At 33.0% G+C, this 248,519-nt stretch overlaps 12 protein-coding genes and 1 long non-coding RNA gene across 35 annotated transcripts; 5 read left to right on the top strand and 8 right to left on the bottom strand.

Annotated features, from left to right (window-relative positions):
- Nucleotides 1-21,191: 21,191 nt before the first annotated feature.
- On the bottom strand, nucleotides 21,192-28,903 carry LOC148611141 (uncharacterized). 3 transcript variants are annotated; one of them, XR_015924063.1, is made up of 5 exons: nucleotides 28,772-28,903; nucleotides 28,016-28,185; nucleotides 24,794-27,426; nucleotides 23,173-23,558; nucleotides 21,192-22,307 (listed from the first exon to the last, which is right to left on the bottom strand). It is a non-coding gene; the product is annotated as an uncharacterized LOC148611141 (long non-coding RNA). The 3 variants fall into 3 exon arrangements; XR_015924064.1 differs by lacking the exon at nucleotides 28,772-28,903 and having other exon boundaries at nucleotides 24,839-27,426; nucleotides 28,016-28,587; XR_015924065.1 differs by lacking the exon at nucleotides 28,772-28,903 and having other exon boundaries at nucleotides 24,794-24,995; nucleotides 28,016-28,567.
- Nucleotides 28,904-37,413: 8,510 nt separating this feature from the next.
- Nucleotides 37,414-56,905, bottom strand: LOC148611140 (uncharacterized). The gene is made up of 6 exons (XM_088595223.1): nucleotides 56,623-56,905; nucleotides 54,764-54,863; nucleotides 53,318-53,544; nucleotides 52,617-52,831; nucleotides 49,438-49,750; nucleotides 37,414-41,391 (listed from the first exon to the last, which is right to left on the bottom strand). Exons 1-6 carry the CDS (start codon nucleotides 56,903-56,905, stop codon nucleotides 40,937-40,939), a joined length of 1,593 nt encoding a protein of 530 aa, XP_088451349.1. The 3' UTR covers nucleotides 37,414-40,936.
- A 24,271-nt stretch (nucleotides 56,906-81,176) lies between these two features.
- LOC148611139 (uncharacterized) lies at nucleotides 81,177-88,639 on the bottom strand. 5 transcript variants are annotated; one of them, XR_015924062.1, is made up of 5 exons: nucleotides 88,478-88,617; nucleotides 87,721-87,890; nucleotides 84,502-87,131; nucleotides 82,488-82,873; nucleotides 81,177-81,619 (listed from the first exon to the last, which is right to left on the bottom strand). XR_015924062.1 is itself a non-coding variant. In XM_088591313.1 (5 exons), the coding sequence occupies exons 2-4, from the start codon at nucleotides 87,866-87,868 to the stop codon at nucleotides 82,870-82,872; spliced, it is 354 nt and encodes a 117-aa protein (XP_088447439.1). In that variant the 5' UTR covers nucleotides 87,869-87,890; nucleotides 88,546-88,639; the 3' UTR covers nucleotides 81,181-81,619; nucleotides 82,488-82,869. The 5 variants fall into 5 exon arrangements, 4 of the variants coding, with proteins under 4 accessions (XP_088447439.1, XP_088447437.1, XP_088447441.1 ...); XM_088591313.1 differs by having other exon boundaries at nucleotides 81,181-81,619; nucleotides 84,502-84,703; nucleotides 88,546-88,639; XM_088591311.1 differs by having other exon boundaries at nucleotides 81,181-81,619; nucleotides 84,502-84,703.
- An 8,724-nt stretch (nucleotides 88,640-97,363) lies between these two features.
- On the bottom strand, nucleotides 97,364-122,188 carry LOC148611138 (uncharacterized). Of its 4 annotated transcripts, XM_088591319.1 has the most exons (8): nucleotides 122,056-122,188; nucleotides 119,204-119,450; nucleotides 116,791-116,890; nucleotides 115,303-115,553; nucleotides 114,600-114,814; nucleotides 111,850-112,231; nucleotides 111,508-111,550; nucleotides 101,822-101,973 (listed from the first exon to the last, which is right to left on the bottom strand). In XM_088591319.1, the coding sequence occupies exons 2-8, from the start codon at nucleotides 119,442-119,444 to the stop codon at nucleotides 101,955-101,957; spliced, it is 1,251 nt and encodes a 416-aa protein (XP_088447445.1). In that variant the 5' UTR covers nucleotides 119,445-119,450; nucleotides 122,056-122,188; the 3' UTR covers nucleotides 101,822-101,954. The 4 variants fall into 4 exon arrangements, with proteins under 4 accessions (XP_088447442.1, XP_088447443.1, XP_088447445.1 ...); XM_088591316.1 differs by lacking the exon at nucleotides 111,508-111,550 and having other exon boundaries at nucleotides 97,364-101,973; XM_088591317.1 differs by lacking the exon at nucleotides 111,508-111,550 and having other exon boundaries at nucleotides 97,364-101,973; nucleotides 115,303-115,529.
- Nucleotides 122,189-131,666: 9,478 nt separating this feature from the next.
- On the top strand, nucleotides 131,667-149,706 carry LOC148611137 (epidermal growth factor-like protein 7). 2 transcript variants are annotated; one of them, XM_088591306.1, is made up of 8 exons: nucleotides 131,667-131,972; nucleotides 136,443-136,556; nucleotides 143,853-143,974; nucleotides 144,868-144,963; nucleotides 145,351-145,470; nucleotides 145,923-146,011; nucleotides 147,854-148,082; nucleotides 148,464-149,706. In XM_088591306.1, the coding sequence occupies exons 1-8, from the start codon at nucleotides 131,908-131,910 to the stop codon at nucleotides 148,502-148,504; spliced, it is 876 nt and encodes a 291-aa protein (XP_088447432.1). In that variant the 5' UTR covers nucleotides 131,667-131,907; the 3' UTR covers nucleotides 148,505-149,706. The 2 variants fall into 2 exon arrangements, with proteins under 2 accessions (XP_088447432.1, XP_088447431.1); XM_088591305.1 differs by lacking the exon at nucleotides 131,667-131,972 and adding an exon at nucleotides 133,748-133,938.
- Nucleotides 149,707-150,989: 1,283 nt separating this feature from the next.
- Nucleotides 150,990-164,246, top strand: LOC148611136 (Golgi-associated plant pathogenesis-related protein 1-like). Of its 3 annotated transcripts, none has more exons than XM_088591308.1 (4): nucleotides 150,990-151,187; nucleotides 161,183-161,344; nucleotides 162,009-162,131; nucleotides 163,586-164,246. In XM_088591308.1, exons 1-4 carry the CDS (start codon nucleotides 151,175-151,177, stop codon nucleotides 163,765-163,767), a joined length of 480 nt encoding a protein of 159 aa, XP_088447434.1. In that variant the 5' UTR covers nucleotides 150,990-151,174; the 3' UTR covers nucleotides 163,768-164,246. The 3 variants fall into 3 exon arrangements, with proteins under 3 accessions (XP_088447434.1, XP_088447436.1, XP_088447435.1); XM_088591310.1 differs by having other exon boundaries at nucleotides 150,995-151,094; XM_088591309.1 differs by lacking the exon at nucleotides 150,990-151,187 and adding an exon at nucleotides 152,645-152,711 and having other exon boundaries at nucleotides 163,586-163,799.
- Nucleotides 164,247-166,084: 1,838 nt separating this feature from the next.
- On the bottom strand, nucleotides 166,085-167,605 carry LOC148611135 (uncharacterized). The gene has a single exon (XM_088595222.1). It carries the CDS (start codon nucleotides 167,507-167,509, stop codon nucleotides 166,085-166,087), a length of 1,425 nt encoding a protein of 474 aa, XP_088451348.1. The 5' UTR covers nucleotides 167,510-167,605.
- An 8,374-nt stretch (nucleotides 167,606-175,979) lies between these two features.
- On the top strand, nucleotides 175,980-196,865 carry LOC148611134 (uncharacterized). Of its 8 annotated transcripts, none has more exons than XM_088591296.1 (10): nucleotides 175,980-176,493; nucleotides 181,765-181,779; nucleotides 185,022-185,081; nucleotides 190,477-190,537; nucleotides 190,970-191,041; nucleotides 191,594-191,614; nucleotides 193,548-193,804; nucleotides 194,181-194,385; nucleotides 195,010-195,121; nucleotides 196,206-196,865. In XM_088591296.1, the coding sequence occupies exons 1-10, from the start codon at nucleotides 176,263-176,265 to the stop codon at nucleotides 196,444-196,446; spliced, it is 1,275 nt and encodes a 424-aa protein (XP_088447422.1). In that variant the 5' UTR covers nucleotides 175,980-176,262; the 3' UTR covers nucleotides 196,447-196,865. The 8 variants fall into 8 exon arrangements, with proteins under 8 accessions (XP_088447422.1, XP_088447424.1, XP_088447425.1 ...); XM_088591302.1 differs by lacking the exon at nucleotides 175,980-176,493 and adding an exon at nucleotides 177,899-177,965; XM_088591301.1 differs by lacking the exon at nucleotides 175,980-176,493 and adding an exon at nucleotides 180,737-180,925.
- Nucleotides 196,866-198,516: 1,651 nt separating this feature from the next.
- LOC148611133 (uncharacterized) lies at nucleotides 198,517-199,803 on the bottom strand. Its single transcript, XM_088595221.1, has one exon. It carries the CDS (start codon nucleotides 199,801-199,803, stop codon nucleotides 198,517-198,519), a length of 1,287 nt encoding a protein of 428 aa, XP_088451347.1.
- Nucleotides 199,804-201,548: 1,745 nt separating this feature from the next.
- LOC148611132 (protein FAM78B-like) lies at nucleotides 201,549-204,137 on the bottom strand. Its single transcript, XM_088591293.1, has 3 exons — nucleotides 203,694-204,137; nucleotides 203,196-203,309; nucleotides 201,549-202,324 (listed from the first exon to the last, which is right to left on the bottom strand). The coding sequence occupies exons 1-3, from the start codon at nucleotides 204,032-204,034 to the stop codon at nucleotides 201,736-201,738; spliced, it is 1,044 nt and encodes a 347-aa protein (XP_088447419.1). The 5' UTR covers nucleotides 204,035-204,137; the 3' UTR covers nucleotides 201,549-201,735.
- A 7-nt stretch (nucleotides 204,138-204,144) lies between these two features.
- On the top strand, nucleotides 204,145-211,228 carry LOC148611131 (polyisoprenoid diphosphate/phosphate phosphohydrolase PLPP6-like). The gene is made up of 2 exons (XM_088591295.1): nucleotides 204,145-204,573; nucleotides 205,236-211,228. Exons 1-2 carry the CDS (start codon nucleotides 204,273-204,275, stop codon nucleotides 205,616-205,618), a joined length of 684 nt encoding a protein of 227 aa, XP_088447421.1. The 5' UTR covers nucleotides 204,145-204,272; the 3' UTR covers nucleotides 205,619-211,228.
- A 3,522-nt stretch (nucleotides 211,229-214,750) lies between these two features.
- On the bottom strand, nucleotides 214,751-225,869 carry LOC148611130 (proteasome subunit beta type-7-like). The gene is made up of 8 exons (XM_088591294.1): nucleotides 225,716-225,869; nucleotides 220,350-220,431; nucleotides 220,077-220,174; nucleotides 219,646-219,786; nucleotides 217,329-217,444; nucleotides 216,927-216,985; nucleotides 216,520-216,671; nucleotides 214,751-214,954 (listed from the first exon to the last, which is right to left on the bottom strand). The coding sequence occupies exons 1-8, from the start codon at nucleotides 225,769-225,771 to the stop codon at nucleotides 214,840-214,842; spliced, it is 819 nt and encodes a 272-aa protein (XP_088447420.1). The 5' UTR covers nucleotides 225,772-225,869; the 3' UTR covers nucleotides 214,751-214,839.
- Nucleotides 225,870-226,034: 165 nt separating this feature from the next.
- LOC148611129 (uncharacterized) lies at nucleotides 226,035-243,179 on the top strand. Of its 4 annotated transcripts, none has more exons than XM_088591291.1 (13): nucleotides 226,047-226,149; nucleotides 228,710-229,765; nucleotides 231,248-231,334; nucleotides 231,541-231,708; nucleotides 232,546-232,656; nucleotides 234,196-234,364; nucleotides 235,985-236,069; nucleotides 237,129-237,210; nucleotides 237,528-237,590; nucleotides 238,727-238,840; nucleotides 239,283-239,495; nucleotides 240,757-240,857; nucleotides 241,374-243,174. In XM_088591291.1, exons 2-13 carry the CDS (start codon nucleotides 228,736-228,738, stop codon nucleotides 241,467-241,469), a joined length of 2,319 nt encoding a protein of 772 aa, XP_088447417.1. In that variant the 5' UTR covers nucleotides 226,047-226,149; nucleotides 228,710-228,735; the 3' UTR covers nucleotides 241,470-243,174. The 4 variants fall into 4 exon arrangements, with proteins under 4 accessions (XP_088447418.1, XP_088447417.1, XP_088447416.1 ...); XM_088591290.1 differs by having other exon boundaries at nucleotides 226,061-226,281; nucleotides 239,319-239,495; nucleotides 241,374-243,177; XM_088591289.1 differs by having other exon boundaries at nucleotides 226,087-226,281.
- Nucleotides 243,180-248,519: the final 5,340 nt, after the last annotated feature.

Below are 248,519 nucleotides of genomic sequence, written 5' to 3'. Positions count from 1 at the left end.
GAACAAAGAAGTTGATTTAACAGATATATAAAAATTAACTGGTATATTTTCAGACACGTTGACGTACTCCCAAACAGTTAGAGTGAGGAAACGCTCTCGGACCCACGTGGAGTCTGGGAGTAGGCCAGAGCGTCAACACAGCAGCCCAGCCGCTAGTAGGATATACTCTGACCGAGTTCGTCGGTCAGGTACCCCGAAGGCTTGACTCCACCACCAACACCAACACCTGTTGGTTCTACTAACCCACTTACATCAACCGTGAGAGGCTTGTATTGGTAATTAAGGTCGTTAAAAACTACCAATCATCGTATCTTTTTGTGGTGTTTCTAGAAAAGCAAAGGACGCTTTCCCTACCGGTACACCTGGTCCACGTTTCTATTTTTAGTGGAGTCCGAGTTGCCCATTTGCTTTTGTTACTTTGTATGTATGAGTTTAGTTACTTTATGTTCTTTGTTGTTTATGTCTGTTTTCCATGTCTGTTCTTTCTCCCTAGATTACATTCTTTTGATTACCGGCATAACCTTGGTTCCCTTGAGTACTCTATCATATATATATATATATATATATATATATATATATATATATATATATATATATATATATATATATATATATATATATAATTCATATCCTGTGATAATAAAATCAAATATATACACTTACTGTGTATATATTTAAACACCCTAATCTCATTGGATAATTTGCTTTACATGTGATGTTTCATGCGTCTTTTCTTGTGAAAGTAAGGCACTGTAGCAACACCAGCATTTGACTATTTAACGATTACTTTGATATTTAAAAGACACAATATGAAACGGATTTCCGATAAATAATATCAGGCCATAAATTACCAGATCGTCAAATAAATGAAGCACTGGAAAACATGTTGGTTTAAAACAACTATAGCAAAATATTCTCGTTTCTAACGCAAGGCAATATGTTTGTTTCTAACGCAAGGCAATATGTTCGCTTCTAATGCAAGGCAATGTAACAACAGAAGCCACATACATTTGGTAAACAGGACAATTACGACGTTTTAAGGAGGTAGACCTAGGGTAAGGGACATAACTCTTGAAATCAGTGATATGTTTGTATCATATTCAATTTCACCAAAACCTCTCAAGCTTTTGTTTGAAGCAAAATAAAATTAATCCAAGTTAATTAGATGCTTACATAAGATGGATATGAAAGGCAGCATACAAACTTTCTAATGATTTTTAAGAGTTATGTCCCCTACCCTAGGTCTACTTCCTTAAAACATATGGAAACACATTTTTAGGTCCGGTGTAAAAGTATATGTGGTTGTGCCAATAAAACCATACATTTTTCATAAATTAAGTCTGATGGAAATCATATACTTTACAATATTGTATTTATCAAATATTATCTGTTTTAATTTATTATTCATAAATATGTTTTTTTTTGCATTTTTCATGGAGGTTTTAAATTATATGTTGTATTTTTTTCTGTGTAGTTATATTCAAAATTCTACCAAAACACTTTTGAAGTAAATGAGATACCTGCGGGAATCGAGAAACAAAAGAAAACAAAACAAAACAAAACAAAACAAAACGAAAAATAAAAAAAATAGAAACAAAAGAGTATTGAGTGGAAAGGCTACGACACGTGTAAACATTGTGTAGCATATGTCATTGTGTTCCTTATTACTAGAAAAAAATTATTTCTCTTTGGTCTGCAAATCAGACAAAGTGTACATGTAAAACGTAATCACGCATGGTCTGTTCTACCGATGAGACATGTGCCATGTTTAAGGAAAATCATGAGAACCCGGATTCAAACGGTAATCAAAAGAAATATAACCCAAGCAAAACGACTAGAAAGAAAACAAAGCAACCCGGATTTCGATAAAACTGGGAACATTAGCCAGGCAGACCGGTAGAGTGAGCATACTCTGGTTTTCTAGAAACTGTCGCCGAGTTGTCAAGTAAAGGGTAGACGGAAGAGAAAAGGAAACTATGACACGGTTAACATTTCAGTCAGTTCTCGTGGTGCTGAATTGCATGGACGCATAACACCATATCGATCCACATTTGTAGCTGTCGTGTATTATCTTACATCGTATACTAAGTTACAACCCTATATTTGTGCTATGAGAAGGAATGATCCGGCCTGCGAAAGCTTTATTTTTATATAGCCTAGTTGACCTAGCGGTCTAGTGCAGACGACGATGTCATAGATGTCATAGATGTTGTAGAGGAAAAACCAATCTTCACAAATTTGACAGTTCTAACATCGTTTGGATTTTTTAGACCCTGTATCAATTATAATCCGATTGAGTAATGTAGTGAATAGAGTCGTCAAATATATTTCTACGATGTACAGTTGTGTTGACCACTCGTGATTGGACAAAACCATTCGTCCAAATAACCGGAGCAACAATATGCAAATGCAAACGAAAATCTATCCGCCAGCGATGACAATATTTAAATGAACAATACGCAAATGACCACAAATAGAAAATCCATCCACCAACGAAAGTGACGTTAAGACAAATATACATGTAGCACATGACAAAGATAGTTCAATCACGGCACTGGCCAGAATATGTATACTTTTGACAAAAACAAAAATAGAAACCACCGAATGATTTAAAAAAAACTAGTAGAAATATCGTTTGATACAAAATATTAATTAATTTCCCCATAATAAAGATATTACGAAAAATCGTAACCGTCTATGATATATTTAGATAGTCTGTAGGTTACAGACCACCAATTCAACCAATGAGCATTTGGAACGTACGCAAAAATAGTCCTACGCAGAAATTACCCCTGTTCCTCATAGTGCTGTGAAAAAAGTTCTCATCTCATTTAAAAAATTTAAACAGTTTCTGAAGGGAAAAACATTTCTGTACATTTTATAGGTGCATTTTGCTTCTTGTGATGTGAAGCCTAATCTCCATAATGATTTCTAAATATACCCCTATCTTGTGAAAACACTGGGATTTCCCATGCTATTTATAGACACTTCACTTCCGGTGACCAGTACTGCACTGCAAGTCTGCTAACCCCACATGCCATTCTGAGGATTGTGAGCTGACATATGTAGAATCATGCTGATATATAGTCCTCTGCAGGTTAAAGTTAAGGTAAAGTCCAGAGAAGCCATTGAATATTGTGAAATTAGCATAGAAGCCTATGGGAAGTGGAATTAGTGGTTTTTAGCCTGTAGATCTGTTGGAGGAATTTGGATAACGTCTCACCCGTCAACAGAATCTACTGACTGCCTAAATAACCATAGGCGACCCCCTGACAGCTTATTACTTATAATATATGCATCCTTGTTCTAACATTATCTGCTGATCCTCGCCGTAGCTAGTAAGATGGTAGAGTTCCCACCGCCTGCACGAAGTCCAGCGACCTAGACCACTCGGCCAGCAAGGCTTTATAAAACTATAGCTTTCGCTGGCTGGATCATTCCTCCTCGTAGGATTAATCTAGGACTGTAACTTAGTACACGATGTATGGTAGTATGGGACAGTTCATTTTGGTGTTATTATGTAGGATAGAAGATCGAATTAACGATACATGCCACAACAAATCAATATCATGCAACATCTTAGGATGTGACGACTCTATTCGCTACATTGCTTCATTGAATGAAATTGATACAGGGAAGATAATGTAAACTTATAGATTTTTTTTTTCGTTTCACTGAATATCACAAACTTAGACAAGAATATAACCCATGATGTGCATTTAAAAAAAAGACATGACCTAGGCCATTTTCTTTAGGATTTTGAACACATTTTCGGCCAATTTGATATTGAAATTGAACTCTTTTTAAGTCTGTTGTCCAAAGTACTGTAGCATCCTGTCAAATATCACAATGTATCGAATTCTGTTTAAAAAAAAAGTCTTTTAAATGATGTATTGGTGTGTGGTAAAGTTATATCGGTGAAAGTGTTAAATTTTGGATCAAAAATAAAATCGACGAACACTAGGCCTTAATGAGCTTATTACATCATGTAGTGATGGTAGTCTAATTGACTACACAGTCGTACCAAGTATACGTCGTAAAAATGTTTTGTTAATACGAGCATGACCCTGTTGTATTTTTGGATTTAAATAAATCATAGTTTGAAATCTTAGATTCACTAACCTCTTTGTTTTGTTTATTTTAAAATGAGCAGTTTTATTGTGCATTGTTGAAGTATTTCCTGGTTTACTTAAGTGCTTATAATTCCGGTGTTCCCCCATTGGCAAAATATACCATTAATAAATATTAGACTCTTTCCTATGAAAACGAAAATAAAAATGCACTTATCCTATCGCAGAAGAGAGATAACTACTTTGAATACAATACTATAATTTTTCTTTTCATTATTACATTTATATACAATCTCCGTTTTTATCAACTTTGTCTTAAACATTTTGTACACGGTTAAGATAAATTGTAAGGCATTGTACGTATTTAACTGTAATGTATAAGTTTGACATTCTACTCACTAATCTAGTTACATAGAAGAAATTTAATAAAATTATAACATTTAATTTTATGCGTTCATATTAAGGCATGTATTTGATAGAACATGACTATAAATTACCAATGAACGACGTGTATGTACAACATGTTGGCAATGGTTAACGAGAGTAATGCATATCATGAATAACGGTTTTAATAATCGCCGTTGCAAGATAGTAACAGATACGCATTCGTATAAAGTCTTATACATGCATCACGAAGACAACACAAAACTTACATGTACAACTTATCAGAGTACATAATAAAATATTATGTAGGAAACCATAACTTCGCTTAACGTATCTCGGCATTGAAATGTTTATTAAAAATGTAAGTATCTACGATACTGGAATATTTTCTAAAAGGTGTTTCCCTGAGATTCCTTTCTTGAAAACTAATTGATTCTTTGCGTCTTTGGTCTCAATAATTTTATTTATGTCAAAATGCAATTCGTCTATAATACGAATATCGGGTTTCTTCACACGTTCTTAACTAAATCATCAGTCGTCTGAAACCACTTGTCAAATTTTAACATGCATTTTAATCATGTTATTCCTTCAAGACAAAACTCTACTAAATAGGAGCCAAGCAAAACTAAATAAATATCCGAATATAAGGTTGGCATATGCAAAAAATTATGAGTTATTAATGCTTAAAATTTAACTATGGGTAAGTAGTGACCACAGTTGAAAAAAAAAATATATATAAACAAATAATTCGAGAGACGGACAAAAGACAGATTCAATAGGAAACTGTAAGCATACGAGCTATCCGAGACAAAATATATCTGAGTGCAAAACTAGGCGAAACGACAATATTTATACATATTCGACATAATCGTTTTTGCTATTAGAAGCCCAATAATTGTCCCCTAATTTTTCGTCGCAATAAAATGCACGAAAATTAAATCTTAATAACTAAAAATACACGAAATCTATCAAAGAATAACAACATGCTTTAAAAATATATATATACTTACCTTTGCGTATTTAATTTGAAGGAACAGTTTCTGAACTGATGTCAATATCAAGGGTTTTTCTTACTTTTATACGAAATTGTTCAAGTTGTTCTGATTTTAGCTGAAGCTTTCCGGTTTTGAACGGGAAATAAAAAAAATATCTTACCAAATATGGTTTTCGTAGTTACCAAAAGCAGTTGACTTCGTCGAAACATTATTGTGGATGAGCACTTGGTATGATGCATGAATATAAGAGGTAATAGGATGGGTGTTGTGGTGTTATCAGGTTATATACAAGCGCAATATTTAAGTGTTGAAAACAAAATCTATTGTTATAACATTCTCTAGTTTTAAGTATTAATGGATTTTAAACAATGCATATTTGATGCAAGATTTTGAACAAAAGTAAGGCCAATTTACAGTTCAAGTGTTCAAGATTAAGAAATACATTGCATTATTCGACAAAATTCAATCATAAGGATAAATCTGAAAGTATTTTATCTCACATTTAATTTAAATGCACGACGCGTCCAACGATAATGGCTTTATATTGTAAAAAGTTATTGTTAAAAGTATATATAGCAAAACTATTTAAACATGTAAGGCTTTCTGAAATAATTCCTGATAATTATTTAGATACATGATATTTTTATCCAATATTCCGGAAATAACCCCTGGTAATACTTTAGATATATGATATTTCATCCAATATACCTGAAATAATCCCTGGTAATTCTTTAGATACATGATACTTTTATCCAATATACCTGAAACAATCCCTAATAATTCTTTAGATACATGATATTTTTATCCAATATACCTGAAACAATCCCTGGTAATTCTTTAGATACATGATATTTCTATCCAATATACTTGAAATAGTCCCTGATAATTTTTTAGATGCATGATATTTTTTATCCAATATTCCTGAAATAATCAATGGTAATTTTTTAGATACATGATATTTTTATCCAATATTCCTGAAATAATCTCTGGTAATTATTTTGATACATGATATTTTTATCCAATATACCTGAAGTAATCTCTCTTTAGATACATAATAGTTTCATCCAATATACCCGAAATAATCCCTGGTAATTCTTTAGATGCATGATATTTTTATCCAATATTCCTGAAATAAGCAAAACCAATGGATATAACAAATAAATGTGTTTATTTTTCTTTCTTCAATTTATCTTGATATCCTCACAATTGGTAGTTCTAAAATACAATAAGTATTATTCGTAACTTAATTAATTGCATTCATGTTCATAAATGTCAATTTGCAGACATTGCGTATGAATAGTACAATGTATTTTTCTTGCAAATAAGTTTAGTGAACAAACAACAAACAGATCACAAATGTAAGCATGAAAACTGATGTTTTATACACCTTTATTTTATTGAGGAAAAATCTGATACTTGGATTTTAATCAACTAAAAAGATATAGCAGGAAATGACTTCAAAAAAATTGCATGTACTAAAATTTAATACCTAAATTTCGTATCATTTGTAGGAAATATACTGCTTTCAAATGCCGAGTTTTGTAATGTGGCCCTATATTCCTTTAAAGAGACACACAAATAAGTCAATTTTATTTATGAAAGCATGAGCGGAAAAAGTAAAGAAAGTTCTTTGAATCATTTAAAGTAAGCCTTAAAGATCAAACAGATGCAAAAAAAAAAAAAAAATCAAAGTAAAAGCTACCATAATATTGGTAAATGTATTTTTACTGACCGTCCTTTTTTGTTGTTGCTGAATTGAAGTTTTCATTTGTTATATATTAAAAACGACAACAACAGGTTTTAAATGAATTAACAGTGAAACCAGGTATAAACTACAAATATTTATTACTGGTGTAAATTTCGAAAAACTGACAAGCTTTCCAAGCGCTTGTACAAAATGTTATCAAGCTAAGACTTTACTCAATAACTTTTGTCTATTACTTGTGGTAAAGTCCTTTGAATACATAAGATGGTTAGGAATATATTTCACTTGCAAAAATTAGCTACCTAGACCCAATTGGAAATGAAAAGATTTAAATTAAATACAGACTTTATTACCCTACCGATGCATCTGGTCCATGTTCCCAGTTTTTATTTGAGTCCGAGTTGCTCATTTGCTTTTGTTACTTTGTATGTATGATTTTAGTTATTTTATGTTCTTTGTTGTGTTTGTCTGTTTTCCATGTCTGGTCTTGTTCCTGGATTACATTCTTTTGATTACCGCTATCACCTTGGTTCCCTTGATTATTCTTTCTGAAAACATTGATTCTCATAACAGAAATTTGTTATCCTTTACAACTAGTATTTTGCAGCTGGTTTACACATTTAAAAATGAAAATACTTAAACTAATCTGCCAATCTTTGCAAAACATGCAAGCACGGCCATTTTGCTGGTCAATTTAACTTGAACAAACTGTTAAACACCTCTCAGAAGGAAAAAAAACAAAAGTGTCAAAAAAGATAAAAAAAGAGTGGATTTTTATTTCACGAATTATCGATGGTCAAACAAAAGACAAACATTTCCATAACTCGGTAAGTAGTTGTTCGATTTATCAGTAGTACGTGAATAATAACCACTATTTTATAAAGATCTAATGAACAAGTTTAATCAGTTGATCATCTTTGACATTCTGAATTCATATCCGCAAAGCTATTTTTTGCTTTCTTCTGGTCCCTTTGCCAGTTTGTTTTTCCACGAACTGTCGCTCGACTGTAATCTCTGCTTGATTCCTAGTGCATACGTGCGGCATTAAGATCAATTTTCCATTAAAACCATACATGTATTTGCATTACAGCTATTGGTCGAAAATATCTTTTAGATAGAATTTGTTTTTGACAAGGTCATTATAGGTGGAAAACGACTCAGATTCTGGACTGAAATTTACGAAAGAAAAATGCATTAAATGCAAGATATAATAGAGATCAAATCAATAAATTAAGAAAAGATAAAAGGGAGAGTAAATACGGTGGTTTCCCTGTGTCAAGACAACCATAAGACTGTGTATATACAATGGACCTTTTGAGTCCCTATTGACGGCAGTAAAAAGAATGTAATCCAGCGACTAAGACCAAACATGGTAAAAGGACACATACAAAAAAAAACAAAAAAAAAACAATATAATACATACAAAGTAACAAAAGTAAATAAGCATATCTGACTCCACTGAAAACTGAGAGCGTGGACAAGTGTAACGGTACTGTATTTCTAGAAACACCATCCCAGTTGCTCATAAAAAATCAAATCCAGGGTAGACGAAAAAGGAAAGGAAAACTATGACACGTTGGAGAAATCAGTTTCGATGGTTCAGTTGGATAGACCGTTATTATCCACGAGTTCATTACGACGCCATATAATTTCGGTGGTTTTAACCGAATATTGTCTATTGTGTCCAAATGTATAAACAAAACAAAAAATGCTTCTTAATAATACAATGAGAAAGGTGCTTACTGAAAATGCCAAAGGAGAAAAATAAAATAGTGTATGAATATGATCAACATATTTGCAATATGCCGATTTGTCGTCATGATACAAACACCCGATGTCTTCAGCCACACCTTGTGTACAATTTATGGTATATTTCCCATATTTGTCAGCTACGTTCGCATGGGAAGTAAGTCATAAAATTTTTAATCGTTTAGTTAAGAATTTAAGACAGTAGAATAGCTCAAATGCAATCAAAAACATTTAATAACCATTGCCTCCGGTTTTATGTAATTGCTGATAGAGACGTGTTCATCAATCGGTTTAATCAAAAGAGATATACAACTAAGGAAGAACATTATATGCCATTTAATAAACACATTTTGTCTTGATAGTTCTCTTAAATCAATATCACGTTCGTAATTAAAATGCAAACAACTACTATAACGAAAAACCTTCCTTTTATCTAATCCTCTTGGATAGTGTTTATTTCTGTTTCTAGTATTCACAAGTAAAATGTCAGATTGTGAAAATTTCTGAAGAGTATGTCCATTTCGTTTGAAAAAAATATATTATCAAATTAATGTACAATAATTACGATTTATAAATTCAACCGTAGTTAATCTATATTTACTTTATTTATAGATTTGAAAAGAGACCGGTATCAGGATTTATCGTAACCTGCTGCATTCATACAGAATCCAATAAGGATGACCAATATAGAACTTTGATAATTGTGTTAGAATAAGATTTCAGAATCTTTCCTGGGACTGCTACTTTTGTGGGGTTTTTGATTGCGTTCAATATTACACCATGTCATAGTTTTCCTTTCTTCTTTCGTCAACCCGGGACTTTAATTTTATGAGCTCCTGCACGGGTGGTTCCAGAGTCCGTGTTGATCACGTACGTTTGTTTCTTTTAAAGGATATATTTTTGTTTTTTTAAGTTCTTTGATGTGTGTGAATAAAATCATGCTCCGACGTTGCACAGACTAACAACGTCTGAACCTGGCAAAAGACCGGACACACACACACTTATCTTGTAAGTCTGTGGTGTCCTCAGGTTGAAATCTTAGCACGCTCACACCTGATATGGATAGTTCCCCGATAAAACCTGCAAGGTTATCTAATCTTAAGGTCAGTCTGCTGACCATCTATTCCAGAACAAAATTCTAACCTTTACAAACAAATTATACAATGTTCTATCACTTTTTGTGATAACACTTGAATACAACAAGGCAAACCACACTGTGCAATTTCAAAACTAGGAACTGAAACCGACTCCTTTTTTTATTGTTTAAAAATGGGGCAAGGGTTTAGAAAGGAGAAATTTAGTAATTATGGTTTCTTGCAAGTTATGGGCAGGGTTTAGATCAGATCAAGAGAGTTTCTTCAGGACTTGCTCTAAAAGAGTAATCAAGGGAACCAAGGTTATAGCGGAAATCAAAAGAATGTAATCCAGGGACAAAGACCAGACATGGAAAACAGACATACACAACAAAGAACATAAAGTAAATAAAATCATACATACAAAGTAACAAAAGTAAATGAGCAACTCGGACTCCACTAAAAACTGTGAGCATGGACCAGGTGCACCGGTAGGGTAAGCGTCCTTTGCTTTTCTAGAAACACCCGCCGAGTTGCTCATAAAAAGTTAAGTCCGTGGTAGACAAACGAGGGAAGGAAAACTATGACTCGTTGAATAAATCAGTTCTCATGGTGCTGATGGATACAGCATAACGATCCACGAGTTCATGATAACGACCATAAAACTTCTGTAGTGATGACTTAAATCTTGTAGCAACATAACCCTGCCCCAGAAGCCTATTCTAGAATTGGAAATAAAATTGTTTTGCACAGTTGTCAGAACCACAATCCTCGTACATTTTGGGTCCTATATTGAAAAAAATAATGTTTATTAAAAAAGCACTTGAAAGTCAAAATACTTTTCAGTATCAATTTCAAAATTTGTAATTAAAATGATTGACAAGTAAATGTTCTGGGTATTTGTAATTTCTTGCGAGAAACTTGCAGAACTGTGTAACAAAATGTAACAAAAAAATGTATGTAGCTAATACTATATCACGCATAGAGCGCATACGAATATGATAGGACATACATATTATATGATTCATATTATACAAGTAACGATACTTTGGAGGGAGTGTAAATGGCTATTAAAATAATGCTATCCATACTATAGACTGCAGTACTGCATAAAAAATTAATGAAAAACCTTTTCCATTTCGAGGTATAGGTTTCCCCCTATTTTACCTGTGTTTGTTCTTGATATAAAGGCAACTGTGTTTATTTCCATATTACAAATCATAAATTTAGAAATTACCTTTTTGGTACTTGGTAATATTCCTATATTTCCATATTGCCCACTTGACGGTCAACAAAATTGTTTCAATTAATAAATGTTATGACAATATTATAACCTTTCTGAATTTTGTATAATGTCAATATTCATATGTGTGCACAAGACGCAATTATCTCAAAAATATCGTTCCAAACTTCTTTCACCAATTTACATGTAAAACAAATAAATGATTCAATTTTTCCAATTCGTTGCAGAAATGACATGAACCATTTGAAACATTTATTGTTTGTAACAATTCCTGGGTATAAATAATAGTATGGAGCAATTTCCACTGCAGTTGCTTAATTTGTCTATTCCCAAAATTGTCTTTTAATGAAACCCATATTTTTTCCCATTAAATATTTTCGTTTATGAAGAAATTTTCCCATTTTTGCTCACAATTTGGAGTCAATGGAAATTCAAAGAAACTCTTTTTTGTTTCAATTTTATATCTTTTGTTGCCATAACCTTGCCCTCTCGTACAAAATGAGTGTCATTAAATTCGAATGGCACTTTCTTCTCTGACAAGTTAATATCATCGAATTATAGAATATTTATATGCCTTTATTTGGCTATATTGAGCTATCTAATTTCTCTTATCGTTTAATTTATTAAAAACAACTAGAGATGACTGAAAAGAAATAGTATGGGTTTTCCATATATTCTTTATCTTTTTTCCCACTTTTGGAAAAATTATCAAAAAAAAAAAAAAAAATACAATAAAAAACATAAAAAAATAGTACTTTCCAGCCAAATTTAAAATTCGAGTTACCCATTATTTTCTCCTCAAGGTGTAATATTGCATCTATGTATCTTATTCAACTCTATAAAGGAACTCAAGAGATTTTGACCAAATGTCGACGTTTTCATCTGATCTAAGTCACTTATGTCTGTACATGTACATATAAAATATTCCGTGTCAAATTTTGAGTCTAGTAAGGTGAGCCAAAATTTACCCAAGGCGTTCCAATTATCCAGGTCAGAATTTATAAGGTTATACAAAGTCTTGACCAGTTCTGATTTAATAAAACGTCGAAGAAACAAGTAGGAAAAGATATTCATGACAACAATATGTATGTTAACTACAGGGGGCAACATGCGAGTAGCAATCAGTTGATTTAATATAACTGTAACGTGCTGCCATACTTACTATATATTATCAATCATACCCTCTTAGCATCATTATACACCTCCTCCAGACATAGTTTTTATTTATATTATTTGTGTACATGTGGTATGCATACATGTGGTTTGTTATAAATTAATTCAGTTTATTATATAAATTAAAAGTGAACAGACAAGAAAATCATTCTTTTTCCAAAAGATGTCCAATGTATGGTACATTATCTGGATTAGGATGCATATTTCTATCTAACTTTAAAACACATTCGACATTATAACCCTCTTAAGGTATGTGTGGAATTTAAATTTCGAATCCTTCTCAAGAGCTTGTTTCTTAGGTACATATCTGTCTTTCAAATTTCTCAATGAAATAACATTGCCTAAAAGTATTGGAATTTTTCATGCTCAACTCATGGTTTCTGTTATGTTTTTTTTTCTCCAGATCCAATCTGTTCACCACTCATGTCTGTTTCTTTCATTGTTTATGCAAGTTCTCTATAAACAAAATGGGCACTCCACACAGTCCCGGGTGTGAAGAATTACAATTTTTTTTCTAAATACTAATTTACAAAACGTCTTTCATTTTTTTTTTATTTTTATTAGATCCCTTTTTTACATGATTGCACTGTCTATATTTACATGGCGGAGTAGTGTGTATTTACACAAATATTATCTTTCCATTTATTTGTAGTAAAAGTAAAAAAAATGCATTATAATCAAAAACATTTATGCAAATATTCCCACCAGAGTCCCCCACAAAGTTAATATCTCCATTAATGTGTGCACTTTCTGACAAAAATATAGTGCAATTTAAAACTATAAAAGTGTTAATACAAAGAACCCATAGTTCCACTAAATATTTGTATGTAATATAAGATTTTCTCAACGAATTGAATTTGATTTACAGTATATTCTTATCAAATAACAAGCTATCAATCCGTTCATAGAACAGATGAAATCATGAATACCCTTTATATACTTAATATGTAATATCACAAAAGACAGACTAGTCTTAAAATAAAGATAAGATTTTGTTTTCCTACATTGTCATTATTAGATAAAGGTTATAATTGAATTATACATATTATAAACCATTATATTTTCAGTATTGATAGAGATATAAAACGGCCTTCCTGCTTTAATTTTTCTGATCCTGGTGATGACAATAGAAAGCGACATATACTGTCAAAAGTACAAGAAGAAAGTAGTTTTGTACTAGAGCTAGACCATCCGTGAACAATGATTGTATCCTGAAATAAAGGACATTACAAACATAATCATGTCATCATCATATCTTGACCCACACTTAGAGATCAATAGTCAATACAAACTCATGACAAAACTATATATAAATGCAATGACTTCTTTTTCTCCATTGTCAACTTTCCTTTTCCACTCGGGCAACATCCCTTTGTATAAAGTTTTCATATCACAATTGATATTTTATTTTATAGCTTGTCATAAATATACTGACTTTTTGTTCAATCCTCGACTTCTTTCAATTTGGAGTTTTGATCAGGGTTATGTTGACACACAATTAAAGTCATTACTACAGAAGCTCTATGGTCGTCATTATGGGTCGTCATTATGTATCGTTTTATTAACCAATTTGCTAGTCATATCATAGTTTTTGCCTAATTTGACATTTTATGAGCAACACAGTGTTTCTAGCACAGCGGAGTACGTTTACTATATCGGTGGATCTTATCGATGCTCTCAGTTTTCGGTGGTGTCCGAGTTTCTCATTTGCTTTTGTTTATTTGTACGTGTATTTTTTTTATTAATTAATGTACCTTGTCGTATGTGTCTGTCTTCCCTGTCAGCTTTTTATCATTTTATTGTTTGTTTTTTTTATTTCCTATCGAACCTTTCGTTTCCTTGATTTCTATTTTAACTAGTTTGGGGGAGTGCTGGTACAAATATAATTGTCATCTGCAAGTAGTATTACAGTTGTCTAATGTATCATAACAATAAGGACTTCCGCAAAACTGTTGCACATAGTTATACCTGATCTTCTCTTTTTGAACCTGACCGCAAACCATAGTGTTGGGAAAGATGCCACGTTCCTCGCACGTTAAAGAACCCTGCTGTGGTATTCGATAGGAGTAGGAACCACTGCGCTCCGCCACAGGAGGCTAAATTGCCCGACCTTACCCATCCTCCCTTTTTCTAGAGGCAATCAAAATTTGTCGACCCTACTGTCTTTGTGTCCCATCACATTTTTCATTTCATCATCATTTCATGTTCATTTTATCATCCATTTCATGTTCATCGTCTGAATATAGCTGAACTATTGCTGCTCGGACGTTAAACCCCAACAATCAATCAATCAATCAATCTTCTCCTTTTAAAATATATTACATTTTAAAATAAAACTGTTTTAACCTTTTCTTGCAATATTTTCCACTTTGTGTATATTAGTGGACGTGTACCTAAATGCTTCTTATCCTGCTATTACTGTCGATATTTCTGATTGGTTATCGTTTGCTACTCCATTTTAACCTTAGTCTCTACAGTCATCCTTTATTCAATTTGCTCAGTTTGGGATCTTTTTTCCTTTTTATTGCGTTTTTTTTTAAATTATGTTTTACTTAATGGAGACTGTTTACAGCAATTCCATTAGATTTCAATCGATTGTATAATGTATAATTTTTCATTTTGTACAAGTACTTTGTTTTGTTGGTTATTAGGCATTCAATAATGGTATGTCAAGTATTTCTTATGATAACTCTTATAACGTAATGAACACTATTTACATTAACATTGATTTATCGGACATCCAGCTAATACATTTCTTCTGTCAATAAAAATAGGGTGCGTTTGAATGGTTGTCCACCGATCTTGTCATTTCCATTTTTGCTTTAAGATGGGTGAGCGCATGTTGATACCTCATATAATACCACCGTTATTTACGGAGAAATCAAAACCTTTTTTTCGTTGTTATCATTTCTTGTCCAAAATTCATATTTTGTGATTGTTTGTAAAATGCTTGTGTTTTAAGAGAATGTAGGGTATGATTTCATGTATTTATATTTGTAGATTATTTCAAACCCACCCAGTATCACTACGATTTTATTTATGTACCAAATAAGTTTTTTTATTGTTTTAGGCAATATACATAATAAACAAAAAGCCTTTAAAGAAAGGAAACACAAAGAAAATAAAGAAATATGATAATTGAAAAAAAAAGAACTTGCTTCATTTTATTAAATTTGAAACATGCACAGAGTTTTAACTTCTGAACCCACTGTTCTCGTTATGGAATTAATTTAAATACTAACAATTTAATTTGATTTACAACAAGCTTTCTGATTGTTTGGTTCTCTCTGAACAATTGTTTTGTATAAATTTCCACTACATAGATAGGACACTGCAGTGCAGATCTACCTTTTATTTAGCTGTATGCATGTTTTTCATGAAATGGGCTATCTTCTTAACTAGAAGAAAAAACACTCCAAACAAGAAAATGGCATCAGTTGATCACTTAACAGTATTATTCATTTAGAATTGCAGCCTACCAACTAGTTTTTGTATCTGAAAGAGTAATCAAGGGAACCAATGTTATAGCGGTAATCAAAAGAATGTAATCCAGGCACAAAGACCAGATATGGAAAACAGACATACACAACAAAGAACATAAAGTAACTAAAATCATACATACAAAGTAACAACAGTAAATGAGCAACCCGGACTTCACTAGAAACTGGGAGCATGGACCAGGTGCACCGGTAGGGCAAGCGTCCTCTGCTTTTCTAGAAACACCCGCCGAGTTGCTCATAAAAAGTCAAGTCCGGGGTAGACAAACGACGAAAGGAAAACTATGACCCGTTGAATAAATCAGTTTTCATGGTGTTGATGGATACACCATAACGATCCACGAGTTCATGATGACGACCATAAAACTTTTGTAATGATGACTTCAATCTTGTAGCAACATAACCCTGTTCCAGAAGTCTATTTGTTAGAGTTCTAGTGCGATACAAAAAGTCTGCGTAGTTTCGGGCAAGCTCTCGCATAACGTATGAGTTGTGATATGAACACTCCATACGCAAGTGCTGAAGGGATGGTGCCACAGATGAAAGAAAAATTGATAATTCTGAAATGTGACAAGGCTAAAGTATAAAAAATGCTGCCTGGAGTTTGTCACAAGCATAAGGCTGTATACTAATACACTCATTCTGGATTTTTTTGCTGCTTAATATTTCTTAATTGTGCATTAAATGTTTGTTTGGTTTACATTACATTGTATACATTTTTGTATAGTGACAATAAAGTGGTTTTTGACACTACAGGTGCAGCTAAAATACCAGTTCACACTAAGGAACTTTCATGATAAAAAAATCAGAATATTTGGTTGCTAAGGTCTTTCTCACATTGATTAAATGAACATATTAACACAAGTTATAATTTGTTACACATTCAACTACAACAAACTTAAAAAGGATTGGTGTCTATGGTAAAAATGATACAGGAGCTACCTAACAAAAAAGCCTTTACTCCCAGTGAGTCAACACTTCAGATTACCTAACCACTGCCTCGATGATTTCAACAAAATAAAATCTTCATCGTGGAACAAAACACGATCTGGAGCGATCTACAGAGAGTGAAGCGGGAGGGATTTTGGATAAAAGAACTCCGTGTTTTACACCCACACGGAATTAACAAAAACATTAAGTTCTTCCTATTTTGTGTAGTTTCTTATAACAGTGTTTGTAAATATTTTTATTTTTATATAAAGTCTAAAGGAATCTGCCAACCAGCAAACTTAATGGGTATCGGATAGTCTAGTCATGACGATGCAGCACAAACAAAAATAGTTATATAAGTCTAAAGGATTGTACAAAGATACCGATAAAGATGTTAACACACTATATATATACATACACACACACACAAACGTCTCAGAATGTGACGACTCTATTCACTACACTGCTCCATCGGATCAAATTGATACAGGGAAGATATGTAAACGTAAAGAAAGGTCTGAAAATTTCCCAACGATGTTAGAACTGTCAAATTTGCGATGACTCGAACTCGTACCACTTGTGCAGGCGGTGTTGCCATAGATATCACAGCTTTTCCGCCGAGTTTCTCATAAAAAGTCAAGTCCCGGGTAGACAAACGAGGAAAGGAAAACTGTGACCCGTTGAATAAATCAGTTTTCATGGATGATGGCTGATGGATACAGCATAACGATCCACGAGTTCATGACGAAAATGTATATCAATTTTGTGACATTATTTTGAAACATTAGTGGCATCATGATGTGCCCAGCAATTCTCTTTCTTCAATGTGAGTCATCATAATTTGACATTTGGTAGCCTTTTTGAACATCTACATGATCTAAGCAATTGATTAAAAAAAATCAAAAGTGCAGATCTGAATACAGAAATGATTATTTTGTGTGAATATATAGTATATGCACAATGAAAACCATCGTTTGTTCTGTGGGTTTTTCTACTACATGAATCACGTTACCATTGGCCATGTTTGAACTTTATTTGGACTGGTTCTTAAAATTCAGGTGTTTATTTAAATAATTTTTAAAAATGACCCTAACATATCAAATACGTTTCAGTTTGGCCAATGATTCCGATTTCTAAAAGTTGCAGTTTTTTAGTCCAATTGTTCAAAATCTGCACGGATATTTTTTTTCTAAAAAATTCTCAGAAGATGTACTATCGTTAGTGTAATATCATGTCTAAATTTAAAAAAATGAATTATGGGAAAATTTTGGGGGTACCCAGGTCTACTACCTTAAAACTGCCAGAAAAAGTAAGCGTGCATGACATGATTGTAAAAAAGATTCACAGAATTAGCCGGGTCAATTTTGTGTACGAAACTGCACCCCAATCCCATCTATATATAGTGCAATCTAAAATTGCTTGATACTATGACGTCATTAAGGTCGACTGGTCCGCACTCCGCGATTCAAATAATCCCAAACAAAATAGCGAATCAATTTTTAATATTGTAACTTTCACACTCAGAAATTAAATTACAAGGAATGTTTCAAAATTTTTATCAGGTTATATTCAATAACATGCTTTAGGCCAGTTTACACTTTTTAAAACTGCTGCAAATCTTTTAGAAACATTCCTTAAGAATCTACTATAACGCATGACAATGTTCTGTCACACGAAATATATATTTTGTTAACACCTTAAATACAATCAAACAAGCTTTATCATTCGGTGATTACGGCTAAAGTTTAAAAAAATAAAAGATTTAGCTAAATAAGAATTCTTAATAAATATGAATCTTGTAAACAAATAAGCACCAGATAATAATGAGTGCTAAGGATCTAAATTTTATTTCAGGAAACTAAGAAAATGACAATTATATATTATCCTTGCTAAATTAATACAGTTTTCTCTATTAATAAAAAGACTTCAAGCTCTAGGTTCATTTTACCCTTCAAGTTAAAAAAAATATGTTTATTTCTCTTTTTCTATAAAAGCAAAATGTCAAGAGTCAAATTTTCGACTTAGTACTTAAATCCACGTTGATAATTGTTTTACACAGTTACAATACAATTTTCAGTGATTTAGCTCTTAGATGAAATAAGAATTAAATATTTTGTCAAATTTGCATTTGCTTTCCGGTCTACCTAGAAATTAAAAAAAAATTAATAATTTGTTGATTACATTAACGAATAAACAATAAATAAGGGGCACCTTCAACATTTCAACAACAGTGTTGTCACCATTGAACGTTCTTTTTTAACAAAAGGGAGGGGAAAACCGAAAGGAACGTTTTTTAAAAAAGAACTAAAAATGTTAAATGGTTACCAGAATCTCTTTATGCGTTTTTGAGAAATTGTCCGATGTGCGCCATAACGGATACACTCGTAATGGTATAATATAATGCATGGATCCAAAACGGGATAATACGAATCTATATTTTAGGCTCATTTCCATACATTTACAATAAAAAGCATACGAACAAGATAATTAAATAAAACATTGGTGTCTTAACAGTTTTTATTATAGACAATTATCGTCAAGAGTTAGGTTGTGTGAAAAACACGACTGGGACTTTACTCCCGTGGGACCTTTGTCGCCAATGACTTCTCTCCTACTGACATTGCGATTTACAATAACCAATATATAAAAAATATTCAGTTTCTTCTTGTCAACCTCCTTTACTGCGGACGTTTCTTCCGTGAGAACTTTGCAAAATTCTTTAATAAGCCAACCTCCCTCATCAGGGTGATTTTGAAAACTGTATGCATATTTTTCTTAAATATATAACATGTAGCAGATGAGTAGGTGTTCATGCGTATTTGTTTTCAGTCTTATCATCAGAAAAAAGAAGTTAAGGCCTATTTTGGAAAGAATATAGTTTACAACTTTAAAAGACAATAAACTAAAATATGTAGTTAAATCTGTAAGAATATTTTGATAACGAAAGTGCGTTTGATAGTGAGCCGGTCAAAATTTAGATAATAAACCTGACTTGCAATTTAATCATTCTATCTACTCATAAAAAGGTACAAGTTTTAAATACAAGCCCTATAAAATACATTCTGTTTTACCGTTTTATCATTAATAATTGATTCACTCATGACATCTGAAACAATATCTCATTCGAAAGCATTAATAACCGATATATGCATTTTATTTATTTTTACTCTGCGTTGGTTTTTTTAAGAATTGGCAATAATGACAATTTTGTCTATTGAAAAATAACATCATAGCCAATTCTTAATTTTAGTACATATTTTTATCTTTTAACATGAAAGAACTAGCTCTGAATTTAATGAATAGGGGCGTGTCAATATTTTTTATCCATTGAAATATAACAAACGTATTTTAACCAATCAGATTACAGTATTTATCTCAAATTAATGTATTGCTTTGTGATATCAAGTTAAAGATCAAATAAAAAAAAATCAACAAATGATTGATAAATGACGCATGTTCTATTGTGATTTTGTGTTGCCTTATTATAATTTTGTCGGATGCCTGTCCATTACTTCTAGATTGTCTGCTGCGCTTTTAGCGTGATACTTTGTTAGAAATGATTACGCTATAATGCCAATAGTGTTTGACGATGTTGGTCATCAATGTGTCTTCATGTCGTTATTTGACCTTTTTAGTTTATTTTGATTGATTGATTATTGGGGTTTAACGCCCGAGCAGCCATATTTCAACTATATTCAGACGATGAACATGAACTGGATGATAACATGAACATGAAATGATAATGATGATGATGATGATAAAATGAAAAAGGGATGGGACACAAAGATAATAGGGTCGACACATTTTGATTCCCATAGAAAAAGGGAGGGATGGGAAAGATCGGGAAATTTAGCCTCTTGTGGCGGAGCGCAAAGGTTCTTACTCCTATCGAATACCCCAGCAGAGTTCTTTAATGTGAGAGGAACGTGGTATCTTTCCCAACATGGTGCACAACTATGGTTTCGGTCAGGTTTTCGTATTATAGCGTGAAAACTCCAGCATGTAACACGCCAGGGGTACCCCATTCCACCACCTGGGGCACACAACCCAGTTGCTCTGTGAGCAGAGCGCCCTTGCCCCCTGTTAGGGTTCTGAGCACTATTTAGTCGCCTTTTACGACAAGCTTAGCGCTGCTCTGGGCCTATTCTTCTGACACCCGGATCCACACGGGCAGTTTATTTTGAAGATTTTGTGATCGTTCTGATTCCGTGGAATATATTACGTATCTTGTCGGGTCTTTCAGAGCTTACTTGTGTTTACACTTATTTAGGGCCTTTTGGTGATTTCTGTATGTATTTACTATTTACATTAAGGTTATACGTTTTACTATATCTGTTCCTTGTTCTATTAAGTAGACAAACATACGGCGGAGTCAATATTATATGTTAATAAATACGTATTTTCATTGGCCCTATTATAGGTTTGAGATCTGTCATATTGGTCGAGACGGTCGTATTGGTCCCGAGGCATCGCTGAAGGCCAATACGGCTGTTGAGGCCAATATGATTGACCGAAATCCATTACAGGGCCAGCATGAAAATTACATATTTATTGCCAATTTTATTAACCAACTGAACTAGATGGTTTGTAGAACAGTTGTTCTCGTGTTTTACCAAGAACATGTAGGTTTATTTGCATTAATCAGTCTTAAATATCCTTTTTGTATAAAATGGAAGATTTCGTTTGTGTTTCTACAGCTTTTAGATCTGATGATTAAAGTTCATAAAATCCAATTTTAACTCAAAATGGCGGTGTCAAACGACCGTCAGTTATGATGCCGTATTGGCCCTGGTTTGATCCATATTGGCCCCGTATAGATGCCCGGTTTGAATTCATATCAATTGGTCCGTTTTTGACATATTGTATTTTGGGTAGTTGGTTAATACATGTTAAAAATTGGAGAAACATAATAATCGGTCGTATTTTTAATTCTGAACTTGATTTCCTGTTCCAAATTTAACAAAAGTCAAAATGTACAATCTAAACAAACTCAGATATAAATTTTATCAAGGTTAAATGGCAACTCATTTCATCGGAAGGGAAAAACAAGCTATTTATACTGATAATGGCCATGACATCAATACATGTTACCTTTAATTTATTAAATATAATATCTGTCATCGACGCAAACATTACAACTGTTTCTTCGCAGTGGATATCAGCAGTGAAACAACCGATCTCATCTTCATCGGGAGGCATATATCCCATTGCATCCTTTTGATCAATGCCTGTGATGGGGGATTTTTATATCTGCACTGTCATTAACAGATGTACTTTTGTTGAAAATCTGTTGATTGTTTTGCTGGTTCATCACGATATCTTCCTTTCATGTTAGCGGTGTTATCACTATCATTGACAGGCTGTGAGAAAACACCTTCGTTTCTTTGAAAGGAGTACTGGAGTCCTCATTTCTTTCTTGTTCAATCAGAACATCTACCCCTTCCTCCGTGTTCTTACTATCAAATTGGTTGTCCTTTCTCCTACATGCCTAAGAAAAACGAACAGATATTCTGCTAATGGAATACGCTATCAGACTTCAGATATTGTTTCACAAATTAAAATATTTTCATACATTCAATTATCATTTCAATTTAATAATGAGAAGCTTCCAATTGTTAAAGTATATCTTTTAAGATTATAACTTTGTTGATCCTTGTTTGGCCTTTTGTGGTTGACTGTCTCATTGGCAATCATACCACATCTCCTATTTTCAAATTTCAAAACACAAAACCGAATCATTAATCCACCTTTGTCATGTCCTTTAAGTCTATTCTATTTCGGTTCGTTTGTATTCTAAACTTAAGTAGTATTAACTATGCGTTGAACAACTAGATACGGAAAAGTCAATTTCGCGAATAGACAATTATGACTTTTTAGCTGTGGGCTCGAGGTTGAAGATTGATTTTTTATATCACAATCCTAATGGCGTCAGTAAAATTCTGGCAAGTCCAACGACAATAGGCAAATATTAATTCTTATCCGTGGAAAATGTTTAATTGGTGCTAAGTTATTACATAAATCTGTTAAACTTTGTGATTGAAAGTGGTCCATTTCAAGATATATTTAATACTCCGAGGAGCAATTTAAAACAAAAAATACCAATCATATATATTTTAATTTTTTATACGCTGTACACATTTTTCAATGATTATCCTCTCATCAGTAGCATTAGAATCACATATATAGGAAGATCTCAATCCACAAAATAATTGTATACGACTACTCAAAACAGAAACTATCCAAATAGGAAGACAAATCCATCACTGAGACGTTCCACCATGTTCAATACAAGAAATATTATACTTGTCATAACAGTAATGAAGTTTTTTGTGTTATAACACTATCTAACTTACCTGTATGATGAAGATTTTCAATTTTCCTTTGAGACCGTCTAATTTTGAAATTGTATTATTAGTTCTTGAGTAAAACATTGTCCATCTTTAGCGAAAAAGATATGTTGAAATGTGTATTGGTCAATTTTTGCTCTATCTATTTCTCTTTCTTTCTCCTTATCTACATCATTTTTCACTTTATCTTTTTCTTCTAATTCTTCTCCTTTACTTTCAGTACTCTTTTTGAGTTTCTTCCGTTCCTTCTTTCCCTTTGCTTCTGGTACCCCTTGATTCTTCATTTTCCTTGTCCCCGTTTTGGTTACTTAGGATTTTAGTTTCTTTTATTTCTTGGCCGTGTGCCCTCAAAGCAAATAGCAAGCATTCTTTAACTTTCATTCCTTCTTTAACTGAAGTATAAATGTCAAAAAATCGTCTTACTGAAATACTAATTAAAGAGTAATCAAGGGAACCAAGGTTACAGCGGTAATCAAAAGAATGTAATCCAGGGACAAAGACCAGACATGGAAAACAGACATTCACAACAAAGACATAAAAACACTAAAATCATACATACAAAGTAACAAAAGTAAATGAGCAACTCGGACTCCACTAAAAAATGGGAGCATGGACCAGGTGTACCGGTAGGGTAAGCGTCCTCTGCTTTTCTAGAAACACCCACCGAGTTGCTCATAAAAAGTCAAGTCCGGGGTAGACAAACGAGGAAAGGAAAACTATGACCCGTTGAATAAATCAGTTTTCATGGTGCAGATGGATACACCATAACGATCCACGAGTTCATGATGACGACCATAAAACTTCTGTAGTGATGACTTAACAATAGTCTACGAAAAAAAGAATAGCCCATAGAAAATGAAAAAGTACATTAAAAAAAAACAAATGTTATCATCACATTCAAATATCATTACAAAAAGAGAAGTAAAACTCCAAACAAAAACAGACAGAGACAGATAGACGTGTTTGTCATATTGGATACATACATTGCATAACAGTAATACAATGTCATAATGACCTCAACACAGCGTTGAATATATGTGCAATGTTTTCTCTTTCCCAAGGGTTGCCACTGTATCTAATCAAGAAACTGTTTACTGAGTGCAAATTCTTATACGGATTATTAAAATAATTTACCTTTTTCAAATACATCTTTCTCATAATATTCTTTAGTTTTGTCCGTTTTAGTTTCAATCTCAAATCCGAACCTTTCTAAGACATTTTTCATTAATATGTTATCCGTAGACGCAATTGGTCTTTTTTGAGTTTTTTTGAGCAATGGACTCAGAAATTCGCAATGAGAGCTAATGACTGCAAAGCCCTTTTTGGTATTTCTTTTTGGTGTATTCTGTGAATTCATGTCGATGAAAGACGAAAGTCATCATGGATAATGCAATCATAATGCCATTTTACATACTATAACAACGAATTCAAGACAATTAATTTCATGTAATCTACGATTTAAAGGAGTTTCAAAAACAATGAAAAGCAGGTATGATAATGTCTGATGTGTTAATTTTAATACTAACGATCATTTTTTCGTATTTGGGGTTGATTTTTTGTTTGTAAAATCAGGACGTCTTAATTATTGATTTGTACTTCCTAATTCCTTATATGCCATATCTGATACCACTTTCGTGACAAATATAACATAAAATCTCTCCTTTGTTCATACCAGTCAAAACTGTCATCTTTCCCGTTTGTCCATAAATCTTTACAATTATTATCTGTTGATTCTGCCTTTGTAGTTTTCTTCAAGTTGTCAGGTTCGCCTTTATTTGATTGTATTGAAGTACCTGGTGTCATGTTGGAATCGACATTTCCGTCTTGCTCTACGTATATATTTGAAAACATCAATATTTAAATAATAGGATCTGAACAATGTTATCATATATAAAATGGGTTTAGGAAACACCGTTATGATTTGATAAATACGATTATTTTAAATTGAATGGAAGACAATTAAGTAGTACTTCTCTGTGAAGAAAAAACGCAGATATTTTATTGGTTTATCTAAGTAATAATGCCTCATAATCTCCAGAAATTACCATCAAAGTGTTTGTAAATTATGATTTATTAAGATATTGATAGCTGAAATTTAGTTGCAAAGTGTGAAATTACTGGAATTTTTCACCATATAATCAATCAAAAAATAATAATGTCACAGATGCTTCAGGCTAATTTTAAATAGATTTTCCATTTTAAATTGCATGATTCTTACACGGAATGGTACTAAAAAACGCACGTTTTTTCTATCATTCCCCTGCTTTCATCAAAGTTGCAGAGATAAAATATTTCAAAAAGGAATTAAGTCTTTGATCAACGAGTTCATGGTGTTGACCGTAACATGTATAAAGTGAACAATTTAACCTGGTGGAAACACAATCTTGTCCCCATATAGCCTTTTTAGAAATTCGTTAATTACGGAAAAAACTTTTATCTGCGGTAGGCTATGATATAAAGCAAAGGCTGTGGTGTTACAACAGTGGGATCTGAATATTGTCACGAAAAAATGGAAAACTGAAAACTGAAATAAGAAAAAATCATATTAAAGAAATCAAGCCTTTTTGTTGTTGAGTATCGTATTAAGTCTCCCGTTCTCGTCGTTCTCAAACTGAATGTCGAGATAGAAGACATCTCGCTAGGTGTCTGTCTGCCTTGTCCTATATCTTAGTACACCTGGTCATTTCAATCTCAGTTTTATCTGGATTGAATGACATTCGCCACCGCTTTGATCAGTCATATCCAACTCCTTAAGCTCGTGATCAATTGCTGTTTCGATACAATGTATGCTCATGGCTTTGGTCAGAATAATTAAACGAAGTGTCATCTGCAAATAATCTGCATACGAAGTTAATTTTTCAGATATAACATTTATGTATATTATGAATAACAGAAGACCTAAAACAGAACCTTCACGGATATGCTACATAAAGCCGACTCAAACGCATTTGAAACAAAACTTTGTTTCCTGGAATCAAGATAACTCTCAAAGAGTAATCAAGGGAACCAAGGTTATAGTAGTAATCAAAAGAATGTTATCGAGGGACAAAGACCAGACATGGAGAACAGACATATACAACAAAGAACATAAAAAAAACTAAAATCATACATACAAAGTAACAAAAGTAAATGAGCAACTCGGACGAAAATCTGGGAGCATGGACCAGGTGTACCGATAGTGCAAGCGTTCGTTCTCTGCTTTTCTAGAAACAACCACTAAGTTGCTCATAAAAGTAAAGTCCGGGGTAGACAAACGAGGAAAGGAAAACTATGACCCGTTGAATAAATCAGTTTCCATGGTGCAGATGGATACACCATAACGATCCATGCGTTCATGATGACGACCATAAAACTTCTGTAGTGATGAGTTCAATCTTGTAAGAACATAACCCTATTCCAGAAGCCTATTTGTTAGAGTTCATAACGTATGAGTTGTGCTATGAACACTCCATACGCAGGTGGCTAAGGAATGTTGCCACAGATGAAAGAAAAGTTAACAAGTCTGAATGAAAAGTCATCACGTTTGTCGTAAAGTTTGGTCTATAGTTTTTCCTTTACTATCAATTTCTAAGTGTACGGCAGGATATGAGGCTGACTTCACAGTGTCTGTAGTATTTCAAACCAACGTAATAAATCATTTCTTATTCCATAAGCCTTTAATTTCTTACAACGCCTATTATCTCAAACTTTATCTAAAGCTTTAGAAAAATCGCAAAAGACAAAACAGTTAATTTCTTTCTTTTCAATAGAGTCAAGTAAACAGTTATACATTTAAAACAGTTGATGAAGTGATTGGTACTTACATATCAAATAGTTTGAGACAAGATCATTGTAAACATGCTTGTTTATTATCTTATCCAAGACATGACTTTGCCAACACAACTTGTTAGTGATATCAGTCAATATTCTCTTTGTCTCTCATATTACAACAACTACTACTGCGGTTACTATTGCCAGTGTCACAAAATCGACGTTTTCTTTTGAAAGATAACTTTACCAATTAAAAAGAAAAAAAATGCTATGTCCAATGAGAGCAAACTAAAAATCAGACAACACGCACTTTCTCAAATACGAGAATACGGAGAAACATACTTCCAAAAAGATGTGATAATATATAACGTTAATGGTGATTAAATGGCGATATTATTAGATAGAGATTTATAAGTACCATCCAGCAATTGTAAGAATTGGGCATTGGTCGGCACATCGTTTTTCTCAATTTGGTCTGTTGTACTTGAAATACATGTACATTCAATATATCTAGAAAACAACCGAAAAGTTATTTAAATTTATACTGAAGCATCTATGTCATAATTATTTTTTTACTACTTATACAGGGGGAATTAAATGCTGGTCATTTTATTACAATGGATTTCAACAAAATTTGACATATCAATATCCTAGCATTTAGTGTTTGAGTATGAATACTGGTCAGCCAGGTTATAAATATTGAAAATAAAAAAATATGTAGTTTACTGTAGAAAGAAAATAAGACAAAATAGCACCATCCGGTCGGTTGGTTCTAGCAAGGTTTGTGTCTTTTACATATCATGGAAAGTATAATAGAATATGAATATGTATGCTGGTAATATCAAAACTTATTATTGATTATAGCAATTCTTAAATGTCTAGTAATTACACAGAAAAAAGTATACATGTATTAGACAAATTCAGTTACAAATTAACATTTTAGCTTTAAATTAAACAGTCATTTCATTTCTGTTAAATACATAGCGGCTTCGACCCTTTGCAACATTTGACATGGTAAATACTCTAAAACAAGATTAAATGAATTACATTGTAATCTATTAAAAAAAACTCACACATATTTCTTTTAATTCCGACTTACCATCATGATCACAACAAAGTGGACAACTTTGATTGTGATTTAAAATACATGATAGGCATAGCTTATGATTACAATCCCTAGTTATTCTTTGAGTTAGACCTGTTGTAGTATATTGAACTTGACAAATCGGACATTTACTCTCATCTATTTGTACTGTATATAATCTGAAACTTGAAACAAAAAATTGAAAGACGAATTTAACAAAAAGGAACATTTTTTGTTGGAAAGAAAAATGTAATGTGAAGAATCATTCACCAATATTTCTAGGCAAGATTGCATAACAGTCCGTGTGCAATCATATTGAGGGATCAGTGTATTTATGCTACGTGTTCAGGTCTTCACAAGTATAAATCACTCTACAAGCATGCAACCGATTTTTACACGTGACAAGACAGTGATGAACCCTGAAATAACTTGCGATTTCTTGTATCATACTATGTAACAGATCGGTTATCGGCATTGGTATTATTTGAAATCATTTTATTGTCTTGTCATCATACGTGTGTCACGCCTGGGCACCATGATGATAGTTTTAGTTTAGAATCAGACAATGCCATTAGCTTTGCACATGAATTGTCCGTCGAATCTTATATTCACATCTCCAAAAATTAATGGTTGTCAGCTTATTCAAATAAACACTTTCGATTGTTATAGCCATGCAACTAATCGCATTAAAAACTTTAACCTTAAAATAATGAAAAAGAAAGAAGAACGACCAAATACAAGAAGTACCAATGATTTTGTAAATATACATACATGTAACTAACATTACGTGCACACAAAAATCCTCCATATTACATTTCAACAATTTTAAGGCAACTTACTTCTATCCCACAAAATACATATGTACACCTGTTTTAGTCAAAAGATATATCCGGAAACTAAATCATGATAAATTATTTATATTCTATGGGTAATAAACTAAATACAGGTTATCTTAAAATGCCCCAAAAAACATTTAAATGTCACGTACAATGTTAGCGTATAGCAATCATTACCTATCAAGTCTAAAGTCAATAACAATTACTTTGTAAAAATATTCAAAAAAATTCTTTTAAGCAAAATACATTTTAACACAAAAGAAAATTTAACAAATTTGTTTTAATACTTTATCAACGTAATTATTTAAAAATAACAAGATATCAAAAATACTCAGGTGAATTACAAATAATACATAAATATGTAACACAACTAAGAAAATTCGAAGAAAGTCAAGTTTGTAAATTATGATTATTATCATTATTATTTACGTACAATATTTGTATAGCGCCAATCTAAACTACATTTACTCTAAGCGCTTTACATCATATAAATGATATACAATTCAAAGCACGTAGTAATCAACACCTAAAATTGTACAAAAGAAAATGAAAATGAAAATATTATTCAGAACCGTAATTATGTATCTTAGATATAGAAATTTGCAAAACCAAAAAAGAAAAGACGAACCAAAAAAATTACAAACTATGTAGTTAAAGCTTAATTAAGTATTTAAAAATTATTTAAATAGTATAAAAATATAAGATAATTACTGAATATAAAATCAATTTAAAAAATATGGCAAAAGTAAAAATATCTAGAAAATAGGTTACATGTCAATATTTTATCACTTAAATGAAATAGAAACAATAAAAATATGCTACCATGTAAAACATAAAAATCCAAATCATAACATTACGGTGTTAAAAATACCATTGATAAAATAGAACATCGAAACCGTAATTGAACAGGTAACCAGTGTAGGTCAATTAACATAGGTGTTATGTGGTCACATTTCCTGCGCCGTGATATCAATCTGGCGGCAGCATTCTGAACTTTTTGAAGCTTGTTCAAGGCACTAGATTTCACGCCATATAAAAGGGAGCTGCCGTAATCCAATTTCGATGTTATGAGAGAACACACTACAGTTTTGCAAGCACTGTCCGTAATATAACAACGAATTCGGCCAATCTTTCTGATTTGAAAGAAACATGACTTGGATACAGCGGAAATATGTTGTTCCATGCTTAATGACTTTACTAAATGTACACCAAGGTCCTTTACACAAATTGCATCTGACACTATCAAGAGCTAGTTAACGTTTCTTAAATTCCTTGGGTCGATGTTTCGGAGCGAAAATAATTCAGTCTTATCTTGGTTTAGCTGTAACAGATTGTTCTTCATCTATGAGCTTATGTCGCAAACGCAAGCTTCAAGTCGTGTGGATATTTCGGACCAGTTGTCAATTGATTCAATTACTAAATATATCTGCGAATCATCAGCGTAACGATGATAAAGCATGTCCTGTCGTCTGCAATTTTTTTCGATAGGCTTAGAAGACATACAATACAGTCTTGGACCCACATCAAATACCTGAGGAACGCGAAAGTTCAATTTGATCGAGTTGGATTGGATGGCTCCCACGGATACTTCCTTCCTTCTAAATACGACTGAAACCATAAAAGAGCAGAGTTTGTTATGCCGTAGGCGTATTTGAGTCGTTCTATTATAATTGAATGGTCTATCGTGTCAAACGCTGCGGATAAGTCGAGCACAAGCATGACTGTACAGCAGTTTCTGTCGAGTGCTGCCGGAACGTCGTGATGTACACGTAATAATGCAGTCTCTGTTGAATGGCTGACACGGTAGGCAGATTGCAATTCATCGTAGAAAGAATAAGTACGTAAATGGTCTTCCAGATTGTTGGCTACAATTTCTTTCAAATATCTTGGAAATGAAGGGCAAATTTGACACTGGACGATAGTTCTTTAGTATCTCTGGGTCCATTCCCCGCTTTTTAAGAAGAGGTCGAACAATTACCTGTCTGAATTCCTGCGGAACACACGATTCAGTGATCGAGGCATAGATAATGGGTGTAATAAAAGTCAGTAATTCATACTGCGTAAGTTATATCATTATACATGTATTGCTACTGTAATGGCTTTAGTTCAAAATATAACTTTGAGATGGTATTGGCAACATCTCACATAAGTGCACTGCAATTCTCCTTACTTGAGTAACATGAAGTTGAATTTAATCTTTTTTACAAACTATGAAGACTTAAAATGATGACAGAATCGTTATTAAAATGTCTATAAACAGCAGGCTCCCATTAGCCTGAATCGCTCACCTGGTTAATTGTTTGGCTTTCAAGGGCAATAACTCTAACAAGAGGTTGTCCGACAATTTTGACTCCTAAAGACTTTGGTAGGACTTGAAGGATCATTTCATCAATCGAAAGTTTCATTCTCTCTATAATAGTCTTCAAGATATAGGGTGAAAACTTTAAAAAAAAAAAAAAAAAAAAAAATTCACTTCTCAAGGCTAATAACTATACATGGAGTCGTCTGACAACTTTAATCCCTGGGAGACTTTTGTAGGCCTTACAATAAGGATATTTCAGCATTTTTTTTAGATAAATGCAAAAAACGGCTGTCTGACCCCAAGTTCTATTTGTAATAACGGTGGCCATGTTTTTTAACAGATAAAAAAATCCGAACGGTCATTTTGTTAAGGATACCGTTAAAAGCAAAAAATACAAAATTGAATTCTCTATACTAGTTTTTGAGACGAAGAGTTTTGAAAGTAATAACATCAAAACCAGCAAAAACAAACGTCCAAAAAGGGCAATAAATCCAACATGGGTCAACAGATTTTCACACAAAATCGACCATAAATATGTCTCATCATGCTCAATATTTTACCCTTTTCAAAATTTGGCTAAACGTAACGGTTATGGAGATATATGCAAAAATTGCTGTCTGACCCTTATGTTCTAATTTTAGTAACGGGGTCATGTTTTTTGACCGATCAATAATCAAAACAGTCACTTTGTGCAGGATACCCTAAGAAACAATCATAAGTTTCATGCAAATCTATTCAGTAGTTTCAGAGGAGAAGATGTTCGAAGAAATTGTTAACGACGACGACGACGGTGGCGGACGATCACACGGCATACCGCCGGGTGAGCTAAAAAGCTTGTAACCACCTTTACATTATATCTTTGTGTTTTAATCACTGGATCACTGAGCATGAGTCCATTTTCCCTTGCGATATTGGAATATAGATCTTTAGCATTATAAAATGTCTAAACATATCTGAATTCCATTTTCCCCGTTCAGAAATGTCAGCCAAATCTCTAAATCTTATTTAATACTTCAAGTGACTCTAATGATATGCCCCAGTTGTTTAATGTGTCAAGTTTCATTTATCAGACGGCGACAGAAAGGTCTGACCGGAACATGCTGAAGCTCAATAATTAAAGCTGTGATTTTTGACAATTTTTTTCCATGTAAACGCAGTTCCATTTTTATCAATTTCTAAACCCAGCAAAATAATACTGTCAGTAGGATAATGGTACGCTCTACTTTTCACACGCGGATTTAAAACAATTTAATTGTGATAAAGGCTGTTAGCACCGAATAAAAAATCTTAGTAATGCACCTTTTAATTTTTACTTCATTGTGTTGCATGCCAATGTCAGTGAAGCGCCGGTCGTAAAAGGATCTCAAATAATCCAAAATGAACAGAAGCGTCCATAGGTAGGCAACGGTATAATTTAGAAAGATTATCGAAACTGGATTCAAATTGTTAAAAATTTCCTGGCCATATTCGCAACAAGTGAAATGCTGACTTAATATCCACTTTAGCTAAAAGCGCAACCCTGCTCAGTTTTTATATGTGTACGGCGTCGTCCAAACTAAAACAAATTTAAGACCTTGTAATAATTCTGAGATGGTCAAGATAAAAATTACAGGACATATCTTCCCACAGTTTGGGGGGGGGACGTACATGTACATTTTTATTTGTATGATACAATTAACTCTTTCGGATAAACAGTTCTCGGCAAATACTTGAGAACGCTTACAGTATGCTTGTCTTACAAGTTACCCATGCACAAACCCCTCCTTTTACCTGCAAAGGTCGGACTATTGTGGGGAAGTGGGGTCAATGAGAAGGCAACGAACCAAAACAGAAACAATGCAGTTTATTTACAATAATGGGGTAATTAAAATGTAATTTTACTCATTGTACTTTGTTTCCTATGCTTTGCTGACTTGCTTTCACCAGGACCAATGCAATTTATTTACGATCATGTGGGTAATTACACTTTCTTCGGACTCTAACGAAATGCCTCTGTTTGAGAACTGAAGGCAATTGTACTGATCATTGTTCTTTGTTTTTAATGCTTTGGTGACTTGTTTTAACCAGGACCACACCCACATTGAATATGGATCATGAAAATTACCTCTATAAAGGAATTGTCGGAAACGAGTGGCACTTGTGTTGTTGTTTGCAAAATGGCTTTTATTCCTTGCCTTTGACATTGATTTAGGAACTGTTCCCATTGGCGATATCATGTATGTTCAACTTTGATGGGCTTGAGAATCTTTGTATTGTACCCTACCTCAAGGAATATCTGTTTGCATTGGGGGATCACATTTGTGTTCATCTATCTCAGTGGCTTCAAGGCCTTTCATCCCACTTTTTGTTAGGGTTTGTCTAGAGGTATTTGGGGATTTGTCCCTATACGCTGTTGCCCAAAGAAATTATAGTCTTACTTCTGTACTTTACTCCCTTTTGTCCGAATTTGGTAAGTTCATACTCCTTTTGTGGAGTTGATGTAGCATTGGCTGGGCCCCATGAGTTGGCATTTCTATGTCTCTAGTAGGCGCAAACTCGAAGCTGACCAGACAGGACGATATAAAGTACACTGGCATGGGGGTTGTCTGCACAGTTGGTTTCTGAAACACCTACAACTGGACTGACAATGGGTGTACCCATTATTACTGGGCTATGAGTGCGGGTCACCAGCGCACCCCTTTTTGGCGATAGTGGTGAGGGGTTCGGATTTTCTGGAGATGTTTGACTTAGGTTATACTATGCGAGCTTTCTTCTGATTTTGATTAAAACTCTGGCTTTGGTACTGGTTGGACTTTTTCTCTTTAAAATAGAGAACTGCCTTGTTGAGCTCTGAAGAGATCTGCCTTTCTCTTTATCTAAATCAGCTCCCTGTTGGGGTTGTTTTCAAGAGACACCGCTTTCCCTTATGTATATCGAAATCTAGACATTTTTTCAAAACGATTCAGCACGACAGTGGTTTATTTGATTGTTGCCTTCCTTCTTTAAGTATGAAAGCAGATTTAAAGATTTGGTTGAAATTCTTGGGTCAGAACAATGGAATTTCAGATATGCTTGGTCAGTTCTGGACGTCTAATGAGGTAATCGATCTATCTTCCATCAGTGTTTTTAAAGATATAAAGGACTCTGTATTTATTTTAAGGGAAATGGGCTCATGCTCAGTGACCCAGTAATTGGGAACATAGAGGTCTTTTGTCAGATATAACATTGCTTGTTATGTTCGGTAGTTGTCGCCTTGCACGTTGGGACCAAATACTTAGTAAACAAGAAATTTCTGTCTTTATGGAAAATCAAGCTACTTTGCTAATCTGAATAAAAGCCTAGCAAGTCACACAGGGCAATTCGTCTTGTGAGGAAGTTGGTTTTAGTTCTACTGTAGAAACATATATCATTCAAAGCTCGCCATTTGTATTCAGCTGAAAGAGTAATCAAGGGAACCAATGCTATAGGGTAATCAAAAGACTGTAATCCGGGGACAAAGACCAGACATGGAAAACCGACATACACAACAAAGAACATAAAGTAACTAAAATAATACATACAAAGTAACAAAAGCAAATGGGCAACTCGGACTCCACTAAAAACTGGGAGCATGTACCAGGTGCACCGGTAGGGTAAGCGTCCGGGGTAGACGAAAGAGGAAAAGAACATTATGACACATTGAACAAGTCAGTTTTCATTGCGGAGAAGGATACACGTGCATAGGCGATACATATCTCGTTGTAATTTCAGAGATTCAGAAAGTTTAGCCGACACAGATTCAGAGCCCATTCCGGATCATCTTTGGAAGATTTAGCCCAAGAAGCTCGTAGTGTGATTTTAAATTTCCGATTTGGCAGTAGCGTATTTGGGGAAATTTGCAGACTTTGCTCGTTCGAATTGACCTTCTTTTCAACTTTGTCTTTTACTAGTTTTGTCTCTCATTTGTTCCTTCAACCATTTTGACTTACATTGCATTAATAAGTCATTGGCATAAGATATTAGTTTTACTGGGTCCCACTAAGCAGTTAAAGTCATTGACGAGGCACACCGAAAGTACGGAAAGAGCGTAGATGTACGAGACCCGATGTCGTTAAAATCGCTTGTGTTGATAATTAAGGGCTTGCCCTCAATATGTTCTTTGAGTTAAGAAGCTTCCATGTTTTCTGCTGCCTTAAGTCTTTTCTTGTATGCACATTTAAGGGTTTGCGAGATTACGAATGATAGTCGATACAATTTTGGGGATGATTCAAGCTTAAAATAAAAAAATTAAAATACCGGTATGCTTCTAAGTATAAATGTCTAAATTTGACCAATATACAATAAAAAACAAGTCACTCTTGTCTTGTTGGGTATCGATTCTTTACTTGTTCGGTAACCCTCGTATGAAAATAAATCGATTGATTCAACGTTCGTTCCGCATTTAGATAATTCAGGTTAGTTTAATTCTGTCATCAAAAAGCTGTTGAACTATTGTAACATACGATTATATCCCGAATCGAACATATAGACTTTCTTACAGAGTTCACATGAAATTCGTGTGAATCGAACCTTCATGTAAAATTCACGTGAATTTCTTGTGAAGCTCGATTAACATGAATTTCACGTGAAAAATATTTGCCTGTGTAAGGTTATTAAGGCTTAACCCATATCCAGATGCCGTGACGCTTACCCTACCGGGTAACCCTTCTACTTAACACATGTACTAAGTTTGTCCGGTTTTACTGACATTTAGTAGACAAAAAAAAAACAAAAAGAAGGATAAACATCACAGTGAAGATAATAATGGGCGATTTGAGCCTGGGGTTTTGTGTATAGTATCCCGATATTTGGGAAAGTGAATGAGATTTATAAAGAATCGAAGGCACACTTTAAATTGACATTGGAAATGATACTTTTCTAAATATCATTCAGGCTAATATTGAGACCTTTAATACTTTCTGGAAAATGATATTCCTTGAATTTGAATTGGTGTTATAAACAAACTATAAATATAATTATATATATGGTTTAATCGTCTGTGAAAATAATGGGGATACACCCCTTCCATCTCATGATTTTCCACTTGGATTTAATTTCCTTTTTGGAGATAATCAGTTATTAAAGAACTGCTCCCATGACCATGACATAGAATACAATTTCCATAAAGACGACAGGAATAGATATTTCAATTTCTAGAATCAGCATAGTCCGTTCACACTTTCCTTGGACAGTGAGGTATCCTTATCTTACCCACAACTCCATCATAAAATGTAATGAATAGAGAATATTTATTATGCGCACCTCCGATTTAAAAATGTTATCTGTCCTTTTTTTTATTCTTTTATTTTCTTTCTTTTGTTTGTTTGTTTGTTTGTTTTTCTTGTTGGTAATTCCATCATAAGAAAACAAGGACATGGCTTTTGAAAAATCATATAGGATGCTTATTATGAAGCAACTCCTCCTACACCACTGAATGGAATTAAAACTTTCACAGATTATTTACTTAACAGTGAAGGTGTTCACGTTCTATCTAAATGGTTTCTGTTTAAGAAATAGGGGTCCATCATATAGAGTTTGATAAGGTTAATATGTGCACACTGTCAAATGGGGAAAAGGATGTATCGATGAAGTGAGCATTGTTTCTAGTTTTGGGGAATTCCTTACTTCCTTCGCTACCTACTGAAAATGATTAAGCGAATGATGCCCAGTTTGGCCAATGATTTGTCCGGCATTAATGAAATATTAAGAGACTTCTTTTAGAAACCAGTAGTTCCTATGATATGGATGGCACATGGTAAATCTAATGCCACGGATATTTTTGTTCCAATGTAATGTTAATGTCATTTTTTAAAATCTAAAATGTATGGCTAAGAAAACGATCTTACAGCTACAATTTTGCACAAAATGAAAATGATTTTCAGTGCTTTCTATCTAATTCAATTCTCTTTAACAGTTCATTAAAAAAAAAACAACATTCAACTTTGAGAAAGGATGCATTTGTCATATGAAATAGATGAAAATGTTTTGAAACAAAATTTGTCATGTGCCACCCACTTCCTAGTTTTTGCATGGACGCCCTCCTAAGTGATGCACTGCCAATTGCTTAAATGGAAAACTACATTTGGATTTTGCGTATTTTATTGTACTGAAGATCTATGCAAAATGCATTGATCCGTTCTTAAGTTATTGTCTGGACACAGGAAACAAAGGGACACACAACTTTTTAGAGGGTATCCACATTGTATGGCAGGGTGTAAGAAACAAATATTATTTATTTTATATATATTTTATATATCCTGCTTTGCAGAAGAAAAAAATCAGAGATCAAGACATTTACTGAACAAAGGTTATACATTTTTAAATGTATTCTATATATTATGATATGATGATTAATACCTTAACTCACTAAAGCATATAACAAGAATGGAAATCTTAAATAAAAAAAAATAACATACCTAAAACATAAACAATGTTAAAAACGTACAATTCAGAAGAATTACAAAAAAGTAGAGAAAAGCATGCTGAAAAAATACAACACTTAAGATGATACATATAAATGAAATCAATTTATTTGAGCAATAATCAAGAAAATAATATGCCAAACTAAACAAGTATGTAACGTTAAAAAAAAAACAATGATAAACCTAACTGAGACATTACAAATTGGGATATTAACAAATGGCATGAACACTTAATTATGCTTTATTTTCTTTAACTCTAAGTATTTTTTTAATAAACTAAAATCGCTCATCACTCATTTGTGCAATGGTTCGTTTACTCATTAAAATTAAAAATAAATTGATTTATAATTGATTTGTTCAGTATGTTGTCAGATCAGACAGTAAGTGTAACCTTAGTTTCTTCTAACTCATCAATTGAACTCTCATAAATAATTCTTCACATTTTATGTGGTTTAAAGAAATAACACTATAATATTGCAAAATTTTAAATTCAATCACAGTTTAAAAAAAGATCTGCTCTAAGGGTGTTCATTAAACACCTTGCCCTTTGGTTAGTATAACTCAAAAAACGTAAGAAATCTGAAATCTCAATGGAACATGAGAGCAGGGATTTTCATAGGAATTCCTTTTTTTTTCTTTTTTTGGCCCAACTTTAGCTCCCAATATACTAAAAATGCTAAGCACTATAAAAATAGTTTAATAAAGAATAAGTAAAAAAGAATTATGCAAATCATATGGAAAATAAGCTTTCTACATCAATTTTAATGATCATTCACTCCACTTTAAAAAGCTAACTGCCTCTAGCAACAACTTACAATGCATCAAAACTTCATGAAATGCATTTAACTACTACTACAATCATTGCTTGCAAAAAAAAAAACAACTAATGACCACAACAACAACAATATCTGTATATAAATACATTTAATCACTAATTCTATTTATAGTCTGGATAGTGAATCATTAGTCATGGTGGTATTTATAAAGTATCTGAGGTAAAGGAATGATTGAAGAGGAAAAGTGTTTCAAATTTATATGAGATTACATTAAGAGTTGCAACAGGGTTGGGAGGTCTGTATTCATTCCTAAATATGTTTAAGCAAAGGATCAAGTGGCTGATAAAGGAATGTGTCTCCAAGCACTAAGTTTTAACATTGTAATATGAAATAAATTGGTTTAAAATTTAGGCATTGGTTAATAATAACCTCCTAAAATCACACTGCATTTTTCTATTACAGCTCATTTCTCAGAGTGCATTCAACTACAACATGATAGAACAGGGATTATAACAAAATGTTAATCTACTACTATTATTATGTATTTATAACAACAATTGCAAACTTTGTTTAACAAACAATCATCCGTTTATCACTATCTACCTATGATGCTGTGGATATAGCATGTGCATTGTTCATTAATTCTGACAATTTCGCACATTTTCAGTTTAACGAAAACATTTTTGTTACACAGACACAGATAATTATCAGTCAATTAAAATTAAACAAAAAATTCATAAGAATAGTTCAATTTTTTCTATTATATCTTAGTTGAAAATCGATCAATCAGAGAATTTTTTTTATAAAACCAGCACCACATCTGATAAAAATATATTGTATTATTTTTACAACATTAGGAGTGCATGAAAACTATACATAACTTTCTTTACACACATACCGATAGTATGAATTATGATTAAGTTTTGTAGTGTACAAAAAATGGAAACACAAGGAAATATTGTAAGAGTCCTTATTGTACTGGAAAACAAAATTGAATGAGCTGCCCATGTGGAGCCTCAAATACAGGTTTGCAGTACAATATAGAACTATCAAATACAGCTGACATAGAAAATAAAAATAAAGGAGTTGGGCCATCTTATATTTGTGAGAATTGAGTAAAGTTGACATTTCATTATGTAAAACCAACTTTTTGAAAGTCCAATTAGAAATCTATATTGTTTTGGGCAGTAGATATAATCACTTCCTCGTTGGTTTGAAAATACTGCTGTATAATAGTAAATAGCACTTACACTCCGTTCCAAAAATAACCCAACATCAATAAAATTCAACATTTTTTTTTCATTAGTAAACAAATCTTTGACAGAACGTGATTCAAGCATGTCAAAACCCCACTATATTAAGTTTATTTCTTGTTCAGAAGCAGTACCGGTGCTTGATCACCTAACCAGTCTTAGTTTTTCATTTGGTTGTTGCACTTTTGAGATAAAAATTATATAGATTGTATATGAAATTTGCACTTTGCAAGAGTTATCATTCTTGATTTGGCTTCATTTGGTTGATTTTAGTTGGAGATAAATGTATGATTTTCTAAAAAGTGCAAATCAGAATGTAGAATAGGTTGTTATGTGAAGGTATAGCATATGTAGACTTAAAAAGCATTGTTTGTTTGGTGGGTTTTTCTTGACCATGACTTGCATTACTATTGGCAGTGTCTGACTTTCGTGTGGACTGGTACTTAAAAAGTTGAAAAAAATAACAGTAACGACAAAAACATATTCCAATAAAAATAAATCAAAAATATATGTTATATACATGTACATAAACATATATAGATAAAATATACTGTAACAATTCTCTTACAGATTACTCTCTTCTTCTAATTGGGATTTTGGCATGCTGTGTGTTGCTATACGCTGAGCATAATATTCAATCACAGAACACAAAATACAACTGGCCATATTATGGAGAAAAGAACTAGTCCAAGAAAAACATATTAATAGTGTTGACTTATGTTTTAATAATGTGCCTTAGCTTTAATCCCAATAATTAAAACTGGCATTCATGAATGAATTAAACAGAATGTTATACATTCCAAAAATTAAAACATAGTTTGTTTTAGAATGACAAAATGGAAAAGTTATTCCATGATGAATTTACATTCTCTTCAAAAGTTCAACTTCTGTATGTAAAAGGTGGATTTAATTAAATGTTAAGAGAAAACAAAAAGGTTGCAGTATGAATTAAAGCATTTTCTACAGTAGGATATGTAATAGGTAAAATCAAACTGCAGAGAATTGAAATGCATCATATATTTATCTGACAAAAAACCTGGGATCAAAAGACTATAAAAAGTAAATTTCAAAACAAAGAAAAATGTTAATGAAAGGCACTGCAAAACTTTAATTAAATCTGATATGTTATTCTTTATCATGAAATCTTCGGAATTTGTCTATGGTTCACTCAAAAGTTAAGTACTTCTGAGACTTAACGTGTGTCTTGTTTCAGGGGGAAACAAAAATGTACAATGATTTTCATATAATATTAAGGTATCTGAACATAACCCTGCATCTCGGTTGTGGCGCAATGTAGAAACTACCACGAAACACTGTATAGAGCTTATAAACAGTACATTTCTCAACACCCTAACTATCAACATATTTTAAAAGAAAGTCTTCATCTTTATCAAAAGCTAAGTTGTGGAAAAAACAGGACTGACCTTTAACTCCTGAGAAGCCAGTGTCTTTTTGTACCCTTCTGATAAGGTCAAATGCCTTATTAGCTAGCTCTTCTTCTAATATGTTTGTCCCTAATTTTGCAGAGACCAGCTCTATCATTTTATATAACTCAGACTGAAGTTCTCGATTGTTACTGCCTTCATTCTGCAGTCCAGCCAGGATGTTCAAATACCATTTATAATCACCTGGTGTACTTAAACCAAGTAATGCTTCTCTTTTGCTTACTCTTTGATTCACATCAACTAGAACATCCAGAATATGGACTTCATCTTCAGAACTTCTTTCTAGTATAACATCATATAAAGTTCTAATGAGCCATCCTCCAGCAAGTGGGTCATAATGCTTACTGTATGTATATTTTCCTGAAATGAAATAAATTCTTTAAAATTACATAATTAGGTAGCACTCCAGCTAAGAATCATGTAAAATGTGGTGCATAGTGGGAAAGCCTACATATTCTTATTTTTGTCATTTTATTTAAAATGCCTAAGAAAACAGAATATAACATGTTGTTTTTCATAAAACCCATGTTTATCAGAGATATTAACACCAAATCTACCATAAAACCCTTGTTAATCAGAGATATTAACACCAAATCTACCATAAAACCCTTGTTAATCAGAGATATTAACACCAAATATACCATAAAACCCATGTTCATCAGAGATATTAACACCAAATACCATAAAACCCATGTTTATCAGATATATCAACACCCAATCTACCATAAAACCTGTATTCATCAGAGATATTTACACCCAATCTACCATAATCCTGTATTCATCAGAGATATTAACACCCAATCTACCATAAAACCCATGTTTATCAGAGATATCAACACCAAATCTACCATAAAACCTGTATTCATCAGAGATATTTACACCCAATCTACGATAAAACCCATGTTGATCAGAGATATTAACACCAAATCTACCATAAAACCTGTATTCATCAGATATTTACACCCAATCTACCATAAAACCCATGTTTATCAGAGATATTTACACCCAATCTACGATAAAACCCTTGTTAATCAGAGATATTAACACCCAATCTACCATAAAACCCATGTTCATCAGAGATATTTACACCCAATCTACCATAAAACCCATGTTTATCAGAGATATCTACACCAAATCTACCATAAAACCTGTATTCATCAAAGATATTAACAACAAATCTACCACAATCCTGTATTCATCAGAGATATTTACACCCAATCTACCATAAAACCCATGTTCATCAGAGATATCTACACCCAATCTACCATAAAACCTGTATTCATCAGAGATATTTACACCCAATCTACGATAAAACCCATGTTGATCAGATATATTTACACCCAATCTACCATAAAACCCATGTTTATCAGAGATATCAACACCAAATCTACCATAAAACCCATGTTCATCAGAGATATTTACACCCATTCTACCATAAAACCATTATTTATCAGATATATTAACACCAAATCTACCATAAAACCCTTGTTAATCAGAGATATTAACACCAAATCTACCATAAAACCCAAGTTCATCAGAGATATCTACACCCAATCTACCATAAAACCCATGTTTAGCAGAGATATTAACACCAAATCTACCATAAAATCTGTATTCATCAGAGAAATTTACACCCATTCTACCATAAAACCCTTATTTATCAGATATATTAACACCAAATTTACCATAAAACCCTTGTTAATCAGAGATATTAACACCAAATCTACCATAAAACCCATGTTTATCAGAGATATTAACACCAAATATACCATAAAACCCATGTTCATCAGAGATATTAACACCCAATCTACCATAAAACCTGTGTTCATCAGAGATATTTACACCCAATTTACCATAAAACCCATGTTCATCAGAGATATTAACACCAAATCTACCATAAAACCTGTATTCATCAGAGATATTTACACCCAATCTACCATAAAACCTGTATTCATCAGAGATATTTACACCCAATCTACCATAAAACCCTTGTTAATCAGAGATATTAACACCAAATCTACCATAAAACCTGTATTCATCAGAGATATTAACACCAAATCTACCATAAAACCCATGTTCATCAGAGATATTAAAACCCAATCTACCATAAAACCCTTGTTTATCAGAGATATCAACACCAAATCTACCATAAAACCTGTATTCTTCAGATATATTTACACCCAATCTACCATAATCCTGTATTCATCAGAGATATTAACACCAAATCTACCATAAAACCATACAAAAGCATTCAAGATGGGTCCACATGATGAGTCAACGGATTTGATTGAAATTCCGTTTTTATCATAACATGGATATGAGCATTAAAAATCCAGAGTTTTTTTGGGTTTTTTGTGCTCTTTGTATATATGTTACATTGAAATTTAAAGAATGACTTTTTCTGCTTATTTTGTTGAAATATGACATACTTTGATCCCATAATTGTGTAATGAAAATTGTATTTTCACTTGACATGTATTATTCTATACAATCAGTAGGAACTATTCTTCAATATTCAACCAAAAAAATTTCCATCTGATAATCCTGTTTCCAGAACATGTCTAAATTCACTGATAAGAATTTGTCTAAGTGACCATTTTCATGTAGTGGTAGATAATTGAAATGTCACAATCACAAAAGCATAATTTACTTGACATCAAGGATGCTGTGTCCAATAGTTTTCACCTTGTATGTCTGTCTGTTCAATTGTCTGTCTGTGCTTGAAATTTTTTTGTAGATAAAAATATAAAAAAAAACAAGACACAGTACAAATATGGAAGTTTACACATATGTTAAGAATGTACATTGTACATATCAATTTCTAATTTAGAAAAAAAAGGTTTGTTTTTATCAAAATGAAATGGGCTTCATTTCTCCTCTTTCATTTGTGTATTTGTTTGTTAGTTGAATTTAACTTAAATCCAACTACTAGCCATATCTGCAATGGAAATTGGCACTTCATGATAACTAGATACCAGGAAGACCAAACCCGACTACTTTGGTGTACATAGGCAATCTATTGTCTGCTTTAAATTTGGTCGTGCCTGCAAAGAAAGTTACAGAAAGCAAGACTTGGAATTTGCATTTCTGGTGATGGTGATGACAGAGGTGTCATCCATAAACTTAACATTAAGTTTTCTAACAACTTCATTGAAACATGAACCCTTTTTATTAGGTCAATGATATTTAGTGATTTGTTTGATTTGTATTTTGTGTTATGAAGAAATGATGTGTTTTTTTAGCGTTGTCTGAAAAACGCAAAATTTCATCATTTTCATGTCTGTGTTAGATATACAAGAACATGAGTGCCCACTTTCTCCATTCATTCTTAAATTAGTCTGTAGTATACTTTAATTTTGCAATGTGGTTTTATCTGCTGTCAACAATGGAGATTTTGTCATCCTTTTGAAATGTGTAGTATTTTCAGCATTTCCCCCCCAAAAAAAATTTGATTATTTCCCTTTGCTAAACTACTCCTTAGATTCTATTCTTAATTTTAATTATGTGTTATATCTATTTTACAATCAAACTTATTGATAATGAAAGGTTTATGCACTTGCATTGTCAAAAAACCTGAAAATTTGATTTGCTGATCTCAAAAACTGGTTCCCTGTCTCATAAACTCCATTGCTCCTTACAGAGAAAGATTTTAAGAGAAACATTTTTGGTGAATTCTTATATAACTAAAGTTTCAACTAGATATCATTGAGATGTGAGCCATCTCTGTGGGCCCTGTTGTCAATAACATGTGGTAAATAAGCTGATATGAAGCATTATTTGAAGTTATTAAATAGTCTAGTTATGTGCGATTTTATTCTAAGATTTTTTAGTGATTTTTTTATTTTACCTTGACCTTTAACCAAGGAAGTTGTACATACATTATGACACACCCTCTGGTGTTGGTTAATATACGTGTCAAGCATAAACTTTGAAATCAAAACGGTTCTCAAGATATAGAGCGGACACAATCTTTACCACAGGACATGGGGTTGTCAACTGAAACCTAAGTTTTTTACCTTGACCTTGACCTTTGACTTAGGAAGTTGTACATACATTATGACACACCCTCTGGTGTTGGTTAATATATGTGTCAAGTATAAACTTTGAAATCATCTTGGTTCTCAAAATATAGAGCAGACACCATCTTTACCACAGGACATGGGGTTGCAAACTGAAACCAAAGTTTTTTTACCGTTATCTTTGACCTAAGAAGTTGTACATAAATTATGACACACTCTCTGGTGTTGGTTAATATACATGTTAAGTATAAAGTATGAAATCATAACAGTTCTCAAGATATAGAGCGGACACGAATTTGTTACTTATGGATGGATGGACGGACAGACTGATCACTATAGGGTGACCCACCTAAGGCGGGGCCCTAATAATCACCAAGTTTCAACCTGATTTGAAGACCCCCTTGTAGCACATAATGCATGGTTCTATGGTGGATTGGGTGTTAATTATATAAAATTCAAAATTAAGGGAGATAACTCTGTACATACTCTAAATTACAGTGGAATCCACAGGATTTTCAATTTTAATTATCTCCTAATAGCAGACTGATTGGAATGAATAATTATAGATTTCATGATATATTAAGCAACTTAATAACAAAAAAAAGAGGCTCCCAAGAGCCTGAATCGCTCACCTGGTTAAATTTTATCTTTCAATGGCAATAAATTTAACAAGAAGTTTACTAATAATTTTGACCCAAGAAGACTTTGGTTGGACTTATCATAAGAATCAATACATGGCTTAACAGATAAAAATGATATAAATAGATCTCACCATGCTGAACACTTTACCCTAAGTCAGAATTTGGATAAACCTAATGGTTTGGAGATATATAATTGAAACTCTACAGTCTGACCCCTATGTTCTATCTTTAGTAATGGTGGCCATGTTTTTTGATAGATCAAAAATCTATATATAACTTTCAAGCAAGATACCCCAAGGACATTCATACAAAGTTTGGTTCCAGTTGGTCAAATAGTGTCAGAGAAGATTTTTGAAAGAAATAATATTAAAAATAGCCAAAAAAATGTCACAAAATGGCAACAACTAACTGGCTTTACAGATTAAAACAGAAACTTGAACAAAGATAGATCTCATCATACTGATCACTTTTACCAGTCAGAATTTGGCTAAACCTAACGGTTTTGGAAATATATATGAAAAACTACAGTCTGACCCCAATGTTATATTTTTAGTAACAGCTGCCATGTTTTTCACAGATCAAAAATCTAAACACAACTTTTGTGCACGATACCTCAAGAAACATTTATACTAAGTTTGATACCAATTAGTCAAGTGGGGTCAGAGGAGATTTTTGAAAAATTTTTAATGGACGACTGCGACGACAATGACGGAGATGGACGCCAAGTGATGGCAATAGCTCACATGGCCTTTGGCCAGATGAGCTAATAAAAATGTGTGGCCATCATTGGGGTGTATCACAAATATAATTAGCATGATTCTTAAATAAAACTTATACTAAAGCATTGTACTGTCTAAAAAAAACATGTAAAGGTAGATTCACCTCCTATTTGATTAATCTGATGTAGCCAGGAAATATTTAATAAACTTTTAAATCATATCTAAGTTGTTTGTTTCTTTCGATATTGGTTATAGTCTTGAACAATGTACAAATCTTGTCTAGAAAATTTCCAATTTTTTTTTTCAGGCGTAGAAATATACATATGCATTTTGTATGATTTAAAAACATTTTGTGCCATAAGCAATAAAGAGCTATGCTTTAAGCGCATGATATGCCCATTGCCCCTTTAACTTGTCCTTATGCTTCTAATGAATTTATATGATCAACTAGAAATACTACAAGCCCTGTCAAATACACTCACCTCCTCTCAACACCCCCCCAAAAAAAGTAAATAAAAAATGCAAAAAAAATTAGGCACTATCAAGGCTACCTCAAGTTTAACTAAGTTTGTTGTCTTGATTTTTCACCCATACATTTCTATCTTGTTCAAAACACACTTTTCTGACAAGGTCACCAAGTACGTTTCATATTTATTAGTTAATCATCATAACAAATGGTCCATTTTCAACAATTTTTCAATGAATAAAATTTCCTTGGCCGTTTCCACCTTTTTTTAAAGAGTAAAAAGTTCATAACACTGAAATGTAAAATTTTACATTTACATAAATCAGAAGGGAGCTTACTTCAATAGATATGAACAATTCACTGAAGTTTCATAAAAGTAGGTGAAAGTGCTTTTGAGTAATTGTACGAAAACTTGAAAATCGCCTTTTTTTAAGAACAAAAATTCATAACATGAAAAAACAATAAATCTGAAATTAATAAAAATCAAAAGGGAGCTTCCATATCAATGAGTATAACAAGTCACCAAAGTTTAATAAAAGTTGGTGAAAGGGTTTTTGAGTACTTGTCTGAAAACTTGAAAATCCCCCTTTTTCAAGTTACAAAATTCATTACACTGAAACAAAAAATCTGAAAATTATAAAAATCGAAAGGGAGCTTACGTCAATAGATATGAACAATTCACCAAAGTTTCATAAAAGTTTGTGAAAGTGTTTTTGAGTTATTGTCCAAGGTGTGGTCAACAGACAGACGGATGGACATTGGTACACCAAAATACGTCCCTTCTTAGATAGGCGTATAAAAAAATAAACAAAATTGAGAATCAAAAGACAAGTACCAGTACAATGTACATTTATGAGCTGACTGTTGAATAAGGAAGACCTAATTACTTTTCTAATTTTTCACAAAGATGACCTTGAAAAGCATACTGTGAAATTTCAATTTTTAAAAATCTCTCCAAAAATTAATTTGCTTTTATTCCCAAAATTTGCCTAAGAAATTAATTTCCTAAATAGATGCATTTAATCAAATTGAACTTTTCCAAAAATTTTATTGGGTTAAAATCACTGCTCTTCATTGTTTATAAATATAAAATAATATTGATGAGAGTCCTTAGATACAGACAGATATGAATGTAAATATGTTAAATAGAACATGTTTAACACATCTAATGCTTCTTGACACATTTTGCAAAAACTTAATTTCTGAAAAGAAAATTTAACTAAACATCTTAATTTCAAGGCCAAAAATTGAAAAAAGGACATTTCAAATCTTCATTCATTTTTAAGTCCAAATCTTTATTTTGTTTGCAGCAATGATAGAATTTATTATAAAGTTGAATTGCCTGAAACATATTTAATTTTAAAAGATATTTTAATTGATATACAGAAATTATATATTGACTACATTCTGTGAATTGTTCAGAAATAGCAGGAAAGTTCAGGACAAAAACCAGTGACATGAGGCACTTTGATCCCCCGTGTCATTTGTTAGTAATGATTTTTTTGTAAATCAAATATGTCTGTAAGACACTAATGATGCCCCCACTTGCTAGATTTGCCAAATTAAGAACATGTTTATTTTTGTATGAATACATGGTTTGCAGATCAGAAATCCTTCCAAAACTTGTGATACTCATGGTCTGGGGATCAATTTGGGGATCAGAAATTCCTAAATATACGCATATCTACATATTGTATCCTGACCATGTAGTGTCATGAAATTCTGTTTGGTACTGTCAGACTAGTTGCTATGAGAAAAAGAATAACCAATGGACGGACTAACGGACAAATAAAAAATGCTAATACCCCCAAAAACAATTCCCCAACTTTGTTGCTAGGGATACATTTCTGACAAAAAATTACAAAGTCTTAACTATCACCCAGTTCTGAAATATTCCAAAGTCCAACTATCACCCAATTCCGTAATATTTCATAAAAATCAAGATCCTATGACCTTGCACACCATCATTATGTGTAGAAACATCCTGCATAGTTCAAACACTACAGCAGTTTACTTATCACAGAACCTTCACCTGACATTGAAGCAGACATTGAAGCAGTTTACTTATCACAGAACCTTCACCTGACATTGAAGCAGTTTACTTATCACCAAATGTTTACCTCAAATTAAGCAGTGTACTTATCACTTATCACAGCAAAAAAAAACTTTCACCGAATCCACACCTGACACTGAAGCAGAGAAACATCATGGAATCCTTACTTGACACTGATGCAAAAACCTTTCAATGAATCCACACCTGACACTAAAACAAAAAACTTATTAGTGGATCCTCAACTGACACTGAAGCAAAAAAATCATTATCAAATCTTACCTGACACTGCGGCAAAACCCTTTCAACAAATCCACATTTGACACTTAAACAAAAACTTATCACTAGATCCTCATTTGACACTGAAGTAAAAACTTATCTGTCATTGAATCCTTACCTGACAGTGAAGAAAAACCTTTCAACTAATCCACACCTGACACTAAAACAAAAACTGATCACTGGATTTTCACCTGACAATGGAGTAAAAACTAATTTATCATCGAATCCTTACCTGACATTGAAGCAAAAACTACTACAGCATCATCACAATGCGGAACTGCGGTAACAGGAATAAACTCTGCTATAATCGTTGATTCTTCATTTTCAGCCAACTCTGGAATAGTTTCCATGTCTCGTGAAGGAGTTTCCATAGGAGGATGGAGAGGATCAGAAGAATGTTCCTCTTCCTCCTCAGGAGGTGGCATATATCCTCTGGCACCAGAGAGACTTGTACTTGTATCTGTTGATTGTTCTGTTGATGTGACACCCACCTTGACTCCTATATCCAAGTTTTTAACATCACTTTGGTTTCTGCTTCTACAAGCCTGCAATTAAATGTATTAAGTTTAACTGCAATACTTACATGTAATAATACATTTGTACATCCATGTATGAATCAGGACAGCTGCGATACACAAGGTAGCTTTTGTGGATGTATTCCTTGCTTTTAAAAATTGACTTGAAACTCTCAATATAAATCAATAAATATTGATGAAGTAAGATATTTTTTACTGGTTTTACTGAAAAAAAAATGGTTTGAAAAATGTTCTACGTGTAACTGCTGTCAATTTGAAAATAAACAAATCATTGCCATAACAACCAGCAGAGAAGGTTTCAGACTGTTAGTTTGGAGATAAAATAGTTTTTATTCATTAATTATGGACATTTGCCTTTAGCCTTACATGTATCATGGCTGTTTGACAATGTAAATAATGCATGTAATGGAAGGCTTAATTTGACAACTACAGAAAAATAGTTTCGTGTACATGAAATAGTTACTTGGATAGATAATCTAAAATACAGGTAAAAGGCCATAAACTAGAGATAACATAACTTTTTTGAGGAATTTCAGGGCAATTATAATGTCATGTGTATATAGAGCAATAAGTACATACAGAAAAAAATTAAAAATTAACTTACAGGGAAATAACTATAACACCCAAATCAGAATATCTCTCCAGAGTTCTCCCCAGGCCCTTAAAGCACTGCGCTTCACAGTGCTATCAAGATTAAGCGCTGCACTATCAAGAACAGTACTGTGCTGTCTTTTGCAGCGCTGTCCTATAAACTTAAATTTGAGGATTAAAAATCAATTACGACAGAAAACGTGTGTGCCCGAGGTAATTTACGGCATCCTACAAGGTAATTAGCAGTAAACTCGCTATGTCAGTTGATCACCACGTGACCGCACAGATGTCTGTAGCCTATGACATTGCTGACCAGATTCTTTATCAGTCATCCCACCTGGCCACAAATTAATTTTAATGAAGGCGTCAATCAGATATTAATATCTGATACTGAACCAATCAAACCTGACTGTGGTAAATATTCACTCAACCCTGGCCAAATGCACGTGGCTATTTATAAATGCAAAGTTGAATAATGCAAAATCACAAAATGTTTTCAATATTAAGAAGCTGATTTACCTTATAAAAGAACATGTTAAATTCCCAAACAATATGCATTCCATCAGATACTTCCAAAACATTTTGAAAAGAAAACGGAAATTGCCGTATTTAAACTATATTGTTTACATTGCCATTATTGTTGTGTATCAAGAGCACGTTTTTGGCGGGAAAATTTGTTAAGAAGTAGATTGTAAAATCCCCCAAGTCTAAAAATAATACAACAGGTGTGGGGATTTTTTTTTTTTTTTGTTGTAAATCTTGATATGGGGTTTTTGTCGTGAATAAACTACATATAAACATAATATATAAAAGCAAACCAAAACAACCAGTGTGTCAACTTTAAATAACAACAATAAGATTTATCTTTTTTTCCTGTTTTTCTACACGCTACTTCCTAAAAATTTTTGGAAACATGAATATTAAGACCAGAGTCTTTTACATGTAACTGACTAGATAATATTCTAAATAAATAGATATATTGAAAGTTACTAAGACTAGAAAAAGAGTTTAATAGAGATTGCTCTTAAGCAAATGAATATCATATTCAAATGAGCCATTGAAGCCCCAAATAACAAATTCTAATTTCCAAGGGTCTGCTGTCAGCAAACATTTGAAGAACACTGGGTGTGTATGAATTAAAGGAAATATGAAGAATTACTTAAGTTACCATAATTTGATAGAATATCTTAAATTTTTCTGTTAATTTAAAAAGGAAAAATAAAAAATGGTATTAAAGTTATAATTACTGCAAAAGAAGAAAAAAAGGTAAAATATTTACCTACAAATAATTCATATAAACATAAACAGCGATGTACAGATGAACATTTTTAATGCACTGATCAATCTTTATATAATACATTAAATACAAAGTGCACGTTTCGACACGAGACATATTAACGTTGCTTATTTGGTATAACTTAGTCAACTTTTAGGCCAAGACCTCATTTAGCGAACCAATTTTTTATGACTTATTGGGTTCATCTCAAATTCATCATTTAACAATTGTTTGTTTAATTTTGGAAATAAATAACTGTAATCTTAAAATATGAATTGTGACTGACCTGCTCAGTGTTGATCTAATTAACTTTTACTTTGACCTTGGAGGTAACAATGTGGGCTGAGCTTATTTGTTTATGTTTAAAATGTGATATTTTCATGCGCCGTCAATGGAAAATTTAAGTTTGAATTTTTTAATAATTAAATTTATGAAAAGATTAAATTTTTATTTATTTTATGTTTAAAAATTAAATTATAATGAATGTTTCCAATATTTGAACAGGTCATACAATATAACCTGGTTTGGGGCAGTTTACGCTTTACGTAGACCGCTCCGCAAAGCAGTCTATTGAGTGTAAACTGCCACAAACCAGATTATTATGAAATAACCTGTTCAAATATTGGAAACAATTCTTAAATGAAAAAATGCAGAATTCATATAACAGAAGGAGTAACAATGACAGAGATGTAATGTGTAACATCCCTACATTTGTCCTTTGCAGGCATTAGCCTCTGACTGTGTACTGCCTTAATAGTTATAAAGTTTGGTCAAAAGTTTAAACAAATGTTTGAGGGAAGGTATGAAACATAACAGTACTTATTGCTGGATTGTGTGCTCTTTAAACAGTATTATAGTCACTGATTTTTCAATTTATTCACTTGAACCAACTGCTCACCCAGGTTTTATTTCATGATGAATTCTATTCCTACCTTTATATCTACATTTTGTCAACCCTTCGAAATAAAAACCAGATGGTTTGTCTCCTTTAAGTAGACTTTGACGTACCTGTATAATGAAAATCTTCATTTTGTCTTTAAGTTCTGATTCTAATTTTGTAGATATTTCTTCCATTAGTTGTTGTGTTTGATACTGCCCATCTCTGGTGTAGAAATAGTGGTTAAATACATGTCCTGCACCATGTTTTTCTTCTTTTTCTTCACCACTTGTGCTTAAGGCAAATAAGAAGTACTGGTATTTTTCACCTTTCATTTTTTCTTTTACTGAAAAGGTGCATATAGTCATACATTTTATATGTATAGATGTCAGCATATTTGTGATGCATCAACAAGAGGCTCTAAGGTATGTAATCAATGTTACTGCAACATAAAAATTAATACAGCTTTTATCACTTTTATTATAAAATAGGCTTCAGTGGCAAATCTGAGCATCACTGTAGCTCAAGAAGCCAACTGAACCACAACAAAAGTAAACCATATGTAGATATTACAGCCGACAGATTTCTGCTTCCATGGTACTTGGAAATTAGGCCAAACATAACAAAAAACTTGTCTTTCAACCAAAACAAAACTAAATAGATAGTTTAATTCTTCAACTTAGCATTTCTGCTATGTTTGACTACTAGTCAGGTATCTTTTTTTGTTTACAATGTGCAATATAATATGGACAAAAATGCATAAATCAGTTTTCAGTTTTCTGACCAACAGGGACTTGAAAACTTGTTAAATGCAGTAAATTAATAAACTTACTATTTTCACAAAATTTGTCCTTGTAATACTTGCTCGTTTTATCAGACAAGGGCAAAATATCACAATCATACTTCTTTAAGACTTCCTCTAACATAATTCTATCGTCTTCAGCACTTGGTCTTTCTTTTAGATTAAAGTTACTTGAAAATTTACAATGGGAACTAATAACTGCAAAACCCTTCCGTGTGTTTCCCTTCCCTTTAGTAGATACTTCTACAGTTGGACAGCTGTCATAAAAATTTAAAAAAAAAGCCTACAAATTATAAAGAAACTAAAAAAATGAACTAATGATGCAATTTTGAAACATACTCCATTTATGATGTATACATATTATTTTATACGAAATAATTATTTGTATGAAAATATTGTGCAAGTAATTATTTGTATGAAAATATTGTGCAAGTAATTACTTGTATGATGGACATCACTTACTTGTACAAGGACATAAATTCACAGTTCTGGTTTACTTTCTTGTTTTATTTCTCTTCTAGGAAAAGACCATGGCTATTTACATGTAGAAAAACACCTAGTAACGCTTGATATCCTTTTTAAAAAAGTATGTTGTTGTAGCAGCATCAGATGTTAAAATGTCACTTTGTATAAATGTATTTAAAATAAAATAAGATTTTGCTAAACCTAAAAATTTGAAAATACATACTATTATTGGTCTTTTGATAAGATTACCACTAAAATCGACTTACACAATACTTGTTATAGTACAACAGATGTAAGGATGGCCAATGAACAGTGCTGGCCTTTAGCCAATAGCCCAAAGCCCAGTCTAGTAGAAATTGATTCGGGCAAGTGAAATGTACTTTTCTTGTTTTTGGCTAATTTGATCCTATACAGTTCGTTATTATTCAGGCTAGTTGTTGAGAATTTTGGAGGAAAGGACTGAATGAAACAATGAAATTATTAGATGATAATTGATCTACAACTATAAGCTCGCGCTTGAATCCCTCATCTGGGTTAATAAGATACATTCTATTTTTTGTAAAAGCAGCCATGTTTTTTTGTTCATGGATGAAAAATCCCATCATTCATTTTGTTAGGATAAACTAACAATAATCTTATCAACTTGCATTAAATTCTGTCCATTAGTTTCAAAGGAAAAGACTTCAAAAAATAATAAAATAAAAAATAAGCCAAAATAGACGTTCAATATCAAAAAGGGCATTTACTCCAATATGGGTTAACAAATTTTCATGAAAATTTGACCTCAGAAGATCTCATCATACCAAAATATATTTCTATGTTCTCTGATATTGTTGGTAGGGAAGCAGGAAATAGACATTTTTTTGGTCTGTAAGTTTGACATTTTATTTGAGGTCACATAGAAGACAAATGATGTTACAACCCTTATGTGATTTGTCCAAATAAAACTGTTATCATTGTCTTAAAGTGCATGAACATTTTGTAACATATTTCTACTTGAACAAGACATACCACTCTTTGTCTGTATTTCTGCCAGTACATGTATGTTTAGTTTTCGAACCATTATCTCCACTGTCTTGACATGGTGAATTCCCTACAGAGCCATCGAGTTCTGCACAAATAACAAGAAAATCCTTTGTTATATGAAATTAAGGTTATCAAATACAATAATCTGGGTATTGTTTATAGTATACGTGTACAAATACAATGTAGCAATATAACAGTCTTCTATCCCTTGCAAAATGAAAATGAAAGGTTAATAACTGTGACAATCAACCTGTTCAATCAGAATCTCAATTCAAACATAATAATTTATCTTGGAATATGATCTGACAAATTAGGAATACAGCGAAACCAGCCTCCTTTAATTGGTTTGGTTTAGACAGGTGTTTTATTTACCAAGGTTCATTTAAATTTCAACCATCACGATGAACCCTGCTGATTAAATATTAAATGTTTGTTTGACAAAATCAATTCAATATTTTTCTTAGTTCATGTTTGACATTAATCAGATATAATCATCTTTTCATCATTTTATATACTTGAAATTTCTGAAGACAAATGAAGAAAATCACTTTAATAACTCCACTTTGATAAATATTCAAAGGAATAGTGATGGCAAGTTGAATTACTGAACTCGAAGAATATTTAAGTTTTCTTAAATTTCTTTTGTTTTTTCTTTAAATATCATGTAAGAATTTTTTAAATTGCTGGTTCAAATATTGGATATAAATGACATTGGATTGGTTTATGATCCAATAAACTTCTTGGTTTATACATGTATCAAAAATAATAAATAACAGTATATATGTAAGCAACTCACGAAGAGTTTTATGACATGCTTGTCTGGACCATATCACTAAATAGAAACCTTAGTACAACTTCACAGATCAGTTCAGTTTAACTCAAGTTACTGCATACATAAAGTTAAATTTCAAGGCTGATGACAAGGACACTGCACACAACCATAAATGCCATACCATATACATGCACATTTACATACAAAACCTGATATTTTGCAGAACATTTTATTTATGAGCACCCAACTGGTACACGTTTCTAAAAAGTACATTTTTATGTTGTGAAATGTAGGTATACATTTGTAAATGAAGTTGAAAAACTAGAAGAAAAACACGGGGACCATGATCACAACATACCTCCCACAGCACGGGGACCATGATCACGGCATACCTCCCACAGCACAGGGACCATGATCACGGCATACCTCCCACAGCACAGGGACCATGATCACAGCATACCTCCCACAGCACAGGGACCATGATCACGGCATACCTCCCACAGCACAGGGACCATGATCACGGTATACCTCCCACAGCACAGGGACCATGATCACAGCATACCTCCCACAGCACAGGGACCATGATCACGGCATACCTCCCACAGCACGGGGACCATGATCACAGCATACCTCCCACAGCACGGGGACAATGATCACGGCATACCTCCCACAGCACAGGGACCATGATCACGGCATACCTCCCACAGCACAGGGACCATGATCACGGCATATCTCCCACAGCACAGGGACCATGATCACGGCATACCTCCCACAGCACAGGGACCATGATCACGGCATACCTCCCACAGCACGGGGACCATGATCACGGCATACCTCCCACAGCACAGGGACCATGATCACGGCATACCTCCCACAGCACAGGGACCATGGTCACGGCATACCTCCCACAGTACAGCGACCATGCTCACGGCATACCTCCCACAGCACAGGGACCATGATCACAGCATACCTCCCACAGTACAGGGACCATGATCACGGCATACCTCCCACGGCACGGGGACCATGATCACAGCATACCTTCCACAGCACGGGGAACATGATCACGGCATACCTCCCACAGCAAGGGGTATAATAGTACATGTAGCTTTACCATTATATACTGCTGTATTATCATTCTTGTTTGTACTGTCATCTGGAGAGCTGTTTACAGGTACATTTAACGCTAATGAACATGATGAACAATATGTCATGCCTTTTTTTTGCCAACTGCCACAATATGTGTCCGAACATTGCACCAAGTCATCTTTGTGATCACTTATATCTACCGGATTACTACAACCTCCACAAAAGTTGGCAGTAGGGTGAAGGTCTGTATTACACTTTGAACATTTCATATCGCCCTTAAAGCAGAAAGTGATATTCATTATAATTTACATGTACATTGCCCAAATACGTCTGTACATGCATGTAAATTCACATGTACAGGTATAATACATGAACCACCAGGGGTAAATATTAGGAAATACATGCTGGTAGCCCGACAATATTTTTGTTAAATATTTTCTACATGACTAACTAAATTTTACCCAAAAAGTGTAGTAGTCAAGCCCAATAACTAACAGCCATAGTCTACTGGGTAACTGTTAATTTTTATCCAAGACCATATTTCAAAGTCAAACCAGGAGATTATGCACATAAAAATGTTTGTTTTAATCATGTACATGTATATTGACATATAAAACAAAATGGAATCAAAACTTAAACTATAAACATGCGCACTTCCATCAGCATGAAGTTTATTTCTCCAATATACACGATAAAGAAAAAAATGTAGCTCTATTGTAACTCCACTGTGTCCCAACCACAATTAAAACTAGGGTAAAATTACTTTTTTATTCTTTTCGCCATACATAATTAAGATATTGTTCAACTCAGTAAATTACATATCAAATCAAAAATATCGTTGTACACGTATATTTTCAATGGAACAAAGCTGTGTTTGTGTTGAGGGTCATGTTTCGTGACTTCATTGTGCTGTGTGGAGGTTTATGTTTCGTGAATCCACTATGTTGTGTGGAAGTTTATGTTTTGTGACTCCACTGCGCTGTGTGGGGGTTCATGTTTCGTAACTCCACTATGCTGTGTGAAGGTTCATGTTTCGTAACTCCAATGTGTAGTGTGGAAGTATATGTTTCGTGACTCAACTGTGCTGTGTGGTGGCATATGTTTCGTGAATCCACTATGCTGTGTGCAAGTTTATGTTTTGTGACTCCACTGAGCTGTGTGGAGGTTCATGTTTCGTAACTCCACTATGTTGTGTGAAGGTTCATGTTTCGTAACTCCACTGTGTTGTGTGGAAGTATATGTTTCGTGACTCAAATGTTCTGTGTGGATGTTCATATTTTGTGACTGCACTGTGTTGCGTGGAGGTTCATGTTTTGTGACTCAAGTGTGTTGTGTGGAGTTTCATGTTTCGTGACACCACTATGCTGTGAAGAGGTTCATGTTTCGTGACTTCACTTTGTTGTGTGGAGGTTAATGTTTCGTGACTCCACTGTGCTGTGTGGAGTTTCCGGTTTCGTGACTACACTGTGTTGTGTGGAGGTTTATGTTTCATGACATCACTCATCTGTTTCCCCACTGTTTAAATTCATGCTGATAGACAGAAGTGTAAAATGACCTGCAATTTATTTTTAACTAACATGTGTTAGTGTCTGTTATGTGTCTGTAAATGAAATTTAATTTTTTTTTTTCATTTATATTTGATAATCACATGAAAAAATATAAATAGGAGGTGTTATGTTTGCCAATGTCTACCTAAAATCTAACAACAAACAGTTAAACTTCTATAAGCAACTTCACTGTTAAGAGCACATATAATGCCAAATCAAATTCTAAGTAAAAGGTATGCTGATATAACTTCTACAACAATTTACAATTACAATTGTATATGTTTAAGATCAACCGTTCAGTGTTCTAAGGTCTAATGTATATACATGTAGGTGACTTTTTTCGTTCACATTAAATTTGTCTATTTGGAATATCCAATACACAATTTTGTTTAATTTAATCATATCGCACAAGGAGTTGCTTCTATTTTGCTTTGTGGGACCACTTTTTGACTCCACCATGACAAAGCGTTCCGGGGAGCTCCATTATAGTAGCAACACCCTTCCATGATTTTACTTAATTAAAATATATCAGGTACAGCAAATTAGGGGAGCAGGATATGCTTACAATTCCACATCACCTGTTGTCAATTCCTGTGTTTGTGGGTTCCTTATGTTCATTTTTATATTTATTTGTATTATTTTCTGTTTGCAGTTCAATTGCGATTTTCAGTCTTTCACGAGCAGGTTATGTATTTTTTTTTATGTTCCCGAATTGTCCTTTCAAGACGCTTCGTAGATTTGTCGATATCTTGTATTTTTATTTTGGAAATTAGTATTTTGACACGTAATAAAGCGTACGGTTATGTTTCTCCAATGTTGTTCATGTTCAAATGTGCCATATCTTGGCAACATACAGAGTGCATTACGTTATAAACCAAAACAACTTTTGATGATGCAACAACTACATCACAACACCGCTGTAGTGAAACCTAACAAGAAACCAAGTGAAGGACCAAATGTATCAGCATGACATTTTGATTAATCAAAAAAACTCTACTGGACAATACATATCATTTCATATTGAAAAATGTTGCAATAAAATAGTTTGAAGAGATACCTTTCACGCTGTCATTTCACATCTGATGGGACAAGATTTTATTGGTGGAAGTTGGTGCCCCTTTCACGTTTATTATGTTTTCAACAAGGGTTATTACCATCTCGTACACTTTTGTTTTCTTCATTCATTTGTTTGTTATATTACCTATCATTCAGCAATTGCCTTTCGTAATTCTGATGTTAGGATTTATCTATTCTCGGATGAGTTGTCCCGTAGGCTTACCCCTGTTTGTTCAGATCCTAAAGTCAAGTTAATTTCAAAGGTCTCTGCTTATCGTGTCTTGTCTGGAACTATTGATAAATCAATCAATAGAGTTCTAGTGAAAGGGTAATCCATGGAACCAAGAATCTAGCGGAAATCAAAAGAAAGAAATCCAGAGAAAAAGACCAATTATGGAAGAATAATCAAGAACCAAGGTTATAACGGTGATCAAAGAGTAATCAAGGGAAAAAAAGTTATAGCGGTAATCAAAAGAATGTAATCCAGGGACAAAGACCAGACATACACAACAAAGAACATGAATTTACTAAAATAATACATACAAAGTAACAAAAGCAAAATGAGCATCTCGGACTCCACTAAAGACCGGGAGCATGGACCAGGTGCACCAGAATGGTTAGTGTCCTCTTGTTTTCTAGAGACACCCGCCGGGTCGCTCATAAAAATTAAGACCGTGATAGACGAAAGATGATTAGAAAACTATGACACGTTGAATAAATCAGTTTTTGTGGCGCAGATGGATACGCAATAACGATCAACGAGTTTATGATGACGACCATAAAACTTCTGTAGTGATGACTTCAATCTTGTAGCAACATAACCATGTTCCAGAAACTTCTTTGGTAGAATTCTAGCGCGCGATACAAAAAGTCTGTGTAGCTTTGACAAGCTCTGGCATAACGTGTGAGTTGTGATATGAACACACAATACGCAGGGCCCCGTGCAGGTCCGGGTGTTAAAAGAATAGGCCTGCAGAAGCGCTAAGCTTGTCGTAAAAGGCGACTAAATAGTGCTCAGAACCCTAGCCGGGGGCTAGGGCGCTCTGCCCACAGAGCAACTGGGATGTGTGCCCCAGGTGGTGGAATGGGATACTCCTGGCGTGTTACATGCTGGGGTTATCAGGCTATAATACGGAAAACCTGATCGCAAACCATAGTGGTGCATCGTGTTGGGAAAGATGCCACGCTCCTCGCACGTTAAAGAACCCTACTGTGGTATTCTCCCAGAGTAGGAACCGTAGGGCTCCGCCACAGGAAGCTAAATTGCCCGACCCTACCCACCTCTCCCTATTTCCAGTGGCCATAAAATTTTGTAAACCCATTTGTCCTTCTGTCCCATCCTTTTTTCATTTCATCATCATTTTATGTTCATTTTATCATCGATTTCATGTTTATCGTCTGAATATAGCTAAAATATTGCTACTCGGATGTTAAACCCCAACAAACAAACACAATACGCAGGGATCTTGTCACAGATGAAAGAAAAGTTGACAATTCTGAATGAAAAGTCATCACGTTTGTCGTTACGTTAGGTCAATAGTTATCATTTACCATCGATTTCTTTGTGTATGTCAAGACATGAGTGTCCGTAGTATCCTTTATCTCAAGTTCTTTGGGGTAGATGCAATGTATCAAATCCCCGAAATAAGGATTGTTGAAGATAATAGATTTAAGGACCTAGCAAAACGATATTCTTTCTTTCGGATCAGATCAGTTATAAAAGGAAGCCTCAAGGTGTGAAGGAATAGGTCAGCAAGTAGAGGAGCACAATTTGTTCCCATTGGAATACCGACCGTTTGTTGAATAATGCATCCACAACACTGGACAAATGTGTTGTCAATTATAAATTCCGGCATTTTGTAAAAATCTGCCTCTCTATATTTGGAAGATGATTTGAAATTATTTCTTATAAAGTATGCGGAATCTCTACCAAGAACAACATAGAGACATACACAACAAAGAACATTAAGTAACTAAAATAATACATACAAAGTAACAAAGGCAAATGAGAACTCGGCCACACAAAAAACTGGGAACATGGAGTAGGTGCACCGGTATGGTAAGCGTCCTCTGCTTTTCTAGAAACATCCGCCGAATTTCTCATAAAAAGTCCGGGGTAGACGTATAGAAAAAAACTATGATACGTTGAACAAATCAGTTTTCATGGTTCAGATAAATACATCGTAGCGATCCACAAGTCCAAGATGGCGACCATAAAATTTCTGTAGTGATGACTTCAATCTTGTATCAACAAAGCCCTGTTCCGGAAGAGTAACTGTAAAAAGTCTAGCGCGATACAAAAAAGGTTTGCGTAGTTACGGCATGCTTTAGCATAACGTTTGAGTTGTGATATGAAAACTCCATACGCAGGTGCTATAGGAATGTTGCCACAGATGAAAGGAAGGTTTACAATTCTGAATGAGTAATCGAGGGAACCAAGGTTCTAGAGGAAATAAAAAAAAAGTAATCAAGGTACAAAGTTCAAACATGGAAAACAGACGTACACAACAAAGAACATTAAGTAACTAAGATAATAAATACAAAGAAAGAAGGAAATAAGCAACTTGGACTCCACTAAAAACTGGGAGTATGGACCAGGTGCATCGGTAAGGTAAGTGTCCTTTGCTTTTCTAGAAACACACGAGTTGCTCATAAAAAGTCATCACGTTTGTCATAAAATTTGGTCAACAGTTTTCCTTTTCCATCGATCCTTTAGTGTAGGTCAAAATATGAGGCTGACCTCACGGTGTCTGTAGTTTTCTTTATCTCAAGTTCTATTGGGTATATGCAATGTATCATCTCCCCGAAGCTAGAATTGTTTAACGATAGTACGGCATCTATATAGTGGAAACTGAAATTAAAGGATCTAGCTAAACGGTGTTTTTTTCCAGATCAGATCAGCTATTAAGGCATCCTCAGAAGAGTGAAGAAACAGTGTACAATTTGTTCTCTTTGGAATGCCGACCGTTTGTTAAAATAGATGAGTCCACCACTCTGTTGATGATAATCTTGATTTGGGGGTCTAGAAAAGACCTTTCGCATTACATTGAATTAATACTACTACGAAAGTAACAACTGTTGTGGTAAGACTTAAGACCCTCTTTGACAGCTGTGTGTATAGAAGATAAACGTTTTGAAAGTGGTTTGGTGGTACATTTTGCAGATCCAGCTATGAAACATTTTTTGTATGGATTCTTGTTAAATTTAGGAATCCAGTACATAGACGGTAAATCACAGTCATCATATTTAGTATAGAGACTAAAATTGGATAACATAGATTAATGGTTATCCATTATATCTTCTTTCATTTGTCTTTTGAGAGTGTAGTGGCAGTATAGGATTTATCACTGCTGTTAATTTCTACGTCTACCTCTGATAATAAACATTGGATGAAATATACCCCGGGTATTTTGCAAAAAAAACCAAAGTTGTTTTCTTCTTTTTTTGCTGGAACGACAACATATCTGTCATGTATAGTGGAGAATGTTCTTGTTCTTGATGTAGCATTGGCACTCATTGATCTAATTAATACTTTCATTCATTTCAAAATTAAAGACCTCACGGCCTTTATCCACTCTGACAGAGAATCAATGTCTTCCTGCTCCTGTTTGATCCATTTTCTTGCGTAGTCCTGCATTACATCCATAATGACTTAAAAGTTATAATTCCAAATTAAGGATCGTGGTTCGCGGTATATGGAACCTTTAAAAAGGATATTACGCAGAGATTTGTTTTCGACGTGACCGGAAGTCCATATTTGAATGAAGAGTTTTTGTAAGAACAGTCAGGTGGTTTAGCAGTGAAGTCCTCAATTTTGAGGTTCTGCAATAGCTTTTAAAATGCAATGGATGAAGTATAAGAATATGATAATAATCGGTATTGATTTGTCCTTGAAATATGGGAGAATTTTGTTAGTTACGTATTTTTTAATGCAGAATGTTAGCCAAATTAATTGCATCTATACCTTTGTTGACAAACGGTAGTGGAAGAATTATTTTTTCATCTTGACTTTTTACAGAAACAGGTTTAAAAAGTCTGTGGAAAAAAATATCCAAAATGATTGCATTAAGTCTGTATAGAGATGAAATAGGTTCAGAAGCAGGTGTGTCGAGACTTGTCTTGTAAAGTGACCTGTGCTCCAAGCCAATAGATACTTCCCCACAGTGTCCAAACAAATATCCGAACAACTACTTATATATTTAATCAATGATTCAATGGTCTAGATAAATGTCCAATAAAACACTTAGCACGTTCTCAATAATTCCGAGGCATGCAGTTGCATTTTTCTTGAAGATTTTGAATGTCATAGAAACTGTTCAAGTTGATTAATTTCTACTTCATTGAACAATTAAAATCAACACAATTTTTATATAACTGATATTAGATTATTCGTGATAATAGCATTGAAGTTTCAGAAATATTTGTCGAATTTGCTAAATATTTGTCGAATCTGTTTTAGTGTTTTGCTGAGAAATATTTGCGTTTTTGTAAAATAATATAAACCAATGAGCTTACAATATCACTATGGCATGACAAACATAAATACAAATAAAACAAAAAAAAAAAAAAAACAACAATTTAACAAAAAAAACGTAAAGAACAAAAATATAAGCATTTAATTAAATATTGCAAATTTCGGTATGCTGTATACGTGTTTCAAAGATATAAACAGCAAAAGAACCAACGACCAAAGAAGATTTAGATCAATAAGTAATTGCATAGAAGACATATTCAAAATAACAAACGGCCAACGCAATTTAAGCAAAAACAAAAACAGAAAAATCAAAACTATGCAGAAGAAGTCAAATCCAGCCCTGAGAATGTATGTCATGTGCAATATAAGGGATAATGCTTCGGTGTCTTATGGGTTTTTGAATTTATTGATACTGCAAATTTTAGTAAACAATTTATGTTAGTCTTAATTAGCTTATTACGACACGCAGTGACGGTAGCCCGTTGACTACACAGTCGTGCCAAGTATACGTCGTAGAAAAAAAAATTTCGTTAATTCGAAAATGACTCCGAGGTATTTTTAGATTTAAATCTATCATTATACGTTTGAAGGATTTCCTGGTTTACTTAAGTGCTTATATTTCCGGGGTTCCTCAATTAATGAAACTTTCCTATGAAAAACAAAAAAACACACCCCCCCCCAAAAAAAAAAAAAAAATGGCACTAATCATATGCCAGAGAAAAAATAGTTTAACTATTTTTAGTACAATAATCATTTTCTATTCATTATAAAATGTATATATACAATCTCGTTTTCAAGTCGCTAGTAGTGTTAGCGACGTCTTGCACTCGCAATTACTGTATTTAATATTCGCATATGATTTGCATTAATGTGTAATTACACGTCACATAATCCAACAGATTTTCGCCGTGTTCACTACTACAGTGGCCTTGTTCCAGCTTCATACGAGATAAAAATGTACCCATTAAATATCATTCACGTGTGTTCTACGTATGTTTTGCTTGTATGAGAAAGGGAAGTTTACATGAAAAAATCAGTTAGCTTTGAATATTACCCTGATTCCTATTCAAGCACTGAGGCTAGTTACAAGACGATATAGGTCATATACATTAGCACGCCCCGATATTTATAAACATTCATTGCCAGCTGCTAAATCTGGTTCACAAACTGGTTCCCTGTCAATATCATAAACAACCCAAAGATTGCTACAACGTACCTTTTTAAAGCATATCATACACATGTCTTTGCGTGTTTTTTTTTATTGTATTAGAATGGGAATTTGCATTAAATGATAAAATGATCGGTTAGCATTGGATTTTTGTAACATTACCAAGTTTCCGATTCAAACACGGGCGTTTGTTACAATTGATTAAATAAAAGTCATATATATTACCAGGACACCGATATCTTATTAAAGCCATTCGGGTCATAACGGTTACGAATGAGTACGGAATAATATCAAGGGAACCAGTATTTTAGTAGAAAGTCACCTGATTTTTAAGAATATCGCATTTGCACAATTTCGGATGTTTAAAGTATGTCAAAATCAGGGACAGTGAATATTTCACGAATAGCGACTTTGAAGACTTCAGGGTTTGGTTTATCTTTAACATTTTGTACACGTTTTAGATAAATTGTAAGGCATTGTACATATTAACCTGTATAAGTATGACATTCTACCCACTAATCTAGTTACATAGCAAGAAATTCAATAGACATATGATTGTATGCGTTCATATTAAGACAGGTATTTGGTCGACTGTAAATTACCAATGAACGACATGTATGTACAACATGTTGACAATGGTTAATGAGATTAATGTATATCATGAATAACTGTTTTAATACTCGCCGTTGCAAGATAGTAACAGATACGCATTCGTATAAAGTCTTGTACATGTATTGCGAAGACAACACAAAACTTACAACTGATCAGAGTACATAACAATGTAGGAAACCACAACTTCGCTTACCGTATCTCGGCATAGAAATGTACATTAAAAACTAGTAAAACATGAAAACAAAGATTGTAAGTATCTAAGATACTGGAATATTTTCTGAAAAATGTTTCCCTGTAATTCCTGTCTTGAAATCTAATTGATTCGTTGCGTTTTTTTTCTCAATAATTTAATTTATGTCAAAATACAATACGTCAAACGTTCTTAACTATATCATCAGTCAGAAACCACATTTCAAAGCTTAACATGCGTTTTAATTAACAAACTCAACTTTATACCTACCAAGCAAAACTAAATAAATATATAAACATATAAGGTTGGCATATGCAACAACTTATGAGTTTTTAATGCTCAAATTTAATTACGTGTAAGCAATAACCACAGTTGAAAATATATATAAAAAAATTAATTCGAAAGATGGACACAAGACAGATTCAACAGGAAATCTTAAGCATAGGAGCTAACCGAGACAAAATATATCTGAATGCAAAACTAGGTGAAACGACATAACATTTATACATATTCGGCATAGTCGTGTTTTGCTATTAGAAGCCAAATAATTTTCACCTAATTTCTTGTTGCAATAACATGCACGAAATTAAACCTTAATAACTAAAAATACACATAATCTATCAAAGAATAACAACATGCTTTAAAAATATATATATATACTTACCTTTGTATATTTAATTTGAAGGAACAGTTTCTGAACTGATGTGAATATCAATGGTTTTTCTTACTTTTATACGAAATTCTTCAAGTTGTTCTGATTTTAGCTGAAGCTTTCCGGTTGTCAACGGGTAATTAAAGAAATATTTTACCAAATATGGTTTGGGTAGTTACCAAAAGCAGTTGACTTCGTCGAAACATTATTGTGGATGAGCACTTTGTATGATGCATGAATATAAGAGGTAATTGTATGGATGTAGTGGTCTTATCAGGTTATATACAAGCTCAATATTTAAGTGATGAAAACAAAACCCATTTGTTGTTACATTCTCTAGTTTCAAGTATTAATGGAATTAGAACAATGAATATTTGATGCAAGATATTGGAAGACCAATTTACAGTTCAAGTGTTCTAGATTATGAAATACGTGTTGCATTATTCGACAAAATTCAATCATAAGGATAAATCTGAAAGTATCTCATCACATTTGATTTAAATGTACGACGCGTCCAACGATAGTGGTTCTATATTGTAAAATGTTATTGTTAAAAGTATATATTATTACAGCAAAACCATTTGACCATATGAGAATAATTTTAACTAATTACTTAAAACGTGTACTGAAATAGTCCCTGGTAAGTCTTTAAATACATGATATTTTTATCCAATATACCTGACATAATCCCAGATAATTCCTTAGATACATGATATTTTTAACCAATATACCTGAAATAATCCCTGATAATTCTTTGATACATGATATTTTTTGTTCAATATTCCTGAAATAATCCCTGGTAATTCTTTAGATACATGATATTTTTTCATCCATTATTCCTGAAATAAGCAAAAACATTGGAGATACCAAATAACATGATTTCCCTGAAATGTGTTTATTTTTCTTTCTTCAATTAACCTTGATATCCTCATAATTGGTAGTTCTAAAATACAATAAGTATTATTCATAACTTAATTAATTGCACTCATGTTCATAAATGTCAATATGCAGAAGATCATTCAATCCTCTCTATGAAAGTTCGTATTTTAGAAAAAAAATTACACGTCACCTACGTTACATGATGTCTCCATAGATGGTCTCCTTCCTTTCATACAAAAAGTTCTTGGAATTCATCACATTAGAACCTAATTTTATTCTATACCTCTCACTTTACTACACTCTCTTTACAAAACAAGTCTTGACACTCCTGTTTCTGACCCAAACTCATCATTATACAGACTTGTTGCCATCATTTTGGATATTGGTTTCCACAGACTCGTTAAAACAGTGTGTGTGAAAAGTCAAGATGAAGAAAAACGATCATTTTGTCCACTACCATTTGTCAACAAAGGTATAGATGCAATTAATTTGGCTAACATTCTCCATCACAAAAACGTTACTAACAAAAAAATTCCCCCATATTTCAAAGACAAATCCATACCAATTATTTCATATTGCTATACTTCGTCCATTGTATCCAAAATTTTCAATTATAAAAGGCTATTGCAGAACCTCAAGATTGAGGATTTCAAGGCTAAACCATCTGAATGTTCTTGCAAAGACTCTCAATTCGGTCACGTCATTACAGGAAATTTGACCATCATCGAAAACGAATCTCTGCGTAATATCCTTTCTAAAGGTCCCAAGTACCGTGAACCGCGCTTCTTAGATTGGAATTATAACTTTAAAGTTCTTATAAATGCCGTGGGAGACTGTGCAGGAGGATGGATGGGGCGAAAACAGGAGGACATTGATTCTCTGTCAGAGTGGTTATAGTTCAAGACTATTATCTGAATATAATGGCATTGAGGCCTGTAGTTTTTCGACACGTTATACTTCAATTCCCCATACTCAATTAAAATCCCGACTTAATAACATTATACATCGTTGTTTTTTTTTTCAAAAAAGATGATACACCTAGATACAAATATATAATTTTTGGTAGAGATTCCTATGCTTTGTAAGAAATAATTCCAAATCATCTTCCAAATATACAGAGGAAAATGTTTACAAAATGCTGTAATTTTTAATCGACAACATATTTGTCCAGTATGGTGGACATGTTTATGACAAACGGTCGGCATTCCAACGGAATCAAATTGTGCTCCTTTACTTGCTGACCTATTCCTTCACTCTTATGAGGCTGACTTTATAGCTGGTCTGATCCTATAGAAACAATACCGTTTGGCTAGATCATATGATCTCAGTTTCCACTATATAGATGACGTATTATTTTTAAACAATACTAATTTGGGGGATTTGATATATCGCATCTACCCCAAAAGAACTTGAGATAAAGGATACTACAGACACTGTGAAGTCAGCCTCATATCTTGACCTACACTTAGAAATCGATGGTAAAAGATAACTATTGACCAAACTTTACGACAAACGTGATGACTTTTCATTCAAAATTGTCAACTTTCCTTTCATCTGTGGCAGCACCCCATCAGCATCTGCGTGCGGGGTGTTCATGTTGCAGCTCATACAATATGCCAGAGCTTGGCGAGACTATGCAGACTTTTTGTATCGCGCTAAAACTCTAACAAGTTTTATGGTCGTCGTCGTGAACTCGTGGATCGTTATGGTGTTTCCATCTGCACCATGAAACTGATTTATTCAACGTGTCATAGTTTTCCTTTCCTTGTTTGTCTACCCGGACTCGGCTTTTGTATGAGCAACTCGGCGGATGTTTCTACAAAAGCGGAGGACGTTTGCCCTGCCGGTGCACTTGCTCCATGCTCCCAATTTTAGTGGAGTCCGAGTTGTTCATTTGGTTTTGGTACTTTATATGTATGATTTTTTTTATTACTTTATGTTCTTTGTTGTGTATGTGTGTTTTCCATGTCAGGTCTTTGTCCCTGGATTACATTATTTTGATTACCGCTATAACCTTGGTTCCGTTGATTACTCTTGCAGACATTGCGTATGAATAGTACATTGTCATGCATTTTTCTTGCAAATAAGTTTAGTGAACAAACAACAAACAGATTACAAATGTAAGCATGAAAGCTGATGTTTTATACACCTTCATTTTATTGAGGAAAAAAACTGATTCTTGGATTTGAATAAACAAAACAGATATAGCAGGAAATGACTTCAAATAAATTGCATGTACTAAAATTTAATACCTAAATTTCGTATCGTTTTGTAGGAAATATACTGCTTTCAAATGCCGTGTTTTGTAATGTGGCCCTGTATTTCGTTAAGAGACATAAAAATAAGTCAATTTTATTTATGAAAGCATGAGTGCAAAAAGTCAAAAAGAAATATTTAAAGTAAGTCTTCAAGATCAAACACAGATGCAAAAACAATCAAAGTCAAAAAGACCATAATATTAGTAAATGTATTTTTACTGACTGTCCTTTCGTTTGTTGCTAATTTGAAGTTTTCATTTGCTATATATCATAAATAATTACAATAATGGGTTTTAAATGAATTACCATTGTAACCTGGTATAAAGTACAAATATTTATTACTGGCGTAAATTTCGAAAAAAATTCACTATCTATCCGAGAGCTTGTACAGAATGTTATCAAGCTAAGACTTTACTCAATAAGTTTTGTCTATTACTTGTGGTAAAGTCCTTTAAATACATAAGATGGTTAGAAGTATATTTCACTTGCAAACATTAGCTACCCAGACCCAGTTGAAAATGGAATGATTTAAATTTAATACACACTTATTACCCTACCGGTGCAGTTTTTATTAGAGTCCGAGTTGCTCATTTGCTTTTGTTACATTGTATGTATGATTTTAGTTACTTTGTTCTTTGTTGTGTATGTCTGTTTTCCATGTCTGGTCTTTGTTCCTGGATTACATTCATTTGATTACCGCTATCACCTTGGTTCCCTTGATTATTCTTTCTTAAAACATTGAATCTCACAACAGAAATATGTTATCCTTTACAAGTGATATTTTGCAGCTGGTTTACACATTTAAAAATGAAAATACTTAAACAAATATGCCAACCTCTGCAAAACATGCAAGGGCATTTTGCTGGTCAATTTAACTTGAACAAGCTGTTAAACACCTCTCAGAAGAAAAAAAGTGTAAAAGAAGATAAAAAAGAGTTGATATTTATTTCACGAATTATCGATGATCAAACAAAAGACAAACATTTCCTTAACTCGGTAAGTAGTTGTTCAATTTATCAGTACGTGAATAATAACCACTAGTTTATAAAGAACCAAAATAATACATACAAAGTAAAAAAAGTAACAAAAGTAAATCTGCATCTCGGACTTCACTGAAAACTGAGAGCGAGGACCAGGTGCAACGGTACTGTAAGCGTCCTCTATATTTCTAGAAACACCATCCCATTTGCTCATAAAAATTCAAATCCAGGGTAGACGAAAAAAGAAAGGAAAACTATGACACGTTGAACAAATCAGTTTTTATTGTTCAGATGGATACACCGTTACTATCCACGAGTTCATGACGACGCCATATAATTTCGGTGGTTTTAAACGAATATTGTCTATTGTGTCCAAATGTGAACCAAAACAAAAATACTCATTAACAATACAATGAGAAAGGTGCTTACTGAAAATGTCAAAGACGGAAAATGAAATAGTGTATGAATATGATCAACATATTTGAAATGTGCCGATTTGTTTTCATGATACAAACACCCGATGTCTTCAGCCACACCATGTGTACAATTTATGATATATTTCCCATATTTGTCAGCTACGTTATGAAGTAAGTCATGATTAAGAATTAATGTTTGTAATTTTTAATCGTTTAGTTAAGAATTTAAGAAGGTAGGAATAAGTCGAATGCAATCAAAAACATTTAATAACCATTGCCTCCGGTTTTATGTAATTGCTGATAGAGACGTGTTCATCAATCGGTTTAATCAAAAGAGATATACAACTAAGGAAGAACATTATATGCCATTTAATAAACACATTTTGTCTTGATAGTTCTCTTAAATCAATATCACGTTCGTAATTAAAATGCAAATAACTACTATAACGAAAAACCTTCCTTTTATCTAATCCTCTTGGATAGTGTTTATTTCTGTTTCTAGTATTCACAAGTAAAATGTCAGATTGTGAAAATTTCTGAAGAGTATGTCCATTTCGTTTGAAAAAAATATATTATCAAATTAATGTACAATAATTACGATTTATAAATTCAACCGTAGTTAATCTATATTTACTTTATTTATAGATTTGAAAAGAGACCGGTATCAGGATTTATCGTAACCTGCTGCATTCATACAGAATCCAATAAGGATGACCAATATAGAACTTTGATAATTGTGTTAGAATAAGATTTCAGAATCTTTCCTGGGACTGCTACTTTTGTGGGGTTTTTGATTGCGTTCAATATTACACCATGTCATAGTTTTCCTTTCTTCTTTCGTCAACCCGGGACTTTAATTTTATGAGCTCCTGCACGGGTGGTTCCAGAGTCCGTGTTGATCACGTACGTTTGTTTCTTTTAAAGGATATATTTTTGTTTTTTTAAGTTCTTTGATATGTGTGAATAAAATCATGCTCCGACGTTGCACAGACTAACAACGTCTGAACCTGGCAAAAGACCGGACACACACACACTTATCTTGTAAGTCTGTGGTGTCCTCAGGTTGAAATCTTAGCACGCTCACACCTGATATGGATAGTTCCCCGATAAAACCTGCAAGGTTATCTAATCTTAAGGTCAGTCTGCTGACCATCTATTCCAGAACAAAATTCTAACCTTTACAAACAAATTATACAATGTTCTATCACTTTTTGTGATAACACTTGAATACAACAAGGCAAACCACACTGTGCAATTTCAAAACTAGGAACTGAAACTGACTCCTTTTTTTTATTGTTTAAAAATGGGGCAAGGGTTTAGAAAGGAGAAATTTAGTAATTATGGTTTCTTGCAAGTTATGGGCAGGGTTTAGATCAGATCAAGAGAGTTTGTTCAGGACTTGCTCTAAAAGAGTAATCAAGGGAACCAAGGTTATAGCGGAAATCAAAAGAATGTAATCCAGAGACAAAGACCATGGAAAACAGACATACACAACAAAGAACATAAAGTAAATAAAATCATACATACAAAGTAACAAAAGTAAATGAGCAACTCGGACTCCACTAAAACCTGTGAGCATGGACCAGGTGCACCGGTAGGGTAAGCGTCCTTTGCTTTTCTAGAAACACCCGCCGAGTTGCTCATAAAAAGTCAAGTCCTTGGTAGACAAACGAGGGAAGGAAAACTATGACTCGTTGAATAAATCAGTTCTCATGGTGCTGATGGATACAGCATAACGATCCACGAGTTCATGATAACAACCATAAAACTTCTGTAGTGATGACTTAAATCTTGTAGCAACATAACCCTGCTCCAGAAGCCTATTCTAGAATTGGAAATAAAATTGTTTTGCACAGTTGTCAGAACCACAATCCTCGTACATTTTGGGTCCTATATTGAAAAAAATAATGTTTATTAAAAAAGCACTTGAAAGTCAAAATACTTTTCAGTATCAATTTCAAAATTTGTAATTAAAATGATTGACAAGTAAATTTTCTGGGTATTTGTAATTTCTTGGGAGAAACTTGCAGAACTGTGTAACAAAATGTAACAAAAAAATGTATGTAGCTAATACTATATCACGCATAGAGCGCATACGAATATGATAGGACATACATATTATATGATTCATATTATACAAGTAACGATACTTTGGAGGGAGTGTAAATGGCTATTAAAATAATGCTATCCATACTATAGACTGCAGTACTGCATAAAAAATTAATGAAAAACCTTTTCCATTTCGAGGTATAGGTTTCCCCCTATTTTACCTCTGTTTGTTCTTGATATAAAGGCAACTGTGTTTATTTCCATATTACAAATCATAAATTTAGAAATTACCTTTTTGGTACTTGGTAATATTCCTATATTTCCATATTGCCCACTTGACGGTCAACAAAATCGTTTCAATTAATAAATGTTATGACAATATTATAACCTTTCTGAATTTTGTATAATGTCAATATTCATATGTGTGCACAAGACGCAATTATCTCAAAAATATCGTTCCAAACTTCTTTCACCAATTTACATGTAAAACAAATAAATGATTCAATTTTTCCAATTCGTTGCAGAAATGACATGAACCATTTGAAACATTTATTGTTTGTAACAATTCCTGGGTATAAATAATAGTATGGAGCAATTTCCACTGCAGTTGCTTAATTTGTCTATTCCCTAAATTGTCTTTTAATGAAACCCATATTTTTCCCATTGAATATTTTCGTTTATGAAGAAATTTTCCCATTTTTGCTCACAATTTGGAGTCAATGGAAATTCAAAGAAACTCTTTTTTGTTTCAATTTTATATCTTTTGTTGCCATAACCTTGCCCTCTCGTACAAAATTCGAATGGCACTTTCTTCTCTGACAAGTTAATATCATCGAATTATAGAATATTTATATGCCTTTATTTGGCTATATTGAGCTATCTAATTTCTCTTATCGTTATAATTTATTAAAAACAACTAGAGATGACTCGAAAGAAATAGTATGGGTGTTCCATATATTCTTTATCTTTTTTCCCACTTTTGGAAAAATTATCAAAAAAAAAAAATACAATAAAAAACATAAAAAAATAGAACTTTCCTGCCAAATTTAAAATTCGAGTTACCCATTATTTTCTCCTCAAGGTGTAATATTGCATCTATGTATCTTATTCAACTCTATAAAGGAACTCAAGAGATTTTGACAAAATTTCGACACTTTCATCTGACCTTATGTCTGTACATGTACATTTAAAAGATTCCGTGTCAAATTTTGAGTTTAGTACGGTGAACTAAAATTTACCCAAGGCGTTCCAATTATCCAGGTCAGAATTTATAAGGTTAAAAAACATAAAAAAATAGAACTTTCCCGCCAAATTTAAAATTCGAGTTACCCATTATTTTCTCCTCAAGGTGTAATATTGCATCTATGTATCTTATTCAACTCTATAAAGGAACTCAAGAGATTTTGACAAAATTTCGACACTTTCATCTGACTTTATGTCTGTACATGTACATATAAAATATTCCGTGTCAAATTTTGAGTTTAGTACGGTGAACTAAAATTTACCCAAGGCGTTCCAATTATCCAGGTCAGAATTTATAAGGTTATACAAAGTCTTGACCAGTTTTGATTTAATAAAATTTCTACGAAACAAGTAGGAAAAGATATTCATGACAACAATATGTATGTTAACTACAGGGGGCAACATGCGAGTAGCAATCAGTTGATTTAATATAACTGTAACGTGCTGCCATGGTTACTATATATTATCAATTATATCCTGTTACATTCATTATACACCTTCTTAAGACATAGTTTTTATTTATATTATTTGTGCACATTTGTTATGCATACATGTGATTTGTTGTAAATTATTTCAGTTTTTTTATATAAATTAAAAGTAAACAGACAAGATAGTAATTCCTTTTCCAATAGATGTCCAATTTATGGCACATTATTTGGATTAGGATGCATATTTCTATCTAAATTTAAAACACAGTTTGGCACAATTTATAACCCTCTTAAGGTATGCGTGGAACTTCTCAAGAGCTTGTTTCTTAGGTACATATCTGTCTTTCAAATTTCTCAATGAAATAATATTGCCTAATAGTACTGGAATTTTTCTTTGCTCAACTCTTGGTTTCTGTAATGTTTTTTTTTCTCCACGTCGAATCTGTTCACCACTTCTGTCTGATTCTTTCATTTTTTATAAAGAAAATAGGCACTCTACACAGTCCCGGTTGTGAAGAATCACAAATATTTTTTTTTTCTAAATACTAATTTACAAAACTTCTTTCATTGTTTTTATTTTAATTAGATGCATTTTCTACATGCTTGCACTGCCTATATTTACATGGCGGAGTAGTGTGTATTTACACAAATATTATCTTTCCATTTATTTGTAGTAAAAGTACAAAAAATGCATGATAATTAAGAACATTTATGAAAATATTCCCACCACAAGGTTATTATCTCCATTCATGTGTGCACTTTCAGACAAACAATCTAGTGCCATTTAAAACTATGAAATTGTTAATACAATAACCTGTTGTTCCATGAAATATTTTTTATGTAATATATGATTTTCTCAACCAATTGAATTTGATTTACAGTATATTCTTATCAAATAATGAACTATCAATCAGTTCTCATGGTGCTGATGGATACACCATAACGATCCACGAGTTCATGATGACGACCATAAAACTTTTGTAGTGATGACTTCAATCTTGTAGCAACATAACCCTGTTCCAGAAGTCTATTTGTTAGAGTTCTAGTGCGATACAAAAAGTCTGCGTAGTTTCGGGCAAGCTCTCGCATCACGTATGAGTTGTGATATGAACACTCCATACGCAAGTGCTGAAGGGATGTTGCCACAGATGAAAGAAAATTGATAATTCTGAAATGTGACAAGGCTAAAGTATAAAAAATGCTGCCTGGAGTTTGTCACAAGCATAAGGCTGTATACTAATACACTCATTCTGGATTTTTTTGCTGCTTAATATTTCTTAATTGTGCATTAAATGTTTGTTTGGTTTACATTACATTGTATACATTTTTGTATAGTGACAATAAAGTGGTTTTTGACACTACAGGTGCAGCTAAAATACCAGTTCACACTAAGGAACTTTCATGATAAAAAAATCAGAATATTTGGTTGCTAAGGACTTTCTCACATTGATTAAATGAACACATTAACACAAGTTATAATTTGTTATACTACATTCAACTACAACAAACTTAAAAAGGATTGGTGTCTATGGTAAAAATGATACAGGAGCTACCTAACAAAAAAGCCTTTACTCCCAGTGAGTCAACACTTCAGATTACCTAACCACTGCCTCGATGATTTCAACAAAATAAAATCTTCATCGTGGAACAAAACACGATCTGGAGCGATCTACAGAGAGTGAAGCGGGAGGGATTTTGGATAAAAGAACTCCGTGTTTTAAACCCACACGGAATTAACAAAAAACATTAAGTTCTTCCTATTTTGTGTAATTTCTTATAACAGTGTTTGTAAATATTTTTATTTTTATATAAAGTCTAAAGGAATCTGCCAACCAGCAAACTTAATGGGTATCGGATAGTCTAGTCATGACGATGCAGCACAAACAAAAATAGTTATATAAGTCTAGAGGATTGTACAAAGATACCGATAAAGATGTTAACACACTATATATATACATACACACACACACAAACGTCTCAGAATGTGACGACTCTATTCACTACACTGCTCCATCGGATCAAATTGATACAGGGAAGATATGTAAACGTAAAGAAAGTTCTGAAAATTTCCCAACGATGTTAGAACTGTCAAATTTGCGATGACTCGAACTCGTACCACTTGTGCAGGCGGTGTTGCCATAGATATCACAGCTTTTCCGCCGAGTTTCTCATAAAAAGTCAAGTCCCGGGTAGACAAACGAGGAAAGGAAAACTGTGACCCGTTGAATAAATCAGTTTTCAAGGATGATGGCCGATGGATACAGCATAACGATCCACGAGTTCATGACGAAAATGTATATCAATTTTGTGACATTATTTTGAAACATTAGTGGCATCATGATGTGCCCAGCAATTCTCTTTCTTCAATGTGAGTCATCATAATTTGACATTTGGTAGCCTTTTTGAACATCTACATGATCTAAGCAATTGATTAAAAAAAATCAAAAGTGCAGATCTGAATACAGAAATGATTATTTTGTGTGAATATATAGTATATGCACAATGAAAACCATTGTTTGTTCTGTGGGTTTTTCTACTACATGAATCACGTTACCATTGGCCATGTCTGAACTTTATTTGGACTGGTTCTTAAAATTCAGGTGTTTATTTAAATAATTTTTAAAAATGACCCTAACATATCAAATACGTTTCAGTTTGGCCAATGATTCCGATTTCTAAAAGTTGCAGTTGTTTAGTCCAATTGTTCAAAATCTGCACGGATATTTTTTTTTCTAAAAAATTCTCAGAAGATGTACTATCGTTAGTGTAATATCATGTCTAAATTTAAAAAAATGAATTATGGGAAAATTTTGGGGGTACCCAGGTCTACTACCTTAAAACTGCCAGAAAAAATAAGCGTGCATGACATGATTGTAAAAAAGATTCACAAAATTAGCCGGGTCAATTTTGTGTACGAAACTGCACCCCAATCCCATCTATATATAGTGCAATCTAAAATTGCTTGATACTATGACGTCATTAAGGTCGACTGGTCCGCACTCCATGATTCAAATAATACCAAACAAAATAGCGAATCAATTTTTAATATTGTAACTTTCACACTCAGAAATTAAATTACAAGGAATGTTTCAAAATTTTTATCAGGTTATATTCAATAACATGCTTTAGGCCAGTTTACACTTTTTAAAACTGCTGCAAATCTTTTAGAAACATTCCTTAAGAATCTACTATAACGCATGACAATGTTCTGTCACACGAAATATATATTTTGTTAACACCTTAAATACAATCAAACAAGCTTTATCATTCGGTGATTACGGCTAAAGTTTAAAAAAATAAAAGATTTAGCTAAATAAGAATTCTTAATAAATATGAATCTTGTAAACAAATAAGCACCAGATAATAATGAGTGCTAAGGATCTAAATTTTATTTCAGGAAACTAAGAAAATGACAATTATATATTATCCTTGCTAAATTAATACAGTTTTCTCTATTAATAAAAAGACTTCAAACTCTAGGTTCATTTTACCCTTCAAGTTAAAAAAAATATGTTTATTTCTCTTTTTCTATAAAAGCAAAATGTCAAGAGTCAAATTTTCTACTTAGTACTTAAATCCACGTTGATAATTGTTTTACAAAGTTACAATACAATTTTCAGTGATTTAGCTCTTAGATGAAATAAGAATTAAATATTTTGTCAAATTTGCATTTGCTTTCCGGTCTACCTAGAAATTAAAAAAAATTAATAATTTGTTGATTACATTAACGAATAAACAATAAACAAGGGGCACCTTCAACATTTCAACAACAGTGTTGTCACCATTGAACGTTCTTTTTTAACAAAAGGGAGGGGAAAACCGAAAGGAACGTTTTTTTAAAAAAGAACTAAAAATGTTAAATGGTTACCAGAATCTCTTTATGCGTTTTTGAGAAATTGTCCGATGTGCGCCATAACGGATACACTCGTAATGGTATAATATAATGCATGGATCCAAAACGGGATAATACGAATCTATATTTTAGGCTCATTTCCATACATTTACAATAAAAAGCATACGAACAAGATAATTAAATAAAACATTGGTGTCTTAACAGTTTTTATTATAGACAATTATCGTCAAGAGTTAGGTTGTGTGAAAAACACGACTGGGACTTTACTCCCGTGGGACCTTTGTCGCCAATGACTTCTCTCCTACTGACATTGCGATTTACAATAACCAATATATAAAAAATATTCAGTTTCTTCTTGTCAACCTCCTTTACTGCGGACGTTTCTTCCGTGAGAACTTTGCAAAATTCTTTAATAAGCCAACCTCCCTCATCAGGGTGATTTTGAAAACTGTATGCATATTTTTCTTAAATATATAACATGTAGCAGATGAGTAGGTGTTCATGCGTATTTGTTTTCAGTCTTATCATCAGAAAAAAGAAGTTAAGGCCTATTTTGGAAAGAATATAGTTTACAACTTTAAAAGACAATAAACTAAAATATGTAGTTAAATCTGTAAGAATATTTTGATAACGAAAGTGCGTTTGATAGTGAGCCGGTCAAAATTTAGATAATAAACCTGACTTGCAATTTAATCATTCTATCTACTCATAAAAAGGTACAAGTTTTAAATACAAGCCCTATAAAATACATTCTGTTTTACCGTTTTATCATTAATAATTGATTCACTCATGACATCTGAAACAATATCTCATTCGAAAGCATTAATAACCGATATATGCATTTTATTTATTTTTACTCTGCGTTGGTTTTTTTAAGAATTGGCAATAATGACAATTTTGTCTATTGAAAAATAACATCATAGCCAATTCTTAATTTTAGTACATATTTTTATCTTTTAACATGAAAGAAGTAGCTCTGAATTTAATGAATAGGGGCGTGTCAATATTTTTTATCCATTGAAATATAACAAACGTATTTTAACCAATCAGATTACAGTATTTATCTCAAATTAATGTATTGCTTTGTGATATCAAGTTAAAGATCAAATAAAAAAAAAATCAACAAATGATTGATAAATGACGCATGTTTTATTGTGATTTTGTGTTGCCTTATTATAATTTTGTCGGATGCCTGTCCATTACTTCTAGATTGTCTGCTGCGCTTTTAGCGTGATACTTTGTTAGAAATGATTACGCTATAATGCCAATAGTGTTTGACGATGTTGGTCATCAATGTGTCTTCATGTCGTTATTTGACCTTTTTAGTTTATTTTGATTGATTGATTATTGGGGTTTAACGCCCGAGCAGCCATATTTCAACTATATTCAGACGATGAACATGAACTGGATGATAACATGAACATGAAATGATAATGATGATGATGATGATAAAATGAAAAAGGGATGGGACACAAAGATAATAGGGTCGACACATTTTGATTCCCATAGAAAAAGGGAGGGATGGGAAAGATCGGGAAATTTAGCCTCTTGTGGCGGAGCGCAAAGGTTCTTACTCCTATCGAATACCCCAGCAGAGTTCTTTAATGTGAGAGGAACGTGGTATCTTTCCCAACATGGTGCACAACTATGGTTTCGGTCAGGTTTTCGTATTATAGCCTGAAAACTCCAGCATGTAACACGCCAGGGGTACCCCATTCCACCACCTGGGGCACACAACCCAGTTGCTCTGTGAGCAGAGCGCCCTTGCCCCCTGTTAGGGTTCTGAGCACTATTTAGTCGCCTTTTACGACAAGCTTAGCGCTGCTCTGGGCCTATTCTTCTGACACCCGGATCCACACGGGCAGTTTATTTTGAAGATTTTGTGATCGTTCTGATTCCGTGGAATATATTACGTATCTTGTCGGGTCTTTCAGAGCTTACTTGTGTTTACACTTATTTAGGGCCTTTTGGTGATTTCTGTATGTATTTACTATTTACATTAAGGTTATACGTTTTACCATATCTGTTCCTTGTTCTATTAAGTAGACAAACATACGGTGGAGTTAATATTATATGTTAATAAATACGTATTTTCATTGGCCCTATTATAGGTTTGAGATCTGTCATATTGGTCGAGACGGTCGTATTGGTCCCGAGGCATCGCTGAAGGCCAATACGGCTGTTGAGGCCAATATGATTGACCGAAATCCATTACAGGGCCAGCATGAAAATTACATATTTATTGCCAATTTTATTAACCAACTGAACTAGATGGTTTGTAGAACAGTTGTTCTCGTGTTTTACCAAGAACATGTAGGTTTATTTGCATTAATCAGTCTTAAATATCCTTTTTGTATGAAATGGAAGATTTCGTTTGTGTTTCTACAGCTTTTAGATCTGATGATTAAAGTTCATAAAATCCAATTTTAACTCAAAATGGCGGTGTCAAACGACCGTCAGTTATGATGCCGTATTGGCCCTGGTTTGATCCATATTGGCCCCGTATAGATGCCCGGTTTGAATTCATATCAATCGGTCCGTTTTTGACATATTGTATTTTGGGTAGTTGGTTAATACATGTTAAAAATTGGAAAAACATAATAATCGGTCGTATTTTTAATTCTGAACTTGATTTTCTGTTCCAAATTTAACAAAAGTCAAAATGTACAATCTAAACAAACTCAGATATAAATTTTATCAAGGTTAAATGGCAACTCATTTCATCGAAAGGGAAAAACAAGCTTTTTATACTGATAATGGCCATGACATCAATACATGTTACCTTTAATTTATTAAATATAATATCTGTCATCGACGCAAACATTACAACTGTTTCTTCGCAGTGGATATCAGCAGTGAAACAACCGATCTCATCTTCATCGGGAGGCATATATCCCATTGCATCCTTTTGATCAATGCCTGTGATGGGGGATTTTTATATCTGCACTGTCATTAACAGATGTACTTTTGTTGAAAATCTGTTGATTGTTTTGCTGGTTCATCACGATATCTTCCTTTCATGTTAGCGGTGTTATCACTATCATTGACAGGCTGTGAGAAAACACCTTCGTTTCTTTGAAAGGAGTACTGGAGTCCTCATTTCTTTCTTGTTCAATCAGAACATCTACCCCTTCCTCCGTGTTCTTACTATCAGATTGGTTGTCCTTTCTCCTACATGCCTAAGAAAAACGAACAGATATTCTGCTAATGGAATACGCTATCAGACTTCAGATATTGTTTCACAAATTAAAATATTTTCATACATTCAATTATCATTTCAATTTAATAATGAGAAGCTTCCAATTGTTAAAGTATATCTTTTAAGATTATAACTTTGTTGATCCTTGTTTGGCCTTTTGTGGTTGACTGTCTCATTGGCAATCATACCACATCTCCTATTTTCAAATTTCAAAACACAAAACCGAATCATTAATCCACCTTTGTCATGTCCTTTAAGTCTATTCTATTTCGGTTCGTTTGTATTCTAAACTTAAGAAGTAGTATTAACTATGCGTTGAACAACTAGATACGGAAAAGTCAATTTCGCGAATAGACAATTATGACTTTTTAGCTGTGGGCTCGAGGTTGAAGATTGATTTTTTATATCACAATCCTAATGGCGTCAGTAAAATTCTGGCAAGTCCAACGACAATAGGCAAATATTAATTCTTATCCGTGGAAAATGTTTAATTGGTGCTAAGTTATTACATAAATCTGTTAAACTTTGTGATTGAAAGTGGTCCATTTCAAGATATATTTAATACTCCGAGGAGCAATTTAAAACAAAAAATACCAATCATATATATTTTAATTTTTTATACGCTGTACACATTTTTCAATGATTAACCTCTCATCAGTAGCATTAGAATCACATATATAGGAAGATCTCAATCCACAAAATAATTGTATACGACTACTCAAAACTGAAACTATCCAAATAGGAAGACAAATCCATCACTGAGACGTTCCACCATGTTCAATACAAGAAATATTATACTTGTCATAACAGTAATGAAGTTTTTTGTGTTATAACACTATCTAACTTACCTGTATGATGAAGATTTTCAATTTTCCTTTGAGACCGTCTAATTTTGAAATTGTATTATTAGTTCTTGAGTAAAACATTGTCCATCTTTAGCGAAAAAGATATGTTGAAATGTGTATTGGTCAATTTTTGCTCTATCTATTTCTCTTTCTTTCTCCTTATCTACATCATTTTTCACTTTATCTTTTTCTTCTAATTCTTCTCCTTTACTTTCAGTACTCTTTTTGAGTTTCTTCCGTTCCTTCTTTCCCTTTGCTTCTGGTACCCCTTGATTCTTCATTTTCCTTGTCCCCGTTTTGGTTACTTAGGATTTTAGTTTCTTTTATTTCTTGGCCGTGTGCACTCAAAGCAAATAGCAAGCATTCTTTAACTTTCATTCCTTCTTTAACTGAAGTATAAATGTCAAAAAATCGTCTTACTGAAATACTAATTAAAGAGTAATCAAGGGAACCAAGGTTACAGCGGTAATCAAAAGAATGTAATCCAGGGACAAAGACCAGACATGGAAAACAGACATTCACAACAAAGACATAAAAACACTAAAATCATACATACAAAGTAACAAAAGTAAATGAGCAACTCGGACTCCACTAAAAAATGGGAGCATGGACCAGGTGTACCGGTAGGGTAAGCGTCCTCTGCTTTTCTAGAAACACCCGCCGAGTTGCTCATAAAAAGTCAAGTCCGGGGTAGACAAACGAGGAAAGGAAAACTATGACCCGTTGAATAAATCAGTTTTCATGGTGCTGATGGATACACCATAACGATCCACGAGTTCATGATGACGACCATAAAACTTCTGTAGTGATGACTTAACAATAGTCTACGAAAAAAAGAATAGCCCGTAGAAAATGAAAAAGTACGATAAAGAACATAATTTAAAATCTTGAATCAATATAATACCAACAATGTTTTAGTGTAGTTAATACAACATTTAACTTTTCACAATCCTCAATACAGTTGAAACTGGTAGAATAATACGTGCATGCTAAAAACAATCAGGGTAATATCTAAAACATGCTTGCTGGGTTGGTGAGTCTTTAGTAATAAATAATAAAGATTTTAAAAAAAGTTATATTGGAATTAACCGTTTGTGGACAAACACAAGCAAGAAAATCAGAAACGAGGCAAAGGACAAACAACAAGTTACAAACAATAGAACTAATCAACGTAAAGGCACAAGCAACACGGTCCGAACAAAACCGGGGTCGAAGTCATGTGCTTCAGAGGGTTGGTCAATAATTGCTTCGAATACATTAAAAAAAAACAAATGTTATCATCACATTCAAATATCATTACAAAAAGAGAAGTAAAACTCCAAACAAAAACAGACAGAGACAGATAGACGTGTTTGTCATATTGGATACATACATTGCATAACAGTAATACAATGTCATAATGACCTCAACACAGCGTTGAATATATGTGCAATGTTTTCTCTTTCCCAAGGGTTGCCACTGTATCTAATCAAGAAACTGTTTACTGAGTGCAAATTCTTATACGGATTATTAAAATAATTTACCTTTTTCAAATACATCTTTCTCATAATATTCTTTAGTTTTGTCCGTTTTAGTTTCAATCTCAAATCCGAACCTTTCTAAGACATTTTTCATTAATATGTTATCCGTAGACGCAGTTGGTCTTTTTTGAGTTTTTTTGAGCAATGGACTCAGAAATTCGCAATGAGAGCTAATGACTGCAAAGCCCTTTTTGGTATTTCTTTTTGGTGTATTCTGTGAATTCATGTCGATGAAAGACGAAAGTCATCATGGATAATGCAATCATAATGCCATTTTACATACTATAACAACGAATTCAAGACAATTAATTTCATGTAATCTACGATTTAAAGGAGTTTCAAAAACAATGAAAAGCAGGTATGATAATGTCTGATGTGTTAATTTTAATACTAACGATCATTTTTTTCGTATTTGGGGTTGATTTTTTGTTTGTAAAATCAGGACGTCTTAATTATTGATTTGTACTTCCTAATTCCTTATATGCCATATCTGATACCACTTTCGTGACAAATATAACATAAAATCTCTCCTTTGTTCATACCAGTCAAAACTGTCATCTTTCCCGTTTGTCCATAAATCTTTACAATTATTATCTGTTGATTCTGCCTTTGTAGTTTTCTTCAAGTTGTCAGGTTCGCCTTTATTTGATTGTATTGAAGTACCTGGTGTCATGTTGGAATCGACATTTCCGTCTTGCTCTACGTATATATTTGAAAACATCAATATTTAAATAATAGGATCTGAAAAATGTTACCATATATAAAATGGGTTTAGGAAACACCGTTATGATTTGATAAATACGATTATTTTGAATTGAATGGAAGACAATTAAGTAGTACTTCTCTGTGAAGAAAAAACGCAGATATTTTATTGGTTTATCTAAGTAATAATGCCTCATAATCTCCAGAAATTACCATCAAAGTGTTTGTAAATTATGATTTATTAAGATATTGATAGCTGAAATTTAGTTGCAAAGTGTGAAATTACTGGAATTTTTCACCATATAATCAATCAAAAAATAATAATGTCACAGATGCTTCAGGCTAATTTTAAATAGATTTTCCATTTTAAATTGCATGATTCTTACACGGAATGGTACTAAAAAACGCACGTTTTTTCTATCATTCCCCTGCTTTCATCAAAGTTGCAGAGATAAAATATTTCAAAAAGGAATTAAGTCTTTGATCAACGAGTTCATGGTGTTGACCGTAACATGTATAAAGTGAACAATTTAACCTGGTGGAAACACAATCTTGTCCCCATATAGCCTTTTTAGAAATTCGTTAATTACGGAAAAAACTTTTATCTGCGGTAGGCTATGATATAAAGCAAAGGCTGTGGTGTTACAACAGTGGGATCTGAATATTGTCACGAAAAAATGGAAAACTGAAAACTGAAATAAGAAAAAATCATATTAAAGAAATCAAGCCTTTTTGTTGTTGAGTATCGTATTAAGTCTCCCGTTCTCGTCGTTCTCAAACTGAATGTCGAGATAGAAGACATCTCGCTAGGTGTCTGTCTGCCTTGTCCTATATCTTAGTACACCTGGTCATTTCAATCTCAGTTTTATCTGGATTGAATGACATTCGCCACCGCTTTGATCAGTCATATCCAACTCCTTAAGCTCGTGATCAATTGCTGTTTCGATACAATGTATGCTCATGGCTTTGGTCAGAATAATTAAACGAAGTGTCATCTGCAAATAATCTGCATACGAAGTTAATTTTTCAGATATATCATTTATGTATATTATGAATAACAGAAGACCTAAAACAGAACCTTCACGGATATGCTACATAAAGCCGACTCAAACGCATTTGAAACAAAACTTTGTTTCCTGGAATCAAGATAACTCTCAAAGAGTAATCAAGGGAACCAAGGTTATAGTAGTAATCAAAAGAATGTTATCGAGGGACAAAGACCAGACATGGAGAACAGACATATACAACAAAGAACATAAAAAAAAACTAAAATCATACATACAAAGTAACAAAAGTAAATGAGCAACTCGGACGAAAATCTGGGAGCATGGACCAGGTGTACCGGTTGTGCAAGCGTTCTCTGCTTTTCTAGAAACAACCACTAAGTTGCTCATAAAAGTAAAGTCCGGGGTAGACAAACGAGGAAAGGAAAACTATGACCCGTTGAATAAATCAGTTTTCATGGTGCAGATGGATACACCATAACGATCCATGCGTTCATGATGACGACCATAAAACTTCTGTAGTGATGAGTTCAATCTTGTAAGAACATAACCCTATTCCAGAAGCCTATTTGTTAGAGTTCATAATGTATGAGTTGTGCTATGAACACTCCATACGCAGGTGGCTAAGGAATGTTGCCACAGATGAAAGAAAAGTTAACAAGTCTGAATGAAAAGTCATCACGTTTGTCGTAAAGTTTGGTCTATAGTTTTTCCTTTACTATCGATTTCTAAGTGTACGGCAGGATATGAGGCTGACTTCACAGTGTCTGTAGTATTTCAAACCAACGTAATAAATCATTTCTTATTCCATAAGCCTTTAATTTCTTACAACGCCTATTATCTCAAACTTTATCTAAAGCTTTAGAAAAATCGCAAAAGACAAAACAGTTAATTTCTTTCTTTTCAATAGAGTCAAGTAAACAGTTATACATTTAAAACAGTTGATGAAGTGATTGGTACTTACATATCAAATAGTTTGAGACAAGATCATTGTAAACATGCTTGTTTATTATCTTATCCAAGACATGACTTTGCCAACACAACTTGTTAGTGATATCAGTCAATATTCTCTTTGTCTCTCATATTACAACAACTACTACTGCGGTTACTATTGCCAGTGTCACAAAATCGACGTTTTCTTTTGAAAGATAACTTTACCAATTAAAAAGAAAAAAAATGCTATGTCCAATGAGAGCAAACTAAAAATCAGACAACACGCACTTTCTCAAATACGAGAATACGGAGAAACATACTTCCAAAAAGATGTGATAATATATAACGTTAATGGTGATTAAATGGCGATATTATTAGATAGAGATCTATAAGTACCATCCAGCAATTGTAAGAATTGGGCATTGGTCGGCACATCGTTTTTCTCAATTTGGTCTGTTGTACTTCAAATACATGTACATTCAATATATCTAGAAAACAACCGAAAAGTTATTTAAATTTATACTGAAGCATCTATGTCATAATTATTTTTTTACTACTTATACAGGGGGAATTAAATGCTGGTCATTTTATTACAATGGATTTCAACAAAATTTGACATATCAATATCCTAGCATTTAGTGTTTGAGTATGAATACTGGTCAGCCAGGTTATAAATATTGAAAATAAAAAAATATGTAGTTTACTGTAGAAAGAAAATAAGACAAAATAGCACCATCCGGTCGGTTGGTTCTAGCAAGGTTTGTGTCTTTTACATATCATGGAAAGTATAATAGAATATGAATATGTATGCTGGTAATATCAAAACTTATTATTGATTATAGCAATTCTTAAATGTCTAGTAATTACACAGAAAAAAGTATACATGTATTAGACAAATTCAGTTACAAATTAACATTTTAGCTTTAAATTAAACAGTCATTTCATTTCTGTTAAATACATAGCGGCTTCAACCCTTTGCAACATTTGACATGGTAAATACTCTAAAACAAGATTAAATGAATTACATTGTAATCTATTAAAAAAAACTCACACATATTTCTTTTAATTCCGACTTACCATCATGATCACAACAAAGTGGACAACTTTGATTGTGATTTAAAATACATGAGAGGCATAGCTTATGATTGCAATCCCTAGTTATTCTTTGAGTTAGACCTGTTGTAGTATATTGAACTTGACAAATCGGACATTTACTCTCATCCATTTGTACTGTATATAATCTGAAACTTGAAACAAAAAATTGAAAGACGAATTTAACAAAAAGGAACATTTTTTGTTGGAAAGAAAAATGTAATGTGAAGAATCATTCACCAATATTTCTAGGCAAGATTGCATAACAGTCCGTGTGCAATCATATTGAGGGATCAGTGTATTTATGCTACGTGTTCAGGTCTTCACAAGTATAAATCACTCTACAAGCATGCAACCGATTTTTATACGTGACAAGACAGTGATGAACCCTGAAATAACCTGCGATTTCTTGTATCATACTATGTAACAGATCGGTTATCGGCATTGGTATTATTTGAAATCATTTTATTGTCTTGTCATCATACGTGTGTCACGCCTGGGCACCATGATGATAGTTTTAGTTTAGAATCAGACAATGCCATTAGCTTTGCACATGAATTGTCCGTCGAATCTTATATTCACATCTACAAAAAAGTAATGGTTGTCAGCTTATTCAAATAAACACTTTCGATTGTTATAGCCATGCAACTAATCGCATTAAAAACTTTAACCTTAAAATAATGAAAAAGAAAGAAGAACGACCAAATACAAGAAGTACCAATGATTTTGTAAATATACATACATGTAACTAACATTACGTGCACACAAAAATCCTCCATATTACATTTCAACAATTTTAAGGCAACTTACTTCTATCCCACAAAATACATATGTACACCTGTTTTAGTCAAAAGATATATCCGGAAACTAAATCATGATAAATTATTTATATTCTATGGGTAATAAACTGAATACAGGTTATCTTAAAATGCCCCAAAAAACATTTAAATGTCACGTACAATGTTAGCGTATAGAAATCATTACCTATCAAGTCTAAAGTCAATAACAATTACTTTGTAAAAATATTCAAAAAAATTCTTTTAAGCAAAATACATTTTAATACAAAAGAAAATTTAACAAATTTGTTTTAATACTTTATCAACGTAATTATTTAAAAATAACAAGATATCAAAAATACTCAGGTGAATTACAAATAATACATAAATATGTAACACAACTAAGAAAATTCGAAGAAAGTCAAGTTTGTAAATTATGATTATTATCATTATTATTTACGTACAATATTTGTATAGCGCCAATCTAAACTACATTTACTCTAAGCGCTTTACATCATATAAATGATATACAATTCAAAGCACGTAGTAATCAACACCTAAAATTGTACAAAAGAAAATGAAAATGAAAATATTATTCAGAACCGTAATTATGTATCTTAGATATAGAAATTTGCAAAACCAAAAAAGAAAAGACGAACCAAAAAAATTACAAACTATGTAATTAAAGCTTAATTAAGTATTTAAAAATTATTTAAATAGTATAAAAATATAAGATAATTACTGAATATAAAATCAATTTAAAAAATATGGCAAAAGTAAAAATATCTAGAAAATAGGTTGTATGTCAATATTTTATCACTTAAATGAAATAGAAACAATAAAAAATATGCTACCATGTAAAACATAAAAATCCAAATCATAACATTACGGTGTTAAAAATACCATTGATAAAATAGAACATCGAAACCGTAATTGAACAGGTAACCAGTGTAGGTCAATTAACATAGGTGTTATGTGGTCACATTTCCTGCGCCGTGATATCAATCTGGCGGCAGCATTCTGAACTTTTTGAAGCTTGTTCAAGGCACTAGATTTCACGCCATATAAAAGGGAGCTGCCGTAATCCAATTTCGATGTTATGAGAGAACACACTACAGTTTTGCAAGCACTGTCCGTAATATAACAACGAATTCGGCCAATCTTTCTGATTTGAAAGAAACATGACTTGGATACAGCGGAAATATGTTGTTCCATGCTTAATGACTTTACTAAATGTACACCAAGGTCCTTTACACAAATTGCATCTGACACTATCAAGAGCTAGTTAACGTTTCTTAAATTCCTTGGGTCGATGTTTCGGAGCGAAAATAATTCAGTCTTATCTTGGTTTAGCTGTAACAGATTGTTCTTCATCTATGAGCTTATGTCGCAAACGCAAGCTTCAAGTCGTGTGGATATTTCGGACCAGTTGTCAATTGATTCAATTACTAAATATATCTGCGAATCATCAGCGTAACAATGATAAAGCATGTCCTGTCGTCTGCAATTTTTTTCGATAGGCTTAGAAGACATACAATACAGTCTTGGACCCACATCAAATACCTGAGGAACGCGAAAGTTCAATTTGATCGAGTTGGATTGGATGGCTCCCACGGATACTTCCTTCCTTCTAAATACGACTGAAACCATGAAAGAGCAGAGTTTGTTATGCCGTAGGCGTATTTGAGTCGTTCTATTATAATTGAATGGTCTATCGTGTCAAACGCTGCGGATAAGTCGAGCACAAGCATGACTGTACAGCAGTTTCTGTCGAGTGCTGCCGGAACGTCGTGATGTACACGTAATAATGCAGTCTCTGTTGAATGGCTCACACGGTAAGCAGATTGCAATTCATCGTAGAAAGAATAAGTACGTAAATGGTCTTCCAGATTGTTGGCTACAATTTCTTTCAAATATCTTGGAAATGAAGGGCAAATTTGACACTGGACGATAGTTCTTTAGTATCTCTGGGTCCATTCCCGGCTTTTTAAGAAGAGGTCGAACAATTACCTGTCTGAATTCCTGCGGAACACACGATTCAGTGATCGAGGCATAGATAATGGGTGTAATAAAAGTCAGTAATTCATACTGCGTAAGTTATATCATTATACATGTATTGCTACTGTAATGGCTTTAGTTCAAAATATAACTTTGAGATGGTATTGGCAACATCTCACATAAGTGCACTGCAATTCTCCTTACTTGAGTAACATGAAGTTGAATTTAATCTTTTTTACAAACTATGAAGACTTAAAATGATGACGGAATCGTTATTAAAATGTTTATAAACAGCAGGCTCCCATTAGCCTGAATCGCTCACCTGGTTAATTGTTTGGCTTTCAAGGGCAATAACTCTAACAAGAGGTTGTCCGACAATTTTGACTCCTAAAGACTTTGGTAGGACTTGAAGGATCATTTCATCAATCGAAAGTTTCATTCTCTCTATAATAGTCTTCAAGATATAGGGTGAAAACTTTAAAAAAAAAAAAAAAAAAAAATTCACTTCTCAAGGCTAATAACTATACATGGAGTCGTCTGACAACTTTAATCCCTGGGAGACTTTTGTAGGCCTTACAATAAGGATATTTCAGCATTTTTTTTAGATAAATGCAAAAAACGGCTGTCTGACCCCAAGTTCTATTTGTAATAACGGTGGCCATGTTTTTTAACAGATAAAAAAATCCGAACGGTCATTTTGTTAAGGATACCGTAAAAAGCAAAAAATACAAAATTGAATTCTCTATACTAGTTTTTGAGACGAAGAGTTTTGAAAGTAATAACATCAAAACCAGCAAAAACAAACGTCCAAAAAGGGCAATAAATCCAACATGGGTCAACAGATTTTCACACAAAATCGACCACAAATATGTCTCATCATGCTCAATATTTTACCCTTTTCAGAATTTGGCTAAACGTAACGGTTATGGAGATATATGCAAAAATTGCTGTCTGACCCTTATGTTCTAATTTTAGTAACGGGGTCATGTTTTTTGACCGATCAATAATCAAAACAGTCACTTTGTGCAGGATACCCTAAGAAACAATCATAAGTTTCATGCAAATCTATTCAGTAGTTTCAGAGGAGAAGATGTTCGAAGAAATTGTTAACGACGACGACGACGGTGGCGGACGATCACACGGCATACCGCCGGGTGAGCTAAAAAGCTTGTAACCACCTTTACATTATATCTTTGTGTTTTAATCACTGGATCACTGAGCATGAGTCCATTTTCCCTTGCAATATTGGAATATAGATCTTTAGCATTATAAAATGTCTAAACATATCTGAATTCCATTTTCCCCGTTCAGAAATGTCAGCCAAATCTCTAAATCTTATTTAATACTTCAAGTGACTCTAATGATATGCCCCAGTTGTTTAATGTGTCAAGTTTCATTTATCAGACGGTGACAGAAAGGTCTGACCGGAACATGCTGAAGCTCAATAATTAAAGCTGTGATTTTTGACAATTTTTTTCCATGTAAACGCAGTTCCATTTTTATCAATTTCTAAACCCAGCAAAATAATACTGTCAGTAGGATAATGGTACGCTCTACTTTTCACACGCGGATTTAAAACAATTTAATTGTGATAAAGGCTGTTAGCACCGAATAAAAAATCTTAGTAATGCACCTTTTAATTTTTACTTCATTGTGTTGCATGCCAATGTCAGTGAAGCGCCGGTCGTAAAAGGATCTCAAATAATCCAAAATGAACAGAAGCGTCCATAGGTAGGCAACGGTATAATTTAGAAAGATTATCGAAACTGGATTCAAATTGTTAAAAATTTCCTGGCCATATTCGCAACAAGTGAAATGCTGACTTAATATCCACTTTAGCTAAAAGCGCAACCCTGCTCAGTTTTTATATGTGCACGGCGTCGTCCAAACTAAAACAAATTTAAGACCTTGTAATAATTCTGAGATGGTCAAGATAAAAATTACAGGACATATCTTCCCACTGTTTGGGGGGGGGCGTACATGTACATTTTTATTTGTATGATACAATTAACTCTTTCGGATATACAGTTCTCGGCAAATACTTGAGAATGCTTACAGTATGCTTGTCTTACAAGTTACCCATGCACAAACCCCTCCTTTTACCTGCAAAGGTCGGACTATTGTGGGGAAGTGGGGTCAATGAGAAGGCAACGAACCAAAACAGAAACAATGCAGTTTATTTACAATAATGGGGTAATTAAAATGTAATTTTACTCATTGTACTTTGTTTCCTATGCTTTGCTGACTTGCTTTCACCAGGACCAATGCAATTTATTTACGATCATGTGGGTAATTACACTTTCTTCGGACTCTAACGAAATGCCTCTGTTTGAGAACTGAAGGCAATTGTACTGATCATTGTTCTTTGTTTTTAATGCTTTGGTGACTTGTTTTAACCAGGACCACACCCACATTGAATATGGATCATGAAAATTACCTCTATAAAGGAATTGTCGGAAACGAGTGGCACTTGTGTTGTTGTTTGCAAAATGGCTTTTATTCCTTGCCTTTGACATTGATTTAGGAACTGTTCCCATTGGCGATATCATGTATGTTCAACTTTGATGGGCTTGAGAATCTTTGTATTGTACCCTACCTCAAGGAATATCTGTTTGCATTGGGGGATCACATTTGTGTTCATCTATCTCAGTGGCTTCAAGGCCTTTCATCCCACTTTTTGTTAGGGTTTGTCTAGAGGTATTTGGGGATTTGTCCCTATACGCTGTTGCCCAAAGAAATTATAGTCTTACTTCTGTACTTTACTCCCTTTTGTCCGAATTTGGTAAGTTCATACTCCTTTTGTGGAGTTGATGTAGCATTGGCTGGGCCCCATGAGTTGGCATTTCTATGTCTCTAGTAGGCGCAAACTCGAAGCTGACCAGACAGGACGATATAAAGTACACTGGCATGGGGGTTGTCTGCACAGTTGGTTTCTGAAACACCTACAACTGGACTGACAATGGGTGTACCCATTATTACTGGGCTATGAGTGCGGGTCACCAGCGCACCCCTTTTTGGCGATAGTGGTGAGGGGTTCGGATTTTCTGGAGATGTTTGACTTAGGTTATACTATGCGAGCTTTCTTCTGATTTTGATTAAAACTCTGGCTTTGGTACTGGTTGGACTTTTTCTCTTTAAAATAGAGAACTGCCTTGTTGAGCTCTGAAGAGATCTGCCTTTCTCTTTATCTAAATCAGCTCCCTGTTGGGGTTGTTTTCAAGAGACACCGCTTTCCCTTATGTATATCGAAATCTAGACATTTTTTCAAAACGATTCAGCACGACAGTGGTTTATTTGATTGTTGCCTTCCTTCTTTAAGTATGAAAGCAGATTTAGAGATTTGGTTGAAATTCTTGGGTCAGAACAATGGAATTTCAGATATGCTTGGTCAGTTCTGGACGTCTAATGAGGTAATCGATCTATCTTCCATCAGTGTTTTTAAAGATATAAAGGACTCTGTATTTATTTTAAGGGAAATGGGCTCATGCTCAGTGACCCAGTAATTGGGAACATAGAGGTCTTTTGTCAGATATAACATTGCTTGTTATGTTCGGTAGTTGTCGCCTTGCACGTTGGGACCAAATACTTAGTAAACAAGAAATTTCTGTCTTTATGGAAAATCAAGCTGCTTTGCTAATCTGAATAAAAGCCTAGCAAGTCACACAGGGCAATTCGTCTTGTGAGGAAGTTGGTTTTAGTTCTACTGTAGAAACATATATCATTCAAAGCTCGCCATTTGTATTCAGCTGAAAGAGTAATCAAGGGAACCAATGCTATAGGGTAATCAAAAGACTGTAATCCGGGGACAAAGACCAGACATGGAAAACCGACATACACAACAAAGAACATAAAGTAACTAAAATAATACATACAAAGTAACAAAAGCAAATGGGCAACTCGGACTCCACTAAAAACTGGGAGCATGTACCAGGTGCACCGGTAGGGTAAGCGTCCGGGGTAGACGAAAGAGGAAAAGAACATTATGACACATTGAACAAGTCAGTTTTCATTGCGGAGAAGGATACACGTGCATAGGCGATACATATCTCGTTGTAATTTCAGAGATTCAGAAAGTTTAGCCGACACAGATTCAGAGCCCATTCCGGATCATCTTTGGAAGATTTAGCCCAAGAAGCTCGTAGTGTGATTTTAAATTTCCGATTTGGCAGTAGCGTATTTGGGGAAATTTGCAGACTTTGCTCGTTGGAATTGACCTTCTTTTCAACTTTGTCTTTTACTAGTTTTGTCTCTCATTTGTTCCTTCAACCATTTTGACTTACATTGCATTAATAAGTCATTGGCATAAGATATTAGTTTTACTGGGTCCCACTAAGCAGTTAAAGTCATTGACGAGGCACACCGAAAGTACGGAAAGAGCGTAGATGTACGAGACCCGATGTCGTTAAAATCGCTTGTGTTGATAATTAAGGGCTTGCCCTCAATATGTTCTTTGAGTTAAGAAGCTTCCATGTTTTCTGCTGCCTTAAGTCTTTTCTTGTATGCACATTTAAGGGTTTGCGAGATTACGAATGATAGTCGATACAATTTTGGGGATGATTCAAGCTTAAAATAAAAAAATTAAAATACCGGTATGCTTCTAAGTATAAATGTCTAAATTTGACCAATATACAATAAAAAACAAGTCACTCTTGTCTTGTTGGGTATCGATTCTTTACTTGTTCGGTAACCCTCGTATGAAAATAAATCGATTGATTCAACGTTCGTTCCGCATTTAGATAATTCAGGTTAGTTTAATTCTGTCCTCAAAAAGCTGTTGAACTATTGTAACATACGATTATATCCCGAATCGAACATATAGACTTTCTTACAGAGTTCACATGAAATTCGTGTGAATCGAACCTTCATGTAAAATTCACGTGAATTTCTTGTGAAGCTCGATTAACATGAATTTCACGTGAAAAATATTTGCCTGTGTAAGAAGGTTATTAAGGCTTAACCCATATCCAGATGCCGTGACGCTTACCCTACCGGTGCACCTGGTCCATGCTCCCAGTTTTTAGTGAAGTCCGCGTTGCTCATTTACTTTTTTTTTTACTTAGCATGTATAATTTAGTTACTTTATGTTCTTTGTTGTGTTTATCTTTTTTCAATGTCTGTTTTTCTGTATCTGTACTACATTCTTTTGGTTTCCGTTAGAATCTTGGTTCCCTTGATTACTATCGTACTCATATGCTCGAATGATCGAGTGTATTAGATAAGAACTACGTTTCAGAACCCTTCTACTTAACACATGTACTAAGTTTGTCCGGTTTTACTGACATTTAGTAGATAACCACAGACAAAAAAAACCAAAAAGAAGGATAAACATCACAGTGAAGATAATAATGGGCGATTTGAGCCTGGGGTTTTGTGTATAGTATCCCGATATTTGGGAAAGTGAATGAGATTTATATAGAATCGAAGGCACACTTTAAATTGGCATTGGAAATGATACTTTTCTAAATATCATTCAGGCTAATATTGAGACCTTTAATACTTTCTGGAAAATGATATTCCTTGAATTTGAATTGGTGTTATAAACAAACTATAAATATAATTATATATATGGTTTAATCGTCTGTGAAAATAATGGGGATACACCCCTTCCATCTCATGATTTTCCACTTGGATTTAATTTCCTTTTTGGAGATAATCAGTTATTAAAGAACTGCTCCCATGACCATGACATAGAATACAATTTCTATAAAGACGACAGGAATAGATATTTCAATTTCTAGAATCAGCATAGTCCGTTCACACTTTCCTTGGACAGTGAGGTATCCTTATCTTACCCACAACTCCATCATAAAATGTAATGAATAGAGAATATTTATTATGCGCACCTCCGATTTAAAAATGTTATCTGTCCTTTTTTTATTCTTTTATTTTCTTTCTTTTGTTTGTTTGTTTGTTTGTTTTTCTTGTTGGTAATTCCATAAGAAAACAAGGACATGGCTTTTGAAAAATCATATAGGATGCTTATTATGAAGCAACTCCTCCTACACCACTGAATGGAATTAAAACTTTCACAGATTATTTACTTAACAGTGAAGGTGTTCACGTTCTATCTAAATGGTTTCTGTTTAAGAAATAGGGGTCCATCATATAGAGTTTGATAAGGTTAATATGTGCACACTGTCAAATGGGGAAAAGGATGTATCGATGAAGTGAGCATTGTTTCTAGTTTTGGGGAATTCCTTACTTCCTTCGCTACCTACTGAAAATGATTAAGCGAATGATGCCCAGTTTGGCCAATGATTTGTCCGGCATTAATGAAATATTAAGAGACTTCTTTTAGAAACCAGTAGTTCCTATGATATGGATGGCACATGGTAAATCTAATGCCACGGATATTTTTGTTCCAATGTAATGTTAATGTCATTTTTTTAAATCTAAAATGTATGGCTAAGAAAACGATCTTACAGCTACAATTTTGCACAAAATGAAAATGATTTTCAGTGCTTTCTATCTAATTCAATTCTCTTTAACAGTTCATTAAAAAAAAACAACATTCAACTTTGAGAAAGGATGCATTTGTCATATGAAATAGATGAAAATGTTTTGAAACAAAATTTGTCATGTGCCACCCACTTCCTAGTTTTTGCATGGACGCCCTCCTAAGTGATGCACTGCCAATTGCTTAAATGGAAAACTACATTTGGATTTTGCGTATTTTATTGTACTGAAGATCTATGCAAAATGCATTGATCCGTTCTTAAGTTATTGTCTGGACACAGGAAACAAAGGGACACACAACTTTTTAGAGGGTATCCACATTGTATGGCAGGGTGTAAGAAACAAATATTATTTATTTTATATATATTTTATATATCCTGCTTTGCAGAAGAAAAAAATCAGAGATCAAGACATTTACTGAACAAAGGTTATACATTTTTAAATGTATTCTATATATTATGATATGATGATTAATACCTTAACTCACTAAAGCATATAACAAGAATGGAAATCTTAAATAAAAAAAATAACATACCTAAAACATAAACAATGTTAAAAACATACAATTCAGAAGAATTACAAAAAAGTAGAGAAAAGCATGCTGAAAAAATACAACACTTAAGATGATACATATAAATGAAATCAATTTATTTGAGCAATAATCAAGAAAATAATATGCCAAACTAAACAAGTATGTAATGTTAAAAAAAACAATGATAAACCTAGCTGAGACATTACAAATTGGGATATTAACAAATGGCATGAACACTTAATTATGCTTTATTTTCTTTAACTCTAAGTATTTTTTTAATAAACTAAAATCGCTCATCACTCATTTGTGCAATGGTTCGTTTACTCATTAAAATTAAAAATAAATTGATTTATAATTGATTTGTTCAGTATGTTGTCAGATCAGACAGTAAGTGTAACCTTAGTTTCTTCTAACTCATCAATTGAACTCTCATAAATAATTCTTCACATTTTATGTGGTTTAAAGAAATAACACTATAATATTGCAAAATTTTAAATTCAATCACAGTTTAAAAAAAGATCTGCTCTAAGGGTGTTCATTAAACACCTTGCCCTTTGGTTAGTATAACTCAAAAAACGTAAGAAATCTGAAATCTCAATGAAACATGAGAGCAGGGATTTTCATAGGAATTCCTTTTTTTTTCTTTTTTTGGCCCAACTTTAGCTCCCAATATACTAAAAATGCTAAGCACTATAAAAATAGTTTAATAAAGAATAAGTAAAAAAGAATTATGCAAATCATAAGGAAAATAAGCTTTCTACATCAATTTTAATGATCATTCACTCCACTTTAAAAAGCTAACTGCCTCTAGCAACAACTTACAATGCATCAAAACTTCATGAAATGCATTTAACTACTACTACAATCATTGCTTGCAAAAAAAAACAACTAATGACCACAACAACAACAATATCTGTATATAAATACATTTAATCACTAATTCTATTTATAGTCTGGATAGTGAATCATTAGTCATGGTGGTATTTATAAAGTATCTGAGGTAAAGGAATGATTGAAGAGGAAAAGTGTTTCAAATTTATATGAGATCACATTAAGAGTTGCAACAGGGTTGGGAGGTCTGTATTCATTCCTAAATATGTTTTAGCAAAGGATCAAGTGGCTGATAAAGGAATGTGTCTCCAAGCACTAAGTTTTAACATTGTAATATGAAATAAATTGGTTTAAAATTTAGGCATTGGTTAATAATAACCTCCTAAAATCACACTGCATTTTTCTATTACAGCTCATTTCTCAGAGTGCATTCAACTACAACATGATAGAACAGGGATTATAACAAAATGTTAATCTACTACTATTATTATGTATTTATAACAACAATTGCAAACTTTGTTTAACAAACAATCATCCGTTTATCACTATCTACCTATGATACTGTGGATATAGCATGTGCATTGTTCATTAATTCTGACAATTTCGCACATTTTCAGTTTAACGAAAACATTTTTGTTACACAGACACAGATAATTATCAGTCAATTAAAATTAAACAAAAAATTCATAAGAATAGTTCAATTTTTTTCTATTATATCTTAGTTGAAAATCGATCAATCAGAGAATTTTTTTTATAAAACCAGCACCACATCTGATAAAAATATATTGTATTATTTTTACAACATTAGGAGTGCATGAAAACTATACATAACTTTCTTTACACACATACCGATAGTATGAATTATGATAAAGTTTTGTAGTGTACAAAAAATGGAAACACAAGGAAATATTGTAAGAGTCCTTATTGTACTGGAAAACAAAATTGAATGAGCTGCCCATGTAGAGCCTCAAATACAGGTTTGCAGTACAATATAGAACTATCAAATACAGCTGATATAGAAAATAAAAATAAAGGAGTTGGGCCATCTTATATTTGTGAGAATTGAGTAAAGTTGACATTTCATTATGTAAAACCAACTTTTTGAAAGTCCAATTAGAAATCCATATTGTTTTGAGCAGTAGATATAATCACTTCCTCGTTGGTTTAAAAATACTGCTGTATAATAGTAAATAGCACTTACACTCCGTTCCAAAAATAACCCAACATCAATAAAATTCAACATTTTTTTTCATTAGTAAACAAATCTTTGACAGAAGGTGATTCAAGCATGTCAAAACCCACTATATTCAGTTTATTTCTTGTTCAGAAGCAGTACCCGTGCTTGATCACCTAACCAGTCTATAGTTTTTCATTTGGTTGTTGCACTTTTGAGATAAAAATTATATAGATTGTATATGAAATTTGCATTTTGCAAGAGTTATCATTCTTGATTTGGCTTCATTTGGTTGATTTTAGTGGGAGATAAATGTATGATTTTCTAAAAAGTGCAAATCAGAATGTAGAATAGGTTGTTATGTGAAGGTATAGCATATGTAGACTTAAAAAGCATTGTTTGTTAGGTGGGTTTTTCTTGACCATGACTTGCATTACTATTGGCAGTGTCTGACTTTCGTGTGGACTGGTACTTAAAAAGTTGAAAAAAATAACAGTAACGACAAAAACATATTCCAATTAAAATAAATCAAAAATATATGTTATATACATGTACATAAACATATATAGATAATATATACTGTAACAATTCTCTTACAGATTACTCTCTTCTTCTAATTGGGATTTTGGCATGCTGTATGTTGCTATACGCTGAGCATAATATTCAATCCCAGAACACAAAATACAACTGGCCATATTATGGAGAAAAAAACTATACTCGGCGTCACATAAATAACATACTGTTAAAATTTGAATAAAAATATTTTCTACGACTTTATTGACACCTACAGTCGTTTAAATTGTCTTAAATGACTTGCTCATTCGTTTAGCCAAACGGCTTCTCCCTAAACATTGAATCGTTAAATTCCGGTCAGATTTTAATTCTCGGTGCCAATATTTACATTGTAAAAAGTCGGCCATGTTTACAGTGATCGGGTTGCTAGGAGATGTTGTTTACGTTTAAATGGTTTGTCCAAAAACCGAAGAACCCAGAATGCATTTCGGCGTTATTTCGGATATCTCAGATTTATTTTACGCGAACAACGTACAATACCAAGAAGTTGATCAAGCAGACGATTGTCACCGGAGTTCGACGGGATCTTACGAACTTCGTTTGTAAACAAATCGTCCCGTAGAAACCAACATGGCAGATATTAGTATGGGATTTTCCCGTAAGGATTTGTTATGCATGATTTAAGCTAATAAGCGACTTGTTTAGGGAGAAGCCGTTTGGCTTAACAAATGAGCAAGTCATTTAAGACAATTTAAACGACGGTAGGTGTCAATAAAGTCGTAGAAAATATTTTTATTCAAATTTTAACAGTATATTATTTATGTGACGCCAAGTATAGTCCAAGAAAAACATATTAAAAGTGTTGACTTATGTTTTAATAATGTGCCTTAGCTTTAATCCCAATAATTAAAACTGGCATTCATGAATGAATTAAAAAGAATGTTATACATTCCAAAAATTAAAACAGTTTGTTTTAGAATGACAAAATGGAAAAGTTATTCCATGATGAATTTACATTCTCTTCAAAAGTTCAACTTCTGTATGTAAAAGGTGGATTTAATTAAATGTTAAGCAGAAAACAAAAAGGTTGCAGTATGAATTAAAGCATTTTCTACAGTAGGATATGTAATAGGTAAAATCAAACTGCAGAGAATTAAAATGTATCATAAATTTATCTGACAAAAAACCTGGGATCAAAAGACTATAAAAAGTAAATTTCAAAACAAAGAAAAATGATAATGAAAGGCACTGCAAAACTTTAATTAAATCTGATATGTTATTCTTTATCATGAAATCTTCGGAATTTGTCTATGGTTCACTCAAAAGTTAAGTACTTCTGAGACTTAACCTGTGTCTTGTTTCAGGGGGAAACAAAAATGTACAATGATTTTCATGTAACATTAAGGTATCTGAATAAACCCTGCATCTCGGTTGTGGCGCAATGTAGAAACTACCACGAAACACTGTATAGAGCTTATAAACAGCACATTTCTCAACACCCTAACTATCAACATATTTTAAATGAAAGTCTTCATCTTTATCAAAAGCTAAGTTGTGGAAGAAACAGGACTGACATTTAACTCCTGAGAAGTCAGTGTCTTTTTTTACCCTTCTTATAAGGTCAAATGCCTTATTAGCTAGCTCTTCTTCTAATATGTTTGTCCCTAATTTTGCAGCAGAGACCAGCTCTATCATTTCATATACCTCAGCCTGAAGTTCTCGATTGTTATTGCCTTCATTCTGCTGTCCAGCCAGGATGTTCAAATACCATTTATAATCACCTGGTGTACTTAAACCAAGTAATGCTTCTCTTTTGCTTACTCTTTGATTCACATCAACTAGAACATCCAGAATATGGACTTCATCTTCAGAACTTCTTTCTAGTAGAACATCATATAAAGTTCTAATGAGCCATCCTCCAGCAAGTGGTTCATATTCCTTACTGTATGCATATTTTCCTGAAATGAAATAAATTCTTTAAAATTACATAATTAAGTAGCACTCCAGCTAAGAGTCATGTAAAATGTGGTGCATGGTTGGAAAGCCTACATATTCTTATTTTTGTCATTTTATTTAAAATGCCAAAGAAAACAGAATATAACATGTTGTTTTTCATAAAACCCATGTTTATCAGAAATATTAACACCAAATCTACCATAAAACACTTGTTAATCAGAGATATTAACACCCAATCTACCATAAAACCCATGTTTATCAGAGATATTTACACCCAATCTACCATAAAACCCATGTTCATCAGAGATATTAAAACCCAATCTACCATAAAACCCATGTTTATCAGAGATATTAACACCAAATCTACCATAAAACCCTTGTTAATCAGAGATATTAACACCCAATCTACCAGAAAACCCATGTTTATCAGAGATATTTACACCCAATCTACCATAAAACCCATGTTCATCAGAGATATTAACACCAAATCTACCATAAAACCTATGTTCATCAGAGATATTAACACCAAATCTACCATAAAACCCATGTTCATCAGAGATATTAACACCAAATCTACCATAAAACCCATGTTCATCAGAGATATTAACACCAAATCTATCATAAAACCTGTATTCATCAGAGATATTTACACCCAATCTACCATAAAACCCATGTTTATCAGAGATATTAACACCAAATCTACCATAAAACCCATGTTTATCAGAGATATTAACACCAAATCTACCATAAAACCTGTATTCATCAGAGATATTTACACCCAATCTACCATAAAACCCATGTTTATCAGAGATATTAACACCAAATCTACCATAAAACCCATGTTCATCAGAGATATTTACACCCAATCTACCATAAAACCCATGTTCATCAGAGATATTAACACCAAATCTATCATAAAACCTGTATTCATCAGAGATATTTACACCCAATCTACCATAAAACCCATGTTCATCAGAGATATTAACACCAAATCTATCATAAAACCTGTATTCATCAGAGATATCAACACCCAATCTACCATAAAACCCATGTTTATCAGAGATATTAACACCAAATATACCATAAAACCTGTATATCTGTATTCATCAGAGATATTAACACCCAATCTACCATAATCCTGTATTCATCAGAGATATTAATACCCAATCTACCATAAAACCCATGTTTATCAGAGATATCAACACCCAATCTACCATAAAACCCATGTTCATCAGAGATATCAACACCAAATGTACCATAAAACCTGTATTCATCAGAGATATTTACACCCAATCTACCACAAAACCCATGTTTATCAGAGATATTAACACCAAATCTACCATAAAACCCATGTTCATCAGAGATATTTACACCCAATCTACCATAAAACCCATGTTTATCAGAGATATTAACACCAAATCTACCATAAAACCTGTATTCATCAGAGATATTTACACCCAATCTACCATAAAACCCATGTTTATCAGAGATATCAACACCAAATCTACCATAAAACCTGTATTCATCAGAGATATTTACACCCAATCTACCATAAAACCCATGTTTATCAGAGATATCAACACCAAATCTACCATAAAACCTGTATTCTTCAGATATATTTACACCCAATCTACCATAAAACCCATGTTCATCAGAGATATCAACACCCAATCTACCATAAAACCCTTGTTTATCAGAGATATTTACACCCAATCTACCATAAAACTCATGTTCATCAGAGATATCAACACCCAATCTACCATAAAACCCATGTTCATCAGAGATATCAACACCAAATGTACCATAAAACCTGTATTCATCAGAGATATTTACACCCAATCTACCACAAAACCCATGTTTATCAGAGATATTAACACCAAATCTACCATAAAACCCATGTTCATCAGAGATATTTACACCCAATCTACCATAAAACCCATGTTTATCAGAGATATTAACACCAAATCTACCATAAAACCTGTATTCATCAGAGATATTTACACCCAATCTACCAGAAAACCCATGTTTATCAGAGATATTAACACCAAATCTACCATAAAACCCATGTTTATCAGAGATATCAACACCAAATCTACCATAAAACCTGTATTCATCAGAGATATTTACACCCAATCTACCATAAAACCCATGTTTATCAGAGATATCAACACCAAATCTACCATAAAACCTGTATTCTTCAGATATATTTACACCCAATCTACCATAAAACCTGTATTCATCAGAGATATTTACACCCAATCTACCAGAAAACCCTTGTTTATCAGAGATATTAACACCCAATCTACCATAAAACCTGTATTCATCAGAGATATTTACACCCAATCTACCATAAAACTCATGTTCATCAGAGATATCAACACCCAATCTACCATAATCTACCATCATTCAAGATGGGTCCACATGATGAGTCAACGGATTTGATTGAAATTCCGTTTTTATCATCAGATGGATATGAGCATTAAAAAATCCAGAGTTTTTTTGGGGTTTTTTTTGTACTCTTTGTATATATGTTACATTGTAATTTAAAGAATGACTTTTTCTGCTTATTTTGTTGAAATATGACATACTTTGATCCCATAATTGTGTAATGAAAATTGTATTTTCACTTGACATGTATTATTCTATACAACCAGTAGGAACTATTCTTCAATATTCAACCCAAATAATTTTCATCTGATAATCCTGTTTCCAGAACATGTCTAACTTCACTGATAAGAATTTGTCTACGTGACCATTTTCATGTAGTGGTCGATAATTGAAATGTCACAATCACAAAAGCATAATTTACTTGACATCAAGGATGCTGTGTCCAATAGTTTTCACCTTGTATGTCTGTCTGTTCATTTGTCTGTCTGTGCTTGAAATTTTTTTGTAGATAAAAATATAAAAAAAACAAAACACAGTACAAATATGGAAGTTTATACATATGTTAAGAATGTACATTGTACATATCAATTTCTAATTTAGAAAAAAAAGGTTTGTTTTTATCAAAATGTAATGGGCTTCATTTCTCCTCTTTCATTTGTGTATTTGATTGTTAGTTGAATTTAACTTAAATCCAACTACTTGTCATAATGAAGTTATCTGCAACGGAAATTGGCACTCCATGATAACTAGATACCAGGAAGACCAAACCCGACTACTTTGGTGTACATAGGCAATCTATTGTCTGCTTTAATTTTGGTCATGCCTGCAATGAAAGTTACAGAAGGAAAGACTAGGATTTTCCATTTCTGGTGATAGTGGTGACGGAGGTGTCATCCACAAACTTAACATTAAGTTTTCTGACAACTTCATTGAAACATGAACCCTTTTTGCTAGGTCAATGATATTTAGTGATTTGTTTGATTTGTATTTTGTGTTATGAAGAAATGATGTGTTTTTTTAGCGTTGTCTGAAAAACGCAAAATTTCATCATTTTCATGTATGTGTTACATATACAAGAACATGAGTGCCCACTTTTTTCATTCTTAAATTAGTCTGTACTATACTTTAACTTTGCAATGTGCTTTATTTGCTGTCAACAATGGATGAGATTTTATCATCCTTTTGAAATGTGTAGTATTTTCATCATTTCCCCCCAAAAAAAAATTTTGATTATTTCCCTTTGCTAGACTACTCCTTAGATTCTATTCTTAATTTTAATTATGTGTTATATCTATTTTACAATCAAACTTATTGATAATAAAAGATTTATGCACTTGTATTGTCAAAAAACCTGAAAATCTGATTTGCTGATCTCAAAAACTGGTTCCCTGTCTCATAAACTCCATTGTTCCTTACAGAGAAAGATTATAAGTGAAACATTTTTGGTGAATTCTTATATAACTAAGGTTTCGACTAGATATCATTGAGATGGGAGCCATCTCTGTGGGCCCCACTGTCAATAACATGTGGTAAATAAGCTGATATGAAGCATTATTTGAAGTTATTAAATAGTCTAGTTATGTGCGATTTTATTCTAAGATTTTTTAGTAATTTTTTTTATTTTACCTTGACCTTTAACCAAGGAAGTTGTACATACATTATGACACACCCTCTGGTGTTGGTTAATATACGTGTCAAGCATAACCTTTGAAATCATAACGGTTCTCAAGATATAGAGCGGACACAATCTTTACCACAGGACATGGGGTTGTCAACTGAAACCAAAGTTTTTTTACCGTTATCTTTGACCTAGGAAGTTGTACATAAATTATGACAAACTCTCTGGTGTTGATTAATATACATGTTAAGTATAAAGTATGAAATCATAACAGTTCTCAAGATATAGAGCGGACATGAATTTGTTACTTACGGACAGATGGACGGTCAGACTGATCACTATAGGGCAACCCACCTAAGGCGGGGCCCTAATAATCACCAAGTTTCAACCTGATTTGAAGACCCCCTTGTAGCACATAATGCATGGTTCTATGGTGGATTGGGTGTTATTTATATAAAATTCAAAATTAAGGAAGATAACTGTGTAGATACTCTAAATTACAGTGGAATCCACAGGATTTTCAATGTTAATTATCTCCTAATAGCAGACTGATTGGAATGAATAATTATAGATTTCATAATATATTAAGCAACTTAATAACAAAAAAAGAGGTTCCCAAGAGCCTGAATCGCTCACCTAATTAAATTTTGTCTTTCAATGGCAATAAATTTAACAAGAAGTTTACTAATAATTTTGACCCAAGAAGACTTTGGTTGGACTTATCATAAGAATCAATACATGGCTTAACAGATAAAAATGAAAATTTGACCATAAATAGATCTCACCATGCTGAACACTTTACCCTAAGTCAGAATTTGGATAAACCTAATGGTTTGGAGATATATAATTGAAACTCTACAGTCTGACCCCTATGTTCTATCTTTAGTAATGGTGGCCATGTTTTTTGATAGATCAAAAATCTAAATATAACTTTCAAGCAAGATACCCCAAGGACATTCATACAAAGTTTGGTTCCAGTTGGTCAAATAGTGTCAGAGAAGATTTTTGAAAGAAATAATATTAAAAATAGCCAAAAAAATGTCAAAAAATGGAAATAACTAACTGGCTTTACAGATTAAAACGGAAACTTGAACATGAGATAGATCTCATCATACTGATCACTTTTACCAGTCAGAATTTGGCTAAACCTAACGGTTTTGGAAATATATGTGAAAAACTAGTCTGACCTCAATGTTCTATTTTTAGTAACAGCTGCCATGTTTTTGACAGATAAAAAATCTAAGCATAACTTTTGTGCAAGATACCTCAAGAAACATTTATACTAAGTTTGATTCCAATTGGTCAAGTGGGGTCAGAGGAGAAGATTTTTGAAAAATTTTTAATGGACGACGGCGACAACAATGACGGAGATGAATGCCAAGTGATGGCAATAGCTCACATGGCCTTTGGCCAGATGAGCTAATAAAAATGTGTGGCCATCATTGGGGTGTATCACAAATATAATTAGCATGATTCTTAAAAAAAACTTATACTAAAGTATTGTACTGTCTAAAAAACATGTAAAGGGAGATTCATCTCCTATTTGATTAGCCTGATGTAGCCAGGAGATATTTAATAAACTTTTAAATAATATCTACATTGTTTGTTTCTTTAGAAATTGGTTATAGTCTTGAACAATGTACAAATCTTGTCTAGAAAATATCCAATTTTTTTTTTCAGGCGTAGAAATATACATATGCATTTTGTATGATTTAAAAACATTTTGTGCCGTAAGCAATAAAGAGCTATGCTTTAAGCGCATGATATGCCAGTTGCCCCTTTAACTTGTCCTTATGCTTTTAATGAATTTATATGATCAACTAGAAATACTATAAGCCCTGTCAAATACACTCACCCCCTCTCCCCACCCCAAAAAAAAAGTAAATAAAAAATGCACAAAAAATTAGGCACTATCAAGGCTACCTCAAGTTTAACTAAGTTTGCTGTCTTGATTTTTCACCCATACATTTCTATCTAGTTCAAAACACACTTTTCTGACAAGGTCACCAAGTACGTTTCATATTTATTAGTTAATCATCATAACAAATGGTCCATTTTCAACAATTTTTCAATTAATAAAATTTCCTTGGCTGTTTCCACCTTTTTTTAAAGAGTAAAAAGTTCATAACACTGAAATGTAAAATTTTACATTTACACAAATCAGAAGGGAGCTTACTTCAATAGATATGAACAATTCACCGAAGTTTCATAAAAGTAGGTGAAAGTGCTTTTGAGTAATTGTACGAAAACTTGAAAATCGCCTTTTTTTCAAGTACAAAAATTCATAACATAAAAAAACAATAAATCTGAAATTAATAAAAATCAAAAGGGAGCTTCCATATCAATGAGTATAACAAGTCACCAAAGTTTCATAAAAGTTGGTGAAAGGGTTTTTGAGTACTTGTCTGAAAACTTGAAAATCCCCCTTTTTTCAAGTTACAAAATTCATTACACTGAAACAAAAAACCTGAAAATTATAAAAATCGAAAGGGAGCTTACGTCAATAGATATGAACAATTCACCAAAGTTTCATAAAAGTTTGTGAAAGTGTTTTTGAGTACTTGTCTGAAAACTTGAAAATCCCCCTTTTTTCAAGTTACAAAATTCATTACACTGAAACAAAAAAAATCTGAAATTTATAAAAATCGAAAGGGAGCTTACGTCAATAGATATGAACAATTCACCAAAGTTTCATAAAAGTTTGTGAAAGTGTTTTTGAGTTATTGTCCAAAGTGTGGTCAACAGACAGACGGATGGACATTGGTATACCAAAATATGTCCCTTCTTAGATAGGCGTATAAGAAAATAAATAAAATTGAGAATCAAAAGACAAGTACCAGTACATTGTACATTTATGAGCTGACTGTTGAATAAGGTAGACCTAATTACTTTTCTAATTTTTCACAAAGATGACCTTGAAAAGCATACTGTGAAATTTCAGGAGAAAAATATTGGTCATTGAACTTAATTTCCAGATAAAACATGTAGTTGATCCTAAAGAAAGGCACTTATTACATTTTATTTATATTCTGTCAAGAATTTTTTCACAGTTTTGCTTACTAATAAAATCTCTTAAAAAGTTGTATAAAGAACTCTTATTTGACATCATTTCATTTTCAAAAATAAAATTAGGGACCAAAGATTTTTACTCTATAACTCTGTAACTCTGGAATCTATAGTACATTTTCCCACCAATTATTTCCCCCTTGAAAAAAAGTTTTTACTTTAAATCATACATAAGTCTTTACCAAAAAATCTTTTTAAATATTTTAAAAACAATTTTATGCATTGATTTTATGAGAGTGTACCTCTTGATATAGGAGGGTTTTTCAATGATTCTATGTGAGTATTCCACTTGATGTAGGAGGGTTATTAAAAAGTTACAGATATGATCTGTATTACAATAGTTAAACAACATTCTACTTCAAACATAAAATATACAAATTCTGTTCCATTTCAATTTTTTCCCATTTTTTTAAAACCTGTCCAAAAATTAATTAGCTTTTATTCCAAAAATTTGCCTAAGAAATTAATTTCCTAAATAGATGCATTTAATCAAATTGAACTTTCCCGTAAATTTTATTGGGTTAAAATCACTGCTCTTCATTGTTTATAAATATAAAATAATATTGATGAGAGTCCTTAGATACAGACAGATATGAATGTAAATATGTTAAATAGAACATGTTTAACACATCTAATGCTTCTTGACAGATTTTGCAAAAACTTAATTTCTGAAAAGAAAATTTAACTAAACATCTTAATTTCAAGGCCAAAAATTGAAAAAAAGGACACCTCAAATCTTCATTCATTTTTAAGTCCAAATCTTTATTTTGTTTGCAGCAATGATAGAATTTATTATTAAGTTGAATTGCCTGAAACATATTTAATTTTAAAAGATATTTTAATTGATATACAGAAATTATATATTGACTACATTCTGTGAATTGTTCAGAAATAGCAGGAAAGTTCAGGACAAAAACCAGTGACATGAGGCACTTTGATCCTGATAGGCCAAAAACAAAAAACTAGAAGCCCTGTTTATCACAGGTTCCCCCGTGTCATTTGTTAGTAATGATTTTTTTTGTGTAAATCAAATATGCTGTAAGACACTAATGATGCCCCCACTTGCTAGATTTGCCAAATTAAGAACATGTTTATTTTTGTATGAATACATGGTTTGCAGATCAGAAATCCTTCCAAGACTTGTGATACTCATGGTCTGGGGATCAATTTGGGGATCAGAAATTCCTAAATATATGCATATATACATATTGTATCCTGGCCATGTAGTGTCATGAAATTCTGTTTGGTACCGTCAGACTAGTTGCTATGAGAAAAATAATAACCAATGGACGGACTAACGGACAAATAAAAAATGCTAATACCCCCAAAAACAAGTCCCTAACTTTGTTGCTAGGGATACATTTCTGACAAAAATTACAAAATCCTAACTATCACCCAGTTCTGAAATATTCCAAAGTCCAACTATCACCCAGATCCGTAATATTTCATAAAAATCAAGATGTTATGACCTTGCACACCATCATCATGTGTAGAAACATCCTGCATAGTTCAAACACTACAGGAGGAAATAGCCAGACAGGTCATATAGCACTATTTCTGACTAAGTGTAACTATCACTAATTTCCCAATATTTCATGAAAATCAAAGCCCTTTGGCCCTGCACCTTCATCATGTGTAAAAGTATCCTGTAAAATATTTTAGAAGTAGTTCAAAAACAATACGAGGAGATAGCCAGAAAAGCCATGATCTATATATTTCTGAGTAAAATGACTAAGTGTAACTATCACCAATTCCTGTAATATTTCATGAAGATCAAAATCTGTTGGCCCCGCACACTTTCATCATATGTAGAAATATCCTGTAAAATATTTTAGATGTAGTTCAAAAACTGTAGGATGAATGAGATAGCTGGATAAGCCAAGATCATGTGTAATCAGGACTGAGGGATGGACAGACAGAGGTAAATTAATATGCCCCCTGACAGTTTGTCGCGGGGGCATAAAAACAAAAAATAGCTGAGATCTGGTACTCTTAAAAACCCTCAAAAGAATGCAATAATTGTTAATCCATAACCAAAGATATTTGTACTTTTTCGCCTGACATTAAAGCAGTTTACTTATCACTGAATCTCCACCTAACACTAAGTACATGTAGTTTACTTATCATTAAATCTTCCCCTGACATTGAAGCAGTTAACTTACCACCAAATCACCTGACATAGAAGCAGTTTACTTATCACAGAACCTTCACTGGACATTGAAGCAGTTTACTTATCACAGAACCTTCACCTGACATTGAAGCAGTTTACTTATCACAGAACCTTCACCTGACATTGAAGCAGTTTACTTATCACAGAACCTTCACCTGACATTAAAGCAGTTTACTTATCACCAAATGTTTACCTCAAATTAAGCAGTGTACTTATCACTTATCACAGCAAAAAAAAAACTTTCACTGAATCCACACCTAACACTGAGGCAGAGAAACATCATGGAATCCTTACCTGACACTGATGCAAAAACCTTTCAATGAATCCACACCTGACACTAAAACAAAAAACTTATTAGTGGATCCTCAACTGACACTGAAGCAAAAAAATCATTATCAAATCTTACCTGACACTGAGGCAAAAACCTTTCAACAAATCCACATTTGACACTTAAACAAAAACTTATCACTAGATCCTCATTTGACACTGAAGTAAAAACTTATCTGTCATTGAATCCTTACCTGACATTGAAGCAAAAACCTTTCAACGAATCCACACCTGACACTAAAACAAAAACTTATCATTGGATTTTCACCTGACAATTGAGTAAAAACTAATTTATCATCGAATCCTTACCTGACATTGAAGCAAAAACTACCACAGCATCATCACAATGCGGAACTGCAGTAACAGGAATAAACTCTGCTACAATCGTTGATTCTTCATTTTCAGCCAACTGTAGAATAGTTTCCATGTCTCCTGAAGGAGTTCCCATAGGAGGATGGAGAAGATCAGAAGAGTGTTCCTCTTCCTCCTCAGAAGGTGGCATATATCCTCTGGCATCTTTAACATCAATGCTTTTGAACAAAGATCTTTGTAGTTGAGTTTCCTTTGAATATGAATGGTCATTTGCAGAGAGACTTGTACTTGTATCTGTTGATTGTTCTGTTGATGTGACACCCACCTTGACTCCTATATCCAAGTTTTTAACATCACTTTGGTTTCTGCTTCTACAAGCCTGCAATTAAATGTATTAAGTTTAACTGCAATACTTACATGTAATAATACATTTGTACATCCATGTATGAATCAGGACAGCTGTGATACACAAGGTAGCTTTTGTGGATGTATTCTTTGCTTTTAAAAATTGACTTGAAACTCTCAATATAAATTAATAAATATTGATGAAGTAAGATATTTTTACTGGTTTTACTGAAAAAAATGGTTTGAAAAATGTACTACGTGTAACTGCTGTCAATTTGAAAATAAACAAATCATTGCAATAACAACCAGCAGAAAAGGTTTCAGACTGTTAGTTTGGAGATAAAATAGTTTTTATTCATTAATTATGGACATTTGCCTTTAGCCTTACATGTATCATGGCTGTTTGACAATGTAAATAATGCATGTAATGGAAGACTTAATTTGACAACTACAGAAAAATACTTTCATGTACATGAAGTAGTTACTTGGATAGATAATCTAAAACACAGGTAAAAGCCATAAACTTGAGATAACATAACTTGTTTGAGAAATTTCAGGAAAATTATAATGTCATGTGTATATAGAGCAATAAGTGCATACAGAAAAAAATTAAAAATTAACTTACAGGGAAATAACTATAACACCCAAATCAGAATATCTCTCCAGTGTTCTCCCCAGGCCCTTAAAGCACTGGGCTTCACAGTGCTATCAAGATTAAGTGCTGCACTATCAAGAACAGTACTGTGCTATCTTTTGCAGTGCTGTCCTATAAACTTAAATTTGAGGATTAAAAATCAATTACGACAGAAAACGTGTGCCCGAGGTAATTTACGGCATCCTACAAGGTAATTAGCAGTAAACCTTGCTATGTCAGTTGATCACCACGTGACCGCACAGATGTCTGTAGCCTATGACATTGCTGACCAGATTCTTTATCAGTCATCCCACCTGGCCACAAATGAATTTTAATGAAGGTGTCAATCAGATATTAATATCTGATACTGAACCAATCAAAACTGACTGTGGTAAAAATTCACTCAACCCTGGCCAAATGCACATGGCTATTTATAAATGCAAAGTTGAATAATGCAAAATCACAAAATGTTTTCAACATTAAGAAGCTGATTTACCTTATAAAAGAACATGTTAAATTCCCGAACAATATGCATTCCATCAGATACTTCCAAAACACTTTGAAAAGAAAAAGGAAATTGCCGTATTTAAACTATATTGTTTACATTGCCATTATTGTTGTGTATCAAGAGCACGTTTTTGGCGGGAAAATTTGTTAAGAAGTAGATTGTAAAATCCCCCAAGTCTAAAAATAATACAACAGGTGTGGGGAATTTTTTTTTTTTTTGGTAAATCTTGATATGGGGTTTTTGTCGTGAATAAACTACATATAAATATAATATATAAAAGCAAACCAAAACAACCAGTGTGTCAACTTTAAATAACAACAATAAGATTTATCTTTTTTTCCTGTTTTTCTACACACTACTTCCTAAAAATTTTTGGAAACATGAATATTAAGACCAGAGTCTTTTACATGTAACTGACTAGATAATATTCTAAATATATAGATATATTGAAAGTTACTAAGACTAGAAAAAGAGTTTAATAGAGATTGCTCTTAAGCAAATGAATATCATATTCAAATGAGCCATTGAGGCCCCAAAACAAATGAAAAATTGTAATTTCCAAGGGTCTGCTGTCAGCAAACATTTGAAGAACACAGGGTGTGTATGAATTAAAGGAAATATGAAGAATTACTTAAGTTACCATAATTTGATAGAATATCTTAAATTTTTCTGTTAATTTAAAAAGGAAAAATAAAAAATGGTATTAAAGTTATAATTACTGCAAAAGAAGAAAAAAGGTAAAATATTTACCTACAAATACTTCATGTAAACATAAACAGCAATATACAAATATACATTTTTACTGATCAATCTTTATATAATACATTAAATACAAAGTGACACGTTTCGACACGAGACATATTAACGTTGCTTATTTTGTATAACTTAGTCAACTTTTAGGCCAAGACCCCTTTTAGCGAATTACTTTTTAGGACCTATTGGGTTCATCTCAAATTCATCATTTAACAATTGTTTGTTTAATTTTGGAAATAAATAACTGTACTTTTAAAATATGAATTGTGACTGACCTGTTCAGTGTTATCTAATTAACTTTCACTTTGACCTTGGAGGTAACAATGTGGGCTGAGCTTATTTGTTTATGTTTAAAATGTGATATTTTCATGTGCCGTCAATGGAAAATTTAAGTTTGAATTTTTCAATAATTAAATTTATGAAAAGATTAATTTTTTATTTATTTTATGTTTAAAAATTAAATTAAAAATCAGATGGTTTGTTTCCTTTAAGTAGACTTTGATGTACCTGTATAATGAAAATCTTCATTTTGTCTTTAAGTTCTGATTCTAATTTTGTAGATATTTCTTCCATTAGTTGTTGTGTTTGATACTGCCCATCTCTGGTGTAGAAATAGTGGTTAAATACATGTCCTGCACCCTGTTTTTCTTCTTTTTCTTCACCATGTGTGCTTAAGGCAAATAAGAAGTACTGGTATTTTTCACCTTTCATTTTTTCTTTTACTGAAAAGGTGCATATAGTCATACATTTTATATGTATAGATGTCAGCATATTTGTGATGCATCAACAAGAGGCTCTAAGGTATGTAATCAATGTTACTGCAACATAAAAATTAATACAGCTTTTATCACTTTTATTATAAAATAGGCTTCAGTGGCAAATCTGAGCACCACTGTAGCTCAAGAAGCCAACTGAACCACAATAAAAGTAAACCATATGTAGATATTACAGCCGACAGATTTCTGCTTCCATGGTACTTGGAAATTAGGCCAAACATAACAAAAAACTTGTCTTTCAACCAAAACAAAACTAAGTAGATAGTTTAATTCTTCAACTGAGCATTTCTGCTATGTTTGACTACTAGTCAGGTATCTTTTTTTTTGTTTACAATGTGCAATATAATATGGACAAAAATGCATAAATCAGTTTTCAGTTTTCTGACCAACAGGGACTTGAAAACTTGTTAAATGCAGTAAATTAATAAACTTACTATTTTCACAAAATTTGTCCTTGTAATACTTGCTCGTTTTATCAGACAAGGGCAAAATATCACAATCATACTTCTTTAAGACTTCCTCTAACATAATTCTATCGTCTTCAGCACTTGGTCTTTCTCTTAGATTAAAGTTACTTGAAAATTCACAATGGGAACTAATAACTGCAAAACCCTTCCGTGTGTTTCCCTTCCCTTTAGTAGATACTTCTACAGTTGGACAGCTGTCATAAAAATTAAAAAAAAGCCTACAAATTATAAAGAAACTAAAAAAATGAACTAAGCGTAACTCATTCATGTCAGAGTGAGAACGTAATTTTATGATAATGATGCAATTTTGAAACATACTCCATTTATGATGTATACATATTATTTTATACGAAATAATTACTTGTATGAAAATATTGTACAAGTAATTATTTGTATGAAAATATTGTGCATGTAATTACTTGTATGATGGACATCACTTACTTGTACAAGGACATAAATTCACAGTTCTGGTTTACTTTCTTGTTTTATTTCTCTTCTAAGAAAAGACCATGGCTATTTACATGTAGAAAAACACCTAGTAACGCTTGATATCCTTTTTAAAAAAGTATGTTGTTGTAGCAGCATCAGATGTTAAAATGTCACTTTGTATAAATGTATTTAAAATAAAATATGATTTTGCTAAACCTAAAAATTTGAAAATACATACTATTATTGGTCTTTTGATAAGATTACTACTGAAATCGACTTACACAATACTTGTTATAGTACAACAGATGTAAGGATGGCTAATGAACAGTGCTGGCCTTTAGCCAATAGCCCAAAGCCCAGTCTAGTAGAAATTGATTCGGGCAAGTGAAATGTACTTTTCTTGTTTTGGGCTAATTAAATCCTATACAGTTCGCTATTATTCAGGCTAGTTGTTGAGAATTTTGGAGGAAAGGACTGAATGAAACAATGAAATTATGAGATGATAATTGATCTACAACTATAAGCTCGCGCTTGAATCCCTCATCTGGCTTAATAAGATACATTCTATTTTTTGTAAAAGCAGCCATGTTTTTTTTTCATGGATGAAAAATCCCATCATTCATTTTGTTAGGATAAACTAACAATAATCATATCAACTTGCATTAAATTCTGTCCATTAGTTTCAAAGGAAAAGACTTCAAAAAAATAATAAAATAAAAAATAAGCCAAAATAGACGTTCAATATCAAAAAGGACATTTACACCAATATGGGTTAACAAATTTTCATGAAAATTTGACCTCAGAAGATCTCATCATACCAAAATATATTTCTATGTTCTCTGATATTGTTGGTAGGGAAGCAGGAAACAGACATTTTTTTGGTCTGTAAGTTTGACATTTTATTTGAGGTCACATAGAAGACAAATGATGTGACAACCCTTATGTGATTTGTCCAAATAAAACTGTTATCATTGTCTTAAAGTGCATGAACATTTTGTAACATATTTCTACTTGACCAAGACATACCACTCTTTGTCTGTATTGCTGCCAGTACATGTATGTTTAGTTTTCGAACCATAATCTCCACTGTCTTGACATGGTGAATTCCCTACAGAGCCATCGAGTTCTGCACAAATAACAAGAAAATCCTTTGTTATATGAAATTAAGGTTATCAAATACAATAATCTGGGTATTGTTTATAGTATACATGTACAAATACAATGTAGCAATATAACAGTCTTCTATCCCTTGCAAAATGAAAATGAAAGGTTAATAACTGTGACAATCAACCTGTTCAATCAGAATTTCAATTCAAACATAATAATTTATCTTGGAATATGACCTGACAAATTAGGAATACAGCGAAACCAGCCTCCTTTAATTGGTTTGGTTTAGGCAGGTGTTTTATTTACCAAGGTTCATTTAAATTTTAACCATCACAATGAACCCTGCTGATTAAATATTAAATGTTTGTTTGACAAAATCAATTCAATATTTTTCTTAGTTCATGTTTGACATTAATCAGATATAATCATCTTTTCATCATTTTATATACTTGAAATTTCTGAAGACAAATGAAGAAAATCACTTTAATAACTCCACTTTGATAAATATTCAAAGGAATAGTGATGGCAAGTTGAATTACTGAACTCGAAGAATATTTAAGTTTTCTTAAATTTCTTTTGTTTTTTCTTTAAATATCATGTAAGAATTTTGGATATAAATGACATTGGATTGGTTTAGGATCCAATAAACTTCTTGGTTTATACATGTATCAAAAATAATAAATAACAGTATACATGTAAGCAACTCACGAAGAGTTTTATAACATGCTTGTCTGGACTATATCACTAAATAGAAACCTTGGTACACAGATCAGTTCAGTTTAACTCAAGTTGCTGCATAAATAAAGTTAAATTTCAAGGCTGATGACAAGGACACTGCACACAACCATAAATGCCATACCATATACATGCACATTTACATACAAAACCTGATATTTTGCAGAACATTTTATTTATGAGCACCCAACTGGTACACGTTTCTAAAAAGTACATTTTTATGTTGTCTCTGCAAATTTTTGTCGAGGTTATATAAATACACATGTAGATCACTTGAACTTGTCAGTGTTCTAGGATTTTTCAGAAATTGAGGTTTCCTCGAGAAAAATCCATATAAAATCAACTTTCCCACAGTCAATGACTGCTTTCCTAACAACACAAATCCATACAGCATATAAAGTTTTCAACTTGCCATGGAAAAGTGTAACTAAGTACTTAACTTTCCCTGACCTAAATTTCACTTGCCCCGGGTAACTGGAAATAGGAATCCCAGAAAACTGCTTGCAATTTACATTTACATGAACAACTGTATTGTCCACAAAGATTTACTGGTAAAAATATGTTGACAATTATACATGAAATATATGTACATGTACATGTAGATTTATTGTGGAGTGTTGAAAACATTTAATGTTGTGAAATGTAGGTATACATTTGTAAATGAAGTTGAAAAACTAGAAGAAAACTTAAGCAAAGCTCACTATTGGATATCTTTCATACAAATTGTTGTTGCAAAGAAAACTGTAAAGAAAAAGAATGAGAACCATGATCACGGCATACCTCCCACAGCACGGGGACCATGATCACGGCATACCTCCCACAGCACAGGGACCATGATCACGGCATACCTCCTACAGCACAGGGACCATGATCACGGCATACCTCCCACAGCATGGGGACCATGATCACGGCATACCTCCCACAGCACGGGGACCATGATCACAGCATACCTCCCACAGCACAGAGACCATGATCACGGCATACCTCCCACAGCACAGGGGACCATGATCACGGCATACCTCCCACAGCACAGGAACCATGATCACGGCATACCTCCCACAGCAGAGGGACCATGATCACGGCATACCTCCCACAGCACAGGGACCATGATCACAGCATACCTCCCACAGCACAGGGACCATGATCACGGCATACCTCCCACAGCGCAGGGACCATGATCACAGCATAGCTCCCACAGCACAGGGACCATGATCACAGCATAGCTCCCACAGCACAGGGACCATGATCACAGCATACCTCCCACAGCACAGGGACCATGATCACAGCATACCTCCTACAGCACGGGGACCATGATCACAGCATACCTTCCACAGCATGGGAACCATGATCACAGCATACCTCCCACAACACAGGGACCATGATCACGGCATACCTCCCACAGCACGGGGACCATGATCACGGCATACCTCCACCAGCACGGGGACCATGATCACAGCATACCTCCCACAGCACGGGGACCATGATCATGGCATATCCACAGCACAGGGACCATGATCATGGCATACCTCCCACAGCATGGGGACCATGATCACAGCATACCTCCCACAGCACGGGGTATAATGTAATGTAACTTTACCATCAGATACTGCAGCATTATTCTTGTTTGTACTATCATCTGGAGAGCTGATTCCAAGTACATGTAACTCTTTTCCACATGATGAACAATATTTCATGCCTTTCTTTTGTGGAGCACCACAATCTATATTTGGACACTGCACCAAGTCCTCTTGGTGATCATTTATATCTACTGGTTTACCACAACCTCCACAAAATTTGGCAGTAGGTTGAAGGTCTGCATTACACTGGGAACATTTCATATTGCCCTGAAAGCAAAAAGTGATATTATATAGTACAAATACATGTACACTTCTACATGTATAATACATGAACCACAGTTCCATGTGTAAAAAATGTATATAGTCAAACCAAGAGATTATGCAAATTAGAAAGTTTGGTTGAATCTTAAAGTACATGAACTTATTTATTGACATAATTTGAATTAATACAGTTTTTTTTTCCATTTACATTTTGACCATCATTTGACACAATGTCTGTAATACAGATAAGAATTATGTTAATAATAAATACTTTTTTGTAGGTTTTAATAGCGACTTTTTAAGATTTAGTGTAACAGTACTATTGTCCATGGGATACCAGACCAATAAATTTGGTTTCCAATGAAAAGGATGTGTTCACTGAAAACGTGAAAACTACGAATTCAAGATTCCTTGTGTATCTTGTCTAGTCCAGAAAAACTGGCATCCACGAATAAAAGTATTTTCACAGTATATTGAATTATTAAGATTGTATTTTGTGTAATTTCTACACTTTCCACAGTGGACTGGCCATTTTTTATTCATTGTGTTATATTGAAACTCATTTCTTATGTTCATGATATTTTAACTTGTTGGCAGATGGTAGAAAAAAGTGTATTAGAACATTTACATGAATGAAATATTAGTGGTCCTTAAAATTGGATGTTAGCAGCATATTACAGTACCTTCAGTGGCAGCTTACTATGGGCATGTCCTGTACAACTGTAGCTATTCTTTATTTTATTGTAACTACCAGCATATGTACATTGTATGACAGAAAGATCAGGTTTTAAGTTTGGAATGGCAGCAACAAAGTTTAAAATGGCAGTAACAAATTTTAGAATAGCAGAAGTTTGAAATGGTAGTTACAAAGTTTGGAATGGCAGTAACAAAGTTTGGAATAGCAGTAACTAAGTTTGTTGATGGAAAATTGAAAGTATTATATCTATGAATACAATGCATGTCCCCAGTGAGAAATTACAAGGGAGACAAAAATCACACCACTTCAATGTTCATGAATTATCCTGTTGACTACAACAACACAGAACAGTTGTATACACACCTACGATATCAGGTAGTTTCAACTTATATAATCATTCACACATGGCTGTTTCTCACAAGGAGTTTCACACCATAAAATGACTGGCTTTAGCACTAAATATAACATTTACATATACATGTATATAAAAAGGCTATACAATAAATGTTACATACAAACATATACATGTGTGTATATATAAAAATATACTCTGTGTCACATAAATAAGACACTGTTAAAATTTGAATAAAAATATTTTCTACGACTTTATTGACACCTACCATCGTTTAAATTGTCTTAAATGACTTGCTCATTCATTTAGCCAAACGGCTTCTCCCTAAACATTGAATCGGTAAATTCCGGTGAGATTTTAATTCTCTGTCCCAATATTTACATTGCCAAAAGTCGGCCATGTTGTTTACGTTTAAATGGTTTGTCCAAAAAAACGAAGAACCCAGAATGCATTTCGGCGCTAATTCAGATATCTCGAATTTATTCTATGCAAACATCATAAAACACCGAGAAGTTGATCAAGCAGACAATTGTCATCGGAGTTTAACAGGAACTTACGAACTTCGTTTGTAAACAAATTGTCCCGTAGAAACCAACATGGCAGATATTAGTATAGGATTTCTCTAAGGATTTATTATGCACGATTTCAGCCAATAAAAGACTCGTTGGGACTATCACGTCATGCATATATGCAAACTATCTTCAGATTAAATAAAAGAGAGACAACTCTAGCGGTAAGTCCCGACAGTTAAAGAAATAGAGCTTCAAATCAAAAAAGTACTGTATGTGACGTCGAGTATAGTCTCAATAGAAGTGAACAATCACTCTTACAGGATGATGGATTGTTAAAACTGATGCGGAACTTAACAAAAAGTTAAATAAACATCTAAATACATCTTGTACATGTACATGTATGTTCAACATCAACAAATGATGGTAAAATTTACATTGAATATTTCAGATCACTGATATCTTTCTTCAGCATAATACTAATGAAGTTCAAGATCAAAACATAAATTTTGAGGCTGAATCATGCAGTGGATGATTGAACCTTTATCAAAGGCATGCATAACCAAATGATTAGGAATCTGAATGAGATCAAGATCAGGGGTGTTTTTATCAGAAACTAGAAATGAATTAAATGTGGAAAACAATTAAGAAAAGTCAAATCAAATTAAAGTTCTGAAAGTCCATTAAAAGTTTTACTATTACAGGACCTCCTCTCCAGTAAAAAATTCCGGTTCTACTACATATGTTTTATAGCTTACAAGTCTACACTACAGTAAGACTGTTTTAAACAAATCAATGACAATGATTGAATCATTTTAAACTGATGTTTCTTGGAGAAAGTTAAAATGTACGAGTATTGAAGAGCTTTGGCCAGGGGATACCGTACGTGGGTATGGTATAAGTGAAGAGTTTGTTACAATAATGTTGTGTCTAGTAAACAAAATCTGCATTGGACGGATACAAAACGACAGCTCAGTGAACAGTAACACGTCGCTCGTGTCAAATGTGTCACTTTTGACTTTTTGTCAAGGAAAAAGATTTTGTATGACTTACTTAATTGTTTGGTTTGTTTTCATTGAATAGTCTGTCATTAGTTTCGTTTTATTCCAGGTATTACTAACTCAAAGAAAAAACATATCAGTCTAATCAGAACCAAAAATAATCGCTTATGTCAGTAAAAAAAATCATAAAACGTTTTCCAAATACGGATTCAAATACGAAAATAATCCGGATCATTAATGACGTGTCTGACGTGTCCGCGATTGTGGTAAGGACTTATCTTTACTTTACCGACATTTCTTCTTCTTCTTGCCTTTGTTTTTTCTCATTACTTTCAAAAATACCGAAGACGATGTTTTCAAAATGCTGGTTCGACAACGTTTTTGTACAGTATGGTGGACGCATTTTTTTTCTTCAACAAACAATCGCTATTCCAATGGAAACAAATTGTACTCCTCTACTTGATATTCCTTCACTTTTATGTTATAAGGCTGACTTCATAGCTGATCTGATCCAAAAGAAGGGACAACGTTTTGCTAGATCCTTTAATCTCAGTTTCCGATATAATAGATGACGTATTCGTTAAAAATTCATAATTTCGGGGATTTATACATCGTACTTACATTTTGTACCCCATAAGAACTTGAGATAAAGGATACTACAGACACGGTGAAGTACGCCTCATATCTTAGCCTGCTCTGAGAGATCGATGGTAAAGGAAAACTATTGATCAAACTACATGTATACGAAACACGATGACACGATGACTTTTCTTTTCGTATTGTCAACTATCCTGGTTTCATCTGCGGCAGCATCCCTTCAGCACCTGCGTATGGAGTTTTTAAATCACATCTCATACGTTATTACAGAGTTTGCCGTAACTACACAGACTTTAAGTCATCACTACAGAAGTGTTATGTCATCATGAACTCGTGGATCGTTACTATGTATTTACACCATAAAAACTGCATGATTTGTTCAAAACCCTACCGGTACACCTGGTCAATTTTCCAAGTTTTTAGTGGTGTCCAAGTTGCTCATTTACTTTTGTTACTTTGTATGTATTATTCTTGGTATTTTACGTTCTTTGTTGTGTATTTCTGTTTTCCATGTCACGTCTTTGTCCCTGGATACCTTTTTTGATTTCCACTCCAAATTGGTTCCCTTGATTACTCTTCTATCTATCGTCTCTGTTTTTCCATCATAATTTGATCTAAAACTACTACGCCAAGTGCCATTAGGCGGTTAAATTTAATGAAATACTTAAATGATTTGAGTAAACTGAGCGTTTTACAGACGATGTAACTAAAGCATTAGACTGAGTGACGAACCGAAACAAAGTAGAGAGTTGAAGCCAGCGTTCCATTCCCATTCATTTAATCATTTATTTTTTTTTAATTCACAACTTTTTTTAAACTTGGACTTTAAAAAGAGGGTATTACCAAGGTGACAGTAAAAACACTAATCCCTTCAAAAATTAATATACAGTACATACACATGTGCATAGTACAGAAACTATACGGTATGACTGATACTCTCTTTTAATAATCTACAGAAAAGTGACACTCCTATTTTACGATTTCCATCATAAAAATAATTCCGGCTTTTTTGTTTTCTATATAAAAAGACCCCTCCCCTTCATAGTTCACAGAAATAAGGAGACTCCCCTCCCTTCCCCGTCGTTTAAAAATGATGAGTTTCTTAATTTTGTGTGGAGGTTCAGCAAATAATAGCTCGAAACACACTTTTAATGGAACCACACCTGGCCCTCCCTTTTCATAATCTTTTGATCCGCCAGTGTCCGAGTTCATATAACATGTAGATTGCCTCAGAATATTAGGTGCACAACACTATTAAACAAATCCATGATATTGCTAGTGATCAGTCCCGTCAATGCAGTCCCTGAAATGGGGCGCTAGGAAGAGGATTAAAAAGCTATGTATCTACTCTGCAGTATAGATATGAAAAAATACTACAAAACTTGAAATTTGAAACGTGAGAACATATCGTAAAAAGTAACTAATTTTTCAACTTTATCTCATAAACGGGTTTCACAGACAAGGTGCTCTTCATATGCATATACTTATTTGTCATCGGAACAAGATGAATGTCAAAAGGAAAGATTAATGCATACAGTTTTGAATATACATTCAACTTAGTATTCAATATCTAATTCGCAGGTTTTTTATATATTTCAAGAGGAAATATTTCACAATACGTAAGATTAAGAACGTGTGCGTATTATATATAGACACCCCAAGAACAAATACACAGTCATAGAACTATGTGAAACTTTGAACCTGTTCAAAGTTCGGTATGCATTGATATAGTTATAGCACTTCTGGTAAAAACAATAAAATGTCAATTGATTTTTTATACCAATATAAACAGAAACGTAACTTGATACGTTCATGTACATCCGCTTTAACTACCTTTACTTGTAGCATGGCGGGCAGACATGGCATGTCCCTTATATACCTAACTATATCCTTCGTTTATAAAAAAGGGTTTAAATTCAACAAGGATTTTTACTAGTGATGATAAATAAATTCAGGAATAATACGCGCTTATTTTTTGGACAAGATTTAGCTCGCAAGGAAATCCCCAAGAGCCATAAAAATAACTAAGGAAAATTTAAAGTGGAAGATAGTCATAAATAAGTTTTCCCGAGAATATGACTTAAATTTTTCGATCTATGAAGAAATAACCTCAAACACATGATGCACTCTAAAAAAAAACCTGTGTAGCATGTTATTGTTAAATGTTAGATTTAATTTAATTTCAGTGTCAAAATATAACGACTAAACCGTTGAAAGAGGTTGATGATGTCACAGTCATTAACAAAGTGGAATCAGACAGCGTACTACTTCTGAAATTAAAATTATACAAAAACAAATAAAACGTTTGATCATGGATTTTCCTGACGTTGAACAATCAAATTAAATTTTAGATAAACAATAAGAATTCTTGCAATATAAAAAAAGACATGTTTTATAAAAATAAATGCTTATAGAGATGAAATTATTTAGGGACAAAACGTTCCTTGGACGAATAACAAAATAATAATATTTGGCAACTGCATCAATTCGGGCGAATTTGCTTGTCCCGAGTTGTAGTTTTTATTGTAACTACATGTATGTTAAGAAGGGCAAAAGTATACAAGTTTTTGTGTTTTCATTTTGTGTTTTGTTTTATTATTTTTTTTGTATTTTTTTGTTTTGTTTTGTTTTTGTTTTGGTTTTGTTTTTGTTTTTGTTTTTTTTTTGTATGTGTATTATGGATGATTGCGTTTACCCTATACTGCAAACCCTATATATCACACACTAGGCCTATATCGCACCCCTACTTGAAACACGCTTGAAGTTTTTCTGTCGATGGCAAGGTCTTATCACAGATTATTCCGTAACAATGGAACACATTTCTCAATACACCTGTCGATTAGTGTAACACTGAGTTGACCACTTTATAATTTTGGCTTTTGAGTACATTAAACACACCTACGCCGGAACTCTTATCACCACAATAGAAGCGGAAGCCTTAGGTTTGGTTAGCCTTAAAATCTGGTTCAATACTTCAGATTACTTTTCAATGCCAGTGCCTACTTGTAGCAGGAACATAATGGCTATTTACATTTTTATCAATTTAGATCGAAGATTAGAATTTATATACATGTAGCAGTCGCCAGAGCCTTGAGATTTGTAAAGCCTGATACCATCTGCAATTATCTTACACTATCGCAGTAAAATAGTCCCATTGGTATACCCCATTTAGGTTCAAATACAGATAGTTAGGTATTTCTAATACATCAAATTTGTTCATTTGTTATTTACGCTAATAAACAAACCCAATAAACAACATTTACTGTGAACTAAATATGCTGATTAATTAGGCCTGTAAACACAAGTAACTGTACATTTGTATTAACAACGATCCAATTAAAAATAATTGGCCTCTAGGTACCAGTATCGTATTGCATATCCCTGAGCGGGTGTACGTCAAAACATGGATGCTATAAAAATATAGTGCATTTTCTTTTTGCCACTCTACAAACTAATGTTTTGTCAAAAGATATGAACAATGACTTATAAAATAGAGCAAACATCACACTGTAAGATGAAGAACTTTTTTAAAAGAAAATCTAACATAATATCATAAAAATGTTCCACTGAAAAGGTTGGTTTGGTGAGTGCAAAACGAAAGTGAAAGTAGGGAAAATGGCTATTTATAGTTCAAGACTACTTTTCTGTCCGATCTTCGTGGACTCACCCTATTTTCTTTGCGGGAAATTATTTTTTCACATGTCCTTAGAAATGCTACATAAGTGAAAGTTTTATTGAATCAATTTGCATATTTTTTTTAAAATCCTAAAAATATGCACTTCACTATAGAAGTCTATGGGAAAATTAATACGATACTGAGACCTCTAACCTCTTCTCAGTACCTGTTTAGTCGTTCATTTTCGATAAATTCAAGTTGTTATTTTTATTTTTAGATGCATAATAAACTAATTAATGTTTAGCTAGAAATGAAAACCCTGCAAGGCTATAGATCATAGAAATGAAATAAAAGAGGAATGCTGAAGCTGTTTTCAGATATTTCATACAGGCCCTAACTGATTCAAATACGTAGAAAACAGGGGGCAGTACATCCAATGTAGAAACTTACATAGAGAAAAGAGCTCCAAGCTATCTTTTGCCACACATTTTGGCCAGAGGTTGTGCAAAAAAGTAGCATATAACCCTCGAAACTTCCAGAAGTATCACTCACTGTATCGTGTATTTTTAGTACATTTACCGCCTAGAAACATCGGAACCCCGGAAATGAATGACAAATAAAAACTTTCTTTAGATGATAGCATAGAAACTCCGATAATGCAGTTTTCGGGAATGAAGTTAATCAGTGGTCTGGTGATATTGCTTTTGTAATAATCATTTTAATGAGCTATTTCGGCCATGTGTGAAGATAGAGCGGCGGGTGCTCCATATGCTGCAAGGTCTTAAAAGTGCATGGATAGTATTGTCTGCACCAGACATAATTGTTGAAATTATATTCTGACTTTGGCGTTAATGTTAATGTACTTGTGTCAATATGTGACGTAGCGAAAATATACTAGGATGAAGTAAAACGGTTTATTCACACATCAAGCCGTAGCACGAAATACAAAGATAGATAGAACAATCAAAGCAAAGAAGAAGTAGCTAGGATTATAAGAATCTTCCTGATACTCAATTGTCTTTCGTATTTATAGTATTTATAAAACTTTGTTAATTAATAATATTCTGGATCGTATAGTGAATGTCTATATATGTTCATCAGTCACGTCGTTCTTAGAAGTAACACTTATTTCATTAACTGATTAATAACTTAACAAGAAGTGAATAGAGTGATGATATAGATATTAGTATTGATTAAATGTTTATAAACAAATACTGCTGGTCACTGTTGTTGATGGTCTGTGTTCAGGCGTCGGTTTCACAAAAAGTCGTAAGTGTGAAATTGATCGTAAACCATGACGTCACAATGCTATTTTAGTTTATGACGTCATTACTTACGATCAATTTGACACCCGGTCGAAGAGGTCTTTAAGACCCGGTCGAAGAGGTCGGCCTATTGCTACCTATCTAACATCAATATAAACATGAAAGTCAATAAAATGGTATGATGAGTTCACAGTATACAAATGTCAATCAGTAATAAATGTAGTTAAATAGTGGTAATATGGGGTACGTTTGAGCCCTTTAAAAATAATTGACCTAATCATACGGCTAATTGCTCGCTGGATGTATTACCTTCTCGCCTGCTAGCTTTGCTCTTCCCACCTGTAGTGCTAAAATCCAACATTGGATGTAACGTTTTGACATCGACACTGTTTTTACTTAATGCTTCAGTGTCCATTGCTTCTGTAACTGTTGGTGCAGATTTTAACTTTCTTGAGGTGGAAGCTTTACTTTCGGTTTTGACCACCGACACGAAGCCGTACCCAGGGGTGACCTCTAGAAATTCTCTATTAGTTCGTGTTTTGGCTAACCAACATAACTTAAATTTTCTTGCTCTAATGAATTAACAATAAGTAAACATTGATATTATTAAAATTACTATCAGAATAGTGCATCCAATCTACTTCAGTTCCAATGGAAACTTCATCCGACTCTTGCAACTTATCAATTAAATGATTCATTGGTATATGTTCAATGGTTTTCAATTTCTTTGGAAAATTAAGTTTTTTTTCTTCAAAGTTTGGTATAGCTCTATTGAAAGGTTTCCAAACTTCTAAAGCCGTTTGATTATATTTTCTAATAAGTATTTCCAAAGAATCTTCAATTAAGAAACTTGTTTGTTTATGATAATAAGGTAATAAATTCATATATAACCGTTAAAATCAGAGAAAGTAATCGCTAACGTAATTTTGGCTATTGGCGCACTAGCGTACACTGCAGGATGGTTTGATTTTCATATTTTACTGTGAATTCAATGGAAAATATAAAAGTTTATTACTAAGGTTCCCCTTAGAAAATGATGATATGTGCGAACAGTAAAAAGGATCAATGTCTGAAACACAGTTCAAGCCCATGCAATATTGAGTCTCAGACAACAAACGGTTATTACTGCTATTTATTAAATGATAATCCACAAACATTAACTTTGATGAATTAGTAGGGTCGCCGGGTAGCTTTTTATAAAATCTTTCATCCGAAAGTTGACGCATTGCTTCTGAGATGTAGTAATTTTTATCCATAACTTCTATGGCACTGCCTTTGTCTGCTGGTTTTATAACTATATCATCACGGTTTTCAACGACTGTATTGCTTTTTTCTCATCGAGCGTGATGTTGAAGAAAGATGGAACGTAGTTGTTGTATCGAAACCCCTCTCTTGGTTTCGATTCATCGATGATGTTGACATGAAATTGACTGAGTCAAAACAAAAAGAAAATTTTATCACACATGCCAACAATGTTCACCCATTAATCAAATTCACCCATGAAATTTCTGACACTAAAATCATACTTTTGGATACTACTACGTTTGTAAAAGACGGGGAAATATCAATGGATCATCATAGCAAACCAACTGATAGTCACCAATACTTATCTCCCAATAGTTGTCATCCAAAACATTGTACTAAAAGCATACCATACAGCCAGGAACTTCGAATTCGGCGAATTTGCTCATCTGACGATACTACCAACAAACGTCTAGATGAACTCCGTGGTCATTTGTTATCGCGTGGCTATAAATCTACAGATATAGATCGGGGATTTGAAAGTGCTAACAACATCAGCCGTAAAGATCTCCTCGAGTACATACCTAAGGAAAAGAACAAAAGGGTTCCTTTTGTGCTTACATACCATCCAGCATTTGGGAAACTCTCGCAGCTACTGCATTCAAATTGGGAAGACATTCAAAATCATCCTAAGCTCTCCAAGCTCTTTTCTGGGGCCGCGGTCCTGGCATTCCTTAGACCTAGGAGCCTAAGATATGCCCTAGTAAGAGCAGAGATTTCATCTCGGCCCAAACTAACTACAACGGGCCAGTATCGACCATGTGGAGATAAAAGATGTAAGACATGCACCCAGATTCTGCACACCAAACGTTTAAAGGCTACTGCACTGGAAAGGAATTTGCCATTTTTTGCGACGTGACTTGCAAAACCGAAAATACCGTATACCTTCTCGTGTGCCGATGTGGTATGCAGTACGTTGGCAAAACAGAACAACCTTTCAACAGGCGCATGAATGGTCATCGCAGTGACTACAAATGTATATCAGACCTCCCTAAAAAATCTTAGATCCGCCGGACACACCCAGGAGGATCTCCACAACATTGTTGTTACGCTCATAGAACATAATAAAAAAACTGGTCGAATGTACAAGAGTGTCTGCAGAAAGCTTTTAGGTGAAGAAATTACAAATATCTCCAGATGGAATAAGCGGAAAAAAATAATCCATTTTTACGTCTTGGCTGGTACAGCACTACATGCTATACATCAATACGCCGTACTACTATATTTTGACTTCTTAAAATCTTTTTTTAATTGTTTTCCACAGTTAAAAAAATTTTTATTTTTAATTTTGATAAAAAGACCCCCTTTGAAATTTTCATTCAGACTCCTTATCACTTGCCTTTGATAAAGGTACAATTACCCACAGCGTACCTGATTCAATTTCTGAATCTGTTTTGATCTTGAACTTTGTGAGTTTTATGCTCATAAGGTTTTATGAGTTTTATGCTGAAGAAGGATATCAGTTATCCGAAATATTCAATGTAAGTTTTACCATCTTCTGGTGATCTTAAACATATTTAGATGTTTATTTAACTTATTGTTATGTTTCGAATCGGTTTTCACGATCCATGATATAATGATATATATATATATAGAAAGGTCTGAAAAATTCCCAACGATGTTAGAAGTGTCAAATTTGCGATGCAAATTTTTGGTCGTTCCCTCCGCGGGACTCGAACTCGTACCGCTGTGACATCTATGGCACTACTAGGCCAGCTAGGCTATGTTGGGAATTTTTCAGACCTTTCTATGTCTCAGAATGTGACGACTCTATTTGCTACACTGCTCCATCGGATCATATTGATACAGGGAAGACATGTAAACGTATAGAAAGGTCTGAAAAATTCCCAACGATGTTGGAACTGTCAAATTTGTGTTTTTATAGCTTATATATTTATTATGCGTATTTGAATTAGTGCAAGCTCGTGCTATATAATATTCTGCTCGGGAAAATATTCACCAGTATTCATGCAATAACCCTATATTATAACATATGGTTTTGTTTTTATTTCTTTTTTACAAAAAAAGAAAAGAATATCCCGATCCCAAGTACCTGTTACCGCCTGCAATTCGGTCATTATAGCTGTCTTAGTCAATACCACTGTCCTGTGGGCAGTATAAATATCACGGTATTGACAAGGTTATCAACAACTATTATATAAATATATTCACTTTTAACTAGTTTAGTTTTCTTTACCTTTACTTATCGCCCAGTGCTGGTCCGGGTGCCAGAAGAATAGGCCTGCGGCAGCGCTAAGCTTGTCGTAAAAGGCGACTAAATAGTGCTCAGAACCATACCCGGGACAAGGGCACTCTGCTCACATAGCAACTAGGTTGTGTGCCCCTGATGGTGGAATTGGGTACCCCTGGCGTATTCCATACTGGGGTCGTCAGGCTGTAATACGGAAGACCTGAGCGCATACCATAGTGGTGCACCATGTTCAGAGAAAGAAATCACGTTAAAGAACCCAGCTGTGGTATTCGATAGGAGTAGGAACCTTTCCGCTCCGCCACAGGAGGCTAAATTGCCCGACCCTACCCATCCCTCCCTTTTTAGTGGCGATCAAAATTTGTCGACTATATTATCCTTGGGTCCCATCCCTTTTTTAATTTCATCATCATCATGATCTCATGTTCATTTTATCATCCATCATCAATATAGCTGAAATATTGCTGCTCGGGCGTTCAACCCCAATAATCAATCAATCAATCAATCTTTACTTATCCTGTACTTTTAATACAGCACACGTGTTAAGCAAAAGCTCATATTGAGGCAACTCGATACTTCGAAAGTACAACTGGTACTAAGTGGTAACATGAACCTTACTGTAAGTACGTAAGTTAATCAATATCAATTAAAATAAAGTTGTACGTATTAAAAATACATACACGTGGTTTACGTCTGTGATGTACAGTTATAACTAGTATGCAATCATAAGAATTCCAGAAACTTTTAAAAATTCATGTCGCACGGTTATTGTATTATAAAGAGTTTGAACGATACTGATAGAGTAAAAGTAGAAACTTAAGGAAAAGAGGAAGGTACTGTTGAAAAAGATCGTTCTATTTGGATCAAATCTGAAGACACAAGATTATCACGGACACAAGTACTGATTCTGTAGCAATGTATTGTAAAGTTGTGATAATGTTGGCTGTGTTGTCTGAAGTATCGGCACTTGTTAAACCTGGGTATGTTACTATATTATAGTTTGTCACATAGAATGGAAGACTGTTGGAGAAATCTGTATAATAATATTCCTCATATATTTGGTGCAGTAATGGTAGTAGATACTTTAAAATCTATGACACTGGAGACATGTGTTTAAGTAAAAGGCCAGCATATTGTATATGTTCATCTTGTTTCTTTTTAACACCGAATATTTTTTACTACATTTAACTGTTAGATATGAGTAACGTTTCGCGATAATTAAGCTACAATTTTATCTTGAAACTTTCTTTAAGTGATTTATCTCCTGATTGAAATGAATCACTTGCGAATAGATATTTATCACATTGAAATGTTGCTATCATATAACATTCAAAGTTTCGTTATATTTTTTCTGATATTTTAGTGAACCTTGTTCGTAAAAATAAAAGAAAAGCAATAACGAGCGTGCCGATAAGAAAGAAATGGGTTTAGGCTTTGACCACGACACAAAAAGTGAGAGCTAATGTACATTTGTTCGGTTCTGACCTATGTATAATTTCAAAATTACTTTGATTTTAAGATGTAAATTTAGGGGTTTGGCTTATCAACAAATTCATTATTATAATTAAGCCCTTCCTTAACCGCAAGAGTTTTTTAATACTAAATTGTGATAAACAGTAAACACTCCTGATATTGTTAATTTTCCTCGAGATAATATATTTTAAATATGTATCAGTCGTTCATTGCATTTTCCTCCCAGAAAATCACAAATATTTAGGCGTGTCAAAATTAAAGAAGATTTAAATAAAAAATCACTTTTGATAGCGATTAAAGTGTGATCCTTAGTGCATGTGTGATATCAAAGGTTATTTGAAGAAATTCTTCTAAAAGAGCGTGAAAAAAATGTCGTTTGGTGAGATTTATCAAGTAATTTCTATTTATTATAATTTTAATGCCTGCTGACTGATATATAATCACTCAAGTAATAGGCGGATACTCGTTGTGTTGGGGGGGGGGGGTCGTGATGCCCGTATCAACTTGTGATATTTTATGTTAAAATATTAAAATACAAAATACTCAGTTCAATGAACAAAAGTCAAATTCGTTATTAACTTTTATACTGTGTGAGTGAATAACATTCATACTTTTTCTCAACTTTTCTTCAGGGAAACATTGGGTCATGAATAAGGTCATCCGTATTTGGTGAATGTGCTTAAAAGACTGCTTTAATAACTACGATGTACGTTCACATAGTAAATTTCAAAGTCTTTCCCTCTTGGAAGAAACAAAATACTAAAATAATCAAAATATGTACACTAACCAAAAAGCATCGTGCTCTAAGAATTGTAAAATACGAAAACTAAAAATCCTTATTTCTCACGTCGTTTACAAGACGACACATTCATAAATAATACATTGTGTCACATGTATATTATTGTTTTTTTTTTTTGGTTTGTTTGTTTTTTTGTTTGTTTTGTTTTTGTTTTTGTTTTTGTTGTTTTTTTTAACTATTTCTGATGCGAAAGACCTGTTGTTTTCAGTTTAGATTAAAATGAAATAAATTCCGAAGTAGAAAGATATCTGACAATGTAACTTGATATACCTTGCTTCTGGTAAGGATGTTCATTAGTTAAAAACGTGACGTAACTGCAGTGGCTGCAACTTCATTTTTACGAGAAAAGGCTTGGTTTTCTGCCGTTTGATAACATTATTTTTCGTATAAATTTTGTTGGTAGTAAATAGCATATGAGAGCCAGTGATATCATATTGCGATAAGAGAGATTATGAGTGTCTGAAAGTTTTTACTTTTCATGCCAGTTAAGTGTTTACGATTAGAGTATCTAGCATCGACGGCAAAGACACAGTTTCATAGCATTGTTTGACTTATGGACAATATATACAAAACTTATTAAAAGAGACAGAAATGTGCTCCTACAGGAATATTCTTATTTTCTCGTTTATAGTTTATTTCACATTAACTGGAAGTAACTCTCTTGTGAAACCAGGGTAAGTTATGATATCACGGGCAGCCAGTTTTTCAATCGACAACTTAATGAATGTTCTAAGTAAGCATAAATATAGTAACGAGTAAATTAAAAACACGAAGACCAAAATCAATAGGAAGAAAAAAAAGCAATGTATAACAACCAGAGAAGAAAAACAAGAAAAGCAACCGTGTAAGCGGAAAGGTTCCTACTCCGGGAGAATACCACAGCAGGGTCCTTTAACCTGCGAGAAACGTGGCATCTTTCCCAACACGGTGCACCACTATGGTTTGCGGTCAGATTTTCCGTATTATAGCTTGACAACCCCAGCATGTGACACGCCAGGGGTACCCCATTCCACCACCTGGGGCACACAACCCAGTTGCTCAGTGGGCAGAGTACCTAGCCCCCAAAAGCCGGTAACTAATCTAAAGAAAACTAAAGAATTACAACGACGCGAGTTCATTACATCTGATAACGTCATTTACCAGATCAGTGAAGGTCGTAATATCGTAGTAAAATCATTGTAATATGACACTTATTCAAGTGCTACTTGCTGCTTGTCTATTTATGGAAGAAAAACAACATATTTCATGATGAGTTTAAATATTTAACTGTTTTTTCACCACATACGAGAGACAACCTTGTTGATAAGCTACTTAATTGCTCTTAACTTCTCATGCCCCGCCAACTAAAGTAGAAAGAATATCAAGTGTAGACAAATTTTCGACCCACGTGTTGTTTGGCTTGATAATTGTCAGGTCTTTTGGGTAATAAGGTAAAACCTGTTATAGCAGACATATGTGTATTGCTGAATCCTGCATAATCAGACAATTCAAAACTTTTTCAGTCCTGAAATTGATAACTTCATTTAATTGTTATTCAACCTGCAACAACCCGTGTTATACTTGATATGATATTTCAAAGAAATAACAGTAGTAGCCCAAATACATTTTTTCGGGGGAAGAATTAATTTCTTTGAGGATACTAGTAATCATTGCCAATAAAGATAAAACACATATTTTCATGTTGTAGCTAATGTTACCACTGATAACATGTTTTACTGGCCTTTGTGTCTGTTTTAGAGCAAAGTGGTTTATTAGTGGATTCTTTGTATCATTAAACCCACCAAGCATTATCTTTCCGAGCTCTATTACTGATTAGACAGTTCGGTAGGGCTGCTCAGTGTCACGACTATCTGGTACATGTGAAAATATTTGGTATGCACTAGCTGCTTTCTTAATCACTGCATTCATACATTTTGAATTCTGCTTGCATCTTGGGTTAATTTGAATTTAGTCATGGAAACTTGTCTTTTCATATAATTACTTTCACGTTGGTTTTTATTTAGTTAATCATTTTTATCATTGCTTTATCGGTTAAGTGTGAATGAAGGCTGTAAATACGAAAACAAACATATCGGTTGTGCAAATACAAAAAATTAAGGTAGCACAAAATAGTAAATGAAATCTTTTTTTTAAGATACTGGAATGACAACTTTTAATATTTAGCAATTTATTAATAATACATTCACCTTTGGGAGCATCAACTTTCCCAGGCTAAATATCACCTTTACAAGACGTTTTTTTTTTTTTTTGGAATTTCTAACAGCAGGAATTACATAACGGAAAATACAAGATTTTTTTAATATTGATGATCATTTATATGGAGACAAGTGAAGCATAGAATTTTGTTCCAAAATTTATGTTATGTAATCAAAACTTCAATTAATCATCGTCACTCATAAACCTGACAAATACCTTAGTTTTCCTGGTGATAACTGGCGATCGAAACATGAGGACATAAATCTCGTACCCAAGCACCAGAATGGTAATGTCGACTTTGAACAACTTGTTTCTCTTTATTTCTGCTAAACCGTAAGAAGAAGGGATTTCGTTTTCCATACTTAAACGGCACCAGATAATTTCAATACATGAGGGCATTAAACTCGTACCCAAACACCAGAATGCTTATCGCAATCTTTCAACTAGCTCTTCGCTTCTGCTATACCGTAAGAGGATGGAATTGCGTTCCCCATACTCCAACGGCACCAGAAAATTTCGATACATGAGGACATAGAACTCGTGATACTACAAAAAATGTAGTACCGAAGCACCAGAAAGCTTATGTCGAGCGAACGTTTCTTTACTCGCTCTTGGCTACCGTGAGGAGTTGTAATGTTCTCCTGCATAATTCAACGTAACCATACGAGAAAATAGCTCTTGGAGAAAAAACATTGAACTGATTCTATCCTACCCATTTTGTTTCATACTTCTTTAAAGTGGCGTTGATCTCCCGCTTGAAAATTTATCGTCTGTGTGTTAATTAAAAATTGAATTCTCTTCAGGTGTTAAGTAATTTAAAAGTATAGTTAAACAAACTTTTTCATATGAAATATCTCCCTTATGAATAGTTTATACACATATATGTATACAAGAGACTCTGCAAATGTAGCAATAAATCCTTACACCGTGTATTTCAACCCATTTATGTTTGATGATACAGTAAAATGCATTTCTGTTGCAGGAGAAGAGTCTGCCCTATATCACGAGCATCGCTTCAAGTTTTACCTTCTCAACAGACCTACATTCGACCATTTATTGTGCCATGCGATAATGAGACAGAGTGTGGGAACTCGACGTAAGTAAATTCTGATAATAACAATATGTGAAATATGCAGAAATTCCAGGTTCTGTCATGCTGCTTTACAATAATCATTTCAATATCATGATATATGACCAAGGAAGATACGAAGACTTCAGTGTTAATTGAAACTGATTAAATATATGTACAGAAACATGTACAGAAACAATCTGGCCCCGTGCAGGTCCGGGTGTTAAAAGAATAGGCGTGCAGCAGCGCTAAGCTTGTCGTAAAAGGCGACTAAATAGTGCTCAGAACCTTAGTCGGGGGCTAGGGCGCTTTGACCATAGAGCAACTGGGATGTGTGCCCCAGGTGGTTGAATGGGGTACCCCTGGTGTGTTACATGCTGGGGTTGTCAGGCTATAATACGGAAAACCTGACCGCAAATCATAGTGGTGCACCGTGTTGGGAAAGACGCCACGTTCTCGCACGTTAAAGAACCCTACTGTGGTATTCTCCCGGAGTAGGAACCATAGGGCTCCGCCACAGGAGGCTAAATTGCCCGAGTCTACCCACCTCTCCCTATTTCCAGTGGCAATCAAAATTTATCGACCTCATTGTCCTTGTGTCCCCATCCCTTTTTCATTTCATCGTCATTTCATGTTCATTTTATCATCAATTTCATGTTCATCGTCTGAATATAGCTGAAATATTGCTGCTCGGACGTTAAACCCCAACAAACAAACAAAACAAAAGGAAACAATCTGTCTTATCAGGAATTGGATTTATTGGATAGGAAATTTCTATAAATTTCATAGTCCTGATTGGAGCCTTCATACGAATTTCACATGAAATTCAAAATGAAAATCATGTGAATTGAGTTCTAGTACATATGTGTTGAAGCTCGACCAATGCTTACATTGTATTTTAAATGCATGGTTTGTTTAGATAGAAACTCTTTGCAGATATCTCTAAATTTCAGATTTTAAATAAGGATCATTAAACTGGAACTGTGCGGGAATGTAGTTCATCTTTATACAGTACCAGTCTACTTCGTATTAAAAGAACCAATCAATAAAACTGGACAAAAAACAAAATATGCGTTTGTAATTGTTTCATGAGAAAGCTCTAGAAAACGAATGTAACTTCAGAATTCTTAGGAATCAGATTTAAAGACATGCATATAAAAGGCTTGAGAGAGGAAATTATAAACCAACTAAGATCAAAGGTATTGACAATTAGTCATAATTGAATATTTCCTCAACTCTTAGCTTATCACTTTTCAGCAAGGATTTGATCGAAATCTTTCTATGATTAAATCAAGACAAATGCCACTACACGAAAACATTGAATTAAGGCCAAAATTAGAACCATTTTGCATGAAGCATGAAGAACACTCCCGACGACTACACATGCTTGGAGATATTCGTACCATTTATTATACCATTTATATATAGAAATTTTTATATATTAATACTTCCAAATTGTAGCTTTAAATATTTCACTGACATAGAGTCACAATGTACTTTCAAATTATATTTTTTGTTCATTATCACTTCTAGGTTACCAAATTCTCATGCTTTTACCTCTGTGGTGAACATAACATGTAGATCAGTATATTTATACTATGTCATGGTACCAAACATTTAATTATATAACCGAAAGGCAACAATTTAAACGCTATCTATGGTAATTCTCTATTGAAAATTGTCGCAAATCTATTAGATACTCGCTTTAATGGATTTTTTTTTATTAATGGATGATTTGTATCCACCGTTACTAATAACGCAATGTTCCTCGTCTAGAGTGAGTCTTTTTGTCTTCGAACCTACAAAGTCAACCCGAATGTTCTCCCGCAATTTGATAGCAATGACGTTTTTAAGGATTGCCTGTTTTACTTATGTTTTCTTGTAGTATTATAATATAAAACAGAAACCATGTATTCAGATTGGGATGTAAGTTGCATCTTTATATCTGCATTAAATGTTTCCCCTATCTGTCTTTCGTTCAGCGAGTTTTTAATTTAAGTTTTTGTATCTTTTACCATGTCTTTTGCTTGATTGCGTTTTTTTAACTCTAGAAGTTGTACGTGGTAAACGTCAAAGAAAGGAATTGAATTGTACTAATTTGTTCAGTACTGAACAGTGCTGAACACTTCAATGAAGTATTTGGTAATGAAACTTGAATCTTAATTGACCCAATAAGCAGATACACGTGTGGCTTATTATCTGGTAAAAAAACTCAAGAATCAGGTTTTAATTGAGCGTATAACATTCAATTGTTTCAAGTACTGAGACATTTAACTATATGGCAAATGGTGTAAGTTTAAATCACTTATAATACTTAAATTTAGAGAACCAATCAAAATTAATTGAGTCATCATTAAATTTTCAGCTTGACCCTGTTTTCGCTTGTGACCTAAGGAGAGAAACGAATGCGCGAATCTTTCCGTGATCATCATTCATTGATCAAGTTGTAAACTCCAAATTGTCTTATTATAAGTATCATAATTTTGATATGACCCCACGATAAATCAGCATCCAAGATGTCACCGGCGGAAACTTTACATTCATTGCATGCTCAGTCATGTGCAGTTTCCTTTTGTGTCGCTTGACATATTTGAAATATAAACACGACTCATGTCACGCATAATATGATTATAACATTCGTGCTTTTCTTGCAATTTTTCACTTATCAGAAGATTATCAAGAGATATCATTAGCGCCCACAACAACGTGCGTGTACAAATGAATGTATCGACAAGGCTTTACCATAAGCTAGGACAACCGTGCATACATAGTGATCAAAAAGTTGTAATACGCTAAATGGAAACAACTGAACTACTAATTTTCTAAAGACATCGCACTGCAAACACAGAAACAATGAACAAACACATTTGTCAAGTGTATATCAGCAAAATCATCTTGTTTAATGTTTTTTTGTTCTTTATAAAGAGGAATTCGGGGTTCAGTTAAATTGGAGCTTCACTTTAATCTTTGATTTGAGTTTAGGAAGGATTTTAGGAGGTTCTCTATTAATTCAAGGCTATAGTTATAGTATGTGCTTAGAAATCACCGCTTCTGAACATAACTGGTTTCGACATGTTAAGGTTTCACTGCTTGCCTTTCCTGATACTTTTACAGACTGATAACAGACTATCATGTCACGTTCCCCTTTAAAACAGTCACTTTTCACTTATAACTTCTTGACTCCCACAATAAAATTCTTAAACCTCTTCCTTTGTCAATGGCCAATTAGGGAACGATTGATGGGTTTTCTATATACGACTAACTATTGTAGCTTCTTACCTTTCTATAAACTTCCATTTTTTGGTTCAAATTCTCATACAATAATGTCGGTCAGTAACCGAAATTGATCAATATGTGTATCGTAGAATGATTGGTTGTATTTTTACAAGACTGTTTTACATAGATGTTTGCAAAGGAGAAATAATTTTAAAAAGTAGAGAAAAGTTCTAAAAATCAACACACTTTCTAAAGCAATGGTTCTAGGGTTATTTCATGTTCTTGTTTTTGCAGTGCGTCTGTTTTTTACGTGTAATCTTTATCCTTGGGATATTTTGATTTTCTCTCCATTCGTTGTTCCCTTGATTATTCTTTAAAAAATAACGTTATAAAGGAGATTAGTTTGTTTGCATATGTGTATTTATCAGTAGATGGTATGGTTTTTACGGGTTCCTTACTTGTATCATGAATTAAGTTTAACATTATACACATTATTTTATTGGCAATTTGGTTAACTATTACCGGTATTCGGAAGAACAAATATCGTTTTTCAATTGTTACTTCTTTTCCAAATTCACATAGTAATCATGCAAAGCTGGTTTGTCCATCATTTTACCAAGATCCCTTAAACTGTAAATGTATCACGTATGCCCCATTAATGGTATAAAAAGAGGAGGTAAACGTTTAGTACACAGTTCCGTACAGAAGGAGAAAGTTATAAGATAAGCGAGCTGGGTACTACAATGGTGTTGGACATATGTCAAAGCGTAAATGCAGCGAAGTTTATAATGTTGGTCTTTATAATACCCATCCAGGGATAAACGTCCTTATGGTAGAAAACGACATTAAAAATCCTATGCTCGAAAGTAATCAGAACCAATGTTTTGATCAAAAATGTTTGACGTCCTTCTTCCGAAACAAATTTTTGGATTACATAAAATTCGAACCAATCTCTTCTTACTGCCTGTTAATGTGCACGGAAACCTTAAAGATTTTGCACCTGACAAAGGATCCATAGATACTTCTTCATCCATTTTTCGGACTGACCAGTATTTTCTTTGTGATGTGGCTTCTCCGACTTTTCAAAACTGCAAGATCAGGCCCCTTCATGTCAACAACAGAAAATGTCTGCACATTCCATCTTTAATGTACGAAAGAAAGGTGTTGGTGCGATCAACATCACTAAAATTCTTAGCCGAATAGAAGTAATGAAAAAAAATACCGTCTTATTTTAAAAAAAAAACAGTCTGACCCTATTGTTCCCTACAGTTACAACACCACTACCCGTAAAAAGTAAACAATCAGCAAGCATCGCAAGACCTAAGCGTAGAAGTCTCTGGCTTGTGAGTGTTCCCAATTCCCTTTTGTTTATAATCCATCTTCCCATGTCATCACTGATTATAGAGAATTATTTAAAGTGAGAATGTACGAAAAGTCACAGTTCTCGGGTCCAAGTTAAATGTCAAAGTCCTAGATAAAGAGAGTGAATGAACAGAAACCAGAACTTGAATCACTTTCAGATTGGATAAACGTAGTTAGGTCTCCGATACAGCGTCGTATTCGTAACACCAAACACTGCATAAATGATCTACCTAAATCAGTATATAAAAACTAAGAAGCTGCAAAATATTTCTCCTTCGTTCATGAGAAATATGTTGTCGTACCTGCAGACTAAGCCTCTAACGACATTGTTTTTGTGTTTAAAGGGCATTTCTTCGAATGTTTAATAACAAAACTAGGAATCAAAGATGATTCGGGTAATTCTACATACAAACGCAGTACGTTCGACGAGAATGAAACCCAAGCTAATCAATCAAATGTTGATTTTTTAATATGGCCTCGTTGAATATTCCTTCAAGTGAGAAGTCTGGGGAATTACATGTACCTTATTTGTATAAGATTCCAAGACTTCATAGAAGTCTTGTTCAACAAAAGAGATGTCTCTACGATTGACCAAGAGGAACAAGGATACTAAAATACTGTGAAACTGTGTACTTGCATAATGTTATAAATCATGTGTATTTTCAAAAACTCTAAAGATCGTTTAGATAATTGTCAATCTTGCTCTTTCGCTGAAGTTAAATTGAATTTAAAAAATTGCTGTTAACATTATAAATTACCTCCGCCCACGGTAAATTAAAGACGCGTCTAAAAGAAATCATCCACAAAGAATTTTATTCTGACTTCTTATTGCGCCATTGCATTCTAAGAGACAGGCAGTTGGACCATAAAAAACATACGTCTTATACTCTGCCTAAAAAAAGTACTATATCCAATATCCAGATTTTTTATTGAAAAACATTCTGTTTCTGACTAACAGATAATAAGTGATCGATCTTAATAATATTAATAAATATATTTTCCATACATTTTACTTGTATCTTAAACTTGACGTATCTTTCCCCACAAAGTTCAAGAGTTGTCTGGTGTCTTCCAATGTTTAACTTGTATTGTAATTTTATTTAGTTTCTTTTAATATCACTGATTTTTTGTTCATATCTACTGTTTTGACTATTGATTTTTCCAAATTTGACCGACCGGTTGCAATTTTATGCTACCCGTTTATATTATATCGGAAATAATTAATCGTAATATAAGCATGCAGGGGGTTTATTGGGCTTTAAAACCTGGTATACCCATTTATTTCTATCGGAATGCATCTGCCAAGTCAGGCGCATTGCGATGATTTCCAACTTTCCCGTTTTTACATTGATATTGCCATTTGTTACATAGACTCCTTTGAATTTTGACCATTTCCTTTGACTTTTACATAGAGTCTATCAGTTGTATTAATAACCTTCATATTAACCTATATCTATAATGAATGATAATTGAAAAAAAATAGAAAAGCAACGATTTGGTATAAATGTATGGTCAGTAGTAAATTCAAAATAAGAATTTCAATAAAACTTGACTTTTAATTTGTTTGTTTTTACTTATCAACCTAAAATAAAATACTAAATGATATGTTTTTACCATAAATTAGACTTTCTGACAAAAAGACTCTTTAGAAAGTTAAAAACCAAATCGATTTCTAACCGTTGTCTGAAGGACGCCTAGGTTAATCTTAAGCATTACACGAATCTTCTAATATTACAAGTGTATCTCTCATTTGTTCATGTATCTTATGTTTGCTTTTAAACGTATGTGTTCTTTAACCTGGGAAGTCGATATGAAATAGAAAAGCACAATATGATTTTAAAGGTTTTCTGCGTCTTGTTACAAGTACAATGTAATTAAATGCTTCCTTTTTGGATTTATAAGTTTAAGATCAATGAGAAGGACATGTTTAAACCATCCTTCAATATAACAGAAAGTACACTTTTGTAATATTAAAAATATGTTTATCAAACTTTGGGCCCCGTGCAGGCCCGGGTGTCCAAAGAATAGGCCTGCAGCAGCCCTAAGCTTGTCCTATAAGGCGACTTAATAGTGCTCAGAAACCTAGCCGGGGCTAGGCCCTCTGCCCACAGAGCAACTGGGATGTGTGTCCCAGTTGGTGGAATGGAGTAGCTTACAGAAAACCGTCTGTTTGTCATAATATTGACAAAGAATCATCATATTTGTCAAGATACGATAGAAATGACCGCCACCTCAGGAATCAACATCGAATCAATTAAAAACCGAGCGACACTCTCAAGTAGTCTTCATTTCAGTTTGTTCTCTGTTTTGTTAGCGTTATTCAATAATACTAGAACCTCCATTTTTGTACTGAATCACAATTTATTAACTGATTGACACATGACGCACTGAAAACATTGATTACATTTGCATAGAGAAAACTTACTTATAACTACAACACTGTTAAATGACTGATGATATCTATTACTGAAATAGAAACGAAACAAACAAATTCCCGTAACTTGTGAGAGTTTATATTGCAAGAATTTCCATATTTTGTGAGACATCCTTTTCGTCAGCTGATATATTTATATGTACTATGTTTGCTATGTAATTCGATTTTGACTTTTTATTGAACTTCAACATTTTGTTTCTATTTTTTATCTATTTTAGCAAATATCCATTATCAATAATTGAAAACTGTCATTCTTGACATGAAAAAAATCTACATGATCCTTAACGACCTTTTTGACGTTTTTATTGCAGGCGTTTAGTGTACAAAACAGCTGTTAGGACAGTATTTTACAGACAAGTTGTTCATGATTCCATAAGAAAATGCTGTCCTGGTTGGACAAACTTTGAACCAAATGATGAAAACTGTATGAAACGTAAGAAAACACACTTCTTGTGTCGTCATCATTACGTCAGAATCGTTCAAACTACTTCTAAGAATTACGTGTTTGTACTTATTATATAAGAATAGACATCGCAGTATTTACCAAAAGTGACTTAAATAATTTCATTTCTTTTCATCTGCAACTCAACCTCAAATTTTGTTTTATCGTTTTCTCCCAACAACACATATTTGAGATAAAAAATACATATCGAAGTATTGAAATATTATTGAATAAAGGCCTCGCATAATAGTACAACAATATAAGAAATAATGCATGGGCAAACATGTTTACAAATGAATATATTTACATGAATAAATGGAAATATCATTGGGAAAACTGACTAAACAATTTTACAGAATTAAACTAAGCCAACAAGAAAAAAATCTTTACTGTTCATTAATTCAGAGAACTCATAGTATTCGTTACTTTGCAAATATCTGCCGGTAAATTATACATAGAATTGGCACTTTGCAAGAGTTGGATTTTGTTCGAATTAGTTAATAGTAGTGGGGGATAGATGTATGATTTTCTCATAAATGTAGATCTGAATACAGATATGATTATCGTTGTGTAAAGGAGTAATCAAGGGAACCAATGTTCTAGCGGAAATCAAAATAAAGTAATCCAGGGACAAAGATCAACTATGGAAAGCGGACATAGACAGCGAAGAACAGTAAGTAACTAAAATCATACATACAAAGTAACAAAAGCAAATGAGCAACTGGGACTCCACTAAGAACTGGGAGCATGTAAAAATATAGCATATGTAGGCTGAAAATGTATGGTTTGTTTTGTGTTTTTTTACACCTTGAATCACTTTACAATTGGCAATGTCTGAATTTTATATGGACTGTTCTTAATACTTTATTCTTGACGTATTTCAGCTATTTGCAAAGACGAATGTAAAAATGGTGGTACTTGCAGCGGACCAGATTATTGTGCATGTCCAAGTAACTTCACCGGTCGACTCTGCGATCTTGGTAATATTAAATGATATTATGAAAAACATGAAAACTGCATTGAACCAATTTTAAGTAACAATGTAAAACAAACAAATAATCGTTAAATTTCATGTAATAGTTTGTGATGTTCTTTTGTTTGGGAATGAATTTGCTTTAGCAGAAATCGAGGGTGATGGGATGGGATTGGTTTTGAAATAAACAAAACATTCCAAATTTTAGACAAATAATAATTGAACTAAGCCATGTACAGCAAACTATAATGTTTCAATATTTTAATATTTCCCACAAAAAAAAAACAAAAAACAAAAAACAAAAAAACAATACAAAAATGTAAATTTTCAAATTTTTCAAACGTTTTTGCCTTCTGCATGAATTTAACTTGTATATATGACTTCCCTTATTAAGATGTAGACGAATGTAAAGCAGGACGCCATACATGCCAACAACAATGTAACAACACCATTGGAGGATATCTATGTTATTGTTTTGATGGTTTTCGGTTGACAAAGGATGGAAATTGTGAATGTGAGAACAATAATTATACTACATTTCATCATTTGTTTTATTTTATTTAATTTTATTATTATTATTATTATTTTTATAAATACTTTTTATCCATGCCGGTAATTGAAGTTTGATAGACAATGCTAACTTTTCAGTTTACCAACTTCTGTCAAATAGTTGTTCGATATAATATTTTTTGGGGCAAAATATAAAATATAAAAATAAAATATAAATCCAAAAGTTATGTATATTTGTAAGAATTCTTTTTAGTTGATACAAAAATGTTTTATACGTCACATCGTTTTAGAAAATAGCAATTATAGATTGATTGTATATGTTTTTGTAAATTACCAAATACTGAATGAGGTTCTTAAAATATTGCCACTCCAATACCCTAGCACAGATAGCAAAAAGAGGATGAAAGGGAACATAAATCAGGTGTCGAGTTATTGTACAATATCTATTTTTTTCAGTTTGTCCATTGTGCCTCAAGGAGTTTGAAATTGTTCGAGACAAAGTTGATGAACTTCAAAAAAGAGTTAAATCGGTTGAACTTTCAAAGGTATTGATTTCATTTACAAAACGAAAGAGATCAAATCAAAAGAAAAGAGAAGGTCGATAATATAGCTATCATAACTGGTTGATATACAAAAATAATCAAGGGAACCAAGATTCTTGCGAAAATCAAGAGAATGTTATCCAGGGACAATAAAAAAAAACAGACAAGGAAATCACACACATACACAACAAAGAATATGAAATAACCAAAATAATACATACAAAGTTAACAAACTCGGACTCCACTAAAAACTGGGTGCATGGACCAGGTGCACAAGAGAGTAAGGGTCCTCTGCATTCCTAGTAACACTCAAAGAGTTGCTCATAAAAAGTGTCCAGGGTAGACGAAAGAGGAGAAGAAAACTATGTTGAACAAATCGGTTTTCATGATGCAGATGGATACACCGTAATGATCCATTAGTTCATGATGACGATCATAAAACCTCTGTAGTAATGACTTCAATCTTGTAGCAACATAACCTTGTACCAGAAGCCTATTTGTTTTACCTCTAGAGCTGAGCGATAAAAAAAGTCTGCATAGTTACGGCAAGTTTTGACATAATGTATGAGTTATGATATGAACGCCATTCTCAGATGCTGAAGGGATGTTAAAGACAAGTTGGCAATACGAAATGAAATGTCATAATGTTTGTTGCATAATTTGGTCAATAGTTTCCTTTACCATTGATCTCCAAGATATGAGTCACAGTCTACGCAGTATATCTCAAGTTCTTTAGGGAAGACAATGTTGCTCTTTTGGATCACACCAGCTTTAAAGTCAACCTCATAAGAGTGAGGGAATAGGTCAGCAAGTAGAGGAGCACAATTTGATCCCATTGGAATGCCAACCGTTTGTTGAAAAAAAACAAATATTTTCACCATATTGAACAAATGTGTTGTCGATAAAAAAAACAGCACTTTGAAAACATTTACTGCGATGTATTACGAAGATAATATTAGTATGAGGAATGCCTACCAAGAACTGAATATTTATATCTAGGTGTAGTGTCTTTATTTTTAATAACAACGATATATGATAATTTTTTGAGTCGGGATTTTAACTGAGTATGGGAAATAGAAGTATAAAGAGTTGAAAAAATGATAGATGTTGGTGCTATTGTATTCTGATGATAATCTTGAATTAAGGGTTTCCTGAAGGTCTTTCGAATTTTTCAGAATCCACATTGAATTAATATCAAGTGTCGAGGTAGGACTGGAGACTTTCTCTGATAGCTGTGAGTATAGAAAGAAAAAGAATGATTACTATTGAAGAACATACAAATATATCATGATGTTCCAAAAATTTTCAAAGATGGTCTAAAAATGAACATGAAAACGTTTTGTCATGTCTGTTTGTGTGACTTAACATTTGATGAAGAATCAAATGACCTAACAAAGCAAGTAATTCAAACTTAAATCATAAGCTATGGAACAAATACACTGTAAACCGTACAGTTAGAGTCCTTGTTTGATTGGCCTGCATTTCACTTAGTGGAACCTCATTTGCATTTATCCAAGTTTATCGCTTATCTTTTAGAACTATTTTTTCGCTTGTATGCACATACTTCATATGTAAGGAAAAATAACAGTGCAATATGTAATATTTGGATGTATTATTATAACTTAATACGAAATGTGGTTTCATTGTCGTTTACACTACAGTTGGTTTTGATATGAGAATTAACCAAACTTTTTATATTAATGATTAATCATGGTTGAAGAAGTTGTTTATGTAACCTAGGAAGCATTCGACACACCTCTGTTTACATTATAACTAATGACGGGAGTTTATCACGATTTTAAACAAGTTCAGAAGAAGATTGTTATTAATTAGTCATAATTTCAGGATGATGTCAAAATAACTGTGAACAATCTAAAAAATGATTATAAAGAGGCACTTGAAATGTTTGGTGAATTGCGTTCTGCCCAAGCCAAGGTAACAACAACAACAGATTTACCCAAGGAAGATAACCGTATTAATCCTGGAAACAATTTTGATTTGATAACCTCCCTTAGTGACCAAATGGGAGCGATCGAAGAGCAAATTGGTTATCTAATGAGTCAAATTAACTCTGGTAAGATGTCATTACTTGTTTAACAAGAGTTATACACCTTTGGGTAGTATTTGTCAACTCTTCTGTCGCATGCAATCGTGTATCGACTAAACAAAGGAACAAACCACTAAAACGATAATAATAACTACAAACAATCATAGTTAATGGCAAAAACGGTTTTTAATCAATATGAATTGTTAAATTATTGTACAATACACTACGTTCATGGAGAAGAAATAGAATAGAATAGAATAAAATGGTTTTAGAAAAGTTACAAGTGATACATTGTTCAATGTCTTCGAACAACACTCAAATCATCAGCAGAAAAAAGTAATAAATTAGTTGTTTAATTGATCATCTGAATTGATACTGTGATGTATTATCAGTCTTTCACAATTGTAGGTCATTCGTCCAGAGGTGGTCGTCGTAGAGGGAGAGGATGAGCACAGTGAATGAGTTTGAAGTTATACATTTGTAAAAATACATGATTTGTGACTTCGTCATTGCTTTACATAATGTCGAGTGTAAATGGTGTGACATGCATCTTACTGAAATGCGTCGAAACCAATATGACATCAAAGTATTGTTTGTTGACATCCTTCTACAGCTTGGATGATTTTCTTTTATATATGCTGACTTCATTTTAATTTGTGCTTGTAATTTTCGTTGATGATTGTCACTTATATCACATTTGGATGGTTGATTTTAATTACCAGAGTGTTTGACGATTGCTTATGATAAGCATCACTTTTTTTTTAGGTAACCATTCGTTACTTTTTCTTTCATACATGTAGCCCTGTTTTTGTTTTTGTTCATCATTTAATTGATAGTGAATTGGAATAAGAGTGTTTTAAAGCAGAGTATGGGGTTCTTCGTTTCACTTCATGATGAGATGACAAAAACTTCGAATGTAGGTTGTTTAAATTTCATTAATACTATATCCTAATTAAATTATTTAGTTCTATATTAAAATGATGTGCAATGCTTATTTAGTTTGGTTCCTAGAATCAATGTACGTTTCGTAATGAAAAACAACGTTTCTTTACTTCCAATACTTTTCTCCTTCCGAAGTGATCGAAATGTCATTGGCAGTTCAGTGAATGTATCTGTTCTGCGCACTTTTTACTTACGCTCCGCCTTTAAACTAGTCGCTGAATTAAACTGAGTTTTTTGTGTGTATTCATTTGGATATTGTATATTTAAAATATGTTTTCAAATCTATTATCGTTTTATTTTATAAATAAAGCCCTCAATAACCGTTGAAACTTTGAATACCATTTAACTGCTCATAAATGTTAAATCAAAAATTGTATTTCTTGAATCACCAGGGGGCTTTACATTTTTTTATTTTTTTGGTAATATGAATGACAGTATTTTTTTTTAAATATATATATACCAAACGATTAGACTTTACGGAAAGAAGAGATGTGCACTTAGTTCTACTGAAAACAAATCGTAATGAAATCATCACCAATGACATCCAGGATATTTTATATAAAATTGTCCGTCTCTGAGGTATAATGTATTTATTTATTTTTTTCAGAGTGCCACTTCATGCATGATAAAAATCAGTATATTGCGTGTTTGTTATATCAATATTGGTATTTTCATAATGAATCATTGTATAATAAAGAAACCGACTCGTTGTGTAGTTTCTATTTTAGTGGTACAGTTTATCTTTAAGAACTATATAACCGGTTTGTTTTATGTGATATTTTGTAAACAAACCTTTAAAATGTAATTGATACCAACCATTTCTCCTTCGTTATATATAGTCCATTTTGCAAATTTTAGCACTTGACTTAATTTAAAATGTTTGAGTTACTTTCTCTAGTTTTTGTTTGAACAACTCGATATGCTGTATAATTTGTAGTGACCTACGGCCTTTGTATCTAAAAGTAACAATTTCCATCCTATAAGTAGGCGTTTGAAACAAATTAACCATATATTTATAAAACTTGAATGGTCTATACAAATACTAACATTGTTCACATAGACCACGCAAATTTTTTCAGTTGAAAATAAAAGTATCTCCAACTTATACTGAAAAGCTATCATGAAGTACTATATGCAATTACTTGTATATTAAAATATGTTTTAAATCTGCAATTCAAAGCAAGGTGTTATACTATGTTGAAATATTTTTAAAGAAAAAGATGTGGTTATGCATAGAACAAGAATACACCAAAACAATTTGTTGTTTATTATCACCCCGAAATAAATATAAATATAAAATGTAGCGGAATGCTGATGCACGAAATTGCACTATTATAAATTGGAAGACAGTATAGTTGAAACAATATGTTGGTTCTCTCCAACATGAAACAATAGTAATATATCTATGTTTCATTCCCAATAATTCATATATTAGAGTAAGTACTAGTTTGTGTGTGTAATAATGGAGTGTAATAAGTACTGAGCTATTTTGCTATGCGGAATTACATGAATGTACGTCATGGGGATACATCGTCTAATAAACATTATTGCTCAGAGAATACAACGCCATTAGATCTGTTTATTTGTTTGTATCATATAACCACTGACGAACACAACTGCAATTCCGTTCTGCAATCTCTCATGGTCAACCCATATTTCATTGTCATAATTCGCTAACTCATGGTATGCACACTGTCTATTATATGCTAGTCGAATTTTTTTTTAAAGAGAAACAAAAAAATATTGCTTTATTTAAACCATTAAAAGTATTTCTTGTAATAAAAATAATTACTTTTTCAACATTTAGTTTCAGTCATAATTAGTCCGCCTATCTTGCAATTATTTTTACAAATATTTTTTTTTTTATAAATAATCGAAAAAAAGGCTCGATCAACATGATGCAAATAATGTTTACTGCAATGTTGCTTTCAGTGTATCGCATAGGAGTAGGCTGATCGATCAATATAATTGTTAAATCATTTCTTCATTTACAAGGCACGATTTTACAGATCTAAAAACAAATGTGCTCTGTAAAGAGCTGCTGACAATTTGATTGCGACCAACGATAATGAAATGAACACTTCATTGAACGCCTAGGTAATGTGTAGAATGGCCTAGTATTACGGGGACTTAATGTAAGCTATGATAATTCCCGTAGAAAGTAATCAAGTAAATTAATGGACGAGAACGGTAAGTTAAATTTCACTTAAATTGATTATCTATGTATTTGATGTTTATACTTTTAATTACTTTTAATTACATTTTGCTTTCTCTTTCTTTTTCCTGTTTTCGTTAATATATGTAATGTTTAGTTTCGCATCAACAGATCTTGAATATAAAACTGAACAATAGTTTAAAAATGTCATTTAATTCAATTCAAACTATGAAGTGAATTTTAACAATAATACGTTTGCCATATAATGAAACAAATTTTTTTTCAATAGCAAACGTAGAAGTAAAATTATACTAAATATCTTCATTTACTTTTAGTACTGATATAAAGTAGTTAAATCTATTGAGTTCTACAGCAAGTATGCAAACAACTATGAACGTTTGGTAATTGAATACATGATATGATGTTTATTTCATAGTTGTCCACGCAAGGGCTCACTTATACTTCATTTTTAGGGAAACAAAACTCATTGTGACATAGTTTACTCGAATCTTATACTACCTTTTAAAACCATATTTTTGTGTGTGTTAAGGAAAATCTGCATAGCTTTTTTGTCAGGAAAATTGATATGACATGGATAATTCGTTGTGAGAAAAAGATGTAGATGATATGACCAAAATGAACCACTCCCTGAAAAAATTTAATTTTTTCTCGAATGTGCTAATCGAGAACATGGTTTCCGATCCAGATACGACAAAATATTTAACTGGAGATTATAGTAAGCATTAAAATAAACAATGAGTCGACTTGTCAACAAAAATAACAAATTACACATATACACGACCCTGTAATCCTTATTGGTTTCATTAGAACATCAATTTTCCGAGTTGTATATAGTCTCAAATGACAATTTACATCAATATTCCGGATCACGAAGGTTAAGATAGGTTTGTTATGGGATGAAGTAAATAAGTTCATTATGATTCTATAAACAGTGATATTTGGTGAAATCTTTCTACGTTGTTTTTCCGAATGGAAAATACATTGCGCTTTTGGTTAATGCATGTTTTTCTTGATAAGTACAGCGTTCCAGTTTTAATTTAGGTTAGAGGGATTACAAAGTAAGCTAAATATTTTCATACTGATTAAATTCAAAGTTAAAGTATGAACTTAAAACTGCTTAAATCTTCAACGTTATACATCTATGAACATTTGAAAAAGGTTACTGGTTAATAACTCTTGATACTACAAACAATATCAAGGGAAATACACTTTTTGGCACCTTACAATATTACCTTAATAAAATCAACATATCTTTGTTTGTGTTGCATTATTTAAAAGAATTGGAGCATGGAACTATGCTAGAAAGAAAATAATGCATTTGTTTTTAAGGTGATGGCGACAGTTATTATACTTTTATACAAATGGCAACAATTCATATTTAAACTGTAACGTATTATACATATCATTTACGATAACAGCTTGTAAAAATATTAATCTATATAAAACATGCATAGGATTGCTAAAATAGCAACTTCTTTAAAATAAAGCACAAGGAAACAGTTTCAACCAAAAGTTGTATGTGGCCATTCGAGTATAAGGTAAGCATCGCTGTAGTTCTTGGGTATTGGATTTGGTTCACAGCATACCTAAATTTGGATTATTTTTACGAAGTTATTTTTGAAATTAATAACCACTGGGTCAATGCAACTTCTTATCGATCAATGTACCACCAGAGAAACAAGGACTTATCTGACATAAAGTATTTACCGAACTTTGCAATATCAATAAATTTTAAAACCCCATAAGACACCGAGAATGTATCCCTTGTATTGCAAACGAAATAAATTCTCATGGCTGGAACTGACCTCTTATATAAACCGCATATATTATTTTTTGTTTTTGTTTGTTTTTGTTTTTATTTGTCTACTAAATAGCTTGTATATATGCTGTAGAGTGGTCCACAGATCTGTGTATGGGTGCAATAATCGTGTTAAGACAGGTAGAAGACTAAAGTTCTTCTCTTTTTCGGTCAGCTTTTCATTTTCGTTAGGCATACATTCTCGTGGTAAAAACACAACTACTTTGCACACTATTATTAGCACTTGAGCAGGAGAATACAACTATAATAGTGACACTCTGCGTGTAGTTCTTTCTTTGTCGCTGGATTATATTAATAAAAAAGCTCGACAGACTTAATTATGACCTAGAGATAGCGTGGACGGCTTCTTTTATCTTTACAGGGTTCGACGACCCGTGACACAAGTGTCGACTAGGTGTATGACTTCGATAATAATAGAAATAAAATTGAATTACATTTGTCTTACGGATTTTGAAATAAAACAATTAACATGGAGAACTTGACACAATACACCGTATAAAATAGGCTACCCTAGGTGAGTTGAAGGGAGTTTTTTTCTGGTACGGACAAAAAATATTTTTTATGTAACTTTTTTTATATTTTCACTCTCAGTTGAAGAAGAAATCATGCAAAAAAATGCAGAACCCCATTTCAACTACTGGATCTACGAGTAGAGAACTAATGACGTATCACGGTCACGTGACCACATAGCTAATTAAAATTCGTATGGCTTGGGTCATCGTCCATTTTGAATCAATTTATCTTCAATTGAACGACATAAGTGATTACAAAGGGCTTTTAGATTGTATATATGGTGTAATAAATCAAATAAACCAAAAATAAAATAAATAATTTGTGTCACGTCTTCTTTAAACACATTTGACAAATATTTAGCAAATTCGACAAATATTTCTCGAACTTCAATGCTATTTATCAACCATAATCTAATATCAGTTATATAAACATTGCACTGATTCTAATTGTTCAAAGAAGTAAAAACAATCAACTCGAACAGTTTCTATTACATATACAATCTTTAAGAAAAATGGAACGTTATGCCACGGATTTATAGAGAAAATGCAAAGGATTTTATTTGACATGTCAAGACCATTGAATCATTGATTAAATATATCAGCAATTGCTCGGATGTTTGCATAACACTTTCGGATTTGTTTGGACACTGTGTGGAAGCATCTGTTGGCTTGGATCATAAGTTAGTGGAACTCTACTGATTGGTTGGATCAATAATTCCAGACATGACAATTGTGTCACGATAACCAGAGAATTTTGAAATTGGCTTTACTTAAGGATATTAACTAGTGAAATAAGGGAAATTCCAACGGGACTACTGATCCAAGAATAAATAAATGCTAACATCAAAATTACAAAGCCCATCGCTGAATGATGGACCGTATTACAAACAAATAAATGAAGAAAACAAAAGTGCACGGAATAGTTATAATCCTTGTTGAAAACACCATAAACATGAAAGGGGATACAACTTCCACCAATGAAATGTTCCCAACAGATGGAAAGGTAGCCTTTTCAACTATTTTATTGTAACATTTCTCAATGTGAAAATTTATTGTCCAGTAGACGCTCTTTGATAAGTAAAAAAGTCACGCTGATACATTTGGTCCTCCTTTTGGTTTCTTGTCAGGTTTCACTGCAATGGTGTTTCATCATCAAAAGTTGTTTTGGTTTATAACGTTATGCACTCTGTACGTTGCCAAGATAAGGCACACACGGAAATGAAAAACATTGGAGAAACAGAACCGTACGCTGTATTACGTGTCAAAATACTAATTTCTGAAATAAAATACAAGATATCGACAGGAAAATACGAAGCGTCGTGTAAACAAAATTCGGGGACGTCAAAAATCCAAACACACGTGAAAAACAGAGAACTGCAAATGGACTGCAAACAGAATATAATACAAATAAATAAATAAATGAAGATAAGGAACCCATCGCTCACTAAATCACTTGCATATGAATTCCCACAAAGAAAGGAATTTACAACAGGTGATGTGGAATGGTAAGCATGTCCTGCTCCCCTAGGTTGTCACAAATGGGTCCCGCGAAACAAAACGGGAGCAGCTCCTTGTGCGATATCATTTAATTTAACAAAGTTGCATGTTGGATATCAAACAAAATAGACAAACTAAATGCGGAACAAACAAATCACCTATATAAATAGGGAAATTCAACCTTGGAACGCTGAACGGTCGATATTAAATCATATAAAATTGTTATTACGGTTGTTAACTCCTGTACACATTATATCAGCTGAATATACCTTTGACTTAGAAGTTGGATTTCTCAATTTAGTGTTTTGTATAGATATAATAGTGAATAAAATCACGCAGAATTAGCTGTAGCTTGTCGTGTGTAAGTTTATATAATGTTACTCTTATGTAACTCTTGTGTCCATCTTTAACTTTTGTAAGTACAATATTATAGAGTTTTGAGAGGGGTTTAGTTATACATTTGGCAGACCCATCAATATAAGTCTGTTTGCAAAGAAAAGATTTGGGATGTAATAAATAAAATGGAAAGCTATACTATCATCACTTAAAGTAAAACTAAAAGACGATTCATGTTGCATACATATGCATTTTCTTTTCATAATGTCCTCTTTGGGTATGATGCTAGAATGATACCGGCAAAGCATACAGAGAGTCAATAAAAGGTCAATCCAGATATATCAAAATCAAAGTGTAGTCTTGTACGCACACAATCTATGCTTTAAGGGATGTCCTTTACGCATGACAAACTTGTCATGACAATCTGACAAAGTCTTATTTGCCTTGAAATCGTCATACATGAAGTGAGGTTTTGAACTCATTGAGGTTCTGAATTCAAGACGAGAGTTGAGAACGTCATGGCTATTATAAAATTAATAAGTGTCGTGACTTCTTCATTTTAGTTCCTGCTTTGCATATTCCTCAGCTGCGTTCATACAAGTTTTATGCGTTGTTCAAGTTGATATTATAGGATTCACGATATTTTGTACCTTTTGTAAGAATGTCTTTCAATGCAGCATTATCAATGGTACTCAAATCCCCATTGTTGATATGTTGGATGGTTTGGATTCTATACCAGTTAGTTGTAGATCACGCAGTGCCTTATAAGATTAAAAATAGTGGCTAAAGTTGATTAAGATGTAGGATATAATTGAAACTTATTAGTCTTTGAAATATGTAGGAACTTCTGATGTGGTGTAATAGTCTTGCAGTGTAAGATGTTGCCAATCAATGTTTATAGAATCTAGACCTTTATTAGCAAAATGAATGTATGGATTGTGTGTTAGATTATATATTTCTTCCTAAGATAATAATCTAATAAGACGGTCATCTTTCATTCTAGTTAACATAACTTAATTTGTAAATTTTATAAACGTTTGCAGTAAAAATATAAATCTTACATTAGTTGGATTAGTCTGCATTGATTTCTTGTTTTGTTTTAACATTCCTGATATTGCAAACATCCACCTTATAGCCAAAGATACAATACCTTACAATTCAATAGACTATACCGACAGTGTAAAATGTCATTAACGAGTAATTAGCAGGATCATGCAAGTGATCTTACTTTTTAAAGTACAGCGGAGAAAGATATTCATAACAATTAGAAAGATATTTTGACGGTTTGCCTTTCGTCCCGCTCTGACTGACTCGTAATTACATAAGAAATTGTCTAATTGTAAACTTCTTTCTGTTTTAGCAATTGTTCAGTTATGAAATGGTGTTTTTTCAGAAAGCAACAGATCTCATGATGATAAAAAATCTCAAAATTATATGGCTGAAACCACAAGCCTGAAATTATATTGAAAATATGTACCTTTCAGAAATCTGTGAAAGAAAAATAAAAAATAGACTTGAAATTCAATTTTTACAAAATGTGGTGGATCAGTAGTTAGAGTTCAGCTAAACGATTGACGCGTTCGACACAATTAATGGTTTTACCCCTTTGTTTTCCTCATTTTTAAGAACGGTAAAACTAGAACATTCCGTCGAATATTATTTTCGAGATTTGTTGGGTCAAACAAAGTTTTAAACTTTGTAATCAGTTATTCAACGTTATTTATGTTTTAAAAACATATAATAAGGACATTTCTCTCAGTGGGGTTATTCTCGTGGATACATCGTGAAGGCCAATATGACGCCATTTACCCTCACGTGAAATTTACGTGTTAACATTTTATGAAGCATATGTTTAGTATCGTTGTCCAATGTAATTGCTTTTTATACGAACGCAAAACAAAATTGCGGTCATATAAAGTTATCGTGTTGACATCATCCATGTCGTCGTCAAATGGTACAAAGGAAGGACGTTATTTATTTGTCGTATTATGCTGCGCTCTGGGAATCATTATACTGTCTATGGGAAGAGGAAGAGATAGTTATTGTATCTTATGCGCGACAGAGGACTTACAAAGTCAAGAATTTAAATAGCAGTCTTTCTAAAAATCAGACAGAAGGTGATTCATGCATATTAAAAACCCACCGAATTCAGTTTTAATTCTTGTTCAAAAACAGTTACTGGTCACATGACCAGTCTTAGTTTTTCATTTGGTTGTTGTGCTTTCAAGATAAAAACTATATAGATTGTATATGAAATCGGCACTTTGCAAGAGTTATCATTCTTGGTTTGGTTCCATTTGGTGGATTTAAGTGGTTATTGATTATTATGTAAATTATAGCATATATAGACTGAAAAACCATCGCTTTCTCAGTGGGTTTTTCTACATTATGAATCACTTTACTATTGGCAGAGTTTGAATTTTATATAGACTGGTACTTGATATAGAACGTAATATCGGTCAAAGGATTAATCTATTAATGTATCTCAATAGAACTACTGTGAAGGTACTTTTTTCGTGGGTACCAATATTTGCGGTTGAGGGAAAAATATCAGTTCGTGGATTCTTGAATTCGTGGATTTGAAACTCTATCACACAAATGAGTGGGAAAATTTCTCTTCGTTGGGCGAAAACCATGAAAATTGGTACCCCATGAACAATAATACTGTCACTGAATAATTATAATAAGTTTTTTTTATGCCATAGCTTTATCACCTGTATCAGCTGTTGTATCAATGATAATATGTCATCCTTGTTTCTAAATTAGATTAGTTAATAGATAATGAGAAGATTTGAGTGTATAGAGGTCATGAAGTAGGGTGCTTGTTATTATAATTAACTTACTAAATTGCTTACATAAAAGCAGTTGAATAATCTTGAGTATTGGCATCTTAACATGCTTCCCATTAGTTGTTTACACAAAAAAAAAAATAAAACGAAGCAGGTGTATGCTATATTTGTATGACTTGTTGCAAAAGATGACATAGTAGGGAGTTCGGAAGCTGAAGAGGGATCGTTTGGCATCTTTGCGTTGATTTAAATTTTTATAGATTTTAATCACAAAAAGTGGAGAATGATATGATATCTCCTAAATGAATGTCACACGTGACGATCCCACCTATTGGTTTGATTTCTTATTTTTACATTTTATATATCCTAAACAGTATGTAGGTTATGTAAGATTTACAGAATTACGCCTGATGTTTGACCTATAATATGAATATGCAATCGGGTTTAATAATTCTTATTTTCGTTTTGTTAATCGGGTTGGCGTGACAGGATGCTGAATTATCAAATATCAAGAAAATCTGCTTTACCCTAACCTCAAATGGGTATTGGTCATAGAGACTTATAGCATATCTGCTACAAAATTTGAAATACACTGCATTACCAGAGTTATCCTAAGAATACTATCCAATATAAGAATTGTCCAAGATATTAGAATAATACTCGTGAATAAATATTGTAATTTTTTGTATGATTAACAATTGGTTCATACACTTATGTGTCATTTGTAGCATTATAACCGCATACTAAGGAAGTTCAAAAACAAAATTAAATAAATGTATACAAAAAGAACTAAAAATCTCTTAGATATACATTGGATAATTTGTTACCATCTGCACTACTTGCATATTTGAAATTAGAATGAGAAATGAAAGGTGATACTAAAATAATGAAGTTGAAGCGAGAAAAAATAAAGTGAAAAGAACGGAACACATGCATACAATAATGCCAAATAGCTAGATAAAACATAACATACAGAAGACTACAATTAAAGAATGATTAATCAAGGGATCCAATATTCTTGCGGAAATCAAAAGTATGCAATTCATGGACAAAAATAATACTTTAAAAAAAAAAACAAAATTAAATGTGCAACTGGGGCTCCGCTACAAATTTGGAGCAAAAACCAAGTGCATCGGTGGTGTAAGCGTCCTCTGCTTTTCTAGAGACACCCGCCGAGTTTCTTATTAGAAGTCAAGTCCAGGATAGACGGAAGAGTGAAAAGTGAATTGATGGTTTATCTCAACGTGTACCATGTCACTGTCACAGAAGTATATTAGTTGTGTTACGTTTTATTTTCTTTTACACAAATGTATTTTATCAACAATGCAATATTAAGAGTGTGTAGCAATTTCAGAAAACACAATTGTTCCCACTATTATACCGAATATTTTATTTATATGGTTAAAAAATTATACATCTGTTTTTAAGGTACAAATGTTCAATTTAAGAATTTATGACAAGGAAGGAAAGGTGTTGCTGATAGTTCTCACTGTGCATTCAAAAACTATAACGATGTCTTATTTAATTATCCCGGGGACTGCGATGAACTAACAAGTACAACAATTAAAACTTGCATTTTGAAATTTCTTCAAAATAACAATAATTTCTTAATTACATTAGAATACCAGCTAGAATTGAAATGCATCAAAAGGTCCATACTGGTTCATACCTACATTGTAATTCAATAAGTTAGCCATATCATAAAGACATATAAACTGATGAAGAATAATTTTGTGCACTTTGGCGTCGTGTATCTACCAATTAAACAATACAACAAACCTGCTCTTAATTAAAACTAACAATGATTCCTGTTGTTAGTTGCGTTTTCTCATAATTTCCAGTAATGAACAGATTGCACTATCATGTACCGACCTATCGACGCATTAAGAATTTCATGTAAATTCTATTTAATTTTCTTTACTTCCAAAATTTCGACATTTTTTTAAATTCAAATCTTTAAACTTCAATTTTTTTATTTTTTATTATTTTTTTTTTTGTGGGTTTAAAATTTTGCGATTTTGAACCAATTTACATCCCGCTTAAAATACCCTATCTATGGTAGGTGAATTTTATCTGTATTTTATCGTTCAAGGTATTGTTTTAAAGTTTGAAAGGCTTTGGTTGGTTAGTTGGTTATGTTAACATCATTCATAAACACAGGCCAGATCGAATATTTAAAGAAAAGAAGTTCGTAAATATAACTATGTACTTTTTTGCCTTTGTATGAACTTCATGACAAGAAGTGGAACTTGAATAAATCATTTTTAAAAGAACCACATTTTGCTCATCTATTGTAATGTAGTTAATGTAGTCATACTTTCATAATTTATTATACAGGGTGATTTACGTCGTTTTTTAAGGCTGGTTACGTGAATCGCATTGCACGATCTCCCTGGTCGATTGCTAAGAGGCAATAAAGTCCGATATATTATAGCTTCCATATCATTTTACAACATTTAATGGAAGAATAATTCTACGATAGTCTTTGGGCATCGTTAAAATTAATTGAATCCGAATATAACTTTTATGATACGAGACATTTGCGCGTTTATGCAAGTTAATGTGCATGTAAAATGTAATAACGATTTTGAGATGACTAAAATTTTTTCATTGGTTGTCATCCCATAAATGACAATAGTATAAGATGGCTAGAGACAAAATCTCAACATAAATGAAGATAAAGTTCGCTGCACGATATAAAGTATATCAATATAATACAATGACAAAGCAAGCAATATTACTTAAAAACTCATATTTTATCAAATTTATTTCATTTCCCAATATTGTAATAAGAATATTGCACAAAGCACAAAAGTTTATCGAATTAATGTAACAGATAACTATTCAATTAAGAAATAGAAAATCTTGCAAAAGGTGTATGCATCACCTTCTTTTAAGGCTCACAATTTTGCATATAACTTCTGTTTGCTTAAATTTAAGACCTTATTAATCTTTTGTGTTGTTTGTTAAATTTGATTTTTTTTCTTTTTGTTATTTTCGTGAGTTCTTATTTGTTATACAGACCATACGTTAACTTTATATGCCTTTTCTTTTAGAATGTTCAGATTTTCGAGATGAAATGTTGAAGTCCCACAATGCCTTGCGCAAGCTCCATGGCAGCAAACAGTTAAAATTGTCAGATGACATGACTCGTGATACGCAGATGTGGGCTGACATCATCTCAGAAAAAGGCTTTATCCAGTTCAGTGAATTTCCAGGTGTGTATTTTTACGAATAAAAGTGATATAAAACGTATTGTATTGATTTTTACATGTTGCAGAAAAAAATGACCAATCAAACATATGTTATATGTTGTCCTGACATTAACCCGATTTCAGGATTGTATAGCCCTTTCCCTTGACTAACGATTTCTTGGGGATTACGACTTGGACAATTTAGAAAAAAAAGGACAAAAAAGGGAGCAGTATAAGCATTTCCTTATGTTCTGATAAAACCTTGAGTAAATGTGCTTAAATATATTTCTTGATTGTACTATTACATGCAATAACACAAAATAAGGCTATGCTTGATTTTTTGGTCTGTGACATCAACTTAAGGGCCTTAAAATGTCCAGGAACTAGGATTTCCTGATGTCCTGACAATAACATGGTGTAGTGGAAGGGTGTCATACCATAATACGATTTTTGTAGGTTTTGAATGGAACTGTTTAGGGTTAGAGACCAAAAGGAGCCATTTTGATTCTAGTAAAGGTGTTATCCTATGTCAATCAAATAATCTAAATCAAAAAGCAGAACTTTGTTAAGCTAAAATAATGTGTCCACTTTGGTCTCATTGTTACGGGTCCGATATCAACGGTCTTATTAAGCTTTCACTTTGGTTTGACTTCGGTTTAACCTCACGAGTTGTCAATTTACTTTTAAGGAAGAGGAGAAAATGTGGTTATCTTAGGTACGAACGGAAAGAGACCCAGTGGAAACTCGGTTACACAATTATGGTATAAAGAAACTGAGAATTATGACCATTCCAATCCACAGTGGAATAAAGGTACTTTAGTTAACAGCAATATTAATTTCAGTTTTTTTTAAATGTTTGTTATGGTTCTAATTCTGGATATTACTTTTCCTGCAAAACAAATGATGTTCTGAAAAGTTCATCCCTATATTAATAATAGTACAAATGTCATGACTTTCTCCAGCTGCATTCATTGTAATTTGATAAGCATTATTCAACTGAAAAACCGAGGAAAGCTCAACAAACTTAAGACACCGTAAAGCGGGTGATTTCCACAAGGTGCTACTTTTAGAGGTCTGTCTGAAAACACCAAAACCATTTCGTTGAAATATTTACTCTTGGCTCATGCACTTCGTGCACCACTTTGCATCCACCAAAATAAGAAATGCGAAACTTTTTTTTTATACCTATCGCCGAATTTCACACTCGTAAAAATAACCCGGTATACGGAATTCAGAAGCCACGACGACGTTTAAATATTACAATATTATGGTTTTCCATTTGTCAAATATCTTCAGTCGTCATTTTAATTATTGATCGTGTTAATGTAAACAATATGATCATCACAATAAAGAAGTGAAGTCTACATGGTTAAAGCCATAGCAAACATTCGAAGTAAAGATATGACAGACGAAGCAAAGAATATTCAAACTGTAACAAATTTAGTTTGCATCATATAGATAATGACGCAATCACACAGAAAGATACAGGATATAAGCAAAAAGGGCCCCATTGAAATTATTTCCTACACAAAGGAGATGCTTGCCTTTCAGAGAAACTTTCCCACGTTATTGTCCAATATTACATGGACGGAGAAGTTCAAAGTTGAATAGAGTAAATATATATTAACTGATCTTAAAACGTATACATTTACATGGAAGGAGAAGAATACTATATCGACATCATAAATTCGTTTGATCATTACGATCCTATATTTCCGCCAAGAATTGTTCTAAATGTTGTTATTACATTCCTTCGTTTTAGCGTAAATTTGACATCATATGAGCAACTAAAAAGAAGATGTTGCTTACCCTACCGTTTTATCTAGTCCGTACACAAAGCGTTTAATGAAACCGGGGTTCCTCATTTATTCAGTAGTCTATATCTGTTCTGTATTAATGTTGGTGATTGGGTATATGGCGTGTCCATCTCCAAAAGGAGGGCAGATTTGATCGATGTGTCATACTTGTCCTCTTATATTTATGGTACATTTTTAAAATTTTTTCGTTGGGTGTTTGTAGAACAGCACAAAAGTTGAACATAACAGGTTCATTTGTAAATATCCTTAGTCACTGTTTGTCTGCACTGATGACTATTTGTCTCCATTATATTGTTCATTGCTTCTGTCTTTCTTTTTTTTCATTCGGTATGGTTTTTTTTAGAGTCAGCATGGTTTTAATGTTCAATGAACGTGGTATTATCGAGTTTTACGACTTTTTAATATTGCACCCAATTAATTTTGCAATGACTCATTATTGTTTTTGTAGCATGTATGAACTTCACTCAAATGATATGGAAATCCTCTACAGAGATAGGCATCGGAATTTCGAAAGTTAGAGGAAGTGACAAGTATGTAGTAGTGGCCCACTATAGACCATCAGGAAATATTAACACCGTGACAGAATTTAGGAAAAATGTGTTACCTCCCACTGCAGATGTGACGTCTTAACATACATTGACAGCATTGACGAATATTTTCAAGATGAAAAAATAGTTTCAGTTGAGTGAGAATTCAGATGAGTAAGCACAAGGAAAAACAATTGTGTATGGTTCTCAAAGTGAACTGAAATGAAACGTTTATAAATAGTGGATGACGGAAATGCGAATGGAATATTACAGTCACCATTTCACCCGAAAGATTTTTTTTATGCAGGGATATACATTTTTATATTCATGTGAAATTTTAATCAGATAAATTCATATTAGACAGTCATTTTGTTCAAAATCAAAAGGCTGATAGGTCAAAGACTCCATATCCCATTAGTTTGAGGACTGCTTTTTTTTACCAGAATATGAATATTAACCCAATCCGTTTAACACAAAATTGACTCTATTTTCAAGGTAATTGCACAAGAAGACATTTAATTGTTTCTATGTGAAGAAGTGTTAAAAATTATCACCTTGAAATGAATAAATGCTGACAAAAGACATATCCTTCGATATTTTGAGTACATATTTAGTATTAAAATAGGGTAAATGCAATTGTTGACACTTGACATTATGCTTGAAGTTTTGAATATGTTCTATAAAAATCCCCATTTTTCAAAAATCATCCAACACCAAGATTATTAAATGATCTCTATGACAAATATGAGTAGAACGTATGCTTTAAATGTTATGGTTTCATTTTGTTCAACCAAGGATAAATTAATGAAATTGAAAACACACTTTTAATTCTCAAATTGTTTATCAAACACATTCTAAAATATTAGTTTTTTTTTCAAACAACTCAATCAACAAAAATGTTACTTAATTCTTTGAAATCACATTTATGGTAACCCGAATAATTCAGTCGTTATACTCCACTCACTATCGATTGCTACATTGAAAACGGTAAGGCTTGAAAATTCGAGTTACATATATAGATACTGGTTCATTAAGTTAAGCCATTTTACTTCATCTGAGTACTTAACCAGCATAGAAAAGAAATACATGTATTTGAATAAATGACAGAAACGAAATGTTTTAACCAATAGTGCCTCCAATTTTGATTGTTTTTTAGTCCTATATGAAATTTGAAAAGCAACTTTTGAAATGCCCCATCGTTGGATTGATGTATATTTTTTCCATGATATTAAGGATATATCAAAGCATATTTTCTGTTGATACTAGTATGAAATTAAACTATTTGACAGGTCTATAAGCATATTTCACCTTAAGTAGTGACTCGATCAAACCTGTCTTTCTAATCTGTAACCATATAAAGTAAAACGTGCATTGTGTATTTATAAGAAATCACGGTTTCAACTTTAATAGAACAAATAACGTTAAATCACAGTAGTATTCTCATCGATCACGTCATTCCTTGATATTCCCTTGTCGCTGTATATACTAATTAGCTAAACCTGTGTAGAAACATTTAAATACAGATAAACATTCATATCTTACAACAATATGAATGTACAGATGTTCAGGAACATTAAGCCTTCATTTTTACATGACATTTAATGGTTAAGGCCTTATAAAACTAGTTTAACCCCTCCGCAGACCTGTTCCAACATTAGAAGATACTTGTCATTAATATCTCTATTCCGTTACTTCCGTTTAGTTTTTGGAATTTATCATTGTTCTGTTACCTTTGGTCTTATTATACTCTGGTTATCGGGACCTTCACAGCTTACTTAATGGTGTTTTTTTTACACTTCTTGAAACCCTTTTGGTGATCTCTGTAAGTATTTACTATTTTTTATTTAGGTTAGGACCATTTGTTGCATTTCAATGCATTTTTTATGGCCATTTTTGATAAGGTAAATCACACTAGGGGGCAAATTCAGTAGTTATTTGTTTTATAATTGTAGTTGTGAAATATGCACATCCAGTATTTGGTTTTCTGATTGGAATCATTCTGGATTCAAATTGAAAACTGAAATAAAGTATATACAGAAAACAACCAATGTTTAAATCCTCAAGAGGACACCAACTACCAATGCAATATATATTTGTTTTAGATGACAGATATTACAGATGTGCAAATGCGCCTTGCTGAAAAAAATCTCGAAATGGAAGGAGGTCAGATAAAGGGATTCAAGGAACCTAGATTCTAGCGGAAATCAAGAGAATGTAATCCAGGGACAAAAACCAAACCGGGAAATCAAACACACACACAACAAAGAGCATAAAATAACCAAAATAATACGTACGAAGCACCAAAAGTAAATGAGCAACTCGGACTCCAGTAAAAACTTGTACCAGGTGCACATGTGTCTTCCAACAAAGTTGTACATTTTCCGTCTTTAGTAATAACTCATTTAGTAATATAAAGTTATCTAATGGAACTCGACAAAGCAAAGATTACAAATTATACAGTGGAAAATCTGCATACACAAATTAATACATGTATCATTTAAGTTAAACGGATGTTGCTTAACCATGTTAACATCGATTTTGATTTCTAGTAAATTGCCGAATGATATTCTTTTCACAACTGGAAAGTCTATCCGATTGCCAGTATTCCGAATGCCTGTTTGAGGCTTCGGTCTTAAACATTTCTGACATAACTGTTTAAAGTGTATATGCAGTAGATCACGAAATCTTTTGGCAAATAGACAATATATAACAAAGTTCAAAGCCGACTGTATGATGTAAAGGAGTCGAATAATAATAGACGCACGCGTAATGGTGGTAAAATCGTCTAAATATAACTTCTTAGTAACAAAAGCAATAATAATAACAAAGATAGAATGTGGTAACTGGAAAAATACTAGAGCGACTACCAAAACCGAAAGGTTCACGTCATTGCGTTCAACTCTTTTCGTGTGTTTAGTTAATTTTAGCGATTTACGGTACGTCCGAATTTTCCACAGCAAAACGAAATTTAAAACGACTAAAACGATGCACACAAGTAGAGAGGAAATGACGTAAAATCTCTCATACGTAGAACGGAATGACAAAATAAGACCTTTTTCAACGTTAATAAGATTTTCAGGGTTTTCAGAAACTACAATAATCTCTTTAATTAACTGTGGTCCATTCACTAACAAGCTAATAAATAATACACCAACGATTAATATCCGAGTTCGTTTTATGGTCAGATATTTTCCAGCTTTCATTGGAAATAGCACTGCTATACATCTCTCTAGTGTCAAACAAAGAGCTAACAACAGCCCTGTATAAATAATATTATAGCCTATAAATCTGTCTATACCTCGAATAATAAAATCTTTCCGGTCTTCATCAGTAAATTGATTCCGATGTGTTGTCATTATGATATCTCTATACGTAGACTCAATTATGTTACTACTATCAAGTGTCTGATAGGCCACAGAGTCATTTCTATCATTTGGTATTTGAATAATTACCATGGAGTCATTTATATGAATGTCTAAAGATTTAAAGAATTGATAAAATTCTGTAAAATTGAAATTTTCGTATATTTTTTGTTGTTCTTTGGGTAATGCTTTAATGGTATGTATTTTGCTGACAAATTCTCTTGCTTTTTGATATGTCGTAATAGCGGGATAAACGTCTGAATATATTGAATATAGCATATTTAAGACATCATGAATAGCTAAAGCCTGCAAAAGACAAACTGGAGCACCACGTATCGACTTCCCGCACAAAACAATAAGAATTACTATATTTCCGATCAAGCCAAGAGTGATAAAAACCGGCATAATAATCCCAGAAGTAATGTACATAACATGTAACTCGGATAAAATGTCGTTAATAGCTAAATCCATTTTATAACTCATAGATAAATTGCTAAATTTGCAGATAGACAATCATCATTACATAACGATTTATTTCCTTTCTTTCACCTCGGTGAGTGATCGTTCTTTAATTCCAATATTGCCAATATCGATCTATTCATCTCGGAGGTAAAATACCTACAATAATAAGAAAACGACAAAAAGACATTACGTTACAGTTTTAAAAAGTCACCCAGCACCTTTTTAATATGACATCATATTTTCTGTCAACTGTCTTCATTTGTATGATACTTACTGTTTTGTATGAAAAAAGAAATCACCTGTATTGTTGCTAGATGGCTGGTGCTGCTGATGGAGCAGGATATGTTTACACTTCGGGAGCACCTGATGCTAAAGCCGGTTTTTAGGGAGTTCACAGTGCTATTGATTTAGCTTTATTTGTGTGACGTCTTGTTTCCCTTATCTTTAGTTTATATGTGTAAACTGTTTTTTATTTGGTTCGCTACATTGTGTATGTTGTCAACTCTGTCTCGTGTTTTCACGTTTAGGCCATGTTTTGGGATTTTTACGTATTTTAATCATCCAACTGCTGACGCTTCGGTATATTTGGCCAATATTTAACAACAGTTTATTATTCATCATGAAGTGCAATCAGTGAAATCATAGGGAAAGGAATCGCCATTGATTACGGGTAAGATCGATTGAAACTGTACTTGGCCTTACATAAAACATAACATCGGATGCAGGAAGATGATCTTTGTTCCTAACATGGTTCGCCAGAAACTCAACAGTTTGTCTTACTTCTAAGTAGCGCTTAAAAATGATTATATATTTTCCATATTTAACGCGAAGGGAAAAAAATGCTAGCCAGTCTCTGTAAGAATCAGGCAGAAAACCACCGATTTGATAATCTAAATTCACTACTTAAATCATCAGATCTAAGGAGTAATGACTATAACATGCTATAACCTTCTGGAAAAATGTGTTATAGATCCAATTAAATGCATGTAAACGAGCAGCTTAATGGCAGGTAACTCTGCCAAATGGAATATCATTCGATTGAAAACTTATCAAAACTCTCTAACATTGAAGAGATCAAATAATCATTATTCCAAATACAGAAGATAGCTTTTAGGTTAAATACAATTATTAGTTTAGTGGTATTTTTGACGTGAATGAGTCATTCCAATTTATTTTGTTTGATTCATATAGAGACCTTCAATAAATATAAATTAAACCAGACTACATGTAGGTACAGTTTTAGATTCTGTTAATGGATATGAAGTCTTGTATGATAGTGCGTACGAAGTATTCCTTCGTGCAACGAGAAATGTTGTGTAGTTACGAATGTGGTTAGATTACTGTCCACTGGCTTAGTTGCTTACTTGACTTGAGAATTAAAATAACCTAATGTCGAAAATGAACACACCAAATAGATCGCTTTATATTACATTATTTAAAGTAATGACCTACGACTTGAGTCAACCCAGCACCCATGTCTCCCCCTCCCCCCCCCCAACTTTCCACATACACCACACACACGGGGCAAACAAGATCAATATCAAGATTTAAATTAAGTTAAGTGGTAAATGCATTCTGATAAAAAGTGCCTTAGAGCAATGGCAAATATAATCAATCTATTCTCCAGGAAAAGAATAAGAATCCAATATTTCTTCACAAACAACTGATAAAATTTGACACTTAGATAACTTAACAGAAAATTTAGAAAATATGTCAAATTAATTTCTAAGAAAAGGACTAGACAGAAAGTATATTACTTTATAATTGGAGGTGAATTTATGGAAAGGATTTCTTAAGTGCACATATATTTTCATTATTATGTATAAGGGGATTCAGACTATATCCTGTCTTCATTGAATTTTATATTTCTTTTATTTTTATTTTTTATTTATTTATTTTTTTTTATTTAATATTATTATTATTTTGGAATGCACGAACATTTGTTTTATGCGGTAACGAACACAAGTTTGGAAACAAAACGGACAACTAAAAACAAAACATATTTATGATATGGCATTTTATGTTGTTTGTTTTATTATACAAAATAGTGGCATTCATCAGTTACTTCTTTTTCACTTAGAGTACCGGTTGTATATACAGCGTGTATATTACAATAACACTTTTATTAGCAATAAAATTAAATGTTGCATATAGTAAATAAAACGAAAAACATTCATCAATCATGAAAAATGAATATATAAAGTAATACATATATGATACATATTTATAAAAAAAAAACCACTGTAAATCCAAAACATTTTGAATTGTTTGTTTTTGCAATTGTCTGGAAAAATGCACTTTAGATAGACTAAAACTTAGTAATGCAAGCTTGAATTGTTGCGGCTGTGACGCATTTACATACTTGTTGTTGTTTATCTGAACATAGAGGACACATGCTAGTTGTCAAATAGTACAGAACCTGAGGCAAATGTGAATAGAAGACAGGAAAAAAACAACTACCAAGGCCACCATTTATTCGGTACTGATAAGATGAAAGTACAATTTGTTGAAAGGGTATAAATGTCAGGACAAGAGCCATGAACCAATAGGGGGAAAAGCATAAACTGCAATATTGAGATTTAAATTAGTAGCATTATTTACGGTGGCAAATTACTTTTGTTTTATTGTGGAATGTGCAATTTAGCAAAAAAGCTAAAACATAACAAAACATACATTAATACATTTACATGACTTTATAATAAAACAGGCATATTTAAATTTTTAAAATGCTTGGGTCACCAGATTCGCTTACACGTGCGCATTGAAACTTTAGTTTCATCCTTTTTGTCTAGTGTAGTAATCAACTACTGTCATTTGCATTTCAAAAGAACAAAGTGACACGACGAACTTATCGGGACAATTACTTAACAAAAATACAACTTGAATTGTATTCATTAAAACGGTTCATCAAGATGGACGAGGACACTGTTGAACTGACGTATGGAATAGGACACTGTTGAACGGACGTATGGAATAGGGCACTGTTGAACGGACGTATGGAATAGGACACTGTTGAACTGACGTATGGAGTATAGTAAGTCATAATTTTGCCAAGAAATAAAACATTTTCCCTGGGTTAATGTAAATGATAAGTTTGTTGCTTCGAAGCTATCATCACAGTTGTTAAAATGCAAGATAAAACTCAAAGGATATGAGAACAAACTTTTTTTCTCGCAATAGTCTATGGTTAGGCTTTAATAAAAAGGTTTAACATTAACTTAAATATTAAACAATCTTTGGTTCTTACACATTTTCAAAAAGAAAATTTTCACTGATGTTTACGTATTTCACCATGTGAGGACAACGGATAACAGTGATATTGGGCCCAAAACTTGTCCTCGAGCATTAGATGTACATGTATGGTAGCAAAATAAGCAAAATAAAGTTATTTTTAGAATAGTTTTCAAGTACTTCAGATTTATATTGAATGCTATAATTGTTGATTCTTAAAATGCTTATTCATTTTAGAAACTGATACCTAGATTTTATCAGTCTAAGTAGGATACTACCAATAGTTTCCCTGGTTCCTACAGTAACTCATGATCACAAATTTAATTTTAATTAGATCCTTTTAAAAAAATGGGATTTAACACGACTTCTTTCTTTTTCTACAATCGGTTATAGAGTTAAGAATAGTGCACCTTTACGGACTTTAAAGAAGAATTTATACATGAAAGATATGGTTAATAAAAATGGTAGTCTGACTGAATCTTAACAACCAATATACCTAAATCATGGACGATCAGTCTCGGAACAGCAATAGACGGAGGCGGATTAATCTGATATCATGTAATTTATCATATCTGCTGGAATGATTACAAGATGCACGCAGTTAATGGATTTCTCAAACAAATTGTGGAAAGAAATAGTGGAACAGGAAAATGTTAATTGTATTACATAAGACTAATGGTGTTATGTATTCCTCTCTAGATTTTGCTTCAATTGCCATTACGATGCATAATTTGATTTCAAAAGGGTAAATGAAAAATTTAAGGTTCTTCTATTGAAAGTGTAGAGTAAAAAAACACTGAATTAAAAAAAAAACTGGCACTTTACTTTGATAATACACTGACATGTCCGTTATATAGGGTAACCTGTCGTGGCAAAGGTCAAACAGCTGAGTTTAACTTAATATATTGCAGGAGTTGGAAAATGGTTTGTTACTAATGTTTAGGCATTGCTTTGAAATATCCCAGACGCTTGTGTGATTCATTGCGTTGTTAAACCTGAGTGTTTTTTCAAATATTTTTTTCCACTGGTTTCTGTTTCGCTCTTTCATGCAGTGCTTGAATTTAAGTACAAATGTAATAGTGAACGTACACCGAATGTAATTGTTTTATCTGTAAAGCTACAAGACACTGACTTTGGTATATTGACGTGCACTTCACCGGTAGAGTAAGCGTCCTCTGCTTTTCTAGAAAAACCCGAAAGATGCTCTTAAAAAACCTCCCATCTGATCATATGTTTTCTCTCAATAAAGTGTTTTCATTAATTTTTTAAACGACTACTATTTCATCTCTGCATCACTGAATATGTTTGGGAATTTTGGGGGAATGTAATAAAATTGAGGTTATTGACATAGTTATCTGCCCTCAAAATGTGCATTCACAGTGCATTTTAATTAAATTATAACATATTTTAATTAAATCATATGGCATATTTTGTCTTCATTCCTTGGGTTAGTTGTACAAATAGTCAACTCAAACCGTTATTTATTTCATGTTATGTTTCATCTGCTGCATTATACTTACAGAGATTGATACTTAATATTCAAAAGGTAACTGCCACAGCTATTATTACATATTGATCAAACAATTTACAAGCAGAATTAATTTTGTTTCATATCATATTTCCGTTACAAGTTTTAACAATTACTGTACAAAGAAAATTTGTCGATCTTCGCCTTGTATTAAACCAGATTGCATTCGACAACGTCGTAAATTTTTTACCCTTGTTCAAGATATTAACGAGAAAAAATATAAGTTAGGTATATATTAAAACATGTAGAATTAAATACTACAAATACGAAAAAAAAAACAATCAGATATATGGTACAAATGACTACCAATTATATTTTTCTTTTTTTTTAAATTATTCAAAAGATTTGCCACTATACATATGTGTATTAGTTGGTTTTTTTTCCTTCCTACCATGTTGGAGTCGCTATTTCAAATATTGTAGGAAGCAAATTTGGGAGCATATGTCAATAATAAAGTTTGTGTATAACGTGGGTGAAATGCAAAGAACAAAATTGGCAAACTAGAATATAATATTATGTGAAACTTCATGCTTTTTTGTTTTGAAATAAAAAGAATAAGCGATGCCCTATATAATACTAGTATATTATAATTTGAAAATCCCAAATATTAATATGTCATGAAAAAATAAGACTAATGCATGTTCGGTAACGAATAGTACATAAGTAATCGTGCTTACCATAAATATCGTTTAATCCAAAGGTCGAAACTACCTGCAATAAAAAGAGTAATCAGTCTTTGCCACAAAATAATCAAGTTACTCATGATGACCACAATAATAACATGATATGTCAATTCTGTTTGTCTGAGTTAATGGATCTAGACATATCACATTTACATCAAAATAAAGCATCAAACAAATTAGTAATGAAACCAATTAGAAATAGAGATAGGCATATTGGAATATTGTTCGTATATTCCATACTCCAAATGATTTTGTCAGGAATGCGCCTCCACTTTGACATGCGTGATTGGCTGTGTTACATACGTGACGTTAACATCAATTTGTTTCTTTCTATAGACTGTCAGGAGTGTGCGTAACAAAATGTCTTAGCAATGACATAATTTCAATCTGTAACCTGAAAGGGTTTTGTACAGAATACGCGTCAAGGAATTCGTTTTGGTGCATAGAGTATTCATATAGAAATTGGTTGGACTCTTGTGGTGTCCTTAAAGTAATTTTGCGTTTTAATTAATCATTTAGAGATGAAATACCGGTCCTTGACATAATAAGAGCCATTCGGCTTTTTTTTCTTAAGCAGTGGACGCGTACCCTACCGATGCACCTGGTCCACACTGCCAGTGTTTATTGGAGTCCGGGTTGTTAATTTGATATTCAGTTTCTGTGTGTATTCTTTTAATTGATAATAGTGTACTTCTTGATGGGTAGTTAAATGGGTTGTCAATATGCTATTAAGGAGATAAAAGCTCTGTAATCATTTATGTGATGAGTGCAAACAGAGTTTATAGCAGCAACTCTCGTGAGTTTATCAAGTCGGCATAAACACATAACTCCAACGATTACAACAATAAATCGTCAATACATTTTTTTCTATTTTTATACACCCGTCAAATATATCTGTAAATTAATATTTAGTGTAGCGTAAATCAAAATTATAATGAATATTTAGAGTTGCATCTACTGGTAAGAGTAATCAAGGGAACCAAGGTTATAGTGGTAATCAAAAGAATGTAATCCAGGGACTAAGACCAGACATGGAAAACAGACATACACAACAAAGAACATAAAGTAACTAAAATCATACATACAAAGTAATAAAGGCAAATGAGCAACTCGGAATCCACTAAAAACTGGGAGCATGGACCAGGTGCACCGGTAGGGTAAGCGTCCTCTGCTTTTCTAGAAACACCCGCCGAGTTGCTCATAAAAAGTCAAGACCGGGGTAGACAAACGAGGAAAGGAAAACTATGACCCGTTGAATAAATCAGTTTTCATGGTGCAGATGGATACACCATAACTATCCACGAGTTCATGATGACGACATTAAAACTTCTGTAGTGATTACTTCAATCTTGTAGCAACATAACCCTGTTCCAGAAGCCTATTTGTTAGAGTTCTAGCGCGATACAAAACGTCTGCGTAGTTTCAGCAAGCTCTGGCAAAACGTATGAGTTGTGATATGAACACTCCATACGCAGGTGCCGATGGGATGTTGCCACAGATGAAAGGAAAGTTGACAATTCTGAATGAAAAGTCATCACGTTTGTCGTAAAATTTGGTCAATAGTTTTCCTTTACCATCGATTTCTAACTGTAGGTCAAGATATGAGGCTGACTTCACAGTGTCTGTAGTGGTAACAACAATGAAGAAGACAGATGCTAAATTGATATTCGAACACGCCATTATTCTATGGAGTTTTCATATCTCAACTTATACTTTATGCCAGAGCTTGCCGTAAATACGCAGACTTTGTATCGCACTAGACTTCTTACAATTAAGCTTCTAAAACAGGGTTTTATAGCTACAAGATAAAGTCATCACTATAGAAGTTTTATGGTTGTCATCATGAACTCGTGGATCGTTGTGGTGTATACATCTGCACAATGAAAACAATTGTTCTTCGTGTCATAGCTTTTCTTTCCTCTTTCTTCTTCCCTAGACTTGTTTATGTGCAACTCGGCGGGTTTTTCTAAAAAAATAGAGAATGCTTACCCTACCTGTGCACTTGGTCCATTCTTTTTTGTGGAGTCAGAGTTGCTCATTTAATTTTGTTACTCTGTAAGTATTATTTTGGTTATTTTATTTTCTTTGTTGTGTATATCTGTTCCCCATGTCTGAGCTTTGTCCCTGGATAACATTCTTTTAGTTTCCGCTAAAATCTTGGTTTCCTTGATTAATCAATAGAATTTGATGTTACGACGACTGTTGCATAAATATTATTATTCATTTTGTTAGATGAACAAGAAAATGTAGACTATGCTTGATTTGTTTTTATTATTTTCAAGGTCTTCTTAGAAGTATGCAAAATTCTTCAGATATACAATTTCTGAATTAATACTTCGTCATGAATAATTTAGGAAAGAAATCCATTCTTACTCTTTTAGAGATGAAACTTATACATTGTACTGTCTTATTAAGTACAAATTTAAAGGGTCATGAAAAATAATCAAAATTAATGATTCGTTAAATTGTTGGTGAATTAAATAAAGTGTATGCATCCCTAAACCAAAGAAAAACTCTTTGCTTTTGAATTATGTAAATATCATTAGTCATTTAAGATTGTTACAAATGTAACGATGCAGGTGACTGGTAGAAACATTGGTATCTAAGGGCTGAATGGGAGACCGGGGTTTATCTAACAGTGATACCCATTACTGGGTTTGAATTACCGATACCCTCGCATGACAATAGAAGTGTCACGATAAACATATCTGATAAAAACATATGCTAATATTTAATGTTTATAAAGCATTAATCTGCAAATCAGTTATTTATCAAAATCAATGCCGAAAAAAACAAGGGGACCAAATGGGTTTCGCATTTGACATTCATTGAAATTCGTGCGTTTTATTAATATTTTTTTTTCCAAAACTAAGTTATTTAAAAAATGTACGCCTTTTGTAGAAATGTTATAGCTTTATTGAAATTTTAATGAACTATTTTAGGTCCATCTTCCTCCAACGTACCTTCAATGCTTTAATTGGATTTTAATTATTGCATCTACGTCCTCAAAGAGTGTAACAATTTATATGATGATCCTTATGTTGGCGTTGCCAACAGGACTAAGTTAGTGGACCAACAACGAAGAGATTATTACAACTTTTGGGAAAGATTATACCATGTCGATTGTTAAAGCTTAAGAAACCAAATATTTATGAGATTAATAAGAGTTAAAATACCTATTGACAACCTTCATAGTGTAATTAAGTTTTACAAGTGTTTCAAACATTGATTAATCCTAATGACTTTCCCATGAGCCTTCACTGGAACAAGCCCTCAGGATCAAACCAATGGAGTGACTGAATTAACGAAAACTCAGTTCCAGCATCCGCATTATGACGGCGGTAGACATATTGAAAGTGGAGGAACATCCACACATAATCCCAGACCCGCTGCCTTCTGGAAACTACGTGGCACGACAGCTACGCGCTGTGTATGATGACAGCAGTAATCTGCTTCCAGCATCAGCAGGGTCACAGAGGTCATACAATAAGTATATGTCTGTGACAACACAGGATTTCTTTATTAAGGATTTCAAAGAGCATGAACCCGATTATGACGATACGGTAGGTATATTTGTAGATTATAGAAAATTCAAATAAGTACACTTTAAAAAAGTAGCTTTCGACAAGCCTCAGTGTCATAATGGTTACTGCATTTGGACTGATCACTGAATGCTGATCTCCAAATGGACTAAATAGTTCTTGTACTGAAGATGTGCATGGAATTAGTATAACATTTGTTTATTCAATGATTTAATTAGTATTTTGAGTTCAAAATATGTTCCTAATCAAATCGTTAGATAATGTTTAAATTTTACTTGGGAGGCGGAACAAAACATTAACTTGTAATCTTAAGCGATCCTTTTTCCTGAATATTGATTTGCCTTTTTTTCAAGGAAGATGATTTTGCCAAAAAAAAATTTAAGAAAAAATACGTTCCGTATCCATAAGATTGACAAAGGGTGCTTGATGCTCACGTGTGGTGTAATCCGATATATTCCCTAAATAAACTGCCATTTACTAGAAGTGCATTCCTTACAGATGACAGCTGAGTGTTTAGGATGCAATATCTTAAAAAGCGGATACTTTTTATTTGTTAATTATGTATTTGAAAGAATAGATCACGGTTATAGTCCTATTTTGATCACTTCTGATAAGGCATTTGACTGAGTGTAATCACATTTGTGCTTTAAACCCTCATTGAACCATAAAACACTTTGAATGAATAATCATACGTGGATATCAATTCTCGTGTTCTTTTTTTTTTTTTTTTTTTTTTTTTTTCTAAATTATCACGTTCGTCGATTTCATTTCAGTATCTCATCGACAAAAAATACGTTTCGTTCAGATAGTAATTTAACTACTTGTAGTTTGATCCAACCACACAATTCACGAAAATAAGTCACCTACATTGTAGGTTCTGTGTTTGCAAAAGTAATATTATCAACGAAGCTCAACAGAGATACAAGGAATCTTTAGAGTTATCGGAGCAATGAAGTTAATTCAAATCTTTAGCGTAATCAATGCTATAACCTTAGGAACTCTAGATGAACGTGCTGTCTCTAGACCACCGATGCTCTTTGTTTGTCAAGGGTGACAAAAAAAAAACACTACTAGATACTGTAAAGTGATTTTGAATAACGTGTTGTTACGGTGACATCTTTAGAGTGAAATTGTGCTCCTCAACGTCTGTTTACTTTCTCATCGCCCCTGACACTACTGACAAATTTAACTGAAATCTATTCATAAATTAGATCCATTTCTAACGGTATTGAGTATTAAATGTTAGACAATATTCAAGAGGCTTTTCAGACTTTTGAAATTATGTAATAAAATAATTCTTTTATATTAATTCGATTATTAATATAGAAAGCTTTGTTCGACAAACTTTTTTGACAAACAAGCTATTACCGTCAGACGTGTATTGACGTTTTTCAAACATTTGCTCACATAATTGGAAAGAAAAGGGAATATCGGATGTTCTGTAAATTGGTGGAAATGGATTAATGGCGTTGATATAAATCATGAATTTTTCGGTCAGTATCTATTCACATTATCAGATCTCCGCAAGTATGAAACATGATATTAGACGCTCGTCTCTCCTTTTTTCACATTCTCATTTTACCCCTCCCAAAAATAAAGATATTTTGATTTTAACCTAATGAACATTTTATTGGTATCTGCGCAAATTTTGTTTGATTCCTACTTTTTTGTCACATCTTGTTTTTTTCCAATTTATTTTTCTCCGCAACCTTGTTTAGAATTATTATACTTGATTTATTAAAAGAACCGTAGAAAGAAAACAAATTCAGAAATAAGTAACTTTTTTATTTCATAATTAAGGTTTGTAACTTTTTTTCTAAATAAAAAACGGTTTTGAGCAAGTCCTAATTTCAATTTAAAAGATTAAATGATTTTCTGAGTGGAGCTTGAGATAAACAACCAAGCTTGTCTCAAATCATGACCTTCATTTCGAAATCATCTAGGATAAAAAAAAAAACACAAGAGTGAACCCATATTAATACCATGAAAAAAAAACTTTATCGTCAATTTTTCGAGTCAATTTAATGTGATGACACCAAATTCGCTCTTGCTCGATTGTGTTTTGTATGCTTTTCAAATGCTTTCGAAATTCTGCGAACATTTTTGTAATCAGTCTTTGATCGAAGTGATGTAACCCCGGGGATGTAACGTCAAGCCTCGTAATGTTTTCTTGCTAAGGAGTCTATTTTCTCCGTGAGATCTCCTAATCTTCGCTCTGTATGACATGAGCTTCTCATCTGGTGTTATACGTGTATGAGAAGATAAAATTACCAGAGTGTTTATCTTTCCCGGTAACATTGTCCATACATTCAATTATTTTGGGGTTTGTTTTGCTTCTCTGTTTTCATATTTTTATCGTTTATTGAGTTTGTTTTTTTCCCTTATGTTTTGTTGTTATTTTTTGTCTGCTTTGTTTACTTGTTTGTTTGTTTTTGTTGTTTGTTTGATTGTGTATTTTTTTGTTGCTGTTGTTTGTTTCCTTTTTATTTCTCTGTTTATTTTCTTTTGTTACTTACTTAATATTTGTTTTCGATTTCTTTACTTCTTATGTTTCTTTAATTATCGATTTTTGAATATGGTTCCAACTTTGATTTAGTCAAATGACTTGCTTCTGTTACGTGTGTATTATCTTATAATCGGTCTTTAGTTAATACGTCAATTCTACATGTGTTTAAGTGGCATTTACAATTGGTCATGACATTTAAATATCAAAAAGTTCAATTTATTCGGTTGACCTTTCTTGACCCAAAACTTCGAATAATTTCAATGGATTTACTTCAAAACTGTCAAAAATGAAGGAATTAACCATGTGTAAAATTGACAGAACAGTTAATTCGGTAATTTGTCCTCTTAGTCAATAATAATAAAACAATGCAGATCACTTATCTCAAAATCTCTTTTTTTTTTAAATTAAATTTAAAATACGGCGTTCGTTTTATTCTCATTTCCGTCTTCAACCATAAGAGCTGACAATGTGGCTAACAAGCTAATATTGCCATGCAGGCGCAGGTATTTTGGAAAGCTGGAAAAGGTGGATTCAAAAGGTTAATGCTATGCCTGTTTTTGCTCAATGTTAGAAAGCCATGGTTTTGTAATTTCATTAAAGACTTTGAAAGAATTGATCTATTAAGAAGAAACTTTGGTTAGTAGCTTGGAAAAGAACGACAACTATTCCTAATCGAAGAACAATTTCCAGACCAGTTATCAGAAAACACAACACTTTACATATTGGAAATCAGTTGCACAAAACTCTTTAAAACATATATAAGCTATCAAATATTATTTTCAAGCAGCCCAAAATGATTTCATAATTAATACGGACTAAACATAAAAAAACAATTTCCGACTTTATGTAGCAGTCTTTTTTATAAATCACGCAGAATGTGATTCACGCATTTCAAAAACCCACCGAATTCTGTTTTATTTCTTGTTCAGAAACAGAAATAGTTACTGATCACATAATCAGTCTTAGTTTTTTATTTGGTTGTTGCACTTTTGTGATAAATATTATATAGATTGTACATGAAATTTGAAAGAGTCGATCGTTCTTGATTTGGCTTTGGTTGATTTTAGTTGGAGATGAATGTATGTTTTCTAAAAAGTACAGATCTGAATGCAGAAAAGATTGATGTTATGTGATAGTATACCCTATGTAGACTGAAAAAGCATCATTTGTTTAGTGGGTTTTTCTTTACCATGAATCACTTCTTCTATAGGACGTGTCTGAATTTTATGTGGACTAGTACTTATACAGTCAGCGAGTGTAAAAACTGTCCGCCGGTATATTTTAGTCAGTTAAGTATAATTATTCTTTATAACTCTTCGCCAGTACTGGTAGAATAATTAAAAATAGAAATATAAAATGCAAGTATAATAACCAAGTTCTGCCTTTCTTTAATTGGAGTAAACTACTATCGTGTAGTAAATATCATAAATATAACATATATTCTAATGCATTTTTGCGTGAGAAACGAAAAATACATTATTAAGCATGCAACCCAGTCCCGTTTCCGATCTTTGTCACTGATCCATAATTTGGTACATACCAATCTGTCAAAGTACTAATACACAGCACTGATTAATGAGCACGTGAATCACTGTAAGACGATTAAACGGTTTTGATTTCATTCATAGCCTATTCTTTTCTATACCCTTAAAAAGTTTGCCCAAGCTTTTAATCTTGACTACAAAGATATGGACTAAACTCAAATCTTTCGTTTAATTTATAGCTGATTAAATTGACAAATCTTTTCTCCGAACAAAAAGCTAATTGGGCAGAACGAGTAGGGTTGTGCATGTCTTGCACTTCCCAATGATATCCTTATTTAGTTTTTCTTTATAACTTTGGACATAAAATCTCCAGTGTGTAAATATAGTTTGTAGTCATGTGCAATTGTTGTTTATAATGGCTGGAATAACTAAACTACCTCCAATACCAGAGCTTAGCTATACAGTAAGTAGGCATACTAATAGAGATTTGAAAAAAAATATATGCAAGTAAATAAGAAATGAACCTAGAATCTATGAAAATGTGTTGTATTTTTTTTTTTTTTGCCATTTTTTAGTTTTTAAATTAAAGTCTCTCTCTCTCTCTCTCTCTCTCTCTCTCTCTCTCTCTCAATTCTTTACAGCGCCAGATACGTGTACATATGTACTTCTTAAGCACCATTTTCTACCTTTTTTACCGTACATGTTATTCATCCTTTTCGTTGACTACATTATAAGTTTCTAAATTTACAAAGACTTTCTGTAATATGTCAATGTTGTAACAGAACATAGTTATCTCTAATATACCACTACCTTCAACACTAGGCGTTTCTGCATAAAAACTCTAATTTTCAGTGATGTAATATTTTTTGTATGTGTCAACCCAAGAGTGGTTAAAAGGGCGAAGTATCAGAAAAAATATGATTTTCCCTATCTGCGTACAATTCGTTTGTAGGATCATTATTGTTTCAATGAAAGGTGAGGAGCATTGCCGAAGTTTTCCCCAAAGCAAGCATCGTGACGTATACTGAATAACTGTTTTTTTAGTATTTCAACCAGAGGCGGATCCAGAAATTTTTAAAGGGAAAGGATTCCAGAAAATAGGAGGGTTCCCTGCTATTTTGGCCATATTTCCCACGAATTTAACAAAAATTTTTCCAGGCAAAAAGGATTCCGAGACATCCGGAATCCTCACTTCCTCGCCCGACACCCCCCCCCCCCCGATCCGTAAACTGTATTTTAAATGGACATTATACTGAATACAACTCTCGGATTATAAAGTAAAGTAAACATGTTTCGTTACAGGATGCTGCAAAATTAGTGAGTATAGTAGCAGGCTCGCATTTACATGCCATATGCTATATATATTCATCACAACTATGCAATACTATAATGCTATCAGCAATGAATACATCAACTCATTCATTTTCACTCTTTTATTTATTAAAAAGCTATAGCAATCGTACTCGAGAATACTTTTGATATTTTTACTGTCCATCTAGCTGAATGACTTCGTGCTATAGAGCCATTAGCTCAACATTAATTTTAAATGCATTTTATACTGCATGTTTCATGCTTTTCGTCTTATTTTCCACGTTACATGTTATACAACTGTATCGGATTAAGCATAAATTTCCGTTGTACAAATTATGTTTCGCATACATAACATTTAAAAATCAATTTTCAGTACCATTCAATACTCAACTGAACCTAATCTGACACTGAATTTAAATATCACATTAAATAACAATATACTGCCAGGATAATTTACAATATAGGTTATTCTACATGAAATAAACAGGAAGTTCATGCTTAATTCGGCCAGGTTGTACATCGTGTGCATTGCTGCATGAGAACTCTTTGATATTTTCATGCATGTTCGTCAATGACAATCGTAACACATGCAAAGATTTTTTTTTATTTACGGTACCACTTTGTCTTTGAATTATAGCAAATGTATAAAACAGGGTTTTAGAAAAAAAGAATCATTAGATGTTTTAAAAAAATCCGCAGAAAAGTTCATCTGGGCTCCTGGCTAAAACTGTTGTCATGATAAAAAGTATAACGTTTACATGGGAATGTTTCAGATGCACTATTTTAAAGAAATGACTGTGATGGGATATATTGTATTATATTATCTTTATGTAATATTTAGAATACATCCATGGTGCGACTTAATGAACAAATGAAATACCATCTTCCTAAGTCAGGGTATATTTGAGTACATGTTCTACCTCAAACGAATAAAGGTGGATTCTATGTCCTGACTTTGAAGGAAGTTGCAATACATTTAAGGGGCCCATTTTTGTAATAATTCGTGTTTCGTGGAATGGATCAGAAGTAGAGTATACATAGTGGTTATTTAAAGCCAGTTGTATTTGCCTGAATTTGGTGTTGATGATATGTTTTATGGTTGAATGTTAAACATAATCTTCCATTACTAAGATTATTTTCACCTCTTGTTTCATTAGAACATAAATGTAGTTAACTAGATTTCAACTGTATTTGCCATAATTAAACTATACTTTTCGAGGATATTCAAAATAAACATTTATATTATCACACATAATGATCTCTGGTTTAATCATATTTAACCTTCAATTATGAATTTCATGTTTATGACATATTCGTGTCTCTAAAATCACAGCATTTGTATACCAAAGTGATTTTTGGAACTTGAATGTTTGTGTTTAAGCCACTGAATAATGACTTTAAACTGTATGATTTCAATACAAGGTTGACATTAGATATATAAATTGGTATGTAATGACGCTGAGGTTTTTAATGGATGGAAACTCTATATGCACAATCCGTTGAAGATCTTTCAAGCGTTGCATTTTTTGGTTTGGGGTTTTTTGGACGTCGTTGGGTGTATGCGAATTAATTCCTATGGAGAGTCAACGTTGCACGTAATCAGAACTAGGATTATATAGATAGGATATTAAGATTAAGAATACATGTAGATAGGGGAATTTACAGTATCCCTTGTGTCTTCATTGAAGAGAATGGTTCGGTTGTTTGAATCAGAGGTAAGAAGCATATAATATCACCACCATTATGCTTCATCATCGTCGTCGTCTGTTTTCATTATTGATTTTATTTCAGCAAATGTATAAGTGAATTGAAAAGAAATGTCCGCTTGTCACACCAAATAGAAAAAACAATGCATTTATATTGAAGGCAAATATTAGCTTAGTTTATCGTCACAATTTACATATGCTGTACTATCATTTTTATCTTAATTATTGTCATCCATGCCATCATCATAATTCCAATGTTAATGATATTAAATGTATAGTACATTGATTAATAGAAATCTCACTAATGCAGGTTTGCAAGCGTCTGAAAAATGCATTTGCGTAAATGTTATATCAGTGTGCTGGTAGTCCCTATAACAATTCACTTATTGTATGGAGAACCTGTTGGTGAACTCTACCGATTTTGGAACTATTCTATCAGAATTTGTGAACTTGAGTATTTAACATAAATTTCGACCCCAAAGAAATGTGATCATACGTTTCGTACGTTTACACATACATGTACGTAAATTATCACATGATTAATTAAGATTCTAAAGTTGGTGTTACTGGAAACCGAAGTCACTTATCCAATAATACTGACCGAAGATTTTTTATGCATCGTCTATCATGTTTTACACGAGTTATTAAAGGGCATTTGAATCTTATTGCTGTTTTGTCCTGTCTGATTGTTTTAAGTCTGACGTCTGTCTTTGATCACAATATCGTGTCAATTATAAAACAAGAATCTGTAATAGTTAAATGGAACTAGAAAAAAAGCTTTTCCATTTCAACAGCCTTATCAAAACCATGAGCGTGACAGCTGTCACCCACTTTAAATATTAGCATAAATGTCCATGTTACTGTACATTCATTTAAAGTGAAATCGGATAATCAGTTAATACTCAAAAGGAAAAGGCTAACTTACGAGGTCATCACTGTTTTTTTTTCATAGTCAATTATGAAGGGGAATTAGAATGTAAATAACTTTTTACAGTCATGTATGTTGGCAGGCTCGTAACCAAAACATTGGTTTGGAGTAACGTAATCGATATTATGCATTCACTTTGAAAATATGTTGTCAAAATGTTAATTAATATCAATATGAATTGATTACCCTTAGCAAACAAAGGCCTGCTCTGCGATATTTTCCTTTTATGCAAAGCAATGTTATATCTATTATGCAATAAATGATCAAGTTATGTGTCTTTAATGTCGTTTACTATAACTTGAGTTTAAAGATCGTTCGACTTAAAACGTTTTGTTTACATTAAGATTTTACATATTACGCAAGAGACATACTAAACGAGTTCAGATTTTTCGTTCTCGTTTAAAGATACAATAATGATACTAACTGAATATTTTTGTTGAATTTAAAACATGAAATAGTGATCAAGGGACACAACCCTCGAAGATTCAAATAAAGTAGACTGTATTTAATACATTTTTTGTACTAAACGCTTTAATTCGAATCAAGGGGAAAACTATAAGAATAATGGCTTATGAAGCTTTTAAGTGTATAAAACTCGTACTTTACTTTTTCAGCCATTCCAGAGAAAGCGGGAGACAGTAGCTGATGTTCTCCTGAAGCCTCATGATAACCAGGTATGTATATCTTTATCTGGAAATCGTTAAAAAGAAATCATGTAATTGCCACATGTTAAGGGTATATGTCTGAAGTTACCAGAGTTATACCTTTACTATGTATTATGTAATCTGTCTATGAGGATGTGTTGTATAATACAACTAAAACTTGCGTGTACTTAGAACAGTTATTTATCATACATTTAGTATCAAACACAGCAGTTTTTGTTTATTTTGTTAAATTCTAAATTGCTAAACCCGTATCAATCAACATGATACCCCTGTATCGCATGGCTAACTTTCTTAATTTTAGTATGTTAGTATTAATGCTCTTCTCTAGACGTTAAATACACATGATGCTTGCCTCTTCACGTGTAAGCTCTTATTCTGTTTTCGATAGAGCATGACAGCAAAATGAGTGCTCTGTGTGCTTAAGAGACTGTCCATGGAGCTATGATATGGATGGCACAGGGTAAATTTTATCCCACAGATTTGTTTGTTCAGATGTAATGTTTTTTATCGTATATACGTCCAATAGTACAAAGATTTCTATAAATCGACATTGGATGGCTCAGAAAATTATTCTAAAGTTCCCTAAGAAAGCCACCAATTTTTGTGCAAAAAGAAAGAGTTATCTCCCTTTTCAACGAATTTCAATGCGTTCTATGTAATTTATTTCTCTTTAACCAAAAACCAACATTCAACCTTGAGAAAGGATACATATGCGATATGACATGGATGAGAATTTTTCATGTGTCACCTGCTGCCTGGTTTTTGTGTGGACGCCCTCTTACATTTGTTAGTCACTTGATACATTTAAGTCATGTTTTTAGGGGATATCAGTGTTTTACCCTTTAAAGGAAACCATATTTAAGGAAGGAGACGTTTGATATTGGTTTGAATGCAAACAAATTCAACTTTTAATTCAACTGTCTCTTAAGTCTTTTAAGATGTACAATGCAAGTACATGTAACACTTTGAGTGTATATAAGCAGTAATCCGAAATACAACTTAAACTTCAACCATTATATAAGCCCACGAAGACATTGACCACAGATTATGATATCCAAAGACAGCCATTTAATTTAAAAATAACAAAATCGACATCGGCTTTTAAAAACACATGCGCAATCATCCATTGAACAATTAAACACCATTAAACATATTGAAAGGATGACGTATTTCATAATCCGGTTCTAAGTTGTATAATTGTCCGGGGTATTGTCGCTTAGATACCCATTAGATAACGTTTTTTTACCCATCTTTCACCCTTGTAAACATTGGAAATACACAAGGTAAGCATATTATTTGTGTAATGCAGAGATTACAATTTTATCTGTTTTAAGCATTTAAACCCATTGATTATTTCTTTATTTATTTGTTTATGACTTTACTGTGCATATGCTGTGTGTAATTAGGTATTGATTAAGGCTGTGTCGACAGCTAGAAGGTCTCCTCGCAGTTGTCCGTCTAAATTCTTTGTTTGCTTTCTTAAAGGATTACTGAATCAGATACTTAAGCAACAATCATTGATTGTAGACAGAATGTCGTATTGTCTATCTTATTTCGACAAATAGAAAAAACTGTTTTACCTCATAAATCGTCCACTTTCCATACATTATGGTTATTGTACCAGGGAGACAGATGAGCCTCTAAATATTGAAAAGTTACCTCGTCCCGGGTCCCTGGTCTCTGCTTACTTGACCACATCTTAATGAAATTGGTTCAATTGTTTTTCGATAGTACTGAATTTTGTTGAGAATATACTTGCCTTTCACAATGTTTGATGTGTTAAGCACCTGGTATTGTTCTTGTGTCCTGGACTTTATTTGTGTAGATATTCTATTGGTCCCTGGAGTTGATTGTACTTAATCCTGGACTTTGTTTGTGTAGTTATTCTATTTGTTCCTGGAGTTGATTGTACTTAGTCCTGGACTTTGTTTGTGTAGTTATTCTACTGGTCCCTGGGATTGATTGTTCTTAGTCCTGGACTTTGTTTGTGTAGTTATTCTACTGGTCCCTGGCGTTGATTGTACTTAGTCCTGGACTTTGTGTAGTTATTCTATTGGTCCCTGGAGTTGATTGTACTCAGTCCTGGACTTTGTTTGTGTAGTTATTCTACTGGTCCCTGGCGTTGATTGTACTTAGTCCTGGACTTTGTGTAGTTATTCTATTGGTCCCTGGAGTTGATTGTACTCAGTCCTGGACTTTGTTTGTGTAGTTATTCTACTGGTCCCTGGGGTTGATTGTTCTTAGTCCTGGACTTTCTTTGTGCAGTTGTTCTTTTGGTCCCTGGAGTTGTTTGTACTTAGTCCTGGGTTTTGTTTGAAACGTTATTCTATTAGGCCTTAGTGCTGAATGTGCATTGTTCTGTGAGTCAATGATGATGTTTGTTTTTACTCCCGGATTTTGTTTTTATATTTATTCTGTTAGTCCCTGGTATTGTTTGTGTTTTGATCTGTTCGTCAATAGTATTGTTTGTGTTTTTTTCTGTGTTTTGTTTTGTTAGTACTCTTTGGTGTTTTTGCGTTGTGTTTTGTTTGTCCCTTGCGTTGTTTTTGTGTTTTAATCTGTTCAGTTTGTTTGTTTGTTGATTTGTTTAGTTCCTGATGTTAATTGTACATTCTTTGGCTGTCTTTTTATATTTTGGTTTAATTTGAGCTTTGTAATTTCTGTAAATAGATATCGCACTGTTTAAGACGTCTGTAAGTGTGTTGTTCTATGATCTGCAAGTCTTTCCTTGGTCAGTGACTGACAAACGTATTTTGTTTGACCTCTGTTCCTGTTTGTAATATGATCACAACAATTGGATAAATAATTGTTATAATGTACGTAAATCGTTAGCTGTGGTTTGGTATTCTTTGAACGATCTCTGTAATTTGAAATTTGCCTTAAAATCTCCCGTTTTACTAGCAGGTATGACGGAGGGGAATAAATCTTGAAGAAACCTGTAGTACACAAAACAAAATTCTACCAAGCCGTCTGGCATAAAGCCAAATACAAGCGTATTTTTCTTTATAAATTCGTTTCTAATAATTTGGTTGCACACTAAGTTCACTTATTTATAGCCTTGGTAATCTTTTTCCATTGTTTTATTGTTACATGTACCTGCACATCCTGTTTTCATGTTTTCCTGTTATAACTCAAAATCAAAGTGCTCAGGTGAAGTAAGCAAGGCAGGATCGAGATGAATACGAAACTCGACGTACATGTATTTGGGATGTTTTTTTCGTGTTAATGAAATGGTTCATACCTTGATAAATCCATTTCATTTAACCAATTATATGTTTGTTTGTTTGTTTTTTAGCTCTTAGTATTGTTTCAACCTTTATGGCTTCTTAGAGATGACTTGTTCTGTTGAACAAACATCTGATAACCGCCGTATGTTTCTCTAAATATCCAATTTATTACCATTTCTGATCGCTAAAATATTTCAAATCATACATACAAAATATCAACTGTGAAAATATTGTTTACACACTTGAGGTGTCCTCAAAAAGTAAAACTAAGTTTAAATACCCTGTAGAACTTTTTAATAGTTTGATAGTACTTTAATATATTGAGCAGTTTAAGTATTTGAACTATTTATGAGTGCATTTGTAGCTTAGTTACGATCGGGTCAGTCTTCTCAAAATACAACAACCCTGAACGATTTAAAACATTTAATTACATTTGATAATATCTCAGCTGTATAACACGAAAGGAATATTGTAATGTGATGATAGAATAACCGTGTAAGAAGTCGTCGGGCACGTAGCTGAGGCCAAATTGAAGTGTATGCAAATTTATGCGAAGCCCCCCCCCTTCCCCCCCTCCCCCCCCCCCAAGCTCCTGGATAGCGTTTTAGAGCATCATATATACCTCTCCTGGATGTATTTTATCTAAAAATTGGCAAAATTAAGTGCAGACAAAAGCTTTTTTGCCTAACGCCTGGTCGTAGTGATATTTTGTCAGTACTAGTGTTAGGGATGCATTACCGAAAGTGTAGCGATTATCTATTTGGTATACCACTATTTTATTTGAATAAACTCCGTCGCTATGTACACACAGATATATACTATGCATGTTAGCCCATTTAAATCCGACATTTTACTACATCATTCAATTTTTTCCAACCTAAATAAATTACAGGCCTGTCATTAAAGTCAAATTCGACAAATTGGTTGTGCTTCATCTAGTCTGTGAATATTTTCATGAATTAACCTGCTCAAAACTTACAGTTTTGAAGCTGATGCATGATGGGAATATTGCTATATATGCTTTAGACCATGTTTTTTCTATTGTTTGTTGAATATTTTTTTGTAGTACTTCGGATTGTACTTTCTTGAGTATTTCGTTTCCATTTTCTTTGTAAGTTTGTATGTTTGTTGTTAAAATCCATTCTTAACATTTTTCTTATTTCTGACACACAAGACTACCAACAAGTCGAGCACGCCCGTCTTTGCAATGGTACCAAACAGGAGTTTAGACATGCAGTAGTGTCTAAAAGCCATTATTATAATATATATATGTAAGCGGTTGTATTATTTGTAATTGTTTCGTTAGATATGTTTGTGAGTAAAACTGTATCGGAAGAACCACAATGTACTAATCAAATAATTACAAAGGTGTCGCTTATTTGTAAGGATATGAGATTCGAAAAATACTCTTGGTCTGAGGATGTACTGCTTCTAGATTTTATTCTCAGTGGAATTAATTCTTTTCCAATCAGTTTTGAATTTATCACTTTTTATGCGACGTTCTTGTCCGGCTTTATCGAAATGAAATGCTGATTAGAATATCTATTCGGTCCTTGCCTGTCTATCTGTATCTCTGGAGAAATGGAACTTGTTAAGCATGTGTTCAGAATCCATTAATTCTAATATGGGGGACTTCAGATGATGTCTGCATTTGACGTGCCTTTATATGTAGTGGAAGTAAAACATGACTTATCTGATCCGAATCAGTTCTATTATCAACAGATTTTATTCGGTACAACACTGAGATTCCAATGTGTATCGTAATATACTGTTAACGTACTCTGGCTAACCGGAACTAGTCCGTGAATGCGAAACAAGAAGAGCCGATTATTGCTCGTGGAATTACCTGCTCTATTAACATGTTTATACATGTATGTTGATTTTTTTTTTAATATTCCCGGAAGAAAATTTGTTTTTAGGACGTTTTAGGAATAACCATTTAACTGTCCTTCTGTCTGTCAATACTAAATTGTAGATCAGTAGCTATTTAGTCATTTGATGATGAAACTGTGCATTTATGAGCTTATAACGGCAGTTCATTCACTTTTGTACATATGTACTTCACTAATTCCAACATTTAATTGGAGAGATTCATTTAAATCGTCTTATGTTCCCCTGTTAATGGAAATATTACATTTTGGGAGTGGGGGATGACAAAATGTTGTTTTCTTTTATAGATGTTTCATAGTTGGAGCGTACCACCGAGGTACGTGTCTGATGAGGAGTTTGGAATACCAGGTGAGTGATCCAAATGTTTGTCGGAAAAGGTCATTTTGCATCTACACCCAATAAACAAAAAAGCGGTTATATTTACTGAAAGTGTATTGTAAAGCATACATACGAAATAAAGATACCTATTATAAACTTAAAAAAAACCACACATCTTAAATTGGAGTGGCGCACTGAATGAATGGAACAATTATAAGGACTGGTCTGATTTTAATTGCACAAATCTAGAAATAATGACATTTTGAGTATTCAACACCTGTAACAGGTACATGTACAGAAGTCACCTAACCTGCATGAACATTACAATAACGTTGGAATTTCACATTCAGATGTTTTGGGAAGTTGGACAAAAAAATGTGGAGTTGATGTAGTGATGTTTATTTTCTCTGGACATGAGACTAGATATGCATGCAACTACATCTTTTGGTTGTTGTCTTGTAGATACTACCCCTGAAGAGGTGAAGAAAGTTGTTACTCCACCATCACCGGAAAGAATTAGTCGCCAAATGTCGTGTATGTATTAAACCAACATAAAACGGTCATGAGTTTTGTCGGCATATTGGATTTTGTTGTCTGCCAAGCTATTTTCTGACTTGGTTGGGGTATGGAGGAACGGAATTCCAACCTTTTACTTTGTATGAGTAACTCGATTTATGGTCATGCAATTTTAAGACTAAAAAGAAGTGGTCTAAAAAGAAACTGTATTTAGTTTAATATTGAATTTCCAAGAAAAGAACCAATACCGAAGTCGGTATTAGATTCCAGTGATTTTTATTTTATATATATTTTCAGAAAATATTCACAAACCAAAAGACTGAAAAGAAGTGCAAAGTTGTTACATATATAACTTATGCGATAATTATATGCATGACACTGTTTCCCTTTCTGTCAAATGTCAATCCTAGAACACGCACAGCAACTTATATACAACCCAACGCAGGATTACGATTTTTCATTTAATAAATAAATATCTTTTAAAAAAGGTTAGTCTGCTTCCCAAGTTTTATGAAATTCAAATATATGGCTACAAAAGACCTAATCATTTTAACTATCAAAACCTTACAGGTACAAAGGAGGAGCTAAAGTGTAAGATTTCATAGGCTGACTTTATTATTATTTTCTTCTTCAACACCGTTGTCATTCGACGCATCAAGATGATCGACAAGCCTTTGTGAATAACAGTGTGACCTTCTGTCAACATGTCCAAAAAACGGAACATTTCTAGTTGTCTATTGGTATCATTCAAGAACCGTGGTTCCAGTAACAGCGGCTCTACTAAAATCATTCTTAAACTGATTTATAGTAGGTCTGTAGGATATTTAGAACTTATTTTGAAATATTGGGTCGATCTAATCTGCAAAAACTGTCATGAAGTAGGGTAAAAATGGCTCTGTCGATCGTAATCTTACAACAAAGTGTAAAGAAAAGATTTCGTTCTTGTCTTGTCTTCAGGAATAACACAGCAGTTGTGGAACCAGAAAATCATAGAAAGGAGGACTCATATATCATAGAGTACCAGGCTATATTATTTGCTCATTTTTATGCTAATTTGACACAAGCGGAGTTACAACCCTCCGACCACCCAAGCGGAGTTACAACCCTCCGACCACCCAAGCTTCGCCAAGTGCTACACATGAGGCCTACCGTGTCTTCTTTTTTTTACCACACGCACTACATTGATTCATCGAATGACAGTCGTGTTAAGGTTCTGACTTCTGATTGTTCAAAAGGATATCTCAGTCTTACTTATACTAGAATATACTGTTTTAATATATTCTTATTCTACAGTCTTGCTCGAAATCGTTTAAACTTTTTTTAGATATTGTGTATTTCTGGAATAGGTTGCTAGTAGTAGATCTACCACTGTATTAATAGTGTGTACCTAAGAATTAACATGTTCCTAGATGTGATTACATATCCTTTCTAGCATTCTTTTCTCCTTAAAACTTTATACTGAAAAGTCTTGGTGTCAAGAAAAAATACTTACAGCTGCGATTACTTCTAATCTGTCTTAAATTCTGTCAGAATCTATCAGGCAAATTTTCATATGACAGCAGATAGAACAGAAATCCTTACCGATCCTGACAGTGTCTGACAGACGCTGTCCTGGATTGTTTCACACTTTGTCTTATTCCCTTACAGATCATGAGAGAAACTGTCCTGGATCGTAACAAAGAAATACGATAAGCTGTATTCTACGTGACGTCATTTAGGCTGGAAGTTCGGTTAACTTGAAAACTGTTCAAATTGGAACATTAGAGCACAGGGGTTTGCTCCCACTATCAAATATGCAGCCGTACTAGTGTAGGTATAACCTATACTAGTGTGGCTGCATATAACGTATACTAGTGTGGCTGCATATTTGATAGTGGGAGCAAGCCCTTGTGACTAGAGCAGTAAATCGTTTCCGCGTGGTGTGATTTAGGAACAAGTGGCAAGTCCGATTAAAAATAACCTAACCATTTTAATATAAAAATGAAAATAAAACAAAATGTTTCTAGATAACGTTATTCAGACGACAGGGACTGTTCTCGGTAGAAACTCTTCAGAATGACGTTAAACAGAATAATTCCTGTTACAGAAAGTCACGACCCATGACAGCTTATGACAGATCTAGAGTTTGCTCTAAATCATGACAGAGTCTGACAAGGTGTGTCATTGATGTCGACAGTTTCTGACAATTTAGAACTGCTCTATTAACAGAAAACCTTGACAGACCTGATTGATTGATTGTTGGGGTTTAACGTCCGAGCAGCAATATTTCAGCTATATTCAGACGACTGACAGACCTGAAGAGAGGTTGAAGTTGTGCATCAAATACATGATTTTATGGCAACGGCGCTAATTTCTAAAGTATCTTTAATAAGTCAAAGGGAAGGTATTGAAGAAAGCAAAATGACGTACCAGTCAATTTAATCCTTAGTGAATTTCGAGGTTTGGACTGAAACATGCACTCCTCGATATTATTTTAATATACACAAAAGGGATATTCTAATCGAAATAATTTGAATAATTTCAGTGCCAAATATCAATTTACGATCTGGTAAAGCACCTTCCACGGGACTGAAGAGGGAATATACAAAAATACCAACCTCACTTAGAAGTCCAGTTCAAAGAAATGCTGTACCAGTAGCCCCCAAAATGCAAAGAACTCGAACCGACTTGAAACTTGCATCCCCCAAAACAGAACTGCAGAGAGCAGCATCTGCCGTACAGGAACTAGAACAAAGACAAGTCAAAACAGAAAATCGAAACAATATGGAAGATATAAGAAAGGTACTTCGAGTCACATTGAAGTGTTTCTTTTATGTCAATTTCGACTTTGCCAATAATTCTTTATATTCATTTGAATTTGTTAATGAAGTTATGAGACATTATTATACTTTATATCACTTAGTCTATACACTGTTGAATCCAATCTGGTATACCACATCCAAAATCGACGAAAGGCCCGATATGGACACTAAGTACATTATCGGTAAAAAGCCAAGGTTGATGCAGGCGCTTATCAACCTTTAGAAAAAGATGTACGCTCTCCGTTATAGACGTTGTTATTTGGCCAATCAAAAATTTAATAGTTAACTATATATAATTACTGTATATTCAAACCAGATGGATAACGGTAACATATCCAAGTAAATTTTATTCATAGGAATTTCAAAAATCATTGCAACCACACGCAGTTCGAAATGCCGAAAACTATTTCAAATTGGCACCTCAAGCTGACCGGAAGGTGATAGAGCGAATTTTGCGCATGACTGAAAAGAAACACCAGCTGGACAACACTCTTAGGAAATCTTTACTGCCTGATGCAAAGGATACCGTGGACAAATGGCTTGACAATGCAACTGAAGACGGTAATTTAATAAAAGTTCAATGATAAATCAAAATGTCACCCCTTATCACGAAAAACCCGTTTTAGCATATCATTGTTTTTACCACTAATAGCGAATCTGGGATTTGTTATGGTTAGTCAAATAGACGTCTAGGACTGAGTGAAGCGTTAGAGTTGGTGAAAAAATATCAATAATTCGTGCAAACAAAATTATTTCTTTCCGAATTTTAGTGGGTGTGCATGAACGCCCTTCACATCTTTCTTGGATCCGCACTTGGTATTTTTATATTATTTTGTTTGGTTCAATAGGAATCATTACAACTTTTCATATATTCATCGATCCTATTTCAAACAGCTCCGAATATTTCCATTCTTATTTTCTTGACGCACTGATAACTGAAAGAACTCTTTCAAGTAGAACTGCGAAGCTGAACCTTGAACTAGAGGTGGTGTCATTTTTTATGTGAATTCGTTGTACTTGGTGTATATTTGTGGATCATAATAATTGTTCTTACAAATTTTGAAACAATATGTTAAAGCCAAAATCAAACTCACGAATCAGGCCACATTGACTGCTCTGGGAAATTAAAAAAATACACCCTCGCGAGTGTATGACCGTGCATAGTATTTTTCTTAATGTTTTCAGAAAGACGTGTTGCATTGCGATTCTTCAATTCATTAGCTGGGAGTAAACTAATGGGCATATCAGTAGCAGACCAGAAAAAGAGACTTCAACAAGTCATCAAAACACTTGAAGAGTAAGTCAAAACAATGGGTAATGCATCGTGGGGCAAAGGGCCTTCTCAAAATCTGGGACAAACCCTGAGAATTAATCATGTAGCAAACCCCTTCCTCAAAACATTAGGTCCAAACAAACGGAGGGTAATAAGCAGGTGTTTAAACCCCTGACATAAAACATAGGGTTATAATCAGGGCTAAAAGCATGGTTAAATGATTGATTGATTGCTGGGATTTAATGCCCGAGCAGCAATATTTCACCTATATTCAGGCGATGATTATGAAATGGATGATAAAATGAACATGAAGTGATGATGAAATGAAAAATGGGGTTGGACACAAGAATAATGGGGTCGACAAATTTTGATTGCCACTGGAAATAGGGAGAAGTGGGTAGGGTCGGGCAATTTAGCCTTATGTGGCTGAGCCCTATGGTTCCTACTCCGGGAGAATACCACATAAGGGTTCTTTAACGTGCGAGGAACGTGGCATCCTTCCGAACACGATGTACCACTATGGTTTGCGGTCAGGTTTTCCGTATTATAGGGTGACAACCCCAGCATGTAACACGCCAGAGGTACCCCATTCCACCACCCGGGGCACACAACCCAGTTGCTCTGTGGGCAAAGCGTCCCAGCCCCCGGCCAGGGTTCTGATTACTATTTAGTCGCCTTTTACAAGCTTAGCGCTGCTGTGGGTCTATTCTTTTGACACCTGGACCTGCACGGGGCAGCATGGTTAAACGCCTGTATCAAACAAAGAACATTTGTACTTATGCCTGTCTAACCAAATCTTGGAATAAACAAGTAAGACATCTGTATATTATGATGTCCTAAGAACTTTGCTTTCAGAATTTTTTACTGGAGATATCGAATTAGAAATATTCTGCATTTTTGGGCCATGCAAAGTGAAAATGAAATTGTCTTGATACAAAGTACAGTTATTCCTACTCCGATTATACATGCATATACATGTATGATACAGATATATGCTGCAGCATTTCTAACATTAAAAGAAATCTTTCTAAACTGAACTTGCATATAATTTGTTTTCAATTTGTTTCACAATTTCACAATGAATATATTCTTTTTTTTTCCAATACAGAGGTGATGGTAGAGCGGAGCCACAACAAGAATTCCGTCCAAGAATGGCACCGAAGGGAAAAGGCAAATTCAATCACATTCGGTTACTTTCGCCTGCTACTAGAAACAACCGTTGGATGCATACCACGTGGCATCATCTACCAGAATACAAAGAACCAGTAGTAGAAAATTGGAGCTCTCATTACACTCGACCACACGCTGCCGTACCACGCCATTTTGTAATTCATCCAGACTGGGGATAAGAATTGTCTTGTTTAAGACATGGGACATGTTAGAAGAACAAAGTCTGTGATATTTTTTATATATATCTAAAAGTTTAATGCATTTTTTTTCAATGTTGTTGATTTTTTGTAAGTTTATTTCGTTCAGTTGTTTATGCTTCTAATATCTAACTTCTGTGGATTCTGGATATATTCTACCAATCTGATTAAAATTAGACCCATCATTTGTTCCATTCGGTCACTACAGTGACTGCATTTAACAATTGTACATGAACGTCTAACTTCAGTTTGATTGGGCGTGTACAGTAAAACCTCGGGATTTGTCTGTACACACATTTGTATTATGTACTATCGAGCACAGTATTATTAACTTCCTGACACAGGATATCGTACATACGTATACATGTACATGTACATTGGAATAAAAAATCTACAATAAATGTTTTGTCTTTTTATAGATATCTGTGTTAGTACGATCGGCTGGATTAATAAAAATTCAAAGAACACACTGAATTGTTGGGTTATTGCATGACGAATGAAAAATAATCATTTAATAAACAATACATCATATTAAGATGGGTATAAAATATTGATGTGTATTGAAAAAGTCTTTATTGGAAAGGACATTTGTGTCATACACATGTATAATGTACCGTTGGATTGATGTGTTAGAGCATGAATGGATCGGAACTTGTTTCTTTTTTCTCAAAACAACACACAAGCAAAATAAGATGGGATCTGTGTAATGCATTATGTTTGCCACAGAAGGATACAAAAGTAAACAAACATACTATTAGAATGAAACAACACACATATTTAGATACGAAAATGAATCACAAAAAGACAGTTACTTGTTGATTTTTTTCTTATTTGAATTGTTAGACTTTTTTCCAGATTTGAATGTAATATCAAAATACGCCCCTAAAACAATAACTATTCAATTGTAAATATACCGCATTGTTCACAATATTTTGACAGTAATTCTGACTCCACAAAGAAGTTGGGTTCGGACTAAAAGATGACATGAACATTAACGTACTAACAAAGTTATCTGCCGAATAGCCCAAGTATAACATTCGGTGGTATATTGAGAAACAACTAATACAATAAATATGAAATTGTCCTGTCAACAAGTCTCTGAAACTTTCTCATTTTCAAATTGATTTTGACAGTTATTTCCTGTGATAATCTCTACTTTTTTCTCGCTCTTATCTATCCTAATTTGGCCAAATCTCTTGAAATCCTGACAACAGGGTCCGGTTTCATAAGAAATCTCAAATTCAGATTTTCCTCAAAACTTTCCTCAACTCAAATTTCGATCGATCAGATCGCTTGAAATCGAAGATTTGATGAAAGAGTAATCAAAGAAACCAGGATTCTAGCATTAAAAAATGGAAACCAGGGACAAAATCTAGACATGGAAAACAGACACCCACAACAAAGACAATAACATAACCAAAATAATACATACAAATTAACAAAAGTAAATGAACAACCCGGGCTCAACTAAAAACTGGGAGCGTGGACCAGGTGCACCGATTCGAGATTGTGTGTACAAAGTTTACTAACTTTTCCCCGATTGATAGAGCCTGTAAACGTCATTGGTTCAGGGACCTTTGTGAGTGATAGTGTACCGTTTGGTTGATGGATTAGAACATGCATAAATCTGATTTAGTTTCTTGTTTATTAAAAATAAATAAAAGCAAAATAAGAGGGGACCTGTGCAATAAATCATGAATGAAAGATACAAAGATAAATAAACATAGAAATAAACAACACGAAGACATTTAGAAACGAAAAATAAATCAGACAAGTCAAAAAGACAGTCATTTGTTTTTTTTTTTTTTTCTTATTTGAATTGTATTTTCCCCAGTTATATCTTAATTCGATTCGATTGTAAATAAACCGCTTTGTTCACAATATTTATTCAATTTACAAGGAGTAAGTTTTACTCCACGAAGCTGAGTTCTTCTGACATGAAAATTAACGTTCTAACACAGTTTTTAGCTTCAACTTGCCGAGCAGTCCTAGTATAACCTTCGGAGGTATATTATATAAGACTTAATGTGTTTTAAGAATGAATCTTTGATATCAATTGTATTTTGGTGTCCTGGAAGATCTTTGTTCCGATCTTTTTGAAGACGAAGATTTATGTGAACTCACTCTTGATCTGTTATGCATATCTTCCGAGACACGGGACTTGGATCTTCGGGATGTCTCCGACGTCACGGCACTTCCGAGTTTTGAAATTACATGCGCTACTTGGGTGGTACTTATAAATGAGGCAGACAATCGGTATTCCTTCATCTGAAATAAATATCGCCCAATAGATTCTTCTATTTCTGCACATTGTTGACGTATGTCTGTCAATTCCGAAAGCGACTGGATTGGTTGCGAAAATTCCCTTATTGATTTCATAAGGTTCTTGTAATGTTCAAAATTCTTTCTTTTGTTTTCAAAATCGTGAACTTCCTTTTCAAGTTGGTCTTTTATATGTCGATAATGAGTTTCTACGTCTAGTTCAAGATTAGCTTGAAGGGAATCGATATATTTATCGAGCGATTTTCTGAAGTTTTTCACTGACTTTATTGTACTACTTCTTTGTTTTTCAATATCTTCTATAAATTCATTTCGCTCGACCAACGTATCTTTTACTTTTGCGAGCAAGTAATCTATTTTCTGCTCCAATTCATAACTGATGCGAGATTTATTCACAATTCGAGCTGCTTGTTCAATTGGGATAACATTGCAGAGTTTGTGCATACGCTTCCAGCAAACGGCGCAAAATGAGGTAAGGTGATCCATGCAAAAATTGACGATAGGGGTTTTCTCGTGAAACCTACAAGACTGTGACTTGTACAAAGAGTCTGGGATCTCACGTACCTTTTTAATCGGTAATACTTTGTGTTTTGTTTTAGATGACGTCACGGCTTTGTGGTAATTTTCGTGCTCTTCGCACAGCCCATGAGCACAATAAAAGCACCAGAATTCCGCTTGTCTTTTTCCAGTTTCGGAACAAAGACTACATTCTCGTGCCTTCTCCCCTTTCAACAGCAAAGATGTAGCCATAGTACTTGTCTGCAAACTCTCTGCAAATTCTTTCGGATTATCGACAGATCGGAAAGTTATGGGAGTTTCGCAAGTAGGACATGTCACATTCGGTGTTTGACCATTCATTTTCTTTGGTTTTTTATAGTTCTTGACATAATCCGTTATACACATTTCACAAAACGAGTGAAGGCAGGGAAAATTCTTCGGAGCAAACAAATTCTTTTTGCACAGATCGCATATAGTTAAGTCATTTTCCCCATTTATTGTGACTTCTTCTGTACCCGTTATTTCATTTCCTAAACTTCCACGGGAAACAATTCGAGCCATTGTACATAAGCAGAACAAAAATATTCTTCTTACTTCTTAAAGACTAATAAGGAAGATTTTACCATGCGTTTGTAAAATGTAGACCTGTCTTTTGTTTTTAATCAAATGATATTTTGTTGTTCAAGAATATGGCTCAATGACTTTTTTGTTTAGTACAATTAACTATTTTATAAAGGTTTTACAGCGGTTTAACAACTTGCATTTAATGAAACTCGTTAGTTTAATCATACTGCCTGGTTTACAGCAAAAAAGGTGCGAACATTCCTTGTCAAATTATGTAAATAAGTCTACTGACTATAATATTCTAATTCTAAATGCTCCAAATAAAGTTTTTTCAGTGTAGGCAAGCTCTGCAATAGATTTTTTCTAGAAAAAATGAGATGCTAAACCCTACCGTTGCTCATTTAGTTTTGTTTCTTTTTATGTGTTAGTTTGGTTATTCCATGGTGTTTGTGTGTGGGTGTATGTGTGTGTATTTCCCCATTCTTGTCGTTTAGTTTTGGTTACCGTTTGAATTCTGATTCCCTTGACTTCCCTTTCATACATGGGTGATAATAATTCATTTTCCGTTAATAATTCTACATGGAAATTAGTTTTCCTATGTTTCATGATATAGAAAACAGAATTTATATATTAAATGATACTAAATTTAAGACTTTTTTTCCAACGTCTAATATAGAATCTACTTTGTGTGACTGCTTATGGAAAACTCGGAAATCTCGTTTTAAACACAAATTTGTTCAAATTTTCCAAACCATATGATTCTCGTGTGTGGCACTTTTAGTTTTGAGTTGAGACATTGAGCTACCATACACGTGGATTCCTTTACATTTTCATTCACTAAGTTTTATCTTCAAACTGCATGCACGTTAAGACGTTCTTTCAGATTACTCTTTAGGGCCACAAGAGGTCGCCCCTATCTATTTCTCGTACATTCAAGTTTTACTTTTCTTACTTTCCATTCCCCATATTTCATGTTATATTCCTTATTGATTCTTTTTCATCTCGTACTGACAATGTATGAAATATTTTCGACTGAACGTTAAAAATCAATCTATTACGTTAAGTAAAGAAGTTTTTAAAAATCGAAATACCAAAATATTTCTGTCTCAACTAGAGATAAAAGTGGCAAAAAATATATAAATCTATTCGTATCCATTCGTACATCATATTGAAGTTGATGAGTGTACGTGCGTTATCACGAATCACGTAAGAACCAAAAGCATTAACAGTCTAGGGAAACATTCGAAGAATGCTATTGTGCACGTTCCATAGAATTGGGATCTACGTCCAATAACCAAATAATTGTTTCTTTTCCTTATTTTTGAGATGACAGTGGAGAAATGGAGAATCTGTCAGACAACAATCCTATCAAACAGTAAAAACAGCTAATTCAGGACTGGGAGGGTCACCACCACCATACTTGTCAACTTCGTGATGATATTTGGTACCTTTATACCTCCAATTTACGAATCACTTGATCTATACACACCTTCGTTAACCTAGGGTTCCGGTGAAGGTGGGGGGACAGGACATGAACCCTTAACTAGCGTAGGCGGATCTAGAAAGAATATTCTTTATAAGCAGTAGACTTCTGAATGCAAGTTTGGTTCAATTGTGATCAGTCAACCTGTCCACACATTCCTTTAAGCATGCGCGTTGTTTGGTTTTGATTGCGTTCTGTCATGTCCCATGCGTGAAAGCTTTTTTTCTATGATAAAAATACATTTAAACAAAAACAGAGGTAGTTTACAAAATGTGTATTGCACATTACCATTGTAAACAAAAAAAAACATTACAACATATATCAACAATACAAAAATAGCACCTAAATTTTCCTTTTTTCTTCACTGTATAAAACTCGTAAATTGAATATAAAAATAAAAGGCATAAGAAATCATATATCACAGAGCCATTTAGAAAAAGAAAGACCTAAAGTTTGCAAAGTTTGCTATCAAATCGGACCACTTGTTCTTCAAGTGGCACATCTTTCTTCCAAACTGGCGGAATGATACATTGTGCTTCGCCATGACGGGGACGCCATACTAACATCTGAGCACTGTTGGCGTTTGGTGGCATTAGAGCACATCTTGGTATTGGTATGTTGTGCTCAAGGACGGTTGGTTGCTTAGGAACGACTGAAGTATTGAGCTTAGCTCTGGCTCCAAGTTGCCTCTTTGGGTCTACGTTAATTTCCAGCTTCATGTTCCATCTTATAGTTTTAAGAATATACGCTCTGTGTGATGTCATGTTCCATGCGACCAACCATACATAAAAGCTCTGATCACGGATGATGTGTGACAGATTAGGCTCAGTTTGGTTACGGTTGGAAGGGTTTCTCCATGTTACATGAGGATGGAAGTTATCATTCATGGCTATTGTGGCTGACTGATACATTTTGCAGGGTCCCTCAAAGACCACGGTTTCGTGACGTGAACCATACCATGGATAATGATGACCATCACAGTCACTAATCATTGTTTGCTGACCGGTGGTCAATTCTGGAAATTCCCAACTTGTGCTAAAAAAAAAAATATTTTCTTTAGACATTTTAGATGTATTTATCAGAAAGAAATGGTTTAATTCTAAACTACATTGTGTAATAATTGCACAAGAAGATGAATTGATTGTCAAACACACGCAGTCGTTTAAAACTGAGATACAAAATGTAACATTATTTGAACATCAGACATGCCTGGGAATGCGTTACATGCGCAAACACTGCAAAAATAAATTCCAGCGATTCAGTTATTGATTCGAATTATTTTTTTTTCAACTTTCTATGGTAAAACTATTATTTTAACCTGGTAGTTTAAGCACGTATTCAGAAAATATCTGACTCTTACTATCTCGAGTTGAGAAATACATATGTAGTGCCTACTTGAGATGAATTAATTGTGTAGTAATTTAAGTTAACTGTTTATGACGACTGACATACGTTATCAAATCCCGTATGTATACCTTTCTGCACAGGAGAAAAATTGAAACCTATATAGCATTGGTACTGTAAACTGTAATTCATGATTTCTATCATTAGAAAAAGACCCCAGAGAAACACTATTTATTTGAGAAACATTGGTGAATATGACGTCACCATGTTCTTATCCTTCCAACCTTTCTCATAGCAACGATAATGGGCGTTACGGGTGCAATGAAGAATAAAAATAAAACATACAAATTTATACGATACATTATCAATATTAAATTTTGAACGACACCCAAAGTGTTTAGAGTGGTGGATCCAGTGGGAAGGCATCCAGGAATAGGAAAATTTGGTTGACTGTGTGCAAAATGTTGGCAAAAATTAGCAATTGATGACCTGTAACCTCTTTACTTTTTCATTAAAGTCCGAATCGTTCATGAGACATGTGCAGTATTATGGAAACACTTACAATCCCTCCTCCCCATATGTATTGTGGAACATCATATCAGTGCAGGCCTGGATCCACCCAACTTTCCATTTAGCTTGCTCGGTCATCGGGGCCATTTCTATTGTGGCACTAACTCTGTAATTAAAAGAATTTTTTTAAAGAATATTTTCATGTGTAACTTTCTTACTTGAGACATAAAAAAAACAAGCAATAAAAAAACCAGAAAAAAATCAGAAAAATACTCAATATTTTAAAGTTTATCTCTGTATAGCATCTTAAATAATTAAAAGTCAATGAACAAGTAAATAAAACCGTCAAGTTAATTCCTAGATTTGCAACCGCGTTCATTTTGTGCTGGTCAATATCGTCAAATGATCGATGAGAGTGTTTTCGCTTTTCTAAAAGACTTCAGAATCAGGTGATATTCAACATAAATCGACGATAGATTATTTATTTCTTTATTTTTGTTAGCTTGATTTAAATGCAATCCTCAATTATTTGCTATTACTTCCTATTAACCTGAAATTCGGCGTTCTGTATTTTAGAACAGACTGTGAAGACTCGTCCACTAAAGTTGGCTGTTTTTCAATTCTAGCGTTCAGGTTTAATACGCGGATCTTTTGATGGATTTCTCTTGTGTTGTCTATTCCAATTGCCGTTTCGTTTAACCATCCCGACGACTGATTGCCCATTTTCTTTTTATCCATCGGAGTACCAATGCATGAAAATGAGCGAGCACCGAAAAATAATTCCTCGCAAGTTTTTGCGTTTGTATTTGGCGCTCCCGAAATTCCACAAAGTTTCGATTGTGACGCTACAAATGATCTACTTAAGAAAATCGAAAAAAATGTTTTTAGCATAATGCATATCGCGCATCTCAAAGTTGTAGTTTTAAAAGAACCCTGAATGGTTTTGACATAAAATTATTACCCTTTATCGACTGAAAATGGTGAGTTTCTATGACAACGTTTGGTACTTTATTTTTAGAAACGAAATTTCCCACAATTCCCCTTCGGCGGAATTCCCCGGAAGTAGTATTTTACCTGAATGCTTGGCTTGAGAAAATGAGTTGAAACAAACAATTTTTGCTGCAAAATCATGTCTGCAATACAGAAGCGAAAGCGACGCGGTAATGCGTCAAGGAGAGAAGTAAACCCAGAAGAGAAAGTAAAGAAAGCAATTGATTCTTTCATGAAAACCGTGTCTGCAATCGATGACGAACTGACACAGCATTGTGGTTTATGTGCGGATTCAAAATCTCCCCTAGGTCATTTGAGACCTTTGATGAAAGCATTAGAGGTATCCTGCCATGGAATTCCATGGATTCTTGGTACTATTATTGTACTGATAACCACGCATAAACCAGAGCATTTCGAAATAGCTGTTAACCTTATGATAGGTAAATGTTGAGTTATTTCCCCTTAGTCCAAAGTTTCAATTTGAGTTTTATTACATGTACATATAGTTTGATACTCAATGCAATTAGTTCCTTTGAAATTACCATTTCTGTCTATGTCGTAAAGCTTAAAGTAACAGTTATGGAATATTCACTTCTGTTTTGGAAAAGTTTCACATATGCAGTCCACCCAATTTTAGGGAGACTTATTTTGCATGGTCTCTTCCATAAGACATGTACATCAGTTTCAAAAAAAGCCTCAGCAAATGCTATGATTATCTAAACAATCATTTACATTAATGCCTATTGCCATGAGATAAGAGGAAGGTAATCCTTTCAGGGATTCATTGTCTAGGGCTGTTTTTTGCTTGTGAATGGGCAGCCGACTTAGAAAACAGCCTTGGACACTGAATCCCAAAAGGGATTAAAGAGGAAGGTACCAACATATGAATTGATACCAATGTACTAAACCTTAACTTGTATCCCAAAATCTTTTTGCTTAGTCAATTTGAGAAAAATGGCAAATATGTAATTGGTCTATGGATACGTTTTGGTACATTACATTGCCAGATGATTTGATTTTTGCAGTATTTATATGATGTACATATATATTGCATTGTTATAAGGTAATTTAATGAAAACATTTGTTTATTTTTCTTTTTCAGTTCTGTTAGGAGATTTGCTGATAGTTGCACTAGTCAAGGTTTTATTCCAAAGACCAAGGCCACAACATAATAAAAATGACATGTTTGCCACTGTTTCCATTGACAATTATGCTTTTCCATCTGGTCATGCTACCAGGGCAGCTATGTTAGCATACTTCTTTTCAGAGAAGGTGTTCTTTGATGGAGCAACTAAAGGTCTGATAAGTTTGTGGGCGATGTTTGTTTGTATGTCCCGTGTGTTGCTTGGAAGACACCATGTCCTTGATGTACTTTTAGGAATATTAATTGGAATCTGCGAATACAAAATACTAGCTCTCTATTGGTTACCTCAAGAACTTTGTTTAAATATTTTGGAGCCATTTTTTGGTCATTTCCATTTATAATCAGTGGAAAATAACATGTATGCATATATTTTGTGACGTCACCATCTATACATTCACTTGATTGTTAGATTTTTTTTCTGTTTGTATTACTAATTCAGTATTGATCATTGATGAACATGGATGATCAAATCAATACTAAAAGTACAATGTAATTTGTTTATCATTTTAAATGTAAATATATGTGTGATTGGGTGTAAACAACATGCATATAAATGTAGCTCATGTATGTTTGTGTTTAAAAAAACAGCAGATATGAATTGCAATAATGTGTGATGGTAGTGATATAAACATTTTGTCTTGTTTGAAATTATATTTGTGACAATGTGTGTGTCACAAAAATTAGACATGCAGTGAATCAACAAACTGTTAGAATTTCACACTCTTTAATGAACATATACACATGTACTTTGTTTTGTAGTCATCATGATCAATGATTAGTGGTTTAACAAAAATGAATCTTTTATTCCAGTTGCACACCTGTTAAAATAGAGAATGTAGACATTTTTGTCCTTTTTTCTGATTAAAATTTCTGTATAGGATGTAGAGAGGAAAAAAAGTAGTAAATTATTTGTGTGCACAATTTGTCATGTGTGTTTTCAGAAACTATAGGTGACTATTTACTATTATTTTTAAATATTGTTTCTGTAGGCATGCAAGTACAATTGGCTTATCCAATAACTTTATTTTTATAAATATTTTTCTCCATTACGAATGGTGGAAGGACTGAAAGATTTTTTTGTAAGTGACATAGAGGAATTAATGTATAAAAAATCCCACATGAAAGTCCTTTCTTTAATAAATTAGGAAATTAAAGTCCTTGAAAAAACACACTTATTTATGTAGATTTATTTACTGTATTTGTGGAACAGAGAATGAACTTCATTGGGAAAAAGTAGCCAAAGCTACAGTACTGTCAAATTTGCTGGGCACCTAATTGTTTTGCCTTTTGATGTACATGTATGTACCAGTAAGGCCAGACATAGTGTGTGTTTAATGTTCCCCTACTCTAAGTTTTGAACTTATGAAATTTTCTTGACACGCAGAATGTCTGATAATCCCTAAAAAGACCACTATTTATGACTACTAAAGAAACAGCAAGGGGTGAATTTGATACAAAAAATGTTTTAAACTCTAGTAAAAAATGAGTAGAGGCCTTTTCTATTACATGTACAGATAGGGGGGACATCACTTTAGATTTACACCCAGCCTGCTTTTTCTTTTCTTTGTTTCATGTTTATTTTCATAATGCTTTGTTTTATAAAATGATATATTATTCAGTGCTGCCAGACTTAAGAATGAACATAAACTTTAATATTCAAGATATCAGTATTGCATGACTCCAGTTACATGTACTTTTTCTTAGGCATACTAAACAAAATACCAGTTGTCATTTTTTAATTGAGAACTTCCATTTATTTTAATACATTTGTACATGTAAGTACTGTGTAGTAGTTTTTAATATTAGTAGTTATAAATAAGACTGGCCAGATATTTATTATAAAAAAATACAAAAAAGAATATTTAACACGAGTATAATGAAAAGTTATACTCTAATAGGATTAACATAACAAGATAAAAGTCTTCAGATAAGCTTTCCTGTAAAAGTCTTCAGATAAACTTTCCTGTAAAAGTCTTCAGATAAACTTTCCTGTAAAATTATTAAACATGTATGTTGTGTATAAATCAGTGCGTAGAACTCAGGATATAAATGTCAAGGACAGGATATAAATGTCAAGGATAGGGAAGACATGGTTTGTTACTGTAAACCATTAACATTGAACATAACTCTTTCTTTTTTGTAAAATTCTATTTATATATTTGTAGAAGTAATAAGGACTGACCCTTCAAGTTTTGAATTTTGCAATGAAAAATGCTGATAAATGCTGTAAAATTAAAAAAGAAATCTTCCTAAGTCCCTGTGTGTATTTTCATCAATATGTAGTCTGTAATACATATATATATATATGGATACTGGTTTGCTGTTTATCAACTTACATTTTTATATTGGAGTAGGTAGGAAGGTGAAGTCAATGTGCTAAAAGTAGAATAACAATTTGTCTTGGGAAGAATGAACAAAAAAATTGAGTTGGTAGGTTTTGAATTAATGAGTAGGTCATTAAACAACAAACCAACAAATTGTTAGGTTGGCCTTAGAACAAAGATGAAATCAGAGCTTTATGATCAATTGCAATAATACAGTAAACATTTATTGTTTTAAATGTATGGATGTTTTATATTTATTTAAAGGGAAACAAATATGCATGTACATGTATTACATATTGTTACATAAATTGTACTACATGTACCATATTTTTCTCAGGGGAAAATTCTTTGTTAGAAATCCAGTTTCAAATACAAGTTTTCACTGCTGGTACATCATGCATGTACTGGGTTTTCAGAAAAGAATTCCTTGCACAACTTGAAATTTATCTTACCCAAAATGCAAATTCAAAATAACACTAATTCTTCAGCTGAAATACATGTAGAAGATTTTTTTTACAACTCTTTACATACTATGTTACAATTTATTTTAATATAATAATTTTTATTCATATTCATGTTTTGTAATAGGGCAGAATGTTTTCTGTAAATGATAAAATGTCTAGTACCATATGTTTGGAAATTATCACAATTTTGTTTTATTATTAGTACAGATAATGCCACTGAATTGTAGTTACTGTAACAAAGTTATTGAAACTTATACACTACTTAAACTAGCTTTTCGTTGGTGTAACAAAAATGTTACAAAATAACAAAAATAAATACATACAATTATTACCATTTCTCATACTGGTAATTATGTGTCAGTCTCTGTAAGAATCAGGCAGTGGTTGCAATATTGTGTTAAAAGACACTATTTTGAAAGTTTAATTTGTATGTATAAATATGCATAAAAATCAAAGAAAAGAGACAAGCTGTTCCATATCATTTTGGTATTAATTGAGTTATAAAATTTCATTGAAATGCACTGAAAATGAACATTTCAAGGGCTGAGAACTCTGTCAAAAAACTCATTTTTCATACATTTTATTGAACAATTTCTGAGCAAATTGAGTGATGCAGAGATGAAATAAATGTCTTTTCAAGTAGAGAAAACATAATTGAGTGAAATGATATTGTCAGATCAATGTGTTTTTTTACATGAATGTTCCCAATTTTTCCAATTCTTACAAAAACTTATTTATCATATTTTAACAATTGCACTCTCATTATTTGAGTTGTACAATGAAGTGTTTACTGTTATGTAGAACAATTATTGGATATGCTGGACTTACTCATAATTTAATATTTCCAATTGATTTTTATTATATTTATCTAATTGTTACAGTCAGTAGAAATTTATCACAACATAAAAGGAAAGCCTATACATTTTGTGTATGTATGATCAATTTTAAATGAACACTAATCTGTAAATGACTTATCCTATTCCAGATATAACTGAAAGAAACTGTTCTACTAACTTAAGATCTCAAAAATTGATATCCAGTTTGATATATCTCCTAACTATATTTAGAGTTATACCATGTATCATAACCAGATTTTGTAGAAATTAAGATTGAATTTAAAATTCTTTCTGATGTGTTAATTTGGTGCATTTTGTATTTTTGGTTGTTTTTGCATTGAATATTTGTATTGTAGTTCTCATAAGTACTGTAAAAGATTATATAAAAGTTTCTTAGGTTTTTATTTCATTCCCAATATTTCAGACAGTCTCAATTTTATTCTGAATATTCAAAATACTATTTTGAATATGCGGTATTGAAAGGGATGACATTATATCGTTTTAGTTGAATAATAACATTACAATGTACTACATGTATGAAAAAGAGAGATTATGTGGTAGTTTTAAAGCACAAGCTTTAAGCAATAATTTTTTTCCAGAAATGGTAACATTATAGGAGGCAGTTTTTACATAAATATTAATAAGTTCAACACTTATGCTCTATGTTTTCTACAAAGAAATGTCTTGTGAAATAAATGACATAAGCTGGTTTTCCATAACTTGTATGAATTTTCTAATTTTACTTAGCTTTCTTGTTTAGTAGCAATAAACTTTGTTTTCTGTGACACCTATTCAACAAGTGAATTAAGAAATTTTCAAATTTATGAAGAATGCTTTGGTTTTGGGGGATGATTTTTATATTTTCTAGCCAAAAACTCTTAATTTTGCCACTTTGAGAAAAATCCTGCTTACATAATGTTAAAAGTTTAATATAATGCAAGTTTTAATTATTGCAATTTTAAGTCATATTTTTTGCAATAATTTCTAATCAGCTAATATTTTTGAATTCATAGTACATTTATAATTTGAAAAGGACTTAGAATAGATGTAATGATTTGTAGTATTTTTTTTTCATTAGAAGTTTGCCTCCTTTTCTAGACTGAAGCTTAGATTTTTACTTTTCATTTGTCAATATTTTTTGAAGATTTTCCTGCTTAATTCCCTCTTAAAATGTTTAATACATATGTAGTTAAATGTGATTGTATTAATGAATTAGATCTTTCTTTGTATTATTGATTGTTCAGAGTAAAAGATAGAAAATTCCATTAATATCATGTTTCATTAATGTATATATGAAGTAGGACTTTAGAAGCATTAAGATCCATGCACTTGCTTACATTAAACAAGGGTTTGTAGCTACATTTAACTTCAGAGGATTGAGTTCGTTTTACTTTCAGTTGAATGTCCATTACCTGACAAACTTACTTAATAGATAATTAACTAGACACTTGACAAGATATGAACATTTTTTAATAATTCAATAGGTATTTGAATCTATGTCTGATAGATAGTTTGAAATATCCTTGTTATTTGTTTTTCAAGTACTAGTCCACTTAAAATTCAATCTTTTTTAAGTTGTGGTGATTCGTGTAGTAGAAATCCCACCATTCAAACAATGTTTTTTCCGACGCAGTCAGTATAGTTTCGCTTTTTACCATTTGATCTTAAAGACGCTCCTCTGGAAAGACAAGTCACCAGATCGGAAGTCTGCTTCCTGATTGGCCAAATACTGAAAACTTAGTCGGGTTCAGAAAACTGTATCAAAAATTGAAATTGCGTGTCATATGGGTTATTTCCTGAATGAAATGCAGAAAATTATATGTTAAAAGAACAAATTTTACTGCATCGGGTATCTTTTTATAAAGATAGTACCTATTTTTGTATACTACTGTATATTATTATGTAACTTTAGTACTTATTTTATTCAGATCTATATTTCTGAGAAAACCATACATTCATCTCCTACTAAAACCAAAATCAAGAAAGATAACTCTTGCAAAGTGCCAATTTCATACTAAGTCAATATAACTTTTATCTTGGAAAGTGCAATATCTAAATAACGAACCAAGACAGTTTATGTGGTCTGTAACTGTTTCTGAATTGGAAATTAAAATGAATTCAGTGGGTTTGGGATATGCCTAAATCACCTCCTGTCCGACTTACTTAAATAACCAAGACAGTTGACGGGTAATAATAATTCAATCTAAGGAAGACAACTCTATCATCTGGTTGACTTTTACTCGCAATAATATCATAAAATGTGAACAACTTTTTTGTAGATAAACACTTTGTGTAAATTTATATGGAAATTAAAAGGTTTAAACCTTTGAAGTCTTTCTTATAATTGTTGGTCTAAGCATGGACATTTTATTACATGTGACAGTTAATTGTCTGTGGTGAAAAAAAAAACAGAATGTTTGAACTGGTTGATTATTTCTCATTTGGAAATATTCAAGCATTACCGGTAGTTACCTTCTTTTTGACAAACATGTCTTGATGCATGTAAGCTGTCCAATTAGTTTCTTTTTCATTTTGGTACACTTAAATGTAAATGTACCTTAGTCTGAATATTACTGCCTCAAGATTTAGCCTTATCTGTGACAAATGTTTAGTTCTTTTCAACAAATCAAAGGATTTTTGTCCTATGAATGTCTTTCTGAGAGCCATGCTAATTTTTTTTAGAAAGATCTGTTGACGGATGTGTGAGTCGTGGGTCCTGAAATGTATTTTTCTGAACTTTACATTTCATACATGCACTTTGTAAATCTTCTCTGTAACTACTGGATGGACTGAAACAAAACAGCATGAATGTTCTGTAGAACATCTTTTACAAGCTGTGCGTGGGGATTGAACATGGCTGCCATTACTAAAAATAAACCACAATGGTTGAATTACAGAATGATGCAAATAACTAAAAAACAGTTGGGTTTAGCTAAAATCTGAAAAGAAGGAAAATTGTTCAGCATGATGAAATGGACCTATGCCCAAATTTTCTGACCAGTTGAATGAATTATTAAGTCATGAAATAGGATTTTTTTCACCCAAATTTTACATTTCCATCTTTGATTACTAATAAGATGATTTGTACTGATAACAAAACATGGTATGAATGTTTGTTAGGATATCCTTACAATCTGTGAGTAGAGATTTTTAATCCGTCAAAATCATTTCCGTCGTTACTACAAATTAAGGATTCATAGAAAAACTCGAAAACCGTGTTGAGCAAAATTTTCATAGGGTAAAATTGATCAGCATGGTGAGGACTTTGTTGTATGCTGAAATTTTCATAATGATCTGTTAATTTATGTAGGAGTTATTGCCCTTCATTAAAAAAATAACTGGGAGATTGATTTTTTAACATGAAATCTTGATAGATAACTAGGATGTTCCCTATTGATTAAATGCTTCCTGTAGCAATAGTACACCAACAGTAGGGTCAAGAGTCCATCTTTAGAAGACTTAAATGACTATTTTTGACTAGGTGAGTAATTCAGGCTCTCTTTCAAGTCACTAGATAAAAGAAGAAAAAGGTAGATCGATTGTACTTTAAAGATGTATTGTAGATATTTAAATTTCAAAATGATGATATTTGTACAAATATTTTGTCCATTTTGCACTAGCCTGACCTGTGAGCAGGACTTGGTTTCTGTCATTCTCACTGTGAAACATTTGGACTCCAAGCCTTTAAGATATCCCTTTTTATTGGTAATATGTACTTTTTCCCTTTTTATCTTGATGGATATTTATCAGTATCTCGTAGGAGAGAAAATATTCAAAAATGTCTGTTGTAACATAGGGGCTTGATCATGACATCAGCAGATGTCATGTGCCAATGGTGTGTATTCGCATTACTAGATTTTTTTTTACCCAACAAAAGTAGGTCAAAATAAATGTCCATTAAAACTATTAACAAGGCAATAATTAGAATGCTGATAAATAGAATAATAGTTACTTTAATTTTTGACACTGACAATATCATGTGTTATATCTGAACTTGTGCTCACATGTTCTTCCAGATATTACACATGACATTGTCAACTTCAAAACTGAAAGTATCTATTTTCTACATATCTCTTTCAATGTAAGTTTTTAGTATGATTTCATGTCTTGTGGCAAGATAACAGAGGTAGTTAGGAAATTGAAGACTTCTCACAACATGTGTTGAATTTGAATTATGCAGATATATTGTTGATGGTAGAGATTGTATGTTATCCCATATCTATTTGTACTAACTCACTACATTAACAACCACTGGTGTTCATATTATTGACTTTTACATAATTTTTGTAAGCTAAATTAGATTTATCATTGACAATTATTGTGACCATCAGAGAAAATACATTATTTCCAGAAAGTCAGTTCCTAATTTTGCAATGTACTGTATAGAAACACATTAATTTTTTTATTGAATGAAAATATGTAAAGTATCTTGTGTCTGGCCACTTAGAACCTTGTGAAAATTTTCCACTATATGGTATTAGATAAGGTAGGACCATTGTTAGTTTGTGTACAAGTGAAGTAGCTATACAAAACCTTTCTTTAAGCTGAATTGATTTATGTTTTATGTCAATGAAAATGGAAATACTTGTAAGAAGCCACTCCATTCTTTCATTTATTCATTCATAGGTAACCCATTCTGTTGTTTTTTCTTCTTCATTCTTTTGAGTATTTTAAGCCAGTGGTAGAGACAAAACAGTAAAGATGAAAAGTAAACCCTTTTAAAATATTGTGCTTTTACAGTATAATGAATAACATTACAGAGCAGGCCTAACATTCACACAAAAAATGAAAAGAGACTGACCAGGTCAAACACTGCCAGCTACTTTAAATCAGTATATCTATACAACCTAGAGTTATCATTCTTTGCACTTTACTCTGACAATAAATCCATAGAAAGAGCTGATAAGCCAATCAAAAACATTGTTTCAAATGATACCTATAAATAATCACAGAAATTTTTACTAAAGGAACACAAAGAATAATTTTTCATTACTAACATTTATCCCCTATAAGCTGTATTAATTTTGGATGTAAGTTGTCCAGTAGTTTAATGGTGAAAATCTTTAAAAAAAAATGCTTTTCACTTTTAAAAAAGCCTTAATGGTATTGCCCAACCAGTTTTTTTACAGAAATACATTCTTTCAAACAATATCCAATGGGTTTACCAACTGCCCTTAATAGATTTATTGGTAAAGGATACCATCTTCAATGTCATTATCTATTCTTTGAACCCTCTTTTCACTAAAAGATATTCGACCTCATATTGCATCCTGGTGTAAAAGTATTTTTTGATAATTTGAGTATTGTACTACATGTACATCGCATATACATGTATAATACTTGACATTACTACTCCAAATCCAGCCCACTGAAATGGTAGTGTCGGATGATTTCCAATGCTCGTAGTTTTGATGGTAAGTCCTGATAAAACTAATTTTAACCTCACCACAGACTTCATTCAATTGTCAACAATCTGGATATATTGGTTATTGATGTGTCTTTGTGTCATAAAATTACTTTGTAGTTTGCTTTTGAAGATTGTCATTGTTCAGTTACCATGGATTTCATTACTTTGTTGTTGGGACCTTACTTACAGTGTGTACACACTTGTTAAAGACTTCTGGAGATTGCTAGAAGTATTCACTTTTTTGTATTTTAGGTTATACGCTGGTGCATTTGTGCCATTTCATCATACCCATTCTTTTTCTATCATTTTAGTAACTAACAAAAGTTGATTAAATTCCACAGTACAAATGGAGCACAGGTGAAGACAGAAGACCTGTCTACCTCTTTATATGCCAATGGAGAATTTTCAATCTTTTAATATTTGTTTTTCCAGTAAATACATGTAGAATGATAAATTTATTTTATCACATAGAAATGAGTTGAACAGCACTCTGACAATGATAAACAGTCTTAAACAATTAAATGGCATCATCTATGTTTCCATGGGTTCAGCTCTGACTGTTGTCCTGACCACATCAAACTCAAGTTTCTTCTGGGAAGTCTTCAGAACAGCAGTAGTTCCCTTCTTATATCTGTATACTCCTTGCCTGAAATTGAATAGCATTGTCACTTTCTATTCTCTACATTTATTTTTAAAGCTTAAACAATTCTAAAAATATGCTGAAACAAGGGCATATCTAAGTGTGACATCTTTAAGTGACTGGATAAACACACCTACATATAAAGTACTAATACCATATATACTCAACTATATGTCGATCCAACAATAAGTCAGACCACTCCCTTCTTCTCAGTAAAAAAAATTGTGAACCCAGCTTTAGCCCTCTTAGAAGTCGATTTGATTTCTGACAGCTGCATCGCTAACATTCCTTAATAACAATGAGTATACAAGTTTGTTTTGATAACTTGCATTAAATTTATGTTGAAATAAATAATTACAAGCCAGAGTTGTTTTTTATAGCAGTAAGTAATTAAATTTCTGCCAAGCCATGTGAATTGTTTTGATCTGTCAATTTTTTCATTCATTCTAATTTTGGTACAACCAATAACCAAAATTAAAGTCATAAATATAGTGAACAACAAAGAATACAACAGAACATTTATGATACTCTAACAACTCATTTTTGAAGATATTTCAGTAAGTTAAGAGGTCTTAACCTAAGGAAAAGGGAATTTTATTAAATGAATTGCCAAAACCAACTAAAATATTGATTACTTCCATCATGAATTATTGGGTCATGTTTCTATTACACCTTTGAGTTTTTTGGCTATATTAGTGTATACAAGTAAAAATCAATACACAAAATAGTTGAGTGGGAAATATGAATAAAATCATATCCGATTTTGTGGCTAATTAAAGACTTAACAGTAAATATTCTCTTACTGCATCATATTTTAGCTATTAAAAGTAGAAGATGAAGACATGTCTTCCTATAACTGACCTTTACAATTAAAAAATTGGGTTTAACAGCGCCGGTCTGGCTGTTCAATGTTGGTGTCAAGCTCATGTTATTTATCAAGCCTTCGACATTTTCAAGCTGAAAATTTTAGTTCATATGCTAGATCTTGTAAGTTGGAACCCTTCCCAGCAGTTAATAATTAAGTCAAGAAATCTGACTTATTGGCGAGTACATACGGTACCTCTCACTTTTTACTTTACTTCATTACATCATAAACAACCTGTAAAAATTCAGTATAACCATTGAGTTGTTCCATGAAGTGACATGTGTAGACTGGAAACCGACAAATCTTACTTCATAATGAATGAAACAAACCAAAGATTGAATATATATATATATTACAATGTAGAGAATTCCAGGCATTCAACTGCATTCTTTGACTGATATTCATTAGGACATATATCTATTGTATTTGATCTTTGGATGGTTCAATTTATCTTGAGTTATGATGTCCATTTCAAGTCTGCACACCTCACTACACACAACAATGCAAAACTGAATTTTTACAGTTTTTTTATGATAAATACAATCCTAAATGTACGGTCTTTAAAACTGATACTTGAGATTTTTTTTCTTCTTATCATGTATACAACAGAAAATCCAGGAAAAATTCACTAGTCAAATGGAGTTTGAAAGGCTTCAGGAAGGTGGACCTGGGCTACTTTTAAGTTGATCATATCAATTTTAAGTACCTTTGTCCCTTGAGATTAGCCTCATCATATGGTCTGAGGTACTCCACTTTATCTTTTGTAATGACACAAAGATCTACATTGCTACCAGATCCCAAGTCATTGAAGATACCCCCAGCAATGGCATTACGTACCAACTTCATAGCTTCCTCTTTCTGCAAATGAGAATGCTTATTGTACATTATATAATTTTTATCCAATAAATGCAAAAAATATCAACCTCTCCATTAAAAAAAACATGGTTTATATGTTTATCATTGAGCACTATTTTTAATAGCAAAATTGGTGAATTGTAAAAAAAAATTAATGGGATACTTTAATATTACATGTACTGTTTGCAGTCTTTTGAAGTTTTGGAAACTAGAATTAAATTCAGTGTCAATAGGATTTATTCAGAAGACAAGACTTACCTCCATATTGGGTTTATAACCATCTTCAAATACAGATATAGCAGCTAAAGATCCTGATCCTGCATGAGTTATTGAGAAATTTATAGAAATTACATGAAAATTTTGATATTAACTTAATAATCAATTTTGAAAAATTCAAAGATTTCACACCATTATATCAAAGATAACACCAGAGGTACAATTTAATTGGAAAATGTAGAGACAATATTAAAACGTTCCGTCACTGTCTTATTGTACTTTCATGTAATATACTGCAAATGCCAAGTGTCTTTTTCAAGTTAATATATAAACGCCCTTCTTTCAAGTTTTATAAGTGTATACATGCATCTGAATAAGTTTAAGATTTTATGACATTATTATTATTATTATTATTATTATTACTATTTTTATCAAGTCACCTACCCATAGTGACAAATGGCAATTTGTCTGTAGACCCATGGGGGTAAACACTGTATAAATGAGGTCCTGTACTGTCCACACCACCTAGAACTAAAGCAGCACTGATGTAACCATGGTATCTAAAAAGTATGGATATATCATTATCATTCACACAATGGACCAGCAAACTTTTGGGGTACAGAACTTTGAAACCATGAAAATAAGGATAAGAAACCAGAAATAGGTATTGTAAGTACACATTTTTGTCATCCATGAAAGAAACGAAGGGTTATATTGAAAAATCAATTTCACCACAGAATTTTGTAATATTTTAGCTTGATTTACATACAAATTACTATGTCAATCAAATATATAACAAGAATCTTGATTCTGTACTACCTGGGTCTTGTGCTGATCTTCGAGAAACTGCACTTGCCCAAATCTAGCCAGTCAGGTCAGAATATTTATTTTTACACAAGCAAAATTAAACTGAGGTCTGATAAAAAAGATGCCATAAAAAAGTCATTTCCTTATCATTTATTTCTGGCAATGAACAATCTATTAAGGAAGTTTACTTCTTGAAGCAATTAAAAGAAAAAAAATTAAAGACTGATGTCGCTAATCGTTAAATATTCACTGTAACTGATTTTGGCTTCCTTTCAACCTTATGCTTTAAAATTAGGTGACTTCCGCTAAAATCTTGGTTCCCTTGATATGATTTCTTCCTCTTTCATAACTGTGATGACCTGAATGTTTTCAATCATCCGGAAAAAGATTAAACAACTGGCAAAGGCTATATAAACATATCGGGGTCCTGATAATATATGTGTCCTTTATATAGTCAATTGTAACGAACGTGTGTGTTTGAATCTGAAACTGGGTAATATTACATAAATTCAATGCTAACCGACCATTTCATCTTTTAATGTAAACTTCCCGTTCTAATACAAGGAAAAAAACACGCATAGACATGTGTATGATACGTTTTAAAAGAGGTACATTGTAGCGATGTTTGGGTCGCTTATGATATTGACCAGGGAACCAGTTTAGGAACCAGATTAAGCAACTAGCAACAAATATCCATAAATATCTGGGCATGCTTATGCAGGGATCTCCATGGGTCAAAATGAACACATGGCTCACTCCCTGTTTGGACAAATTTTTATTGTGGCACGTGTCCTTTCGCACAGAAAATAACTTGCCAAAAAAGTATAAGGTTGAATGTGACATACCGTATTTAATAGCACAAGCTACAACATAGAAACCAACAACGGTATTTTTTCTGCCTGTATTGTCTATTTCAATTATAACAAGGTAAAGTTTTCCCTTCCTTAGGCTTGATCATAGGTCCGCAGTTCTAGAGAAATTAAAACCACTAGTAGGTGTGGTAATTTTGTTGATACCATTAAACCACGTGCAATTTAACAAGTTCTTTATAATTCAACCACACAACCTTAGACAGTAAAACGTTGTTTTCGTACGAATTGTGTCTTGAAACAATTCTTTAGAACTTTGGGAATCGATTCATCGCATTTTCATAAAAGTCAGGCAAATTTAACTGCTTTTCTCTAGTAGAAATCATCCAACTTTTTTTAATCTTTTTGATTTTGCTAACAATGATAATGGTAAATTTGACAGATGTGAGATGTGTTTACACACAATGTTTCAATCCCTGAACACATTAAATCCCCGTAAATTACCAATCAAAACATTAAAATTACCGTTAGAATAAACACACGTGCCAATCATAGATTTATGACAAGTACAGGTGATTAATAAACAAGAGTAATTGGAAAATACAGTGCCGATTTGCAATGCATGATGCAAATTTGAATACATGGCGCACATCAAATGAACATGTGGTGCTCGTTTTGAATTCATGGCGCAAGGAAAGTAGCACATGGTGCAGCGCCATGCAAAAAGAGGCCGTGAAGAACCCTGCTTATGTAACTGGGTAATGTTCAAAGCTAGCCAATCATTTCACGTAAACTTCTCGTTCTCTTACAAGCAAGAAACACATGCAGAACACATGTTTATGATACTCAAGAGGTACATTTTTATCTTGTATGAAGTTAGAATTATGATGCTATAGCGGTAAACACGGCGAGGATCTGCAGCATCACACGGTGTATAACTACACATTAATGCAAATCATATGCAAATATTAAGCACTGAAATTACAAGTCCAAGAAGTCTCTTACAACATTAGTGACTTAATGTCTCCTTCCTTTTTGTTTTAATGAAAAATGGCCTGAGACCAAGATATTAAAACCAAATGGCCTAAGTAGAATATTACTAGGAAAAAGAAAAAAATAATTGCTGCAATAAAATATGAATGTACCTAAATAACATCTGTTTTAGAAGTCTGTTTGCAGTACAGACTCTTGGGATTCTGTTGGTGTTAAGACGATGAAGTTCCAACTGGGAGGAAATCATTTGTGTTGTCATTTCTGTATCAGCAGCAGTTCCTGCTCCACAACAACTGGTAATAAACAAAGAAAACAGTAATAAAGGATATAAACTGGACAACGCTAGAAAAATATGGTATTGTCAAAAGTTACAATTGATTTCTAGATGAAACATTATGCTAGTATTATATTGTACAAATATAAGTTGTGTAGTTGTATATGTACACTGTATAAATAACTATTTACCAGCATGTAAATAAGCTGAAGAACATTTAAAAAATACTGTAGACCTAAAATAAAAATACAAATTTCGTATTTTAAATAATGTAATATTTCTCTAAGTAAGCTTAGAGTAGCTACATACTATATGTTAGGTGCTATGAAGTGTATTTTACTACAGTTTTTATCAGCCACAACCGTGTCTTCTGTAGCTCTGGTATCAGCTCCCAGTATAACACCATCCTACAATGAAAAATCATATGAATACAATGACAGAAACAGGATGAGGGTTCCAGGGTTGGCACCCCACCCTTTTGTTGGAGAATGTTAAATTTTGTACAAAATTTTAGCCAACAAAATTATAAATGGATTAAGTTGGTAAATTGCTTGTTTCTTTATGTTTAGTATATGTACTCACCTTGTAAATTACTCCACAAATAGTAGTTCCAGTCTTGTATGCAGTTGGTGCCCTTATTCCTTTCTGTTCAAGAGAAGCATTCCTATAAAATAGCATAACAGGAAATGAAAAAAATATATATTTTACCATTTCAAATTAGTCAAGTTTTCACACCAATTCTGCCTCAATAACAATTTCAAATTAGGAGTAAGAATTTTAAGAAAATTGTGTGTGACATGATTTTGGACAGAGGTTGTTACTTTTAGAAGATACATGTACATGTACATGCAATGTAGCAGTTACATAATTTCACATCAATTAAAATTCCAGGCCCCTTCAATAACTGTTTTCATCTTGTCCAAATGGAATTGGAACTTATCAAAAAAAAAAAAAAAAAATCAACCTTGATCTAATGGATTAAACAATATAATAAAAATAATTTCTTTTTCAAAACAGTATCAGATACTGTTTTGAAAATGAAATTATTTTGATTATATTGTCAAATAATATTTGTAGTTACATAAAATTAAGAGGTTTTAGTTCAGTTGTAATCATTAGACTATGATATACAATGTATCAATACACTTGGATTAAATTCTGGTCTTTTTGTCTATAACTAAACCACCAGTGGGAAAATTCAAGTCAACATACATGTATGCTAATCAACTTTGTTTTTAAGACTGGAGTGTCAGGGACACCCATATATATATACTGTATACCGAGAAATATTCGCAAAGGCTTTTTTTTTGCATTTTGAGATGAAAAACAGGCAGTTAAATTTTTGCTGTGTTTAAATTTCATATTTTGAAAAAACTTATGTGAAAATTACCCTGTATAAATAAACGTCCTAACCTGAAATCAAGATAACAATAAATAAACCATGACATGAGTAAAAATAAACAGTGCCTTTTGGGCACTGTGAGGGGTATTTGAATTAACTGGTAACATGACTCTGCTGAATAAAGAAATAAGGAATAACAATCAATATGCTACACTGTATATTTACAATGTACATGAATATATCTTTAAAATGCCCAATTCTAGAATTTATCCTGGGAAGGAAAGACGTGTAATTTAAGTTCTTGTTTAATTGACATAATGATATGGGATGCCATGTGCTCACTTTCAATATTTTTTTATAACTGGCACACAAGCTAACAGTTAAGCTAATTAAGCCCTAATTTTTCTAGCGCTCATCATTTTCACCAATGACAAAAGACTTCAGAATAACTAAAATAATCTAGTCTCATTTCGTCACGTGAAATCTTTGAAAGTACAAAAAAAATTAAGATCTATTTGTAAGCCAACATTGGTTCAAGTGGCGAAAGTGACAATTTTATTACCCCAAGCTTTTTACAACTCTTAACAGGTGTCAAAACAATCGGCTAATTCGCCAATTACACAAATCAGGTACATGGAGTAAATGTCGTTCTCTGACCACTCAAGTGTGAAGGTTCAAATACCAGTAACAATTGCTGCTTGGAAAATTCCTTTACTTCTCATTAAATTTGTATCAAAATGACATAAAAAGTAATTTATCATTTATTTTTGCACATCAAACTTGAGTGTTAACCAATGTGGGTAATTTTGTCACTACCCTGATGTCACTACATTTTGCAGTTGCATGTCAGCAACATCTACGATCTTGAAAATATCATTTATGTTATCAATGAATTCCTCAGGGATTAATACTAAATACAACTAAACAGGATGCTCCCAGGAGCTTGAATCGCTCACCTTGTTGAATTTTGCCTTTCAAAGGCAATAAGTTAAACAAGAAGTTGACCAACAATTTTGACTCAAGAAGTCTTTGGTAGGACTTACATTTATCACAAGATATTTTCAACAATTGAAAGTTTCTTTTAATCTATCATAATTTTCCAGATATTGACTGAAAACTATTTAAAAAAAGTCATTTTTTTCCCTTTCAAGGACAATAACTCTTACAAGGAGTCTGAAGACTGAAAGAATTTGGATAAACCTAATGGATTCGGAGATAAATGTGAAAAACTACTGTCTGACACCTATGTTCTATTTTTAGTAATGGCGGCCATCTTTTTCAACAAATCAAAAATCCCCACACCAATTCTATGCAGGTTAACCCAAGAACATTCCTATCAAGTTTGTTTTCAATTGGTCAAGTAGTGTCAGAGAAGAAAAGATTTTTGAAAGAAATAACATTAAAAATAGCAAAAATCGTTGAAAAAAAGGGCAATAACTCAAGCATGGCTTAACGGATTAAAACCAAAATTTGACCAGAGATAGATCTCATCATGCTGAACACTTTTACCCATGTCAAAATTCAGCTACACCTAATCGTTTAGGAGATACATGTGAAAAACTACTGTCTGACCCCTATGTTCTATTTTTGGTAATGGCGGCCATGTCTTTTGAAGAATCAAAAATCCCCAAATCAGTTCTATGCAGGATACCCCAAAAAACATTCATACCAAGTTTGGTTCTAATAAGTCAAGTAGTTTCAGAGGAGAAGAGTTTTGTATAATTGTCAACGACGATGACGACAGACAACGACGACGATGGACGCTAAGTGATGGCAATAGCTCACACAGCCTTTGGCCAGGTGAGCTAAAAATAATAACATATTTGTCATTAACTCGGCCTGGTTCCCGAAGTTGAAAATTGTGCTAAAAATCGAATCGAAAAAAACAATAGGGTCCTAAGGCCTTAAAGGGAAATACCTATCTGAAAATATTTATATCTGTCCAATGTAGCACTGGTGCATGTTACGGCAGTTCTACAGTACAGCTCGCAGCATAGTCTGATAAATACCTGGTATGCCAGGTATGAATTTTACATCTACACTGTGCTAAATGTATTTTTATGTTTCTACAAAGGATGGCAATGCAGAAAACAGCATTTTTTTTATACATGTATGAAATACATTTAAAAAGTATGCCAAAGATGTATGTCCCTAATTAATGTACAAGAGTGTAAAGGGATTTCTATAAATTTTTGATGATTCCTAAAAGCTGGGGAGTCTCTTTTTTAAATACATTGTAAATCTCAGGCATGTTAATTTAGATTTTTTGGAAAACATGCTTGCATGATAGTGGGAAAAAAATTATGTGCTTTATTCATATGCAATGTACATGTACATTTAACTTTTATTTAATGTCTTCACACAGTGCTGTAAATAACAGATGATTCTGAAATATCTTATGTCAGATGCAAATACTATCGTATTATAAAAAATATGCCATTAAAATGATCCTCATTTTCTAATGCCAAAGTGACTAAAGCTTACAAAGCCCTGGAAAAAACCTTGCTAGGGTGACATACAGGTAATGTATTGCTATGTAAATAAATAGTCTTAACCTTTAATTGGTCCTTAGAGAAAAGACTATCAGGATAAAGATCCATGGGGAAGGGAGGTATCTTCTATCACTGATTTCTCATGGATTCCTTTTTGAAAGATCAAATACTCAAACTCTTAAAGGAAATTATCAGCAATTCACAGTGTCAAATTTTAGGTGTTTTTTATTGTAACATAGACATAGTGAAAATTAGCCAAATGTGAAAAATAATCTGACATACTGTATGTAGATGCTCTGAAACATGAACAGCTCAAAATCATTCTGCCAAAAGTGACATACAAATATACATTATATTTATGTACATAGGAAACAATCTTTGAACTTTACAGCAAAGCATAAAATCATATTATTCAATCTCATTATCATTTTAATTTTAATAATTGAATCCATGTCTTACAAGTGCACCACTGATTCATATATTCATGAAGTTGAATTTCTAATCCATACCTCTACCCTTTAACAAATTTATTACAGCAATATTAATATATGACTGAGCAAAGCAAAGCTTCTTGCACTGCACTGTCCTTTTGACATTGTCTTTTTAGCAGCACTAGAATAGAAACTTGCAGGCAGTGACATTCTGTTGGAATTTTCATTTTGTTCATTTTTTTTCCTGATCCCACTTATTCCATAATGTTTTCTTGTTCAAAATATCCAGTCTCTTGATATAAGCTGATCAAGAGTATTAATAATCATGTAAAAATTTTATTACTGACAAATCAAGACTGAAACTTTATTGACACATACTGTAGCGGTCGGTACAAACTCGTCTCCAGCTTAAAAAATCTTCTGTTGAAATGGATAATTAATTGTTCTGTTATGAAACATGAAGATCAAAAGAAATGCTTCAGGATTTCTACCGAGTTATCAATTGAAATAAATTTAACTTAAGTCCAAAGAACCCACACAACAAATTTACACTTTTCGTAACGAAATATGAACGGTAAAACATGAATTATCGTAAGCTGTAGTGAAACATGTTCATTCTATACCCTTACTTAAACGTTTGAAACAAAAAGCTGATTAAAATACTTGCTTGTAACCGATCATTCGATAGATTTCAAAAATATTTATGATTTATTTTATCAAACGGGCGCCATTTTTGTTTGAATTGTTATTGGAAGAGAGATAAATCAAATAACAGTCAAAATAATGCTTAAAGGAGTGCAGTCCGGATCATCGGCAAGGTCTGAAAATGAGAGGGCAACTACACTTCTGGCGAAGTCAGTGACTCCAGAGCTACTATTTCACCCCGAATTGCCCAGTAGTATGAGCCAAGTTATATGTGAATTTATAACTGTTTTACTTGAAGAATAAATTTGAAACAATATTTATATATCAGGGTTCGACGTTAACTTTTATATTCACTTGTCCAATTTGAATAGTTACATGTAATTCTAAGTTCATTTTCCCAATTTTCTACCCCTACAAATTCAATTTTTGGAGGGCCAGCACCATGCAATATAGGCCAGTGGCTATCAGTTTCATGCACTGCATTAACTTAAGAGATACCGGCCACCTTATCATGGTAAAAACAAATCAGATGGCCAAGTTTTCAAAATAAACCAAAAATATTTGGATTTTACTCACAACTGATCTTAACCTGTATTTTATGGTAGAATTTATGTTCCAAACAACTGTGAAAAGTTTAAAAAAAAACCACAGGTCAGTTCTCATGTTATCATCTGGAAGCTGGAAGTCATTAAATTAAGTTTTTGAACTGAGATATTCTGTCAGAATCTGTGCCTGTGGTACTGCCTAACTTGGAGTTTTCTTTCACAAAAAAAAATTTTGACATTTATATTATAACTTGGTGTTTTGAGAACACACCTCAATATTTTCATAGAACTTTGCCATAATCAATATGTCAATTTTCCTGTGTATAAATGTAGACAAAAATAAAGTTCATTTTTGCTAAGTCACGACAGAACGTACAGTTGTATGCATTACTTGTTACAATCTTGCATAAACGGCACAGTACGAACAAAAAGAATAAGAATAATATATAAATGAAAGGGGGTATCATTTTCGTTGTTCTTCCTGTTCAATTACCTCTGACAATTGTCGAAAATAAATCCACCGGTCGGTAACTCTGTCAACGCCGCCATCGTTAGAGAGAATCTGGTATCTTGATAACAAAGCTATCACTATTTTTGCTGAGCTCATTTTTTTAGAACCAGTTTTGTCATTTCAATTTACGGATTATTTTAACGGAACGCTGTAAAATCGTTTGATCGTGTATTATTTTTTAACGCTAAGGCCATTTATAATTGCAACTTTTTACTTTTTCTCATTATAACTTTTCTTCACGTTCCTTATTCTGATATGGTTTCGGAACACATGAGATGACTTGAAACAGGAAGTGTATATTAGAGGGATATAATGTATACTTTCTTGCTTGAAATAATTGTGGTGACATTAATAGACATTTCTATCCCCTGTATTTCATCAACCCACTCTATTACCAAATGAAAAGGGCTTAAAAGGCAATGATTTACGTATAAACGCATGTATTATACCGAAACTTAATAGAATATACCAATTTCATGAAAGAATGCTCCTACTAAATTTTTCAAGAAGAAAGTTTGAAGGCTTTATTTTCAAATCCAAACACTGTCGTAAGCTTTTTCAAAGTCTATAAACAAAGTATATCCATTTTCTTGTTAAAACCTCAATAAGTAGATGTGACTTAGGACATTAAAGTGTTAACTGTCGATGGACATATACTTTCTAAAACCTGTGTATTCTTGGGTTATTTAATTGCAAAAAAATTTCATCAAACTGTTTGGGATTCATATGTTTTCCTCTAAAAATACATCTCTAAGTTCTTTACATTTTACTAGTTCATAAAAAAATTACTGCTCCATTTTGCTTGATGAAAGGCAAAACTTTATTATCATATGGCTATTTGGTTCGTTTTTTTAATGCTCCCCATCCCTCTTTTGGCATTTTTCTTGATCCAACCTATTCACATAGGGATGTTGACCAATGACCTTGCTTCTTGTTTCACGTTCACTCTCAGCATCTACCATTGACTTAAAATTATGAGGAGTACTTCAGTCTTTGAAAGTTATTTGCACTTTTTTAAGCTTTCTTTTTGCTTCTTTAACCTCATCGTTCCACCAAACTGGATGTTTCACAATTTATTTGCGTGTTACCAGTTTTTGTCTTTGGTATTACCGTTTTAATACACTTATTAATACAATCTTCGAATTGTCCATAACAAGCCTCAAATGTTTCTTGCCCATTCTACAGCATTTCCTTTATCTTTATTCACTTCATTCCATCTTTCCCAATTACACTTTCCAATATTCCATTTTGCCTCATTTTTCTGTATTTTGTCATTAATTGCCTTGTTTCCAATATTCAAAATTACCATTACACATAGATGATCAGAAGTAAATTTCTCATGAGTTTAAGTACTACATTAATTTACCATGTTAAAAATATTTTGTGATACTAGTACCAAATCTATCACACTGTCACAATTACTTAAAGTGGCCTGACCATCAGTAACGCATATCAAATTTGATTTTGTCATACATTGTTCCAACATTTCACCATGTTCCTTTTCAGTTTTATTATTCCATTCAAATTATTTTGCATTTTAAACTTCAACAGTCAATAAACTATTAAGTTTCTTTAATTTAATATCAAAGCATATTTTTTTCATTAAATCAGGTTTTTATGGTGCAATATAGTACCCATTAATTTATCTTTTTTGTTCTGTTGGTCTCTGATTTCTAAACATACAATCTCAAAATTAGCATTCTTAAGTTGTTTCTTTCATACAGCTATAAATTCCAAATTTGGTTTTATACATATTGCTGAGCCTCCCCTCGATTTATTTAGTTTTGGTGCACTAAAGATATGCCAATATTCAAATTTCAAGGGATTCTGGGGTGATTCATATGTTTCATTAATACACAAAATGTCTACGTCATAATCTCTTACAATGTCATTCAATGGCAGTTTTGAGGATTTAGCTATAGTAAATAAAAGTCTCATGGTGAATATTAATATACTAATGGTGTGATGTATTTTAAATGCAATTTCTGAATTTTCTTTTATTGATTAATTTTGATGAATTAAATAAAAAAAATTGTTTTGTTTTTTGTTTGTTTTTGCCAACCAAAAACAAAGTACAGCTAGGAAACCAGATGAAATCACCAAGAACTCTCCAATACTACATCATATCATGTACATGTATACAGGATAGAGAAAATGACATCTTCCTCATGACATGATTAGTTTACATGACAAAATCTGGGATTAAATACAACTAATGGGATATGAATGTTGATTTATTAGTCCCAGACGAAATTCATTTTAGTCAAATACTCAGCACTTCATTACATAATAGAAAAACTTTGGATGCACAAGGCAGAAGATTTTTTTAGGAATTTAACAAGTCTGATTCTAAAATTATAATTAAACTGATTGGTAATAGCAAAATATGTTAAAAAATGCAATAAACTCCATCATTGGTTGACAGATTTTTGGTTTGACATGGGTTGTATCCTTATTGTATGACTTAAGATGTACCGTGATTCTCAGTGGGAAGAATTAGGATTTAATTTACATGGGGACATAACTTTTTGTAGGTTTAAACTGGTCTGGAGCTGGCACGTCCGTTAACTGCTAGTAGTCGTTAGTTTGTACATTTGTGTAATTTACAATGTGTATTCAATTTCTTTATTTTCATTGTAACAAGGGACTCTGACCTTTTAGAAATGACTTTTTGGTGTTTTTAATCATGTACTATTTTTTCCACAGTGGCCAGATTTTAAAGGGGGAGGGCTGTGACCCTGTCATATTTTTTCGCACCTGTCCCAAGTCAGGAATTTCTGGCCTCTTATGTCTTGTTTTGTTTTCACCTTTATTTTTTGTTTATGTTACTTGAATATATAAAGGCAACTTTTTTGCTGTATCTCAGTATAATTATGTACATAACTGCAGTATTCATTTGTGTTCATATCAATCATCTTTACCCCATGAAGCACTTAAAAAGTCCAATTTAAAATATTTATCCTTTTTTATTTTTAGAATTTGGAAGAAGTACAGAACTGAAAATGTCTGTTCTTGGTGAACATCCTCATAGAATTTCAGAAAAAAATCTGAACTATTTGCTTAACTTAATTCATCTAGACATCAAAGGAAGTGAGATGACACGATTGGCTGCACTTACCATTATCCATCAGCTAATGACTACAAGTGATCCTTGTGGTGATGTCAAGGATGTATTCCTTAAAAATGGAATTCTTGAACAGCTACTTATTGAGTTTGATATTGGCTTTGAGTCGGAGGAACATTCTGTTTTTCTCAATATATCAATGAATATACTTTTTAGTTTGTCAAAACTTGGCGTGTGTGTCATTCAACCACTAATATCAGATCTAGTCATTCGTAGATTACTGTCCTTATTTGATGTTTTCTCTGCTTATTATTCATACACATCTACATTTACTGACAATGTAAAAAATCTTTGTGAAAACAAACATTTGATTGGTCAAGTCACTCCTCAAATGACCTCAGTGAATACTAAAGAAGATATAATGCAGTCCACTAAAGGCATTTACAAACATTTACGGAGGTTTCCAACAGAAACACATATGTGTGTTCTGTATGATACCCATGATCCTGAGAATGAGGTTCATATTACAGACCGCATCATTGCCAACAATCTTGCATGGCCATTGACAATTCAGGGTGAGGAATCTGATCAAAATGAAACAGAAGAGAATCAGGATATATGGAAGGACATTTTAGTTACTGATGTAATCTATGGACCCTACTTTTGGGCTCATCTTGGCATTGAAACTATTGAAAAAGTGAGAAAAATTCAGAATTTTCTGATTTTACAACACTCTTCAGGGCATCTGTTCAACAAGGCATGTGCAAATGGGGATTATGTTGTGGTGGAAAAGATGAGAGGTGATGAGACATGTTTTTTCAGGGCTCAGGTACTATCACAGTCAGGATCAGAGGTCAGAGTCTGGGCACTGGATTATGGATTTGTACTGACTGTCTGTGAGAACCAAGTATACAACCTGCCAGAAGAAGTTGATGTTCCCCCACAGATAAAGCTCTGTTGTATTCAGGGTAAATCATGCTACATTTATGTACATGATATATATACTGTAATTAATATTGGTATTAAATGTTAGAGTGATCAAGGGACCAAGTCAAAAGAAAATAATCCAGGGACAAAGACCAAACATGGAAAAGAGACATACACAACAAAGAACATTAAGTAACTAAAATAATACATATATGGTATCAAAAGCAAATGAGCAACTCGGACTCCACTAAAAACTGGGAGCATGGACCAGGTGCACCAGTAGGGTAAGCGACCTCTGCTTTTCTAGAAACACCTGTCGAGTTGCTCATAAAAAGTGGAGTTCGAGAGGAAAGAGGAAAGGAAAATAATGACATGATGAACAAATCAGTTTTCATGGTGCAGATGGATACACACTAACAATCCACAAGTTCATGATGGCGACCATAAAACTTCTGTGATGATTATTTCAATCTTGTAGCAACATAAACTTGTTCCAGAAGCCTAACTGTAAGAGCCCTAGCATGATATAAAAAGTGTGCATAGTAACGGCAAGCTCTGACATAACGTATGAGTTGTGATATGAAAACTCCATACGCAGGTGCTGAAGGGATGTTGCCACAGATGAAAGGAAAGTTGACAATTCTGAATAAAAGTCATTATGTTTGTTGTAAAGTTTGGTCAGTAGTTTTCCTTTACCATCGATCTCTAAGTGTAGGTCAAGATATAAGTCTGACTTCATTGTGTCTGTAGTAACCTTTATCTTAAGTTCTTTTGAGGTAAATACGATGTATCAAGTCCCCGAAACTAGGATTGTTTAACGATAGTACGTCATCTGTATAGCGAAAACTGAGATTAAAGGATCCAGCCAAATAATGTTCTTTCTTTCTGATCAGATCAGTTATTAAGTCAGCCTCATAATAGTGTAGGAATAGGTCAGCAAGTAGAGGAGCTCAATTTGTTCCCATTGGAATACCCGACGTTTGTTGAAAAAGTGTCCACCACACTGGATAAATATGTTTTGAAAACATCTTCTTCTGTATATTTGGAAGATGATTTGGAATTATTTTTTACAAAGTATGAGGAATCTCTACCAAAAAGTATATAATTATATCTAGGTGTATCATCTTTTTTGGAGAAACAAGGATGTATTATGTATTTGAGTTGGGATTTTAACTGAGTATAAAAATGTAAATGAGCTTTCTAGTGATGCACATTACACTGTAAAGCACCTTCATGTATTACCTGGTACACGTACATGTAAGCATGGGATGGAAATTCATCTTTAATAACAGGGATGAATCTAGAAAATTGACAATGGACTATTAATTGGGCATTATGATATGTGAAAAATTAATGCAACAACACTTAAAAGAGGCTTATCCTATCTAAACCTTCTTCAATTCCCCCGGCCTGTTTATGTGATATTTTTTATATAAAATTTACATTTTATTGAACTTATTATATATGCAACAATTTACCATTGTTTTATGGCTACTTTAATGTATACAATTATATCTTTACAGGTGTGGGGCCCCAACCAAGAGATGTAGAGATGGTCCAATTGTCAGCTGCTATACTGTGTAATCTGACATCAAATAGTCTTCCTTGTAGTGAGCTTTGTTAAAATTTCATTAAATTAAAAGGAAGTTATCATTTTTCAATGACATGTATGTACACGTCTCTGCTTTATGATCATGTGAAATTATTATCAGAGCTCTGTTAAATACACCCTTTGCTTCTAAAAAGCATAAGACAGCAATTAATATTGTTCTAACTTGCTGAACCACTTTCCTGAAAGTAAAATCTTGTTTTACAGGAAAGATTATAAAGAATCTAGATGGCTTTGACCTTATGGAGAGGATTTTAGAGAGATCTCCCCATCAAGGTATTATCAAGGAGGTACTACAACTGATTATTAACATGTCTTTTGCTGATCAGAACAGAAAATGGTGGCATGATACTGATATCATATCAGTTTTACTTGGTGAGGAGCCAATAACAATTATAAATTTTTCACTGGTAGTTTTTTTTCTCTTTTGAATTACTTGGTAATAGGATTTTTCAAACTAACCAGTAAATAGGTAAATTTTGATAAAATTATAAACAGACAATAATTGGATACAATTCTTTTCAATGTTAATTGTGTTTTAGTTAAAGTTACTATCAACGATATATACTGCATGTTGATATCATAAACATGGGTGAAACAGATCAATAACCATTGATCAGGCTCTTATGAAGTTGAAACTATAGAACATCTTTTGTGGAACTGTGATATAGTTCAGAATTTTTTAGAAGAAGTTTTTAAGTAATGAAATAAGTATAGCGTTTACAAAGAAGAATCTCATATTTGGTGATACTTCCAAAAAAACGAGAAAATGGTGTAAGCAATTTTATTTTACTGAAAATTAAACAGTTTATATAATTCTGTTAACATTTAGGAAAAAAAACTTTTTCTCAGTTTTCTCAAATATTATTCAGGATCTGTATAACATTGAAAAATCTGTAGCTGTTAGATACAAGTAACTTGATCTATAAGTCCTTATATTGTTTCACAAAAAGTTTATCTTTTACATTACATATAATTGTTGAATGATTGTGTAAATTTTACTTGAAAATTGTAACATGGTATAGCCACACTTTCATAGAGAATAAAGTTAAAAAAAAAAGAATAACAAATACGTTTATTTATTAAAGTAGAAAGTTATATAGTTTCCTGATTTTAATTTGCTAGTTCACTTAAAAACATACATGTTCATTTACTTGACCAATTTAACATTCACACCTTCTTTCGCACATGTAATTCTCACTCTCTTTGTAGGAAAGTTACAGGATATAACTAATAAAAAAGCATTCCCTGACATTTTGTGTTGCCTTGTCAACTTGCTGATAAGAAGTGATGAAGGAAGGGCAAAGTTTTATCATTGCCAAGGTATGTTGTGACAAAGCTTGGTGGAGGTCTGATGTTTTGGAACCTTCCATTTTCCTGGATGATTTTGATAATTTTGTGTTTAAATTTTGAACTATTCAAAGTGTAGGAAAAGAACCCTTTATTATAACTTGGATATGAACCTCCCTTTATGTTGGATAAATTTCTTGATCTACTCTTTACTCTGCAATGTCATGATGTTTGAATTTCTGTGAAAAATTTGAAAAAAAGGTCTTTCTCAAAATGTACATCTCTACCAGCACTGATGTTAGGAACATAAATAGTTTTAAACCATAAGGTAACTATTGGCAAAAGCTTGAACAGGTTTAAGCCTGACTCTCAATCTTAAATGGAGTAAAACACATTGATTTTGGACTCACTAAGACCAGTGAACGTTCAGGCCACTTTTTATATGTCTTTCTATATTGGACATGTTATGGTGTACCAGTGTCTGTTCGTCTGTTGTTCACCCTTAACACATTAGCTCAAAAGTGCTGCCACTTATTTTTTTGTAAAACTTTGGGGGAAATAAGTCATTGAAATTTTGAATTATGGGAGTTTATATGTTTAATAATTGGGATGATTTTCTGTTTTGCGTTTATAACTCAAAGCCCTTGCAGCAATGTCAATGAAACTTTTGTGATTTGACTATTGATATTACATAAGCTCATTAAAATTTTTTGTAAATTTTCAATTTTACAATTTAGAGACTTTGTTCATTAAAATTGGGGAATTTTACACTCAGTAGTGGTCACACCAATTTTCACCAAACTTTCGAAAATAGTTTATCACTATTGATGTTAGCTCCTTTTCAGTTGTTATGAATTTCTAATTTTCGGTTTTCATGTTTTTGGACTTTATTCATAAAATTGAGGATTTCCCATTATTGCACTATAACTTGAAAATGCTTTAAGCTATTTCCATGAAACTTTGTTGAATTGTTTTTTTTTTATTATTAATGTAAGCTCCTTTTTGATTTTTTCATACATTTGTATTTTGTGTCAAATATTTGATTACAATCCAAATTATAGAGCTATAGCAAGCTTTAGTTGTGTGTTCATATTAACCGCTTCTGTTCAGGGTTCAACCTCTTCAGAATATCTAGCTGCACCCCACAAAATATTTATTTATTCATGAAAAATCATGAGTGAGGGAGGCATTAATTTTTTTCATTGCTTCAAAGTGATGAGGATAATTTTATCGTAATTTACCATTCAAACGAATGATAAAAGAGGTGCTTTGGTTTTTTTTTGTAATGAAGAACCCTTAAAACAGACAATAAGAACCAAGGAATTAATGTTAACTTAAGGAGGTAGACCTAGGCTAAGAGACATAACTCTTGAAATCATTGATATGTTTGTATCATATTCAATTTCACCAAAGCTTTTCAAGCTTTTCTTTGAAACTGAATGAAATCAGTCCAAGTTACTTTGATGCTTACATGAAATTGATGTAAAATGGTGAATACAAACGTTCCAATGATTTGTAAGAGTTGCGTCCCTTACCCAAGTTCTACCTCCTTAACCATATTCTTTTTTTCAGGTATTGATGTAGTATTGAAGTTGATAATAACTTTGCCGGGTAATGGGCAAGTTTACAGGGCCTGTATACACTTACTGAAAGCCTTTGTTCAGAAAGTAAACCCATCGAGCAATGAACAGCCACAAGCAACGTCTGTACAGCAGCTTGTTAGAGGAAATCATCCACCTCAGTAAGTTCTTTGCTTTACATGTCCATATCAGACCATGTATCAGTATCAAATATCAAGCACAAGAGCTGTGCTCTAGATTGATATGGTGTGAGGTTTGATGCAAGGGGCGATATGAATCAGTGCAATGTAATAATCTTTTTATCACATTTTTGAATAAATACAAAAATACTCCAGATGATTATTTCAAGTCATATTAGAATGTAATTTGTTTCGTTTATAAATAAATTATTTTATTTATAATTAGAAAATTGCTTTCTTTACTGTTTAAGTTATCGTTGATGATGGGTAGGTATCAACTATGTTGCCTTTAAAGACAGGCCAAAAATCAGTTATCACCCTAAGACTGATATTGGCTTGTAACTTCCAGTGTAATTAAAGGAGGAAAAACGATCTTATCACTTCCAAATATGTTATCAGTTTTGGAAGTTAAAAAGTGAGTTCAATTAGAATTTCTCACACCAACACATAATAACACTTAATATATTGTGATGTTAAAGTGATGATTTTGAATATCAATTACAAACAAAAAGGAAACTTGTTTGATTGTTGTGAATGACTGAAGTATAGTTACTTATGTGGAGAATGATTGCAGATTTAACTAATGCACAGAACAAGTTCTGCACACTTGTTAAATCTTGTAGTCCTAATTATTGACCCATGTAACCCTTTCCAATTGATTATACTTTAATAATTTTTGTCAATAATTCCTTATTTAAAATGAAGGAAAGAAATTTTAAATTTTGGTAATCTTAGTTTAGTACTAAACCAATTTCAGTATGGTACTTTCATGAATTCAGGATTTCATACCAAAAAATCACTTATTTCGCCAACATATGTACTATTGGGCAATTCCCATGATTCCACACACAAAAGGTAACACTCTTTAAAAAAGAGGATAAAAATTTCACTTAGCCCCTTTCATGGTCGTCATGCCAAGTTGTATAGAAATAAATATACAGTCCTTCAAAAATTAGACACCATCCAAATTAATATATACATTTGTTTTATTTTCATATTTTACTGCACCCTTTTATCTTGTCTACATTCTAACACTCCAAGAGGGGTACTTGTCAATATTTTGACAGATTTCCTTCAGGGAGGGGTTCTGTTCAGTACTAAAAGTATCAAGAGATGGATAAAATGTTTGATGAAAATTATGAATATTTTCCAAAGACATCTACTTAAGTTTTGTGATAATGTTTGTGAAATATAAAAATCTTACATACTGGTACCTACCTATCCTCCTTGTTTCAGTTGGAGCATAATGTCAAAAATATATCTCTCCACTCAGCACATTTCCTTGCTATAACTTCCGCTTCACCTCATGTCATCTTCAGCTCTTTTAACTCATTTTCAACAGTCCTTCTCCAGATTGTTTTTGGCTGACCTTTTTGTCTTTACCATTCAGTGTCCATCTAATTGCTGTTTTCTTGGAGTCTGAACTTTGCATTCTCAAAACATGTCATAACCATTGGATGTATTTTGTTTTTGTTAATTTGGACTAACAGGCAGGTGGATTCTGCCATTGTGAATAGATTGTTATTTTATATTGTATTTGGGCAAAGTATTCTGCATGATTCTATATGGATCTATAATTACTGGATTGTTAATCCTTTACAGGGAGTTGTCAAAAGTTTTAAGTACAGAGGAGACTCTACAAAAGGGAGAAATAGAGTATTTAATACCAGAGGATAGGCTTAAACAGGTATGACATAAACCACATCCTGTAAAAATTGTAGAGCAACAAAAGAGTATTGTTTAAGCTAATCTACTCCATGTATATATAAGTAAACATATAGGTGTTTAGCATTGATAAAGTGGTGGGGGCAGGACAGTACAAATTTTATATATAATGAGAATAGGTATGGTAAATATGTCAAAGAGACAATCTCACTGTGATTAAAATGTAGCTAAAGGCCACCCACTGGTCTCAAAAACAATGAGGAAACCCTCATACCACAGTGCACGCTGCAGCTGGCCCCTAAACATTATTATACACAGGCGCAGCTAAAGAGTTGCCCCTATATATTCAAGTAAAATGAAATAAACCAAAGGTGAAAACGAAACAAAACTTTCTGGAGCCAGGAATTCCTGAATTGGGACGGGCGCAAAAAATGCAGCTGGATAAAAGTACTTCAACTGACTACAACCCTCCCCCTTTAAAATCAGGCCATAGAGGAGAAATATTACATATTTAAACAAACCTTAAAATCAGTCCAGATCATTTTAAACCTACTAAAAGTTATGTCCCCATCATATTTTAAAATCAATCCCAATTGAAAATATACATGCAACGTAAAGAATATTTTAAACATATATTCAGTATTTTTTGTAGTGTACAAATACTATGCTGAGATTATTTACCAGATATCCTGAAGACTTGTCAGTTTAATCATCTGCTGGCATTGATTACTCCTGAAGACTTGACTGTTTAATTATCTACTAACATTGGCTTCTTCTGAAGACTTGACTATTTAATTGTCTACTAGCATTGTTTATTTCTGAAGACTCGACTGTTGAATCATTGACTAGCATTGTGTACTTCTGAATATGCGCATGCTTAATCATCCACTAGCATTGATTACTCCTGAAAACTTGTCTGTTTAATCATCTACTAGCATCGACTTCTCCTGAAGACTTGACTATTTAATCATCTTGTAGCAATGTCTACTTATATGAACTCCTGGGCCTCTGAACAAGTATTTACAAGCATTGTAAGGTACTAACACCTGTAACAATGACATATGTGTATTATATATTTTAGCAACTGTCCAGTTACACTGAAGGCGACAGTCCTCAAAAAATACAATCATTGCTTACACAGCTTTCTTTGGAAAGAAGTAATGGTATGTTTATAGAAACTGTTTTAGATACTTTAGTAACACTCGGCATAATTACTTGTACACATTTTTCAGAGCTTGCTTAAGAGACTTGTTACATACATGGTTAGGAGTGGTACAGTTTCAGTTTACAGAATTTTAAATTATCTACATATTTCAGAAATATACTATTTATTGCAAACAATTTTGAGTTGCAATGTTTTGCTCATTTTTAGTTATTAGTCCATACAATTTTTCTTTTGTTTTATTGCGTGTTAGGTTCATTCAAATTTTGAGCCAAAAGGATTGAAATCTTGTATAAACATTCTTAATTTTATCTTCAGATTTGAAAATGCCATTGTATGGTAATAACGGGGAAATGAAGGACGAGAGACAGTTTACATTAGGTATAGTTTATTCTGTTGTTATCAGGCTCTCCTTCATTCCCTTTGAAGGTGCCTATTGTCTCTGTTTTTGCAGAATAAAAGGAAATAATCACCCCCTCATCATTTTATTTGGGGAGGTTTGTACAATGTAAAGAAACTACCTCATTACTTTTGGGGAATACATGATATGACAATGGTCTCTTTCTTTCTTATTTTCATGAAAAAAGGCCTGAAAATCCAAACTTAACTTTCCTTTCCTTAAAGGGATAGAGCAATACAATAAATGCTTGCCTGGTCTGCCTGAAGCTTTTGCCCAGATTATGTAGGTGTTTAGTAAACACAAGTTTAAAAACATGGAAGCTGTCTTACATTGACTCCTGCAGATATTGGGTTTACAAAGGTTAAAAAACATGAAAGCTGTGATTTATTGACTGCAGCTGATATCTGGTTTACAAAGGTAAAATATGTGGAAGCTGTCATTTATTGACTCCAGCAGATATCTGGTTTACAAAGGTTTACATATATTGAATCTATCATACATTGACTCCAGCAGATATCTGGTTTACAGAGGTTGAATTCGTCAAACATTGACTCAAGCAGATATCTGGTTTACAGAGGTTGAATCTGTCATACATTGACTCCAGCAGATATCTGGTTTACAGAGGTTGAATCTGTCATACATTGACTCCAGCTGAGGTCTGGTTTACAGAGGTTGAATTTGTCAAACATTGACTCCAGCAGATATATGGTTTACAGAGGTTGAATCTGTCATACATTGACTCCAGCTGATATCTGGATTACAGAGGTTGAATTTGTCAAACATTGACTCCAGCAGATATCTGGTTTACAGAGGTTGAATCTGTCATACATTGACTCCAACAGATATCTGGTTTACAGAGGTTGAATCTGTCATACATTGACTCCAGCAGATATCTGTTTTACAGAGGTTGAATTTGTCAAACATTGACTCCAGCTGTTATTGGATTATTTAGGATTTGGTTTTGACAGTTTTTGCTCTGTTTATCTAAGCCTCTTTTAGAATATCTGTCATCTCAAAAACACCATAAAAGATGTTCCTACCTTTTAGTGAATGCTCACTGAAATTTGTTCCTTTCTGTCTGTTTTTCTCTTTTTAATTCTTTAAACAATATTTGTAGATAAGATAGTGGACTTTCAGACAGATGCCTTCCATGAAATGAGACCAAATAAAAGCTTGAGTAATGTATCTTCCAGTTTGATAGCAACTTATGTCTGTGGAATGCTTAATAATCGTAAGTATGAGGATAATAGTAGCTTTAAATTGACAGGATGGTAGGCTGTGATGATAGACAAAGATTTGTTGTATAATATTTTGAACCCTTGTTGGTCACTTATCTTTTATTGAATGAGAGAGTGAATATCACAAATATTTCATAAATCTAGGAAATCTGGAATTAAGTTTTAAAATTGTAGTCAGAAAGGGTTATGACAGTAAGGGCCATTTTTGGTCCTACTTACAAATTGTACACATATTTAATTCCAACATTTAAAGCAAAAATAGTTTTATAAGGTACATGAAATTTCCTACTTAAAGGGTAATAACAAAATTACCAAACTGATAGGCAAACTTTATACAATAAGTCAGTGAACACATATGAATTACAATTTTTTTTATCAAATTTTCTGAAGAAGCCTTTACAATCATAATTGATATTAGGGTTATGTTTATCGCAGGAAAAGGAGGAGAGATTGTGTTTGGTATATCTGCAGGGTCTAATGTGGTTGGTGTTAAAGCTGTGAGAGATGATCGGGATGAATTTAGACTTGGTGTAGACAAAATGATGACTGACAAGTTATCTCCCCCTGTCTTACATTCCCTTTTTGATGTTGTGTACCACAAAGTTGTAAATGAAAACAGGGAACCAGTTCCAGATGTTTATGTGATAAGTAAGACATTATATAAATGATATATTGCTAAGAGGGTGATAGAGCAGTTTGTTACCCCAAGAAAATCTTTGGCACCCTTAAGCTTAGCCCAGGATGACAATGTATTTTCAAGAAAAAACAAACTGCACTATCACCCTCTTAGCTATATATTATTTACTTTATAATACTGAAGGTTCCATTTTCAGGATTGAGTTATAGATAAAAAATAAATGTCACAGTCTGAATAAGGCAGTTTATTACTCTTGTAATACAGCAAATTGACATGAAGTATAAGCAACCAAATTGTTTTTTTTATGTATTTCTTTTGTGACTTAGTTTTTATGAAGAACAGAGGATGCCATTTTTAATTCCCCCGTCAACAAGGCTAATTTATACTACTCTGTGATTCTACCTTCCATTCATTCATGGATTCATCTAATTTTAATTAAGGAACGTGCCAACCAAAATCTTTTTAAAATTTAAACACAAATCTGTGGACTGAAATATGTATTGAGTTAATTGATGCTGTGATTTGCAAATCTTCATAAGTTATGTCCCTTTTACATGAAGAAGGATCTTATATAAGTGGACTAAAATACAACTGAAGATTAATCATCAAGTGTCAAAAATGTTAATTATGAATTTGGAGACTTGAATACATAACAACTGAGAAAACATAGAGACTTCTGAAAATCTTTGTATTAAAAGGACAAAAGAATTGCTTAAAGTTCGCCAAAATTCAGATATTCCATTCATTTGGTACTTTTTGGTCATTTGCCAGTTATATTTCTTGTAAAGAAATGGTGTCCATACCCAAGAAACAACTTAATCCTTAATTAATACTGTAATTTGTATCTTGACATATTATCCTGGATATTGATATATTCAAATAAACAACAAAATTGACAATTCTCAGCAGATGTGTTCATGATAATTACATCATAATGGTGCCATGAATGATGTATAATTATGGCACCATTATTACATCATTATCATGAACTAAAGCCACAAAACACTTATTATAAATATATACATATATATATTTCATTAATGCCCCTCCCCTTTTTAGAGGTTCATAGTTAATTTCTTGGTTCTCAGACCAGTTTTAATATAATGCAACGAGGGAGGCATTTCTTTTACTCTTAATTGCCCCAAAAAGTGATGAAGATGCTCTTAGCGAGGTCACATAAAAAAAAAAAAACAATGAGAAAATTCCTGAAATAATTTTATGTGGTCTATCGTTTCTCTAATTTATTTTCATTCATTGCCTATTTATTTCCAGTAATTAAAGTGAAGCCATCTAAAGGTGTGCTGTATACCATGAAGACTGGTAATACTAGTTACATTAGGTTTGGATCAACAACCTCAGAGCTATCAATTCAGGCAAGATATGTAAAAATAAACTGTTCACAGTGGAGGATCTAAGGGGAGGTTTTTGGGGTTTCTACTCCACTTTTTGTTGGCAATTGTCCTCCATGAAGCATTGCGATGGGACATGGAAATGGCGGGCATCTGTCCAGGTTTTCCACACTTTTTTTTGTAATGCTCCTACCAAATAAGTTTATTTTTTTTGTATGTAATCTTATTATGTAGAATTACAGATTAAGTCGACTTTGGTTATGGTTGAATGATTTTTACAGAAGTTACGGCCCTTACAGGACAGAAAATTTCAGTGAATTTCAAGTTTTCCGCTCCTTTTTTGTCTCTTTTTGAAAGAGTAATCAAGGGAATCAAGGTTAAAGCAGTAATCAAAAGAATGTAATCCAGTCATATTTTGACGCAATATGTTGATGTCTTACATTGACTTTACTAGTCTTATTATATTTTAATATGAACACATACATGTATTATGTAAAAGAAGTTTTATTTTCAATAATGAATTCTTGGTATTTATTACAGGATTTGAGAAATTTAGTCATTCTGGAAGAGGAAGACAGATACAGATCTGAAATCATAGAACTTAGACATAGACTTCAGGAATTAGTGGATGGATAACTATCTAATTAAACAGACTTCAGGAGTTAGTGGATGGATAACTATCTAATAAAACAGACTTCAGGAATTAGTGGATGGATAACTATCTAATAAAACAGACTTCAGGAATTAATGGATGGATAACTATCTAATAAAACAGACTTCAGGAATTAGTGGATGGATAACTATCAAATAATTTCTTCCTTTTAAAGCAGACTTCAGGAATTAAAGTAGATAGCTATCAAAGAAATTTGCTTTTTATTTTAAACTAAATTCAGGAATTAGTGAGTGAACTGATTCTTTGTGAAACAACAGATATGCACTGGACTATACTACATGTACTATGAACCATTAAGGCGACTATGATGACCTTTCTCTAGATTCATTCAGTATTCTTTGATTTTTTTCTTTACAACTTTCATTGAGTATATTGGTACATATTTAATGCTTATTTTTAGGAGTGTTTGCATTGATAAGGTGCTGTTCAGGATTTTTTTAGTTGTTTATCATTTTAAAAATGTTTAGATGTCATACAGGATTTTTTATATAAAATTTGAAGACATTTTAATTTGCTTGTATCATACTTAGTAATACAGTTACAAAGGTTAAAGGTTTTAATTAATTTATAATTATTTGAAATCTCTTTAAAAGTCTCTTAAATTTGTGATGGTATGGTGCTGTCATTATAAACTTCATCATACACCATCTGTAGACAATTTGGTTTCTGAACTATTACATGTGTGTAAGTGTATAGATTCCAATGAATTTGTACCACTTGGTGCCAAAGAACTAAAAGGAAAGCTACATTATTAGGTTGTGTCTTGAACTATTTAGGAATTAAGGCAAAAAAGGAACTAGAAGCAAATATTTATGTGTGATGTCCTAACAATAACTGTAGGGAGTGAAAATTTTGAATCGCAACTTGCTATACCACAAAAGGAAGACTTATGACTTGAACGAATTAAGTATAATTGGCCAAAAAGGGACCAAAAACAGGTATTTTCTGATTGTCTTGTCAGAATTAACTTTTGTCTGGTCAAAATTAACTTAAGTAAAATAATATGGATCTCCAAAAACTTGTGCTTTAACATGTATGAAGTGCCCTACCACAATAGAAATGCTTGGATTTATCTAAGAAGTTCTGATTGGAACTATTTAGGAATTTTGGGCAAAAACAAACATTTTCCTGTTTTCTTGTTAAATCTTTTATAAAAGTGTTTGGATACATGTATCTTTGAATCATATTTCAAAACTAATAACTGCAAATTAAAGGTATGGATTAAAATAAAGGGTTACGGTCCTTACCTTTTATGAATTAGGGGCAAAAAAGGGATAAGCAATAAATATTTTCTTCAACTTTCTATGATTTTCTTTTTTCTGTTTTCTGTAATTCCATATTTAAAGTTCTTTAATTACTTTCATTCTTGTCAGAAGTTTTTACTGTGAAAGATTTAATCAACCTCTAAATACATTCTGTGATTCATTTTATTTCCTTTTTTTGTATGACTAAATTTCAATGTCTAGCCAAGAATTTTTTACTATAATGGTCAATCCTTATCATCAGTTGATTCAATTTTCTGTTATCTTAATTGTACTAATTGTACTTTACAACAGTTACCTCCCTTAATGGTGTTGCGGTGTAACCAGGCAGTGTGTTAACTAAAAGAAGTAAGTTTACCCAAGGGTTTTACCATGGTTTTCCTTATTTTTAATTTCCAGGGGCATATCCGACTCTTTGAAGAGAAGGGGTGCCCGCCAGTGTTCTTCAGAAAATAGGGGATTGGGTCCTAGGATATCATTTACCATTCTTTTCCTGTTTTATCGGTAAAGCTTTAGTAAAGGTTCCTGGATGCGTGTATCTTTGAATCATATTTCAAGACTTCGACCAAGTGAGCTATTGCCATCAGTTAGGGTCCGTCCTCGTTAACAATTTTTCAAAACTTTTCTTCTGTGGCACTACTTCACCTATTAGAACCACATTTTTTATTAATGTTCCTTGGGGTATCCTGCATGGAAATTACGTGGGGATTTTTGATCTGTTGAAAAACATGGCTGCTGTTTTCTAAAATATAACATAGGGGTCAGACAGTAGTTTTTCACATATATCTCCAAAATCGTTAGGTTTAGCCAAATTCTGACTGCAGAAAAGTTTAGAATGATGAGATCTATCTTCAGACATTTTTTGTTTGAATCTGTCAAGGTCTCACTAACCATTTCTACTGTTTCCACTGCTTTACATGTTAAACAAGTAATTTTCTATGTTTCACTGTGAATTCTCAGGACAAATGACACCTTAAAGTTGCATACCATTACAAAGCTCGGAAAATTAGGCTTTCAAAATCATTACACTTATGGTACGTTGTCCGTAGAAATTCTTCACACAATTTACTAGAATAAAAAATACTGAAAATCAACATTTTTACCTTTTCTGGTAACTGACAGCATAGCGGCATATTACTCACACATGTGAACAACATTCATGCACTTTTGTAGTAAATTACATATTACGTAAACGTACACATTCTCGGCTTTATTTTGACTACTTTTAATCAGAATACACACGAATAATGCACTTACAATGCATAGGTCTATGTTCAGTGTTTTTTGATACTACACGGGACCCGGAAGTGGTTAGTGAGACCTAAGCCATGTTGGAGCTATTGCCCTTTTTCGATGTTTATTTGCTATTTTTAATGTTATTTCAAAAATCTTCCACTCTGAAACTACTGGACTAATTTGAACCAAACTTGATATGAATGTTTTTCAGGGTATTCTGCATAGAACTGAGGTAGAAAATTTTTATCCGTCGAAAAACATGACCGTCGTTACTTTAAATGGAACATAAGTGTCAGACGTAAATTTTCGCATTTATCTCCAAACTGATAGGTTTAGCCGAATTCTGACATACAATGTAGGGTAGAATATTCAGCATGATAAGATCTAAATTTTCGTTTTTATATGTTAAGCCATGTTGGAGTTACTGCTTTCCCGACGATTTTTTCCTTATTTTTTAATGTTATTTCTTTCAAAAATCTCATCTGAAACTGCCAGACCGGCAGACCAATTACAGCCAACTTGGTATGAATATTTCTTAGGGTATTCTGCATAGATTTGATGTTGGGATTCTTGATTAGATAAAATGGCCACTATTACTTAAAATAAAACAAAGGAGTCGGTCAGAATTTTTTTTTCATGTAACTCCAAAACCTTTAGGTTTAGCCAAATTCTTTCATTTGCCAAAATGATCCTTATTATAAGGCCTACAAAAGTCTGCATTGGATTAAAGTTGTCAGGCGACTCCTTTTTAGAGTAACTGCCCTTGAAATGCGAAAAATTATGTTTTTAGCAGTTTCCATCCAACATCCTGAAAACTATTATAAATAGAAAGAAACATTCAATTGCTGAAATGAACCTCAAGATAAGACTATCGGACGACCCCTTGTTAGAGTTATTGACCTTAAAATTTAGGTGAGCAATTCAGGCTTCTGGGAACCTCTTGTTGTCAATTGACAAATTATCCAATCAAAGTGCTCATGTACTGAATCATTTTATATCGAGCGTTTGAATTTTTACGCCTCAAATAATTGTCAAATTTCAAAAATAGGGTATAACAGGAAAGTTCAGGGATCGAATTCAAAAACTTATCTTAACATAAGCTTATTGTTGTAAATGTTTAATATCGTATTGAATTCTTTTGGTTTATTTTTAAATTAATCATTCTGATTACGAAGGACATTTAAAAAAAAACGCACACACCAAATTTCCCGATGCCTCGTAGCAGCGCGCCAGTTTGCATGATATTCAAGTCTGATGTCGATTTACATGGAACACATCGATGAATGAACACAAAACCTCCGACGTACTGCCTAACTAAACTACTAGGTGCAATACCATCATTTTATGTCTCCATTACTTGCTATGTTAAATTTAGCTATTTATACGGCTCATAACAAATTTTACATTAGTACAGATGGTGCTGGAGGGGTTTCATTACGAGGGGCACACTTTATCTTAACTCTCATAAAAATGTCAACATGGCATACCTTATGTAACTTCTAAAAAAACCGAAGAGTGAAAGTTTTCAGATGCAGAAATCACTACTTTCGTTTTGATATTTAGCCATATCAATGGTATAGAGTTTTTGTTCAGAATTATTTTACCCTACACTTGGAAAAGAAACGTTTCTAGACTGCTGCTGATTCATTCAGCTTTCAGATGATAATAAGTATTATACCTCTACTTAATTATGAGAATATAAGATGCAATATTACGACTACTTCACGTCATTCCGAACTACTTTCTTATATGTGCAGGTGACTGATTCCCGAAACTACTAACTGGCCTTTCCCAGTTTGTAAATTTTCAAGTCGAAATTCAACTTATCGACCTCCAGGTTGAAACTGTCTGTCAAAAAGTAATCAAGGGAACCAAGATTCTAGCGGAAGTCAAAAGAATGTTATCTAGGGACTAAGACCAGACATGGAAAACAGACACACACAGCAAAGAACATGAAATAGCCAAAACAATACATACAAAGTCACAAAAGCAAATGAGCAACTCGGACTCCACTAAAAACTGGAAGCATGGACGAGGTGCACCGCTGGGTAATCGTCCTCTGCTTTTTTAGAAACATTCGCCGAGTTGCTCATAAAAAGTCAAGTCCAGGGTAGACGAAAGAGGAAAGGAAAACTATGGCACTTCGAACAAATCTGTTATTATGGTGCAGATCATTCCTTATTGAAATAAACATATCCTAAGATGTATGTCCCTCTCAACTAGCTACATTTCTCTGTTGCTACGCTTTATCAGAAGACGGACCTATGCCGAAATTTTCAAAATGATTCATCGTCTAATGTAGGAGTTATGGCCCCTGAAACAATTTTTTTGCTGTTGTTTATCACATGTACAACTTTGAAAATCTTGTCATAAACCATTCGACAAAATTTAATGATAAAGAACACAGGGTTCAAAATGTCCTTTTGTTGCTATTTTTTCTTCAACTATTGGAGAATCAAAAGCTCAATATGTCGGTCAAAAACTTTATAGAGCTTATGTTTATTATTATGTATTTCATGTCGACTCTAAATAAAACTTGTTTATTTATTTTATTTATTATAATATAATGAAGATGAAAGCTTATAAGATAAGCATGGTATTATGCCTGACTTGACTGGCAGTATTGAAATTTATTTAGGCGGCCATTTTTAATATGAATGGCATTTTGCGGCCATTTTAACCAGTTACTCCGATTCCAATGATTTTTTATTTCTCCAGGAAACATACTATTTTAAGTTGAATGGTGATGATCGTCTGAATATAGCTGAGATATTGCTGCTCGGACGTTAAACCCCAACAAAAAAAAAAAGAAAATTTGATCTGGACGGCCATTTTCATTCTAATTTTTACACCTATCGGCACTACTCGGCCATTTCCGCAACACCAAAAAATTACGGTGCAACAAGAAAGGCTGAGGATTTGAAGCCACGATAGTGGCTGAAATTGACCTAGACATCACAAGAAATCTTGCTTAATATCATAATTTACAGTAGCACTCGCACACATTCGCGATTAATAACTTAACGAATGGAAAGGAGTAAAAAATAGCCATGAAATTCATAGTTAATCAAAACCAGTATGCAAGAGAAATTTCGCATCTTTCATTTCATTTAGAAATCCATGTAAGTTAGCAATATTTAATGACTTGTTTCTCCTGACTGTTTGATCACGTGGTTAAACTTGTCGTACAGTCGCCAGCCATGCATCCCATGCCTAAGAATATCTCGCGTGATCTTAGAAGAAAAATATCTGAAGCTGAAGGGGGTGCCAAGCGGGAAACAGTTTGACTTCAGGAAAACATCCCCAAAAAGCAGACACTATTCATTCTTTACAGATCCTATTTGCGAACAAGTTTTGATTATCTTGACCGAGGGGAAGAATGGATAATTTTTCTTCCGCATCTGTAGCTCCCGCTTGTACCCTCGCGTCACCCGCCATGTTGGATTTCTCCGGAAATATATATCTGTATTACACTCACACCTTAATACTATAGCACAGAGAACAAATTCAGTACACTTTGCATAGATACATAGTATGCATAAGAAGTTGATTAGTGTATACGTACATGCATTGGAAAAAATAATATTGAGTCACATTCATGAGTTTCTATATATTTAAATTAAGTACACTAGCCTAGAGACAACATCTTTGTAATTTGTCCTATAAGTTTACATAAGTTGTTGAGAACAGAAGGTGGTGAGCTAATTCATCAAAGTTTTAAATTTAAAAATATTTGGTCTTTTAACATTATTTTTTTTGCGAGAAGGATTTTTCTTTCACTATCAAACGATGTGCACTTAAACAAATATTAATGGAACTCATTCCCAATATCTCCCGAATTACATAAATGACATTTTCTATTTTCTCTACTTATATTTTGCCAACGCCCACTTTCAATGGGAAGGCTATTATTCAAGGTTCTAAATCTACAAAGAGTAATACTATTTTTGTCATCTAAAATTCTAAAGTAGTTGTTCATTCCAAAATCTTCTTTATACAATCTATAAATCAGAGATTTATGTGGTGTTTTCACTTTTGAGATCTTCGACTTTAGAAATTGGTCTTAAAGGCTTTGCTTAATTGTCAAAAAATATCCAAATGTATGGTGTACCAAATGGTTCAAAAGTATTATTTGTGGGTTTTTGGTAGAAAAATTAATTAATCGGTATCAAAGTAGCGTTTAATCAACAAATATACGCATATTCGGTATTTAATATCACTTATTCGGTAATAAAAACCGAGTAACCGACAATTTACATCGGATATATTGGAAAAGATGCAGTATGTTCGTGTTGTTCGTTCCAAACAAAAGACAAACCATTCCAGAATTGATTTAACCTGTTTTACCCATAATATTCTATCGCCATATTTTAAGAGCAATGTTGAATAAAAGTTTTCAGTAACTAGTTCAAGCCAAAAGTTAATGACCCCAAGTTTATTTATTATTTCCCGTTGAGCATCATGTCAAATTTTAATATATCCTTTAATTTGCCTGATAATTTCAAGATGTAGACT

The sequence above is a fragment of the Perna viridis genome, chromosome 7, assembly GCF_037379345.1.
Source record: "Perna viridis isolate PV_CMFRI_1.1 ecotype Kerala chromosome 7, ASM3737934v1, whole genome shotgun sequence".
Lineage (NCBI taxonomy): Eukaryota > Metazoa > Mollusca > Bivalvia > Mytilida > Mytilidae > Perna > Perna viridis.
Note: the sequence above shows the minus strand (reverse complement) of the source record. Positions and strands in the feature narration are given on the sequence as shown.

What these genes read in the sequence shown, in the direction of transcription:
- LOC148611134 (XM_088591296.1), top strand. Translation starts at nt 176,263, where the DNA reads ATGACGGCGGTAGACATATTGAAAGTGGAGGAACATCCACACATAATC. An exon ending in AATTAGTCGCCAAATGTCGT is followed by an intron (nt 191,042 to 191,593) that starts GTATGTATTAAA and finishes AAAACCTTACAG; the next exon opens with GTACAAAGGAGGAGCTAAAG. An exon ending in ATATGGAAGATATAAGAAAG is followed by an intron (nt 193,805 to 194,180) that starts GTACTTCGAGTC and finishes TTTTATTCATAG; the next exon opens with GAATTTCAAAAATCATTGCA.
- LOC148611129 (XM_088591289.1), top strand. Translation starts at nt 226,218, where the DNA reads ATGCTCCTACTAAATTTTTCAAGAAGAAAGTTTGAAGGCTTTATTTTC. An exon ending in AAAGCTCTGTTGTATTCAGG is followed by an intron (nt 229,766 to 231,247) that starts GTAAATCATGCT and finishes ATATCTTTACAG; the next exon opens with GTGTGGGGCCCCAACCAAGA. An exon ending in TCCAGATGTTTATGTGATAA is followed by an intron (nt 239,496 to 240,756) that starts GTAAGACATTAT and finishes ATTTATTTCCAG; the next exon opens with TAATTAAAGTGAAGCCATCT.
- LOC148611133 (XM_088595221.1), bottom strand. Translation starts at nt 199,803, where the DNA reads ATGGCTCGAATTGTTTCCCGTGGAAGTTTAGGAAATGAAATAACGGGT.
- LOC148611132 (XM_088591293.1), bottom strand. Translation starts at nt 204,034, where the DNA reads ATGCTAAAAACATTTTTTTCGATTTTCTTAAGTAGATCATTTGTAGCG. An exon ending in TACAGAACGCCGAATTTCAG is followed by an intron (nt 203,310 to 203,693) that starts GTTAATAGGAAG and finishes TTTTAATTACAG; the next exon opens with AGTTAGTGCCACAATAGAAA. An exon ending in ACATATGGGGAGGAGGGATT is followed by an intron (nt 202,325 to 203,195) that starts GTAAGTGTTTCC and finishes TTTTTTTTTTAG; the next exon opens with CACAAGTTGGGAATTTCCAG.
- LOC148611140 (XM_088595223.1), bottom strand. Translation starts at nt 56,905, where the DNA reads ATGAAATGTTCAAAGTGTAATACAGACCTTCACCCTACTGCCAACTTT. An exon ending in TATACCCCTTGCTGTGGGAG is followed by an intron (nt 54,864 to 56,622) that starts GTATGCCGTGAT and finishes TTATTTGTGCAG; the next exon opens with AACTCGATGGCTCTGTAGGG. An exon ending in GGACAAATTTTGTGAAAATA is followed by an intron (nt 52,832 to 53,317) that starts GTAAGTTTATTA and finishes GCACCTTTTCAG; the next exon opens with TAAAAGAAAAAATGAAAGGT.
- LOC148611138 (XM_088591316.1), bottom strand. Translation starts at nt 119,444, where the DNA reads ATGAAATGTTCCCAGTGTAATGCAGACCTTCAACCTACTGCCAAATTT. An exon ending in GGACAAATTTTGTGAAAATA is followed by an intron (nt 114,815 to 115,302) that starts GTAAGTTTATTA and finishes GCACCTTTTCAG; the next exon opens with TAAAAGAAAAAATGAAAGGT. An exon ending in TGAAGATTTTCATTATACAG is followed by an intron (nt 112,232 to 114,599) that starts GTACATCAAAGT and finishes ATTTAATTGCAG; the next exon opens with GCTTGTAGAAGCAGAAACCA.
- LOC148611136 (XM_088591308.1), top strand. An exon ending in CCAGTTCAGTGAATTTCCAG is followed by an intron (nt 161,345 to 162,008) that starts GTGTGTATTTTT and finishes TTTACTTTTAAG; the next exon opens with GAAGAGGAGAAAATGTGGTT. An exon ending in CAATCCACAGTGGAATAAAG is followed by an intron (nt 162,132 to 163,585) that starts GTACTTTAGTTA and finishes TTGTTTTTGTAG; the next exon opens with CATGTATGAACTTCACTCAA.
- LOC148611137 (XM_088591305.1), top strand. Translation starts at nt 133,856, where the DNA reads ATGTGCTCCTACAGGAATATTCTTATTTTCTCGTTTATAGTTTATTTC. An exon ending in ACAGAGTGTGGGAACTCGAC is followed by an intron (nt 136,557 to 143,852) that starts GTAAGTAAATTC and finishes TTTTTATTGCAG; the next exon opens with GCGTTTAGTGTACAAAACAG. An exon ending in CGGTCGACTCTGCGATCTTG is followed by an intron (nt 144,964 to 145,350) that starts GTAATATTAAAT and finishes TCCCTTATTAAG; the next exon opens with ATGTAGACGAATGTAAAGCA.
- LOC148611139 (XM_088591313.1), bottom strand. Translation starts at nt 87,868, where the DNA reads ATGGATGAGAGTAAATGTCCGATTTGTCAAGTTCAATATACTACAACA. An exon ending in ACTTTGTTGTGATCATGATG is followed by an intron (nt 84,704 to 87,720) that starts GTAAGTCGGAAT and finishes ATATATACGTAG; the next exon opens with AGCAAGACGGAAATGTCGAT.
- LOC148611135 (XM_088595222.1), bottom strand. Translation starts at nt 167,509, where the DNA reads ATGAGTTATAAAATGGATTTAGCTATTAACGACATTTTATCCGAGTTA.
- LOC148611131 (XM_088591295.1), top strand. Translation starts at nt 204,273, where the DNA reads ATGTCTGCAATACAGAAGCGAAAGCGACGCGGTAATGCGTCAAGGAGA. An exon ending in AGCTGTTAACCTTATGATAG is followed by an intron (nt 204,574 to 205,235) that starts GTAAATGTTGAG and finishes TTTCTTTTTCAG; the next exon opens with TTCTGTTAGGAGATTTGCTG.
- LOC148611130 (XM_088591294.1), bottom strand. Translation starts at nt 225,771, where the DNA reads ATGGCGGCGTTGACAGAGTTACCGACCGGTGGATTTATTTTCGACAAT. An exon ending in GTTATAAACCCAATATGGAG is followed by an intron (nt 216,672 to 216,926) that starts GTAAGTCTTGTC and finishes TCTCATTTGCAG; the next exon opens with AAAGAGGAAGCTATGAAGTT. An exon ending in GCTAATCTCAAGGGACAAAG is followed by an intron (nt 214,955 to 216,519) that starts GTACTTAAAATT and finishes ATTCAATTTCAG; the next exon opens with GCAAGGAGTATACAGATATA.